This window comes from Mastigoproctus giganteus, chromosome 4 (genome assembly GCF_048544385.1).
Source record: "Mastigoproctus giganteus isolate SK-2022 chromosome 4, ASM4854438v1, whole genome shotgun sequence".
Lineage (NCBI taxonomy): Eukaryota > Metazoa > Arthropoda > Arachnida > Uropygi > Thelyphonidae > Mastigoproctus > Mastigoproctus giganteus.
The window spans coordinates 11,567,761-11,856,118 of NC_143578.1; the positions used below are offsets into that span (position 1 = coordinate 11,567,761).

The 288,358-nt window shown below is 37.4% G+C and overlaps 2 protein-coding genes across 5 annotated transcripts; one reads left to right on the forward strand and one right to left on the reverse strand.

Annotated features, from left to right (window-relative positions):
- The first annotated feature begins 1,280 nt into the window (after nt 1–1,280).
- Nucleotides 1,281–48,841, forward strand: stv (BAG domain-containing protein starvin). Of its 3 annotated transcripts, none has more exons than XM_090372566.1 (2): nt 1,281–1,569; nt 46,724–48,841. In XM_090372566.1, exon 2 carries the CDS (start codon nt 46,787–46,789, stop codon nt 48,374–48,376), a length of 1,590 nt encoding a protein of 529 aa, XP_090228692.1. In that variant the 5' UTR covers nt 1,281–1,569; nt 46,724–46,786; the 3' UTR covers nt 48,377–48,841. The 3 variants fall into 3 exon arrangements, with proteins under 3 accessions (XP_090228692.1, XP_090228691.1, XP_090228694.1); XM_090372565.1 differs by lacking the exon at nt 1,281–1,569 and adding an exon at nt 22,497–22,740; XM_090372568.1 differs by lacking the exon at nt 1,281–1,569 and adding an exon at nt 37,224–37,382.
- A 48,413-nt stretch (nt 48,842–97,254) lies between these two features.
- dor (vacuolar protein sorting-associated protein 18 dor) lies at nt 97,255–236,864 on the reverse strand. Of its 2 annotated transcripts, XM_090372563.1 has the most exons (29): nt 236,735–236,864; nt 218,709–218,793; nt 203,090–203,163; nt 202,475–202,581; nt 202,141–202,322; nt 191,776–191,860; nt 190,208–190,287; nt 184,892–184,995; nt 181,516–181,604; nt 180,966–181,064; nt 176,832–176,913; nt 172,048–172,131; nt 156,218–156,275; nt 150,403–150,506; nt 150,094–150,154; nt 141,270–141,334; nt 129,313–129,634; nt 122,517–122,610; nt 120,918–120,991; nt 120,414–120,569; nt 120,163–120,306; nt 119,884–120,015; nt 117,100–117,181; nt 112,324–112,451; nt 109,672–109,793; nt 102,793–102,910; nt 102,547–102,687; nt 99,731–99,789; nt 97,255–97,471 (listed from the first exon to the last, which is right to left on the reverse strand). In XM_090372563.1, the coding sequence occupies exons 2-29, from the start codon at nt 218,790–218,792 to the stop codon at nt 97,393–97,395; spliced, it is 3,009 nt and encodes a 1,002-aa protein (XP_090228689.1). In that variant the 5' UTR covers nt 218,793; nt 236,735–236,864; the 3' UTR covers nt 97,255–97,392. The 2 variants fall into 2 exon arrangements, with proteins under 2 accessions (XP_090228689.1, XP_090228690.1); XM_090372564.1 differs by lacking the exon at nt 236,735–236,864 and having other exon boundaries at nt 202,475–202,555; nt 218,709–218,763.
- Nucleotides 236,865–288,358: the final 51,494 nt, after the last annotated feature.

Sequence of the window (288,358 nt, forward strand, 5' to 3'; positions counted from 1 at the left end):
GACTGCGAAAATAAACTACTTGAATTCTTCAAGGCTCTCCCATCTGAAGATTTTCCGTTAATAAAAGAAAATGCCATGAAAATGGCTACTTTGTTTGGGTCAACATATTGGGAGCAATTTTTTTCATGCATGATATCAAATAAATATTTAAAAAGAAACAGAATAACAGATGAGCATCTTCATTTTGTATTGAGAATTGTAGTCACAAATCAAATTTTCAACCGAATTTTGAATAATTATCTAAAAATATTCAGCCTCAATTACCTCATTAAACTCAATAAAATTTTCGAATATTTTCAATTTTAGATGTATCATTATATTTATTTATTCAACTTCATATTAAAAAGCTGTGAAGTGATCCTTTTGAGGTTTTAAATTTTCTAAAGTGAACATTTAAAAGCAAAAGGTATTTTAAAAAAATAAATCATATTTTTATAATTTTAATAAAATATAAAAAAATATATCACTAACATACATTTGTTGCACAAAAAAAAGCGTTGGGAATTTGCATTTTTTATATATAGCCTGAAAACAAAAAAAAAAGTTAACATGAAAACTAAAACTTCCTTTTAGATATGGAAAAAGGAACATACTAATTTTTCTCGAATCACTCAATGCGGCCCCCGAAACAAATCTAACTTTGAATATGGCCCCTATACAGGAAAAGGTTGGACACCACTGGTGTAAGGGAAACTACGTTTTCCTCATTTTCACGGATATTTTCCTTATAATAAATTTAGAAAATTGCCATTTCCATGGCAACACAGACCTGTTAGCTTAATTATCAACAATATAATTAATAAATAGGGAGTGATATTTATCTTTAAGGTACCAAAACGCCATTTTATAAGAAAATTAAGATGCAATAATATGATCTACACTATTATTTCAAATTGATCATTAGCTGGTGGATAGATAACACCAAAATCGATTTTTCCATTGACATATCTGATATAGTTGACGTGCCACCTAGTGAATGAAAGTGGAACTAATTCTCAGAAATCAAATATATATTTGCCAATCAACGTCAACTAATGTTAACAAAATTTTATGATCAGAATGGCTGCAGGGACGTAATAAACCATCAGAAGAGAAATTCAGGCAATAAATGCGAAATGTGTTTATCGGTTTTCATTTCTTATCGCATATCAACTTACAAACTATTTAGACACAAAAACAAATCCAACTGCGCATTTATTTTCCAATTTTAGAAATTAATACCAATTTAAGGCACTAGGTGGAGCCATGCGCCACAAATTGTTATTATTTCCTGGTACTGTCGTCTTGACAATAGCACTTGCACCTGCTGTTATAATTACCTTAATCGGTATACTGTACCAGGTAGTCGATGTCAAGGCCGTGAGGAGCAACGATGACGTAAGTTATAGACAGCCCCTCTCCTATTAGGGACGTACAAGGAAGTCAACTGCTGACAGCTGGTGTTTTCTCGAAGTTACCACAGAAATTCTGAAGGTTGTCTGAGAAACCGGAAAGAAATACTTGCGGATATTTCTGAAGAAGGGATATTGGTCAAAGGACGAAATTGCAGGTCACTTACCGCAGGGAGGTGTAAGTATTAGTAACTGACTCGAATTACGTATGTCTTTCTCGCAAGGAACATTTTATATTTAAAAGGTTAGTGTGTGTAGTATTGGTTTTATTACGTAATGCGGATGAATAAGACTTCCCCCCCACACACACACTATAAAATCATATTCAGTTAAGTATATCGCCAGTGGCATTTGTAGACTAACCTTGAATATCAGAATACTGATAGATTAAGAATATACGTGTAGTATATTCTCAAAATGTAGTATATGCTCAAAATTATGCACTCAAAACTATCGAAGAATGTGAGTTATGTTAATGAGGGGACGGTCTCATTTAAATATTCGATTTATTTTCTATTAGACACGAGATATTTGATTGATTATTAGTTTGTTTTTGCTCACTTGTTATTCAGATATTCGTTGATAATACTGATTGCTGAATTATCAACAGTATCTAACATTAATATAAAGAATAAACTTCCGTTTATTCTCGTATTAGAGAAATTTTAACTTCCGGCAGAAGAGAAACATTTACTGAAGTATTTGTCAGCAAACAGGAAATAATCACTTCCATTTTACGAATATAAACATAATTCATTTGAATAATGATAATAAATTGTTGCCGCGATATCCCCTCAATCTGCTTAACTCCTCAATAATTTGTGATAAATTTAAACGTTGTTTATGTGCTTTTATATAACTTACATACCTGATTTGATTTGTATCTAAAATATGTCGTTTTGGCTTTATAATACGTACCTGGAAGGGACAACTACCACCACCTGGCGGTAAAAAAACCATTACGTAATTATTTTTGAAATTAAAATAATTCCTTAATGCAATAAAGTAAGTTCATTCTTATTTGCGTAAAAATTGAAATATGCTTAACAGATATCGTAATTGGAGAGGGAAATAATTGTATTTTCAGAGTCGAAGCAGTATTTTTTTTTTTAAAAACGTTATTGCTGTAATTAAACTTTGTTTACTAGGATGGTGTCTGAGAGATGCTACTTTTTAAAAATTTTGTTATTTTTAAAATTTGCTTTTAAAAATTAAATACTCCCGTGTACCTTCTCCACCAATATTTTCTAAACTGTTTATACAGTATTTTCTGTTTCCATTTTGATATACTGTACAGTATTATGAATTATGAGACATGAAATTTTTGTTTGGTCTTGACTTCTCTTACAACTATCATGCCCACGTGGCGTGATAGTTGTAAAATTACTGTCTAAAATTAGACAGTTTTCTGGCTTCCAGAAAACTCTAATTTTGCTTTAATGCTTTGATTTAGCCGGATAAAATTCGATATTTTTTTAATAAGGAAATTAAAGTAACATATATAATCTTGGTGTTTTCAAGTCAGAAAAAACCTAAAAATTATTATTATTATTTTTTAATGTATAATTTAAATAAAACGGGTGGAAGTTAAATAGACCCCACGCGAGGACCCTACTAGTGGTTACTTTATCTGCAGATTCTTAATGCATAAATCATCACTGCTAATAATCAGACGAAGAGTATTACTTCCTCTGGTTGCCTCTTGTACATGCTGCTGTAGAAAACAATCATCCAATAAATCCACAATAGTTTTGCTAGAGTGAGTTACCAACCCACAAGTTCCAGTCAATATCTGGAAAGTTAAAATCCCTCATTTTAAGACATTCTGATTTTCTGGACCACTCTGTTCCTCTGTAGAGTTGTTCGTTGTACTCATCAGAATCATTAGGCTTATAACACACTCCTGCTCTCAATTTTGCTTTCCCAGTGCTTATGTCACACCAAACCGACTCAACAGTGCACTGCCCTGGTTGGTAGCACAGTTAGCTGGATCGCCGTCCTCCCCACACTGGGTGAAAAAGACTTCCTCACTGTGACGTGAGGAAATCTTATGGACCTTTTTCGCGATTTGATTGAGTTAGTCGTTCTCAGTTGAGGGTAGCATTGATTTTTTTTTTCTCCCTGAAACTCGGGTTCTTCGTCCAGCATAACAGGAACCCCGGGGGCTCACATCTGGTGAGTATGGGCTTGGCACACCCAGGGTCCTGAGCTGGATATCATCATTCTTCTCTTTCTTGGTGATTCCCTTCTACTTTTTACTCTCTCTCTCTCTCTCTCTCTCTCTCTCTCTCTCTCTCTCTCTCTCTCTCTCTCTCTCTATCTCTCTCAGGGTTACTCGGGAACTTTTTTTTTTTTTTTTTTTCCTGGTGCAGCATAAGCCTCAGGCTTCCTTGCATCATATGGATATTAATAATAATAATAATAATACTACATCGATCACAGAACACAGATTGTATACACGGAGCAATTTGGTCTTATTTGCTGATGCTCCTAAAACGCAGCTACAACAATTAATTGTCCACCCGTGTCAACTGGATGCACTGCCTTATATTTTATGTTTCTTAACTGCCATTACCCCTCCTTACTTCCTATGCTGCCTATCCTTTCTGTACATAATGTACTCTCCAAATTCCAATTCTGTATTCCTTATATCTGTGTGACCCCATGTCTCTTATATCCCAACAATATCCGCCTTTGATGTTACTGCAAACAAACAGTCGTCTAAGTTGGTAAGGCATTTTTTTCTGATTAACAATATGTACTTTAACTATTTAACAGTTTGCACAATCGTGTCCTTTGTTCGAAAAAAAAAAAATAATAATAAAACTCTGCTACCAATTGCGAAATTGCCTACCTTAAAAGAAATAACTAATCGTTAGGATTCCATTGCACTGCTCACTATATGGACCCACGTTGTGCACGCGAGATCATACACTTATTGCCATTCGTTAATTTCATACGTTCAGAAATCATAATTTTATCGTTATCAACTTCGAGTTTATTTGTTTTTTGTTTTGAGGATATTTAAGGTAAGTAATTTAAGCATTTAGAAGTATGTCACAATCAGAACGTGGATGACGTGTCTGCCGCAATGCTTCTCTGAGGGTCCTGTTGAACGTACCTTGCAGCAAAGTAGAAATACGCCTTTTCGTGTTTCTGCACATGTATTCAAGATCGGTCTTTCAGAACGATCCTGAATACAACTACACGTGTATATTGATACTACATGGGTACTACATTTCTTTAGGAAAGCCAGAGAAAAACTCTGGTACCAATTGCAAAATTTTCGCAACGGGTACAGCTAGCTGGTAAAAGGAAAAAATATCCCATTTTCTAATTATTATTATTATTATTATACACTGGTATGAAAAATTTAACGACCAGTCAGGTTATCACCTGTAGCTTCTCATAGCAGTGGCCTAGATATGGGAAAAGCATACCAAAGGAACCTCTTGAGGTACAGAAACGATGAAGGAAACAAAACGGTACAGAGGGACTTTATTCAAAAATGGCAACATAGCACTGGCTGCCATGATACAGATGTATCACTGCCAAAGATGGAACAAAGGGAAGAGATGGTCCTCATTAGGAGATATGGCCACCCCTAATATCGATACAGGCTTTGCACCGCCTGTCCATACTTAGAACAACAATGTTGTTGATAAGTTATTATTATCATCTGTTTATTAACCTTAGGTTCACCCCCTGAACAGCAGGTGGGCTAGGAGGGTGTACAAATATATATTTTTTTTAAATACAGCGTAAAATTTTATACAAATTTTTGATGTTTAAAATAATGAACTTGTTTAGAAAATTACATCCACTTAATAGCAGTAACTTTAAAATAAAATTGATATTAAATTAATATTGTAATTACTACAGGTTGTCCTACATATTTTTTTCTATCATTACAATTTGCTTTGCTTTATATTTTTGCATTAAATTATTTACATTCCTCATATAAATAAAGCTCGCATTTTATAGTAATTCTGGTGATTTGGTCAATATTTCTCGATAATTTGGCTTCTTTACTTCTATTTTTTCCAAACTTATTTGGATCTATGGAGAAGGTGTTGAAGTGTTGAATCATGTTACACGGGAACATTCCTTTCAGGGAGTCCAGGATAGTGAGCTTCATCCTAAGGGAACGTTGCCCACTCTGGTGGTTTCTATTGCTTGCTTGCTTTGGGAAGTGAGATAATATCCTCTATCGATGGGGCATCAATCTGACGGGTCAGCAACTTAGAGAATGTGGACAGATTTTTTTGAGAACAATGACTTTCCAGGGGGTCATGCCTAGATTGACTAGAAGAATAGATTTGGAGATGGTGAACGGGTTCCCTCCCAAACGGTTCGGCCACCACAGAATCCAGTATTCCATCGCCAAGAATCTGTTATGCAGAGAGGCAGGTGCTGAGGACCAGATTTCAGATGCATATAAAGGTATAGGAGTGAGACACCGATCAATGTATTGACAAAGCAGATTGATGTTGTGGCAGCCTACGAGCTCTTGGCGGATAGCCTAGAATGCAGCATAGGTCTTCTTCTTTGTCTTCAGGAAGTGATATTTGAAATTTAAATCTTCGTCCCACGTTAACCCTAGGTCAGTATGCTATGATACTTTTGGAATCGTCTCGCCATTAACTACAACTCGGATGTCATTCCTGAACTTCCTCTTCGTAATTGTCATGTGGGCTGACTTCGCATTGTTTAGTTGGAGTCCAGCTAGCTGTAAATAATCTATTAATTGTTGAATTTGATTGGAGGTTTGATTATTAATTTCTTGAATCTGTTTGGGATCTTTTGAAATAATAAAAAAATTTAAATCATCGGCGAAGGAGCAGAAATTTGGATGTGCAGCAAGGAATGGTTCAAGAAGAATTGCAAAGAGGGTGGTCAACATCACCCCACCCTAAAGCACCCCTCTCGTTGCATAAATAGTTTTTTGGTCAGATCCATTTTCTATAATTAGCTCTCTCCGATGTAGTAAAGACTCCAGAATGCTGACTATTTGGTTTGATGCCTTGAAATATTCTTTTAGGATGTATAAAAGGGTAGGGATTGACACAGTATCATAAATAGATTTAATATAAAAAAAATAATGTCCATTTGAGCTCTGGGCCTTTTGAGCTCTGAAGAGAGTATCGAGATGATTTCAGGTCATGGACCTGTGGCGTAGGACTGTGTGGAGGTAAGGTGGTCGGTGAGAAAAACAGTGCTGGATAATTACTGGATGTATTAGTTTTTCAAAAGCTTTTAATAAAGTGCATCCTATGGCAATTGGACAGAAGTCTTTAGCAGTCTTGGGGTTTCTAATTTTAGGGTCTGGTTTGACATAAGATTTCCAGAGTTCAGTTATGGCGCCTATCTTTAGAATCTTCCGGAAGATGTTAAGGAGGAGATCCACAATGTACACAATTAGTTGAGAGTGGGTATCTGAATTATAATTTATAACTTGAGTTCCTGATACCGTTGATAAAGAGAAGTCACAGGTAATAGGTGAGTGATCGGAAGAAAATGCTAACGAGTTAGGCAGGTTGTTAGAGTTAGGAAAGTTCTGGAAAACAAGGTCTAAAGCTTGACCTGCTCTCGATGGCGGTGTGATATGTCTTCTGAGGTCCAGAGAGTTCAATGTTAATGTTAAGTCTTGCAGAGCTATAACATGTCTTGGGACAATATTGAAGTCTCCTCCCACAACTGTTTGTTGAGCAGGGGCTAGGCTAACAACTAGCCAGGTCTGAAGTTCAATCCGTGTTTCTTCGGTGTGGCCAGGAGGGAGGTACACCAAACAGAGTTGCATCCTCACTTGCCGGTTCTTGTGGTAACATCGTCCATTCCTCTGTCAGCGCCATCTTCAGCTAGTGAACATTTTCTGGTGGGTGTGGACGTACCGCTAGGCATCTCCCCAGAGCGTCCCATGTGTGTTCGATTGAATTTAGATTGGTGGAACGGGCAGGCCAATACATACGAACAATGTCCTCACTTTCCAAAAACATATCACAGCTGCAGTGCAATGGGTTGTTGCGTTATAGTAGTAGTAGTAGTGGTGGCAGGTGATGCAAGAAAGCAAGTGTTATGAGCTTATGCAGCATCAGCCAAAAAAAAAATTTACAGAACAATTCCCTCTAAATGTTTGTCCAGTTCCTCCTTAAATTTATTTAACCTATCAACTTCCACGATGACAGATGGAAGTTTGTTCCAGCAATTAACCACCCGCTGGCTAAAGGCAAATTTCCGCACATCTATTCCACATTTGTGTTTCCTCAATTTGAATTTATTTATTTTTTTTTTTATGAAAACCCCAAACACGAAAGGTATCAAAACCTATAGTACTTAGTACCGTGCATGGGTTGAAGGAGAAGTATGGAGGGAGAGGGATGCTCCCTTAGGTTCGTAATCTGAGAAAGAGGAAGAATCCCATCAGCATTCAGCGTGCTGAACCCATTCAAGGCCTTATACACCTCAATCAGATCACCTCTCAGGTGCCTAGTCTCCAGCCGCTGAAATTTGCAGAATTTAAGCCTCTATTGGTAAGAGGATCCTTTCATTCCCCTCACCAATCTTGTTGCCCTTCTCTGTACATGCTCAAGCAAATCTACATCCTTCCTAAAATGAGGCCTCCAGACCTGTACTCAGTACTCAAGACACGGCCTGACCATTGCCTTATACAGAGGGACAATCACCTCCTTTTCCCTACTAGCAAAATTACTGTATATCATTGACAAAACCGCATGACCTGCCCTGGCAGCCTGTCTGCATTGCTCAGAAAGCTTCATGTGTGACTGGACAATTACTTCCAGGTCTTTTTCATTTTCTACCACCTTAAGAGTAGTACCACACAGTTGGTACGTTTCTCTGGGGTTACTTCTACCCATATGCAGTACTTTGCATTTGTCAATGTTAAACTTCAGTTGCCACTTCTCAGCCCATCTGTCCAAATTTTCTAGATCCTGTTGCAGTAGCACACTGCCATTACTGTCATTAACAATCCTGCCAACCTTTGTATCATCTGCAAACTTCGACATTAAGCCTGATATACCTTAATCAATATCATTGATAAATATACAAAATAACAGTGGACCCAACACCGAACCCTGTGGGACTCCACTAATAACATTAGTCCACGAAGAGCAGCACCCATTGATTACCACCCTCTGTCTAGGTGATCAAGATCCACTAAATCATGGACACCAAGTAACCAGTTTATTGATTGTTGACTATTTGCAGGTTATTTGTCTAAAATACGGAAACTAAGTGCCACTCTTTCAAACCTTATTAGGCTCTCATCAGTGAAGAGACAGGCGAAACAGAAACAAAATGAACTAACATTCTTACAAATACTCAGGACACAAATCATTTCAACTCTGAGTAAACTGTATACTAGAATAGTATAGGGGTAAAGTGAGACAAACTAAGACCAAAAAAAAATTGCATACCAAATAAAGCAAAACCAATCATTAACTTAAATAAAAAGAACAATGTCTTTGTTCTTATTCTAGTATGGAGTTTACCCGGAACTGAAACGTTTTGCGCCTTTCATAAGGATGTGTAAGAATGTTCATTTAGTTTTGCCTGTCTCCACTGATGAGAACCTAATAAGATTCAAAACAGTTGTATGAAGAGTGGCAGTTGGTTCCATGTTTAAGGTCAATTCAGCAATAATTTGATTATTGGTGTCCCTGGTTTAGCTGATCTTGATATCTAGGCTTGTCCAAAGTATATTTAGTTGGATAATGTTTTGTTATGCATTTTTTATTCACTGGCACATAGCTGAATTGATAAAAATTGGTTCGAGATTGAGCGATGAGGATACCATGCATAATTAAGGCGGACAAAGATTTGCCGACACGTTATTAAATATAATATCGGCAAAAGTGTCTTCGAAATATCCGGATGTCCGGTTACTTTTGGCAGTATAGTGATATTTCTATGATTATTTAGATACAACATAATTTCTCTATAAAAATGGTTGAAATCGTTACAGCTAGTATTTGTGTAATGGCTAAATGATGCAGGGAAGCAGGACATTTTCCAAATAAAAGGGAAAAGGAAGTTCTATCACGCATACCTACTGCCTCGATCATGCAATTCATTCGAGTACTCAACAACATGCTGCCCTAATATAAACTTCGTGAGATCAACCTTTCTGTTACTCCCGCGGGCTTTTGGATTTTTGCCCCTCCTGGCTCTTCTCTCTTCTGTCAGTAAAAATATACCTTGTTCATTTCACGGATTTCTTTCAGGACCTTTTATACGTCTATCAGATATCCCCCTAAGATGTCTGGTTACCGATCTTTGTGGTCTGTACCTTCTAAGCCGTTCTTCGTATGGAAAACGATTAGCACCCCTTTCTTTGCTGGTTGCTCTCTTTTAAATCTTTTCTAGTAGCACTGTCTTTATTCGCATGTAACCTCCACAATTGAACATACTATTATAATTGTGATCCCACCATTATTTATACAAAGGGATGATGGCATCCTTTGCGCTGCTTGCCAAGGTTCCATATATCATGAACAGGACACCATACGCCTTCCTAGATATATGTTTACACTGCATGGAAAAGTTCATGTCTGACTGAATCATAACGCTAAGCATTTGACTTCACTCCTCCACCTTGTAAGTAACTGTTGGATTTCTGTTTTTTACATCCTTCTCGAGGTGCAAAACAGTACAGTTGGAAGCATTGAACTTCATTGGCCATTGTCATTTTTCAGATTATTTGTTCAAGCGATTTAACTCATTTTGAAGCAAAATTGCTCTTACTGGTCTTTAAAAACTTACCAGCACTCGCTCATTAATTCATTAAGGAAGTTAAGAAACAGAAATAACCCAACAATGCTCCCTTAAAAACGTAGCCTGCTACATTCATCCATGAGTAACTTCCATTTATGATTACTGTCTCCTATCTTTCAGTTAGTAGTGGGGGGGGGGGTTGTTGTTGATGATGTTAGGGTTTTAGGAGCATTAGCGACTAAGGCCATATCGCTCCGTGTATACTGTCTGTAAATTGCATGTGCTCTGAGGTCGATTTTCTCTTTGTGGACGAAAAACCCGAGTTTCCAGGAGAAAAAAACCAGCTAACCAACTAACTCAGACACATTGTGAAAAAGCCCATAAAAATCCTTCATATCATCGACTTGACTCGAACTCGGGTGTTTTCCACCCGGTGTAGGGAGGATGGCGATTCTGCCAATTGTGCTACCCACGAGCACAGCAAGAGAAGGGGGTTATGCTCTTCAAGCACAAAATCTAAGACAATGCATCCAGTTTATATGGGTGTCCAGTACAACGTTGAGTCAGCTTCGTGAGACATGAGAAAATAAAATTAGAGTAGAAGTGTGTTTATAAGCCAAATGACTGTGATGTGTAAAACGAACAACTGTACAGAGAAATAGTGGTCCAATAAATCAAAATGTCTTATAATGGGGAATTTTAACATTCCAGATATTGACTAAAATTTGTGGGTTGGTCACTCACACAATAGTAAGTCTTTTGTGGACTGATTCGATGACTGTTTTCTAGAGTAGCATGTTAGAGAGGCAACAAGCAAGTGCAATACTCTTGATCTAGTTATCGGCAGTGATTCTTCATAAATTAAGAACCTGCAGACGAAACAACCACTAGGTGACAGCGATCACAGTGTATTGATGTGGAATTCACTTAAAGTTGTAACTACCATCAAGCGTAAAAAGGAAGAGCTTTTGCTTTCGTAAAGGGCACTACAGTGATCTCAGACGGATTTTAAATTCTATACAGTGGGAATAACTAATGATGTTACCAACAACATATTCTGAATGAGAAGCATTTAGGGAAATAATCCTAGAAGCTACTAGGTTTTTCATGCCAATTAAGAACTACTGTTCAAGGCTTCGACTTAAGGCGATGTCAGATGAGCTGTTGAGACACGTGGAAGAGAAGACAAATGCATGGAATGCATATACAAGGTGTCCCAAAAACGTTTAGGGGTACAAACGTTTAGAGGAGGTAGGTAACATCTAAAGGAATGTGAATCGCATAGGAACCCATAACCGGAAACGTCACTGTAAGTCGGTACACGGCGCTGTTCATCAGTTCGCGAGAGGGAAAATTTTTGGTTCAAGCAGTAGTCACCGCACGAAGAGCATGCATCGATATACGAACTGTGAGCTGGCGTATGGATTAGCAGAGGGCAATGGATGAGCTGCTCAACGAATTTATGGAGAACGCTTCCCAGGCAGACATGTACCGGACCACCGTTTGCTTGCGCGTGTGCATCAAAATTTGTGCGATTATGGGTCATTTAGAGATAAAAGGAGTAGTGCGGGCAGACCACGTTCGACGCGAACTCCTGCCATGAAAAAAAGTGTTCAATGCCGTCCAGAATAATCCTACTACCAGCACATGTGCCGTTGCCTCTGCCTTAGGAGTGTCTCGTTGCAGTGTACAGCGTGTCTGGCACGACGATTCCTTACACCCCTTTCATCTCCAAAGGGTTCAGTTACTGCTCCCCCAAGATCATCCTGCACGTGTGGCTTTTGCGCAGTTGTTTCTCCAAGAAAGTGTTCAAGATTTGAATTTTCCAGCCTATGTTTTGTTCACGGATGAGGCTTATTCAATCAGCACAATGCTCATGTGCGATTTCACGACAACCCACACGGTGAGCGCCCCCCTGCGGCACATAGTGTGCATAGTGTTGGGGGAAAGGCGCCTCCGGTGGTTTCCCACATCTGCGCCATATATACTCTGTGGAGACAAACAGTATCACTGAAAGCCAGAAAAATTTTGTGTGTTGTAAATGAAGAATTATGCTGGGTTCTGTTGGGTGTCCTGGCTTTTGGCCGCAGGGCCCCTGATGGGACCCCACGTTGCCCGCACACACCACTAGGAGGTAGCCAGGCTGCCCATAATTATCTGGCTAGTCTCCTCCAGGTCACCTGAGTTCCTAGAAAGAGACCAAGTAAAAAAAAAATAAATAAATAAAATAAAATAATAGAGTTCAGGGATGTACTGGAGAGGGTAAAGGAAAGGAGGTATAGACAGAGCGATGGAGGATGTAAGGGAAGGCATCCTCCACAGGTTGGGTGGGAATTCTCTCACCTAAGCGGAAGTCCCCATGCGGCACAACATCGCTTCGCAATAAATGTGTGTGCAGGTATGGTCGGTGACTGCTTAGTCGGCCCATACCTGTTACCATCCCGCATGAACTCCGCTAAATATCGGATCTTTCTTGAACAAGTTCTACCAAGGTTACTTGACGATGTTCCAGCAAATGTGAGATGCAACATTTGGTTTCAACATGACGGGGCGCCTGCCCATTATGGAAGGTGTGTTCGTGACCATTTGAACAGGCGTTTTGGGCGTCGATGGATTGGCCGTGGTGGACCCGTTGCCTGGCCCCCACGCTCACCTGATTTATCGAGCCTTGATTTCTTTCTGTGGGAGACCCTCAAATTTATTGTGTATGAATCGCCTGTGGAGACGGAAATGGATCTCGTGGTGAGACTCTTCTGCGTTGCTGCTACTATCAAAGAAACTCCAGGTGTGTTCGATCGTGTCCGCCAATCCATGCTGCGTCGGTATCACGCATGCATCGCGTCTCATGGTGGAACCTTCGAGCATCTGTTGTAACATCATGAAATGCATCGATCTCGTACTCCATTGTTAATATTATGTCAAATAAATGTTTGCCACTAATTACTGTCTTGTGTCATTTCTGCTTCTTGTGCCTCTGCTACTACTTTCCCGTGATGTTTCCGGTTATGGGTTCCTACGCGATTCACATTCCTTTAGATGTTACCTACCTCCCCTAAACGTTTGTACCCCTAAACGTTTGTACCAATATTTTTGAGACACCCTGTATATTATCAGTGATACAGAAGCCTATAGTAGATATGAACTAGCTTCAATCCAGTCACAAAGGAAGTTAGGCAAGCCAAGGCAGACTCTGAGACGTCTCCAGCAAAGAAAATCAAGAAAAGCAAATCTTTACTTATATTAACAGTAGAAGGAATGGGTTGAATCACATTGGTCCATTTCATGTTTCTGGTTGCAAGTTGATAACAAATTGAATGGGTGTTTTGCATCTACATTCGCACGAGGAATTCTTTAAGAAAGTGGATGCCAGAAGTTTATCATACTTTAACATAGAGCTAAATGATTTTGTAATAACTGACAGAAAAGTGGAAGAGAAATTGTTGGAGTTAAACATAAGAAAGGCACCTAGGATAGATGGGATCTACCCAATTATATTACTGGAAGCAGCCAAGGAAGTAAGCAAACCCGTAGCCATAATTATGTGAACAACTTTGGATTCAGGGTAGGTCCCTTCGGACTTAGGATGTGCGAATGTATCCCCAATTCACAAAGGGGAATTAAAGAATGACATGAATAATTTCAGACGTGTTAGCCCAACTTCTGTTCCTGGAAAAAAAAGATGGACTCACACAGCATGACCATCCAGACAGGAGTGCAGTTTTGCTTCAGTCACAGCATGGGTTTATTAAAGGGATATCTTGTCTGACAAATTTGATTATTAGTGACAAAGGAACTGGATGCAAAAAATAATTTTGATAGTACATACTTAGATTTCAAGAAAGCTTTTGATACTGTTGCACATAAGAAATGGATGTACAAATTGGAACAGTGGCATTAAGGAAAGCTGCTGCTGTGGATAAAGTGTGGATGAGTGAGGGAAGACAGAGTGGTTTTCAATGGACACTGCTCTTCATGGATCAATGTTAGTGGAGTCGTTTCGGTGCTGGGCCCATTGTTGTTTTCTTTACTTATTAATTATTTAATGAGGGTATATTAGACTTAATGTGTAATTTTTCAGATTATACAAAGGTTGATAGGGTAGTTAACGATAGTAATCAAGGAATGCTGCTGCAGCAAGATCTTTTTGTTGTTATAATAAGTTTTGGTAGGGTTTTAAGAGAACGAGCGACTAAGGCCGTATTGCTCTGTTTGTGTTGTCTATAAATTACGTGTATTCTATGATCGATTTTCTGTTTGCTGAACGAAAAGCGCAGTACTGCGTATATAGTCTGCGCGTGTAGCACAGTGGTATCGTCACCGTCCTCCCCACACCGAGTGGAAAAGGCCTGGGTTTGAATCCCGTCGATGACTGGAGGAACTTTAATCGGCTTTTTTTCACTCCGTGGCTGAGTTATTCGGTCTCAGGCGTAGATAGCAAAGTTTTCCAGCGGCAACTTGGGTTTTTCGTCCAGCAAGACAGGCAAATCGACCAGAGAACACACGCAATTTACGGACATAATACACAATGCACGGCAGATGAATTTAATTACTCGGGTGGCCTAAAAATAATAGTTTTAGTAATGCACACAGATAGAAGTAAGCCCAGAATAACATATCAACTGTGTGGTACTCCATTCAGAGTAGAGGAAAATTAATCGGACCTCGGAATAATTGTGCATTCTGATATGAAATTCTCTGAGCAGTGTATAACAGGCTGCCAGGACAGCTATTCAGGTTTTTTCAATGATATACAGGAATTTTGCTAGCAGAGATGAGGTGATTATCCTATTGTATAAGGCAGTGGTCAGGCTATACTTTGAGTACTGCATACAGGGCTGGAAGTTTCCCTCTAGGAAGGGTGAAGAGCAGTTGGAACGGATACAGAGAAGGGTAATGAGATTGGTGCGGTGAACAACGAGGCGCTCTGACCAAGAAAGGTTTTGGTTCTGCAGATTGCAGCGTCTGAAGTCTAGGCACTTCAGACGCTGAAGTGCCTAGACTTCAGCGTCTGAAGATGCTGACCTGAGATGACCTGATTGAAGTGTTTAAGGTTTTTAATGAGCAAACTCAATGTTGGTGGGACTTCCTCTTGCTCAGACTGCGCGCAATGAGGGGCATAAACTCAAATTGAGGAAGGTCGGTTGCAAAATATATGTGCGGAAATTTGCCTTCAGCCAAGGGCAGTTGATTGCTGGAACAAGCCTCCATCCGTTATTGTGGAAGTCGGTAGTTCGAACAATTCAAGGAAGAACTGCACAAACTATTGGAGAGAATGGATAGGTGAAATGGGATTTTTTATTATTGTTATTATTTATTTATTTTTTTTTGGCTGGTGATGTATAAGCATGTTTTCTTGCATCATTCCCTCTATTAATGCTAATACACTAGCTTTGATCTCCTGTTAAAGGTTATAAAGCTTATTAATAAAGAAGTGTGCAAAATCCAGTAACAGATGGGGAAAAACTGTTCCCTAATAGTGAAACGTCTCATAAATAAAGACATATGTAATGTTATTATAGTAAGGTTTTTAAGAGCATCAGCAACTAGGGCTGTATTGCTGCGTGTATATTGTCTGTAAATTGCGCTGTGTTCTGCGGTCGATTTTTTGTTTGATGGACGAAAAATCTGGAGTTTCGCAAAAAATATTTTTTTGTTGCATAATGCAGTACAGAAGTTATAGCCAAAATGGTTTCCCTATTTTAAATATGAATAAATTAAGTGCATGGAGGTATCTGGAATTTCTGTGCCCAATAAAACCTTTGAGGTTTATTGACCGATTTGTTGAGTCATGTGCAGTTAAAACATGCTATTTAAATATAAACAAGCAATGCACGCTCGTGCCTGAGGTACGCCTTAATAAACAGATCTACCCTTATACCATGGAAGGGAAGGCGGAAGATTCTATTCAGGCCATCGAGGTCAGATCTGTATGGTGTTGGAGATTAGTATGCAATTCTGGCTGTATGCCCTCACCATCCCAAATGCACTTCTCAAGTAAGAGAACTCCATTTCTTTCTGTGCCCTTTTGGCACATTCTACTGATCGTTTGGGAAACCACCTGAAATGACTCAGTCAACACCATATTTTCAACTGTCTCTTGTCTGGCTCTAGCATTTCTTTGATCCTCTTAGAAGGGTGGTTCTGCGATTTCTTTCTTGAAACTCAATTTTACTTCCTGAAACACCCAATATCGAACAATGCGGAAAACTCCCATTTAAATGCATAAACTTCTCACTTGCCGAACTTGAGCAGAATTTGCATGAACTTTAAGTCTTTGTATTTTGTTTTTACATTTATGTGTGATAATGTCAAGTGGGATTTGATCTTTTCTGTGGTAAAACGTGACAGCCCTAAGTTGGAGTATTTTTATTGAGTAATTTAGTACAACTTTTGTGGTTAAATTGAAATTCAAAAAATCTGGAACAGTGCTTAAATTGTAACAAATTGAATACCTGGTATGTATGTACCAGTTTGCAGCAGAGATGTTGACACATTTCTATCATCAATTAAAACGGAAATATTAGTTGAATTTCGTTAGAAGTTGGTAGTAGTCTGCAGTATTTTCTGGAAAATTTGCTGGAGGACAGAAATAAGTCAAAACACTTTAAGTGCTCATAAATCCCACCTGTTTTAATCAGTAAGCAAAATGATAGAGAAGATTTCAGGTGTTATTTTTTTTTTTAAACTCATTGGACAACTGCAACAGAAAGGCTGTGAAGAAACGAATTCGCTCGGCCAGTGTTTATTCTCCAAAAAAACGAAATCCTTCAAGTTGCACTGCAGTACAGTCCAGGAACATCAACAAGAAAAGCAAGTCGTGAACTTGCAATATCTCGGCGTTCTTTAGTGAATGATTCAATCGGATTTCGAAAATCTCCCCATGCAACGTTACAGTGCCATATAAACATTTCCGAAAGTGTTAAGCAGAAAAGAAATGTGTTACACAACTTGATTTTCAGATGAAGCTCACTGTCATTTGAACGGAACTCGACCAGCAGGTTGAGCTTTTGGACAGCAGTAGTCCTGGCCAGCTTCATTAGAAAAGTAGACACCGAGGTAAAGTGTATTGCGTAGAAAGCCATGCGAAGATATGGTTCAAATGGGCCCTTCTTCAACGAAAGTTCTCATAGCGGCAATTACAGTCCAAGAATTTTCTTCAGATCGAGGTGCTATAGCAGTGTTCTGGAGAATTCTTTAATCATAATGTAGCAGTACAAAAATCATTTTTTTTAATCATGAGTGGCTGTAGCCCCTTAATCCCCTATATGGAACCGCTACTGCATAGCAGTATCTTCATATGCTTCAGAATGACTTCCTGCCCGAGCTTATGGCTACTCAGCTTCCTGTAGACACCTAGTGGTTAATGCAAAAGGTTCGACGCCACATATAGCTAATGTCCTGTTGGATTTTTTGCACAGTTTTTGGCCCTTGTATATTGCTATACCGTTACCCTGTTTTCATAACTGGGTATTTTTCGCACCTGTAAGTTCAAACTTCTACCCACATAACTTGTGGGTTTGTTTGAAAAATCCCCCCCCCCAGGAAACTTGCTACATAGACTTGGGATTATTGTTCACTTGTGACGAAATACGAAGACGGGTCGTTCTATTACAAATATTGGTGTGCGCCTTCAAAAACTTGTTAATTAAATTTCAGAATATATTGAACATCTGGACTGGAAGTAGTAAAATAGAAGTTGTAAATTGTAGTTCAAACTTCTTCCAACAGTTGGTGGTACAGATATTGTCCGGTTGGCTGATAGGTTCCAAGTAACAACCAGTTTTGTTACTAGCGTTAACATTCTAAGTACAATTTTGCGATGGAGCAGCGAACGAATATCAAATTTTGGTTTAAACTGAAAAAAGAAACCTAAAAATCTGTAACAGAAATGTATGGAATGGTAAAAACTGTTAATGGTAATGAGACGTTTAAGTCGCCAGTGTGTTTTGAATTGTATACACGGTTCAAAAACGGAGGTGGGGATGTTCACGATGACCCAAAAAGTGGGCGTTTGCCAACCTCTCGAAATGAGGACAAAGTTGCAAAAGTTCGGGAAATTGTGTCAAGAGATCGTCGTTTGACTCTCAGAATGACCGCTGATGAATAAGGAGACGATTTGTTAAATTCTGCATGAAGATTTACTGAAAAGAAAGTCTATAAAATTTGTGCTGCAGTCTCATGTACGAGTAGAAACAACGAAGAGTGTCATAATGTGAAGATATTTCATTCAGACTTGTCAAGACAATCCCAATATGTATTTTTACTGTCCTTGAGCGTTGGGTGTTTCAGTAGGATCCAGAGAAGAAACATCAGTGGTGATGATTTTGAAGTTTCAAAATCATCACCACGGCCCAAAGTGTTTCGTTTACAGAAGTCCATGATCAAGACGATGCTGATGTTTTTCGACAAACAGGATCTGATTCAGGAGGAAGCTGTACCTGAAGGAGAGAGAGTCAATGCTGTGTTATACGTACAGGCGCTTCAAAGACTATTGAAGCACATTTCCTGGGTGAGGCAACAATTTTGAGAACTGCAGCTGGTTCCTGTTGCACAACAGAAACCCCACCATTCCGTACTTGAGAAGACATTTCTGACGAAGCATGGCATTGTACAGATCAGCCATCTACCCTACTCGCCAGATCTAGTACAAGCGAACTTCTTCCTCTTTCCCAAGGTGAAAGCTGCTCTTAAAGGAGAGCGATTTCAAGATGTTGAGGGCATAAAGAAAAACGTAACCGCCGAACTATCATCTCTTTGGACGCCTTTGCTGACTCTTTTCAGAAACTTTTAGAACGGTGTAATAAGTACATTCATTCATTCATTCATTCATTCATTCAGGTGAGGATTACTTTGAATAAAAGTTGAATCATTTTTGAGCTCCTTCACTTTTGTGTTCTTTTTATTGTACCATTGCGGGAACTTTATTGCCACTCTTATATCAATTTATAGTGACAAGTGGAACTGCAACTTTCACTAATCAATTGAATACTTTTTTTTAGAACCACCCACTCAGTTTATCCCTAAAAAATATAAAATTTAAAGGCCCCCCCCCACTTTCTCTGGAATAAGTATGATAGGAGATAACTCCAATAAAAGCCACCACATGACTCGGTTTTGTATGAAGGGCTAGTGATCACTATTTTTTACTTAATTGGATATTATTAATAATATCCGAATAATGCCAGGATCGAATTAGTACAGTGCAAATCACGCATTTTTCAATAATCACTAATACATATGACGTTCGTCTCAAACGCTGCATAAATAAACGTTTATTATTATTTTTTTTATTGTTACAGAACGTAGTACAGAAGTGAAATCCAAAATGGCTTCCCTGTTTGAATATAGAAAAATTAAGTATATGGAGTTATTTTGTATTTCTGTTGTTGACACCACTTCCTTGCCACCTTTTGTAGTAGTAGAAATGACTGATTAATGATCTTTGAGGTTTCTGATAGCTGTTTCTCAAATTGTTTCTGATAGAATGAGAAATACTACTTATTCTATGATGTTTGGACTTTCTAGGAAATTAAGTTCAGTCCTTATCGAAAAGTGTAAACACCAGGATACCAATTTCATCTATGATATGAAGAACTTACTGAGACTTCTTTCTTTTTAGATAGGAATAAGTTAGCCATCCAAGTTGGAAGCAGTAGTTCATTCCTTATTTATCTTTTGTTTCACTCCTCAAAACTAATAATAATAAACTACGATTAGAACACATGCACGCACACTCTACATAAAAATGGTCGGCTTTGGCGTTTTAGCTCCGCCACAAGATGAATAACAGCGGCTAATGGAGGGGGGGGGGAGAACCCTGGGATTCGCTTCTCAAAACTTGAAAACTTGATACTTCAATTAGAAAACATGCAACTGATAGACACAATAGGTGGACTCCTTAAAGCTATAATTTTCTTGATGCTAGTTTGAGACAGCTGCAACCTTGCAACCTGTTGACCTTCGGTTTAACTCATTGATTCTGGTCATGAAAATACACCATCTGTAACAAATACAACAAGCAAAATTACCACACAAAACTTGTAAGAAAAGATCTTTCACTGGTAATTAAAGAACCGATTTGCGTATAACAAAAATCAAAGCAGTTGGCACAGTATTATATAATTTTTGTCCTAAAGTACTTCCATATTAGAGACATTTTAATTTTATTATAAATTTTTTTAAATGGACTAGCAAGTAATAATTGGCATGAAACAGCCACTTATAATTTTTAATGTGCAGTACATGTATTGACATTACTGGACCTAATATCACTAACTAGAAGTTTTATCAAAATATATTCGATGCTTGAAATATGCAGAAAGTTAGTTTTTTATAATATCACAAATGTACTAATCTCGACTTAATGAAAAAAAAAAAAAAAATACAATTAGAAACCAATGATATTTTGCACTCAAAACTCGCCACTTTTTTTTTTTTTTTTCATATGTGGCATTTAGTCTAGATCAACAGTACTGCCTGTAATTGCGACAGTAAAATGTCAAAGTTGGCATGAGAATTTCGAAACTTCTCACTTGTGAAAAGGGACTTTAAGCAGGTCCTACAGAATGCTCAAAAAACAATAACAGGAAACATTTTGCTGTAATTCTAATACATCTAAATAAGCAGATTCCTAAAATATACAGTTCATAAGGCCGTCATGGTGAGAAGTCTGCAGAAGCGAGTACCCTATTCGAATAGTCTATCCTGTGACCAATCTGCTAGTTCTAGACGACTCTCAGTTGATCTGCCCATATCCAATGCAGTGATTACAAAGTGTTCTTAGTGTTTCCACAGCTCTCTCTCTCCCCCCATCCACACGCGGATGGATATGGTAGGATAATTAACTTCCTATTGCTGTTGTTCCTTACCAAAACGTGAAAGCTAGATCTACTCTCAATCTTGGTGGTTTTGAAATCTTAGTAATTATACTAAGTAAAAATCTTAGTAATAATGCCTTATGACATACGGAAAATACGATTACATTTTAGAATTCTCAGCCTATCATTATATTATGAACACTTTTCTTGCTTGACGTGCGTACTCTGGGGATCTGATGTCACACTGCCTTTGTAATTAGTAGTGTAAAGATTAATATATTATAAGTTTTAAATTACTATAAAAATCTGAAGTGGGTAAACTAAGTTTCAAAGGAATTTAGATTCTTAATCTAGTACTGCCTCTAATTTAGTTTCTTTTCAGAAAGACTGATCCTATTAATATTAGCTGTGCATAAATACTTAACAGTCAGTCTGTCTGTTTAAGTATACTTATTGAAAAGCAGTGTAAACACTTTTATAAAAGCATGTTTCATAGATAAATTTTTGACTTTTAGTGTAACGAGTTGCTGATAAACCAAAATCATGCTGTGATTGAGTTATGTTTAAAATGACATATTTCTGTGATGAATTTTATTATTATATCATTATGTATTATAATAAAAATATAATTAAGTTCAGATGATTCAGTCTGCTTCTGTAATCGACGTCCTATTACTATTTTCTCAGGAACGGCAATCCATTTTGCTGCCAATTTATAATACTAAAAAAAAAAAAAAAAAAAAAAAACAAGTACTCTTGCAAAACTTTATCATTCATTGGTATACACAATTAATTGTTGTGTACACCAATTAATTATTATTTGAGGATACATGTTTAAAGGTTTTGGAAGGTGCTGATGTTTTTGACACATAAGATTGTTGTTGTTTTAAAGCTACCCACATATTAACTTATATGGTTTTCAAGGTACATATGACGCAAGAAATTGCATCTTTTTATTTTATGAATAATAAAATATAGTATGTTAACCGTTTATACGCCCATCATTTCGATTTAGTAGTCTAGTCCAGCCCCATTATGTGTGCATTTTTTTTAAGTTTTTGATTGGAACTGAATTTTGATCATAAAAATACAATTTATGGGCCTAAAAAATTACGAGTTCTCAGGGCTGAACTATAAATGGCGTAATTTATTTGATCTAAATGCTAATTTATGGAGAAAATGTATTCCACAATTTTATATATTTTAAAGTACTGTACTGACATTTATAACGAACTGTAGGACATCAATGGGTGTTAGCGCTGATGTTAGTATTAGAAAACAGGCTTATTATCAAAGTATTTTATTTAATAAAAACATAAAAGAACCTGGCTAAATACAATTCTATTTTATAATTATTTTTCAGAGAAATCGAATAACTAAATTCCTGAAATCCGTAACGATCTTCAAGAAATCTGTCTAATAATATTTGTTTCGTATTCTTTCTATCTAAGCATTCACACTAGAGGGCAAGTACTTGCTTTACTTCGCAAAGCACTGATTGGCTGTGTAGAAACGTCATTGTGTTTTGATTGGTTTGTGCGTATGACGTCAGACGGTGAACCATTCCGCAATTCACAGCCTTCTAGATTGTTGTAGAACATTCTGGTTATCTTGGTTATCATATAACTATGAATTTCAAGTGGTCACCATTTCAGTTTGACGAGGCTGAACGTTCAGAGCGAAGAGCTGATCTTTTGAAACGATTTGGAATACGGTCTGACGACGATAGAAATATGTTTTTCGAAACAACACCCCCATTGCGACAAGAGTGGCCTGATTGGGAATCGAGGCTACATAGGGTAAAGTATCATATCTGCTCTTTTTTTCTGCATCAGAATGAATATTCTTAATTATAATTCGCACTTGTATTTTTTTTTGGTTAAAATTGTGTTGCCTATTTTGTGTTCATTTAATGTCTAAATAGAGATATACGTTGTTTATTTTCTAATTTCGCGGAACATATTGTCTGAGAGTTATGTAAGAGAAGCCGGACTAACAGTCGCCGCGAATCCATGTAGATGGTAATCCATGTAAAGGGATCTGCTGACGCACAATTGCGACCTGAATTATTTTGGTAATGAGTAAAATGGGCAAGTAATATTGGGTTTGAAGCATTACTAGCTGTATTTTATCAAATTTTGGCTGTTAGCTAAATAATAGGTGTGCTGGAATAGTGATAAAAATAAACTTTCTTTTTCAAAAAAAAAAAAAAAATGGTAGTGCATCAGCGCGCAAACTGTAGCGTACCCCCAACTGGTTGAGAGGTGGAAGAATACATTTTTTTTCCCCACTCTAGAGAGAGTGAGTGAAAGGTGATCTTGGAGCTGATTTTTTTTTCTGTAATTGTCATTTATTTATTATTATTATTTTTTTTTTTTTTTTTTGAGATTCTCACACGAGGAAAAAAAAAAGAAAGAAAAAGTGGAAAGTTATATAGTTTGAATTTACTGTTACCTTAGAGAAATTTGTAGGATACACATTTAGTGTATACTTTTTGTATCAATACTAAATTCAACTGAGATATTCTAAATGCTTTGTTGGGTTGTGATTTGCAATTTCACCTTCTATATACCTAATCAAATGTAGAATTTTTTTTTTTTTTTTTTTTAAATTTTATTATAATTTTTTTTTTAAATGGACTAGCAAAGATACCCTTATCTTTACAGAAAAATTCCTACCTTTTTTTTTTTCCTTTTGGTATTAGTTACGAGGACCGAAACACCCAGAATAACGCGCTTTAAAAATCCATTCTTCATCTTGAGATCGGCTAATTGATCTCCCGAATGAAAGGGACTGTAAGCATTCCTTGTCTCTAATGGGATTCGAACCCAGACACACTGAAAAGAGTGAAAGTGGAGAAATCATCATACCATAACTGAGGGCACATGTCATTTGCTCCTTTAGTTAAACCAGCAAGATTCTGAAAATATAATATGATTTCTTATTGACCAAAGGATTTCTCCTACTTAGAAGCAGGACCCAAATTATGGGTGGGGAACTAAAAAGGATGCTATCCAGAATCTATGGGGGGGGGGATAGAGTTTGGTAAGATAATGTCTTGGAAGAAGAGATGACAAAATCTTTTGTTCCCAGTGGGTTTGAATTTGTGTTGGAATTTGTTCCAACAAATTCATGGTTGGATTCTGCTTTGATGTGATTAGAAATTTGTTTAATGGCATGATATATCACAGTGAATTTGATGATAGCCTGTAATATCTTGACTGCTTTTGAAAATTTTATTTGTGTAAGAAAATTGTAATTTATGCAAAAATATTGTATCCATTGCATCGTAGGAACAATTCAGATTTGACATTAAATTAAATTTTCTGTTTATACTCCGGGACAACCAAACGGTCAGAGGAGTTCACAAGATAGACAGAATACAAGAAACAGCACTGTATTCAGCAGTCACAAGCTTGAACCCTGGTCGCTCAAGGCACATGTACTTATGCACCCGCACGCCTGACCACTAGGCTACGGCGGCCTTTGTAGGTTTAATTTTGCTTTTACCCATAACCAGTAGCATGGAGTTTGTCGAACGTACTCCTGTAGGTTCAGGAGTCTAAATAACCCCATGCATGTGCACTTTTAAAGATCAGAAAGAAATAATGCCTATTAATAATATTGAAAATACATTTTTTTTTTTAAATAAAACCCCATTGCTGTGCTCTAGACATTCAGTTTAAGTGAAAAAGATGTAAATCTAAAAACCTGCATGCTTCAACCATTGACACCAGCCAGACACTTCAATGGTAAATATTGGAGGTGATGCCATCTCTCATAAAGCCACCATGCTTCGATATCACTGGTCAGTTCACATTTTATCACACAAACATTCTTGTTAATGCTGATGTATTTTTTGTTGCTGAATTCAAAAACGCAAACAGAACTTTTCCATCTCGCACAATTTTTATGTGACATACAAATATTGATATACTGATAGTATTCTTCAAATAATGCAAGGAAGCCACAGGCTTTTATTGCACTGGTGCAAAAAAAAAAAAAAAACCAACCAAGTAAAACACAAATTATATGCTTCCCTTCTCATGCAGGTAAGTATCTAGTAGACAGTTTTGAATTTCTTCAAACTGTCAGCCTCAACTACCTGCAAGGGCAACTTGTTCCAGCTATCGAGTTGCTGGTTAAAGAAAACTTACTACAATCCAATCTAAACCTCAACTCCTGTAATTTGAATTTATGACCCATAATTCTGGAATTATTTAGGACATAGTGTTAATTGTAATGTGGCTCCTGGGGTTCCCCCCAATGAGAATTTCACCCTCATTCATTTCACTAATCCCTCTCAGAACCCCATAAACCTCAATCAGGTCACTTCTGAGGTGCCTGGTTGTCATGCTCTGTAGCTCACATAATCAGAGTCTTTCCTAATATGGTCATCCTGCTGATCTTGCCATTCGAGTTGCCTATGTTTGAAACATTTCAAGAAACTCTACTCTTATCTTTTTTCAGATAAGGATACTTGAGCAATAATAGAATGTGGTGTTACAAAAGTGTGAAAAGGGTTTTGTGTGCTGTTTAGTCTGACATGCTAAGGCATCTTCAGACCTCCTTATAAACTATGCTTGTAGCAGAGCCAACTGTTCAGACCCAGTGTAATATTGTTTATTTTTGCAGAATACATTATTTGCTCATTTGTGTGCCAGTAGTCACTTGGTTAAGGTCATTATTGTTTGTGATTCTTTTCTCTCAAGTGTTTTCTACACTTTTTAAATGTTTCTGTACATCTTATAAACTAAGATGCCTCATAAATGTATCAATCATCCTATTAGTTTTTGTTTTGTATGTGATGAGCTGATTTTTAAATCACAGACAAAAATTCACTCTTTTAGTTAAAAAGATTACAACTTTATTTTGAATGTAAAGTGGGTAATCAAGATAAGGTCCCTCATTTCTGCTGTATCAGTTGTGTTAAATTGCTTACTGCTTGGGTTAAACGGAACTCACTATCATGTTACTTTTTGCAGTTCCTATAATATAGAGGAACAAAAAGACCATTCTATGGATTGCTATTTTTGTTTAAGAAACACTTTGAGGATTACCCCTAAATCTAAACGTACAGTAAAATATCCAAATATATCAGAAACTTAGTTTGGATGAAGAAGATAAATCGAATGATTTTGAGTTTTGATGATACTCAGAATGACAGTGGAGAAGACAAACAGGTTATTGACAACCTAAGTTGTCACTAACTTGCCCATCTTCTCCACTGGCAAACAACCCACCTAAAGTGATGCGTTCATCAGGATGAATGCATCTTCAATTCGCTCCAGATGTTTTTCTAGTTCTGCCTTGAACTTGAATGTAAAGTGGGTGAGTAAAATGTTTTTCCTCATTTCTGCTGTTATCAGTTGCCAGTAAATTACTTACTGCTTGGTTAAACAGAGCTCACTGTCATGTGACATTTGCAGTTCCTATGATATAGAGGGAACCCAAAGACCATTTATTTGCTCAAGAAGACGATTTGGTTAAATGCAGTTATAAATTCTCTAATGGAAACTCTAGATCACCTACTGAATGATGGTTATTCATCGATACCTCAAAAGTGAGTTTGAAAGCTCCATAACAGAAATGCATTACTGTCAGTACCCTTAACATATGCTGCACAAATGAAAGAAACCCATGATAATATGAAACTTCTCTTGACTAGCATCAAGTATGAGCAGTTTTCTTGGCATTTCTGTGGTGACGTTAAAGTGATTGTTCTTTAACTATGCTTACAACTTGGCACTATACCAAATATTGCTGCTTTATTTGTGAATGGGACAGTAGAGAGAAGAAGAAAAAACATTATGTTAAAAAACAATGGCCTCAAAGAAAAGAACTGATTCCAGGAAAGAAAAATGTTGCAAATAAAACATTTGTTTACTTCTGAAAGTTCACTATTTGCACAATTAAAGTTAGTATAATGAAATATTTTCTCAAAGCAGTAGATTAAAATGAAACACGTTTTGTTACCTAAAAGAGAAATTTACTAGAGTCAGTGAGAACAAAATCAAAGAGGTCATATTTGTGGTACCACAAATAAGAACACTGAAAAATTGAACAGTTCAATGAAGTGCATGGAACTTAAATTTTTGGGAACTTTTTGAGGCTGAAAACTGCCTATGAAGTTACAGTCCTAAAGATCCATTTCTTGAATTTAAATTTGTACTTTTTCCCAGAAAACCGAGGAGCTGTCAGTGATGAGCATTTCCATCAAACTATTTCCACAATGGAAAAGATCTATAAGTGGAGTCAGGCATGCTGGCTGATTACTGTTGGATGCCGAGGAGTGATGTTCCACAGGCAAAATACAACAGGAAATCGCCAGAAGCTACATTCTAGTTCAGTTAAAGATAAGTTAATCTTTTTAAAAAAAAAGTGTTTTAATTCACCTATTTTAATATAAAACTAAAATCGCATTAAAACTGTGGATGATGGACAAAAATTTTTTGTGCCGATTTAAAACATTGCTTTCCAATTCACTTGCTTTGATATGTGTAATAGAAAAGTATTCTTTATTAGTATAATTGTATGTGAGACATGCCACTGAACATGTGCAAATAATTAGGCTTAACATGGTTGTTTTCTTTTATTTATTTTTTCATGTTTGTTCAGTAATAAACTTCTGTAATTTTCAGTAGAGAAATCAAATAAAACACTTTTGTTGAAGTAGTTGTGAGCTTCACTGAGTAGATTAAAAGCATGACATTACTGAAATCATGCTGGACACCTATGATCCCATATTCTGGGTTAAAGGAAAGTGCAGGTGACTGAGTTTTGGAGATGAAGTAGTATTTACTTTTTACATCAAGGAATAGTTTTACTACTTCAATAAAAATGCATCGGTTGACCCTTGGAGTTAGCTTGTGATGGGCTCTTCGGTTTTTGATAGTGGGTTCATTTAATAATAATTAATGCTTGCTGTGGTGTTCCATAAAAATAAGGATGAAATGAGGCATACAATGAAAAATACTGCATTATATCTGTTATTTCTCCTTCCAGCTGTTCATATTTGTAATCAGATTGAACTGAAAAATTGGCAGCTTTCCTTGTGTGTAACTGGAAAAGGGTGATACCCTACAACTCTTTTATATATAGTGTATCACCACAATGCAAAAGTAGCAGTTGTTATGGTGGCTTGTGGGCTCTCTCTCTACATTTGAAGTATAGTTAAAAGGCATACACTTGTGACTACCACAAAACCCTCATAATCTAAAATTAAAGATTTTTAGTTGTGATTACTTCTGATTAATTATCTATCAATTTATTTTACAAAGTTAAGTGTTCTTCTATTTTCTCTGCCCACATAGCATTTATAGTCCGTTTGGGTTTGGTAAGAATCCTGACTTGTTGTCAATTGCTAACAACTTAGCATTGAGCATGTATTCCATACGAGTTTTAATAAAAAAAAAAAAACTATTTTGTTAATAATTTTGCGTGGTATAATGGTGTCATTTATTATTATTATTATTATTATTATTATATATAGTGTATAATTTACAGTATGAATAGAAACCACATATCTTTTCCCAGCTATATTATACCTGTAATGTTGACTTGCAACTACCATCACAGAATATGAGGTGCAACCTAACTTCTTTTGATCATGCACAAGCATTCCAAAGTAGTGCTGCTTTTTATGCACTGCAAAATTTGATGCCACCAGGGATGTTTCACACACTTTGGAGAAAATTATTTAATGGCACAAAATAAATTTAATAAAAGTGAAGTGTAAACTGTTTTTGTTACACTGTTTTTAATAAAATTCATAAAAAAAACATGATTAGACCATATTTATATTTAAAAAGAAAAAATTTAAAATAAAAATGATAAGGTTTTAAAAAAATACAAAAAAGAATTTAATTGTGTATTGGATTAATCATTATGCTAATTTATTTATGTCAGGTACTCCTTTTACCGGTAGGCTGGCATCCAATCAGACATTTGTTGAAGCATATGGTTTTTAAATTTGCATTTTGCTCACTGGCAGGTCTAAAGGATGTTGTTATTGTTATTTTGGTTTTTAGGAGCTTTAGCAACTAAGGCCATATTGCTCCGGGATATGTGGTGGTCATTCCCTGACCTTTCCGCATCCTCCGTATTTGGTGGTGACGGGCTCGAACCCCGGTCTAATCAAAAAGCATGTGCTACGCACTCTGCTCCTTCCCACCTGGCTACGGAAGTGCCAGGTCTAAAGGAAGTTTTAATTTTAAATATTAAGTAAAAATATGATTTTAATATAAAAAATGGAGCTTTTAAAGTTGTATTCAGAAAAGATTGGCAATAAAGGTGATATCAAAAAGAAGCAAACGGTCTTGGAATTTTTTTTTTTTTTTTTTTGCTGATTTTTCAAATGTAAGTATGGGCTTGGCACACCCAGGGTCCTGAGCTGGATATCATCATTCTTCCTCTTTCTTGGTGACTCCTTTACTTTTGACTCTCTCACTCAGGGTAACTTGGTAATTTTCTTTTTTTGGCTGGTGCAGCATAAGCTTCAGGCTTCCTTGCACCATACAGCTAATAATGATAAATGACCGTGTGTGGTTGGGGGAAGAACAATTCTCTCAGTTTCACTGGAACAATTCCATTGAAAAAGGATATTTGATATCAAATGCTTATTGGTTGAGGAGAACACTTAAATGAAATTTAATATGGCAAAACATCTTTTGGTTTAGTAGATTCCCACAATCTATTGTAGTAATATATCAATTTGTAGAATTTATGAATTCAGGAGAGTGAAAAGTTAGTTTCAGTACAGAGACACCAATGCACTTCACTCTGTGTAAAGAACCATGGGGGTAAGTGGGCAGAGGCCTAGGAGGGCTTTTTACAAAAACAAGAAAATGGCTAACACATTGGAACAAAATATAGCATATACATAGAATGTATGGGACTTGGTCTCCAACCCAGTGCTAAGTAGCTATTAGCATTAGAAAAGGCACATGATGCAAGAAAGCAAGCTTATATAGCATCAGCCAAAAAAAAAAAAAAACCCTTCTCATTTCACCCATCTACTTGCTCCAAATGTTTGTCTAGTTCTGCCTTGAATCTATTTAAGCTATCAACTTCTACGACAGATGGAAGTTTGTTCCAGCAATCAACAACCAGCTGGCTAAAAGCAAACTTCCGCACATCTATCCTACAACTCTCCTCAAATTCAATTTATGCCCTCTCAGGCAATTATTCTGAGCAAGACTAAGAATCCCATCAGCATTGAGCATGCTCAAACCATTCAAGGCTTTATACACCTCAATCAGATCACCTTTGCAGGTGCCTAGTCTTCAGACACTGCAATTTGCAAAACCTAAAGTCTTTCTTCATAAAAGCAACCCTTTGTTCCATTCACTAATCTTTTTGCCCTTCTCTGTTCTTGTTCCAGCAGCTCTACATCCTTCTTAAAATTATGCCTCCAGACTTGTATACAGTACCCAAGGTGTGGCCTGACCATTGCCTTGTACAAGGGGATAATCACCTTATCCCTGCTAGAAAAATTCCTGTATATCATTGACAAGACACCATGAGCTACTCTTGCAGACCATCTGCGCTGCTCAGAAAACTTCATGTCTGCCTTCACAATTACCCCAAGGTCCTTTTCATTCTCTACCACTGCTTTTCAGTGTAGTACCATACAGTTGATACGTTACTCTGGGGTTACTGCTTCCCATATGCAGTACTTTATATTTGTCAATGATAAAGTTCACTTGCCACCTCTAGCCCACCTGTTCAACTTTACTAGATCCTGTTGCAGCAGCGTACGATCATTAGTATCATTAACAACCCTGCCGACCTTCGTATCATCTGCAAACTTGGACACAAAGCCGTATATACCATCATTAATAAATACAGAAAACAACAATTTACCCAACACTGAACCCTGGGGGACTCCGCAAATAACATTTGTCCACGAAGAGAAGTCCATTGATTACCACTCTGTCTTCTCCCACTCAACCATCCCTTTATTCATAGCAGCAATTTGCTTCCAATGCTCCAATTTGTGCAGCAGTCTTCCATGTGTAACAGTATCGAAAGCCTTTCTAAGATCCAAATATAAGATATCAGAATTATTCTTGTATCCAGTTCCTTTGTGACCACATCATAGTATTCCAATCAAATTGGTCAGACAAGACTTTCCCTTAACAGACCCATGCTGTGTCTGAGCTATAACTGAAGTCTTGTCTAGATGATCCTGCAGTGCTTCTTTAACCAGTGCTTCAATTAATCCCTGGAAGAGAAGTTAAACTAACAGGTTTGTAATTACTCGTGTTGCCCTTTGATCCTCCTTTGTGAATTGGGGTCACATTTGAACATCTCCAGTCTATGGATACCTCCCCTGAATCCAAGAAAGCTCTCATAATTATGGCTAAGGGTTTGCTTACTTCCTTTGCTGCCTCCTTTAATTAGATAGTATGAATCAGAGCTGTAATAACTCAATATGTTCTACGTTGATAATAATATTAGTAAATAAATAAGAGGAGTTAACCTCGATATAGTACGTGGAACACTTCCGTATGATACCCTCCAGAAATTAAAACGGAAAAAACGAAAAAATCGACAACTTACCGGAACATTAAAGTAAAATATAAATAATTAAATAATCAATTTAACACAATTCAAAATCAATTTAAAACAATTAAAATTCAAATTAACGCAATTAAAAGAATCTAACGAAAATAATAAAAAATCGTTTTGAATATTTTCGTTAGATTCTTTTAATTGCGTTAATTTGAATTTTAATTGTTTTAAATTGATTTTGAATTGTGTTAAATTGATTATTTAATTATTTATATTTTACTTTAATGTTCCGGTAAGTTGTCGATTTTTTTCGTTTTTTCCGTTTTAATTTCTGGAGGGTATCATACGGAAGTGTTCCACGTACTATATCGAGGTTAACTCCTCTTATTTATTTACTAATTTAATATAACTGGATAAATCCCATCCACCCCAGGTACCTTTGTTATGTTTATCTTCAACAGTTTCTCCTCCACTTTGCTCTCAGTTATTACAAAATCGTCTAGCTCACTGCCAGAGTTTAATTTACCTACTCTGGCATTCCCCTCCCTGAATAACTCCTCATGTGTGAATGTAGATGCAAAATACTCGTTCAGTTTATCTACTTGAGCAGGATTATCAAGAGTTAAACCATCAATATCAAATGGACCAATCTGATTCATCCCCTTGCTTCTAGAGTTTACATAACTAAAGAACTCTTTGCTGTTTTTCTTTGCATCCTTTGCTAAAGATTTCTCGTAATCTGTCTTCGTCTGCCTAACTTCCTTTGTGACTTGGTTACAGACCAGCTTTTATCTATCATAGGCTTCTGTGTCACCTATTAATTTATATGTATCCTATGCATTTTTCTTCTTTGCCACATGTCTCATTAGTTCATCTGACATCCATTTAGGCCTAAACCTTGAACAATATTTCTTAGTTGGTATGAAAAGCCAGAGTAGCTTCCAAGATTAATTCTTTGAATGCTTTCCATTTTGAATTTGCTGTTGGTAACATCATCAGTTGGTTCCACCGTATAGAATTTAAATACTGTCTCAGACCACCTTAGTCACCTTTACGAAAGCAAAAACTCTTCCCTTTACCCCTAATGGTAGTTACTACTTTGAGTAAATCCCACTGCCACCTAGTGGTTCCTTTATCTGCAGATACTTAATGCATGAAGAATCACTGCTAATAATCAGGTCAAGAGTATTACTCCCTCTAGTTGCCTCCCAAACATTCTGGCACACTATAGCCATAGATGCTGATGTGCCAAAAAAAAATCCCCAACCAACCAACCCAAACATTCTGCTGTAGAAAACAATTATCCAATAAATCCACAAAAGCCTTGCTAGTGTGTTAGTGACCAACCCACCAATTCTAGTCAATATCTGGGAAATTAAAATTCCCCATTATAAGACACTCTGAATTACTGGCCCACTCTATTTCTCTGTGCAGTTTTTTATTATTCTCATTAGGTCTACAACACTTCTACTCTTAATTTTGCTTTCCCAGTGCTTATGTCACACCAAACTGACTTGACACTTGCACTGTCCAGCCATGTCAACTAGCTATACTTCCTTGGATTTTATTTGTTTTTTAACTAGTAGCATAACCCCTCCTCCCTTCCTCTCGTGTATATCCTTCCTGTACACATTGTACTCCCGAAATTCCAATTCTGCATTCCTTCTCTGTGTGACACCAAGTCTCTGATATCCCAGCAATATCTGCCTTTGATGTTTTGATCAACACCTCAAATTCATTGAATTTATTTACCAAACACCTAGTATTGGTGTACACGCAAGTATACATGCACCTGTTCCTATTCTTAGCTACCCTAACACAACCCATGTATTTACTTGCTCCGCAATAACTCCTAGCAGTCTCTGAAATCCTCTGCACCTTGTTTTCCAGGCTGTTACTCATTCGAATAGAAGCAGTGCAAGAATCACTTTCACCTTTGCCAGCGGCTACTAGTAATCTATTAGTCCATGTATCTCCCTCCTCAAGCTAGCAATTTTCCCGACCTACCTAACACTGCCTCGATAGCATCAGAATATATTCTTGCACCCTTTCTATTTAAGTGTATCCCATCCCTGTAGAAGCAGTCTCTCCTGTTAACAAGCACAGACCAGGCTGAGAAAAATTCTACCCTTTTGCTTTGCACAATCTCTCCAGGGCCGAATTGATCAACAAGGCTCTTATCATATACTCCCTCCTATCATGTCTGGGCAAAATTGCAGACACTTTTCTAATTCAACCCTAACTCGTGGCTTTTTTTTTAACATTGACCTGTACTTGTTAAGTAATTCTGACCTGTACTTGTTAAGTAATTCTGCCGGTCTCCTACTCTTAATATCATTAGTGCCAACGTGTACAACAATATCACCCTTTGGGCCCTTAAAAGAAGATATCTGCTGTACATCATCAGCCTTTGCCCCTGGCAGACATACCTTGGTCCTGTTCTGCCTATCCTTTTTGCACAATATGTTCCCTGTTTCCCTGACAAATAGAGTTGCTGACAACAATTAGTTCCTGTGGGACCAGTGCATTTTGCCTTGGTTTTGCCGCTGTGTTGCGTGATGTTCAAGTGCAAGCTCTGGTGTTGATATGGGCAGCTGAGAGCTTGATTTAAATTTAAATCCTTCAAGGGCATCCACCCTGTCCTTCAATCTCTCATATAGGCCCATAACAACACTGAATTGGTGCCTGATTTCCTTACATCGCGCGCGCGCGCACACACAAAGACATTCTCCTTGGCAATTTCATATTCCGTTCCTGGTCGATCCACAAGCATCAAACAAGCAATACATTTCAAAAGGCTGTCATTCAGAGGACATCTGTCCCCCTCAGTTCTTCCCTGAGCCACAGCACTTCCATTAACTATAGCTGAGAGGGGGAAGTAAAATAAAATATACTTTTAAGAGTATAAACAGTTTTTTGTTTTTTTTATTAATAATAGATGGTTTTTTTGTATAAGGTGCAGTGAGTTAAGTAAAAAATGAATCTAATAATATTATGCAATGATATGAGGTTAAATGAATTACAACTAATAGCATAGAAAAGATAGAAAAAGAATATATAAATAACTAATCATAAACTAAGGTACATATTATCTTATGAAGAAGCCACAATCCATTGTTTATGGAAGCACAAAGTATTTCAATTAGCCAGACAGTTTAGTGCAAGTGTGTCAATTTCCTACTAAATTATTTTATTTTAAATTTGGTAACATTTTTCTATTTTAAATTTTGTACATCTAAACTGAATGGCAGTGGCTGCAATATTTTGTAAACAATGCATTGGAGTGAAAGAAACTGTTATTATAAAGCATGTTGAATTACTATTATGTACTTGCTTATTAATTCAATGCGGTTTGTAATAACACAGTTTATTTCACTCTAGTGCACCATTTAATTGAAGAATTGAATTGAAGAATATTGACATATGAACAGAGACCATAACAAAACCAACTCCAAAAACTGTTGTTAAAGGAAGACCTGCAACTAGGTGGAAGGATGGGATCAGTGAACCTTTGGGCATGACATTTTGCGATGCTGCTCATATAGCACATGATCGATGCAGTTGGAGGAACTTGTTAGTGGCCACAACAGCTCCTCAGGGAACTATGTGACTGGAAGAAGGACATTTAAGCTGAATGGCAGTGGCTGATGTACATAATTTAAAATAGAAAATGTTACCAAATTTAAAATGAAATAATTTAGTAAAAAATTGCACTAAACTGTCTGGCTAATTGAAATACTTTGTGCTTCCATAAACTGTGGTCATGTTGTTTCTTAGTAAGATAATATCTATCTTGGTCTATGATTATTTATACAGCAATACCCCACATAGCACTGACAATTGGTACCAAAACTGTTCTGTGTTATGTGAAACCGTGCTGATTGAGGTATAATTATAATGGGTTTTAATTGAATGCGTACTAGAGAAAGTCTATAAACAAATTATAATAAATCTATAAACAATTTGCACTTGATAGCCAATTAAAAGGATTTTAAATAAAAAAATATTGCAAAAATTTTATTAATGAAAAGGTAACAACATGAGAGATGAGAAAAAAAGCTTTGTTTATTTAGTATTTCAATAATAAAGTCTAGTGAAGTCATCTCTTCTTTTTCTTGGCATAAGTCTTTGTGGCATCGAATCCCATCTTGTAAAATTTGCTGTATCTTGATGCTACGTTCAACATCCGGATCTCAATTCATAATTACCTCTCAGGCCATGTCAATCCCCCAAAAAACTTTCTCCAATTCTTCTGTTGAAAATTATTTTGGTTCCACTTCAGTGTTATCTACTTCAGAATTGTTTTCCTCTTTTTCAAGGAGAGTTGCATCATCTAAGTCATTTTCATGTGAGTTGGTGCAGTCACATACATTGGCAATGTCCAAAGTTTCGAATCCCAAGTCTCTTCCAATCTTCACAACGTCTTTGGTGATTGTCTGAATTTGCGATTCAAAACCAGCGAAATCATTTGCCAAATGGGGCAAAACATGCTGCCAAACAGAACGCATGTTAGTGGCAGTGATTTCTAGCCAAGATGCAAATATAGTTTTGATCATATTTAGAGGGGTAAAAAATAAATTGTGAAATCAAAAGCTATCACATCTTGTCAAGATGGAATCAAAAATACTGAACACTGTTGCACATTGCTACTGACTTCCCTAGGGGAGCTCATTTGCACATGTGCATGTGAGACAGAGTTGGCACCGTAACACACATTTATGCATATCTAGGCTATGACAATGCAGCATATATGTAGAGTGAGTGTCTAAGCTATCGAATATGTAAGGTAAATTTTTGACTTAAACTTAATTGAAGACTGTATTATAGGAAATCCATGCGGTTTGAAGTCGTTCTAAGCAAGGTATTGCTGTATATTCTTTAACTTTTTCTATGCTATTAGTTGTAATTCATTTAACCTCATATTTGCTTGATATTACATTAATATTTACTTAATTCACTATGCCTCTTTTACAAAAATCCATCTATTAATTAAAAATTGTTTATTTATATGTAATTTTCCTGTTGCATAACATGAAATTATTATTAATTTATTGTAAAAAGGGAGATCTATTGTATTGTTTTCTTATTTCTAAAAATAGATATAGGAACATGATCAGTGAATATTTTCATTCAATTATGGTTGCAATGTTGAACAAGTTGAAATCAAAAGATAAACTAAAAGCATCAAGACTATCTTATTTGTTTACAGTGTCATTCCTTTGAATATAGGGAAGCAATATAGTTGCTAAAAATGGAAAAACAATATTGAAAGGAAGCTACATTTTCCAGAAATAAAGTTGCACATTACAGACAGTTGTGTATGTTTATTCCCATGCTTTCATTCCATGGTCACAAAATATGCTATATTCTTTGGCTTTATAAATCAGTTTATACTTTCTCTGATTGTTAATATATGCATGCCAAAAGTAAATCTGATTTTAAAGTAAGTCATCTGATTAACCACAGGAAACACATCTGTTAATGTGGGCTAGCCAGTAAAAAGCTTAAATATGAATATTATAGAAATAATTCTAAAAGAGCTAGATAATTTAAATGTAATCTTGATTACACAGATTATTAGAATAGTCATAGTTGATCTATCATTACTCCTCCTAATAGTTAAGAAATTTATTGTAAAAACTAAGTTTTAACCTTCTGTTTCTGTGTGTATTTACCAGATACAGTCTGTTTCATCAGCTTTTATCAAGAGTTGCTGAAATATAGTTTTTAAAAATCTGTGAGTTGTAATGTGAAACTGGAGAAACAACTTTTAACTTGGAACATGTAAAGTTTAAGGAGGAAATGAAGGAAAATTTTGGATCTTCTCGCACATTTTCTGACAAATTGCCAATATCAGCAAAATGCTGTTGTAAGGAGCTGGGGAAGGTTTCTTTTATGTTGGAAGACTGGAGCTTTATTTTAAGAGGTATCTGGCATGATGTATATACCATTTTCAGACATTAGTAAATAAAAACTAATAGATACTGCACTTCTATTCTCTCTCCCTCCCTCCCCTGATCTACAATAATCATCTGATTCTTTTACAGTGTGGTTTAATTAAAAGGCTAATGCCTTTTAATTATTACTTTTAGATTTATCATTTTTTTTTTTTTTTTTTTTTTGCAATAATCTACTTTTTTCTCTCATAATGGTAAAAAGTTCCTTACTTTAGTTTAGTCTAAAAATGTCATTGGTACTTCTGAAATGAGTGTAAACTGATTCTGTTTTCTCAAGAAAACAGAATAATAATACAATACACCATGCTTGGACACTGCATTCCGTGTTCAAGAATGTAGATCTCATCTGAAAAATGTCACTGAACTTCTTGAAAGGGTCCAAAGAAAGGCATCTTGCATGGTGAGATTGGTAAAAGAGCAACCGTATGAGGAAAGACTTAAAATAATCCCCCCCCCCCACACACACACACTAAGGTGCCTGGTTGGCAAGCTACAGAGCTTGGCAACCAGGCACTTGGTGGGGGGGGGATCTGATTGAGGCTTATAAGGCTCTGAAAGGTGGGTTAGTAAAATGGTGGAGTTTTCATTGTTATAAAAAATTTCAGAACTAGGGATTACAAATTCAAATTACAGGGGAAGAGGTTTGAACTAGATTGTAGGAAGTTTTTCTTTTAGCCAGCGAGTTGTTTATTACTGGAACAAGTTTCTTTGCAGTTAGTTGAAGCTTACAGTTTGAAGAAATTCAGGAGGAAAGTGCATAATTTGTGTTTTCTTATCTTCTTCCCCCCCCCTTTCTGCTAGTGCAGGAAAAGCCTATGGCTTCCTTCCATTATATGGCTAATACTAACACTAATACAACACTTTTTTAGGCTCGAGAAGTTGTACAATTCTATAAGAATAAAAACCTGCAAGCACTATTAGTGAAATTGGATAGATGGGGAAAAAGAGGTATTGATGTTTTTGAAAATTGGGCCATGTGCAGTTTCTACAAAATGGTAGTAATAAAAGTGATTAAGCTATATTCCAAAGGTGATGCTTTGTAGTAAAAATTAAAAAAAAAAAGTCAAATAAAAAGCAGCTTGCTCTCAATGCTGGCATTGGAAAGCGACTGCAGAGTACAGCATTGGGGCATCTTCTTTTGAACATCCTGAAAGCATGTGGAATTCTTTAAAAAAAAAAAAAAATTGCCCTGCACTTATTGTTGATACCCTTTCATGGTAAACCTAAAAACTGCAGTAGTGGGGGGAATTATTTCAGGTTTTTACATTCAGTGAATCAAACTTAAACATTTGTGCCTATTTAGTTGTCCTGTTAATGGCATTACTAGTACCAGAGTAAGATGAATTTGGACTGATGGTAGTGCAGGGGGAATTAGTGATGGTGTTTCTTTAACCATATTGAGATCTTATACCTACAGCCTCTGAATATGTGGGTGGGGTTTCTTTTGAAATTCACATTCACTTTCTTCATTTACTTCAGGTGGTTGAACACTTCTATTGATCACCTCTGGCTATATAGCCAGTTCTGCTTGAATGATACCAAGGTGTTATTTTATATCTGCTTCATTAAGTATTTGAAACCCATCTATATACTTGTCTGTTCGAACTACGCTACACACTGTTGAATAATCTTCTCCCATGGCCAGTGAATTGTGGATGGCAGAATTTCAGTATGACTCTGCAACACAAAACGTGGTATCCTTTTAAATGTCATGGTACAAAAAGTAGTATTGCTTAGATGTAAGTGATGCAATTTATAAAGGTAATCTACGCCTTTACAAATTGCATCACTTCCTTGTTGTGTTCATTTAATGAAATGAAAACATTTACAGTATTGGTGTTTTTCAATTTGAAATGCCAATACTAAAATGTTTAGAGCTAGATAATGAACAAATATTCACCCATCATCTGTTTGGTGTGCTGTGACTCATTTGGATGAGGTGGTGCATTGTCAATCAAGAGACATAGCTTTGGCTGGGAGACTCCCTGATTCCAAATGGTCACTGGAATGAAGCTAAAAAAAAAACATTAATTCCATGGCATTATATATTTGCCCACAAGATAGATTATGCCTTCCAAATTGTTGGGTCCTGTGATATTCCTTCGATGTTTTACAGTTATCCTAGGAAGGCATGAAAAGATTCTTTGACTTTAACTGCTTGTTTAGCCATTTAGCATTTTATAAACAGCAGAGGTCTATAAATCTGAGTTTTTTTTTTTTTTTTTTTTTTTTTTTATATGCATTTTTGCTGGAAACACTTGTAAACTGCAGAATCTCAATGTGATCATTACTTGTTTCTTTGTCCTTTTGGACGTGCCATAGTAAGAGTCGGATTACACAAATTTTAGCATGTCATTTCATCTTTTAAAAATATCCCTTGCTTTTTGTACCCTCTCATCAAATTGAACAGCCAGTTTTGAAACATTTTGCACTGCGGTAATTTATATTATTTTGTAATGTTAAAATGTACACTGTACATTTTAATATTACAAAAAGAGTTGTAACTTCGGACTTGCATAAATTTTTTTGGTAAAATTGTCAAGATACTTTCTGTATAATTTTTAAGAGTGAAGTTAAATGAAGGAACAATAAGCATAAGTCTTTCATTCCCATACAAACTGTTGGATAATAACCTGTGGCATAACTAGAGTTAACATTATAATATTTTTTTTTCTCAGATAAAATGAATAATATTTTAGCTTGCTGAGAAAAAAACGGATAACATAAGTTTTAGTAAAAACTCTTTAATAGAAACAAGTTAAAGCACAGGCTAAGATAAAAAATATAAAGTAAACAAATCACCAACGCTTTCAGATGGGGGTTGTCCTTCCTCAGTGGGAAAAGCTTTTATAATTTTTAAAAATTAATAATAAAGAATGCCCGGTCATGTGGACACTTTCACGGAATTTTTATTTATTTATTTTTTTTTTTCTGAGTTACCCTGAGTTGTTTTTTGTTATAATAATATCGGAAGTACTGAAACACTTTGGTAAAAGAGCATACTATCACAGTGAGTTTACGCACCTCGTATTTGCAGTTTGACTTCTATGTCAATATTGTGGCTAGTGTCAGTTTGTGTCGACTAGGAGCAGCAGTGCATAGCACACGCTTCTTGATTAGACCTGGGTTCGAGCCCGTGACCACCAAATACGGAGGATGCGGAAAGGTCAGGGAATGACCACCACATATCCCCGGAGCAATATGTTTTAGTTGCTAATGCTCCTAAAACCCAAACAACAACAACAATCTTGTGTCCACTTGGAAATGCCTGTGTTAGTCCCATCTTAAAAGAGGAATTTCTAATGGCCTTTTCACTTGGGTTTGAATTAGCCATTTTTCAATGGACGTGTGAAGGACTTTTCCCTGTATGTTATATTGGGATTTTTTCCTCCATACAAACAGGCACACAAACCATTGAACACGTATGGCTATAGACCAGAATGTACAGGTGCCACCAACTGCCTCAGCCTACTTGTGGAGAATTTTTTGAGAAAATGATTAAACATAAAACAAACTGCAAATGCTGCAAGCCATCGCAGATAACAAGAGGCAATATCCATTCAGTGCAGGGAAGAAAAATAATTTTTATCAATTGTTTCATCTTCATGATGAGTTCCCTTTTCATTTTATTTTGTTAATACATAAATGTTAAAACCTGGGGCAGTGAGAACAACACAAATTTTGACACTTGTTTTGTGCTCAGTGACATTTATCGTTCACTTTCCTTTATGGAAAAACAACAAGATACATCAACAACTAGGGTTGTTGGTGTATCTTGACACATAGACCATCAATCTATATACCAACAAGTTTGTTCCCACCCTTCCAAATTTCTTTCATTATGTGTGTGAGATTCCATAGCCAATATAATCCCTGTATCCTGCACAATTGAATTTTTCCTCTGTTGACTTCATTTAAGAATCAGGACCTGTTGATTTACATGTTAATCACTGGCAAATTACATTTAGAAGAAATCCGAGTTGGTTGCTGATTGCATACCATCTGACATATTAGTGTGGCATAAACTTTTATTGGACATATGACATGACAATGTTATGCTTGGCAATAAAAAATTTCAAGATCACTGCTTTCATTCGGGTGCTGAGTGCTCTTAACTTCAAAGTATATGAAATAATAGGTTTTGCGTACAAAGCTGTTTTTCAGTTACACTATATTACTTCCCATGCTGCATGCATGAGTGCAACCCAATTAAAGTTTTTACTATGTCAGTATCATTTTCACTTTAACACTTCACATAGCATGCTTTCAATTAGAAATGATTCTTCGTGAGACCAGAACTTCATAGACATTAGTCCGATTTTGGGTCACTGTGAAAGAAAAAGAAAGAAAAAAAGTGTAATTAAATTACAAAAGAGTTACCTGAACAATGATATTCTTCATGTATAACAATTTCTATGATGGCAGTGTTCACTTTAAACCATAAATATCCTTGGTATGCTATTCTGCTATGCACTGAAAATGGGAACAGTTTTGAATGTGGCAGGGGATTCATTAATATTCCTTTAGTTACTACCCGATGTCAATTAGCATACAATGGCTTTGAAAACAAAAGGAAAGGTAGTGTTCCTTTTCCTAATCTATTTAATATGGATAGAAATTGAGATCAGCTTACAAATGACAGTTTTATGTGTTGTCTCATAAGTGGGCTAAACACTGACTTTGAATGACCCTCTCTAGCTTAGTAATGGTACAGCATTGGTAGTTTTGAAACTTATTTTTTATATACAGGATCGTTTAATTAAAAGGCAGGATCTGTCTCTAATTTTTAGTTTTAGAACTATGTTGTCTGGATCTGTTTTTTCATATTTAGGAAGTTTTTGAATTTGATGTTAAAAAATTGGACTATTACTTTAAGATTTTAAGCTTTTTAAATTTTACTTTATGAACTTTTTTTTTTTTTCCCCTTCATCCTCCTGGATGAGGGAGTTGTTTCCCATTCTCTAGTCCAAAAATGTCATCTGTGTGCTTCTGAAACTAACAAATTGATTTTGTTTGAAACAGGAAAGAATTTTCCTGTAATATTTTTTGCCCAATTTTCTTCATGAAGCAGAGCTAACATTGTTGGATCCATTGAGAACAAATTCTAGACATCCATAGTTTATCATGCATGAAGTATGCAAAAAACTAGTTCTGATATGCAAGTTTCATAGGTGACTAAAGACAGACACTGTCTTTTCGTCATTATTTTCACACAACTGGTGATGTGTGAATCAATGTCCTGTTGCTGTAGATTGTACCATACAGTAATAAACCAAATGTGAACAAAGTGTCAGGAATTTGACTACTGAGTATCACTTACTTAACCCTTGTACTCTGTATACCTGGGTTGTCTCTAGTTTTGGGCCTTGGGAAGTCAGAAAATGTATTCACACATGTATAAGTCAATATTATAAAATATACTTTGAGGGCATAGCCAATGCTGCCATGTATAGTTCAGCATAATAAAATTGGTGAAGTATGCAAAACTACTTTTTTTTTTTTTTTTAATGAAAACCCCAAACACGAAAGGTATCAAAACTTATAGTACTTAGTACCATGCATGGGTTGAAGGAGAAGTATGGGGGGGAGGGGAATGCCAGAAACTTTGCTCTAGAGACTAAACATGGGTTTCACCACTTCAAGCCTCCAATAAGCAAAATGGTGGTATTTCACCAGTTTATGAAAGTCATCTCCAAACCTTTTGTTCATAGTAAATAAACTGAATATTAGGTACTTATATTAATGTATTTTTTATAAAAATCAAAGATAAAATCATTTAATATCGAGGCAACTAACATATTGCTTTACACACACACACACACACACACACACACACCACACACACACACACACACACCTTTCCTTAATATTAAATGATTAAGAAGCAACTGCTTGAAAAATTTTACTGGCAGAAATGCTAAATGCAATTTTATTCAGAGCTGTAAAAATCTTCATTGTCACAAAAAAGTTTAAGTGATGTTTCTGTATGATTATTATACACATCAAATGCATTATCATTGCATTTGTTATGTTATGCGATTCCTCAGAACCTGACATAACCTGTATATAATTCAACCCTGTACACTTTTTGAAAATGTCCAAAATTTTTTGATTTATACTCTATCTGTGGTAAGTGAAATAACAGAATTAGTGAGTGAATGAAAGAAATGCTTGTGCTCCTGTGGGGAAAGCCCCCTTACTTGAGCATTGATATTATGGCTTCATGGTTATGGTCATTTTTCTCAGGTATATACAGATGGCACTGAAAAAGACTCGGTAGTATGGGCAGCTGGTTTTTTTTTTTTTTTTTTTTTTTTACTTTTAAAATCAGCAAGAACTTCTCTGCTGAGTAAAATCATTACCACTGTCTTCTGCTGGATTCCAGCACACTGGGACAGGAGATAATGAGAAGGTATATCAAGCTATGACAAAACATAATTCAGATACAAAATTGACAACTACGAAAATGTCTTAAGACTTCAAAATTACTTATGGCAGGTATGGGAATTACAATGGTAGAATATATGGAGTGAATGTTCATTAGATAAATCTAATGTGAGGGGAGGGGTACAACAGTGTGGCATCCTGCAGAAACAGGATAAGGAAGTTTATATTAGCCAGAATACATATACAGGAGGTGTACCTTGCACACACTATCATAGGGAACAACAGAGTATTTTCCATTCTCTTTCACAAATAAGAACCTATTACATTTCTGACTTTACTTGTGATGATGCAAATATATCTGAACTTGTCATTTTTAAAGGCAACATATGACTTCCTAAATATACATTAACCTTACTTTTCTAGTATGGCATCTGGCAAATGCCTTTTTTTTTTCTTCTTTTTTTTTTTTTTTTGTTTCCTCTGTTATTTTCTTTAAAGTTGTAAATTAAATCATTCTCCTGTGTACTTTTCCCTACAAATATTATCTCAGATTAGGAAGGGTTTTTTTTTCCCCCCTTTCATTTCAATATACTATGAATTAGGAGACATTAATTTTTTTTGTGTGTGGCATATAACAAGATGCCAGTCAGACATATGTGTTCATCTTTCTTCTGGGCAATTCCCATTCCCATGTGGATTCCGAGGTGCCAGTAACAGATATCTAATCTTGCTGTAGAGAATTATTTCACTAGTTAAGTGTGAAGAGTTGACTAAAATAATAGAATTTGATGATATATTCCATCAGATCCAGGCTACATAAAGTTTCTAAAGAATTTTATGACATTTTCATAATTAAATAACTTTGTAGTCCTTAACCCCCTCCCCTTTTACCTTTTTGTAAAACATCAGACTTAATCTATATATAAGGCGCCTCCATAGCCAGGTGGGAAGGAGCAGCAGTGCATAGCACACGCTTCTTGATTAGACCGGGGTTCGAGCCAGTCACCACCAAATACGGAGGATGTGGAAAGGTCAGAGAATGACCACCGCATATCCCGGAGCAATATGGCCTTAGTTGCTAATGCTCCTAAAAACCAAATAACTAACTAACTAGCTTAATCTATAAGTTTGCAAATGATATAAAGGATTGGTAGTTTGGTTAATGACAGTAATCAAGGTAAGCTATTGCAACAAGATCTAAAAAAATTAGACAGATGGGCTGAGAAATGACAGTTAAAGTTTGACAGTGACAAATATAAGGAACTGCATATGGGTAATCCCAGATTAACAGTACCAACTGCATGATGCTACACTCAGGTTAGTGAGAAATGAAAAAGATATGGAAACAAACTCCATCTGTTCGTCTGCATGGACAGATGGAGCTAATTGTGCTGCCAGGACAGTGCATGGTGTGTTGTTGTTTTTTTTTTTTTTTTTTTTTTTGGATGATGTATAAAGGATCTTTGCTAGCATGGATAGACGGTTCCGCTGCATCTTGAGTATTGCATACAGGTCTGGAGGCATCATTTTAGGAAGAACACAGATCTGCTTTAACGAGTGCATGGGAGGGAAGCAAGATTGGTGAAGAGAACCAAATTGTAGAACTGAAGCCTCTCTTGGTTGGTCTTACCAAGAGAGTCTGGTTATACAATTTGCAGCATCTAGAGACTAGACACCTGTAAGGAGATCCAATTGAGACATTTAAGGCCTTTAATGGAGTGAGCAAGCTAATGCTGATGGCATTCTTCTTGCTTAGACTAAGCTTATGAGTGGGCATAAATTCAAATTGAGCAAGGATAGGTCCTCTTCTGAGATACTGCAAGGTTTAAACTTAATTGAGAAGAGTAGTTAAGTGAGCAATTCTTCAAGAGTTGTTCCTGAAAACTATTTGATGACAAAGAAATTGAGTGGAATTTTATTTTATATATAATACAAATATAGAAATGAATTTGGATTTATAAATGATTATTGAACCCATTATAAACAGGTAGTTGCTAAGCATGTCTTCACAAAAATCTTAAAATAAGTTAATTCACTTAACCTTATCCCCTGTCCATTTCTCTTCTAACCTGGACTCACTTATTCAGCACTTATACTTGGTCTCTGCAGCATATTTGGTTACTGGTTAACTTTAATTACTGATGTATTCAATTTAATCTTTGTGCTGATAATAACTGCATCATTTAAAAAGAAAATGTCTATTTTTAATAACTGTGGTCAAGATCATGTATATAGCTCCAGTTACTTTGCCACTTTAGAATGTACAGACTGGTTTTTATGCAGTGCTAAACAAAATTTGTACATAATGCTTTTCATGGAGTTTCAAGATCCCATTAAGTGAATTCTTCTGTTTGCTTCATTGTTTTGGAACAGAGTTGTGTATATAACTCTGTAATAACAGTTAAAAAGAAAACTCAGATTTAATTTAGATGATATCTTCATATGTTATAATATGCATACCAAATCCTTGAAATTTATGTAAAATATTAATTTTTTATTTATGTGAATACTTGCAGAATCACTGGAGGAAATCATTGAGTAAAACGTTGTCGAGTAAAATTGTTTAACTATAAATTTTTTAACTATTATAAACTATATTAGTTCAATTAGCGAAAGCTGTTATTTGTCTAACAAGTACAAAAAGTATTGTAATGTATTGGTTTATGGCAGCAGCTGTAATGTTGCATAAGAATGAACAATGATCAACTTACCATTTCTTGAACAGTAAGGTGCTGAGCTTGCAGATAATAATTTTCATTCCTGACCTCTGATATTAGTTGTAATGTATATAGTCTTATCTTTTTGGCAAAATAAAAACTTTATGTGTACGAGAATTATTTCCACACATCTTATTATAGAAAGCACAGGAACATTAACAGTACATCCAGCATATCCTTTACTAAGTTATCCTTTTCTTTTGCAGCCATCTCATTTTGACGATCCTCACTGGAGAAGTGAGCCTTCAACATTTAGCCGTTCAGGTTCTATGCCAGGAAGTCCAAGATTTCAACACGGGATGCCTAACATGAGCTGGGGAAGTGAAGACGGTATTCCCATTAAAGTAGTTCATGAGCAGAGGAAGCCATCCCAAACAGGTGATGACACCACTGATTCAGAAACTTCATCCCAAGGCAGTGGCCAAAACTTTAGGAGTCAAAAGAAGCCACATGAACCAAGAGTACACCACATCCCCATTATGGTTGAACCTCGTGAAGGATCTACCAGCTCTGGTTATGCTTCAGACAGTGTTGATGAGTCTCGCTCCTCATCCACTAAGGATATCCCTCAGAATGGATTTGGAGCTCAAGGTGGTGCAGAATGGAGTGGACCTGGTGTTCATCATATGAGACGCAATTTTGAACCCACCAACTGGCAGTCTTCTCAGCAGTCATACGGACATGGTGCTGGTGATACACCATCACAGGGAAGCAGTGAACAAGGTCAGAAATCCAAAGTTCATCGCATTCCTATTAATGTTGAATCAAAGAACTGGGTACCTTCATCTCCGAGGACAGATGCCAATGTTAATAAGACCTCTTCAGCACATAATAATGTTACAAGGTCGGCATCAGGACCTTCAGGTGCAACAAAGGAAAAAGTGTCATCACCCACTGTTGTGAGGTCTGCCTCAGGTCCAAGTTCTTCTCAGGAGAAGGAATCCCCTCAAGCAGCAGAGTTTACACCAAGAGCTCCACCTCGTCAGAGGAATGGAAAATCACCCAATGGTCCATATGTTACTAAAATCTCTGTTAACAAGGATAAAGAAGTGAAAAATTCACCAGGTCCTGCATCTAGTCAGCCAGAGAAGAAACTCCATGGACCACTGGAAAAAATTGCAGAAATTCAGAAGGAAGTTGCTGAGTTATTGCAGACTGTAAATGGTTTTGTTGGTAACGCTCAAGATAAACAGTATAGATACTTGGATGAGATGCTTACCAGGTGCATGCTGAAACTAGATAATGTTGATACTCAAGGAAAAGACGAAATTAGAAAGGCAAGAAAAGCAGCAATTAAAGATGTTCAGTCATGCCTCACAGTCTTGGAATCGAAAGTTCATGCTAACGAAGCAAGCATGCAAGAGGGGCAGTCCCAGGATGTGTCTAGTGGTTCTAACAACCAGATGGAAGTGACCATGGAGGAAGGAGAGGCTTCTGAGAAGCCATCTGATGTCCAGCAGGTGGACGATACAAGTACAGTTACTACTAAAGAAAAATTGGACCATCCAGTAACTGAAGGCCAGCCACAGGTTTGTACTAAATCTCCTCCAGATGAGTCTACAGCCATGCAGATTGATCCTGTTCCTGCTCAGGTCTCTGAGCAACTTGAAGTAGAAGTTAACACCAAAGGCAATCAAGCAGCAAGCCCACTTGAGTCTGGTCTAACTAGTGAAGTCACTTCTACAGATGTGGAAATGAAAGAAACAGGAGAGAATGTTGGTGACAGTGCCAAAGTAGATAAGTGTCAAGGACAGAAAGTACCATCTGCAGACAGTTCTTCAGATGTACCTCCATCTGAACACAGTCAACAAACAACTGTAGACCTACCGCAAACAGAAGATGCACAAACAAAGTTGTGATCATCTGACATTCTCGCTTTTCCTCTTCAGATAACTTATATGTATTGTTGCAATATTTTGTTACTGGACTGAGAGATGTATTGATAGCTTGTAAAGAAGAACCCTTGTAGAAAAGAACAGAACACAGGTGAAGGCCTTTATTAGAATCAATCTGGCAGCCATGTTGCCCAGACTTATATCTAACATAGCATTGCAGTTTACTTAAAGGAGACTGAATGTTCCTGTTCTCTTAAAGCACATACATACACGTAATAGTCACTGCTTCTGTCTCCTTGTACCTCCCTAACATTACAGTATTGTGGCATAACAGTTGGCCTGCAGTGAAACCAAAGGATTGTCAACTGCATTGTGGGCGGTGTTCAGAACTGTGCACTGTGATTACCCACACATATTGTGTGGCTTGTACATATACTATGCTTATTTAATGTACACAGAAATATTATTAAACTATTTAAGTCAACTCTACTTATGTGTTTGTCAATTATTTTATAAAATAGGTTTCCTCCTCCACATGAAAGCTTAAATTTAGTAGGATTTATGTGAACTGAGGTCTCTGGGTCATTTTGATGGAGGTTCTCAAATTTTTAATAAGTAACCAAGGCAGAAAAAAATGTCTGAAAGGTACTGAATTGATGGGTTTTACAACACAAAACAACTTTATAGAATGATTCCCAAGTGGGTGCCTGAATTAAATTTGATATTTATCTACAGATACGTACGGAAGTTTTATTACCATAGTTGTTAGTTTTTGTGTAATGTGATATATGAATCTCTCTCAGGAAGCTTTAAGGCTAATAACAAGAACTGTTCCAAAATTATAGTGAATTTATTTTGGAACTTACTCATTTTAATTGCTTTGATGCATTATTTCAGAATACCCTCAATTTGTGGAAATGTATCCATTCTGTTCCAATAATCTTCATCTGTACATATAACAGCTCTACTCCCAGTGAATGGATTTTTGTGAAATTTTATATGTCTTTTAAAATATTTGTTGAACCATCCCAAATTTAATTAAAAATTTTGGCAATTTAATGATGTGTTAATGATCTTGGTAAAACACCTCCCACCATGCTCCATTCAATGCCTCCTGTGGTCTTTCATCAAAAGGATGTCAGGAGGATTTTTACGAATCTTGATGCTCCAGGTCCTGACAGTATTTCTCCACTTGTGCTCCTGAACTTACTCCTGTTCTTTGCCACCTTTCTTCACTTTCTTATTCCAAAGGTGTTTTTCCTTCTGCTTGTAAATTTGCTCATATGGAGCCAGTTCATAAGAAGGTTGACAAATCCCTCCCATCCAATTATCGGCCCATCGCAATTACTTCTACTCTTTCTAACGTAATGGAGAAATCAATTAACCGCCAACTCTTAAACTACCTAGAAACTTTCCGTCTGATCAAATCACCAGTATGGATTCCATCAGTGTCGATCCACTGGTGATATTCTGGCTTATGTTACCCATTTATGGACAAATTCAATGGAAAAGTTTGGTGAAACACAAGCAGTTGTTCTTGATATCTCAAAGGCTTTCGATCGTGTTTGGCATAAAGGTCTTCTAAACAAGCTGGTTTGCCAACTGTTTTTTGTAATTGGTTATCCAGTTTTTCTCTCTGATCGCTCACTGAGGGTGAAGGTAGATGGCTCTCTGGCTTCTAAGTTCTCCACTAATGCTGGTGTCCCCCAAGGTTCAATTCTTTCTCCCACTCTTTTCCTCTTGTATATTAATGACCTTCCATTGACTGGAAATCCTATCCATAGTTTTGCCGATGATAGCACATTGCATTCCACTCTCCATTTTGAGAAACCTTGCCCTGCTGAATCAGCTTCAACTTCTCGAATATCCGCTACTAATTCCTTAAATGCCGATCTCCAGTGGGGCAAAGAAAACTTAGTTGATTTCAATCCTTCTAAAACTCAGTCTTGTCTTATATCTCACAAAAAGGATTCTTCTGCTCCTATGCTTATCTTTCGTGACACCCCGATTTCTAGGCAAAATGATATCTCTTTTGGGGATTACCCTAACTTCTAATCTCTCTTGGCACAAGCACATTACAAATATTGCTTCCTGTGTATCTAAAAAACTTGGTTTTCTTTCGCTCTCAGTGTTACTTTTCTTCCAAACAGCTGTTCACTCTGTACAAGTCACAAACCCACCCTACCTTGGAATATTGTTTCCACATCTGGGGTGGTGCCCCCAAAACCTCTCTCAGGCTTCTAGATTCCATTCAGAAGAGGGCAGTTAGGTTAATTAATGACTCCTCTCTAACAGTCTCTGCTTGCTGCCTCATAGATGTACTGTTTCTGCTGCATGCCTTTTCTACAGATAATTTCATGGGCACTGTTCTGAATTGGCTTCAATAATTCCCACTCTCTCTTTCAAAACAGTGCCGGCAACATCCATTTACTCTCCAACTTCAAACTCACAGAACCAACTTTCATCTTCCTCGTTTATTCATTCTGGAACAACTTTCCTTCATACATATTTCCTGAAAATTTCTTTTTTATGGATTAAGAGAACTGGTACAAAAGTAATGCCTCCTAATTTTTCGATTTCAAATGTGACACCGTAGATCATTTTGTATGTCACTAAATGGTCTCTAGAGATCTCTACTTTCACCATACTGAGTGGCACTCTGATCAGTCTTGAGTGCAGCACACGAATAATTCAAAATGATGGACGTTACAGAATACGTATCAAGCAAAGAGTGGTGATTGAACTTCTTACCAAGGAAGAAGTGATGCCTATCAAAAATGTTTATGGTGACAATACTGTAGATGCGAGTACAGTTAGACATTGGGTAAGACATTTTAAGAGTGGGGAAAGTGATGTTGACAAGCTCCGAAGTGGCCATCCAGTAACAACAGACAAGAGCTGGTTCGAAGAGGCCCACTGTATCACAACACACAAATTGTGTAGTGCAGTGGATATAGGGAAACTTGCTATGATAATCATCATAGACAACAAGGTTTGCACCCAGTGGGTCCCAAAAATGCTGACGTGTGAGCACAAAGAAGCCCGGAAAGTCATCTGTACGGAACTTCTCCAGCACTGAGAGTGAAAGAGAGGTTTTTGTTTCACCCACTTCTAATTATCATTAGAAGTTCAAAAGACAGCCTTCTGTTGGTAAAGTCATGGTGACAGCATTTTGGGACAAATGTAGGGTCCTGCTCGTGGACTTCTTGAAGCATGACACCACGATCAACTTGGATCGATATGTGGAAATGTTGAAAGCCCACGTCCGTAGAGTTAGACCTGCGAAAACTTTAATGAAGTTCTCCATGACAATGCACAGACTCCACACCAGTCTGTGCAAGATGAAAGCCACTGCAGAACTGGGGTGCACTGTTCTTCCTCACCCCTCTCATAAGCCCAGATCTTGTACCTTCTGACTATCACCTCTTCAGCCCACTGAAGGATGCACTCCATGGAACCCATTTTGTGGACAATGACCAGCTCAAGCCTGGTGTTCAAGAAGCCCCCTTGCATCAAAAAAAAATGGGCACCACCTATTTTCAACCAAGCCGAAGTCTTGTCCAGTGCTGTTCAGGGAGGAGTACCTTAAATGTGATGCACAAAGGTCCCAACATAGAGGGCCCTGCATAAGTGTTTATTAATAAAAGAAAGGGACTCCAAAACCAGCCATGGCCCACTAGAAGTAGTAAACCAGGACCATTTTATGGTCCTGGTTTACTGCTAATTACTCTTATTGTGGAAAAATATTCTTAAATAGACATGGTTTTTAATTTCTACATAGATATCTGCTTTGGAAAGAAACTGTTTGAATTCCATAAATAATGCTACTGTACTCTCCTCTGCAGTCATTTTTACCAACTGTGTTGCTTTTGATGTTATGCTCTGCGTGTATAAGGGTTGGGAGAAATGGTTGTTCTGAAACAGCCCTTGTAGAGTCCATTGTCAGCCAAAGCAGAATACTTTCTAAACTAAGTACTAAATTTTGGAAGGGGGGATAATTTTCCCATTGCTTTAAATACCCACACTGTTTCAATTAAAAGGTACACTGGGGTTTGTTTTACACTTATTTTTAGGTTTAGACTATTTGTCTGGATCTTTTGATCATATTTCAGCTTCAAATTTTATGTTAAAATTGGACTAACTACATCTTACCATTTAGGTTATAATTTTAATTTAGAAATTTTTCTTAATTTGCTTTATTTTTCAGTGGGAAAGTTCTTCCCTGTCCTCAGTTTAGTCTAAAAATGTTAGTGGCATACTTCTGAAACATTGACTTACTTTGGTGGGGGGGGGTTAATATGAGGGGATGAAACACAACTAGCTTTGTATATAGTTGTTTTGCACATAAAAATGCATGCACTGAATAGTGAACGTGAAACTGGCGTTTTTATTTTCCTTCAAATAAAATTGGTTTACTTTTTTTTTTTCTCTACTAGGATGGGGAACAACTTTCCCATTGTTGGAGGGGGGGCAGTTTATTAGGCAGAATTTTAACTTAGAAATTGTAAAATCTGAATGGTAATATTTGTTAATATTAAAAAAAAAATGACAAAAGAATAATAATAAAAAGGCCAGAAAACAAATAGCCTAAAAATAAGTAAGGTGAACCCTGGTGCCTTTTATTCGAAATACCCTGTATGTGCATCTATTGTTATAGAATCAGCTTCTTGATATGCATGGCAGTTTTTTTTTTTTTTTTATGCATTTCTTATAAAAGAAATATGGGTAAAAAAGTCTTACACTGCACTTTATTTTAATCTGCATATTTAACTATTACCTTATAAAAAAAAATAATATAATATTTTCCAAAAGAGAATTATCCATTGCTAGTCTGGTTATCCCTGAAATGAAGCTTGCATATGCTTTTTTCCAACATTCATTGAATTTGAAATACGCGTGGTGGTATGGGGGAGGAACAGTACCCAATCTTAAATTTACTCTGAATGCCTTTTAGATATTCGCTCTTCTGAATCAAGATTGCAGTTCAATTTTGATCACTGTTGCTAATCTAAATTGAACTCTTAATTGTAAATAGAACTTGCATACGGGAATCTCTTAAAAGCAGGCAGAGTTGAATTAAAAAAAACTTTTTTTCTCTCTACCTTTCTCATATATTAATGACATCTTACCTCTCAGTGATGAACATATATAAGGCAGGGGTGGCCAAGGAGGCGATCGCGGATTTAATTTCGGTCGATCACGACGAATTTTAAATATACAGTCATCCCTCGATTTGTGCAATTAAATTTTTGAGATGGTAGATTGCGGCACATTTTGAAGGAAAAAAGTAGATCGCATCAAAAATTAAGTTGGCCACTCCTGATATAAGGCAAAGACAGACCTTATTTTCAATCCTAGCCAGTACTAAGAGATGTGATCAGATCATAAGGTTGGCCCCCTTTCCCCTGGCTGTTATAGTACAGCTATGGTGAACATTTTCTGTCCAGTACTACTAAGAATAAGCTGAAACAAAAATGTAGCAATTTTCATGTACTTTACCACAAGCAATTTTTGCATTCCTTTGAAGAGGTGGGGGGGGGGGGGGAGAGATCATTGTGTATTGTCTACACACTTGTGCAGCCATAATACACGAGAGAATAAGCACTAAAATTATGTGCACTTTCCCAGCCTGATAACCCATCTCTGATATGCATTATTCAGCTTGTCAAATGTACTTGTTTCCTTTCGCGGGAAGATTTTCAAATTGAAAGCTCCAGCAGTGTATTACGGCATTGAAATAAAGTTTAAAAATGCGCGACCATGAATACACGACTGATCTGTCTCTCTCATCGTAGACTTACGCAATACATCGTTAGCTCATGCCAAACGTTTTTGTTTATCACTTTGCCTTCGACCTTGTCCTCCTTATGGTACCTCAATTGTAGGTGCCTGCTGTGGGCTAACTACATTCGTGGAATGCCTACACCACTGGCCTCTTTCGATTTAATTACTTAAGCGATAGCTCCCGATTTGGTGTTCTTGCTCAGCGATATACAATCTAAAAATAGTTGACATTGAAACTGTTGAGTTTTTTTTTTTTTTTTTTTATTCTTTGTCATCACTGATCATTAAGTTGAGTTCATATTGTTTTCAAAAATTAAAACTTAACTGTAGCGAAATGGCCCCCCTCACAATTCTGAGAATATTTTGATGATGGATAGGTCGAAAAAAGGGATTGGATAAATTCGTGGTCCTTTAATGGAACTTAAATTTGCATATTAAATAAAACTTAATGGGAAAATCTGAAATGCACGCGGTATAGAAAAAAAAAAGTGCCTCATCTTAAATTAATTCTGTATGCCTTCTAGACATTCGCCCCTTTTCAAGCTCCATATAAGATTAATAGTTCAAATTTGATTAAACCATTGAAAAAGATGAATCTCTAATAGTTAATATAAACCGAACGCAATCTTAAATGGAACTTGCATGAATCTCTTAAAAGCAGGCAGAGTTGATTTAAGAACTTTTTTTCTTTTTGTTCCTCTACTACTTTCCTCTTCCTTCCGATATATATTAATGACATCCGATTGATTGATTATTATACAAAACCAGTTTTAGCACAGATATGGTCCTAAACAGGAGGCATTTTTGTATTACCATTTTGAACCTATGACGTTAGAAAATGTGCTATGGATTGACATGTTTGTAAATGAATGGATTGTGAATGTGCTTATTACAATTCGAAAGGAAGGGTAAACAGCGCCAAGTACGATGGGTTTTGTGTAAGGGGGGGGGGGGGTGAGATGAGCAAAGCGGGAGTGATCAGAAAGAGAACGGACGAACAAATACGAGCCTTAAAAGGCGCGATGAGCAACATTAATTCTAATCGATGTAAAAGGGTTAGTTCCAGGAGGAAACTGCATGCAGAGATGTCTGGTTATCCTGATGGGCGGTAGGACTATGTAGCTCTACCCAGTATATTGTCCTCCTCAAGGTTATTTTCTAACGACTCTGCCCATAAGGATCTTTGAAAGACATTCCCAAGGTCACGTGAAGTATATTGCGTAGTTAAGATGATCAACAGTCAACTTGGGCACCATAAAAAGGAATGACATGCGACTTCATAGACTTCCAGATAAAGATAATTGCTTGGCCAGAATGTAAAGGCGATCGATGTTGAAGCAGTGCTTAAATATAATGAGAGTTCATTTAAAGCTGCGTGCGCATGAAATAGGCACCTCGCTTTAAAATAGCAAAAGTTAATTTGCTGATCAAGGTAAACATGTGGAATAATTGAAAATATAATGGACTGAAACTCTGAAATGGCTTATCTATTATTGAAAATGAAAATTAATCTGGTCATTAATTGGACTTGGGCTTTAATTCATGGTGAATGCCAATTGGCTAGTTATATTTATGCCATTAGGGAACTGAACATGTGAAAATTTATTCGTTTTCTGTCGCCCTGGTATCAGGAAAAAGTCTATCAGACAATCCGCTCCTAATTTTTTTATCGTAATTTTTTATAAAATATGCACCATTACTAAGCAAACTGAACGAGGGTAGTTTTTTTTTTTTCTTCCTTTCAATCCTTCAGTATAGACAGAACATCTAACTAGAGTGAGGGGTGTATTTATGTTCCCTCCTTACACTGGTCAGTTTATTAGGTTCAAAAAGCATTTCCACAAAGTATAACATTAATTAAAATTAATAATTGGCTGAAACCTCTCGACGGTAGTAAAATGAATAGCTACAATAAAAAATAAATTTGCAGTTAATAATAAAATATCTTTTAAGAAAACATCCAGCCATTTTTTTTGCTATATATAAATAAAATATTTATGTCATAGTGGAGAAAAATCAACCTCTATTAAAATTGCAGAAATTTGCTCTTTAAATGTTCACTACTTGATATTCCGGAACAAAAATCGTGATAAAGTTGGAACATTCAGCATGGTTATTACAACGCTTAACCTGTTTTATTTTTAAGTCTGCAGAAGACAACAAACATTCGGTTGCAAAAAAATCTGAGTCTGTTGCACCTGCAGACGCGATTCATGTTTAGTAACGTGTTTTCGGCTGCAGACAAATCTGACGAACAAGGAGTTATATTTGCAATTAGGAGCAATTCACATTCAGGAACGAGAAAATTGTTTGGTACTTCCGTCACTTTTCAACGTCATGGACCAGCTGCGCTAAACCATTAAAACAAAACACGTAGGTGAGAAGAGACGCGATAACATGGTTGAGTAAACGCTTCCGCCACCACACCTCTTGCGTTCGGCTCGGACTAACCTCTTAGAAGTGGGAGGATAGAGACGGGGGGGGGAGATAATTGGGAAGTAGGAACGTAAAGTAAGCTCTTTCACATTCTCGCCTGGAAGTTCGTAGAAAGACGCGGAAGTCAAGGCGCTCTTCCTTAATGTATGTGTGCCTACCAATTTCTAAAATCCAATTCATCAGAGTTGGTAGGCACCAAGTAAATACAAAAATTTACACTTTAAAGGATACCCATATAAAAGAGAAAACTTTTTTTTTTTTTTTTTTGAATATTTGGGTGTTTTGACTGAAGTAAATGTAAAGCACTAATGTCTCTTGAAGAAAGCTCACCCATTGAAGTGGGTCGAGGCCGTACATTGGGGTTGTCCGACTGCCTGAGACGTCAGAGGAGAAAGTGAAGGCTGTATATACTGTCTCCCTGCCATCTACGGTAATTCTTGCGCTACGATCCACACGGGAAGTTTAATAGTGTACCTTGTGCGATTCTTTGACCCCGATTGTGCCCCAGTTCAGAGTGAGATGGGGGGACGTGACCTCGAGCTCTCGTGATTTATCAAAGATTGGCACGCAAGAGGGAAAAACAAAGTTTATATATATATAAAACACGGGATGATACAAAAGGGGTGGATAATAGGAAAAGAGGATAGACACTGTCTACACTCCCACGCAAAACCGGTGAATTGACAATAAGTAAAAAATGAACAAATTATACCGTCTCGACATTCACATACCAGGGCGGTTCGCCAGCTCGTGTCACTTCATGCGTAGCAAGTTGCACTGTAGGAAAGAGTGTTGTAATCACTGGGACGGGTTGGGGTGTTTTATGTTGATGAATGGCATCTTTCTACATCTAATGGCGCACGGATGTCGCCACTGATGGAGGGAAGGGGGGAGAAATAGTGCCACCCTCATTTCAACGATCTGTTAGTTACTTTCTAGCGGAAGGCAGATTTCCGCACATCTGTTCTGCAACCATCCTTTTTGCAATTTATATTTATGTTCCCTTGGGTGCCTGAGAAAGAGTAAAGATGCCACCAGCATTTAGTTTACTCAATCCATTTATAAAGTCTTAAAAGATCTTTGGGGGGGGGGGGGGTCTCCGGACAAATGCTTAGTTTTCAGAACACTTCTTTCTTGGTAAGAATATTATCTTACCGTTCAAGAAATTCCCTATTTGTTGTTCATTTTCTCTTCACCCTTTCCAATAGATCTGCGTCTGGCCTAACCAGGATAATCACCTCTTTTATGTAAGGAGACTTAAGTCGACAGGGATCAAGAATTCAATCAACTTGAGAGACAAAATGAAGTTGTCTTCATGGATTTAGAACTATCCTGTCCGTGGGCCAGCAAAATTTAACTTGGTTAATAACCGTTTTAATGCTCACAGCAAAAGATACGCTTTGCATTCACAACGAGTTGCCCACATATTGCACTACTTAAAATAAAGGCGTTTGGTGATGCAACACTCTCAGCAGAAGAAGCAAAGTTCTTCTGCTGAGAACATTAACGTCATTGCATTAACTAAGATGGCCTTAAAAAAAAAAAAAAAAAAATTATGGAACCCCTCCCCACCTCCTATTACATAATTTTTCGTATAACCTCCTTTCACCGGCAATACATCATAACATTTTATGCCCCCTACCTTATTCCGAGAATGAAACTAATTAATGCAGTATAATTTTAACACACGCAGCACACTACGCCTGAAAAGATAACGATTTCTACTCCTCCCCGCCCCAAGCAGGAAGTGCTTGGATTCGTTACTGATCAGTCTGTATCAGCTTAGTAGGAACTCCTGGGTCTTACCAGTAGAAATTTTCGTCTTGGTTGAAGTACCTTTTTCTGGAGTAAAGTATTCTTAAGAAGTTCTCCCCCGAGCTAAAAATAGTTCGCCAAAATAAACAAAACGTAGAACTACTTATTCCAGGAACGAAAAGTGGAAGTCTCATCGTTGCTGCCCACATAACAATTGCCTTCTTAGGCATCTGTTATGTAAGTAGAATGCAAAACGCCCAAATAACTTAGCAATTGTAGATATGTCCTATATTTTAACGCTGCAAAGAACTTCATACCACGAATATATGGGCGGTAATAATTTCGTTTTTAGTGTGCGTGCGTGCGAGCGACCTATTTTTCTTGGTGTAAATGAACTTATTAGCAGAAACAGTGATATCTCTACTTATCGTTGTGCTATAGTACAAGGGTCCAACAGTAATAATAAAAACAGCGCATGAGCAATATTATTAGAAGTGATGTTTTTTTTTTTTAAGCAACAATACAGTAAGCAAAAATACAATTGAAAATGGTATTCACTTTACTCCAAGCGTCAAAATTTCACATTTCTTCCATCGTGAAAGCAATTTTAAAGCAAACGAAAGATTCTACTTGTTCATGTAGCAAGCGACTAAGTACTGATCTGCTTCAGGATGGTTCACAGTTTCCACACCAGGTGGAAAAGGCCTTGTTCGCAACGTGGTTGAGTTAGTTGGTCTCAGGCGAAGGTAGCATGATTTTTCATCTAGCAAACAGAAAATTGGCCACAGAACACTCAATTTAGAAATATTGTCTAGGTCGTTGATGCGCCTTAAAAAGAAAAAAAAAAACCCTATAGCTGCTGCAGAATGGATCTTAGAAGAGCCGAAGATGTATTTATCATCTGTTTTCATTACATTTAAAAATAAATAAATACAATTCGGTATACCTTTATGTAAGACCGGTACTCCAATGAGCAGGCTGGTTGTAACCTACAACCCAGTGACGTATCCAGATATCATTGTAGGGGGGAGGGCTTGGCGACCGGGATTTTGAGTTTTTTTTTTTTTTTTTTTTTAGAATGCCTTCTGCATTCTTTTTTCTTTAATTTCAAAAATGTTCATTTAGGCAGGGCATATTCCCACCCCTAAATACGCCCGTTACAACTTACTGTCAAAACAGGACGAGGAAACAACTTCAGAATGTCCTAAGAGGGCGTGCTGGAAGCAGAGTCTCTCTTAATATATATACACTACCCTTCCATTAATATCTGCACTTCTGCCTTTAGACAAAAAAAGGAGCTTTTATTGTGTCATTTAATATTTTGCGCTGAAACCTAACGACCTTCAATCTTCGCGGCATACTCTCAACCAGCTGTTTTATAAATGTCGGTGATATGATCTTCCACTCGGCCTTTTACGTAGCCACCAGTTCGGCCTTGTTCTTTGGGAGATCTCGACGATTCATACATCCCAAAGATGCTCAATTGGGTTCAAATCACACTCTGCGCTGGCCAATCCAACTTTTCCACTCCCATATCCTGAAACCACTCTGCTTTAGTTGATGTTCTGCTGGGATACCCTGTTGGTATACTGGGATGGTCAAGTCATCCAAGTGCCAAGCAGTATGGCATGGCGCATTGTCTTGCTGATACAGGTATGGGCCTTCCCCAAAGTATTGCCATAATGTTGGAAGTGTATAGTTTTCCAGGCTATCCTGGTATTGCACAGCATTCGTGGTTTTGTCGATAACGACTAATGGGCCCCAAGCCAAACCATGAAAGGATCCCCATGCCATGACACTGCCTCCACCAAACTTCATTGTTGGGAGGATGCAATCAGGAAGGAACTGGCCCCCTGGCATTTGCCACACCCAGGAACGGCCATTAGGGTGGTAGTGTGCGAACCTCGATTCGTCTATCCATAGGACTGTTCCACTGCTCTACAGTCCAGGATTTGCACTCCTTCCACCATGTTAATCGGCATCTAGCATTTGTTGAGGTGATCAATTATGTTGAACGTGTCATCTTGCATGCCCACTTTTGCAATTGTCTGTTCGAAGCCCAGTGTGCATTTTTATTGCAAGTTCTGTGACGTTTTGCTTGCATAGGACCTGTTTCCCCATCCATGGAAGGGTGTCCGGATATTAATGGTGGAGCAGTGTATATAAGCCGATGAGCAAAACATGACCAGAGAGTCGTTATGCAAATCGAAGCAACTGCAGATGAACTACGACACGTGCGCGGTTCGGGAAACGGTATACAAAACACTGAACTCCGTTAATTTTTGTTACTCTTGTTCTTCAGATTGGAAAGGCAGAGGACTTAAGCAAGTTTGACAATGGCCAGACGACTGCGTCAGAGCATATCTGAAACAGCATGGCTAGTGTGGTGCTCGATGTCAGCCGTGGTTAGTATCAACCGAAAGTGGTCCGAAGAGGGGGAGGGGAACCCACGAACCGCCGGAGAGGTGTTGGACGACCATGGCTCGAGGTGAGCGAATGCTCTCCCGGATGGCACGTGGCAACAGAAGGGCGACTGCGGCGTAACACCCTGGTAATTGGAATACTGGTGATGGGAGTAATGTGTCACAACACACAGTACTCGAACTCTGCTGAAAATGTGGCTGCGTAGTCGCAGGTCGCTCCGAGTACCTGTGCTAACCACGGTTCAGCACCTGCAATGGACACGCGAGCATCGAAACTGGACCTTGAGTGATTGGAAGGTCTGGTCCAATGAATCACGTTTCCTGTTGCACCATGTGGATGGCCGAGTACGTGTATGTCGTTTACCTCGGGAACTGATAGTGCCTGGATGCATTGTGGGATGAAAACAAGCCGCTGACGGCGGTATCATGCTTTGGGTAATGTTCTGCTGGGATACCCTGCAGATATACTGGGATGGTCCAGTCATCCATGTGCCAGGAACTCTGACGTCTACCACTTACCTAAACACAATTAGTCTGCGTGGGATGCAGTGATATCACCACCGTCCTCCCCACAAATGGAAAAAGTCCAGTTCGAATCCCGTCGATGACGCAAGGAACTTTCATGGGCTTTTTTCACTCCGTAGCTGAGTTATTCGGTCTCAGATGTAGATAGCAAGGTTTTTTTCCCTGAAACGGGTTTTTCGTCCAGCAAAACAGACAAATCGACCATAGAACACACACAATTAACAGGCATAAGATACGGCAGATGAATTTCACTATTCGGGTGGCCTAAAAATAATAGCTACCTAAACATCATTGTTTATCATGTACACCCTTTCATGGCAATTGTCTTCCCCTCTGGTAGTGCCATCTTTCAGCAGGATAATGCGCCATGACACACCGTCCAGATTGTTCGAGACTGGTTCGTGGAATGTGAGGAAAACTTCCAGGTATTGTTCTGGCCTTCAAATTCCTCATACATCAATCCCATCGAGCATCTGTGGTTTGTGTTGGAACAGCAACTCCGATCTGCAGCATCTCAACCACGGACCTTACAGGAGTTAAAAGGATCTGCTGGTTACGTGTTAGTACCAGATACCACAAGACATTTGGAAATCTTGTAGCGTCCATGCCTCGCCGAGTACGAGCTGTTTTGGCTGCACGGGGAGGACCAACATCATATTAGATAGATGGTCATCGGTGAATATATATATATGGGTACGACCATGGCAAAAGTGTGTAAAGTTCAAGGGAGGATATTTCGAGGAGAAATCCACAGAAGATTCAGATGATGACAATTTAGATAAGACATTCCCTTCGTATCTCATGTCTTTTGCGCTGGAAAGACATTTGAACTATTTAATTTTTGATTCTTCGGTAGTCTGCATGATTCCTCCATTTCCTGAACGTAACTAGAAAATGGACGTTCTTGATTTTGGAGGTATACTCACTTATTGCAAAAAGGTGGTAAAGATAAAAAAAATCATGTCAACGGTGATCAGAAATGTTTCCTTTTCAAATATCAAATTTCCTAATAAATCATCTTCAATATTATTGAACGTTCATTTTAAGTTAGTATTAAAAAAAATAATAAAATATTAACATCATTTCTTGAACTCTTAAGATGGCGCTGAGATGACCACGATTTTTTTATTCGAAAAAAAGGCATATCACTGACATTACAACATTGTGTACTTACACGTTCAAAGAGTAATGTCAAAGGAAATGGCTTTGTAAATAAACAGAAGGAACTGAACTCTTGCAAAACGTTTGTACTAAAAATAAAAAAACAAAACAACAGCTTACTTTCTAAACGAAATACAGAAGGTATACATTTGTTGTAATCATACACTCAGGGCCAAAAATAATAAAAATAAAAAAAAAGATGTGGAATCAGTGCAACAGAGACACTCCAAAAAAACGAAAAGATAAAAATAACTAGGCAAAAAAAAAAAAAAAACATTAAACAAAATAAAAAACTTATCTTGAAAAAGCGATGAACAGCAGCCATTATGATGTAAGTCGTCTGCTCAAGGACAAAGATAGACTGTAGCGAAGGGATGCTTAGTAAATCGCTAAAATATACAAAAATACTAGAAATTTCGGTGCGGGTGAGAAGTTAAATTTGATGCCGCTCGCCGGTTACGCAATTTACGGAACATTGGCACAAATTTAAACAGAAACAACGTTTACAGAACATCTTACCACTCTGTGTTTAACAGTAATGCCAAGTAATCGCGCGCCACCTGAGCTAAATTTGCTTTTCTGACAAGTCACTTAATGTATTGAAAAGTTATATATAATAAAAAACTTTATTATCTAAAATTAATATAAATGTATTTTTATAAATTAAATGCAATTATTTATATTAAGTGATTTATTAATATATACTTAATATCATTTTAATAGTAATATTAATACTTAGCATTAGCAGAGGAAGAAAGTAAGCTTATACAGCCAAAAAAAAAAAAAAAAATTCTGATGTCACACATCCATTTCCTCTAAACGTTTGTCCAGTTCTTTTTTGAATTTATTTAAGGTATCAACTGCCACAACGACAGACGGAAGTTTCTTCCAGCAATCAACTACCCGCTGGCCTCCTCAGAGGTTTCTAATCTGAGCAAGAGGAAGAATCCCATCAGCATTGAATCTGCTCAAACCGTTCAAGGCCTTGTACATCTCAATCAGATCACCTCACAGGTGCCTGGGCCCCACACGCTGCAATTTGCTGAACTTAAGCTTTTCTTGGTAAGCGGATCCCTTCGTTCATCTGACCAATCTCGTTGCCCTTCTCTGTACTCGTTCTAGCAACTCTATATCCTTCCTAAAATGAGGTCTCCAGACCTGTACGCGGCCTGACCATTGCCTTATACAAAAGGATAATCGCCTCCTTATCCCTAATAGCAAAATTTCTGTATATCATTTACAAACCCTATGACCTACTATAGCAGCCTATCTGCACTGCTCAGAAAACTTCATATTATTATTATTATCAGTTTATTCCAGTAAAGGAAACCACCCCTGGACGGCAAAGTGCCAGGAGGGTACTAAGTACATATGAGGGTACGAGATACTACGTGCAGTGGGTTACATATACTGAACACGTAGTCTCATCCCGAAATATTATATACATATTAATATATACAGTATTTACACATTAATGATTTTGTACATACATTATACAAATCATATATTTACAATTCACTAATAATTCCATATATAATTTACATAACTGTTAGAGAAGGTACATATTTACATATCTGACCGCACAATTGCCCCTAGGTCTTTTTCATTCTCTACCACCCTGAGTGTAGTACCGCACAGTTGGTACTTTTCTCTGGGGTTACTTCTACCCGTATGCAGTTCTTTGCATTTATCAACGTTAAACTTCAGTTGCCACTTACCAGCCCATCTTCCCAGCTTTTCTAAATCCTGTTGCATATTGTCATTAACAACCCTGCCAACCTTTATATCACTTGCAAATTTATTAAATAATAACGACAATTAACAATTAAGTTTGCTTCCGGTTCAAAATTTGTTTATTAAATTACAGAATGACAGAAGAAAACCAGCATTTTATTATTAGTAGGTTTTAGGAGCATCAACGACTAAGGACATGTTGCTCCGTATATACTGTCTGTAAATTGCGTGTGTTCTGAGGTCGATTTCCTGTTTTTTGGACGAAAAACCCCAGTTTCCCGGGATAAAAAACCATGGCACTCTTGCCTGAGACCAACTAACTCAGCCACGTTGTGAAAAAGGCCCATAAAAATTCCTCGCGTGATCGACGGACTCGAATTTGTACCTTTTCCACCCGGTGTGGGTAGGACTGCAATTCTACCAACTGTGCTGCTCACGATGGCCCAGTATTTTATACCATACAGGGTTGCTAGTGATTTACATAAAACTACATCTAAAATTTGTATATAAATTACTGAGGTATAAAAATGTCACATATTTCTCATAGCATCTTTATGAAGAGTGGTATATCATGCTATAGTGCAGCCGTACTAATGGCCCTTAGCACTTGAAGGGGCCCGAAAATGGAAAGAAGAAAACAAACGTTGCTCCCTGGCTCAAGGTCGTGATGATACACCATTGATTACAGCTCAATATATACACTCACAAAAGCTGAGTTTTAGTTTCAGATGGAAACGAAAACTACTGGACTTAAATTCACCCATATTTGCAAAGGAGAAGGAATGGGGAGGGAGAAACCTGTCATTGTACTAGTAGCTGAAATACCAAGCACGTTTTTTCTTTCACACTGGGAGTAACCTTAACGCTCGTTCCGACTCTATAATTACTGATAACTATTTTTCCTACTTCGTAGCAGCAGAGGTCATTCTCCTACACAGACGTGCTAAAGAACGCAAACACAAGAATAACCCTGTTTCAAGTAGCGAGCAGAAACATCTTCCTGTCATGCGAACTTTCATTCCCCTAACCTTGCGTCGTGTTTGGAAACTCGCCAGTGACTGATACTCAACATTTCATGTAGTTTTACATTTTTCAAAAGGGTCTGTTAAAAATTAACTAGCTGAAACTGCTCCGCATATTTTCGGGTGGTGTTGCAGCATCGACTAGCAACTCTTCCCGTTTTAGAAACTAACAAGTATTTACACTTGCATGAACCAGCTCTGAAAATTAGCTGCCTTACTAAGAAACGAAAATTATTTTCCATCTTCCAATTGAAACAGTTTTTATCTAAATGGCTTAATTGGGTACGCAGACAGATGAGCAAAAGCCAGTGACTGAGAATAGAAAGGCATCAATTATTAAATCGATGGTTGCTAATTATAAATAAAGGCTGTTTTTTATACACATTTTAATGAATGAATACATTGCATGAAATACTGACTGATCATGGTTTTACATTTTAGCACTAACTGAATCGAACTTAACCTACTTTGATCTTAGTTACGATTTTCGAACAGTTAAAATTAGAGTTGGAACTATAAATTCTGTGTCTAGTCGTTGTTTACCCCTTCCCCGCGGTGGCAGACCTATTGGTATGGCAGTTTCGCGACTGAATCAGCTCAACATTGTGTTGATTCATATGTCTGATAAAAAAAAAAAAAAAATCTCCTGGTAGTTTTAAGTGCAAGCAGAGCTGGTGACTAACTGTAACTACGTAAATGTAAGCCCTCCGGTAATTGCCTTGTATGTGGCTATGTAGTAGTAGAGGCATGTGATGCAAGAAAGCAAGTTTATACAGCATAAGCCAAAAAAACATTTCACACATCCATTCCCTCTAAACGTTTGTCCAGTTCCTCCTTGAATTTATTTAAGCTATCAACGTCCCCAACAACAGATGCAAGTTTCTTCCAGCAATCAACTACACGCTGGCTAAAAACAAATTTCCGCTCATCTATTCTATAACTGTCTTTCCTCAATTTGAATTTATGTCCCCTCAAGTTCGTAATCTGAGAAAGAGGAAGAATCCCATCATAATTGAGCTCAACCCATTCAAGGCCTTATACACCTCAATCAGATCACCTCGCAGGTTTCTAGTCTCAAGACGCTGCAATTTGCAGAACTTTTTTTGGTAAGACCCCTTCGTTCCCCTCACCAATCTTGTTGCCCTTCTCTGTACTCGTTCAAGCAACTCTACATCCTTCCTAAAATGAGGCCTCCAGACCTGTACGCAGTACTCAAGGCGTGGCCTTATACAAAGGGATAATCACCTCCTTTTCCCTACTAGCAAAATTCCCGTATATCATTGCCAATACCCCATGACCTTCTCTGGTAGCCTGTCTGCATTGCTCTGAAAATTTCATATATGACTGCTCAATTTCTCCTAGGTCTTTATCATATAAAACTAAAGTCGCCATTGACAAAATCAGTAGAAGTCTAAAAGTAGTTTCCATATGCAGAGTTGAAAGTTTACATAAATAGAAATTAAGTGGACTTCGATCTTTTTCCATTGCATGCTTTTTTGGTTATCAAACTTTCTTCCACAGTACCTTCTATTTTCTTATAACAATACAATTTGCTACCTGATCGGATTACTTAATCCTGTTTTCCATGGTCACGACTATAGGATTTTAAAAGCAAACTCGGGAAGCCGGTTTTAAGAGTTAAGGAAAACAAAAGTGGGAGTGCTTCATCAGTCATCTAAAACTTTACTTGTGAAGGCCGGTAGGTCTTTTTAAGGAAAAACAGTGAAGAAAACAATTGACTGTTGCTGCCTCTGATGTCATAATGACGTAGTCACGTCCGGTTGACAAATGCTAATTAAACTCAAGGTCAATTTTGACTTCACAGTGTATTCCCTCTCCTATCTTTCTTAGCTGGGACGAAACCGGATTCGTGTACAGGTACAGTGATACAGTTGGACAGATAGAGCTTGATAGATCTGCGTTTTCGAGAAACGAATTTGTAGCAAGTCTTGCCTGTTCGAAGAAGTACTAAAAACTATTACTGCCTTTTACTTCCAAAAGTATTTCACTTTTACCGGCGCCTTCCGTGTGGGTGTCATGTGCGTGCAAGACGCAATTACTGCCTTCCACTGACGTCACAATGACGCAGTTCGAAATATATAAATAAGAACGATGTACACAAAGTGTGTCATGTTATGAGTATCGAATATAGCTTTGTAGTTATGAGAATAAGAATACACCTGTGATGTTCAAATGAACACTGAAATATATCTGTGATAAAATAAGAGCTGATCTATATAGAATTAGGCGAATTAGACCATATGAATTGAATATTTTATCTATGAATTATGAGCATTCGAAAGCTTGATTTGTTTATTTTTACGAAACGAAAGATGAGTCCTTTCGGGCACATTCCAAGCCCCCACCTAGACCAACAGGCTAATTCCTCCAAACAGTTCCATCATAGTTCAAATCTAGATATTTCCATTCATTGGGAGAGTAGGTTACTTTAATGAAGAAGAAAAACCATTTTATTGTGTGGTTAAGGATGGCCCATGCAAACTTTTACATGTGCTCAAGTATACAAATGAAATACAGTGCGAAAAAACGGAGAATATTTCATGGCTGTGGAACACAGATCAACTTTTAGTTAGTGCGAAAATAAAGCGGTGTTACTCTATAAGGGGGATAACACATTATTTCTTGCAATAAATAATATTTTACTTTTTCAGGAGCGTGTATTTTAATTTTCACATATGGTGCTTATTAGACTGAAAATAGCTATTCTGTTGAAATAGTTTCCAATTTTTTTACAATGCAGTGTATATTAAAACATTCTTGACATCTACTGTACCTTTTGAATCCAGTTCTATCTCTCCAAGGGGGATTACCAACTCAATGGATGCGTGTGATATAGCCTGTAATACGTAAATCTTGAGTAGCAGAACTGACACTTTTAGACCCATATCTGGAACAAGTTTTGGGACCCATTCAGAACCCCATATCTCTCCTGATATGGACAGAACTGGGGTTTAAATCACGCCGAAGACCATATTTGCAATATGGTCTTCTTCAATCCGAGACTGTAGTTTGTCGATCTCAGTTGGTGGGAAGAATAGGATTCTTCAAGGGATGGTGAATACACATTTGTATACCAACATGCGATAAAAAATCATTAAAATCTGCAAAACAAGCAGCGTTCAGTATTTATTGCAAGTTAAATTTTATATACCTGTTCGTGCAACGTCAACAATGTTTTGGCATTGGTTAACTAAAATTCATTGCACATGAATATATTAATGTCATGGCTATTATTTTTATGATTTTCGAAGCCCTTTAATTTCTGTTATGTTACCTGTGTGGATGGTCTCCATGACCTCTTAGACGGTGACTCATAAGAGGACAATGCTGGTAACGATGGAAAAGCAAAATATTCTTGGCTTCCCTTAAGGTACGTGGTATCCATGGTAAAAGGACGAAACTATCCATTTTTGTAATATTTAAGGAGAAAAAGATATTTATTATGATGATTCTGTAGATGAGACCTGTTCTGGTAAGACCGCATTTGTGTCCATTTTACTGATACCCTCAGGTCTGGAAGCTACACTTGAAGAAAAGTGCAAAACTCTAGAAAGGTTTAAAGAAGAACAACCAGATTAGTGAGTGGAGCTAATCAATGTCATGTCAATTACTATATCTATCTTACAGAGGTAGACAAGGTCCTGAAGAGAATAAAAAATAAAAATACCATTAGTGCTATCCAAGAATTACATCATCTATAGTGTGTTTTATGTCTGTAAATTGCGTGTGTTCTCTAGTTTTGCTGGAAGAAAAACCCGTGTTTCCGATGGAGAAAACATTGCTGTCTTGCCTGAGACCACACAGCCACAGAGCGAAAAAAAGCCATAACAGTTTCTCGTCACTGATGGGATTCGTACGCTGGCCCTTTTCACCCACTGTGTCCAGATTTGTGATTATAACCACTGTTCTACTAGCAAAGAATCAGTAAAATGAGTGGGGTGGAGGTATAATTTCACTGATAGAAGAGAAAAGAACCAGAGAGTACAAACCTACAGCCATGTCTGCCAATATCCGAGGGAGAGCCCGAGAAGTTAGAAGGGGTCCAACGGCTGTTGTTATAGTTGCTAAAGATCACCTGAGGAGCTAATCTGGCAGGGGGAGGAACAGATATAGTTTCAGCAGTTAATGAATTGCCTGCTAGCGGTTGAGGCGGAGAATTTGATAAAGTCTAAAACGGAATTGGATAGCTGCATTTTGGCAATGAGAAAGGCTCATAGCATTTTTTTTAGGTTAATAAAACCAGCTTTCTTGCATTATTTACTAATCATAATGCTACTAGCCTTGTCTGCCATGGTAGGCAAATGTATAATAAAAATTATTTATTTAAATACACTTACTTAATTTCCTCCAAAATATATCCTTATGTTCAATGTTCGATTGAATCTAAGGAGAATCTATGGAGGGAAGGAAATTCTCTCTCTGCGTGGTGTTTACACCTTGATTGAACACGGTTAGATACCCATTATGAGGTTCTCAAATAGAAGTCACTTCAAGAGCAAAAAGATAATCCTTAATAAGTTGTTTTCTTGATTAAGAAACAAAACCAGTTGTGATGATAGTATGCTGAAGAGATTGCTTCCTTGACATAATTACTTTAAATCATCACGATTTCATACTAAGTAATCAGCCCACAGCCCTATTTCATGGCGAACATGTGCTGCCCCCTATGTGACCTTCTACAAAGTTTCGAGGTCGCATTTTCAAGTAATATTTCCAAAATTGCTGTGTATTATGAAGCTACAAGTTCATGCCAGCGGGAACCCTGTTAAAAGATAGAATAAACATTACCCGAGTGGTTGAATTATGTTGAAATTGGTGCCACCCACTGAAAGTGTTCATCCTTAAAAAAGGTGGAGGAAAGGTTACCTGTTATGTTACCTGTGTGATAATGATGAAGGTCGGTGCGACCTCTCAGACGGTGACTCACAAGAGGCGAATGTCGGTGGCGATGGAGAAACTACATATTGTTGGCTTCGCGCATGTATACATATACAGCATACAGTGGGCAAGAAAGAGAGATAGAGAGAGAGAACGCTATTGGTGTAATCATGCGAAGGCGAGCCTATATGACACGGATATTTTAGAATTTATTTTTGGTCTGAGTAAGAAAACCAAAACAAAAATCCGTCTCTCCTGAAGACAACTATTTTTCATAAATGTTACTTATTCTGTTGGAGCTGTGATATATTATCGATGAGTTTTTTTTTTTTCATGCCCTTTAAGATTTTATGTTTTAAGTCAACATTTTCATCTTCAAAAACAATATTATTTATGGGGCTTTTTGACAACGTGGCTGAGTCAGTCGGTCTCAAACGAGGGTAACATGGTTTTTTCTCCTGGTAATTGGAGTGTTTCATCCAGCAAAACAGAAAATCGACCTCAGAACAGACGCAATTTACAGACAATATATGGAGCAATATGGCCTTAGTCGATGCTACTAAAACCCAACAACAACACCTTTTCTGTTACACATTTCCTCATCAATAACGCAGTGACAGCAGGTGCGTTTTCGTGATGCAACACTCGCTTTTCCATTTTCTCTTTTTTCTCGCTTTCAACACTCGCTTTTCGCTTTTCCAGCCATAAGCCAAAACGCTTCAAAACTTGGAAATAAAATGTCTAGTTGACAGCTTCGTAATGGTGGAGAATCGTAATGGAGTTTTACTTCAGAAGTTCATTTGTGCAAATTCGAAAACTCGGCCCTTCAACGTTGAAGACTCCCCATAAATTCCTAACAATTGATAAATTTCAGGGTGAATTTTTCGAATTTACTTAGAAATTTCAGATTCACGCACTGATCCATAAATTTTTCAGATATTCTTATGTTTCTGAAGCAAAAAAATCCGCTTTAATTTAATATGAAACAGCCAATGAATACTCAGCCTAAGTTTTCCACGAATTTTTTCAATATCTACTTCTGGCACATCAGACAGAAGTTTGTTCCAATAGTCAACTATCCGCTGACTGAAGACAAATTTCCACACATCTATCCTGCAACCATCCTAACTCAATTCGAATTTATGCTCCCTCGTGTGCATGAGGAAGAAAGGCATCAGCATTGAGCTTGCTCAATCTATTCAAAACCTTAAAAATCTCGATCAGATCATCTCGCAGATGTTTAGTCTCCAGACACTGCAATTAGCACAAATGCAGTATTTCTTGGTAAGAGTATCATTTTGTTCCCCTCACTGTTCTCGTTGCCCTTCTCTGCACCCAATCCAATAGTTAATGTCTATATAACACCTAATAGTACTCAAAACATGGTTTAACCATTGCCATATGCAGCGGGATAATCGCCCGTTGTCTCTACTAAAAAAAAAAACCCATCCCATGGGCTGTCCTAGCAGTCTCTCTGCACTGCTCAGTGAAATTCATATCTGACTGCACAGTTAACGCAAAGTCTTTTTCATTTTCCAGTATTCTGAGTTATTGCTGCGCTTATGGGTAGCACAGTTGGTATAATCACCTTCCTCCCGACACCCGGTGGAAAAGACCTGAGTTTGAATCTTGCCAATGAGACGAGGAATTTTTAACGGTCTTTTTCACAAAGTGGCTGAATTCGTCGGCCTCAGGCCAGAGCGGCATGGCATTTTATTTCGAAAACTTTGGTTTTATGTCCGCCAAACAGCAAATCGACCCCAGGACACACGCAATTTAGAGACATATTATATACAATACAATGTGGCCCAAGTTGCTGATGAACCTAAAATCCTACTACAACAATAACACCGGTGGGATTATTAGCATTTAGTAATAGTATTAGTTGAGGCATATGATGCAAAAAAGCAAGCTTATAGAACATCAGCAAAAAAAAAAAACTTTCCATCTTACCCATCCGGTCACTCCAAATGTTTGTCTAGTTCAGCCTTGAATTTATTTAAGCTATCAACTTCCACAACAGCTGGAAGTCTATTCCAGCAATCAACTACCGCTGCCTAAAGGCAAATTTCCGCACATCTATTCTACAACTGTCTCACCTTAATTTGAATCTATGTCCCCTCAGGTCTTAATCTGTGCAAGCGAAAATATCCCATCAGAATTGAGCCTGCTCAAACCGTTCAAGGCCTTGTACACCTCAAACAGATCACCTTGCAGGTGCCTAGTCTCCAAACACTGCAACTTACAAAATTTAAGCCTCTCTTGGTAAGAGAACCCCTTTTTTCCTCTCGCCAGTCTTTTTTCCCTTCTCTGTACTCGCTCTAGTAACTCTACATCCTTCCTAAAATCAGGCCTCTAGCCTTGTACGCAGTACTCAAGGTATGGCATGACCATCGCCTTATACAAAGGGATAATCACCTCCCTGTCCCTGCTAGCAAAATACCTGTATATCATTGACAAAACTTCATTACCTACTCTGGCAGCCCGTCTGCGATACTCAGAGAACTTCATATCCGACTGCACAATTACCCCCAGGTCTTTTTCATTCTCTACCTCCTTGAGTGTAGTACCACACAGTTAGTACGTTTCTCTTGGGTTACTGCTACCCATATGCAGTACTTTGCATTTGTCAATATTAAACTTCAGTTTCCACTTACCAGCCCATCTACCTAACATTTCTGGATCCTGTCGCAGTAGCATATTGTCTTTACTATCATTAACAAATCAGCCAACCTTTGTATCATCTACATACTTGGACATTAAGCCTGATATAGTTTCATCGATATCATTGATAAATACACAAAACAACAATGGAGCCAGCACCGAACCATCGGGGACTCCACTAATAACATTAGTCCACGTAAAGCAGTGTACATTTATTACCACTCTCTGCCGTCTCCCACTCAACCATCCTTTTATCCATTATAGTAACTTACCCTTAATACCATTCTGCTCCAATTTGTACAATAGTCTTCCATGCGCAACAATGTCAAAATCTTTCCTGAAATCCAAGGATATGATATCAAAATTATTTTTAGCATCCACTTCCTTTGTGACCACATCGTAGTATCCAATCAAATTGGTCAGACAAGACTTCCCCTTAACAAACCCATGCTGTGTCTGAACTATTACTGCTGTCTTGTCTAGGTGATCCTGTATCACCTCTTTAGCCAGTGACTCCATTATTTTCCCCGGAACAGAAATTAAACTAACAGGTCTGTAATTATTTGCGTCATCCTTTGAACCAGTGATTTCTCATAATCTGCTTTTGCCATCCTAACTTTTCTGTGGCACTATTACAGATCAATTTGTAGCTATTATACGCTTCTGTATTTTTTATCGCTCTGTACCCTTTCCATGCTGTCTTTTTCTGCTCAAGTAATTTGGCAATTTCCTTAATTCATCCAACTTGGAATCCTCCTCGTGTAGTATTTTTTAATGGTATATAAGCATTCGAGGCTTCTGTGATTAATGTTTTAAAGGTATACCATAATTCAATTGTATTCGCTCTCTGTGAGACCATGTAGCATCTTAAGGCATCGTAATTTCCTTTCCTGGAATTATAACCCATTCCTTTGCCTTTGATTACTACTACCTCTTTCTTCATCGTCCACCATAGAACTCCGTGATCACTTCCTGCTACTGGTTCCTGTACTGTCAGCCCTATTGTCATCTGGTTTATGGGTGATGATGAGGTCTAGAGTGTTGCTTTCCCTAGTATTTTCTGTGGCATGTTGATACAAATAACAATAATCTAGTTTATTTAAAAATTTTATTCCCCATGTGGAGTTTCCCTCCCATTTGCTCCAAACAATTAAAGGCAAATTAAAATTAAAATCGCCCATAATAAGACATTCACGCCTACTTTCCCATTTCATTTGCATGTAGAGGCCCTCATCAAAATCTTCACAATCACCTGGCCTGTAGATTACTCGTAAGTACTGATAAGAAGCATGGCCCCAGCACCACTTCTATCTGCCCTCTCCTTCCTAAATACATTATACATACGGTACTGAAACTCGTCATCCCCTATAATCAAATTATCTGTAGATAACTCTCAATACTGCAAAGTAATCTCAGTTGGAGTCATGCTAGGGTCAGTATTATCTGGCCTCCTCTTCGCCGCCCTTATTGCTCTACTGGTAATCCAAAAGTTAAATATCCTGGTATATGCTAACGATCTAAAGGTACTCACGCCAATTAAGGCAAACCAAGACCCTCACCAAATCTCAGAAGAGTTAATCTCCACTCTCTCCTCAATACGTACCTACTGCAAACAATTTTGTCTGCGTATCAATCCTGAGAAGTCAGAAATCATAGTCTCTCATTAAAGCAACAGCCAACAATCACATTGACCTAGGAATCAGATTTTACCCAAAGCTTCTTTTCGGCCAGCATGTAGACATACTCCTCACAAAAGCCATCAGACTGAGATGGATATGCAAGCAACTTCTGCACCATGTAACAAACAAATCCACCATGGTCAGACACATTGTAACAATAGTCCTCCCCAACTTCTCTATACTGCAGAGATTTGGGCATCTGTATCTTCCTCTACCACCAAACCAGTGTTCTCATCTGAGTACTGGCTTCTCAAGTGGGTGTGTCACAAACTTAGCCTGCCTCCCCAGCTCCGGACCGCCGCTATGGCCAACGCACTGAACATCCCAAGGCTCATGTGGCTCATTAATGAAAGGAAGAAGCTCGTCACAACAGTTGAACTCATGACCGGTCTCATCTCCTCTCCATTCTTCTGGGACAACTGTGCATGGAGGATCCCAGTGGCACGTCTATGAGCAACTCCCCAGCTATGCCCTCTGCAAAGACGCCTTCATCTGTCGGATCGGTTTTTTCCTCAGCAGATGCTATCTCGAGTCCAGGACTTAGAGGTTGACTTCAACGAGTTCTGTCGAGATAGACAATATAGGAAAAGAATACTCAGTGGGGTGACCAAGTCTACTACTATTATGATGAGTCTTGATCTGCATATTCTTAACCCAACTATGTACATATTTATGCACTTCAATGTATATCCTTATGGTATGTATTTTTTAAACAAATGGTTGTACACTCACTTAATGTTCTTTATAACCAAAACTTAAGGACCAACACTATTTCTAAAGGTTACAATCACAAAATCAAACGAAACAGCCTGTGGCGTTTCCATAACTGTGGCCATTCACTAGAAAGCTGGTGCACATGCAAAATTTTGAATCGTTATGAGAGGGCTCACAAAAACAGATAAAAGCATCAGTTCAGTAGTTATGTGCAAATTACAGAATGGTGAGCACGATTGTTACCGACAGTGCTATAGACAACGAAATGGCCAGTAGACAACAACTGGTTGCCACACCCCATCGCATTGTAGCTGTTGATGTGCTTTCGGAAAGTGAGGACATTGTTCGTATGGATTGGCCTGCCCATTTCTTTCGATCTAAATCCCATCGAATATATGTGGGACGCCCTGGGGAGACGCCTAGCGGCACGTCCACACCTACCAGGTAATGTTCACGAGCTGAAGATGGCACTGACAGAGGAATGCACGATGTTACCGTAAGAACTTATCAACAACATTGTTCTAAGTATGGACAGGCGGTGCAAAGCCTGAACCGACACTAGGGGCTGCCATATCTCCTACTGAAGACCATCTTTTCCCTTTGTTCCATCTTTGGCAGTGATGCATCTGTATCCTGGCAGCCAGTGCTATGTTGTCATTTTTGAATAAAGTCCCTCTGTACCGTTTTGTTTCCGTTGTTGTTTCCTGCGTTATTTCTGTACCTCACGAGGGTCCTTTGGTATGCTTTTCCCATATCCAGGCCACTTCTATGAGAAGCTACAGGTGAAAACCTGATTGGTCCTTAAGTTTTGCACACCAGTGTATTTAGAAGTATACTGAAGCCATTTCTCAATTTTCCTGTACACTATTTCATTTATTTATTATTTATTTATTATTTTTTGCTCATTGAGGTAATAATGTCTCTGTAGTACATGTTAACCCCTCGCCACTGTACCGTGAAGGGCTGTTGCACCTACTATCATGTAAATTATCATTCTAAGCGTTGCAATAAAGATTCTTCTTCTTCTTAATGCTGATGAGATTCTTCTTCTTGTTCAGACCACACACCAAATTGCCACAGAAGAAACTACCTCTTCACCATCCCAGAGACCCAGCAAGAAACTGACACTCACCAAATGACCTCCCACCGATTGGGCTCCTGCAAAACTCTCACTTCAACGAACGTAAATTCACACGATAGAGGATTAAGACAAATACTGCACTGCATTGGACGGACAGCAACCTTGAACGAGACTTGCTCCCACGTGAGGCCTGAAATCAACCAAACACTTTTCCTTCAGGAGAACATCTAACTGTCCTGAGAACTGTGACAGCACTGGACCTAACTCAATTATGACTCTCGAAAATCTGCTGCAAAACGCCTTTGAACCCCTGTGCATCGGATGAACAGCAATCTCGGAAGGGATCGTTCTCAAGTGTGACCCATAACCATTCTATCTTCCCGGATGGCACCTGTCCCAGAAACTGTGACGCCACTAGACTAGACATAAATACGACTTCTGCAGCCATGCTGCCAACGCCACTCGGCGATCTGAATAGGGTGCCCTCACCCTATTCACCTTCAATTGCCTATCCCTGGTGGGGAGGAAACGGTTTTCTATCTCCTCCCCTCGCTACCGCCCCTCTTTTCGCCTAGTGTGGCATGGGCCTGCCTTACTAGAGTAGTATGGGGACGATAGAGAAGGCGAACAACTGGGGTCGCCTTTCTATCATCCCTATTACTTCTGCCTTTAACCCCCCAGTCTTTAGCCTCTCCCCACTCTACCTATACGCCAGTCCCCCCCATACCACAAAATCTAACTACGTCCAAATTAAATCGCATTCTCAATTTCTTTTTTTTTCCTTTCTAATTCTAGCGTTCATCCAATGATAGTTTTTTTTTTAGGTCCTAGCCACTGAAATATTAGGAAACTAAGTGCAGGGCCTGCCAGTGTAAATATAGCGCTACTGGGTACCTGGTCTGCCTCCATGGTGGGCAAAGCGGTGGGTTCCATTAGGGGCCCAACGGCTAAATGGCCAGATGAACAACGGTACACACAACACTATGCCTTCCAAAACCAACATACTTCTAAATCTCTGGTCTCAACAGTGTACTGTCTCACATGACAACGTATATTACGCGAGATGGAGGAAATCCATGGTGCCGTTAGACATGAACACACTTTACGCACGAGGGTGCACAAAAGCAAACCGAGGAAGGACGATGGAACAAACGTCCATCTGTTGTCGAAGTTGATAGCTTAAATAAATCCAAGGAAGAAGTGGCCAAACGTTTGGAGTGAATGGAGGTGTGAAATGGGAGGTGTCAGTTTTGTTTTTTTTTCCTGATGCTGTATAAGCTTACTTTCTTTCGTGATTTTCCACAGCTAATGCTAAATAGCAGTGCTACACAGTTACTTTCAAATACACTGCCCTACCATTAATATCCGGACACCTGCCTATAGACAAAAAAGAGCTTTTATTGCGTCATTCAATATTTTGTGCTGAAACTTTTGTCTTTTATGACGGCCTTCAATCTTCGCGGCATACTCTCAACCAGCTTTTTATAAATGCCAGCAGATAAGTTCTTCCACTCGGCCTTTAACGCAGCCACCAGTTTGCCCTTGTTCCTTGGGCGATCTCGACTTGCACATACCGACGATCCAATACACCCCAAAGATGCTCAATATGGTTTAGATCAGTACTCTGGACTGGCCAATCCAACTTTTCCATACCCATGCCCTCAAACCACTCTGTTACGACCCGAGCAGTATGGCATTGCCTTGCTGATACAGGTATGGGCCTTCCCCGAAGTACTGCCATAATGTTGGAAGTGCATAATTGTCCAGGCTGTCCTGGTATTGCACAGCATTCATGGTTTTGACGATAACGACTAATTGGCACAAGCCAAACTATGAAATCAGCCCCATACCATGACACTACCTCCACCAAACTTCATTGTTGGGAGGATGCAATCAAATCAGGAAGGAACTGTTCCCCTGGTATTCGTCACATCCAAGAACGGCCATCAGGCTGGTAGAGTGTGAACCTCGACTCGTCTGTCCACTGTTTTCCACTGCTCTACAGTCCAGGATTCGCGCTCTTGCACAATGTTATTCGGCGTCTAGTATCTGTTGAGGTGATCAATTCTGTTGAACATGTCATTTTGCATGACCCATTTTGCAATTGTCGAAGCCCAGGGTGTATTTTTATAGCAGGTTCTGTGACGTGTTGCATGCACAAGACCTGTTTCTCCATCCATGGAGGGGTGTCCGGATATTAATGGCAGGGCAGTACATACTGGTATAACTTGTAATGTTTTTGTTTGGTTTCGGATTGTTAGGGCTACCAGTCAAGATTGTAAATATTGGCTGTACTATTAATCAAGCTAAATAATGCAAGGAAGCAAACTTATTTAGCTTCAGCCAAAAAAAAAAAATCTTTGAGCAAACAAAATAATCTTAAAAGAACTTATGATCGGATTACAATCATTTATTCATTCCACCTTGAAGCGCATCAAGTTCTCTACCTCAACTATCTTTGGAAGTAATTTATTTCTTTAATTTGGTGTCATAATCAAAAATGCAGCCTAAAAGTAATGCCTCCTAAGATTTAATCTATTTATTGTTGTCTGACAACGTAAAAGTACCTCCATCATTCTTTTTGCTCCTATAACAGCCTTACACACCCCATTACCCTGAGGTATTTAGTCTCTAGGCTGTGTAGTCCACATCTTTTAATAAATTCCTCACAGGATAAGCTTCAGAACTCCAAGCAACCTAGTTTCCATTCTCTGGACCCTCTCTAGAGTTTCTATATCTTTTTTAGGCAAGGCTTCCAGACCTCAATGCAATATCCCAAACCAGGCCTTACCATCATTTTTATAAAGATGAATAAGTGTATCCTTCCGACTTCTGGCAAAGGTCTAATAATCATGACAATACACTCTGATCCTGTCGCCTGTTTATACTGCAAGGAGACCTTTTTTGTCCATATATTTACTTCTTTACTTATAAATCTCTCATCCTTAACCACCCTTTAATTCTGTGTCTATATATGATCCTTGGATTTCTTTTCTCCAAAACCTTATATTTAGTAATATTAAACTTCAGTTGCCATCTTTCAGACCATATGTATAACTAATCTAAGCCATCCTGAAGCGCATAACCTGGTCCCAACTGTTCACCGTCCTACCTACCTTTAATTCGATCCTTGCGTGTGGCACAGTGGATATAATCACCATCCTTCCATATCAGATGGAAAAGGCCTGAGTTCGAATCCTGCGAATGATGCGAGGAATTTTTATGGGCTGAACCCTCTGCCGTTAAGGTCTCGGCCGATACTTTAGTCCACTTTGTGTAACGTCTGTCGGGTATTACAGCAGAGCGAAATCGTGGTATGAACCTCGTGAAGCCGTGTATCTGCACAATCTCTTGTCCATCACTCCAGCTGCTGGAAGTAGTATATCATGGTATGGAAAGGCAGTCAAGGTAACAATGAAAGTCTTTCTGTAGTAATGGATCTACACCTAGCAGTGATTCATTTTTAACCGGATTGCAATGAATTTTTCAATACAGCACGTCTTATTCACCACGCAAAAATTATATCTCAATGTTCCAGAAACATTTCCAACATTACCCTGCTTGCCTAATTCACAGTCTGAATCCAATTGAGAATGTCTGGAATATGTTGGAAAGGGCAGTTCGCCCTTGCATTTCTCAACCGATCATAATAGAGCAACTGGAAAACATCCTGATGGAAGAATAGCCAAATCTGGTGTTAGAATCGCTCAGGCGGCTAGTGGAATCCAATCAATAACATGACGTGCAGAGGAATTTATTTAGGAAAAAGGTGACCTTAGTAGATAATGAATACATTTTTATAATTTTTTTGGCCAGTGAGTGTATGTGACAAAGTCAAGCCATAATCTAACTGTCCCATGTTTTTTTATCTTGGAAGCCCGAGTTTCCATGATTAAAAACTATGTAGCCTACACCTGAAGCAGAGTAACTCAGCCACGCTATGACAAAAGCCAATTCCTCTTTATTAACGAGATTCGAACCTATCCATTTTCAAAGCAGTGTGGGGAGTACTGTGATTATATCAACTGTGCTACCCCAAGAGCATCCAATGACCTGAAATTATCATCCTGTAGTCAAATGATAATTAGGTCCTGAGGATTAAGTCAAGGATAGTTGAGCCTATTCATGGATTAATGTTATTGGAATCTTTCAGATTTCAGCGCTCGTCCCCCTACTTTTTGAATATTTGTTAACGATACTGAAGGTATATCAAGTTTAATGTCGAAGACTGCTGGTGATATAGATGTTGACAGGTTAATGGCAGGATTCAATATATGCTACAGCATCGAGACCTAGAACAATCAGCAGAGAGCTGAAAAGTGGCAATTGAGGTTAAACATTGATAAATACAAGGTATGACATATGGGTAGAACAATCCCAGAATAACATACCAACATGAAGTTCTCTGACCAGTCTGAATGTTAGGAGATTCACAAGAGATTTGTCAATGATGTTCAGGAACTCTTCCAGCAAGGATGGGATAAGGAAACGATTATGATACTGTATATGGAAATAGTTTGGCCACATGCTGAGTTCTACATACAGGTCTCAAAGCCTCATTTAAGAAGGATGTGGATTGACAGGAACAGGTGCAGAGAACGGCAAAGAGATTAGTGAGGGAAACAAAGGAGTATTCTTACCAAGAAATGTTTCAGTTCTCCAAATTGCAGCTTCTGGAAACTGGGAACCTGCCAGGAGGTTCAATTGAGGTGTTTAAGGCTTTGAATGGATCAGGTGAGGGCAATATGGGATGCATATAAATATCAGGTGATGTAGACATCTATGGCTAATCACCATCCTTCCATATCCAACTCTGCAATCACATCAGAACGGAGGTTAGGCAAGCTAAGCCATCGCCGAAAAGTTTCGGGGAAATATGCAAATAGAAGCAGAAAAGATTTCCTTACTCGTGTAAGCTGTGGAAGGAAGGAGGATAAATCGTATTGGTTCCTCGTAGATATGAATATTATATAAATATTGATGATCCTGGTCAGGTTGCTAACAAAATGAATAGGTGGTTTTTATATCTATATTCACATGAGGAACTTTAGGGATGGGATGCCAAAAGTGTATCAAATTTTAAGGCGGAGCAAAACGCTTTTGTGATAGCGGAAAGGAAACTTCACTTTCCTCTCATCCATCAATCTGATGGATGAGAGGAAAGTGAAGCAGAAATTGTGGAGGCTAAAAGAAAAAAATGTACCCGGTGTAGATGGGATTTATCCAGTTATAGGAAAGGAGACAGCAAAAGAAGAAAGAAAAATTTTGGCCATAATTATAATAGCAAAATTTTGTCAAGGAAGGACTGGTTTCCTTCTTGTTTTCTTTTGTTGGCAGATGCTGTATAAGCTTGCTTTCTCGCACCATATGCCTCTACTAATGCTAATGCACTGGTGTGCAAAACTTAAGGACCAACATTATTTCTAATGGTTAAAATCTTTACTTAAGGTATTCTTTACTGATGAGTAGATTCAGTCTCAGCAGCAATTCTGGACTCTCGTCAGCTAATCTGGCGTGAGGTTGGCACACGGCATCACCCCGCAAAACATCACTGAAAGGGATCGATATGGCGGTCGAGGTGTTCTCGTCTAGGGAGGAATTATTTTGGATAGATGTACACAACTCCAGATACTGAAAGGCAGTACTGTACCGGTGCACGCTACTGTACTGAGGCAATCCTTCCCCATGTGCGTCTGTTCCGAGCTGCCATTGGCCCCGAGTTCGTGTTTATGGATGATAACGCCACACCCCATTGCACTGCAGCTGTGATATTCTTTTGGAAAGTGAGGACATTGTTCGTATGGATTGGCCTGCCCGTTCCCTCGACCGATCTATATCCCATTGAACACATATGGGATTCTCTGGGGAGATGCCTAGCGGCACGTCAACACCCACCAGAAAATGTTCACCAGTTGAAGTTGGCGCTGACAGAGGAATGGACGACGTTACCACAAGAATTTCTCAACAACATTGTTCTAAATATGGACAGGCAGTGCAAAAACTGCATCAATATTAGGGGTGACCATATCTCCTACTGTGGACCACCTCTTCCCTTTGTTCCATCTTTGGCAGTGATGAATCTGTATCATGTTAGAGAGTGCTATGTTGCCATTTTTGAATCAAGTCCCTCTGTACCGTTTTGTTTCCGTCCGTTGCTGTGTCGGTGTTGTTTCCTTCATCATTTCTATACCTCACAAGGTTCCTTTGGTGTGCTTTTACCATATCCAGGCCACTCCTATGAGAAGCCACAGGTGAAAACCCGACTGGTCCTTAAATTTTGAACACCATTGTACTAATGCATCCTTCGATTCAGGGTAGGTAACAAGACATGTTTCCCCAATTGACAAAGCAGGATCAATGGGTGACATGAGTATTTAGAGATGTGTTAAAATGGTTGTGGTAATGAATGGATACTGCTCTTTGTGGACAAATGTTACTAGTGGAGTTCCCAAGGGTTGAGTGTTGGGCCCATTGTTGTTTTGTATATTTATCAATGATATTTATGAAGGTGTATCAGGTTTAATGTCCAAGTTTGCAGATGATACAAAGGTTGGCAGGGTTTAAACGACAGTAATAACAGTACTCCAACTGGATCTAGATAAGTTGGGAAAATGGGCTGAGAAGTGGGAACTGGAGTTTAATATTGATAAATGCAAAGTACTGCATATAGGTAGCAATAACCGAAGAGAAACGTACCAACTGGGTGGTACTACACTCAGGGAAGTGGAAAGTAAAAAAGACCTGGGTGTAATTGTGCAGTCAAATATGAAGTTCGCTGAGCAGTGCAGACAAGCTGCCAGGGCAGGTCATGGAGTCTTGTCAATGATATATAGAAATTTTGCTAGCAGGGACAGGGAGGTGATAATCCCGTTATACAAGGCAATGGTCAGGCCACACCTAGAGTACTGTGTACAGGTCTGGAGGCCTCATTTTAGAAAGGATGTAAAGTTGCTAGAACGAGTACAAAGAAGGGCAACAAAAGGGTGCTCTTACCAAGAAAGGCTTAAGTTCTGCAAATTGCAGCGCCTGGAGAGTAGGCACCTGCGAGGTGATCTAATTGAGGTGTATAAGGCCTTGAATGGGTTGAGCAAGCTGAATGCTGATGGGGTTCTTTGTCTTGCTCAGACTAAGAACCTGAGGGGGCACAGTTTCAAATTGAGGAAAGATAGTTGTAGAATAGATATGCGAAAATTTCCCTTTAGCCAGCTGGTAGTTGATTGGTGGAACAGGCTTCCTTCCATCTTTTGTTGTGGAATCTAATAGCCTAAATAAATTTAAGGCCGAGCTGGACAGGCATTTGGAACGAATGGAGGGATGAAATCGGTTTTTTTTTTTTTTTTTGGCTGATGCTGCATAAGCTTGCTTTCTTGCATCGTATGCCTCTACTAATGCTTATAACGTCTGTTCTTTCATGGAAAATAAAGGAGTCATTCATTAAAGAAGTAATTCAGGACCATCTAACAGGAATGCAATTATACTGCAGTCATAGCATGGATTTGTTAATTGGGCAGACGTATATGGCCAATCTGATTGGATATTATGCTTCCGTAACAGTGGAAGTGAATGCACAAATAATTTTGACATCATATACTTAGAATTTCAGAAAAGCTTTTGATACTGTTAGCATTAGCATAGGCATCAACAATGGCAAATGATGCAAGAGAGCAAGCTTACACAGCATCAGCAAAAAAAAAAAAAAAAAAAGTAACACATCTCCTATTTTACCTATTCACTCCCTCCAGTAGTTTGAATTTATTTAAGATATCAATCAACTAGTACAGCAACAGATAGAAGTTTGTTCCAGCAATAAACCAACCGCTTACTAAAGACAAACTTGTGGACATTTATTCTGCAATCAGCCTTTATTTCAATTTGAATGTATGCCTCCTCAAGTGCAGGAGAATTCCATCACCATTGAGCTTCCTCGATCCATTCAAAACATTAAAGACCTCATTCAGATCACCTGGCAGGTGCCTAGCCTAAAGACGCTGCAATATGTAGAACTGAGCCCTTTCTTAGTATGAACATCCCTTTGTTCCGTTCACCAGTCTCGTTTCCCTTCTTTGCGCTCGTTCCACATCCTTCCTAAAATGAGGCCTCCAAACCTGTATACAGTACTCAAGATATGGCACGACCATTGCATTATACAATTGGATAATTACCTACTTATCCATGCTAGCCAAATTCCTGTATACCATTGAGAGAACCCCATGAGTTGTCCTGGCAGCCTGTTTGGACTACTCAGAAAACTACATAATTAACTCCATGCTTTTTCATTTTCCGCTACCCCAAGTGTAGTAGCAGAGAGTTGGTAATTACTCTGGGGTTACTGCTACAGATATGTGGTACTTCGCATTTATCAATGTTAAACTTCAATTACCATTTCTCAGCTCATCTGCTTAACTTTTCTATATTCAGTTGTGGTAGCATCCGAATAAGACGAGTTACTGTTATTAACCACTGCTAACGTTTGTATCATCAGCAAATTTCATTAAGCCTGAAATGACTTCTTCATTAATATAGAACACAAAAATGGGTCCAGTACCGAACCCTGCGGGAATCCACTAATAACATTAGTATATGAGGAACAATATCCATTGGTTACCACTCTTTGCCTTCTCTCACGTAACGATCCCTTTATACATAGCAGTAATTTGCCCTTAATGCCACACAGCTCCAATTTGTACAGCAGTCTTATATGAGCAACAGTACCAAAAGCTTTCCTGAAATCCAAGTATACTGCCCTACCATTAATGTACGAACACCCTTCCATGGATGGGGAAACAGTTCCTATGCATGCAACATGTCACAGAACCTGCTATAAATATGAATATGCACACTGGGCTTCGATCAGACAATTGCAAAAGTGGGCATGCAAGATGACATATTCAACGGAATTAACAAACTTCCAACGTGGAATGATAGGATGCAACATAAGCAAGCGTTCTGTACGAGACATCGCAGTCACTTTGGGATCTCCCTAGGTCAACGGTTAGTGACGTCATATGCAAATGGCAGAGGAATGGGACTGAATCTGTCAAAAAAAAATTTTAGTTTATTTTTTATATACAAAAAAAAAAAGGCCTGGTAAACCCCGAAAACTAACAGAACGGGACAAGAGTTCTGCAAAGAACTGTGCGCCAAATCGTAATTTGTCATTGTCTGAAGTCACACAAACCCTCTGTGAGAGTATTGGGACTGACGTCAGCACTATTACAATACGAAAGACTCTCCATGATATGGGTTACAATGGTCATGCAGCTGTTCACAAGTGATTGATCACCTCAACAAATGCTAGACGCCGATTAATATGTAAGAGCGCGAATCCTGGACTGTAGAGCAACGGTAAAATCCTATGGACAGGAGTCGAGGTTCGCACTCTACCAGTTTGATGGCGGTTGCTGGGTGTAGCGAATGCTAGGGGGAACAGTTCCTTCCTGATTTGATTGTATTCTCCCAACAATGAAGTGTGGTGGAGGCTGTGTCATGGTATAGGACTCCTTTCATGGTTTGGCTTGGGTTCATTAGTGGTTATTGACAAAACCATGAATGCTGAGCAATACCAGGATAACCTGGACAATTATGCACTTCTAACATTAATGCAATACCTTGGAAAAGGCCTATACCTGTATCAACAAGACAAGCTATGACATACTACTCAGGTCATAACAGAGTGGTTTGAGGTTATGGGTGTGGAAAAGTTGGATTGGCCAGCCCAGAGTCCAGAAAAGAAGTTAAACTAACAGGTCTATAATTACTTATGTCACGCTTTCATCCCAGTGAATTGGGGATATATTTGTGCTCCTCCAGTCTGCAGAGGACTGGAGTTGTGCGAATCTAGAGATCATCTTCTGGAATACTGGACATTTTTTTTTTAATGATATTAGGGCCCTGCAAATGATCACAACTACCCATATATTTATTTTGTCTGTAAATTGCTTGGTTGCTGGACGAAAAAGCTCGGTTCTGGGGGAAAAAAAACTTGCTAATTACACTTAAGACCGACGAACTCAGCCACAAAGTGAAAAAAGCCCACTAAGGTTCCTCGCGTCATCGACGTGATTCGAACCTGGGTCTTTTCCACCCAATGTGGGAAGGACAGTAACGATACCACTCTGCTATCTGTATAGACTGGAATACGGGAGATGAGATTCAGGGAGAGTTCTGTGGGGACATCCCCTGAATCCAAAGATTCATAATTATGGCTAATGGTTTTTTTTACTTCCTTCGCTACCTCCTTTAATATAACCGGATACATTCTTCCACCCCAGCTGCCTTTCTTATATTTAACTTTCAGTTAACATTCAGTTTGTCAGTTACCTGAGCAGGATCATCAAAGTCGAACCATCGATATCAAGCGGACCAATCTGATTCAACCCCTTCGTTCTACCGTTTACATAAGTAAAGAAGTCTGCTGTTTTCTTTGCATCGTTTCCAAAAATTTTATAGTAATCCGCATTCGCTTAGGTAACCTGTCCTCGTGGGTAGTTGGTAGAACCGCTGTCCTCTCTTCACTAAGTGAAAAGCACTTGGGTTCGAGTCCAGTCAAAGACGTGAGGAAGTTTTATGGGCCTTTTTCTCAACTTGGCTGATTTCGTTGGTCTAAGACGAGGGTAGCATAGTTTTTTTCCCCCCAGAAACTCGGGTTTTTAGTTAAGCTAACAGAAAATCGACCACAAAACACGAAATTTACAGGCAGTATAAATGAGCAATATGGCCATATAAGCTGATGCTCCTAAAACCCTAGTACTGTGTTGCATGACCTTTAACTTGATTAGAGACTGGTTTATTTCCACTATTGGCTTCTCTGTCGCCCAATAATTTATATGGATCCTATGCACTTTTCTTCTCTGCCACGAGTTTCATCAGTTCATCTGACATCCATTTAGGCTATACCTCGAAGAGTATTTCTGTTGGTATGAAACGCCTAGTAGCTTCCAAGATTAATTCCTTGAATGTTTTCCATTTAGAATTTGCTGCAGGTAACATCAGTTGGTCTAACTGCATAGAATTTAAAAACTGTCTGAGACCATTGTAGTCACTCTTACGAAAGCAAGAGCCCTTCCCTTTACTGTTGACAGTAGTTATGTCTTTAATACACTGTGATCGCTGCTATCCAGCAGGTCTTTTACCTGCAGAATCTTAATGCATGTAGAATCACTCCCGATAACCAAATCAAGAGTATTGCATCCTCTGGTTGCCTCTTGAACATGCTGCTGTAGAAAACAGTTATCCAATAAATCCACAAGTCTTGCTAGTTTGTTAGTGACTAATCCATAAGTTCCAGTCAATATCTGGAGACATAAAATCACCCTTCCTAAGACATTCTGATTTACTTCCGACATCCAACTGACTCAACATTGTACTTGCCACCCATGTCAACTGGATGCATTGTTCTTAAATAAGAGCATAGCTCCATTCTATCCTGCCTGTCCTTTCTGTATACATTGTACTCTCCATATTGAATTTCTGTATTCCTTATATCTGCATGACAGCATCTCTGATGTCCCAACAATATCTGCTGTGGATGTCTTGACCAGCACTTCAAATTTATTTACTTTTTTTGTTAGTTGTTGGTGCATCGGCTTCTGTGGCCATAATGCACCTCCCATAATGCACTACTCTGATCCAAGCCTGAGGCAGGATTCGAACCCACGACCTTTGGGTTGCCAGGCAGGCACTTTACCCACCCAGCTAGCCAGGTCGGCAATTTATTTACTATACTCCTAGCATTGGTATACATGAATATTTCTAGCAGGGATAAGGAGATGATTATCGTATTGCATAAGGCAATAATTAAGCCACATCTTGAATACTGCATACCAATCTGGAAGCTTCATTTTATGAAGTACATGGATCTGTCAGAATGGGCACAAAAGAGGCCAAGGAGATTAGGAGGGGAATAACAATGTGGCATTAAGGACAAGATACCCCCATATAACATAACTATATAGTTCCACACTCAGGATAGAGGGTAATCATGCAGTCAGACATGAAGTTTTCTGGGCAGTGTAGACTCTTGCTAGTATCATGGGGGTTGGTGAATCAAGTACATGAATTTTGCTAGCAAGGGATAAGGATATGATTATCCTGTTGTATATGGCAATTGTTAGGCCACATCTTGAGTACAGCATGCAGGATTGGAAGCCTCAGTTCATAAAGGACATGGATCTCTTGGAACAGGCATAAAAAAGGGCAACAAGATTATTGAGGGAAATAAAAAGGTGTTCTATCAGGAGAGGTTTTTGTTATGCAAATTCAGCATTGGAGACTAGACACCTGTGAGGAGATATGGTTAAGATCTTTAAGCATTGAATGGGTTGAGAAGCTCAATGCCAATGGCATCCTGCCTCTTGTATAGATTATGCACATGAATGGTGTTGTGGAAATGGTTTGGTTTTCTTTTCAGGTGCATTAGCAACTAAGGCCATATTGCTCCAGGATATGCAGTGGTCATTCCCTGACCTTTCCGCATCCTCCGTATTTGGTGGTGACGGGCTCGAACCCCGGTCTAAACAAGAAGCGTGTGCTACACACTGCTGCTCCTTCCCACCTGGCTACGGAGGTGCCTGTTGTGGAAATGGATATTTTGAATAAATTCATGGAAGAACAATTAGACGAAATGTTAGAGGGGATAACCGGTGATATAGACAGCATTGTTGTCAGGAGTTAGTCTATTTTAGTTGCATCTGACGCCGCTAGGTGGTGCAGCCATCAAGGCACTTTGAATCGGTTTTAATTGCAGCTGCAGCCAGTGTCCCTGGAACTTTGAGCTGATTTCGACTCCCATGATCCTTTGCATGGATGACACCAGTGATCTTGTGAGAGACCATCACCTCTACTTCAGGGTGTTTTCGTCGCCCATGATGCTGCACATCTCCCTTTGATCACGTGGTTCATCTCTCCAGGACTATTTTTTCATGGCCAAGGGGCGCTATCTGCTTCCCATGATCCTTTTCACATGCTCAGACTCTGACGTATATCTCCCATGATACTTTGTGCTGGCCTAACTCCCTTATATTTTTTTTATTTTAAAAATTTGCTGCTGGATGGTGTCACAGGTTTTTTCATAAAAAAATTTATTTGGTTAGGTTAGATTTGAACTGAGGCTTACCTGTTAAACAGGCAAGTGCCTTAACCACTGGGCAACTCAAATATTTACTCAAGAACCTACAAATGTACTATTTGAACACATTTTTACTTTGGTTAAATACTCATTAAAATTAATGAGTATTTAACCAATAAATTTGTGTTCTTTCGAAACAAATGTGTGGTATTTGAACAGTAATTCAATAAGAATATATTTAAAATCGCTTTCAGTTGGGAAAATACCATTGGTTAATTAATTTCTTGATTAAATTGCTCATGAATACTTTAAATAAAAATAAACAAAAAGAATTAAAATTAAAACCACACACTGAATTCAAAATAATACCACTAAATAAATAATTTGTTGCTTTAAAATATTGCTCACGAATACTGTTCAAATACCACTAATTAATTTATTGTTCAAATACTCATTAATTTAAAAATAAAATAACATTAACTTGAGTAAAAATAATTCTGCTCATTAATTTTAAAAAAATGTGTTCAAATACTATATTTGTAGGCTCTTGAATAAATATCTGAGTGGCCTAGTGTTTAAGGCACCTAGTGGTTGGATTCAAACCTTTTTTAGTTCGAATCCAACCAAATTATTTCTATGAAAAAAACCTGTGGCACCATCCTGCAGCACCCCTGGCAATGAAACCAGCGTTTTTGAGGTGAAAAGCCTGTCATGTGATTCAACGAGGTTACTGCATAGGATGTCATCCATGCAAAGGATCATGGGAGTCAAAATTGGTTCAATATTACAGGGACATTGGTGCCACCTAGCGCCAATGTCCCTGGAATTTATACTGTAGAAGGGTGATCTGAGCCAATTGGTGCCACCTAGCGGTATAATAATATGGTCTTTCGTCCAGTCAAACATAAAAACCAAGCACTAGATTTCACATACTTTTTCATTGCAAGTGCATAGTATTTAGCCCTAAACCATTTAATAGATGATGCTAACATAGTCCCCAAAAAAGTTAAAAACATTTAAAAAAACAGGAAAGAAATATAATATAGTTGTACAAGGCAATGGAGGCTATGAGACCAATGTTGAAATTTTAGATAACCAAAACTACAAATATGCCTTCTAAAATGTTAAGTGATATAAAAAATATGCCTTCTAAATTTAAAATTGAGGAAGGCTGGTTGTACTAGACGTGGAAGTTCTTTCAGCCAGAAGGTAGGTGTTGGAACAAAAACTTGGACAATTTGAATAAATTTAAGGAAGAACTAAAATTATTAGTGATTTGGGAAGTTCTTTGTTTTTTGGCTGATGCTGTAAAGCTTGCTTCTTTGTATCATTCGATAGTACTAATATTAGTTTCCTGGTGTGAATGGTATGCATTTGGCTATACTGAAAAGAGATACACGAGAGCATCAACCCACTGGGGATGTTAATTGATCACTGAACTCTGGGACAAGCCCTTCAGATTGGAAAAGTGAGTTTTCTAGTCCACAAGGAGGTTGCAAAAGATCTGATGAGCAATTATAGAACAGTGGGTTTCACTTCAGTGATGGGTAAGACAATGGAATTTGTAATTAAGGATACAATACAGGACTTGGAATGGTATATTTAATGTATCACAACATGGCTTCATAATGCTTATCCAGTCCATGATAAAGTCATAAAGTAGCTGAATCAAAGAACTAACTTTATTATTTATTCTTCTGTATAAACTGGAACAAATTTGGATTGCTCTGGGATCTATCATTAGATCAGGGGCTGGCTTAAAGATATGAGAGTTATAAATGGATAATCTTCATGGATCAGTAATAGGGCCCACTTCTCTTTCCTATGCTCCTCAATGACTGTCAAAGAAACATGTTGATTTAAAGTCAGGAAGGGTGCTAACAACTAGAATGGATCATTTTTTTTTCAAAATGACAGTTGCAGACATGGTCTAAAAATGGCAACTGATATTTTGTAAGATTTTTTTTTTACATGGGGAAACAGAAATCTGGGAGTTATAAAGCTAGGGGAAGAGTCGTTGTAAGGTTTTAGGCATATCAGCAACTTAGGCCATATTGCTCCTTACGTCATGTCTGTAATCTGTGGTCAATTTGCTGGAGTTTCTGAGAGAAAAAACTATGCTATCCTCAGCCACACTGCGAAAAAGTCCCATAACAGTAACCTTGCATCTTTGACTGGAGGAAGAGTTAAAAGTTGTATGGCTTACAGGACTTTTGTAGGGACAATATCACTGTCCCTCTGTTTAAGACAATAGTGAGATTGAATTCAGAATAGTATTCAGTTCTGGAAGCCATGCCTAAACACGGATTTTTGAGAGGATTCAAAGAAAGGCAACCAGATTGATGTGTGCTAATTAATATCCACATAAAGAGTGGCTTAGGTACAAATTGTCAAGCTTGTCAACTAGATATCTTGGGGGAAGGAAGGGGGGTCACCTGATTGAGGTCTACAAGCCCTTGAAGGAGTTCAGTAAAATGAACAAAGGAGATATATTTTCTCTATAAAACAAGAATCAGAGATCACAAGTATCTTAGGCAGTTATAGAAGGCTTTATTGCATGAAGTTCACTTGAGAGTGAGTGGTTGAGGCAGTCAAAATTTAAGGTGGAAATGTATAGTCTTTTTAGGGAAAATCAGTGATTGGTGAAATTTTTAAAACATTTTTGGCTGATGCAGAAATCATGTAGTTCTTTGCATCATTTCGATACTCTAATATTAATAAGTATTATTAACAGAAAACTTCTGGTTCAAACTGAATAGCATATGTTGTTTATTACCAGACTAAGTTACCTCCATGGATGAGTGAAACAAAGAGCATGGGAAATTTGAAGGTTAGCTGGAGAGGTACCTACAACAGAAAGGTGTGAAATGGGCAGACAATTTAATTTATTTTTTATTATTTTATTTAAATTTTGGCAGCAAAAGCATTAGGCTTCCTTGCATCATATTGGCTAGTATTAATGAATTTTTATTTCAGTTAGGGTTAACCTTAGTTAAGCCTAGATGGATGGGCCATGTCTGTCAAAACTCCAGCCAAAAGTGATGTGTGTGTGTGTGTGTGTGTGTGTGTGTGTAGTTTCTAAATCATCAGAACTAGTTAATGATAATGCCAATTTATATTTTTAACATGACCAACTGGTTTACTGGGAATGGTCTAACCACCTTTGTGCCAAAAAATGTAAATGAAACCACTCTACCACACACACACTTTTTTACCAACTTCTTTAAGATTCATTTTACTTTTTTAGAACAGAATTTATATTTGATATGCTTTTTATTTTATAAAAAGCATATCAAATATAATTTATTTAATCCTTAAAAACTTTACAGATTTTTACATGCCAGACCATTTCTGGGAGTAACTCATAGCCAGAGTTTTTTTAAAAAAAATAAGTTGATAAAAAACATTAGGCATAATTTCTTTGATTAAAAAAATAGCATTATAAATTTTAATAGGAAACTACATTGATTTTTAAGTTTAATAGTATTTTTTTAAAACCCAACAATTAGATCCAGCTGCGAACTTGAAACTGAATGATGACAAGAGAATCTATGATAATCAAATTTTTAAAAAATATTTGCAACAAAAAAAAAAAAAAAAATCACACTTTTTTTAATATGCAGTTCACATTTTAATATGCAGACTGAAAAAAAAAAAAAAAAAAAAAAAAATAGTCCTGCATTTTTCATTATCTTATCTAGACCAAGCAGCTTTAGGTATTTTGCAATTTTCAAAGGCAGTCTGCAAAAGAAATATGTAAAATGTTTAAAACTGTTAAAGGTATAAGCAGTTTAAAGACGGACCTGATGATGTTCACAATGATTCAAGTGGGCATCCGTCAACTTCTCAAAATGAGAACAAGGCTGCAAAAGTTTGTGAAATTGTGGCAAGAGATTGTTTTACTCTCTGAGTGATGACTGATTAGTTGGATATAAATAAGCTTATTTGTCAAATTCTGCCCAAAGATTTAGGGGGAAGGATTTGTTATTTTGTTATTTGGTTTTTAGAAGCATTAGCAACTAAGGCCATATTGCTCCGAGATATGCAGTGGTCATTCCCTGACCTTTCCGCATCCTCCGTATTTGGTGGTGATGGGCTCGAACCCCGGTCTAATCAAGAAGCGTATGCTACACACTGCTGCTCCTTCCCACCTGGCTACGGAGGCGCCAGGGGGAAGGAAGGTCTGAATAAATGAAGAGGAGTGTCATTATACGAAGACCTCACTAGACTTGTCATGACTATTGTAATTTTCTCACTATAACTGTCACTTGACATGAGCATTTGGCCTTTCAGTATGACTCAGAGACGAAGCGTCAGATCATGCAGTGGACAACAAAATCACCACAAAGGCCCAAAACATTTTGTTTGCAAAAGTAGAGGATCATGACAATGCAGATCATGTTTTTCTACAAGCAGGGAATTCACAAGGAGAGAGTCAATGGTACATCCTACATACAGGTGATGCAAAGATTAGTGAAGTGCATTTCCTGGGTGAGGTGACAATTTTGAGAGAAAGGCAACTGGTTCTTTTCATACAATGATATTACACCCACTCTGCACTTATTGTGAAGACATGATATTGTACAGATCAATCATTCACCCTTCTCTTCTGTTCTAGCACCAGCAGACTTCTTCCTCTTTCCTAAGGTAAAAACTATCCTCAAAGGAAAGAGGATTTCAGGATATTGAGGACATAAAGAAAAATGTAACTGCCAAATTGATCACCATCCCTTTGGATGCCTTCACTGAATCCTTCAGAATCTTTTAGAATTGTGTAATAAGTGCCCTCAATCAGGTGGTACTTATTTTGAATAAAAATAAAGCCATTTTTGAATTCCTTCACTTTGTGTTCTTTATTGCACTAGTCTGAGAACTTTACTGCCACGCCTTGTATATTTAAGAAGAATGGAGGATTGAGATAAATAAATTTAGAAGAAAAAACTTTTTTATTTTTCCTTAATTTGTCCAAATATCTTGTATAATTAATTCAGTAATTCGGTAAAGCTATTTTCTGTAATATTTTGTTATCTTAATTCTTACCTTAACAATGGTCGCTACAAGATTCACTTGAAATTCCTCATCCGAGGATATTATTCTTAATAGTGAAAAATGAAGATCTTATTGCGGATTTGAATAAAAATAAAGCCATTTTTGAATTCCTTCACTTTGTGTTCTTTATTGCACTAGTCTGAGAACTTTACTGCCACGCCTTGTATAGAACAGTCGAGAACAGTGTTATCAGAAAATCATTATTATTGTTAACTACTTTGCCAACCTCTATATCAATTGCAAATTTAAACATTAAGCCTCAATGTCCTCATATCCTCAATCAATATCATTAATAAATACAGAAAACAACAATGGGCCAGCTTTGAACCCTGTGGGACTCCAACAACATTAGTCCATAAAGAGCAGTGTCCCTTGATAACCACCCTGTCTTCTCCCACTCAACCATCTCTTTATCCTCAGTAGCAACTTTTCCTTAATGCCACACTGCTCCATTCTGTACAGCAGTCTCTTATGTGGAACAGTACACAAAGCTTCCCTGAAATCTAAGTATCTAATATGAAAATTATTTTTTGTATCCAGTTCCTTTGTCACCACATCATAGTATCCAAGAAAAATTGTCAGATAACATCTCTCCTTAACAAACCCATGCTGTGAATGAAGCATAACTGCACTTCTGTCAAGATTGTCCTGCATTACTTCTTTAACCAGTGACTCCATTATTTTTCCTGGAACATAAGTTAAGCTAACAGGTCTGTAATTATTCATGTCACTCTTTGATCTCCTTTGTGAATCAGGGATTTTGTGCACACATCTCCACAGGGACCTCCCCTGAATCCAAAGATGCTCTCACAATAATGGCTAAGGTTTTGCTTACCTCCTTTGCTGTCTCTCTTAATATGATTGGATCGATCCTGTCCACCACAGGTACCTTTTTTATGTTTAACAATTTCTCTTTCACTTTCCTCTCAGTTATCAGAAAATCATTCAGCTCCCTGTTAGTGCTTAATAAACTTCTGGCATCTGTTTCCCTAAAAAATATATTATGACTCAGAGAAATACAAAAGAAAATTCCAATACAAGTTGAGTTCACAGCTTGTACAGACTGTAGCATGTATTCCAAGGTCAATATAGTAGGTAATCATAACTCAATTTATATTCTTTTCCTTGTTCCCAATTTAAGGAGTGTACAAATCTTAAATTAAAATTTGGTGCATTACTAGATGAATTTGACTCACTGAAAGAAAAGTGATGGATACCCTAGAAACAAATGCAACTAGGAAATGCGGGGCACTTAAGCATCTAGTAAACTGGCAAGTGCATCAACTGGCAATTCACTAGATACTTGATACAGATTTGGGCCCAGAAAAGAACAGAACAGTCGAGTGCATACTGCTCTGATCTAAGAGAATTTTGTTTTATATTGGGAAATTACATTGTCAGAGAAATGAGTAACTTTTTTGTAATAAACAAGTGGACTACAACTGGGATGTATCTGAAGCTCAAAAATGCTTAGAATGGATGACATTACCAGACTATCTGATTTTAAGGGGGGTACAAAGAGAGCATTACATTTTATGTGGGTACTAATGATATTAAACCCACATGAACTGATAATTTGTTGGGTAAATACAGAAGCATGACAAAAAAATTCTGCAAGCCAGAATGTACATGTGTCTGCAATTTTGTCCAGAATTGATCGGAGGGATTATATACTGAAAACCTTGTGGATTAACTCTTGTTAGATAAATATAGAACCACGATGCCCTTGATTTGGTTTGTTTGTTATTTGGTTTTTAGGAGCATTAGCAACTAAGGTCATATTGTTCTGGGATATGCGGTGGTCATTCCCTGACCTTTCCGCATCCTCCGTATTTGGTGGTGATGGGCTCGAACCCCGGTCTAATCAAGAAGCATGTGCTACGCACTGCTGCTCCTTCCCACCTGGCTACGGAGGCACCAGCCCTTGATTTGGAAAGAATAGGGAAAACACAAGGGCTGGGGTAGGTCATGCTTCTTATCATATTGACTTGAGGGAGTGCAAGGCTTTTGGGGTGAAATTTTTATCTGGATGGCCTGCATTAGTAAGTAGAAGGAATGTATTCTGTAGAGATGGATTATATTTTTGTGCAAGGGTCTTTGCCAATATCACTTGCAGTGCAATACCATGAGTATCACACTGTAAATAAATATTATTATGGAATGGATTTCAATAAAACCCTGTATATATGCAATTTCTTATTGAAACTTGTAAACTATAGAACTTGAGCTTTGTTACTAGAAAAAACATAAATATATAAATAGTAGTATGGTATATCCTCTTGTTGTACAAGAATTACAAACAAAAGTTTGAATTAGGAAACAAAAAAAAAAAAAAAAAACAACTAAGCTTTTTACATTATGACAATCTTGTAAATTCCCCTTTTCAAGAATTGCCTCAGAACAACTCTTCCCTACTGAGAAGTATTATTTTAGTTTATTTTTTATATATTTATCAGAAATAAAATGCAATAATACTTCTCAATGGTGAAGTGTTGGTCAAAAACCACTTTAAGGACTAACGTGATAATAAACTTTGCATCTCTAATTGGTAAGCTAATTTTTCACCAGCTCATATAAAATTGATATGCTACCAGAAACACCTATCATCATAATAATTTTATTTTTATCCATTTTCTTTGAAATGTTCTGTCTTCAACTTCATACTTAGTTTAAAATTCTCTCCTTTAAATGATACGCACTTATATTACCCCATCATAAACTCTAATAAAATTTTTCCCAGTTCTTGATCGACAATATGATTCAAAATATACAGTGAAAATATAAAGTGAAAATATGCAAAATAATGCAGAAATTATTTTTAAGCCACGTTCTTGATTCAATCACTGAATATAAAATGCATTTGAAAAATTTCAATGGAAAAGAAAGAAAAGATTTTCAGTGATGTGTAACACCTTCAATTTCACAGAAATATGTACAATAATTACATCACTTTCTCTCTCCATTTGCTCCTCTTCAATATAAAAAATGTACAACAAATTCAACCTGATGTGAAGATGATATGGCCTGACTTAGAATTACAGTGATGTTCTAGCACAGGTCTACAGACTTACGAATCTGCATCAATCGGTCAAAGTTTTCAGCATCGGAAAAAGGTTCATCCACACTCCTTAAAAAATTAAAAATATATAAAATTGTTATTTATAAATTAAAACTTTTAACAAGTTCATTAAATCATTACCAATTCCTCTTTATATACATATTACAGGCTGAATGATTAGATTGGGGATGTGTTAAGCACCAAAGCAACTATGGCTATGAGGATTAGTATATTGTGTTGGTTTTCTGTTTTCTAGACAAAAAAATCTAAGTTTCTGGGATAAAAACCCATACAATCCTCACCTGAGACTGACTAACTCTACCACACTGAAAAAAAAAAAAAGAAAAAAAAAAAAAAAGAAGTCAATATGGATTCCTAGATGGGATTCAAACTCGGATTTTTTGCACCCAGTGTAAGAGGATGGTGATTATAACCACTGTACTACACATAAGGGCCATACTGAATGAAATTAATTACTTACACGCTATACAATCAGCATTTATCATTACATCCTATGAAAATATTTGCTTTTCTGTATCATCAAACACAATGATTTATCACTATTATGCTAAAAATGATAATGGTGAATCATTGCTCAATTTTCCACTTATCAACTTTTAGAAACTGAAAAAATTTTAATATAGATCAACATTCAGCTGAGGAAACCAGAAAGAACAAAAGTTTCTGTGAAAAGTGCATTGCAAAAATATTGGGAATTAAGCCAACTGCGAGGATGCATAAATTACATTGGCATAAAAATTTTTAATAATCACACAAAAATTAACTGCTACTGCTTGCCTGAATATTCAAGGTTGCTAAAATTAAACTGATGTTTAATTTAACTTCAACAACTTCTCTTATACTTTCCTCTCAGTTATTACAAAATCATTTAGTTCCATTTCAGAGTTTGATAAACTTCTGGCCTCCCCCTTACCTAAAGAATTGCTGATGTGTGAATGTGGATGCAAAATAATTCAGTTTGTGAGCAAACTCAGTAGGATCATCAACAGTCAAACTACTGATTTTAAGTGGACCAATTTGATTCATTCCCTTCCTTCTAGTATTTTCATAAGTAAAGAATTCTTTGCCATTTTTCTTTGCATCCTTCACCAAAGATTACTTGTAATCTGCCTTCGCTTCCATGACCTCTTTTGCAACTTGATTACAGACTAGTTTTTATCTACCATAGGCTTCTGTGTCGCACGATAATTTATATGGATCCTATGCCCTTTCTGCCATAAGTTTCATGAGTTCATCTGACATCCACGAAGAGTATTTCTTAGTTTGTATGAAAACCCTAGTTGCTACTGTGATTAATCCCTCGAATGCTTCCCATTTACAATTTTCTGTTGGTAACATCATCAGTTGGTCCCACTGTATAGAATTTAAAAAACTGTCTGAGACCACTGCAGTCACCTCTACAAAAGCAAAAACCCTTCACTTTATCCATGATGGTAGTTACATCTTTAAGTAAATCCCACATCAATACACTGGGATCACTGCCACCCAGTGGTTCTTTTATCTGCAGATTCTTAATGCATGAATAATCACTGAATCAATACCACAGCATGAATAATAACAATATCAAGAACAAATGATTTAATGAACAATTTGTCAGGCATTAAGTGACAAAGTAAACTTTGCATGATGCTATTTTTTTTACTAAAATGGAATGATTTTCGCCCTGCAGTAGGACCTGATGCCCAATAAGAGAAAATAACATTTAATGGAAAGAAATAAAGTCCTGGGTACACTGTTCCTATGCACTTTTGTAAACACTGCATGTTTACAAAGGCCGACCGGCTAGCCGAGTGGGTAGAGTACCTGCCGGCAACCCAAAGGTTGTGGGTTTGATTCCGTTTGATTCCCGCCTCGGGCTTGGATCAAAGTACTGCAAAAACCTTGGGAGGTGCATATGGCCACAGAAGCCGATGCGCCAACAACTACCAAAAATCAAAAAAAAAAAAAAAAAAAATCAAAAATCAATGTTTACAAAAATATTTTTAAAAATAATTAAAATTAACCATTTGCAAGCAAATAGATCATGCCCAGCCTGCTGAAACCACCATTACTTCCAAATACACAAACTTAAGCAAGAATTGATATTGCCTAATGGTGGCCATGAAGTCCAAATAAATAAATGCAACATAGCTCATGTGTATTTTCATATTTCAAAAATAAGATAAATAAAAAAAAAATAAAAAGACTTAAATTCAGAAGCAAAGTAAAGTTACTATAAAACCACAAAAAACACATGAATATCAGAAATTTGGCAAAACCCAGAAATGTTGTCAGGCATATTATTATAAATTTGAAAACATTACTTACTTGATCATAATTTCCCCACAGTGTAGACATTCAGAAGCTACAAGGTCATCCAGTTCCATCTAGGAATATGAACAGCCTTTTTACTGATAAATATATTCAAATTATGGTATTTAAATTAAAACTTAGGACTTCTCCATTAAAATGTTTAAAATTTAAGCAGAAAACAAAAGTTGTCATATCAAAAACAAAACATAGTAATAATAAAAAAAAATAATAATGAAAAGTATGCTCTTTCATGCAGAGAATTTAGCAACTGCCAGAAAAATGCCAAATTCCAAAGTGCTAGTATATGCAATAGACTTGTTGCAATTACCTTGATATTACAACATTAACCAAACTGTATCACCAAGATGTTTGGTCTTCCATTTGCTTAAAAGATAAGATCATTTTGTTAGGAAACTGACTTGAGTGGCAATTTCTAAAGCAGCAATTTATTATTTTCATAACTATTGCATGAGTCACAACACTGAAAGATTTAATTCATCTATGTTGTTACTGGTGTGAGAATGACTTAATCCTCAATGTTCAGATAATGAACCATTCTCATAACATTCAAATCTGATTCTAGCTTGGGTCTCTACATATTTTCACCTAGATGCCAAAAGTCAACTGCAATAGGAACACCGCTACCAATCCCATGATGAAAACCACTACTATTTAGAATGATGAGTAGTGGTATGTCATTTATGAGAAGTCTGGTGCCACCAGCTGCTGCTTATGTGGATTTTGATTGTTTGATCTTTATTCCTGTCCCTCCCCAATCTCTTTTGCTGTTTTTTCCCTCTTCTCTTCCCCCTCCAAGATCTGTTGGACACTGCAAATCTACTATTCATGATTCTGCACTTTAAAAGGAACCTTTACATTTCACTAGACTGAGATCACCAAAAGCATGTTGCCCTGAAAATATACTGAGTAGTGTATTTTTCTACTTTTAAACTGCACATCATGCATATTTTTACAGTTTTATTAAATTATATGTCACGAAAAAGAATCATTGATCACCAAAAACAAGTTAATCCTACAATTGGGTTATTCTCAGCAACTCACTATATCACTACTTGAAAACCAATACACCCCAATGTTACATTAAAATGAAATCATAAAATAAGAGAAAGACAAAGCAACACACGCCTTCATCAGTACAAGTGCATAGTCCCTTGCACTGATGAAGGTGTGTGTATAGTCCCCTCCACAAGCATTAAAGTATGAGTGCCACTTCTAAAATAAATAAATGATTATCATCATTTATTAATAAATGATAAATCATTACCATCTTTTCAAAGGGACATCAGTGTCTGCATTTCAGTTAACTGCTATCAACAGATGTCACTATATGATCTGAACACAAAAAGAAATAATGAACAAACTGAAATCAAAGTATGATATGGCCACCACTAATTATCTGATTCTAATTGATTTAATTTATGTTAATTCTATTTATTATGATTTGGTTTAATGTTTATTTGCATATTTGCATTTGGTTTAGACCTGTGGATTGGCAAGGGTCAACATCTAAATTTAATCTACAGAGGGTGATGGCCATAGCATACTTTATGATTTGAGTTTGTTCTTTTTTTTTTTTTTGTGTGTCTAGAGAGACATCCATTGACATTTAGCTGGATAGCAGTCAATGACTGAAATATAATTCTTTTTTGGAGTTCACAAGTGACCTTTGAAGACATGGTGCTTGTCAGTATGCATCGACCTGGGTAGAGGGGTCATGGGCATGCATCTCTTTTCACAGAGGGTTGTGCACTTATGCTACTGATGACGGATGTCACTTTGTCTTTTTCTTATTTTATGATTTTAATTTAATATTGGGATGTTGTGGTATTCAGGTAGCAATATATAGCATCTTGCCAAAAATAATCTTAATTGTAGCATTAACTGGTTTTATGGTAATTAGTGTTTTTTTTTTTGTAAGAGTCTTGAAGGCATAACCAAATTTGTCTAATTATAATTAAATTATCTTACTTTTATTTTATTAAATATCTTAATAGCAAGGCTTCATCTAAAGGAAATCTATCAAATAACATGGCTAGCTATAGTTTCAATAATTTATTCCTTCTAAGCATATTAAACCATATGGTTAAAAAGGAATAAATCTCATATAAATTACAGAAGTTATATTTGATTCTCTGATCTTTATTTTTATATTTATATAGTTTTTTACTATAATAAATTTATTAATGTTGTGGGGAAAAAATGTGTAATCACCAATGCGACAGAATTTTACGAAAAATTTGTAATCACAGTTGGTTTCAAGAGTTCCACAGGACATTCAACACGGTTGCATTTTCTTTTTGAATAAACAGGATGAGCTGGGTTGTTTTAATCAATATCAAAGGATCTGAAGCAGAATACTATATATAAAAAATTCTGTGTTTTAATGCTCATTTGTCTGTTTTCAAAATAAATAAACTTGGGGAAATTTCTAGGGTAGGTAGAATGGGGAAATTCTGCATTTCCTTTGAAGCATAGCTAATCCAATCCTACCTGATAAATACCTCAATGAGTTCCACATATCACTGGAGATTTGAATTGAGATCTTTCCAAATGGGAATAACAAATCTACTCATCCATGAACACGCAATTAAATATGTTAACCAAGCACACAATAACATAACAATAACACTGGGTTGTAACAAATCAAGAATGGAAATTGTATACCTAGTATTCAACTGGGTATACAATTTACATATTCTACAAAAATATTTAAATATATATGTAAATTCGAGAATATTTTCCCTTATTTTAAATTTATCACTTACACAGTCAACAAATTATTTATTTATTTATATATATTTAAAACTTACAGAGAGCTTCTCCTTCATGGTAGTAACACCTGTTCCAGTTGAAGACAATGACAAAGTATCTTCTCTACCTGCGTTTGTTGAAAGTTGCCTTTGAATTTCCTCAAGCTTTAGCCTTTTGTTTCTTGGCAAGTGGAGCTTAATCTGTAGATTTAAGAATGAAGAAGTTTCAGAGAAAATATACTACTTGCTTTTAGTTTTAATTATTTCTCTTTTAAATTGAGTTAAAGTTTATTATCAACTTGTTACCTCGTCAGCAAGGCAGTCATAATGAAACATGTGACCACAAGGAAACAAATAAAATGCTCTTGTCATCAATGGGTAAAGGCATAATGAACAAGTCTGATTGGCCTTGACTATTCTGTATCTAAATTAAATAAAGAAAATTTTGCACTGTGAAGATATTACAGATATTTTTAGATATTTCAATTTTATCACCAATTGAGTTAATTAACATTCAGCTGAGAGAATTAAATATATTCTGAGCCCAAAATAATTAGTTGCCATATACATATGCAAAGTGCTTTCTCAGGAATATTTTTTCAAAATACATAATGCATTTCAAGTTAATGTGAACAAATATACACAATGTACTACATAGGTGCCTCTGTAACCAGGTGGGCAGGAGCAGCAGTGCGTAGCACACGCTTCTTGATTAGGCCAGGGTTCGAGCCTGTGACCACCAAATACGGAGGATGCGGGAAGGTCAGGGAATGACCACCACATATCCCTGGAGCAATATGGCCTTAGTTGCTAATGCTCCTAAAAACCAAATAAGAACAACATCAACATACTACATAGTAGCTTTGTGATTATCTCACAGTGGCCTGTGGATCAGCAATGTTTCACCTACATCAGTCTATGTTCCCTGGTTTGATTTGAAGGGTTTTGTAAAGTTAGGCTACCTGTATGTCTTTCTACCTTATGATAAAGATCATTCTTACATCAGTCACATTTCAATTTCATGGTATGCTGATGATGATGTGCACATATTCTGTTTTTCACGTTATTATAATGGACTATAATAATAATAACAATGATTTATTTTATTAAGTAACAGGAGATACAAAGATATACTTTGCATTGCTTGTCAGTGGCTATGCAGAGAGGCAAAGAAGGCCTACAAAAGACAATATTCATATTTACAAACATTAATTAAAAATCATAAGACAAACTAAGCCAAACAGCCAGATTAAGTAAAAGTACTGTTACAGACAAAGTATGGGATAGGTGCATGGTAGTCAGTTTAAGTTTGAGATGCCATTTCCAGATATAAGAACATATATATATATTACTATAATAATTATCTAATTAAAAATGTAATGCCTATAATATTTTGGATGCACGATATAAGTTATGGGACTATTTCCGGGAATGCATCAGCATAATTCGAGTGATAAGTGTATTATAAATACAAGAATTTTGCTACCTGCACTTATACAGTTTACATATAGGTTTTCATTCAAATTTTTTGAAAGATTTCTAATTTTCTAGATTTCTAACCCACTTGATTTTCCTTAATTTACTGCTAAATGTGAAATTCTTCCAAGTACTAGATGTTTAGGAAAAATATAATACAGTTTTAACTGCTTATACTCACTAAATAAATATTTACAATGCTATTTGTGGTATCATAAAACAAATAAACCCACTGAAATGCATATACCCACCAGCCATCCAGAATGCACACTCACACATGACTTGGAAGATTTTGTACTTCCAATGTATTTGTGATGTTCTCTACCACAGTAAAAAATAATTGAGTATAATTGCAGAATTAAAGGTTAAAATTATAACTAGTATAAAAAGCATTTGATGACACGCTCAGTTCTTCTACCAGCCTCATAATTAAAAATAATATACTGTTGCAGAAAAATTCACTGGTTAGCACCCTTATATTATGTTCCTTTACAAGAAAGCAGTTAGATGTAAATGTTTCTTGTGTGAAAACAAAACATTTCAACATATTACATGTTATAAAGCATTGTAAAGAAAACAAAAGTACAGCAAAAATGTATACCTTAAAAAATAGATAAATAAAACCATGTAAATTAAATACTTTTTTTTTATGAGATTGAAATTTTAGCCAACACAGCAGTCCGTTCTATGTTTATTTTGGGAATTAGAACAAGATCCAACCATCCATCTATCTAAAATATATAAATATATTAAGACAAAAGTGAATAACATGTCTCAGCAACTGCAGCAGTAGAAATAAATAGGACTGTAGTATAGAAAACCATTATGAAATTTACATTCACATTTATATTTGAATTCCATTATGTTAAATGAATTTATAACCACACAACAGGTAACTCTCGTATAACACAGTAATTAGGTTCCTATAAAATCTCGTGTAATGCGAAACCATGTTATACGGGACTAAAAACCAATACAAAAAGGGGTGTTATGTTCCAAAAGCTAACAAAAGAACAACATTTTTTTTATAACTATCGGAAACTTAATTTTTATTAAAAATAGTAATGTCTTACAAACTGTGATACACATGTGTCAGATAATGTACGTTCATTTAATTTTCTTTGTCTTTAATTACTACTAAGCACAATCAAATGAGAATGTTTTCGCTATTGCAGAATATCTTCACCTTCTGAACTTTCATCTGCAGCATCTGGATTTCGTGTATCTTCTGCTCTCTTTAAAATATCAATAATCTGGGACTGTTTGCTTGATAGATCTTTGTAAATTGCAAGGTATGGAGCTAAACATTTTTGAAGCTCCCTTTTGTACTTTCTGTTCCTTCCAGTCGAAGGATTTGCATTAAAAAAAAAAATAACATAAAATAAATAATAAGAAGATTCTAATTGCTTGGCTAAGTTTATATGCATTCCTGTATGCTTTTTAGTGTAAAATTTGGAACTTCAGAATTTTCATCTGCGCTGTCATCCTCTTAATTTTTGGTTTACCTATGATGCCATTTCCACTGAATCTGCTTTGCCAGTCTCTTTTCTACCAGTAATTCGTGAACGTCTTCAGTAGTCATATCACCAAAACCTTCCCCTCCTACAGACTTAGCAAGTTCTACTAATGCACGGATTCTGTTTTCTGCCAGTTGGACCATATTCACTGAATGAACTGACTTTGGCCATACATTTTTCCAACAAGCACATGTTGATGCTATGATTCCGATACAGTTCACAATTAAAAAATGTTTTCATGCCTCCATCACTTCAATAGATTAGGAATCAATTTTTTCCAAAATTCATTGTAACGATTTTCTGATGTAATGAGTTTTAAAGATAAATATGATGCCTTGATCTAATGGCTGAATTAAAGAAGTTATATTAGGTGGTAGGAACATTACTTCAACATTTTGGACGACTTAAATCTTTTGGATGGCCTGGCGCATTATCCAATAGTAATAAAATTTTGAAATCTAGATTTTTCTGCTTAAATTGTTTTCCACAGCTGGCACAAAACAATTTAGAATCCATTCTTTAAATAAATCAGCAGTATCCCAAATTATGCCTAATTTCCTTAGGGATAATTTAGGGTTGGAATTGACAACAAAGAAATTATTCCCATATGCTTCTTAAGAACAAAGTTTAGTAATACATACCCAGAAAAATTTATAAACAATCAAATAAAAACCAAAATAACCTTACAAAAACCTTAAAAGTTACAAACTGCATGCTTTGAAGTCACAAATTTTTATGGTCTCAAACATGGGGATTTCCCAATATTTTTTATACGACTCACGAGTTAGCATTGGGGATTCACAAAAAAGAATGCAAATGTTGAAAAATTACATCCAACATAATAGCAAGTTTTTCCCCACACAAAAGCTCAAAAATATCGTGTTATGTGTGGTTGTCTCAATTCTCTAACTGTGTTATATGGGGGTTGCCTGTATCTATATTTTTAGCACTTTTTTTTTTTTAAATTTGACATCTTTCAATGAAATATTAACATCTTTGATAAAGCAGTGCAAACTGAAGTTTTTAATTTGTCCAAAGAGTGTTCACTGGCATGCACTTAAAAATAAATCGTACTGAATAAATAAAAATCAGGACTGCTGACGTTTTCTACCATATCAGTCCCCACTGCTCAGTCCACATGCATGGAAAGTATTCTTCAACCAATTACAAACTTGAAAATTTGAACATAAAAATCATTGTCTAATGAATTTTTGGAAGAACAATGTTTTGAAATATTTCCAAATATCTCTGTTCATTACGATGTGGTGAATATAAGCTGCATTCAACTGGAGTGAAGTCATTCTGCATTAAATAAACAGTTTAGCTCACTGCACTTAATAATTATTAATAGATGACCTACTGACCCATAATGGCAGTACGTCTGTTGACAAGACAACCAATATGACACACAGCCTGATCAAATCAGATAATGTCAGGTAACACACAACACAAGACCACCAGTATAGAATGTAGTTTTATGAAATGATGTAGCTAGGGCTTACAATACCGAGATCCCGGTAATTTTTTTCAAGTATTCAAATACCGGTATTGATACAAAAATACCAGTTTTTCAGTTATTTGTTATTTGGTTTTTGGGAGCATTAGCAACTAAGGCCACATTGCTCGGGGATATGCGGTGGTCATTCCCTGACCTTTCCGCATCCTCCGTATTTGGTGGTGACGGGCTCGAACCCCGGTCGAATCAAGAAGTGCGTGGTATGCACTGCTGCTCCTTCCCACCTGGCTACGGAGGCGCCTACTGGTTTTTCAGTACTAATTAAAAAAAAAAAAAAAGTTTATAATTTAATCACATAAAGGTTATAAAACCACCTTTATATGATTATGACGTCCTTATTACTACTAACAAATGTTAGATAAATCATCGATAGGACACCATACAACATTGCAATCTGTCCATAATTCACAGACATCTTCATGTCTGACCATATCGTAACTCCCAATTCCCGTTCCTCCACTATTGACTTTAATTCAACTCCACCAAGTGTATAAGTTATTTTGGGGTTGCTGTTCCCCAGGTGTAAGACCTTGCATTTTTCTGAATTAAAGCATATAGCTGACACTTTTCTGATAATCCTGGAAGTCTATCTAGGTCACTCTAAAGAAGCTCTGCTTGGCGGCAATCATTAACAACTCCACTGATCTTTACATCAGCTGCAAGTTTAGACATCACACCCTATATCCCTTCATAGATGTCATTTAAGATAATAAAATACAACAGTGGTCCCAATACTGATCCATGGGGAACCCCACTTCTTACATTAACCCAATCTGAGGAATAACCATTTATCACAACCCCCTGCCTGGTGCCCTCAAGCCATCGTGCTATCCATCTAAGGATTTTCCCTATGATTCCAGCCTGCTCCAACTTATAAAGTAACCGTTCATGTGGGACTGAGTCAAATGCTTTGCTGATATCTAAATAAACAATGTTGAAATTATTCTCTAAATCCAGCTCATGAGTGGCTAACCAGATTTGTTAAACATTATTTTCCCTTTACAAAACCATGCTGTGTATCCTACAGACTTCCATTTCCATCTAAATGATCTTGAATTCCACCCTTGATCATTGCCTCCATGGTTTTCCCTACTACTGTAGTTAGACTGGCTGGTCGGTAATTTCCCATTACACTCCTAGAACCGCTTTTATGTTCCAATTTACACCAATCCAATGGAATCTTTCTGAGTCCAGCGATGCTCTCCTAACTAGCCTTAATGGTTCAATGCACTCACTTGCTGCCTCCTTTAAGATTATAGGTTATATGCCATCAACCACAGGAGCCTTACTAGCCTGTGGGTGTGAAAGTTTTCTCATTAAATCAACATGTGAAATTTCAACATCACTAATTACATTTTTTTCAATTTCACTTCCATAATTTCTCATTGACGTGAGGGCTTTTTCTTCTGTAAATATATCGATGCAAACTAACTTTCAAGTTCATCTGCAACATCAGTTGGGGTATTTAATACTATCCCACGCAATTACATATGCATCTGATCTGATATGCACTCTCTTCCAGACTCAGTAAAGATACTATAGTGAAAAGTATACTTCGCTGAATAAAACGTCTTTCTCCTTCAGAAAATGATGAACATAATTCAACCATGGAAGACCAACATGGAACAGAACATCAGTGTTCCGCAAATTATTTCCAAAATAAGAAATTGCCAAACTCCAATGAGATTTTAAAAGATGAACTTGTGTCGGAAATTAATGAAATACTTTTAACTATTTTTGCTAAAAAAGTTGAAAGCCTAGAAAATAAGGACTGAGATCATCTACGATTATCTCAGTACCAGAATAAAATCCAATAGGGCGTTTTCTGCCGCTAATCAAATATGTACCAAAATTAGATCCATTTTAAACGATCATACTATTGATTGCTTATGTTTCTTAAGAGCTCACTTTATTCGGACAGGTAGTGTGGATGCTTAAACATAACTAAACTTTGCAGTAACAATATGTATTTCTGTATAAAGCAATGGTCAGGCCACTCAAGGTGTGGCTTGACCATTGCTTTATACAGAGGGTCAATCACCTCCTTTTCCCTGCTAGCAAATTCCTGTATATCATGATGTGTTAAATGGGAAGTCATTTAACACATCTAGACAGCCACTGAAGGGAACATTCACAAAACCGTATTCTCATTACAATCTTCTGAAAAAGAACCACTCATGATGATAATGAGATAAATACAGCTTCTCTCCCCTTCAAAATTACCTGAATTGAACAAGGAACTTATTCCACTCCCTTTGGCAATTCTGATTGCTTTGAGCTGCTTTCACTCATGTCACATGCTTAGTTTGGTTTCTAGCAATCACAATGTGATATGTCATCTACCTAAACCCAGTCGAGATAAGTATTAGTTTCATTCCTTTTTTTTTGTTGTAGTCATCTTTCAATGGCAGTTATGGACTGCTAAACATTATACCACACAGCAACTTTCACTTCTTGAACAATAAAATTTCACATCAAAAAATTACTTCACTATCTATAATAACAACACTAAAGTATTTTAACATTGAAAACAGAAATTAATTGCAGATCAATTTCTGACATTCATTAATTTCAACATTCATTTTTAACACTGCATTCTTTAAAAAAAAAAAAAAATTCACAGAAAACTAATTATAACCATGCTAATAAACAAAAACAACTTCAGAAAGAACTTACTTATTCCTAAATGACTGAATTTCAGCTCTGATTTCCTGTGCACTTTGAGTTGCTTGTTCCATATCTTCTTTTAGTATTTCTATGTGATCATTGTATTGGCGGAGAGAGTTACAGATAGCTTCCTGCAAGTAAGAAAGCTAAATCAGTGCAGCTTAGCAAAACAAAACTGTAGAATTACTGATATTCACAAGGAAACAAGCAGAGTATCATCCAAGGATGCTCATAATTATGAGCATCCTTGGATTTTGTGAAGATCCCTATGGACTGGAGATGTGTGAATGTATCCCCAGATGATAAAAAGGGGGAATAAAAGGGTAAAGTGAGTAATTACAGACCTGTAAGCTTGACTTCTATTCCAAGGAAAATAGAGTAACTAGTTAAAAGAAGTAATGTAAAACAATATAGAATGTAGTTATACAGCAGTCACAGCATGGATATATTAATGGGCAATGTTGTCAGACCAATCTGATTGGATACTATGAAGCAGCAACAAAGGAACTCAAAGCAAAAAATAACTGTGACATCATATATTTAGATTTCAGAAAAGCTTTTGATACAGCTTCAGATAAAAGGATGCTGTACAACTTGTAGCAGTTTTACATCAGGGGGGACAAGTTACTGCTATGGATAAAGGGGGATAGCTGAGTGGGAGAAAACAGAGTGATTGTCAAGTAGTTATTGTAGGAAATTTCCTTTAGCCAGCAAGTTGTTGAATACTGGAACAAGCTGCCTCCACAAGTAATTGAGGCTGACCATTTTTTTTATTTTTTATTTTTTTTATTTGAAGAAATTCAAAAGTCAACTGGATAGTTGCCTACATGAGGAGGAAGGTGCATGATTTGTAGTTCTGAGACCATTGTTGTTTTCTGTGTTTATTAATGACATTGATGAAGGTATATCAGGCTTAATGTCTAAGTTTGCAGATGATACAAAAGTTGGAAGGGTGAGTAATGACAGTAATTAGGGTATTCAACTGCAACAAGATCTAGAAAAATTAGGCAGATGAGCTGAGAAGTGGCAATTGAAGTTTAAAACTGAAAAACTGCTGCATACGGGTAGCAGTAATCCCATAATAACATATAAAGAATGTGTGGTAAACACTGAGGACAGGGTAAAGAAAGAGACCTGGAGGTAATTGTGCAGTTGGACATGAAGATTTCTGAGCAGTGCAGAGAGGCTGTCAGGATAGCTCACAGGGTCCTGCAGTAAGGTTCAATAGAATTACTTCTTCCCAATCACTTGGGCAGAAGTAATCCTAGGATAATGTACCAATTGGGTGTTATCACACTCGAGGTAGTGGAGAATGAAAAAGGCCAAGGAGCAATTGTACAGTCTGACATGAAGTTCTTTGAGAGTGTAGGCAAGCTGCTAGAACAGCTCATGGGGATTTTCTATCATTGTTATACAGCAATTTTGCCAGCAATGAAAATGAGATGATAATCTCAATGTATAAGGCAATGGTTAGGCTGCATCTTGAGTACTGCACACATGTTTGGAAGCCTCATTTTAGAAATGATGTATATATGTATAGATACATATATACATCATTGGTACATATATATAGATACATATATACATAGATACATATATACACATAGATACATATATGTATAGATACATATATATATATATGTATAGATACATATAGATACATGTATAGATATATACATAGATACATATATGTATAGATACATATATACATCATATATACATCATTGGTGGAGCAGGTTCAAAGAAGAGCAATAAGGTTAGTCAGGGATACAAAGGGCATTCTTAATGCAAATCACTTGAGGAATTCTGTTAATTACAGTATCTAGAAACTAGGTACATATGAGGTGCACATGACTGAAGTGTTTAAAGCCTTAAATGTATTGAGTAAACTAATTGCTAATGTTACCTTACTTTTTCGCCAACAACAGAAACAAGGTGGACATAAATTTAAATTGTAAAAGGATGGTTGTAGGATAGGCGTGAAAAAATTTGCTTTCAGTCAGGGGTTTTTGAAATAAACTTCCATCTGGTATTGTAGAAATTGGTAGTCTAAATAAATTTACAGAAAGAAGGATTTTTATTTTTTTTTTGGAGAGGGGGACTAATGCTGTAAAAGCTTGCTTCCAGAAACATGAAATTTTTTTATTGCTATACTTTTATAATTAATAAGTAAATGATGACGGAGATTGAGAGTGAATACTATACTGGAAGCATTCTGTTAAAATTCACATTGATATAATTCTAATTGATATTTAAATTTTAAAGTTTTTCTTCTTTTGGTATATCCAATATCACAGGGTAAACACCAATTGAGTTCAAATTGATATGCAAGTAAAAGCAAAAGGTACTATTTCTGTATGTTAGAAAAAGTGTTGTAGAACTTATTATTATGTAATTGGATGATTCTGAGTTTGGACTGACTATTGATAACAAATGGTGCTATCTTGTTAATTTTTAAATGTTTCTGACCCTATTAAATGTTATAGTGCTTACAGACCACACCTGCAGTAAACTGAAGGTGTAGTCTGTAAGCACTGTTAACTGAAAAGTTTTTTAGTATTATAATCTGCTGATATAAGACAAGTACTGGTAAGATGATACAACTGGTCAAGAAAAAGCATGTTAACATTTCTCAAATATAAGCCATAAATACAAACTTACCCTAAAATGGTCAATTGTAACAAAATCTGGAAAAAATGGAAGGATATCCTCAATTTTGATGAGGTCACAATTCACTAAAAATTCCATAGCACGTTCAATGTTATTTTCCTCTTTAATTACATGTTTGGCTGTAAAATAATAGCAGATTAATATGTACTCATTAAAAAAGTAAAAATAATAAGCTTTAAACTATAAACTTAAAATAATCAAACAGAGAGCAAAGTTTCTTTAATTTAAGATACACTTCTAAAAACCTGCATAGTTAATTTCTCATGTCGAAAGATCAAAAATAAAGACAAATGAAAAGGGGGGAGAAACAACAACAACTGGGTAACCATTAAAGAGGCATTCAACAGCTTTAAAATACATCGGATCAGACAAAATTGCCAATTTATACAAACAGTTTGTCTTGCAAGCCTAAATTAGATAATAACAATATCTTATTAAGATTATTACTAAATATAATACCGCTCTTATACCATGTGAAATTAATAATATATTTTATTAAGCTATTTGTCTAACTACTATACATTAAGGTTACATTTCAGGTATCTTACCGATACACATCATCAGACTGTGCTGCTGACAGACTCCTCTTACCGATGCTCCTAGAAACTTGATGTGCATACTGGTTTCTGGGAGCATCAGCAAGAGGAGTCTGTCAGCAGCATGGTCTGATGATGGGTATTGGTAAGATACCTGAAATGTTACCCCTTCATGTATAGTAGTTTAGGTGAACAGCTAGGTGGGAGATGACTCTCATCAACTGGTGCAATACTACCACTTTGCTTATTGGAGGCTTGAAGTGGTGGAACCCATGTTTAGTCTCCAGAGCTAAGTTCCAGTCACCCATTCCCCATCTCTTCCATCATGCAGTATGACTGATGACTTTTGAGGTTATGATGGATATCATGGCGAGACCCACTCTTCCTCTAAAATGGTGTTTGCAGGCCAGCCACTAGTACACCGGACTGAACCTACTGGTAACTCTTTAGGAGGCTTCCAGATCAGCTAGTGTATAATCTTGCTACCTCTACTCTGCCAGATAGTGATTGGAGGGAGTCCAAGTAGTGTGTATGAGGGGGGAGCATTGTCGAGGCCTTGTTATGTCAAAGATCTGGGTATATCCTTACCATGTGTACAGGTATCCAAAAATTTCATTATTTCATACAGCATATCCCCCCCCCCCACTTATTCTAACTATTGAGTACACACCATGAATTGTCAAACTAATAGAGTAAGCTTATCTGTGAAAAGATCTAAACCTCCAAAACACTTCCTAGTTCATTTCAAAAAAAATATATGTGGTCTCAATTCTAATCTCAACGATGTCTATTTAAACTTGCAGTCTGGCAAACTCCATGTACTTTATCTGAGAGAATCCCAGTTATCGGTTGATTCCACTACTGCTCATCTCAGTTGCCAAAATTATTCGCTGTATGATCTCTTTCGCCTCAAAGGTGGTACTTGTGCATATGTCCGTTCCAATATTCCCTGTCAGAGGCTTGGTAATTTGGAATCTCCTCTTTTCGATCTTCTCTAGCTTAAAATCTCTACCTCATTCTGTCAAATTCATCTGTCTCTACCCGTTCTCCCAACTCCACTAATCACCTGGAGCTCTTTCACTTCCTCTCTTGGCAACTTGACTTTCTCCAGTCCAACCTTTTCCTAACAGTGAGGTAATTTTCCTTGGCGATTTTAATGTTCACAACTCCAGCTGGCTTCTGTTTTCTAGTCATACAGACCCAGCTGGTTGAGATGATGAGGCTTTTGCAATTACTAATGACCTTGCACAGATTGTTCATTTACCTACAAGAATACCAGACAATCCTAACCATACAGCCAACATGTTTGATCTTTTTCTGACAAACAACCCTTCTAAGTACACAAGGTACCTAAAGGACCACTCAAAGTGAGTGGTGCTTTAGGCACCTCAGATCACAACTTGGTGATTCTCTTCTCCAATGGAGCTTTTATCTCATGGCCATTCCCAATCTCGTGTTGTTTGGCATTATAAGAATTCAAACTGGGATGACCTGAGAGATTTCTTTTCTTCTTTTCCTTGGTCAGATTACTGTTTCAAAACTTCTGATGTCAAAGTTTGCTCAGATCGTGTTGGTGAAATTATTCTTGTAGGAATGGAATCCTTTATCTTCCATTCCACTGTTCAAGAGCAGAATGTTGAATATCATAAATTCGCTTGTTTCCAATTCTTCTGTTTCATTTTCTGCCTACACCAAAGCTCACAATAATTGTAAAGCAGTTATTAATCAGTCCAAACTAGATTTTGAATAAGCTAAGAGTAGAAAACTTTCTTCTTGCCCTAATGGTAGCCAAGCACTCTGGTCTTTTCCCAAAGCTATTGGCTGCAACTTTTGCCAATCTCCGCTCCCACCTCTGTCAAAACCAGATGGTTCTGTTGTCACTTCAGCCAAGGACAAAGCTGACCTGCTAGCATCCCATTTTTCTTCCAACTCATGTATTAATGATCTTGGTAAAACACCTCCCACCATTCCCAACATGCTCCATTCAATGCCGCCTGTGATCTTCTGTTAAAAGGATATAAGAAGGATTTTGACGAATCTTGATGCTAAGAGAGCTCCAGGTACCAATGGTATTTCTCCACTTGTTCTCAAAATCTGTGTGCATGAACTTACTCCTGGTTTTTGCAGCCTGTTTTTCACTTTCTTATTCCAAAGGTGTTTTTCCTTCTGCTTGGAAATTTACTCATATCCAGCCAGTTCCCAAAAAGGGTGACAAATTCCTCCGATCCAATTATTGTCATATTGCAATTACTTCTACTCTTTCTAAAGTAATGGAGAAATTAATTAACTGCCAATTCTTAAACTACCTAGAAACCTTACGTCTGATCAACGATCATCAGTATGGATTCCGCCAGTGTCAATCAACTGGTGATATTCTGGCTTGTGTTACCTATTTATGGACAAATTCAATGGAAAATTAGGTGAAACACAAGCAGTTGCTCTTGACAACTCAAAGGCTTTCGATTGCTTTTGGCATAAAGATCTTCTAAACAAGCTTCCATCTTATGGTTTGCCAACTGTTTTTTGCAATTGGTTATCCAGTTTTCTCTCTGATCGTTCACTGAGGGTGATGGTAGATGGCTCTCTGGCTTCAAAGTTCTCCACTAATGCTGGTATCCCCCCAAAGTTCAGTTCTTTCCCTCCCTCTTTTGCTCTTGTATATTAATGACCTTCTTCCATTAATGGGAAATCCTATCCGTCGTTTTGCCGATGATAGCACATTGAGAAACTTTCCATTTTTCATTTTGAAAAACCTTGCCCTGCTCAATCAGCTTCAACTTCTCAAATATCCGCTACCAATTCCTTAAATGCCAATCTCCAGGTAATTCTCCAGTGGGGCAAAGAAAACTTAGTTGATTTCAATCCTTCTAATACTCAGTCTTGTTTTATATCTCACAAAAAAGGATTCTTCTGCTCCTATGCTTATCTTTGGTGACACTCAGATTTCTAGAAAAGTTAATATATCTCTTTTGGGGATTACCCTGACTTCTAATCTCTACAAATATTGCTCCTCTACACCTAAAAAACTTGGTTTTCTCTTTCACTCTCAGCGTTACTTTTCTTCCAAACAGCTGTCCACTCTGTACAAATCGCAAATCTGCCCTACCATGGAATATTGTTCCCACATCTGGGGCAGCACCCCCCAAACCTCTCTCTCAGGCTTCTAGATGCCATTCAGAAGAGGGCAGATTAATTAATTAACGACTAATAGATTAATTAACGACTCATCTCTAACAGTCTCTCCACTCGCTTTCTCATAGACGTACTGTTTCTGCTGCATGCCTTTTCTACAAATACTTCCATGGGCACTGTTCTTCTGAATTGGCTTCTATAATTCCCACTCTCTCTTTCAAAACAGTCTGAACACGTGCCACGACCAGCCAACATCCATCCATTTACTGTCCAACTTCAAATTCACAGAACTTTTCATTTTCCTCGTTTATTCATTCAATTGCCGTTTTCTGGAACAACCTTCCTTCATACGTATTTACTGAAAATTACAGTCTACAGAAGTTCAAGTCTAATATCAACAAATATCTTCTCTTGTCTTCTCAACCTCTAACCCAAGCACGGTACTAAGTACTATAGGTTCTAATACCTCTTTTGTTTGGGGTTTTCATAAAAAAAAACCACCTTAATAAATTATATTATTAATTTCACATGGTATAAGAGTGGTATTATATTTAGTAATAATCTTAATGGAAAACAACCACGTAACATCCTTCCCTAACTATATTAGACAAAATCTTAATTAAGCTAAACATTGAGTAGAAATTATGCATCATAGAGGCACTTGTCATAATTAAGTTTAAATTAGAAGACACACACACATACAGACTCCCTATGAAATTTCAAGGAGTAAAGTGTGTAGACAATGCAAAATTTCTCTCAACCAATTGGAAATAGGCTCGTTTGGTTTTTTGGGTTTTTTTTTAGGAGCATTAGCAACTAAGGCCATATTGCTCTGGGATATGCGGTGGTCATTCCCTGACCTTTCCGCATCCTCCATATTTGGTGGTGACGGGTTCGAACCCCGGCCTAATCAAGAAGCGTGTGCTATGCACTGCTGCTCCTTCCCACCTGGCTACGGAGGCGCCTTAGGAAATAGGCTCCTCTATTCATGTGATATAATCTACTATTCTTTTTGTGTGCACAATTTATGGCAATCAAAATCTTCTCTCTCTCTCAAAATTACCACTTATCCATACACTTACAAGTAAATAATACTTACCAATTTTCAACCATAGTTTTTTTCTTAATTCTTCACCATCTTCGGGCTGATTTGCAGTCCTCTTTGCCAATTCTACATCCACCTATAGGAAAAGAATTTTATAAGTGTAACAAATAAAAAAAAACTAACACTCTAATATACATCATATTATATTAAAACTTTGACTACATCATAATGTGGAAGGGGGGGATCCTTTATATACTTCTGATTTCATATATCCTGTAAAACCAGAAGGCAAGTGTGCACTAGGCTCCGCTATTATTTATCTTGTTGGAAAGAAGCTGTCAATGAATCTTACAGCAAAGCCACATCACACCATAACATTTTCCTAATGAAGAGGGTGTTATGATTTCATGCAGATTTCCAAATTCCAAATGCAATAACTGCAAGTACTGATGGAATCAGACTGTTAGAAATGTGCTTTCTGTATCTCCAGCACTTACACAGATGAGCCAACAGCAAGTCATTATGCAAATCGAAGGAAATGCAGGTGAACTATGGCATGGTATAAAAAACACCTGATACTGAGCTCCATTAATCAGTGTCTCTTGTTCTACAGTGGGGAAAGGCAGTGGACTTAAGCGAGTTTGACAAAGGCCAAATTGTAATGGCCAGATGACTGGGTCAGAGCATATCCGAAACAGCATGGCTGGTGGGGTGCTCACGGTCAGCTGTGGTTAGTACCTACTAAAAGTGGTCCGAGGAGGGAAAACCAAGGAACTGCCGGCGAGGTGTTGGACGACCACGGCTCATTGATGCTCGAGGTGAGCAAAGGCTCTCCTGGATGGTACGTGGCAACAGAAGGGCGACCGTGGTGCTACTCGCAAGTAATTGGAATGCTGGTGACGAGAGTAATGTCACAACATACAGTACATCAAACCCTGCTGAAAATGGGACTGCGCAGCTGCAGGCTGCTCCGAGTGCCCATGCTAACCACAGCTCACCAGCAACAGTGCCTACAACGGGCATGCAAGCATCGAAACTGGACCTTGAGTGATTGGAAGAAGGTCATCTGGTCTGATGAATCACATTTCCTGTTGCACTATGTGGATGGCTGGGTACGTGTTTGTCGTTTACCTGGGGAAGTGATGGTGCCTGGATGCACCATGGGACAAAACCAAGCCGGTGGTGGCGGTGTCATGCTTTGGGAAATGTTCTGCTGGGATACTCTGGGTCCAGTCATCCATGTGTCGGGCATTCTGATGTCTACCACCTACCTAAACATCATTGCTGACCAGGTACACCCTTTTATAGCAACGGTCTTCCCCTCTAGCAGTGCTGTCTTTCAGCAGGATAATGTGCCATGCCACACCACCTGGATTGTTCGAGACTGGTTTGCAGAACATGAGGAAGACTTCCAGGTAATGCCCTGGCCTCAAATTCACCAGACATCAATCCCATCGAGTATCCGTGGTTTGTGTTGGAACAGCAACTCCGATCTGCGGCATCTCAACCACAGACCTTACAGGAGTTAAAGGATCTACTGGTTATGTATTGGTACCAGATACCACAAGACACATTTTGAAATTTTGCAGCGTTCATGCCTTGCCAGGTAAGAGCTGTTTTGGCTGCACATGGAGGACGAATATCATATTAGGAAGGTGGTCATAATGTTTTGGCTCATTGGTGTATTTCACTAACCAATTCAGAAAAAACACAAAAAAATACAGATATAAGTGACAAGCTCTGTGGCATTAAAATAATAATTTTAATTTTTTTAACTTTGGTTTCCTAACCCTTAACCCATCCACAGTTACTACAGTATCACAAGTTTTAGTGACTAATGACATTTAGGATCACTTCAGGGTCCATGCACAATCAATGCTCTTTTGAAAGTTGGATTACATCAAATGAGTAGTGGTGGTTATTCTTAAAAGGATGGTGGTGCCACATTACTCTGCTGAAATCCAAGACGTTATGCAAAGAATGTGATGCACAAACATAATAGTTGGTCAAAGTATCAGTGCTTTAAGCAAAAACAAATAATAATAAATAATTTTAATTGCTTTCCTTTTCTTGACAGATTTACTAGTACTGCTGTTACTTATTCTCTTAGTCCACACCATGATAACATTCAAAATTAAATTTTCTGAAAACTTCATAGGGTTAAGGCAAAAGCTCACTATTAATCACCCCATGCGAGCTCACATTTTACTAAAGCACATTTTTGGAAGTCACTGCCATAAAACAATAAAAACAATTTGCATTTTCCCGGTTACTGGGCTTTTTTGTTAGTGCATCTAATTATAAATGGGTAGTAAATTCGATCTTATTGCATTTGTGATAATACCGATAGCTGAAATTCTGTGGATTTAAGTTAATGAGTACTAAGGATTTAATGTTTCTTCTCTTATCTCAATCTTCTTCCATTCATCCTATTAAGAGGTACTAAAAGTTCATTACATTCCTGTCTCTGAAATTGTATAATATATACAAAAAAAAAAAAAAAAAAAAAAAAAAAAAAAAATGTGGAGGTGGTTCTGTCAACAAAAATGAAACAGGAAATAATATTTTATGTTGTCCCTATAACAAAGGTTTTTCTTGGCACTAAACAGTTAAGCAAAAATTTTAAAATAATATAAAAAACACTGTAAACAATAAGAGCATAAACAGAAACAGTAAAATTAGATTAATATAAACATACAAAATAAAAAAATAAAAATAAATATAAGCCCTGATGCAATGTAAAATAAAAAGATTATGCTGTATCATATATGTCATTGACATTTCTATCTACAACAATGTGTAGTAAAATTACTGTATTTCCAGTAGAATATATCATACCTTTAAAGCCAGGTCTACTGCCTCTTCATATAGCCCCATAGTGGTGTATATATGAACACATGCTTTCTGACAACCAAGTTCTGTGCATAAGCGAAGGGCATATTTCAAGTCATAGGGCACTGTACTTTCATCCTGATAAAATACAAAATATATTTTGAGACCTCAACCTAATAAACAAAATTTCACACTTCAATTTTCACTTGACTAAAGAAGTCAAGTGAAAATTTTATTATTCAAAAAAATTATATATAAAACAAAAAAAAAAAAAAAAACAGTTACCTGGCCTTGTTTCTCCAGATACATCATTAGTTTGTCATCACTATCCAGTCGGGCATATAATGCTAATAAATAATTGTGTATTGCTTGATCCTTGTTACCCAAGACTTTTTCACAGAATTCTAAATACCGAATAGCTTCATTCTCCTTTGAGGATAAAAAAATATATATATTAAAATAAAGCACCTGATAAAGCAGTAAAATTTTAGTAATTAAAATCTGACAAAAGGAAATGAAAGAAAATTTAAACTTACTTTCGACTGATTCTTAGAATAGTCATACTGTACAAGAGCAGGAATCAACTGAGCTGGGTTTAACCTTCTTTCTTGTTGCATCCATGCATCAACTGTTTCACATGGTATAGTCTGCATAAGGGCTGGGGAGAACTGATAAAACAGTTCAGCATGGCACTAAATAAAGAAAAGAGTTATAAAGATCAGAAATTTAAAAAAAAATTAAAATGATATAGGTTGAACTGAATGAATGCACTAACTTGTATTATTATTCTGGCTGTTTCATCTCGCCAATAAATCAAATTATAAAAAAAATAATAATTAAAAATACCATTATAAAATTACTTTCATAGGCCTATACATACAACCTATAAAAAGTATTATATTCACCAGTCATTTATATTTATCATTGCCATTCTTCAAATTTTAAATTACTTATTTTATATAAAACAAATTTTTGTATACAGCTAAATGTGCTATTTTGTCCATGTACCAAATATCTGATTACTTCAGAAAAAATATTACCTGTTTCTTTAAAACAGTCAATGCCGTCACATAATTTTTTTGCTGTAGATAGTACTGTATTTCTCTCTGATAATCTGAAAAGTAAAGTTCTCCTCAAAACAAAGACAAATAGAAACCATGAGCTAAAATTTAAAAATTTTAAAATAAATTAAATTATGTAAAACATATTTAAGTTTTAAATTTATTTTGTATTCTAATTTTAAAAAAATTAAGACTATATTGGATTTTTGTAAAATTTAGTAGACATAAATCCAAATAAATATTTCTTTTTAATATTCTATACTAAAACTCACAGTGAAAATAGAACACTTATTCTCAAAAGTGTAATTCTATAATACTAGGGTTATCATAAAGTTATGCAAGTGATAATTAAGTAGTGCTCTAAAGATTTACAAACATACTATAAAAATAAGGATAAAAGTTAAGACATATTGAAATTGTCCTCAATCACTGAAAAGCAATGGAGGACAATTTCAATATCTGTAAATACCTTCCATATCTGCTGTAATCTCACATACAAGTTTTAAAGTCTGTTCTGATATGCTATTAGCAATCATAATGTTTTCCTGAAGTTTCTGTAGCTGTCCTCAAATATCAAATTTTTTAAGTAACCATAAACAGAAATCTAGTAGAACAAGAGATCCAGTGATTGTGCAGGCGTTCCTGTTAATGATTCAGTTACCAAAGAAATCTTAGTCCAATTTCTCTGTCACTATATCAGAAGTTGCGCTGTCTTGCTGGAATCGAGCTTCAATAACACCCATCTTAGCAAGCATTTCTATAAATTTGTTAATGTCACAATACACTTGGGATGTTGTTATTTCTTGGATGAATGTTATGAAAATAGAAATGCACAGCTGATACAACTGCTAAGGTCTCACTCCATAACTGGGGGGAGGGGGAGAGAGAGAGAGAGAGAGAGAGAGAGAGAGAGAATGTTTCTTGAAAGAGGTGTTCTGGCTGTTGACATTGCTAGAAAGATGGATTCAAGCCTTGTAGAGCTAGAAACATGTTTACAAGAAAGTGTTATCATCTTTGACAATAGAAATTAATCCCCTGCAGAAAATCATACAAGCTTCAAAGTTGTGGTTGATGAGTGAATGGCAGATAATTGCATTGTACAGGTGCATTTTAAAAACATGCTTCATAAATTTTTGCAGAGAAGTATAAGAAATTCCAGTTTTGCAGGCAAATTTTCTGAAAGCTTTTTAGACCTGCAAGCAATTGACTGTGAACACTAAACACCTTCTGTTCTGTTCTGGAAGAGAAGAATTACTACTTCATTTACTGAGCTGAACAGGCCAGAAACCCAAATTTGCTCCTTTATGCCCCCCCTCCCATAATTTGGTGTTTTAAAGTAATGCTCAACAATTTGTTTAACTCTACATACTGAATATTAAAAACTCAAAAATGTAAAACAACATAAAATGGAAAAAAAAAATGTAAAACATTACGGAAGAGCACGTGACATGTTTATAAGCACAAAGCAATTTGGATATACTACTGTAGTGTAGAGGATATTTCAATCTTTTCTTGCAACAAATTTTAAAAAGCAAGTCAATGACTTGAATGATATATTAAAAAATATTTAAACCTTACCACCCATTTGATTTGTAAAGAAGAGGAGATTTTCTTCATCACCATGGTTACCAATTAGACTATACACAGCACTTTTATTGGCTTTTACACATTCCTACACATGAAAAAATAGCAGATAAATTAAGGCTTTAGCATATGTTTTCTATGATAAATACTTTTCATGAAAAACTTAGTTATTGTGTAAGAAAATTGAATATTGAGGATATTTTTCTTCTTTATAAAGCAACATACACAAAGGAATCAGATATGATAAAATGCACAAGACAGTTTTATTATACTGTAGTCTAGTGTTATCTGTAATCCTTCCCACTTACCATTTAATGGGACTATTGGCAAACCACAAACACAAAAGGGATATAGATTTTAAATTAAGGATAATTTCAAACTACATAAAATGATAACATTTGCCTTTAGCCAAACAGTAGCTGGCTATTGAAATAAACTTATACTTAGTCCTATGTAAGTAGGAAGCTTATACGAGGTGTGGCTATTAAATAATGAAACTGTAGTAATAAAATAAACAATGAAACGTTTTGTACCTTACAAGTTATCCAGTGCAGTGTGTGCAAACCTTGGGCTTGCACACACTGCACAGAAAATTTCTTTTTTTCTTTTTTTTTTTTTTTTATGTAAACCCCAAACATGAGGCATTAGAACCTATAGTACTTACTACCATGCTTGGGTTGGAGGTTGAGAAGACAAAAGAAGATATTTTTTGACATTGAACTTGAACTTTTGTAGACTGTAATTTTCAGGAAATACGTATGAAGGAAGGTTGTTCCAGAAAACAGTAGTTGGATGAATAAACGAGGAAGATGAAAAGTTGGTTCTGTGAGTTTGAAGTTCGACAGTAAATGGATGTTGGCTGGTTGCTGCATGTGTTCGGACTGTTTTGAAAGAGAGAGCAGGAATTATAGAAGCCAATTCAGAAGAACAGTGTCCATGGAAGTATCTGTAGAAAAGGCATGCAGCAGAAACAGTACGTCTATGAGACAGCGACAGGAGAGACTCTGTTAGAGAGGGGTCATTAATTAACCTAACTGCCCTCTTCTGAATGGAATCAAGAAGTCTGAGAGAAGTTTTGGGAGCACCGCCCCAGATGTGGGAACAATATTCCATGTCTGGGCGGATTTGCGATTTATACAGAGTGAGCAGCACTTTGGAAGAAAAGTAACGCTGAGAGCGAAAGAGAAAACCAAGTTTTTTAGATGCATAGGAAGCAATATTTGTAATGTGCTTGAGCCAAGAGAGACTAGAAGTCAGAGTAATAGCCAAAAGAGATATATCATTTTGCCTAGAAATCGGAGTATCACCAAAGATAAGCATAGGAGCAGAAGAATCCTTTTTGCGAGATATAAGACAAGATTGAGTTTTAGAAGGGTTGAAATCAACTAAGTTGTCTTTGCCCCACTGGAGAATTACCTGAAGATCGGCATTTAAGCAATTGGTAGCAGAGTTTTCAGAAGTTGAAGCTGACTGAGCAGAGCAAGGTTTCTCAAAATGAAAAGTGGAATGCAATGTGCTATCATCGGCAAAACTATGGATAGGATTTCCAGTCAATGGAAGAAGGTCATTAATATACAAGAGGAAAAGAGTGGGGGAAAGAACTGAACCTTGGGGGACACCAGCATTACTGGAGAAGTTAGAAGACAGAGAGCCATCTACCATCACCCTCAGTGAGCGATCAGAGAGAAAACTGGATAACCAATTACAAAAAACAGTTGGCAAACCATAAGATGGAAGCTTGTTTAGAAGACCTTTATGCCAAACATGATCAAAAGCCTTTAAGATGTCAAGAGCAACTACTTGTGTTTCACTGAACCTTTCCATTGAATTAGTCCATAAATGGGTAACATAAGCCAGAATATCACCAGTGGATCGACACTGACGGAATCCAAACTGGCGATCGCTGATCAGACAGAAGGTTTCTAGGTAGTTTAAAAGTTGGCGATTAACTGATTTCTCCATTACTTTAGAAAGAGTAGAAGTAATTGCAATGGGATGATAATTGGATGGGAGGGATTTGTCACCCTTTTTAAGAACTGGCTGGATATGAGCAAATTTCCAAGCAGAAGTTAAACACCTTTGGAATAAGAAAGTGAAAAAAAGGCGGCAAAGAATAGGAGTAAGTTCAGGAGCACAGGTTTTGAGAACAAGTGGAGAAATACCATCAGGACCTGGAGCTTTCTTAGCATCTAGATTCGTCAAAATTTTTCTGACATCCTTTTGATGGAAGACCAAAGGAGGCATTGAATGGAGCGTGTTGGGAATGGTGGGAGGTGTTTTACCAAGATCATTAATCCATGAGTTGGAAGAAAAATGGGATGCTAGCAGGTCAGCTTTATCCTTGGCTGAAGTGACAACAGAACCATCTGGTTTTGACAGAGGGGGCAGCAGAGATGGGTAAAAGTTGCGGCCAATAGCTTTGGCAAGAGACCAGAATGCTCGGCTACCATTAGGGCAAGAAGCAAAGTTTTCTACTCTTAGCCTGTTCAAACTCTAGTTTGGACTGATTAATGCCTGCTTTACAATTGCTGCAAGCTTTGGTGTTGGCAGAAAATGAAACTGAAGAATTAGAAACAAGCCAATTACGATATGCAACATTCTTCTCTTGAACAGCCTTAGCACATTTATTGGAAAACTAAGGTTTAGATAAAGAACGAGAATTTAGAGTGGAGTGTGGGATAAAGGATTCCATTTCTGCAAGAATAATTTCACTGACATGATCTGAGCAGATGTTGACATCAGAAGTTTTGATACAGTAATCCGACCAAGGAAAAGAAGAAAAGAAATCTCGCAGGTCATCCCATTTTGCATTCTTGTAATGCCAAACAACACGAGGTTGGGAATAGCCATGAGATAAAGGCTCCATTGGAGAAGAGACAATCACCAAGTTGTGATCTGAAGGGCCTAAAGGACCTCTCACTTTGACTGTGTACGTAGAGGGGTTGTTTGTGAGAAAAAGATCAAGCGTGTTGGCTGTATGGTTAGGATTATCCAGTATTCTTGTAGGTAAATGAACAATCTGTGCAAGGTCATTAATAATTGCAAAAGCCTCAGCATCTTGACCAGCTGGGTCGGTGTGACTAGAAAATGGAAGCCAGCTGGAGTTGTGAACATTAAAATCACTAAGGAAAATCACCTCACTGTTAGGAAAGTTGGACTGGAGAAAGTCAAGTTGCAAAGAGAGGAAGTCAAAGAGCTCCAAGTGATTAGTGGAGTTGGGATAACGGTAGAGACAACAGATGAATTTGACACAATGAGGTAAAGAGATTTTAAGCCAGAGAAGATCAAAGAGGAGATTCTCAATTGCCAAGTCTCTGACAGGGAATATCAGAACAGACATATGCACAAGTACCACCTTTGAGGCAAAAGGAATCATATAGCGAATCATACAGATGCCCAAATTAATCTCATCGTTGAGATTAATTTGGGCATTTGAGATGAGCAGTAGGTGAATCAATCGATAACTGAGATTCTGTCAGAAAAAGTACATGGGGTTTGGCAGACTGCAAGTGGAAATGGACATTGTTGAGATTAGAATTGAGACCACGTCTATTTGTGAAATGAATTAGGAAGTGTTTGGGAGGTTTAGATCTTTTCGCAGATAAGCTTGCTCTATTAGTTTGACAATTCATGGTGTATTCAATAGTAAGAAGAAATGGGTGAATGAAATTTTTGGATATGGCGTACACATGATAAGAACATACTCAGATCCTTGGCATAATGTGGCCTCGACAATGCTCCCCGCATACAAACTGCTCGGAGTCCCTCCAGTCACTATCTGGCAGAGTAGAGGTAGCAAGATTATACACTAGCTGATCCGAAAGCCTCCTAGAGAGTTACCAATAGGTTCGGTCTGGTGTACTAACTAGCGGCCGGCCTGCGAACACCATTTTAGAGCTGTACCCTCGAAATGTAAGGAATATTGGATCTCGTCATGATGTTCATCATAACCTCAAAAGTCGTCAATCATACTGTATGATGGAAGAGATAGGGAAGATTTGACAGGAACTTAGCTCTAGAGACTAAACATGGGTTCCTCCACTTCAAGCCTCCAATAAGCAAAGTGGTGGTATTGCACCGGTTGATGAGAGTCATCTACCACCTAGTACTGCCTGGTAACATAGAGGGGTGGCATTCCTCCATGTGGTGTGGATGCCACACCTCAACCCCTGCTTACGTTGATTCACACCTGGGTGGTCACCCACCATGTACTTGTGCATGAAGGTTATACCCAGGATTACTAACAGTCCCACCATCGTGAAGGTGCAAGCAGAGGATTTGGCTATCACAGACCGTGTGAACTTCGCCGAAATTGGGTCCACTTGACTTGAGTGTCACCCGAATATCAATTCCATCAGCGTTTTAGACTCCCAGGTAGCAAGTACAGCTTGTCTGGCATATCTGAGAGAATGTCTGTGACAGCCTTCAAGGACCAAAGTCTGGAAGTCATCTTCTGTAAATCCCTTTAACACTTCATTTGTTTTTTTCTGAATGTTTTCAATGGACTGAAAATGGGTTCCCTTAAGTACACTTTTCAGTCTTTTGTCTTCCATCACATGTTCTGTCTCTTAGTTTCTGGGTCGTACTGGAACAGCCAACTTTTATCATAAGTAATTACAGTACTCAGAAAGTCCTGATCTTCACAAACTTGGAGTCTTCTCATTCATTGATTTCATTCAAAAATTTTGGCACTGTCTTGGCACACTTTTTTTCATGCCTAAATTTTCAGTTAAAATTTGTCTATTTCTTTGTCCATATTGAGTTCTGATGCAACCATCCTGATACTTAAACAAAGATCACTTGTAATCAATGTCCTTACCCAGTGCATATTTTCATCAATTTTCATGGATACCAGACAGCCTGGTCATTCGTTGTCTCTCTCTCTCTCTCTCTCTCTCTCTCTCTCTCTCTCTCTCTCTCTCTCTCTCTCTCTCTCCCTTCTAAAAATCTTCTATGCTATTCAAACACATTAGCTCTTGACATAGTATCTTTCCCATAAACTTGATCTAACAACTCAGTTGGTGTTTTCTTTAGTTATTTTAAAAATCTGAGGTTGATTCATTATTCAATTCCTTTGTCTCTCATTTTTCTGACAAATTGCAAAAACACCTGTCTCACTGCAGAGTGAATGAGCATGTTGGAAAGTGACTTGGCAGATAACCAGCTAAAGGTTCAACTGCTGTGTAGTGGTGAAATACTTAAAAATATAATGAAGGATACATGAGATATGTTAGCACATATTTTTAATTAAGTCTTAAATTAAAAATAATTAAATTACAATACTATGACAGAACAGCCTGCATTACAGCTCTTTTTGTTTGACTTTTGTCAGAGATGGCTGGAACTGTTCCTGGAGCAGAGACAGTAACAAAGATCATGTAACCATATATTAACAAAAAAATTTTTTATAGCATTTCAGAGATATTTTTTGATCTTCACTTACCATCTCTGCAGCAGGAGCAGAATTCCTGGCCAAGGCTCAAGGACTAGAGTTGTAATATTAACTCTTCAAATAATTTTAAAAATTATTCTAAGTTCCAGCATGTTTCAAATGTCCTTTAACCATTTGGCAGGCATGTTGGTATACCAATACACCAAAAAATGTCTGTTAGAATTATTTCAGTGTGAATTTTAGTATTCCTCCAATATTCAATTTGCATTATTAATTATTTTTGATGTGAAAACACCTTTGGCGGCAACTACTAAATTTTCAGACTGAAGTAAAACTGATTGGTAATAAAAATGCAAGATGGAAATATATGTCACTCCCTCTGATGTTGAACTGTCTTATCTGCTTCTGCTATGCCTCACTTCTCCTACATCAGTTACTAATGTTGGTAGAGTAAGTAGTGGGCACGAGCATAAAACATTACATTGCTCAAAACTTCGGGTCTAAAATTGTTTAAGAATGCAAAAATCCATGGAATATTTGTATCATTGTGTTTGATTATGTCATACTATTCTACAAATGGATTTCATTAAGTTTATTAGCTATTATTTTTCTAATTTACCTACTGAACATGTATGCAACCTCAAACTGATGAAACCGTCGAAAAAAAAAAAAAAATAAATAAATAAATGTTTTGAAATGTTAAACGTGTTTTGATTCTTTTCATTCCTAAAACCCTTTAACTTTATCCAAACCAAGGATGTTTTCACATAAAATAAAACAACTTTTGTGCTAGAAGATACACAGACTGTTTTTTTAATTGAAAAACTGTAAAAAGATCTTTGTGGAGCAACAGCATGTTTATGCAAAAAAAGTGTCACATGCCTGCTTTTTTTTTTTTTTTTTTTTCTCCCAGGGACATTTGGTTTCTCCTTTTGACTTTGCCTATTCTGTTATCCTGAGATTTGGTCTTAAGGTAGCCAGGGATTTTTTTTATTTTTTTATTAATAAGTCTGTTATTAATAAAGATATTTTCTGATCATATTATCCAATATAGTGTCAGAATTAATAATAAAATTTTAAAGTTCTCCATTTTCAGCTATTTTTCTGGATTAAAAATCAGAGTTTCTGAGGGAGCAATGCTGGCAACCATTACCTGAGACTGGATGTGAAAATTTCACACCATGTGAAAAGACATGGTGTGAAAATTACTCACAACATGACACCAAAAGTTCCCAACCTTTATTAATTTACAACACATAAATCTAACGCATTTGATTTTCTTAATATAAATATATGGTAATTTTGATGTTATTTTAATATACCTAACAGCATATTACACGCTATGCAAAAACCAATTAAGTTTTATGTCAGTCTATAAAAATGAAACAATATACAAACCTGAACACGCGACTGTCCAAGAAACTTTTGAAATTCATATTTCAACTGAAAATAGTGTTCTGTATCAGCTTTGCTTTGATCATCAGTTTTATCTTCGTTTGACTTGTTTGCATTACGAAGATTTCCAATCTGATTAAGAAAGATTTCTAGCAACCAAAATACAATCATAGTTATTTGGGTTTTATCCTGCTGTTTCAATCCTTCCAGCTTCTTAAGGAGAAATATTTTAAGTGCATCTTCTTGTTCTTCTTGTAAAAATTTCAAGGTGACTTCTTCAAATGACATATGAGTTAGTGCAAACAGTTTAGCACTTTCTTCATACCTAAAGTAAATGAGTATAAGGAATAATGAGTCACCATAATAATCAATGATGATTTTTACTTTTCTTTGTCATGAAATAAATGTAAGTTTATATAACAGGCACTACCCAAAAGTTCCCGAAATGTATTTATAAAATAAATTAGACTCACTTGGGGTCTTATTCACCACTGTCACCATTGAAGTAGTCCCTTGAGAGCCTAAACATCGATCCCAGTACTTCTCTCATGATTTAAATGCATCCTGAAAGTCCTTCTTTGTTATAGTGTTTGGTACTGCTGGTGATTCAGTTTGGATATCCTCTATGCTGTCAAATCTTCGACCCTTCAGCTTGATTTTCATTCTTGGGAAGAGGAAGAAGTTGAAGGGGCAGGTCTGGCGAATAAGGAAGGTGGGAAACATTTGTCATGTTGTTGGATGCCAAAAACTGCACCACAGCAAGAGATGTGTGGGCCGGCACACTGAAATTGTCATGATGAAGGACCCAGTTCTATGTGTGCCACTTTTCTGGATGTTTCCTCCTGACGGCTTCCCTTAACTGCCTCAGGACATTGCAGTAAAACTTTGTGTTGATGGCCTGGCCAGGAGGGACGAATTCCTTATGGATAAGGAATCCATAAGGAATCCATCCTGCCAATGTGCAAAAAACAGATCACCATGGACCTCACATTGCTCCTCACTTGTTAGGCTTTCCTTGGTCAGGGCAAAGATGGGCTCTTCCACTGGTATGATTGTTCTTAGTTTCTGGGTCATACCACATACCCATTTCTTGTCACCAGTGATGACTGTTGAAAGGAAGTTTTGATCACTTCTGGCCCGTTCTTGAAGATCTCTGCTAACTCCTATGTGATGCTGCTTTTGTTCTTCACTCAGTAACAGTGGCACAAATTTGGCCGCAATCCTTTTCATGTTCAGCTCATCTGACAAAATCTGCTGACACGTGCTGCACGATAGTCCTACAATGCCACGAATGTCATGGATTGTCCGCCCGCTGTCTTCACGGATCAAAGCCTGAACTTTTGCAACATTTTCTGGAGTGGGTGGTGCTCGGTGATGGACGCTCATTTTAAAACCAGTAGTAGGTCTGTGTCTGGCCTAAAGCATTGTCACCAAAACTTCTTTCAACTTCTTATGGGTTTCTGCTGCTGTATCATCAAGAAAGAAACAAAACTCTAATATCAGCCATTGCAACAATCGCAAACTATGCAAAGTGCACCGCCAAAGAGCTGCGTATAAATATTCAATGACTCTATCCAGCCCGATGCCACATGGCACACTGATTTACAAAGGATGCATGCAGTGTTACTTAGTGCCACAAGTCCGTACTAGATGTAGTTCCCACACAACATTCAAATTTCGGGAACATTTGGGTAGCACCTTGTACATAAAATAATTACACGATTAGAGAGATAGAGAGAGCTGGGAATAATATCATTATATCATTAAATAATATCATTAAATCTGCTTTTCTATTCATCATATAACTATAAATTATAATTTTAATTATCTTTATACAGGGTGATTCAGGAGGAATAGTAAATATTTTGGGAGGTTATAGTATCGATTATTCTGAGTAAAAAAGTTCATATAAACATGTATCCAATTCTCAATGGACATGGAGATACTGTTTGAAACTGGCACACAGAAAGCCATTATGAGAGGAATTAAAGAACGATAAATGACTTATCGCTTGTATTTATTGACTTTTTGAATGATACAAATCACAAATTGACAAATTTTTTACAGTTCACAATAAATGTTTGAAAATCCCACCACCAACCTCAATGCACTTTGCAATTCTTGTGGTAATACGTGTTGTTCTTCTGAGGCTATCTAGGCATTCCTTTATGAGGGCAGCAGTATCCAAAATGCAAGCGAGCAATTCTTCTCTTGTATTTTCACTTTTTCTTTGTATACTGCACTTTTCATCCAACTTCACAAACAAAAATCTAACAGAGTGAGATCTGGAGACCTTGGTGGCCAATGAATGGGGTCACCATGGCCGATCCATCATTCTGGGAAAGTTCGATTTAGATATTGTATCACCAATTTAGAAGGGAATAATATGCAGGAGCTCAGTCATGCTGAAAGTCCATACCAATCCTTGGAGCCAAGGGAACATCCTCCAATAGTAGTGGAAGTTTGTTTTGTAGAAATTCTAAGAAAATGGGCCCTGTAAGATGATTTTGTAACACAACAGGCCCAATCACCTGCTTGTCAATGATATTGAAGCACATGTTTACAGAGAAGTGATGTTGAAAATGTTTCTACAGTGGCATGTGGATTTTTGTATGACCACCTATGAGAGTTATGGGTGTTGTTGATACAATCGCAGGTGAAAGTAGCTTCATCGCTGAACAGTATTAATGGAATTAATTAGCAATTAGCATTTACCCACTGACAAAATCCCAATTGCTGGGCATTGTCTCCTGGTTGAAGGTGTTACACCTGCTGTACCTTGAGTGTAACACCACACAGTTGGTACATTTCTCTGGGGTTTCTGCTACCCATATGCAGTACTTTACATTTGTCAATGTTAAACTTCAGTTGCCACCTCTCACCCCATCTGCTCAACTTTTCCAGATCCTGTTGCAGTAGTGTACTATCATTAACAACCCTGACAACCTTCGTATCGTACTGCAAACTTAGACATTAAGCCTGATATGCCTTCATCAATATCACTCATAAATATACAAAACAACAATGGGCCCAACACTGAATCCTGGGGAACTGCACTAATAACATTAGTCCATGAAGAGCAGTGTTCACTGATTACCACTTTGTCTTCTCTCACTCAACCATCCTTTTATCCATTGCAGCACCTTGCCTTTAATGCATGCTGCTCCAATCTGTACAGTAGTCTTCCATGTGCAACAGTATCAAGAGCTTTCCTAAAATCCAAGTATATGATATCAAAATTATTTTTTGCATCCAGTTTCCTTTGTGACCACATCATAGTATCCAATCAAATTCGTCAGACAAGATTTCCCCTTAACAAACCCATGCTATGCCTGAATTATAACTGCAGTCTTGTCTAGATGATCTTGCATTGCTTCTTTAACCAGTGACTCCATTATTTTCCTTTGAAACAGAAGTTAAACTAACAGATCTGTAGATCTGTAATTATTTGTATCACCCTTTGATCCCCCTTTGTGAATTGGGGACACATCTGCATATCTCCAGTATATGGGGACCTCCCCTGAATCCAAGGAAGTCTTCATAATTATGGCTAAGGGTTTGCTTACTTTCTTTGATGCTTTCTTTAACATAACCGAATAGATCCCAGCAGGTGGCTCATCAATCGAACTGTTGATGTCAAGTGGAGCAATCTGATTCATCCCCATCCTTCTAGAGTTTACATAAGTAAAGTCTTTACTGTTTTCTTTGTATTCTTGGCCAAAGATTTCTTGTTATGTTATGTTATTTGGTTTTTAGGAGCATTAGCAACTAAGGCCATATTGTTCCGGGATATGCGGTGGTCATTCCTTGACCTTTCCGCGTCCTCCGTATTTGGTGGTGACAGGCTTGAACCCCGGTGTAATCAAGAAGCGTGTGCTACGCACTGCTGCTCGTTCCCACCTGGCTACGGAGGCGCCCCTGATTTCTTGTAATCTGCCTTTGTTTGCTTAACATCCTTTGTGACTTGATTACAGACTATCTTATATCTACCATAGACATCTGTGGCTCCTGATAAGTTATGTGTCCCACGCATTTTTCTTCTCTGCCACAAGTCTCAATAGTTCATCTGACATCTATTTAGGCCTAAAACTTGAACAATATTTCTTAGTTGGTATGAAAAGCCTAGTAGCTTCCAATATTAATTCTTTGAATGCTTCCCATTTAGAATTTTCTGTTGGTAACATCATCAGTTGGTCCCACTGTATAGAATTTAAAAAATCTCTGAGATCATTGTAGTCAACTTTACAAAAGCAAAAACCCTTTCCTTTACAACCGATGGTAGTTACATCTTTAAGGAAATCCCACACCAGCACAGTGTGATCACCGCTACCTAGTGGTTCATTCATTCATTAAGAATCTGCAGATTCTTAATGCATGAAGAATCACTGCTGATAATCAGATCAAGAGTATTACTCCCTCTGATTGCCTCTTGAACATGCTGCTGTTGAAAACAATCATCCAATAAATCCACAAAAGTCTTGCTAGTATATGAGTGACCAATCAACAAGTGTCAGTCTATATCTGGGATGTTAAAATCCCCCATTACAAGACAATCTGATTTAGTGGCCCACTCTATTTCTCTGTACAGTTGTTTGTTGTACTCATCAGAGTCATTAGGCCTATAACACACTCCTACTCTCAACTTGGTTTTCCCAGTGCTTATGTCACACCAAACTGACTCAACAGTGCACTGTCCACCCATGTCAACTGGATGCACTTCCTAGTTTCATACTATTCACCTGGGTACCATGAACTGCAAATAAATACTACTAATTATGTGGGGTCTAAAGAGACTACAATTTTTAAAATTCAATAGTATGCTGATATTTATGAAAATTTCTTTTTGATATTGTTTTTCTCCTGGTCTTAATGCTATCTAGTTTACAACTGCAACATATCTTATTAATAGTTATTTTTACAAAACGAGTAGTTTTTTTTTTTTTTTTTTTAAATCACATTTATTCCGTGTCATTTCAATGTGATTCTAGTTTCTAAAAGTTTATAATGCAGCCACTAACAGGCTATTTTCCTGTAAAATATTATATCAGATCAAATATATGTCCAAGAAAGATTCTGTAATGATATGGTTCATATCAGTGTTGGCATTCGAGGTGAGCAGACGCGCTTGGACAGGGCTCCTCAGTTAAGTTGTCTACTTTTGGATAGTGCTTTTAAATATTTGATTTATTTAGATATTGTTGGATTATTTTGTTATAGGTGTTCCTGTAACAGTTTGATTTTAATAATATTATAGATATAATTTTTTAAAGTTAACTTTCATTGATATTTATTTAATTTTATAATGGTAGTTACGAGATCAGCCTTAAAAACGTCACAGGGTATCGTGACTCACACGGAAATAGTCGATGGCGATTTACGAGTGAGTCATGATTTAATCCGTTGTGGAATGTTTTCCAAGGTCGACCTGGTGACTAATCCTAGCTCACCTGGGGATTCTTTTCTTTGTGATCGATGTAAGGAGTGCACGGATCTTAAATTACAATTTGGTGCATTGATAGAACAATTTGAGTCCCTGAAAAAACGGGTGCTTGCCCTCAAGAATAATGCATATGGGAGCTCGTCAGGGACTCAAGACTCCAGCAATCTACCAATTGATGCACACCCGATTCCAGCCTCAAAACAGAAAAACCAAGTGCAAACTACTCTGGTTAAAAAGGACATTTTTTATTAGGAGACTCCATTGTCAGGGAAACGGGGAATATTTTTTGTAATAAGGATAGGTGGAGTAGAACCAGGGTATGTCTGCCGGGAGCAACTATTGATGATGTCAACAACAGATTGTCAGATTTTAAAGGGGGTAAAGAGAATATTATAATTCATGTGGGAACAAATGATATTAAACGTACACGATCTGATGATTTGTTGGAAAAATATAGGACCATGCTGAGGAAATGCCGGGAGCTAGGCCACAATTAGCATTAGCATTAGTAGAGGCATTTGATGCAAGAAAGCAAGCTTATGCAGCATCAGACAAAAAAAAAAAAAAAAAAAACCCACTTCCACTTCACCCCTCTGTTCGTTCAAAATACCTGTCCAGCTGAGCCTTAAACTTATTTAGGCTATCAACCTCCACCACAAGGGATGGAAGTCTGTTCCACCAACCAACCACCCGCTGGCTAAAGGCAAATTTCCGCACGTCTATCCTACATCTGTCTTTCCTCAATTTGAATTTATGCCCTCTCAGGTGATTTTTCTGAGCTAGAGGAAGAATCCCATCAGCATTGAGCATGCTTAAACCATTCAAGGCTTTATACACCTCTATCAGATCACCTCGCTGGTGCCTAGTCTCCAGACACTGTAATTTGCAAAACTTAAGCCTTTCTTCGTAAGAGCACCCCTTTGTTCCATTCACTAATCTTGTTGCCCTTCTCTGTACTCGTTCCAGCAGCTCTACATTTTTCTTGAAATGAGGCCTCCAGACCTGTATACAGTACTCTAGGTGTGGCCTGACCATTGCCTTATACAATGGAATAATCACCTCCTTATCCCTGCTGGAAAAATTCCTGTATATCATTGACAATACTCCATGAGCTACTCTTGCAGCCCGTCTGCACTGCTCAGAGAACTTCATATCTGCCTGCACAACCACCCCCAAGTCCCTTTCATTCTCTACCACTGTCAGTGTAGTACCACAGAGTTGATACGTTGCTCTGGGGTTGCTGTTTCCCATGTGTAGTACTTTACATTTGTCAATGTTAAACTTCATTTGCCACCTCTCAGCTCATCTGCTCAACCTTTCCAGATCCTGTTGCAGCAGCATAGTGTCAGTAGTGTCCTTGACAACCCTGCCAACCTTTGTATCATCTGCAAACTTGGACATTAAGCTTGATATACCATCATCAATATCATTTATAAATACAGAAAACAATAATGGACCCAACACTGAGCCCTGAGGGGGGGGTCAGTGTTGGGTCCATTATTGCTTTCTGTATTTATAAATGATATTGATGTCTATGTGTCTGCAATTCTGCAATGACAATGTCTATGTGTCTGCAATTCTGCCCAGACACGATAGGAGGGATTATATGTTAAGAGCCTTGTGGATTAACTCAAGACTTGAAGGAATCTGCAAGGCTTTAGGGGGGAAATTTCTATCAGCATGGCCAACACTTGTAGGTAGAAGGAATTTGTTTTGTAGAGACGGGATACACTTAAACAAAGGTGGTGCAAAAGTTTTTGCCAGTATTATTGAGGATACCTTAAAGGTTCAGGGAAACTGCTAGTTAGGGGGGATATGGGTAATACTGACACGCGTTTATCTGATAATATTGGTCAAAGTAACTCTTGCACATACCTTAAGAGTTCTTATCTGTTACCCCAACTGGACGTATTATGTAGATGTTCTGGGGGCAGAAACGTTTCACGTGGGCGGGTAGCTAATGCTAGGGAAGAGAGCCTAAAAAACTTCAAGGGTTGTGTTAGGGTTGTTAAATATACAAGAACAGTAAATCTTAATTGTTTATACAGTAACGTTAGAAGTGTCGTCAATAAAATGAGCGAATTCGAACTGCTGGTTAAAACAAGTAACGCGGACATAATAGGGCTTACAGAGACGTGGTGCCACCTGGAAATTGGGGATGACGAGTTTCAGTACGGCTTGTATAATGTATTTAGGAAGGATAGGGTAGATAGAAGGGGTGGTGGGGTAATGCTTCTTATCAGAAGTAGCCTGAGTGCGACGATAGCTTTCCCGGATTCAGACATTTCACATGCTAGTATAGAGTCTGTATGGTGTGAGATAGTTGGAAACAAAGGTATAATGCAAGTAGGAATAATCTACAGACCAGGTGATTGTGAAGATTATGACAAAAGCCTCTACATTCAAATGGAATGGGCAAGTAAGCGTCAATGTCTTATTATGGGTGATTTCAACTTGCCACTAATTGATTGGAATAAATGGGAAGGAAACTCGCCATGGGGAACAAAATTTTTAAATCAACTAGATGACTGTTATTTGTATCAACATGTCAGGGAAAGTACTAGAGAAAAGAATAACCTAGACCTCATCATCACACATGAATCAGATGACATAACAGGGCTGACAGTAGAGGAACCAGTAGCAGGAAATTATCACGGAGTTCTACGGTGGATGATGACGAGAGAGGTAGCAGAAGTAAAAGGCAAAGGAATGGGTTTTAACTTCAGAAAAGGAAATTACGATGCCTTAAGGTACTACATGGCCTCTATTAACTGGGTAGATATCGCGCAGACAATGAATACATTTGAACTGTGGTACGCTTTTAAAACATTAATCACAGATGCCTTGAATGTGTATATACCATTAAAGAAATACTCCACAAGGAGGGTTCCAAGTTGGATGAATAGTGAAGTTGCCACATTACTTGAGCAGAAAAAGGTGGCATGGAAAAGGTTACAGAGCAATAAAAAGTACTGAAGCCTATAACAGCTACAAGGTGATGTGTAATAGAGCCACAGAAAAGGTTCGACAGGCAAAGGCAGTTTATGAGAAATCACTAGCAAACAGAGCAAAGAGGGGGGATAAAGAATTCTTCACATATATAAATGCCAAGAAGAACAGGACAAACCAGATCGGACCTTTACGTAAGGGAAAGGGGATAGTATTAAATACACCAGCTGCCGTTGCAAATGAACTCAACAGTTATTTTGCATCGATATTTACAAATGAAAAACCTTTTGTGGCAATGGGAAATTGTGGGAGTGAAGTTAAAAAAATGTCATTAATGATATTGAAATTTCGCAAGATTATTTAATGAAAAAACTTTCAAGCCTACAGACCAGTAAGGCTCCTGGAGTTGATGGAATATACCCTATAATCTTAACGGAGGCGGCAAGCGAGTGCATTGAACCATTGAGGCTAATTATGCGAGTATCACTAGACTCTGGGGAGATTCCCTTGGATTGGAAAAGTGCAAATGTATCTCCCATACATAAGGGTGGCTCTAAAAGTGAAGTTGGAAATTATCGACCTGTCAGTCTGACTTCAGTAGTAGGGAAAATCATGGAGGCAATGATCAAGGGTGGAATTCAGGATCATTTGGATCGAATTGAAATTCTCAAGGATACTCAGCATGGTTTTGTAAAGGGAAAATCATGTTTAACAAATCTGGTTCGCTATTTCGAAAGGGTCACTCACGAGCTGGATTTAGGGAATAATTTCGACATTGTTTATTTAGATTTCAGCAAAGCTTTTGACTCAGTCCCACATGAGCGGTTGCTTTATAAGCTGGAACAGGTTGGAATCACTGGGAAAATCCTTAGATGGATAGCAGGATGGCTTCAGAGTAGGAGGCAGAGGGTTGTGATAAATGGCTATTCCTCAGATTGGGTTGATGTAAGAAGTGGGGTTCCCCAAGGATCAGTATTAGGACCACTGTTGTTTTTAATTTTCATAAACGACATTGATGAAGGGATAGAGGGCGTGATGTCTAAATTTGCAGATGATGTTAAAATTGGTAGAGTAGTTAATGATCACTGTCAAGCTGAGCTTCTTCAGAGAGACCTAGATAGACTTCAGGAATGGTCAGAAAAATGGCAGCTATGCTTTAATCCAACAAAGTGTAAGGTATTACACCTGGGAAACAGTAATCCCAAAATAACTTATTCACTTGGTGGAGTTCAACTAAATCCAGTACTGGAGGAAAGGGACTTGGGTGTTACGATACGGTCAGACATGAAATTCTCTGAGCATCGTAAACAGGTTGCAAGGAAGGCCCATGGTGTCCTATCGATGATCTATCGAACTTTTGCAAGTAGAGATAGGGACGTGATAATCCCATTATATAAGGCTTATGTTAGACCACACTTGGAATACTGTGTTCAAGTATGGAGACCGCACCTAAAGAAAGACATCGAGCTTCTTGAAAGGGTGCAAAGACGGGTAACTCACCTGGTGAGATCGGCAAAAGGGCGTCCTTATGAAGAAAGACTTCGAATATGTGGGTTGCAGAGTTTGGAAACTAGACACCTCAGAGGAGATTTGATTGAGGTGTTTAAGGCTCTGAGAGGCATCAGTAAAATGAATGAGGACGAAATTTTCAAGATTATAAATGATGCTAGAACTAGGGGACATAAATTCAAGTTACTAGGGGACATAAATTCAAGTTAATGTTTAGATTGGACTGCCGGAAGTTTTATTTTAGCCAGCGAGTTATAAATTACTGGAATAAGTTGCCTTCATGGGTGGTAGAGGCCGACAGTTTGGGGAAATTCAAAGGTCATCTGGATAGTACTTTTGGGTAAGGGAAGCGCATAGGATGATAGTTAATATCCTTTTTTTTATTATTATTATTTATTATTTTTTTTTGTTTTTATCATTGTTTTGTTCGGATTTTTTTTTTTTTTTTTTTTTTGGCTGGTGCAGCATAAGCCATAGGCTTTCTTGCGCCATGCGGCCATTACTAATACTAATACAATATAAAAAAAAAAAAAAAAAAAAACTGCTATGTGCAGTATGCATGTTTTCTTTTGTGCACAATGCAAGGTGGACATATTTTCTGTTTGAGACCTCTTGTCAGTCTATAATGCAGCTGCCAATATATAATCTTTTAAGTTTTGTTACTAGATATACTAAACATCAAAGATAGAGTATAATAATAAGTTCTTCAAAAAAAAAAAACAGTGAATAGTATCTGCTATTTTTCTTGTGCAAAATGAAATTCCAAAGATTTCTGATTTCTAATAGGTAGTAATTTCTATAAGTTCTTTACTCATTTTCCAATACAAAATTTATAGAAAATTTTTCTTGAAATGCTAGAAAGATGCTGTAGCATGCAAATTTCAAAAATAAGCCATTTTGAGTAGTGTTCACATTTTTTATTTTGTGTGCAATGTAATATGATGGATGCAAAGTTTTCTATTTGACACTAGTTTTTTGACAACATAGCTGTTAATACACTCTTGAACAGAATCAGGGGACATGGGAAGAGGCGTACATGTGTTGGCTGAGTTCTGTGCTTGAATAAAATACATACAGAAACAAACTTAGTGATAATGATAATATTCTCTGGTATTAGACACTGTAGTTTATCCATATTTCACAGTGGTACTGACAACATAATAAGAATCAAATGATTGACATTGGATTAAATGAACTATGTTGTTAGTATCTTGATTTCTGTGTGTAAGGGAATCTTTGTAATTATTAAACTATGCACTAAGATTATTATGAGTTTAAAAATTAAAATAATATCTGTGCTAAGAAAAATATATTTGGTATGTGATGGGCTAATTGGCTGTGACATAGAAGAACAACTTCAATACTTTGCATAGGAGACTGCTTTGACATAGGTATGTTTTAAAACTTGTTTTTTTAACTTCTGATGTGGTTTTGTGAATTAACTAGATGGACATCTCCTCTTAGAGAATTAATTAAGTACTGTAATTCAGTTTTTCTAAATCATCTGTTTTACAACAATAGTTATTAGCATTTTAAACTTGTGTGTATTAAAATTAAATTCAAGTTACTAATAGATGTGGCTTTAGGTACTGGATGGTTTCAGAACTTTGACAATTGAACCATATCAAATTTCAAATTTGCACATTACAAATGCAGAATGGGAACTAAACTGATCTTAGAGAATGTTTTCTTTGCATTCACATTATTTGAACTAACTAGTATTGCTTACAAAAATCTGATGTTAGGACTCTTGGTTTCTTTACACTTCATTTTAAATTTTTACAGTGATGAACCATTAAAGAGAAAGGAATACTTTTTTCAAGAGGTTCAGAGTTTAAGTTCTTATAGTTGCTTTCATGAACTTTTAATTTTATTTCTTTCAACTCTCCAACACATTAAACCATATTGATAGGAGGTAAGTGTTTGTAAACATTTTAGAAGCAATGATAATTTATCTAATATTATAATTCTAGAGTAAAAGTCAAGCTATGAAATTGCTCAGCTTGTTCTAAATACTTATTTAGAATATTTCAAAATATTTATGAAAATAAGAAAAACTTACTGTCCTTTGTTGAACAAATCTCGGGCTTGACAAGAATGTACTTTATCCAGTTTTACTGGTTCATTCTGTATTAATTAAAAAAAAAAAACATTAAAATAAATAAATAAATATATATACATACATACATACATACATACATAACAAAAGGTAATATGATTACTTATGTTAAAGTACATTTGATATATATATATACACACACTGGTGTTCAAAGAAAGTGCATCACCCCTTAAAATCGTAATTGCCATCCAAATAGCATAAGTATATGACAATATTTCTTACAGATTGCATCAGATAAGATTGACATGCATAGGTGATGATGCAATATTGCATCAGCTGTTACTTTCAGCTATGTAAGCACGCTCTGCAAGAGTTGTAGTCATTCCTTGCTTGTGTCAGGATGACGAGTTATGTGCAGTTGACGCCACGAAGAAAGAGTGTGATTGTTGCTTTACATGAGGAAGGATGTTCTACTCGTCATATTGCTTATAAAGTGTCTTTTAATCAGTCGACAGTGAGTAGATTTCTTTCCAAACTCAAGAATACTGGTTCTGCTGATAGGAAAAAAGGAACCAGATGCAAACGAGTCTCTACGCCAAAACAGGACCTCTTTTGAAGCACTTATGCCTTAAAAACTGTAAAGCTTCTTCGTCTGAGCTGAAAAGACAATGAGAAGAACATACAGGAGTGGTAGCAAGTGCAGTAACAGTCAGAAGACGCCTCTTCAAAAATGGAATTGTAGCCCATCGTCCTAAGATGAAGCCCCTCCTGACACAAAAAATGAAAAAGGCCCGATTAATTTGGTGTAAGGAGCAAGTCAAATGGACCCCTGAGCAGTGAAAGTCAATTATTTTCTCGGATGAGAAGAAATTCAACCTGCATGGCTCTGATGGGAGACATACGATTTGCCATAGACGTGGTGAAGAATACCATCTAGCCTGTATGGTGTCTATGGTGAAATTCCCTACCAGTCAAATGATATGAGGGTGCATTTCATATCGCAGAGTAGGTCACCTGCAGTTTATAAAAGGTTCTGTAAATGCCAATGGATACCTGGCTATACTGGAAGGCAAATTGCTGCCAATCCTTAGAGACCATTTCAACCTGCCAAGTAACTGCATCTTTCAGGATGACTCTGCTCCTTGTTATCGGGCGAATAGTGTAAGTAGGCAATCCTGTAGTTACTTTAGATTCATTTCTGCATTAGAAGTTTGACAGCAATGTGTTTACATTTGTTACAGGTGAAAAAATGGTCGGAAGAACAGTCCATTACAACTCTTAGCTGGCCAGAAGACAGCCCGGCCGGACTTGAATCCTATAGAGAACTGTTGGCATCGTGTGGAATCTGCATTTGCCAGAGAGAAACCAACTTCAGGAAGCCATAATTTGTGTTTGGAACCATGAACGATCAGTTGACTATCTTCAGAAATCGATCTTGTCAATGCCTCGACAGTGTGCTGCTGTCATCAGGGCCCGATGCAATTCAACTAAATATTAGTTTGCACCTGGTGAACTTTTCATTTTGTTTTACATTTAAAATGATAAACTGAAGCAAACTGAGGGCTTCTGATAATATTTCAGCCATAATTGTCGTGTTTACCAACTGTTGTATAAAGGTTGCAAATGCTCATTTTGGAATATTTTGAGAGCACCTGTCAAATATTACTTAGCTTTGCCATAACTATTAATAAATATCTTTTGTTTATATTTCTATTGTGATAAAAACTAAAAGGTAAACTGCAGCCATTATCAACCCACTGCAGGATGGAAGCCTCCTGAACAATTCATGCTGAGAGAAATGGACCATAATCTGCCAAGCTGGTCCAGTGCGGGTTGGCAGATCGACCGTATTTAGCACTCAGGAGCTTGAACCCCGGTCTACTCAAAGAGCGTGCGTTACTGCACTCCCGCTCTTGACCACTCGGCTATGGAGGCTAAGGTAAACTGCAGCCATTATCAACCCACTGCAGGATGGAAGCCTCCTCAACAATTCATGGTGAGGGAAATGTTTGTTGTTATGTTTGTTATTTGGTTTTTTAGGAGCATTAGCAACTAAGGCCATATTGCTCCAGGATATGCGGTGGTCATTCCTTGACTTTTCCGCATCCTCCGTATTTGGTGGTGATAGGCTCGAACCCCGGTCAAATCAAGAAGCGTGTGCTACGCACTGCTGCTCCTTCCCACCTGGCTACGGAGGCGCGGTGAGGGAAATGGACCATAATCTGCCACGCTGGTCCAGTATGGGTTGGCAGATTGACAGTATTTAGCAGTCAGGGGCTTGAACCCTGGTCTCCTCAAAGAAGGTGTGCTATTGCATTCCTGCTCCTGACCACTCACCTACGGAGGCCATCTATCGTAATGCTAGTCATTAATGTAACATACCATAGCAAAAAAGAGTTAGAAATGTGAAATTCCCAGGTGATGCACTTTTTTTGAACACCAGTGTGTGTGTGTATATATATATATATATATATATATATATATATATATATACCTAACTTATATATACCTAATATTTACCTAACTTTTACCTCACATAATATATATATATATATATATATATATATATATATAGAGAGAGAGAGAGAGAGAGAGGGGAGAGATTTCAGAAGTAATAAAAAAATAAACAATGATGGCTGTTCTTCAAAGAAAAATTATGCATGGTAGTATATGTAAGCAGAAATTTTTCAGAAAAGTAAAAATGTACAACAAAATATTTATTTCAAGAAATTTCCCAACTAACTGGCAAGTTGAGTCTGGAAATTTCATATCAACTTGGTTAATATTATAACTAGCATTAGTAGAGGCATATGATGCAAGAAAGCAAGCTTACACACCATCAGCCAAAAAAAAAAAAAAACTTCCCATTTCACCCATCCATTCGCTCCAAATGTTTGTCTAGTTCTGCCTTGAATTTATTTAAGCTATCAACTTCTACAATGACAGATGGAAGTTTGTTCCAGCAATCGACCACCCGCTGACTAAAGGCAAATTTCTGCACATCTATTCTACATCGAATTTATGCCCCCCCCCCCCTCAGTCAATATTATTTGGGCAAGAGGAAGAATCCCATCAGCATTGAGCCTATTCAAATAATTCAATTTATACACCTCAATCTCGCAGGTGCCTAGCCTCCAGACACTGTAATTTGCTAAACCTAAGCCTTTCTTTGTAAGAGCAACCCTTTGTTCCATTCACTAACCTTATTGCCTGTCTTGTATTTGTTCCAGCAGCTCTACAACCTTCCTAAAATGAGGCCTTCAGACTTGTATACAGTACTCAAGGTGTGGCCTGACCATTGCCTTATACAAGGTGATAATCACCTCCTTATCCCTGCTAGAAAAATTCCTGTATATCATTGACATGACACCATGATCTACTTTTGCAGCCTTTCTGCACTGCTCAGAAAATTTCATATCTGACTGTACAATTACCCTCAGGTCCTTTTCATTCTCTACCACCCTGAGTGTAGTACCACACAGTTAGTACGTTTCTCTTGGCTTACTGCTACCCATATGCACTACTTCGCATTTGTCAATATTAAACTTCAGTTGCCACTTACCAGTCCATCTACCTAACATTTCTAGATCCTGTTGCAGTAGCATATTGTCTTTACTATCATTAACAAATCAGCCAACCTTTGTATCATCTACATACTTGGACATTAAGCCTGATATACCTTCATCGATATCATTGATAAATACACAAAACAACAATGGGGCCAGCACCGAACCATGGGAGACTCCACTTATAACATTAGTCCACGTAAAGCAGTGTGCATTTATTACCACTCTCTGCCGTCTCCCACTCAACCATCCTTTTATCCATTGCAGTAACTTGCCCTTAATACCATACCACTCCAATTTGTACAGCAGACTTCCATGTGCAACAGTATCAAAAGCTTTCCTGAAATCCAAGTATATGATATCAAAATTATTTTTAGCATCCAGTTCCTTTGTGAATTGAATACATCGTAGTATTCAATCAAATTGGTCAGACAAAACTTCCCCTTAACAAACCCATGATGTGTCTGAACTATAACCGAAGTCTTGTCTAGATGATCCTGCAGTGCTTCTTTAACCAGTGCCTCCATTAATTTGCATGGAACTGGAGTTAAACTAACAGGTCTGTAATTACTTCTGTCACCCTTTGATCCTCCTTTGTGAATTAGGGTCACATTTTCACATCACCAGTCCATGGGTACCTCCCTCGAGTCCAAGGAAGCTCTCATAATCATGGCTAAGTGTTTGCCTACTTCCTTTGATGCCTCCTTTAATATAACTGGATAGAACCCATCCACCACAGGTGCCTTTGTTATGTTTATTTTCAACAATTTCAACTCCACTTTGCTCTTAGTTATTACAAAATCATTTAGCTCACTGCCAGTTTAATATGCCTCTGGCATTCCCCTCCCCGAATAACTCATGTGTAAATGTTGAGGCAAAATACTCATCCAGTTTGTTGCTAACAAACTGGATGAGTATCTGCTACTTGAGTAGGATCACCAACAGTTGAACCATCAATATCAAGTGGATCAATGTGATTCATCTCCTTTCTTCTAAGTAAAGAACTCTTTGCCATTTTTCTTTGCATCCTTTGCCAAAGATTTCTAGTAATCTGCCTTTGCCTGCCTAGTCCTTTGTGACTTGATTACACCAGTTTATACTTACCATAGGCTTCTGTGTCACCTGTTAATTTTTTTGTATTCCATGCATTTTTCTTCTCTGCTGCATGTCTGATTAGTTCATCTGACATTAATTTAGGCCTAAACCTTGAACAATATTTCTTAGCAGGTATTAAAAGTCTAGTAGCTTCTAAGATTAATTCTTTATTTCTATTTTGAATTTTCTGTTGGTAACATCATCAGTTGGTTCCACTGTATAGAATTTAAAAACTGTCTCAGACACCGTAGTCACCTTTACGAAAGCAAAAACCCTTCCTCTTACCCCTGATGATAGTTACCTCTTTGAGTAAATCTCACAACAGCACACTGTGATCACTGCCACCTAGTGGGTCCTTTATCTGCAGATTCTTAATGCATGAAGAATCACTACTGATAAATAGATCGAGTACTATTCCCTCTCGTTGCCTCCTGAACTAGCTGCTGTAGAAAACAATCATCCAATAAATCCACAAAAGCCTTGCTAGAGTGTGAGTAACCAATCCACAAGTTCTATTCACTATTTGGGAAATTAAAACCCCCTATTATAAGACAATCTGATTTACTGGTCCACTTTATTTCTCTGTACAGTTGTTCATTGTACTCATCAGAGTCATTAGGCCTATAACACACTTCTACTCTCAACTTGGTTTTCCCAGTGCTTATGTCACACCAAACCAATTCAACACTGCACTGTCCACCCATTTCAACTGTATGCACTTCCTTAGATTTTATTTGCTTCTTAACTAAAGCATAACCCCTCCTGCTTTCCTACCTGTTTATCCTTTCTGTACACACTGTAAGCCCAAAATTGAAATTCTTCATTCTTTATATCTGTGTGACACCATGTCTGATATCTCGTATAAGGAGGTGATTATCCCCTTATATAAGGGGATGGTCAGGCCACACACCTTGAGTACTGTATACAGGTCTGGAGCCTTCATTTTAAGAAGGATGTAGAGCTGTTGGAACAGAGAAGGGCAACAAGATTAGTGAATGGAACAAAGGGTTGCTCTTACGAAGAAAGGCTTAAATTTTGCAAATTACAGTGTCTGGAGACTAGGCACCTGCGAGGTGATCTGATTGAGGTGTATAAAGCCTTGAATGGTTTGAGCATGCTCAATGCTGATGGAATTATTCCTCTTGCTCAGAATAATCATTTGAGAGGGCATAAATTCAAATTGAGGAAAGACAGATGTAGGATAGATGTGCGGAAGTTTGCCTTTAGTCAGTGGGTGGTTGGTTGGTGGAACAGACTTCCATCCTTTGTTGTGGAAGCTGATAGTCTAAATAAATTTAAGGCTGAGCTGGACATGTACAAAACAGAGGGGTGAAATGGGAGCGTGTTTTTTTTTTTTTTTTGGCTGATGCTGCATAAGCTTGCTTTCTTGCATCATATGCCTCTACTAATGCTAATCTCAACAATATCTGCCTTTGAGGTTTTGACCAACACCTCAAATTCATCAAATTTATTTACTAAACTCTTAGCATTGGGTGTAATGAATGCAACAGGAAATTAAAATCTGTGTGCTTTACCTGCATTAAGCTTTGTTCATGAAGAGACTTTCTGCTTTCAATGAAGGTTGGATACCAAATACTTGATGCTCTGTCTTCACTGTTCTTAGTGAAGACAGAGCATCATCCTTGAGTATATACCTTTAGTACTGCATACAGGTCTAGAAGCCTCATTTTAGGAAGAATGTAGAGTTGCTAGAACGAGTAAAGAGATGGGCAACAAGAATGGTGAAGGGAACAAAGGGGTGCTCTTATGAAGAAAGGCTTAAGTTCTGCAAATTGCAGCTTCTGGAGACTAGGCACCTGTCAGGCGGTCTGACTGAGGTGTATAAGGCCTTGAATGGATTGAGCAGGCATAATGCTAATAGGATTCTTGCTCTTGCTCAGATTACAAACCCAAGGGGGTCATAGATTCAAACTGAGGAAAGACAGTTGTAGAACAGATGTGCAGAAGTTTGCCTTTAGCCAGTGGGTAGTTGATTGCTGGAACAAACTTCCATCTGTTGTTGTGGAAGCTGATAGCTTAAATAAATTCTAGACAGAACTAGACAAACATTTGAAATGAATGGATCAGTGAAATGGGTTTTTTTTTTTTTTTTTTTGGCTGATGCTGTATAAGCTTGCTTTCTTGCATCATGTGCCTCTACTAATGTTAATCATGATCAAAACTGAACACAAGTAAAGCATACAAATTGTGATTTGATTTTGACTACAGCATTGAAATACTCCTGCAATCCTAGATGTAAAAATAGCAAGTAGTTAAAAACAAATTTAACTGTACAAGCAGTATGCATGCTCCAGTGAATCAACAGAAATCATGCCAAATGTCTTAATTAGGACATTTAGTAAGTTAAGGCTAACTGTCTTAACAATAAGCTTGTACAAGTCATTGACAGCACAAAACTGTGCATGAGAAGTACAAATACAAACAAGCAACTATTAAAATATGCAATCATAAATACAACACACCAAATAACCATTAACATATGCAATCTGCAATTAAAATGTCTGTTATAAAAGCATATTACACTAAGAACTCAAACACTACATGATTTCAGAACTTAGGGCTTCAAACCCTGACACTGATTTCATCTTCACTGCAATTTAGTTGTTTTCTATTAACCTTTTACTGTTTAAAGCAGTGGTGGCAACCTTTTTTGGCAAGAGGGACCAATTCAGTAGGAAAGAAATGTTTGCAGACTGCAGTGTGTAATGATATCAATTTTTTTTTTATTTATCATTAATAACCTGAAACCATAAAACTAGGAAAGTGCCTCAGACCAATACCACCAAACTTTGAAAAAGTGCCTGCATTGAGGCAGTCACTATTATTTATGACATGGTTAAAAGTGTTTATATTTATGTTGCTAGTTTGCTGCTGTCCAGAACCTAAACCAAAGCAACAAAGTACTGCAACAGTTATTTTTGTGAGAGATGAAAATTTTGTTTGTTTTATATTTCATATTAAAAGTATTAGTTGTATTATCAGTAACACAACATAAAACTGTTTGATAATATATTTATAGGAATATAATAATTATTTGTAAACTTTTAATGCAAGAATAAAATGCAGACTTTAATAAAATCTGCTTCTCAAGATTTTGATCAACATCAACCTTCTAAGTAGCGTAAGTAAGTTTCGATCAAACCATTCAAAAATTTAAACAGTTTTACTCTAGTGTCGCCATAGATGTTTTCACATAAAGAAAAACATCTTTCATGAGTACAGGGTACACACTCTGCTTTTTTTTTAATTGAAGAATTTTTGACTATATGACTACTGACTTGCTAGTGTAATGTCTTGCACACCAAGCAACTATTAAAATACAGTGAAAGCTTTGTATTTTCAATTGTATTTTATATTGTTTTCTTAATGGTATCTCAAATAAACCAGGCAGGTGCATGATTTATTTTATATACTATTAATTATAGGAAGCAATAGAAGGTTGAATCTCATGAAATTTAGCTTTGAGCAGCATGTTGTAGATCACTAGAATAAATTACCTTCCACGGTTGTTCAGGGAGATTCTGGCAGTGTTAAGGAAGAATAAGATGATCACTTTTTGGCAATGGGAAAAGAGCAAGTTGAAAAGTTTGTGACCTGTATACTCACTGAGTATAACAGAATTGTAGTATGACAATGTGATTTTCAAGATTTGTACACATCCTATAGGTGATATATATTAATTAATTATCATTTCAAAATCTAGAAAAAAAAGCAACACAAAAGATCTTTATTACAAATATATCCAATGGTTGGCCTTGTGGCAAACAAAGAAATTTGTTTAAGCATGTTTTAAATATCACATGGAACAATAAAAACACAATTTAACATGCAGAAAAATCCTAAAGAAGCTTCTAACAGAGATAATTTAACACTCCTACATTATGCATTAAAATGAGAATCTGTAATTGCTAATTATTGCATTATTGATATGTTCTTACAAATATATTATTTTTTAATTAAAATACTTAATTTTATCAATTTTCAGTTTAAAATATTATATTTTCTAAACTTTCTGTAAAAAAATTGGATTTACACTTTTTATTATTTTTCAAAAGGCAGTTTGGAGAAAAGGAAAGAAGACTTATGCACTGAAAAATAGTTCAGCAAAAAATAGTACAACACATAAAAATAATAAAATAACTAACCTTACAATACTTTTTTGCCAATGCATATTCTTCTCTTTCCAAGTAAACTTCCCAAATATTCCTACAGAATACGCCAAGATCAAACTTTTATATATTATATTATTTTTTTAAATTACTGATTTATAGCACTAGAGGTATGAACATTTATTCCTAATAAACTGACTTATCAAAATTATTAAATGAAGTTAATTATCATTTAACTATGCCAGTAAATAAAATTACTGAGAAATAAGCCATTTAATTTTTTAAAATAAAGTATATATAACTAATTAACACAAAAAAGACAAGAAAAGGTAAAATTAAAATTACCTGTCTTCTCGAGTAATACTGTACCAGAATATAGTAGTCTCAGCAAATGCCCATATGGTACCTCTAATAGGGTCCTTAACTATTCCCAGCATTGGTCGATCACCCTGAAAATTAGAGGAAAATGTCATGGATCAAATATTCCATTGTTATATATATAAAAAAAGTAAACAATTTAGTTCTGTTCTTTAAAAATTCAGTTCCCATTTACTAGTACAGAAATTCAGTTCTACTAAAAAAAAAACAAAACAAAAAAACATGCTGTTTTCATTTAAACTCTAGAAGGAACTATTTAATCTGACTAGAATTTATTAACCCTTCAATTTTATTTTCAATTTTATAAAATTTTATTTTATATCCCATTCAGATTTTTTTTTTGCATAGAACAAATGTCTTTGGCAACAATGGTCTTTTCTGACTACCTCACTTTCAATGCACAGAAATATGGGGGAGGGGGAAAAGAAAAATCAAAGCCTAAATGAAAGTGCTACATAAATTTAGTACAGAAGTGGGTGGGCAGCATGCTTCATTTCAATTTAAGTATATATATTTACACTTAAAAAATGATTAATGATGTAAATCAAAAGTAAATACCATAATGGAGGAAAAAAGAAATTCACAAATTTTACCTGCCGGAGGATTTAATATATGCAGAACATAATTCTCACTTTGTCATACATATTATATAATTAACTATATAGTATCGGTGTAAATACACCATAGTTAACCCATAAACTTGAACCAGGTACCCAGGTAATACAATAAGCCATCACAGTTGCGAAGTTATATCCTCAATATGAGAGATGCCAAAAGGGTGTGGTGGTAATGTATTTTGAAAATGAAATGCACAGGGCATAATCCTTATGGGTTTTGATAATTAACTATATAGTATCGGTGTAAATACACCGCAGTTAACCCATAAACTTGAACTACGTATGTAGCGTAGAGGGCATCGTTTTAATTGTATCTCATAATGTGGTTGCCTTCACAACGAGATGGCGGTATTGCACTACTTCAAATAAATAATGCTTCTCTAGTAGAGAAGACTACTGTTATTTATTTTCAGAGGACACCACCACCCAAACGATCATTTCGAGGCTATTGGGCTTCATCATCGATGGGCGGGCAGGTACCCTGGTAATACAACATGCCATCACGGTTGCTATCAGTGTAAATACACCATAGTTAACCCATAAATTTGAACTACGTAAGTAGCATAGAAAGCATCATTTTAATTGTATCTGACAGTGTGGTTGCCTTCACAACGAGATAGTGGCATTGCACTACTTCAAATAAATAACACTTCTCTAGTAGAGAAGACTACTGTTATTTATTTTCAGTGGTACCACCACGCAGATGATCATTTCTTCAGTGGTACCACCACGCAGATGATTGGTCCTTGAGGTTGTCATAGACATTCTTTCAGATATGCCAGACTAGCTGTACTTGCTAACTGGGAGTCTAAAACGCTGATGGAACTGATATTCGGGTGACACTCAAGTCAAGTGGACCCAATTTCGGCGAAGTCCGGATGGTCTGTGACAGCTAAATCCACTGCTTGCACCTTCACGATGGTGGGACTGTTAGTAATCCTGGGTATAACCTCCATGCACAAATACATGGTGGATGACCAGCCAGGTGTGAACCAACGTAAGCAGGGGTTGAGGTGTGGCGCCCACACCACATGGAGGAACGCCGCCCTTCTATGTTACCAGGCAGTACTAGGTGGTAGATGACACTCATCAACCGGCGAAATACCACCACTTTGCTTATTGGAGGCTTGAAGTGGTGGAACCCATGTTTAGTCTCTAGAGCTAAGTTCCGGTCAAATCTTCCCTATCTCTTCCATCATGCAGAATGATTGATGACTTTTGAGGTTATGATGAACATCGTGGCGAGATCCAATATTCCTTACATTTCGAGGGTACAGCTCTAAAATGGTGTTCGCAGGCCGGCCGCTAGTTAGTACACCGAACCGAACCTATTGGTAACTCTCTAGGAGGCTTCCGGATCAGTTAGTGTATAATCTTGCTACCTCTACTCTGCCAGATAGTGACTGGAGGGAGTCCGAGTAGTGTGTATGCGGGGAGCATTGTCGAGGCCACTTTATGTCAAGGATCTGGGTATATTCTTACCACGAGTACGCCATATCCAAAAATTTCATTACTTCATACAGCATGTCCCTCCCACTTTTTCTTACTATTGAATACACCATGAATTGTCAAACTAATAGAGCAAGCTTATCTGCGAAAAGATCTAAACCTCCCAAGCACTTCCTTATTCATTTCACAAATATACGTGGTCTCAATTCTAATCTCAACGATGTCCATTTCCACTTGTAGTCTGCCAAACCCCATGTACTTTTTCTGGCAGAATCTCAGTTATCGTTTGATTCAACTACTGCTCATCTCAGATGCCCAAATTATTCGCTGTATGATTCCTTTCGCATCAAAGGTGGTACTTGTGCATATGTCCGTTCTGATATTCCCTGTCAGAGACTTGGCAATTTGGAATCTCCTCTCTTTGATCTTCTCTGGCTTAAATTCTCTCTACCTCATTGTGTCAAATTCATCTGTTGTCTTTACCGTTCTCCCAACTCCACTAATCACTTGGAGCTCTTTGACTTGCTCTCTTTGCAACTTGACTTTCTCCAGTCCAACTTTCCTAACAGTGAGGTAATTTTCCTTGGTGATTTTAATGTTCACAACTCCAGCTGGCTTCCGTTTTCTAGTTACACCGACCCAGCAGGTCGGGATGCTGAGGCTTTTCCAATTACTAATGACTTAGCACAGATTGTTCATTTACCTACAAGAATACCGGACAATCCTAATCATACAGCCAATACGCTTGATCTTTTTCTCACAAACAACCCTTCTAAGTACACGGTCGAAGTGAGAGGTCCTTTAGGCACTTCAGATCACAACTTGGTGATTGTCTCTTCTCCAATAGAACCTTTATCTCATGGCTATTCCCAACCTCGTGTTGTTTGGCATTACAAGAATGCAAAATGGGATGACCTGCGAGACTTCTTTTCTTCTTTTCCTTGGTCAGATTACTGTTTCAAAACTTCTGATGTCAACATTTGCTCAGATCGTGTCAGCAAAATTATTCTTGCAGGAATGGAATCCTTTATCCCACACTCCACTTTAAAATCTCGTCCTTTATCTAAACCTTGGTTTTCCAATAAATGTGCTAAGGCCGTTCAGGAGAAGAATGTTGCACATCGTAATTGGCTTGTTTCTAATTCTTCAGTTTCATTTTCTGCCTACACCAAAGCTCGCAACAATTGTAAAGCAATTATTAATCAGTCCAAACTAGAGTTTGAACAGGCTAAGAGTAGAAAACTTGCTTCTTGCCTAATGGTAGCCGAACATTCTGGTCTCTTGCCAAAGCTATTGGCCGCAACTTTTGCCCATATCTGCTCCCACCTCTGTCCAAACCAGATGGTTCTTTTGTCACTTCGGCCAAGGATAAAGCTGACCTGCTAGCATCCCATTTTTCTTCCAGCTCATGTATTAATGATATTGGTAAAACACCTCCCACCATTCCCAACACGCTCCATTCAATGCCTCCTGTGGTCTTCCGTCTAAAGGATATCAGAAGGATTATGATGAATCTAGATGCTAAGAAAGCTCCAGGTCCTGATGGTATTTCTCCACTTGTTCTCAAAACCTGTGCTCCTGAACTTACTCCTATTCTTTGCCGCCTTTTTTCACTTTCTTATTCCAAAGGTGTTTTTCCTTCTGCTTGGAAATTTGCTCAGTTCCTAAAAAGGGTGACAAATCCCTCCCATCCAATTATCGTCCCATTGCAATTACTTCTACTCTTTCTAAAATAATGGAGAAATCAATTAACCGCCAACTCTTAAACTACCTAGAAACCTTCCGTCTGATCAACGATCGCCAGTATGGATTCCGTCAGTGTTGATCCACTGGTGATATTCTGGCTTATGTTACCCATTTATGGACTAATTCAATGGAAAGGTTCGGTGAAACACAAGTAGTTGCTCTTGACATCTCAAAGGCTTTTGATCGTGTTTGGTATAAAGGTCTTCTAAACAAGCTTCCATCTTATGGTTTGACAACTGTTTTTAGTAATTGGTTATCCAGTTTTCTCTCTGATCGCTCACTGAGGGTGATGGCAGATGGCTCTCTGTCTTCTAACTTCTCCACTAATGCCGGTGTCCCCCAAGGTTCAGTTCTTTCCCCCACTCTTTTCCTCTTGTATATTAATGACCTTCTTCCATTGACTGGAAATCCTATCCATAGTTTTGCCGATGACAGCACATTGCATTCCACTTTCCATTTTGAGAAACCTTGTCCTGCACAATCAGTTTCAACTTTTCAAAAATCTGCTACCAATTCCTTAAATGCCAATCTTCAGGTAATTCTCCAGTGGGGCAAAGACAACTTAGTCGATTTCAACCCTTCTAAAACTCAGTCTTGTCTTATATCTCGCAAAAAGGATTCTTCTGCTCCTATGCTTATCTTTAGTGACACTCCGATTTCTAGGCAAAATGATATATTTCTTTTGGGGATTACCGTGACTTCTAATCCATCTTGGCACAAGCACATTACAAATATTGCTTCCTCTGCATCTAAAAAACTTGGTTTTCTCTTTCGCTCTCGGCGTTACTTTTCTTCCAAAGTGCTGCTCACTCTGTATAAATCGCAAATCCGCCCTGCCATGGAATATTGTTCTCACATCTGGGGTGGTGCCCCCAAAACCTCTCTCAGGCTTCTTGATTCCATTCAGAAGAGGGCAGTTAGGTTAATTAATGATTCATCTCTAACAGAGTCTCTCCACTCGCTTTCTCATAGATGTACTGTTTCTGCTGCATGCCTCTTCTACAGATACTTCCATGGGCACTGTTCTTCTGAATTGGCTTCTATAATTCCAGCTGTCTCTTTCAAAACAGTCCGAACACGTGCCACCACCAGCCAACATCCATTTACTGTCCAACTTCAAACCCACAGAACCAACTTTTCATCTTCCTCATTTATTCATTCAACTGCCGTTTTCTGGAACAACCTTCCTTCATACGTATTTCCTGAAAATTGCAATCTACAGAAGTTCAAGTCCAATGTCAACAAATATCTTTTTTCATCTTCTCAACCTCCAACCCAAGCACAGTACTAAGTACTATAGGTTCTAATACCTCTCGTGTTTGGGGTTTACATAGAAAAAAATCAAAACCCATAAGGATTATGCCCTGTGCATTTCATTTTCAAAATATTATATAATAAAATATATAAATAAAACAGAAAATTTTAATGTTTATTTTTAAGATAGTAGTTTAATTTAGATTTACATTTTAACACATTCATTGCTTCCTAACACAAATATGCAGCATTAGGTTTTTAATCCACTTAGAGGGAAACCACCCTACTCAGAACTCTTCTTCCCATTTGACAGAAGAAAAACGATATTTTTATCAAGCAACTTTCACTGGAAGTTGACTAATTCAGTCACAGTGAGAAGAAAGGCCAAAAATGTCTCTGCCTTCTCCAATCCAGATTGACTCGATCCCTTGGTTTACAATCAATCCCAGGACAGAAATGTTATTGGAAAAGCCGGCAGTGAAAATGTTAATACTTTAAGAAGGAAAAATTGATTTATATAAATGAGTGAAAAGGTTACTGTTTCTATGAACTATAAGTATTATAATTAACTTGTTAGTGCATTTAGCATTTTTACTACTGTATTCATATCAGTTTATTATTTTATTTACCTATTGGTAGAGAAAAAGCTTATAACATTCATAAATTAAAGAATATTTGAGATTTTGTTAAAAAAATCATAATTAACTCAAGCTTACCTCAATGAACACATCTTCAAGAACTAGCTGCTTATTCAACATACAGAATACTTTTAGTCTAAGGGAAAAAAAAAAAGTTGAATATGGTTGTCAGTCATCAAGGGAATAATCATTTTCTTTTATTAGTAATGATTGTGTCAGGAAAAACAAAAAAATCTGTCTGTCTGTCTCTCTCTAACAAACTCTGATATTTACTTGTATCAGTTTGTTGCAGTGTGACTAAATGCATGGATAATTCAAGTTCTGTTTTAAAAAAAAACCTCTGACAAGAACAACAAAACAACTTTTCAGGTTACAAACCATAGTGGATCAACAACATTAGCATTGGTAGAGGCATATGATGCAAGAAAGCAAGCTTATATAGAATCAGCCAAAAAAAAAAAAAAAAAAAACCCTTCCCATTTCACCTATCCATTCACTCCAAATGTTTGTCAATTCTGCCTTGAACTTATTTAAGTTGCTGACCTCCACTACAACAGATATGAAGTTTGTTCCAACTATCAACCACCTGCCGGATAAAGGCAAATTTTCGCACATCTATTCTACAATTGTCTTTCCTCAATTTGAATTTATGTCCTCTCAGGTGAGTAATCTGAGAAAGAGGAAGAATATCATTAGCATTGAGCTTGCTCAATTCATTCGAGGCCTTATACATCTCAATTTGATCACCTTGCAGGTGCCTCGTCTCCAGAAGCTGCAATTTGCAGAACTTAAGTCTTTCTTCATAAGAGCAATTCTTTGTTCCATTCACTAACCTTGTTGCCTTTCTCTGCACTCGTTCCAGCAGCTCTACATATTTCCTAAAATGAAGCCTCCAGATCTGTACATAGTACTAAAGGTGTGGCCTGACCATTGCTTTATACAAGGAGATAATCACCTCCTTATCCCTGCTAGCACATTTCCTGTATATCATTGACAAGACAACATGCATCTTGCAGCTTTTTTGCACTGCTCAGAAAACTTCATATCTGACTGCACAATTACCCCCAGGTCCTTTTCATTCTCCACTACCCTAAGTGTAGTACCACCCAGTTGATATGTTACTCTGGGGTTACTGCTACCCATATGCAGTACTTTACATTTGTCAATGTTAAACTTTAATTGCCACCTCTCAGCCCATCTACTAAACTTTTCCAGATCCTGTTGCAGTAGCATACTATCATTAACAACCCTGCCAACTTTCATACATCTGCAAACTTAGACATTAAGCCTGATATACCTACACCATTATCACTGATAAATACACAAAACAACAATGGGCCCAACACTGAATCCTGGGAACTCCACTAATAACATTAGTCCATGAAGAACAGTGTCCACTGATAACCACTTTCCGTCTTCTCCCACTCAACCATTCTTTTATCAATTGTAGCAACTTGCCCTTAATGCCATACTGCTCCAATTTATACAGTAGTCTTCCATATGCCACAGTATCAAAAGCTTTCCTAAAATCCAAGTATAATGATATGAAATTTATTCTTTGCATCCAGTTCTTTTGTGACCACATCATAGTATCCAATCAAATTTGTCAGACAAGACTTCCCCTCCATTAATCAAAATAATGGAGTCACTGGTTAAGGAAGCAAAGCTTCCTTAACCAGTGACTCCATTATTTTCCCTGGAACAAAAGTTAGACTAACAGGTCTGTAATTTCCCGTGTCACCCTTTGTGAATTGGGGACACATTTGCTCATCTCCAGTCCATGGGCACCTCCCCCTGAGTCCAAGGAAGCTTTCATAATTATGGCTAAGGGTTTTTTTACTTCCTTTGCTGTTTCCTTTAATATAACTGGATAGATCCCATCCGCCCCAGGTGCCTTTCTTATGTTCAATTTCAACAATTTCTCCTCTACTTTGCTCTCAGTTATCACAAAATCATTTAGCTCCCTGCCAGAGTTTGATAAGCTTCTGGCCTCCACTTCACTACAGACCTCCTCGTGTGTGAATGTAGATGCAAAATACTCATTCAGTTTGTCAGCTACCTGACCAGGTTCATCAACAATTGAACTGTTAATTCAAGTGGATCAATCTGATTCCTCCACTTCCTTCTAGAGTTTACATAAGTAAAGAAGTCTTTACTGTTTTCTTTGCATTATTTGTCAAAGATTTCTCATAATCTGCCTTTGCTTGCCTAATGTCCTTTGTGACTTGATTATATACTATCTTATATCTATGCTGGGCATCTGTGTCTCCTTTTTCTTTTTCTTTCTTTCCTGCCACTTTTCTTTTCCTGCATTTTTCTTTCCTGCCACGAGTGTCATTAGGTCATCTGACATCCATTTATTATTGTTATTATTATTAGCCATATGGTGCAAGGAAGCCTGAGGCTTATGCTGCACTAGCCAAAAAAAATTCCTGAGTTACCCTGAGAGAGAGAGAGAGAGAGAGAGAGAGAGAGAGAGAGAGAGAGAGAGAGAGAGAGAGAGAGAGAAAGAGTCAGAAGTAGAAAGGAATCACCAAGAAAGAGAAGAATGATGATATCCAGCTCAGGACCCTGGGTGTGCCAAGTCCATACTCACTAGATGTGAGCCCCTGGGGTGAATTTAGGCAGTATTTCTTAGTTGATATGAAAAATCTAGTAGCTTCCAAGATTAATTCCTTGAATGCTTCCCTTTTAGAATTTGCTGTTGGTCACATCATCATCAGTTGGTCCCACTGTATATGATTTAAAAACTACCTGAGACCACTGTAGTCACCTTTACGAAAGCAAAAACCCTTAAGTAAATCCCACATCAGTACACAGTGATCACTGTCACCTAGTGGTTCCTTTATCTGCAGATTCTTAATGCATGAAGAATCACTGATGATAATCAGATAAAGTGTATTACTTCCTCTGGTTGTCTCTCGAACATGCTGCTGTAGAAAACAATCATCCAATAAATCCACAAAAATCTTGCTGGAACCAACCTACAAGTTCCAGTCTATATCTGGGAAGTTAAGATCTCCCATTATAAGACAATCTGATTTACTGTTGTTGTTGTTGTTTGTTAGATTTATTGGTGCATCAGCAACTTAGGCTATAATGCACTAATTACTGTCTGATATTTCCTTCGTTTTTCTTACAGGAGGTAGCAGTTCAGATAAGGTGATATTTATTAATAAATTTTAGAAAAAGAAAAATGTCATCCATGTTCTCTTGATCTCCTAGGACACACTGTAGTGTTAAATGATTGTAATTATGGAAATTAGAGGAAAAAGCTGTTTTCCTTTCTTTTTGATATTGCGGGCATTCTATGATGATATGCTTTACTGTTAGTGGGCATAAACAATTACTGCATTGTGGAGGGTCACTGTTTGTTAGTAGATAGCTATGAGTGAGGAAAGTATGACCAATGCGTAATCTGGCTAGAATAGTTTCTTCCTTTCTGTTTCGTCTCAGGCTGGATTGCCACTGTTTAGGTTCTCTCTTGATTTCAAAAAGTTTATTATTTGTCTGATCTTTCCACATGCGTGTCCATACTTCTTTATATGTCTGTTTGATAAAGGACTTATGATCACTATAAGGAGTCCTGAAATTAGATGGTATCACATTTGTAGCAGTTTTAGCAGCTAAATCTGCCTGCTCGTTTCCTACGATTCCAACGTGTCCAGGGATCCAGCAAAATATTACGAACTGTCCACGTCCATGAAGTGTTAATAACTGTGCTAAAATTTTCTATATCAGAGGATGACTAGGGAAGGATTTACACTGTAGAGCATTAACAGCACTTAACGAGTCCGTATATATGATGGATTTAGCGAACCAGGCTTCTTTTATATTCTCTAGGGCTAGTAGAATACCATTATAACTCTGAGGTATAAGTACTGCATTCTGGCGGGAGCTGTCTGGAGATAGTGGCATTTGGTAGTACTACAGCTGTACCAACTTTATTACCAGTTTTGGATCCATCTGTGTATAGCTGAATGAAGCTGCTAAACTCAGTGGAGTGAGCCATATGTATTTGTCTAATGTTGATATCGGGGAAGTTATTCTTTCCCCATTGCTGAAAAAGTCTATCAATATGTACTGGAGATATGGAAAGCCATGGCTGGATTTCCATGCTAGTATCCTGGAGAGTGTTAGAAAACTTCAGGCCCCAGCTTGTGATCAAAGCTTGAAGCCTAATGCCAGATGGCTTGTTGTAATGCCATTTAGTTTGATAGATTCCTCTCCATTTTGGCATGAAGAGGCATTGCCACATGGGATGATGTGGGAGACTGCTGATTTTGGCTGCATAATTTAGTAGTAGAGTTTCTCGCCTAAGGTGTAACGGTGGTTCATAGGCTTCAGTGTAGAGGCTTAAGATTGGTGATGTGCGAAAAGCCCCCAGTGCAACTCTTAGTGCACTGTGATGTACAGGGTCGAGCCATTTCAATACACTTGGCCTGGCTGAGTCATATGCAGGAGACCCATAGTCTAACCGGGATCTGATCAGTGAGCGGTATAGATGTAACAGCACGTAACGATCTGCACCCCATGACACAGAAGAAATTACTCTGAGAAGATTTAGTTTTCTAAGACAACTTGTACGAATATGTTTTATATATTCCAGGAAGTTTAATTTTTTATCAAATATTACACCAAGAAATCTAATACTAGGTTGGAAAGTAATACAATGAGAATCCAACTGAAGGTCTGGATGTAAAGAAAGTTTGCGATAGAAGTGCACAGCAGTCGTTTTTGGTTTAGAAAGCCGATATCCATTATTTTTGGCCCAAGAGGCTATTTTGTTAATGGTGCCTTGTAGTTGTCTTTCAATAAGTCTCATATTTTGAGAATGACATGACATGGCAAGATCATCAGCGTACAAGTATGCGTCAACTGTGTTAGGTATGCACTTGGTAATAGAATCAATCCTAATGGCAAAGAGTGTGGCGCTCAACACTGATCCTTGGGGAACTCCCTCTTCTTGTACATATGCTCGAGATAATGAAGAGTGGAATCGGACCTGAAAGGATCTATTGCCTAGAAAGTTCTTAATAAATTTTGGGAGATGACCCCGGAGTCCAAATTTATGCATGTCCTGAAGAATCCCATATCGCCAAGTTGTATCAAAGGCTTTTTCGATGTCAACACATACCATGACTAGGTGTTCATTTCTCAGGAACGCGTTCCGGATATTTGTTTCGGCCTTGATAATGAGATAAAGCGTACATCTTTTTCTCCGGAAACCATACTGACTTGGGCTTAAAATGTTTTGAGTCTCTAAAAACCATGTCAGTCTGGCATTAATTATTCTTTCCAATGTTTTTCCCAGACAACTGGTTAGAGAAATAAGACGGTAATTTTTGGGATCTGTGTGGTCTTTCCCTAGTTTTGGGAAGGCTAGCACATAAGAATGGCACCAGCTAGTGGGGTAATACTCCTCTAAGAAAATTCTGTTATACAGTTGTAAGAGTACAGTTAATGATTCCTCACTTAGATGACAGATCATGGTGTAATAAACCCCGTCGGGACCTGGAGCACTGTTTTTCACTCGTGCAAGGGCATTACGCAATTCATTCATGGTCAGAGGCAGATTATAAGAATGAAGGATGACAGTATTAAAATTTAGTTTGTATTTTTCTGTCTGGGATTTTAACAATTGAAATGCTGGTTCATATGTGGCAACAGCTGAAAGCATTTCAAACGTAGTACCTAAAGCATTGGCAATTTCTGTAGGTTCAGAGATTTCTTTCCCTTTTACAAGTAGAATAGGAGAAGTTGTCTGCGAGTATTTACCATTAATTATTTTGATTTTTTTTCCATATTGTAGAAGTATCTGTGGATCTGTTTATGGTGGAGGCATAATGCGTCCATGCTTCTTTTTTACTCTGCCGTCTTATATGACGAGCTTTAGCTCTGACTCTCTTAAACTGTAGGAGGTTAGCTGTGGTTGGATGTTTTCGAAAAATATTCCAATATTTGTTCCTTTCTTTTTTAGCACTATTGCATGCTTCGTTCCACCACATTTTCAGATGATGATTTTGGTATAGCAGTCTCAGATGCTTTCATTATTTTATCTGTAATGTAGCTTACTGCAGAGTCAATTGTGTGGGTTGCTATGAAGACAGTATCTAAGTGAGCTATTTCTTGGTATTTAATCCAGTTAGCCTTAGCAAATTTCCAGGTTGTCCTAATGTTACTCTGAGGAGTAGAACTTATACAGAAAGTACAGATGATAGGAAAGTGATCGCTACCACGAGGGTTATTAGTAGCGGTCCGGTCTATGAGAGGAAATATCACCAGAGAGCATATTGAAAGATCAATAGCAGAGGTTGAGCCAGATGGTAAATGCACGTATGTGTGAGCACCAGTGTTTAAAATTGTCAGGTTATGTTTATCTAAAAGTTTTTCAATTATCTGTCCTCTGGAGTCAAGATGTTGAGAATCCCATAGCGGGTGATGGCCATTCCAGTCACCCATTATACAAAAGGGAGCAGGTATTTGCATTACTAAATTATCTAAATCAGCAAAGGTGTATGTATGATTTGGTGATAGATACAATGAAACTAATGTTATTGTGATTCCGAAGGTGACACGGACAGCAATTGCCTCTAAAGATGTTTGCAGGGGGATAGGTCTAGAGGGCACCAAAGAGTTCACTATGAGTGCTACTCCTCCATGAGCTAAATTAGATGAGTTTCTATCTTTTCTATACATATTATAATGCTTAATTTTCATAGATATTGCATTTGTGAGATTTGTTTCTTGAATGCATACTGCAACAGGCTTGTATTCAGATAGGAGATCGTAAAAGTCGTCAAAGTTAGCACGGAGCCCACGACAATTCCATTGAATAACTGTATCCATTGTTTGGTTTTAGCTAGTGTCTGCTAACTTCCGTGAGGTAGTTTGCTTACGCCCGTCTATTTTTCCTTTATCCTTCTTTGAGAAGACTGGTCTGCTTGTGTCAATGTCACCTTCTGGATGAATTTCAAGAAATGTGTCATCTTCATCCGCTTTTTCATCAGTGTCCATGGTATCAGATCTGAATGTGTGTGTATCAGTTCTTTCAGAGATCTTAGTTTGTACTTTCGGTTGCTGATTGGGATTCTTATCTGGAGGTATTGTTACCAGTGTATTTACTTCTTGGGTTGCATATTTGGAGGGAGATTGTTCTTTTAATGAAGTAAGTAATGATTTCGCCCAACCAGATATAGAGATATTTGGAAGGACGGAGCAGTCAGTCTGAGTTGATATTGTGCGTAGCTGTTGAGTAACTGAGGCGTATGTAGATGATTTAGTAGGGATTGCAAAGTGTTTCTTTGCCTCTTGATATGACACTTTGTTCTCTATTTTATATTTCTGAATGTTCTTCTCTCTTTTCCATTGGATACAGTCCTTAGAGAAGGCAGAATGATTCCCATGGCAGTTAGGACAGTTTTGGATTTCATTATTACAGTCCGTATGTGTGTGTTCTTTTGAACCACAAGAAGCACAAGTGACTATACCTCTGCACACAGTTTGCGAATGACTGAATTTTTGGCACTTAAAGCACCGGACTGGGTTGGGAATGTACGGTCGAACACGGCATCTGAGATATCCAGCTTTTATAGTTGTGGGGAGATTTGGTGACTTAAATGTCAATATGACTGTTCGTGTAGGGACAGGCTCTCCATCTTTTTTGATGACAATTCTTTTTGCCTGGACTACATTTTGGTTGCTTAATTCGGAGACAAGTTCATCCTCTGATACATTTAGAAGATCCCATTCAGATATTACCCCTTTAGAGGAGTTCAAGGTAGCATGTGGGGTAACCTTTGTGGGAATTTCACCAAAGGTAGATATTTTCAAGAGTCTTTCAGCATGTCTGTATTCGCTCATCTCCACTAATAGGTCACCAGATCTTAGTCGCCGAACCATTTTTGGAGGCCCAGCCACATTTTCGAGACATTTCTGAATCAAAAATGGGGAGAGTTTACTCAATGGTTGGTCTGAGGAGGAATGCAATATTAAGAAGAGAGGAGCAGAAAAATCTGTCCCTTCTTTTTTTTTGTCTCTTAGCATGAGATTTATTCAATTATCATGGTCGTCATGTCTACTTAAATCTGGATCAAGAGATCCATAGTAGGACTGTTTTGGGTTGTCCATAGTTGCTCCTTTTAGTCCCGGGAGAGTGGATTTCTTCTCCCAGGCTTCCAGCCCCGCCACGTGGACGGAAGAGTGGTGCCACCAGTGACCAAGCGATAAGGTTGTTAGTGTTAGTGCGTTAGTAGATTAGTCTTATATACAAGAAGAAAGGTGGCTTTCCTTTCTGTTGAGTAAGCTGACTTCTTTACTTTAGAAGAGCAAAATTATATAACTTTGGAAATTAGAAAATAACGTTCAACTACAATCAATTGCTCTTTTAAGAAAATCGCTTTCAAATCACTGAAGAATCGCTTTAGTCACTCGTTTGGCACTCAGGGGCCCTGATTTACTGGACCACTCTATTTCCCTGTACCATTGTTCATTGTACTCATCAGAGTCTTTTTTTTTTTTTTTTTTTTTGGTAGTTGTTGGCACATTGGCTTCTGTGGCCATAATGCACCTCCCAAGGTTTTTGCAGTACTTTGATCCTGGCACTTTACCCACCCAGGTAGCCTGGTCGGCTTATCAGAGTCATTAGGCCTATACCACACTCCTACTCTCAACTTGGTTTTCTTAGTGCTTATGTCACACCAAACCAACTCAACACTGCAACCGTCCACCCATTTCAACTGGATGCACTTCCTTAGATTTTATGTGTTTCTTAACTAACAGCATCACCCCTCCTCCCCTGTCTATCCTTCCTGTACACATTATACTCCCCAAATTCCAATTCTGCACTGCTTATATCAGTGTGGTACCATGTCTCTGATATCCGAACAATATCCGCTTTTGATCTCTTGACCAGTACTTCAAATTCATCAAATTTATTTACTATACTCCTAGCATTGGTGTACATGCAAGTATACATACACCTATTCTTATTCTTTGTTGCTCTAATACAACACATGTACTTACTTGTTCCATGATGACTCCCAGTAACCCTTGAAATCCCCATTATCTTGCTTTCCAGGCTTCTGCTCATTCCAATAGAAGCAGTGCAAGGATCACTTTCACCTCTGCCTGTGGCTCCCGTTAATCTATTAGTCTGTGAATCCCCCCAAGCTAGCAGTTTTCCGACCCACTTAACACTGCCTCAATAGCATCAACAAATATTCTTGCACCCTTTCTATTTAAGTGTATTCCATACCTATAGAAACAATCTCTCCTGTTAAGAAGCACAGACCATGCTGAGAAAAATTCTACCCCACGACATGGAGCTGCACGACTGATATCAAGTGTAACGAGTGCTTCTCTATGCAGCAGTAGTTAGTGGTTATGATACATGTGTATGCTATTCATAAGCTGTGCACTGTATTGTCATGCATGGTAATTTTTTGATCTTTGGAAAAGGTGAAATCAGCAAAAGATAGATCAAGACTATTGAAAAAAGTAATACTAAATATACCATGAACTTAATGTGGCAAATTAATGCTACAATTAGGTTACAATTGGCAAAGTACGATTCTACTACTGAGTATTTAGGTAATCTAAAATTCAAATTAAAATGAAATTATAAAAATAAGAAAATAAAGCAACACTCATTGCTAGTAGTGAAAATGCATTACTTCCCACAATAAATGAAATTAAATTCATAAAGACAGAAGTCTACAAGCACTTGCAAACTCCAAAAGGATTGCATTTCAGTCACTGACTGCTATCTAGCCAAAACGTTAACAGGTGTCCCTATATCATCCAAATACAAAATAGAATGCAAATTTGAATGTTGACCCAGCCAACTGATAGGTCTAAACCAATTACAAATATGAAAATCAACCTTAAACTAAATCACAATAATAGGATCAATGGGTGTCCCTATAAATAAATTAAATCAATTTGTAATAACATCATTAGAGAAAAATCAAATTACAGAATAAATTAAAACATAATGGGAAAAAAAACCAACGAAATAAAAAATAAGAAGATACAGCAACACTCGTTGCTAGTAGTGAAAATGCATTACTCCCCACTCACAGTGATGTACAGTCATACTTCCCAAAGGAAGAATGCCACTTCCCATAATAAATGAAATTAAATTCATAATGACAGGGAGTCTACAAGCACTTGTGAACTCCAAAACACAAATATATAAACTAAAGAAAATAGATTGGGACAACAAAATACAAATTAAAGAAGAAAGATCTGGGGGGTGCAAAAGAAAATGCCATCCAAATTGCATCCATATCAGAGTAACTTTACTATAAAGACCACATGGTTATGTTGCTAAGATTATTACAGAAAAGGGAGCACTAAATGCATCAAATTAATACTACAATTAGGATTATACCTGGCAGGTACGATTCCACTACCTGAATATCAAGATACCCCAATATTCAAAATAAAATGAAATCATACATACAAATACATATGAATAAAGCAATGCTGCCCATCTACAAGTGCAAGAACGACTCCCTGCCCAAGGTGACCACACCCACCAAAAGAAGCGTGCCACTTCCACAGTAAATGAAAATTAAATGAAGAGAGGAAGCCCACATGCACTACTTCCTCAGAGAACAAATGGATAATGACTAAAACATGATCTAACGCGATATATTTTAGTCGGTGACCACCATCTAGCCAACGGTCTCAGTGGGTGCCCTACCTGATCTCAATACAAAAGTAGAAAATAAACTCAATAAAGGAACATATGCCACGGCTACTGCATTCTAGTTAAAATAAATGAATGTGACATGCAAAATGCAAATCTGAATGTCAATCCAACCAAGTGACAGATTTAAACCTGCTCGTGGCTGTGTGTGTGATGATCCTAATTGTAGTATAAGTTGCTGCATTAGTTTTATGGTACATTAGTGTTCCTTTTCTAAAATAGTCTTAGAATCATAAATGTGTGTCTTAATAGTAAATATATTTCTTTAAATAAATACAGTGGTGGACAAAAAAATTGCATCACCTTAAAAAAAGTAACATTTGTAGTGAAACGTATAAGATATTGTTTGATTACAGTCATTTTGTTTGTCGCAAAACAAAGGTATTGCATTAGATAACACTTCTATTGCATCAGACAGTAATTGCAAAGTATTGCATCAGCTGTTTCTATAAATATGGAATTGGAAGGATATAAATGCTCATTAGTATCCTGTTTTGCGGAGGTGTAAGCATGGCTCCATATGTTCAGCTGACACCAAGAAAAAAAAAAGTGTAGCTGTTGCTCTGTCCCAGGAAGGGCTTTCTACACGTGCTAATGCTGATAACATAGGCTACCACCAGACAATAGTATCCTGGGTGCTGAAATTAAAGCGTGAAACATGTGATGTGAAGAGAAGACCTGGATGAGGCCATAAGAGAGTGACTATGCCTTCCCAAGATCGATATTTGAAATGGCCATGCCTTCGAAATCGCCATGTAGTGCTCCTGATTTTAGACTGGATTTTGAGATGGCCTCTGGTGTTGAAACAAGTGCACGAACTATCCAAAGATGGCTTTCAGAATGTGGTCTCCATGCCTATCGGCCCAAGAAGAAGAAGAAGCTTTTGTCAACCCAACAAATGAGGGAGAAGCAACTTGCTTGGGCTAAAATGCACATTTCATGGACAAAAGAGAAACGGGACACTGTCATCTTTTCTGACGAATCGAAATTCAACCTGCATGGCTCAGATGGGAAGCCATATGTCAGAAGACGAAAATCAGAGGCATACCATCCTGACTGCATAACACCGACTGTAAAGTTCTCTGCCAGTCAGATGGTCTGGGGCTGCATAACAAGCAAAGGGGTGGGGCAAATTAAGTTTATTAATGGAACGGTGAATGCAGAAACCTACACTGCTATCTTGGAGGCATGCCTGAAATCCGTTATTAGGGATCAACCACACAGACATCCAAAACTGCATTTTTCAACAGGACTCAGCACCTTGCCACACAGAAAAATTGGTAAGTTTTATGCTATTTAGATTTAATGATGAGTTTGTCTTCTTGTCTCACAAGGGTTAAAACATACTTACACCAAAGTTTTCCCACATTTTTCTCCCTTAAGGTGCAGTCATACCTCAGAAATGCTGGCATTACAGTGTTGGACTGGCCAGGCAACAGTGCAGATTTAAACCCTATTGAAAATTGCTGGTATGTAATGTTATCTAAAATTGCTCAGAAGAAGCCAACAAGTAAGATTCAGCTGCGCAGGAGAGCACTGTAAGGGTGTGGTACCATGAAATTGGGCAACCGTATATCTAGAAGTTCATTAACTCTATACCAGATTGTTGCAAGGCTGTAATTGCAGCTCAAGGAGGAACAATAAAATATTGAGAACTTATTTTGCTAATTTACAGTACATAATACTATTACATTAACTTGTCATTTCAGTTTGTACACATAAATGCAATAAAATGTATGTTTGGTTGTCATGATTGCAATTTGCATGATTTCTCATATTTCCATTAATTATGCATTTTACCCTTTGGGAAGATATTTATGGCAATTGGGTATATCAAGTGGAGTATTTTTATTGAATTTCATTCACAGAGATACATATATATCCCATCTAACAAATGCATTTTGAACATTTCTGCAACCCACAATGCAGTGCAAAATACATTATTTGCAAAATTCACAAGTGATGCAGTTTTTTTGTCCACCACTATCTTTAGATATAAATAGATAATATAATGTAAATAGATATCTTTAGATATATAAAGCAGCCAGAAAGCTGGTTTGTTTTAATAAAAGCTGTTAAGTTAAATTTTGTGGTCAAAAATATCACCCATACAAGGTTCAGTTTTTTCAGGTGTTTCATTCTTATGTTAGACAGATGAGGTGGAAATTGCAAGTGGTACTTAAGAACTTTTTAATACAGTAGAGCATCAGTTATCTGGAATAACTGATGTCAGAACTCTTCTGGATAGCCAAATTTTCTGGATAATTCAACGTAAGGTAAGATTAAATTAAATAATTAATATTAATTAAATAAAAAAAATTATAAACCAATCTCAGAAAACAGAACCATCCATCCATGCATTTTTATGATTTTTATCCAAAACAGGAAAATAAGAAAGATTTTTAAATGCTTTTGGTTTTTTCGATTTACCGATAATGAGCACGGACAACTGTGCATCCCAGTAGCATTTGCACACAGCAATTGTAACTTGCTCTTTTCTCATCTAAAAACCTGGTGCAGGCACTGCTCTTATAGTGTCTAGGGTTTTTTCTCGGTAATGCTTTCCATCTCACTTCATCAACATTATAAACATTTTATTTCTCATAATTTGCTTAACTGAAGCAAACTTACTTTTAAAGAACACTGCTGCCGATTTGTCTACAGAAAGTTACTTGCCTTGAATGTCTAGTTCAAGTATACCATGTTCCAGTTTAAAGTTTTTCAGCCAACCTGTGCTTGACTTAAAATTTTCATTACCTCTTAATTTTCACACCTTGAACAATATTTCTTAATAAGTATGGACTCAGGGGAGGTCCCATGGACTGGAGATGTGCAAATGTATCCCCAATTCACAAAGGGGGATTGAAGAGTAACATGAGTAATTACAGACCAGTTAGTTTAACTTCTGTTCCGGGTAAATTAATGGAGTCACTGGTTAAAGATGCATTGCAGGATCATCTAGACAAGACTGCAGCAATAATTCAGACACAGCATGGGTTTGTTAAGGGAAAGTCTTGTCTGATAAATTTGATTTGATATTATGATGTGGTTACGAAGGAACTGGATGCAAAAAATAATTTTGATATATACTTGGATTTCAGGAAAGCTTTTGACACTGTTGAGCATGGAAGACTACTGTACAAATTGGAGCAGAATGGTATTAAGGATAAGTTTCTACAATGGATAAAAGGATGGTTGAGTGGGGGAAGACAGAAAGTGGTAACCAGTGGACACTGCTCTTCATGGACTAATGTTATTAGTGCAGTTTCCCAGGATTCAGTGTTGGGCCCATTGTTGTTTTGTATATTTATGAGTGATATTGATGAAGGCATATCAGGCTTAATGGCTAAGTTTGCAGATGATACAAAGGTTGGCAGGGTTGTTAATGACAGTAATGGCAGTATGCTACTGCAACAGGATCTAGAAAATTTGGGCAGATGGGCTGAGAAGTGGCAACTGAAGTTTAACATTGACAAATGCAAAGTACTGTACATGGGTAGAAGTAACCCCTGAGAAACGTACCAATTGTGTGGTACTACACATAAGGTGATAGAAAATGAAAAGGACCTGGGAGTAATTGTGCAGTCAGATATGAAGTTTTCTGAGCAATGCAGACAGGCTGCCAGGGCAGGTCATGGGGTTTTGTTAATGATATACAGGAATTTTGCTAGCAGGGAAAAGGAAGTGAGTGTCCCTCTGTATAAGGAAATGGTCAGGCCATGCCTTCAGTACTGCATACAGGTCTGGAGGCTACATTTTAGGAAGGATGTAGATTTGCTTGAGCATGTACAGAGAAGGGCAACAAGATTGGTGAGGGGAATGAAGGGATCCTCTTACCAAGAGAGGCTTAGGTTCTGCAAATTGCAGTGGCTGGAGACAAGGCGCCTACAAGGTGATCTGATTGAGGTGTATAAGGCCTTGAATGGGTTGAGCATGCTGAATTCTGATGGGATTCTTCCACTTGTTCAGATTACGAACCTAAGGGGGCATAAATTCAAATTGAAGAAAGACAGTTGTAGGACAGATGTGCGGAAGTTTGGCTTTAGTCTGCAGGTGGTTGATTGCTGGAACAAACTTCCATCTGTCGTTGTTGAAGTTGATAGGTTAAATAAATTTAAGGAGGAACTGGAACTGGACAAACATTTAGAGGGAATTGTTTGGTAAATTTTTTTTTTGGTTGATGCTGCATAAGCTCATATACTTGCTTTCTTGCATCATATGCCACTGCCACTACTATTTTCGATTAAAATCCAATGCTTTTTCACACAACATTGAGTTAGACACTGGTTCACCTAAACTTCACTTCTGAAGAAACGACAAATAAAGTGCACACTCTAGTGGCATTTTCAGGTTTCAATGTAGCCTTTTTTTCTGCTAGATCCTCCTTCACTATCCATGTTATAGCATTGGAATTTTTCTTGATGCTGAAAATTGTTGAAGTTCCCACATTAAACCCTTTGCAGAGATTTCCTAAAATTTCACCTTTTCTAATTCTATTAATAATTTCCATTTTATATTGCAATGTTAAAACTACACGTTTTCTTTTTGTTCACATTTTACCTTAAAAAATTGAGAAAAATAAATGGTACAGTTTCGGGCTGATATTATTCTTACTGAATCTGGAGCTAAACTAATCAGAAATTCACTCATGGTTTCCGAGAAAACTCGGGTCTCTGTGATATTTTTCTAAAGTACATTTCTGAAGGTCACAGCCATAAAACAACAAAAACAATTTACAGTTTGTGGTTTACTGGGCTTTTTGTTTGTACAATCTGTTATAAATGGGTAGTAAACTCGATCTTTCATTTATTAGAACCAAAATTAAATTTGCAAATGCGATCCCTATAACCCACGCTTACTGCACTACAGTTATTAATAAAAAAAAGAAGAAAGATCAGCCTTTCAAATTTATTTCAGATAACTGACATTCTACTGTACTTTTTAATTTTTTTTGAGAAATGATAGAGCTTTATAAAGTACTAAATGGCTTAACTTCAGATACTAAACCTAACAAAAATCATCACTTTGCTGTTATAAATTTCATAGTTCTATAATAATCATTTAACATTTCATACCTAAAATAAATTTGTTGCAATATCATAAAATTTTGGGACACCCTAGGACACAATAATTCTACAAATGTTTCATAAATCTAAAGTTCACCTTGTACACTATTTTTCAATCAAGATCTTACCTATCTTCAAAGAGAACTAATGTGTGAAACTCTGTAAGCACCATAGAGAGTGGCTTTTTAGAGGTACTGACTTCTTCAGGATATCTGAGAACAAGTTAATAGTATTCACAAATCACAAGTGGAAGATCTAAGATATTTCTGGATAATAGTAGGAAATACAAAACAGTTCAGAATTTTGAAATTAATTGTGAGAAAAAAGGTATTTGTTGTGAAAACAAAGAAGTCTGTTTTTTAGCCTGTAATAACCTTCCTTTTTTTGGCTTGATGACGGGACTCTACATGGGATACAAAAATATCACCTCATAATATGGTTATTTTATTTAGATGAGGGATAGTGAGGGATGAGGCTAGGGTCTTATATTAGTTTTAATTTATGTATTTGCATGTAACATATTTACTGTTGATAAACTGAATAATAATTTATATAAACAAATATGGTGGAAAATGCATTATATTCAGTGATTCCTTTTCAACCACAGATTTAAGATACCATAATTTTATATTTGTACACTAAAATTTTACACTCCATTTTTTAAAATTTTTTTCATTAACATATATGTGATTCAACCCAATCTCTTTAAACAAAAGGTTACAACAATTATTGCTCCTGCCTGCCGCAGATCATGAGAGTGAATCTAGTTGGTAATGCAGAATGAGAAGATTTGTTTATGCTCTGTTCATGGGTCCCAAACTTCTGTCACTCGAGTCACACTTGGAGTTAAAAGTCCAATGTTTGCAGCACACCTAAAGAGTGATTGCCATCAAATTGAAAGGTGCTCTTCCTAAACTTGTGGCACAATTGAAGAAGGTCATGGCATACCATGGTGCCAGGATAGTTTGGGTACCATCTATCCTCTTAGTTGAACTCTTCAGTACCACACACACATATATATATATAGTATTATTTGTTAGAATATACACTGTGCTGCCACTTTATTAGGTACACCCCTGTTGTACACACAAATGGTTTGTCCCACAACGTTGCAAGTCACATGACCACAGTTGTGGATATAAATTCAACAGAACGACCTTTCTAATATCAGTTAAGCATACAAACCGTAGCAAGAAAGGGGAAAAAGAGTGATCTAACAGACTTCGAATGTGGCATGGTAGTAGGTGCAAGACATGCTCGACAAAGCAACTCAGAAACGGCAGTTCTCCTGAGCTTTTCACACACACCACAGTTTCAAGGGTGTATCAAGAATGGTGCAACGAACAGAAAACATCCTCTCAACGGCACTCCTGTGGAAGAAAATCGCTTGTTGATGAGAGAGGTCAGAGGAGGATGGCTAGAATTGTGCAAGCAAACAGATGGGTCACAATGTCGTACGTCATGTCAGAATACAACCTTGGTGCTCAGAACAAAATATCGCAACGAACCACTAGGTGCACTTTGCTGCGAATGGGCTACAATAGCCGACAGCCACATCACATACCTTTGTGATCAGTGAAAAACAAGAGAGCACGCCTCCAGTGGGCACAGCCACACCAGCACTGGACTATCGAGGATTGGAAAACAGTTGCTTGGTCTGACAAGTCGTAGTTCCTGGTGCATCATGTTGATGGAAGGCTCAGAATTTGGCGAAAACAACAAGAATCCATGGACCCGTCATGTCTGACGACTACTGTGCAAGATGGTAGGGGCAGTGTTATGGTGTGGGGAATGTTTTCTTAGCAAACGTTGGGTCCATTGATACCCATAGATTCATGTCTGAATGCCACATCGTACCTAAACATCGTTGCTGACCAAGTGCATCCATTCATGATGACAGTTTATCCTCAGTCAGATGATTACTTCCAGCAGGATAATGCGCCGGTGCACAAAGCCTGAATCACTATGGAATGGTTCCAGGAACGTGACAATGACTTTTCTTTGCTGCAGTGGCCAGCTCAGTCTGCAAATCTCAATCCTATTGAACATCTTTGGGACGAGCTGGAAAGGGCTGTTTGCTGCAGGCATACACCTCCATCGAATCTCAAGGAACTGCACGACCCGCTGATGTCTGCATGGCACTCCATTCCTGCACTACATTTTCAGCATCTTGTTCAATCCATGCCTAGACGAATTCAGGCTGTTTTGAAGGCTAAAGGAGGCTCAACACGTTACTAGATAGGTGTACCTAATAAAGTGGCAGCACAGTGTATGTGTATTAGTATTTGGTGAAGATTAGTGAAAATGGAAGATATATTTAGATAAATCTTTCAGAATGTGTGGAAAAATATGTTAGACTGTTAAAGAATACAAATACATAAGATAATATACAAAAACTCATTGTTGTATACCTACAGTTTGGGTGACTTTTTTTGGGTGACGTATTTTCCGGAGCCAACCACCCAAATTGGTGGTTGGCTCCGGAAAATACAGCCACTTCCAGGCTAATGAAATACTCGACTTATGGAAATTCGACTTTACGTAAGTTTTTGCCAGCCAGTGCAAACTTAAAAAAATTGTGATAACGTATTTTGCATCCCTTAGGAATAAATAGAGGTATTGTGAAAATATCATAATTGTGAACCCAATAACACATTATTTTTTTTTGGTAATTCATTCCAAGACCTCTGAAGTTGAAATTTTTGCTATATAACTAAACTATTTATCTCTCTAAAATGTCATTTTTATAATGGAAATTGCACTACACTTTCATCATTATCATATGTTCCATTATAAGAATCAATTTTGAACGCTATACTGATATTTTTTTGAAACACATTTCGGGAGGTCATTACCACAAAAAAATAAAAACAATTTGCACTTTCCGGTTTATTGGGCTCTTCTGTTAGCGCAATCTATTATAAACGGGTAGTAAACTCGATCTTATTGCATTTGTACATAGAATCACACCCTACATAGAACAGACACTCACAAAAATTCTGCCACAAATCAAACAGAAAACACCACATGTCCACATCACAATCCTATTCCTCTCTGGAATAGGAGTAATAAAATTGCATAGGTGGTCAAGAAAACCAGGGGTTGAAATGGAAAATTTACAAAACAGAGCACTCATTAATAAAATATCTTATTTTAATAACTGAGCATATACATGACATTACCAATGCATGTAATGAACTGTAATGGCATTCCAGTGCACACTAGTCCATTCAGTAACACTGGACAGCCCCTCAAGCCTTTCTTCCCATCCCAACAGAAGAAAAAAATAAAACAACCAGTGGATCACATCAAACGCAAGGTTTGTAAGGTGTTTATGTGAGACAGAGCCAACAGAAGCTGGTCAAAAGAATCTGTGAACACAAAAATAATATGTGACTCAGCAAAGTTATTGCCACTAATCCGGCTTTACAGCCTGCAGAAGCTAGATTCTGTTTAGTGATACTACTATATGAGGAGCTCCTTTCCTGTTCTGATCAACAAATCTGAATCCAAAATAAAGTTCAAATGCTTTCTTTAATAAGGGCATTATAGACTGTTTGCAAGGTTTAATTCAACCATTGCACACATAACAAAAGCTATCTGGTGAATTAACGTACTAATATGATATTTCAAAAGCACATTCAATGCACTGGCACCAAAAATTATAACAAGTGCAAGAGTTTACTAATATGCACCAACATTAACTCTTATGCTCGTAATGGATTGACCTCACCAGGAGGTTTACTTTATATATACATCTGATATGCAGAGAGCAGGTGAGGTAGAATAGTCTATAAACTGCCAGAAACTGATCACTACAGCAAGATCTAGAAAACTCATGACTCCAGAATTTCCCAATCAGAAGTCTAATTGATATGAACAGGCAGACCAAAATCTAAGTACATGAAAACTAAATATATCACAACCATTTTTGATCTAATGTATGTTTGTACATTAGGTAAAAGTAAACAAATTATTTTATAATGATTTTAAGTAGTCCTGACTTTTTGCTGATGCTATACAGAATAGCTATCTTCACCTTACTACATGTTCTTTCTGTTTAAGAAAGTATCTTTTGGAATAACATGCTCAGTATACTGTACATATTATTTTCACATTTTTGGTGAACCACCAGAATAATACCAATTCCCATCTTCAATGGCTGTTCTAACTATTATATCTCAGCTCAACTCAGTATGTGTATCTGTGAGATATTTTCTAAGAAACAATGTATACAGCATTGTTTCACTGCCAATATGAAAAACTGGTCTCAGAATTTTGCTAGAAAAGTCTGAAGTGCTTTAAACTTCATGTGATGTCATAGCCTCCTCTATGTATAGTTTCAACAATGTGATTTCACCATATAATCATGTGGCTATTTCTGAGTGCCATTATTTCAATAATGCTGCATTTATAGTAAGTATTTTGATAATGCTGCTCAACAACAACATGGACATATAATCATGTTCTGTGGTGGCTGTTGTTGAGTTTTAGGCACACTGATGACTTGGTCCATATTGTCCCATCAATTATGTTTAGACAGACGTGTATTCACAGGATAATTTGCATGTTGTGTAGGCTGAAAAACCAGGAATAACTCATGTGGGGGGAACCCTACTTCCTCTGCCTCAGATCAGCTAACTACAGCCTCAATCAAAGAGGACTTCAGCAATTCCTCCAGTCATAGACAGGAATCAACCCAGACTTCTCCAAATGAGTGACAAGTGGCAAAATCACTATACTGTCACAGGGCATCCATATAATCATGCAATGAGCTGCAAGGAATACTGAGAAAAGAGAAGTTATTTAAATAGAAAACTATTCAATTAGAAAAATATACAGTGGTTTTGCTCAATTGACTCTTCTTACTTTAAAAAAGCACCTTTTTTTTGTTGTCAAAAACAAAGGATACTGCAGCAAGTGTGCATCTGCTATTACTGGATCTCCTTCCAAAGCACTGTAATAATCAATTTTTCCATACATCACTCCAGGCTCTAAAAGACAAAAGCAAAATTGTGTAGAGAAATTTAGGGATCATACAAAAATTTTAACTATGTAAGGACTTCAATGCTTAAAATTATTTTTAGGGGTTGTTCAGCAAAGAAAGTGCACAATTTTTATTAATTTTTCTCTCTTCCTCCCATTTCCACACTTTCTTGGAATTTCATTTTCCTTCTCCAACAAAAAAAAAAAAAAAAAAAAAAATGGATGTCGCTAATACTTACTTTTAATACTTTTCTTTAGTAAATCTGGCATAACAAATCATGCATTTGAAAATTTAAGCAAAATCTGAACATTTTATTTTTGCTAGAATATAAACTTTGAATGTCACAGCTTTTGGCATCACCATAATTGTTTGTATTTGGGTAGATCTCACTTTCTTCTTCTTGGAAACTACATTATGAAAGATGATGTCATTATGCTGTGCATTACTATTAAACACAAGCAGTAAAAACATATACAGTAAACCCTCAAATTAACGGACTAGTAGGGGGAGAAGGGGTGTCCGTTGATGCCGAAAGTCTGTTAAATAGAATGTAACCAGGGGGACATTTTTTATTGTTCTTAATATAAAAACAAGAGCTTTAATACAATATACAGTACTGTACAAAATAAAATTATGTTACAATTTGGCTTTTGATTTACGGATATCAGAAACAGTTTGTTTTTTCACGCCATAAATTTCACAAACATGTGCTACTGAGATGCCTTGTTTTAATTTCTCAATTAGCTCTAATTTCTGCACCACATTTAAGTTCACATGTTTTCTTTTAAATCCACTATCACTTGATGCCATTTTAAATTGTAAGGACTGCAAAATTATTTAATAAATAAAGTCACAATTCAAAAATCACAGAAACACTCTGTATACAGCCTGACCGCACGATAGCTTGAGGCAGACTGAGACTGAAACAAAGCAAGTTGGTAGACCTGCAATTTAGTGTCCCGAGTCACGCTCAGCTCGCAAGTCACCGCCTGCTCCTATCTATTATCTGTAATCTGGGAAAACAGCTATTTGAACATGCGTTCAGAAAGTATAAAAAACAATTTCCTGAATTTGATTATAAAAATAAAAGTAGGTAATTATCAAAACAATAAGGGAAATAGGTAATTATTATTAATTTTTAATTAATAATAACACTGAAGTTTTGTATAACCTAAAAAAAATAATATGGTTGAGAGTAATATGTACATTACTGTATTATTATTTGTCTGGTCCGTTAAATCGATGATTTACTGTATGTCATTCATTATTCCTAATTTCCTTCTTTGCCCATCCAAAATTATTACTTTTCAACATAGCAGATCAATCTATATTACATAAACACCTGGTCAGCAATGATGTTTAGGTAGGTGGTAGATATCAGAGTGCCCGGCACATGGATGACTGGACCCAGGGTATCCTAGCGGAACATCACCCAAAGCATTACACTGCCTCCACCGGCTTGTTTTCATCCCACGGTGTATCCAGGTGCCATCACTTCCCCAGATGTTATTTACTGAATTTCATCCATTTGTGTGCTTTGATTCAAAAAATATTTTAAATCAAATTCTCTTACAGAATGCTACAAAATGTTAAATATATAAATTTCTGTTTATTTATTTAACATTTTATGCCAAAAGAGTTTATATATTTATTGTGAATGTTTACAAATGAAATTAAGGGCAAACCAGGATTTTTCTGGGACCACAGTTCACAACAGGCCATATAATTTTTGTGGCAGCATGTTCTTGAACCTGCAACTTCCTTCCTTCCTTGTGGCCAGACATATTAAACCAAGGTATTCCAATTTTTTTAACTTAAATTTCTTTACATACACAAGTTCTTTTTGTTATTATATGAAATATGAATACTTAATTAGCAATAGCAAACAAAACGAAATGCTACACATTGCACGAGTTTTTATGGGTAAATACATATTAACACAATAAAAAGAGATATAATAGGTTATTACTATTAGTAATTAGAGACTGACAGTAATCAATGCATAATCACTCATAGTCAATTGCATAATGAGATATTAAATTTTTTTTATGAAAACCCCAAACACAAGAGGTATTAGAACCTATAGTACCATGCTTGGGTTGGAGGTTGAGAAGATGAAAGAAGATATTTGTTGACATTAGACTTGAACTTCTGTAGACTGTAATTTTCAGGAAATACGTATGAAGGAAGGTTGTTCCAGAAAATGGCAGTTGAATGAATAAACGAGGAAGATGAAAAGTTGGTTCTGTGAGTTTGAAGTTGGACAATAAATTGATGTTGGCTGGTGATGGCACGTGTTCGGACTATTTTGAAAGAGAGAGCAGGAATTATAGAAGCCAATTCAGAAGAACAGTACCCATGGAAGTATCTGTAGAAAAGGCATGCAGCAGAAACAGTATGTTTATGAGACAGTGACTGGAGAGACTCTGTTAGAGAAGAGTCATTAATTAACCTAACAGCCCTCTTCTGAATGGAATCAAGAGGCCTGAGAGAGGTTTTGGGGGCACCGCCCCAGATGTGGGAACAACATTCCATGGTAGGACGGATTTGTGATTTGTACAGAGTCAATCAACAGCTGTTTAGAAGAAACGTAACACCGAGAGCAAAAGAGAAAACCAAGTTTTTAGATGCAGAGGAAGCAATATTTGTATGTGCTTGTGCCAAGAGAGATCAGAAGTCAGGGTAATCCCCAAAAGAGATATATCATTTTGCCTAGAAATCGGAGTGTCACTAAAGATAAGCATAGGAACAGAAGAATCCTTTTTGCGAGATATAAGACAAGACTGAGTTTTAGAAGGGTTGAAATAAACTAAGTTGTCTTTACCCCACAGGAGAATTACCTGAAGATCGGCATTTAAGGAATTGGTAGCAGATTTTCGAGAAGTTGAAGCTGATTGTGCAGGACAAGGTTTCTCAAAATGGAAAGTGGAATGCAATGTGGTATCATCGGCAAAACTATGGATAGGATTTCCAGTCAATGGAAGGTCATTAATATACAAGAGGAAAAGAGTGGGGGAAAGAACTGAACCTTGGGGGACACCAGCATTACTGGAGAAGTTAGAAGACAGAGAGCCATCTACCATCACCCTCAGTGAGCGATCAGAGAGAAAACTGGATAACCAATTACAAAAAACAGTTGGCAAACCATAAGATGGAAGCTTGTTTAGAAGACCTTTATGCCAAACACGATCAAAAGCCTGTGAGATGTCAAGAGCAACTACTTGTGTTTCACCGAACCTTTCCATTGAATTTGTCAATAAATGTGTAACATAAGCCAGAATATCACCAGTGGATCGACACTGACGGAATCCATACAGGCGATCGTTGATCAGACGGAAGGTTTCTAGATAGTTTAAGAGTTGGCGGTTAATTGATTTCTCCATTACTTTAGAAAGAGTAGAAGTAATTGCAATGGGACAATAATTGGATGGGAGGGATTTGTCACCCTTTTTTTAGGAACTGACTGGATATCAGGAAATTTCCAACCTTTGGAATAAGAAAGTGAAAAAAGGTGGCAAAGAATAGGAATAAGTTCAGGAGCACAGGTTTTGAGAACAGTGGAGAAATACCATCAGGACCTGGAGCTTTCTTAGCATCAAGATTCATCAAAATCCTTCTGATATCCTTTTGACGGAAGATCACAGGAGGCATTGAATGGAGCGTGTTGAGAATGGTGGGAGGTGTTTTACCAAAATCATTAATACAGGAGTTAGAAGAAAAATGTCATTATGAATAATAAATAACATATTGCATAATAAAATACACAATTAATGTATTTTAGGAATAAGCACAAGAAATAACATAACACACCCTGTGCACATGTTACACCCAAAGCATTTAATTCCTTCATAATTTATGAAAATTAGTGCCAAAAAACACATATTAAATATATAAAATTTTATATATTTTATATAATTAATATGTAAATAACTACCTACAAATTTATATATATAAACTTAAAAAGAACAGAATTAAACACAGTTACTTAAATTCATGATTAAAGTACATTAGAATATGGATCTCAATTACATATAGGTGAAATAACAAAGATTTACTGACCTGTCATCCAACCAAATGTTACTGGTTGAGCTCTTGGTGATGGATAATAGAATTGTAATTTGCTGTATTCCAGTTCTCCTGGAATTTCTTGAAACCTCTCTATTAAAGTGCATAAATACATTTTACAATCAACATACCATTCAAACATATGACATTAAATTACAAAAAATTTCAATATAAACTTATTTATCCTATAATCAGATTTTACCAGTACAGTTATATTTGATATAAATACAAAATTTAGGATTTTTGATTTTTTCTTTCAATGTTTGTTTAAATGTATAAAGATTTGAATCAGTGACCATAAACTTGGATGATTCAACTCAATACATATTTAATCAAACATTATAACAAATATTTCAAAATCTTGAATTATTGATATTTTGAATCATCTTATACAATTTAGTCTTCTAATCAATAGAAGAATAATTTTCACAAACGAGAGAGATACTAGTTATTGAGAGAGAGAGAGAGAGAGAGAGAGAGAGAGAGAGAGAGAGAGAGAGAGAGAGAGAGAATCAATTTAATGTTAAAAATACTTTAAACTCACCAGGAATCTCTCTATAGCTGTTAAAAATATGTTGTAAAACTGGTGGTTCTGATCCTGCTGGTATACTGCCAACAAACTGATACAACCGTCTAATAAATAACAACAAAACAGTTTATAAACTGAATTATATACAACTCATAAAATGAGATCCTAATGAATATAATATTAATCAAACTAATGTTTTTTATATAATACTGATGGAAAATTTTCGAAATCAATATGAAAAATACATATTAACATACTGCTTCTCTTCATTTCAATTACTTTTTATTTTCACTGCTTCTCTTCATTTCAATTACTTTTTATTTTCAACTTAATGGAAAATGAATGACTAAAGAATGAAGCTTTTTACCCAATTTCTAAGTATCATGTATTCCTTCAAACAATGTATCTCCATTATGGAAATCATATGGCAAATTCTATAACCCTAAATTGTTTAAGACGAAAAAATGTGATTAATGCTGGATAGTATCCTTACTATCCAGCATTCTAGAATGCAAATTTTCAAAATTTAAGTAGGCCTACAGTTTTCACACATGAAAAATGTGTATTCTACAGAGTTAATAGATGAAAAATGTATATACAGCCACTCCACAACTTACATAAGGGTTGCGTTCTGCGGAACTCTAAGTAAGTCAGAATTTTGCTAAAGGCTTATGAAGCACTCGCAACTATGTGTGCTGAATTTGAATCAAAAAAAAAATGTTTGCTAAACCTTTAAATAGAATTATTTATTGAATTTTTTTTATCTCATGTACAAGAAAAATTACAAAAGTGTACAAAATTACAAACATTTCATAATTATAATATTACCAAAAGAAAGAGGGACAGGCATAATGTCAGCAAGTTTTACCTTTCAAGCATCATTGCCAGAATTAACTCTCCAGCTGATAAGCAGGCCACTGCTGATTTTTTGTACATATTTCTCATGTTTTTGTAATTTACAGTACTTTTGATAAAATAATATCCTTTAATTTGGGACACTTAGATATTCCACAACTTTCAAGTATGTAAAATAATAAACACTGTAAGCTTTGTACTTTTCAGGTTAAGCATACATGTACTCCATATAACCACTGGACACATGTCCCTGCCTTAACCTCTGAATGTAAATATCACCCCCCTAGCCTATGTATATATTAAGTGCAATAGCATCATTAATACACAGCCATTTCTGAATAAACAGAATATTTATAAGGCGGCATTGTTTTAAGTTATATCTCATATTGTGAATACCTTCACAACGAGTTGCCATGATATTGCACTACTTCGAATAAGTAACGCTTCACCATGGAGAAGACTTCTCCTTAGGTGAAGCGTTACTTATTCAAAGTAGTGCAATATCATGGCAACTCGTTGTGAAGGTATTCACAATATGAGATATAACTTAAAACGATGCCGCCTTATAAATATTCGGTTTATTCAGAAATCGCTGTGTATTAATGATGCTATTGCACTTAATATATACGTAGTCTAAATTTGCTCGCAGCTTGAGGCTTTAGCCCTAAATGCATCTCACCCCCCTAGTTTACTGTTATCCAGGGAGGTGGCTCTTGAGCAGAGCAATAAACAGATTTAATAAAATAAATAAATTGAAGGCTGTGGAGATTTAGAATGGATTTTTTCCAACACATCACAAAATTTCTCTGCAGCTGCAGAATCAGCACTGGTGATTTCACTGCATACTTTAATGTTTTGGAAACCAGCACGATGCTTGAACCTATTAAACCACCCAATGCTTGCCACAAACTTTGCTTGGGGTTTGCCGTACTTATCCTTAATATCTTCACAAATACTTCTTGATTTTGCTTGAATGGCCATTGGACTCAGGGGCATTTGCTTCTGAATCTGATTTTCCATCCATATTATTAATAGCTTTTCCATCTTCTATATAGCACCTGAACACTGTTGATCTTAAATACGATGATCCATGTTCTTTTATGCGCATACTGTCCTTTGAAATAGCATTCACTGTTGAAGCAGTGAGACTTAATTCCCATGCAATAGATCAGTGGTCTCCAAAGTGGGGGTGCATGAAATAATCCTCAATAATATCGTGAGGGCTGTTTTCCACCACTGATATATAATCTAGATATAATACATTATATCTAGATAATAAAATCTAGATATAGTGCATTTATAAATAAAACAAATAGTATTGCATTACATTTACTACACTTGTTACATTAATGATTTCTCATCGTTTTGTACTTGAACTTCGATTTAATTTTGTTTTGTGTTTTTTATTTGTGATCTTTTAAAATTATATGTGATTTTAGATATAATGCCTTCCATGTAAATGATTTATAAATTAAAAAATATATATTAAACTTATATATTTATTATTTATTTTTTTTCCAGGGTGTGCGACCAAAATGTTTGAAGACCACTGCAATAGATGACAAATTTTGTCCTGCTTTGTACTTCTTAATTAATCATCTTCATTTCTAAATCAATTTTGTTTTGTTTCCTAGCACTGCCAGCAATTGCACTTTCCTTTCACCATTGTAATAAGTAAATAGGAATGAAGAGAAGATTCTGAAAATTTATGTTTTTTATATGATTGAAGATTTCAGTGAAGGGGAAATCATTTCACCATAATACTGTAACGTAAAAATCCACAGTTCAAAATTGATTTTTATAACGGAACATATGAAAGTCTAGTGCAATTTCCATTATAAAAATGACCTTTTAGAGAGATTATAAAAATGACCTTTTAGATAAATAGCTTGGTTAAATAGCAAAAATTTCAACTTCCGAGATTTTGGAACAAATTATCAAAACAAAACAAAAAAACACAACACAATGTGTTAGTGGGTTCACATTACGATGTTTTCACGATACCTGCATTTATTCCTACAGGATGCAAAATACGTTTCCATGATTATTTCAAGTTTGCACCATCCAACAAAAACTTACGTAAAGTCAAATTTCTGTAAGTCCAGTATTATGTAAACCGAGGAGTGTCTGTACACATGCATACTCACAAAAGGGTAAATTCATCATTATAATAATAATTCTTTGTAATGTGCTTTCAACTTGGACATCAAGAAACCAGAATTAAACCGTAATAAGTAACTGAGTTGCACTAAATGTAAATGTTCTCATTTTATACCTTAGTTTGAGCTTAAGGATTTATTTAATTGTAAGGGAAACTGACAATTGAAAATAAAATAGAATATTTTAATGCCCAAGAAAATTGCCCTTTTATATAGACATGCAGAAAAATTCTTATATTTTTATTAGGTGTTTGCTAATACATTACTTATCACAGCTGTTCAGAAATCATTCATTCATATATATAGTTCATATCATAAACAGAAATGCAACCAAGAAATAAAAAATCAAAAGTAGTAATAAAATATCTTGGACTAACCTTGGGGTTGTAGCCAGAATGAAGTACCGGTTATCCTTTCCTGCCATTCTATGAAATTCCAGACCTGTAATTTCACCTTCATTTCCCAGCTCATTATCAAATACCTGAAATAAAGTACGCAATCAACTACACCCATTGGTTCAGCTTAAAAAGTGCCTCAAATACTATAATTTCAGTTAATTAAGTATAAGGAACTGTTTCAGAACTTCAGTCAACTTAGAAATAGGTGCTGTTTATTTAAAATGCACAGTGAACACAACAAAAGGTGTGATGATCAAGAAAGATTGTAACATAAGTTTCATAATTACTTTTCATGACAAGCAAAAAAAAAAAAAAAAAAAATCATAAATAAGATTCTATTTGACTACAAAGTTTTTTATCATCTTTCTACATGTTCCAGCAAGAAACAAGTGTTAAAATAAAATTCTGCATTAAATGAGAATAATTCATGATGTCAAAAATCTATACGAACTCATAGTTTTTTTTTTTTTTTTGTTACATTATTACTTCTGAATTTTTGTCCTTTGTTGTAATAGCATTTTAGGGCATCAGCGACTAAGGCCACATTACTCAGTGTATACTGTCTGTAAACTGTTTGTATTCTTTGGTCAATTTTCTGCTTGCTGGACAATTACCCGAGTTTCCAGAAGAAAAAACCATTACCCTTGCCTGATACCGACTAACTAAGCCACATTGTGAAAAAGGTCCATAAAAATTCCTCTCATCAATGATGGGACTTGAACTCAGGTCTTTTCCGCCCAGCATAGGGAAGATGGCTTTTGTCCTTTACCTTTCTTAAATTAACCATTTTGTTTTTATATATTTTATGTTAAAATGAAGATTGATGCAATAAAGTATTGTATGTTTAAGAGCATAAATATTCTATATAATATTGGTGTAAATACACCATAGAAAACTCTTAAATGAAAAAACTATGTTTGTAGTTTGAAGGAGCATCATTTTATCTGTATCTCATATTGTGCTCCTCCTTCACAACGAGTGCCATGTATTGCACTACCTCGAATAAGTAACGCTTCACCAAAAGAGAAAACTATTGTTACTTATTCTTGGTGGGCACCACCACCACCCAGACGGCACTGTTTCAAGGCTTGTTGGCCCTTCATTGGTGGGTGGGCAGGAATTAGGCGTGCCTGCCCACCTCGAATAAGTGTTACTTATTCGAGGTTGTGCAATACATGGCAACTCATTGTGAAGGAGGAGCACAATATGAGATACAGATAAAATGATGCCCCTTCAAACTACAAGCATAGTTTTTAGTTTTTTCGTTTAACAGTTTTCTATGGTGTATTTACACCAATATTATATAGAATATTTACACTCTTAAACATATGATGCTTTATTGCATCAATCTTCATTTTAACATTATTATGATTATCTTCACAACTGGACTGTCATGTCTGCAATACCAGGGTGCCTGCCCACCCACTGATGAAGGGCCAACAAGTCTTGAAACGGTGCCGTCTGGGTGGTGGTGGTGGTGCCTACTGAGAATAAGTAACTATAGTCTTCTCTTTTTGTGAAGCGTTACTGATTCGAGGTAGTGCAATACATGGCAACTCGTTGTGAAAGAGGAGCACAATATGAGATACAGATAAAATGATGCCCCTTCAAACTACAAATGTAGTTTTTACGTTTAAGAGTTTTCTATGGTGTATTTACACCAATATTATATATTATATATTTTATGTATAATTTTTTTGTAGAAATATGAAATGATTTCATAAAATTTAATTTGTGATATCACATTTAAATGCAAAATACTGTCATAGATTAGCAATCTGATACCTATTTTATGAGACACTAGTACAATCTTGAAACTTTCATCAATTCTATGCAGCAGAACAACACATGCATGTATGGGGTGATTATTTATTCATTAAAACTCTCAGTAAACATTTGCAATTTATACCAGCAACTTTGGAACTGCATCATTTTTTACCTCCAATCACCATGGCAACACACAGTAGGCAGCAAAAAGGCGTGTTTGTGCAATGGCCATCCATTTACTACCCACGAAATCTTGAATTTCATCTGTCCATCTCTGTTGTCTTCCAGGTTTTCTTTTAGCTCCCCTTGGGTACCATTCTGTTATTTCCTTAGTCCATCTATCACCATGTCTTTGAGCATGTGTCCTGCCCAAGTCCATTTCAGTTCTTTAGTTTTGATAACAATGTCCTTTACTTGAGTTTGCTGCCTAATCCATATATTACTCTTCTTATCCAACAGTCCGATTCCTAAAATATAATTCATTCCATTCTTCGCTCTGTAGTTTCCAGCTTCTCTACCATTTTTTTGGTGAGTGCTCAAGTTTCACTTCCATAAGTCATGGTGGGGAATATACACTGGTTCATTATATTATGTTTCAGACAAATTGGGATATTGTTCCTCAGTATGTGACTATATTTCCCGAATGCTATCCATTCAAAATTTATTCTTCTCTTGACTTCCAGCCATTTATCATTATTACAGCTAATGACTTGTCCCAGATAAGTATATGAATCCACCTTTTCGATTACTGCCTCTTCAATGATTATATCCCATTCTGTGGCATACTTTTTCATCATTACTTTAGTTTTAGCCATATTCATCTTTAGTTTGAAATCCTTACCAACTCTGCATAACTGATTAAGATTTTCCTCTAATTCTTTGAAATCATGGCATCTGCAAATTGTAAATGTCATCTGAAAATCGTAAATAGTTTAGGTACTCTCCATTCACACTGACTCCTTTCTGCAACCTGTCTAATCTTCTGAAAGCTTCCTCAAGGGCAGCAGTAAACAACTTCAGAGATATTGTCTCCGCTTGTCGAACTCCTTTCACAGTAGCAAATTTTAAATTTGCTACTGTCTTTGTCTAGTCTAATAAAGGAGGTAGCTTTCTCATATATTTTCTTCAAAATCATAATGTGTGGGGTATCTATGCCTTGTCTTTTCAGTGCCCGAAACATTGTCTTATGCTGTATGGAGTCAATTGCCTTTTCATAATCTACAAAAGCCAGGCATAATGGTGTTTTATATTCAATTTCTTTCTCCGTTAGCTGCAATATTACGTGAAGGTGATCCATAGCTGAGAATCCTGTCCTAAAGCCACCTTGCTCTTTCGGTTGATTCTCATCAAGTATTCTTTATAATCTGTTAGTAATGACCCTTGTGAACAACTTGTAGATGTAGGATAACAAACTAATTGGTCTATAATTTCCAATTTATCTCCTTTCTTATGCAGCAAAACTAGGATTTCATTATTCCACTCCTTAGGTGTCATGCCTTTCCTAATGTATTTTGTGAAGTCTTGCCAGTTTCTGTGTCATGTCTCTTCTTTCCAATTTTAACAACTCTACAGTAACTTCATCTTCACCTGGAGCTTTTTGATTCTTCATTTTCTTCAATGCATGGTCTACCTCCTCAGGAAGAATATCAAGTATGTCATGTGTGCTGCTAATTTGTGATCCATCTTCCCCACTGCTGGCACCATTCCTTTGCTCCTTATATAATACTTTATGGTAGTCTTCTGCTATTTGAATTATGCCTTCTCTAATATTTATAGGTACACCATCACTATTCTTCAGATTCAGTATCATTTGTCTTTCTGTATTACTGCTGATTTAAGTCCTTTGTTCCCCCTTAAGGCTTGTTCTACTTTTCTTCTGGTAAATCTTCTTATGTCCTCTCTGAGCCTCTTTCTAATGGCTATGCATAAACTTGCGTAAAGTCGAATTTCTGTAAGTCGAGTATTACATAAGCCAAGGAGTGCCTGTATACATGCACACTCACACAAAAGGGTAAATCATCATTATAATAATAATTCTTTGTAATGTGCTTTCAACTTGGACATCAAGAAACCAGAATTAAACTGTAATATGTAACTCAGTTGCACTGAATGCAAATTCGGTATACTCAATTTTGTCCTTGTCAGTGTTTATCTTGCTCTTCATTTGCCGTCTTCAGTTCATCATGGCAAGTGTTTCTTGACTAATTTTTTTTTTCCTTTGGATTTCTTTTTACCTATAGGTTTCTTAGGCTTTATCACTTTCAGAAAATTGTATTCCTCATTGATATCTTGGTCCTGAAAGGTCTGCAGAAGCATAAACTTGTTCCTAAGTTCCAGTACATACTGATTCCTCTCCTGTTATTTCAAAGAACATATTATTTACTCAAGTCTGTTTTTTCCTTTTTTTTACATCTATCAAGTGCGCAACCTATCATTCTGTGATCACTTCCAACATTTACCTTGTTCAGGAGGATAACATTGTTCACAATATATCTTCTGTTAGTGATCATGAAGTCAATTTCATTAGTTGTTAATCCATTTAGGCTCTTCCATGTTCACTTTCTGTTCTTCCATGTCCACTTTCTGTTTGAAGTTTAGTTATGCAGTTTTAAGAAATGGGTTGCCTCTTCATCAACTATTCATGATTTGTGAGAGAACAGTTGCCTGTTATATTGGTCTTATTAGGCCAAAGAGAATTATTACTCTGAGTGTAAAATTAAATATTAATGACATAAATAAAGATTATCTCTCTCTCTTTATAAAATCTGAAATAAAAGATAAAATGATAAAATTTTTTCCCCTCTCCCTTTGTCTGTTTGCCTCATCTCTTATACATTTGAGCTCCACAGTATCAGTGTAATCTAACTTTCCCCAGATACTGTATTGTCTTGCTAGTTTAAGTTAAAAAAAAAATTCACAAAGTTGCGGAGCAGTGGATTTCAAACTTTAATTCATCAGATACTAACTGTTTTCTGGTCAAAATCTGCTATTATTAGCCTTATAGTGTTTTCTGGGAGGTGGGGAAGGATTAAAGGATAACAAATTTAAGACCTGTCATATATACCACCACTTTGCTTATTGGAGGCTTGAAGTGGTGAAACCCATGTTTAGTCTCTAGAGCAAAGTTTCCGGCATCCCCCTACCCCCATACTTCTCCTTCAACCCATGCACGGTACTAAGTACTATAGGTTTTGATACCTTTCGTTTTTGGGGTTTTCATAAAAAAAAAAAAAAAAAAACAAGAATAAATATGTAGCTTTGATACTGTACAGAGAGACACAAAAATAGGAAGTTGATAGAAATCTCAGAGTGAATAAAACTAATTACAGAACAATACCTACATTTTTGAGAAATCAGGTTTTATTTTTGTTAAATATTTTTTTTATTCATTCTATATGTAAAAATTTTTCAAGAAAAAATTCTAGCTAAGTGCACATTTAAACATATTTACATACTGCTTTTGAAAACAGAGATTTTCAGATTAAAAAATTATTTTCAGGTGGAAACATCACTTAAGCTAAAACTGACCTTCTTCCAGTAATAATTTGAGAAGTTCTGGAAAATGTGACGTTCATCAGTTGCAGCAAGTTCTGTTTCATATATTAAACCTACAGAAATAAAAGTAAAGGAAACATACTGGCTATATGAATAAGAAATTTTGATTAAAAGCACTGTAAACAAACACACACACACAAATTAAAGTATTCAAAATACACAGACACATTGGTAGGATAAAGAATTATACTTAATAAACTGAAACCTCAAAATACATTTTAGTTTTAGTTTACAGCTACACCTACAAGAATTTGCAGTATTATCTACAAATAATTTTTTTTTAAACAATATGTCATCAATTATATTTTGAGGTGTGATCAAAATGCCTGAGAACTGAAATAATATTTGATGAAACTTATTGGCTATTCAAATGGATCTCCTGCAAAGCATTCTCCTTGATAATACATATATAATGTTCTGAATAATTTCCTCAGTCATTGCAAATCTGTGACCTTACAAGTGAAACTATAACATATTGACAAAGATCCTGATATGCAAGAATTCACCACTTTCTGTGATCATCAGTGAGAATGCAAAGCACAAGCTTGGCTGAAATGTGTTGCATTCCTAAACCTTGTGTTGAAATTGAGTGACATCTCATAAAGAAATATGAATTTCACTAGTGACTTGACAAAGTTAAATGTTGATCATTCCTGATGATGAAGCAGTAAGCTTAAATAAAGATCACAAGCAACTGAATCACTTGATCATCAGGAATGAAGCATGAAGTTGAAGGGTGATCAGAATTATGATCATCTTCAATGGATAAATGGCACCCATTAAATTTTGTGAAGCATTGGAAAGTCTTCAAATGAAACATAGCATCTCCTCCAAAAGCTGTTTTAATATATTGTAGGTTTCTGTTACACTTTTCCCTAATTTGAAACAGAATTTAATGCAAATTGACAGCTCAGTATAATCACTCATTTTAAAATATGACGAATCACAGAAAATAACCTCTATTTTATACATGCTAATTCTGACTTACTGCAGATAAATGGGCGATTCAAGCATTACTCCTACGTCTAGATGAATCACTTAAGACATTCCTTGTAATAAGTCGCAACTTGATCTGATGCTGCAATTTCAAGACACAGAGTCACTCTCTGAACATTTTGATCACACCTCATATATTTATAAAAACCATTCATTTATATATTTATAAATTTCAGAAAAGAATACTGCATTTATTTTAAAAGTTTATTCATTTAACATCAATGAATAAGATATGACAAGTAATGTTTATTTACTATTCTACAAATTACATGCCATGTTTAAGAATTAAGCTATTAATTATATTGCTCTACATGAATCTAGTGCAAAGTCAATAAATTGCTATGTGAAATTCTTCATATTACTATGTGAAACTTCTCTGAGATGGAATAAATTTCTTAAGTCTGAATGTAACAATTATATTCAAATAACATCCCACATAAATAATGTTTATATGTAAAACACTCAAAATAAATGACAATTATGATAGAGTATCTAGCAAACACTGCAACAAATGTTTCTAAGCAATAAATAAATCTAGTAATTACCTTTAGATGTTCCCACTAATATATTTCCTGTACTATTCTCTGTAGCATTTTCAAAATTCCAGCCAACAGCAGTGATGATATGTCCCTAAACATTAAAATTTTAATTTCAATTATTTCCCTAACAATACTATTATTATAATAAATGTTATAAAAGAAATATTTCACTCTTTTAAATAAATGTTATAAAAGAAATATTTCACTCTTTTACAATAAATATATCTAATTATATATATATATTATATACAGGGTGTCTCAAAAATATTGGTACAAACGTTTAGGGGAGGTAGTAGGAGAGGCACAAGAAGCAGAAATGACACAAGACAGTAATTAGTGGCAAACATTTATTTGACATAATATTAACAATGGAGTAAGAGATGGATGCATTTCATGATGTTACAACAGATACTCGAAGGTTCCACCATGAGATGCGATGCATGCGTGAAACCGACGCAGGATTGATTGGCAGACACGGTCGAACACATCTGGAGTTTCTTTGACAGTAGCAGCAGCGCAGATGAGTCTCGCTACGAGATCCATTTCCGTCTCCACAGGCGATTCACACACGATAGATTTGAGGGCCCCCACAGAAAGAAATCAAGGCTTGATAAATCAGGTGAGCGTGGGGGCAGGCAACGGGTCCACCACAGTCAATCCATTGATGCCCAAAATGCCTGTTCAAATGGTCACGAACACACCTTCCATAATGGCAAGCACTCGTCATGTTGAAACCAAATGTTGCATCTCACATTTGCTGGAAACATCATCAAGTAACCCTGGTAGAACTTGTTCAAGAAAGATCCGATATTTAGAGGAGTTCATGCGGGATGGTAACAGGTATGAGCCGACTAAGCAGTCACTGACCATACCTGCCCACACATTTATTGCGAAGTGATGTTGTGCCGCATGGGGCGCACACCGTGTGGGTTGTTGTGAGCCAACACATGAGCATTGTACTGATTGAATAAGCCTTCCGGCACCTCCGTAGCCAGGTGGGAAGGAGCAGCAGTGCGTAGCACACGCTTCTTGATTAGACCGGGGTTCGAGCCTGTCACCACCAAATAAAGGAGGATGCGGAAAGGTCAGGGAATGACCACCGCATATCCCGGAGCAATATGGCCTTAGTTGCTAATGCTCCCAATAACAAACAAACAATAAGCCTTCCCAAGTGAAATAAGCCTCATCCGTGAACAAAACATAGGCTGGAAAATTCAAGTCTTGAACACTTTCTTGGAGAAACCACTGTGCAAAAGTCACACGTGCAGGATGATCTTGGGGGAGCAGTAACTGAACCCTTTGGAGATGAAAGGAGGTATAAGGAATTGTCGTGCCAGGCACGCTGTACACTGCAACGAGACACTCCTAAGGCAGAGGCAATGGCACGTGTGCTGGTAGTAGGATTATTCTGGACGGCATTCAACACACTTTCTTCCATAGTGGGAGTTCGCATCGAACGTGGTCTGCCCACACTACTCCTGTTACCTCTAAATGACTCATAATCGCACAAATTTGATGCACACACGCAAAGAAACTGTGGTCCGGTACATGTCTGTCTGGGAAGCATTCTCCATAAATTCGTTGAGCGGCTCGTCCATTGCCCTCTGCTAATCCATACACTAGGTGCATGTCTGCCAGCTCACAGTTCGTATATCGATGCATGCTCTTCGTGCAGCGACTACTGCTTGAATGAGTTAAACCAGAAATTTTCCCTCTCGCGAACTGATGAACAGCGCCGTGTATCGACTTACGGTGACGTTTCCGGTTATGGGTTCCTATGCGATTCACATTCCTTTAGATGTTACCTACCTTCCCTAAACGTTTGTACCAATATTTTTGAGACACCCTGTATATATATATATTTTTTTTTTTGGCTGGTGCAGCAAAAGCCTGTGGCTTCTTTTCTCTATATGGCTAATAATACTACTAACTCCTATTTTGTTATTTCTTGTTATATACTTTTAAAACATTAAAAATATTTAATTTACAATAATCAAATAATTTAAACATAATATTTTTATCAATTGAACATTCTAAACCTTCTTAATAATAGTAGGAATTATACCCATTTGCTAAGGTAAACATGAATGGAAGTTTTCAAAAAAAAAAAAAAAACAGAAGTTTTTGTGTAATAGCATGTTTCTCCAAAATATATCCCTATGAGCTGCCTACATACTGCATCATATATACAAACAATAGATGGTCCTCTCTTTTGGGAAATAATCTCATCAGAAGGTGGATGTACATTTTAACAAATTTAAATTTAGCCAAAAAAAATTTCCCATAGCACCTATCCATCTCCTCCAATAATTTGTCTAGTTCTTACTTGAATTTATTCAAACTACCCATTTCCACAACAGATGGAATCTGTTTCAGCAATCAGCCATCCGCTGTATGAAGGCAAACTCTGCACATCTATCCTGCAACCATCCTTCCTCAATTTGAATTTATGCTCGATCATGTGTATAGGCTGGATAAGAGGAAAAATGTCATCAGCATTGAGTTTGCTCAATCTATTCAATAGGCTTAAACACCTCAATCAGATCATTTTGCAGGTGCCTGGCTGCCAGATTATGCAATTTATTGAACTGAAGCCTTTCTTGGTAAGACCACCCTTTCTTTTCCATCAATATCACTGCCCTTCTCTACAGCTGTTCCAGCGGATCTGTATCATTCCTAAAATGATACTTCAGACCTGTATGAAGAAATCAAGATGCAAAATAACCACTGCCAATAACAATCAGATAATCACTTCCTTATCCCTGTTAGCAAAGTTCCTGTATATCATTGATAAAACTCCATGAGCTTTATCAGTGATATACAGGACACTCCACTTCTATAATGCCCAGAAAACTACATCTGACAGCACAATTACCTCAAAGTCTTTTTTATTTTCCACTACCCTGAGTGTAGTACCACATAGATGGTATGTTAATCTGGGATTACCCCTACCTGTATGTAGTACCTTGTGCTTTTCAATGTTAAACTTCAATCGCTATATCTCAGCCAAACTGCCTAACTTTTCTATGCCTTGTTGCAGTAGCATACTGATTACTATCATTAACAAAACCTGTCATCTTTTATATCATAAGCAAACTTAGACATTAAGCCTGATATACCTTGATATATTATTAATAAATAAAATAATAATGGGCCAAAGGAAGGCAGTCTTGCCAGAAAAAAAAAAAAAATCCATCGTAGAAAAGAAAATACAAATTATTTGCTTCCCTCCTCACATAAGTAACTATCCAGTTGACCTTTTGAATTTATTCCAACTGTCAGCATCAACTACCTATGAAGACAACCTTTTCCAGCAATCAATGAGTCACTGGCTAAGAGAAAGCTTCCTACAATTTAATCTAAACCTCTTCCCCTGTAATTTGAATTTGTGCTCTTGAATTCTGGAATTCTCTATAACAGCGAAAATTCTACCTTCATTCATTTTACTTACCCCTCTCAGAGGCTTATAAACCTCAATCAGGTCACCTCTGAGGTGCCTGGTTGCCAAGCTCTGTAAGCCCACATATACAGAGTCTCTTCTCATATAGTCACCATTTGGCTGATCTCACCATGCGAGTTGCCTGTATTTGGACCCTTTCAAGAAGCTCAATGTCTTTTTTCAGATGAGGTTTCCATACTTGAACACAATATTCCATATGTGGTCTTACAATTGTCTTATACAGTGGGACTTTGACCTCCATATCTCTACAGGATAATGTTCAATAAATCATTGATTCAACACCATGGGCTTTCCTGGCTGCTTGTTTACACTGATCAGAAACTTCACATCTGCCCGAATTGTAACTGCCAGATCCCTTTCTTCCTCTATTGTTTTTTTACTTTTCTGACTTTTCTGACCATCTTGCAGCATGTTCAAGTCATCCTGGAAGAGCACTGCTTGGTACTGATCATTAATTGGGTGGGCCAGAAATGTTGTGAACCAAGTCCAATTTTTCTTCAAGTCGGGCTTCAGGTGTACTAAGTCCCATCAAGACAATAATTATTCTGTGAAAATGTGGACAAAGTCCTTAGTTCTTTAGCTGCCTGATAGAGGACAGTGGTACTTTATAACACTGAAGAACATCTGATAGTGTTCGTTGTTACAGTAGGCTAAGTCCATCATGCACATTGTTACAGTAGGCTAAGGTCCATCATGCACATTGTTACAGTAGGCTAAGTCCATCATTCAGCAGGAAAGTGATCCAAGTCCCCTTGTTTATAACCATACAGTTACCTCTCTATAACATTTGAATCATTGGAAGTGAATTGTTATTGTCAAAATAAATATTGTCTAATTAATTTTAGACAAAGTTTCTGACAATTATTATGCTTGCACTTCTGATTTGCAACTGCAGATAAATGGGCGATTTATCTGCAGAACTAATTTCCAGATCACATTTCCAGAACTAACCACATCCGTGGCTCATTACAAGAGAAATTTGTACACGTACAATTGTGGTGTCCACTCAATTAAATTTGGACATGCTCTGTAATATATGTGTGGAATGAGACAGAAGGTGGAAGAGGGTCCCAGGAAATCTCAACTGTTATTACAAAGCATTTAAAAGAAAATGCCAGCCCAATGCACCAACATTACTCTTTATTGTGACACTTGTGAGGGGAGAGCAAAACCACAATATAAAGGTTGCACTTAATTATCGAAGTTGTGCAACGACCTTTCTATGGCCGTCAATACAATTGACATAGTATTCATGGTTTCTGGTCACTCCTACCTACCAATGATGTTGATTTCGGAATTATAGAAAAGTTTAGTAAGATTCATTCATTGATATACAAGCCCTGACGACTGGATTAATATAATAAAAAACTCAAAGAAAAAAGACCCACCATTTAAAGTAGTTCAACTCGAGCACAATGATTTTTTGTCATCAGAGCCTTTAGAAAGGAAAAATAATCAACAGGAAAGAAAAAAAAAAAACATCTAGCAAGGAGCCTGTCAACTTGCTTAACTTTCAAATGGCTGCAGTTTTAAAAGAGGGTGTCCCTTCTCAATATTTTACAAAAACTCATCAAGCGATTTAATGCCATTCGAAGAAATTGACGTACAAAAGAAGAAGAAAATTAGTAGACCTCTGTCTTCATTGGCACAAGTTAAACCAAATCAACTATACAAAGTCAAGTACAAGAAGTAGACATGATTTCGTTATTGCCTTATATTCCTCATTTTCATCATAGTTTTTACAAAAAGTTGTTGGTGAAAAGGGACACCGGATCTGCTGAAGTGCATGAAGATGAGTCTCAAATTATGTATGTATATATGTATGACTAATAAAAGTACCTACTTCTATCTTATTTTTTTGTGCAAAATAATTGTGATTTTAATTTCAGTAATACATTATTGTTTAAATAAAACAATTTAAATAATTCATTCAATCCTAAATAATAATAAAGAAAAAGTGATATTACTCATTCATTCCATCCTAAATAATAAAAAATAGTTAGTAATGGACTTTGCTTTCTATGGAAGTGGGAAAATATTCCAGTTTAAAGTTGTTGTTGTTGTTATTTGGTTTTTAGGAGCATTAACAACTAAGGCCATATTGCTCCGGGATATGCGGTGGTCATTCCCTGACCTTTCCGCATCTTCCGTATTTGGTGGTGATGGGTTCGAACCCTGGTCTAATCAAGAAGCGTATGCTACGCACTGCTGCTCCTTCCCACCTGGCTACGGAGGCGCCCCAGTTGAAGTGAACCAAGTCCATTTTTTTATGTTTAAAACCAAAATTTTAAGGATGAACATTTCAAATTCCTAGGAAATTCAAAGACAGAAGATCATTAATAACTATTTCAAACAAATATTGACATAACTTATTTAAATCTATCTAACAATGAATTTTTATTAGCTCATATGCAAAAGTTGATTTTTTTCATACTATTTGAAAGTGACTTGTCAATTATTCTACCGATCTTTATGTTATCTGCAAATTTTGACATCAAGCCTTCTATCCTATCTAACCAATCCCATCATTGATGTCATTTATGAAAATCAGAAAACAGTGGTCCAAGAACCGATCCTTGGAGAACCTAAATTCTGACTTTACACCAATCTGAAGAATATTCATTAATCATGATCCTCTGCCTTCTGCTCTGCAGCCAACCCAGCAATCCATCTTAGAATTTTTCCTGTAATCCCAATAAGTCAAATGCCTTGCTAAAATCTAAATAAACTATTTGAAAATTCCCTACGTCCAGCTCATGAGTAACTGTGTCAAATAGTTTACTAAGTAAGTTAAAACATGATTTTCCCTTAAAAACTGTGTTATGTGGTATAAATGTTGATTTGTCTGACCAATCAAGTTGGCAGACAAGATTTTCCCTTAACAAACCTATGCTGTAACTGCAGTATAATTGCATTCCTGTTTAGATGGTCCTGCATTACTTTTTTTAACCAGTGACTCCATTATTTTCCCTAGAACAGAAGTTATGCTAACAGGTCTGTAATTATTCATGTAACCTTTTGAATCCCCTTTGTGAATTGAGGATACATTTGCACTTTTTCCAGTTCATAGGGTCTTCCCCCAGAATTTAAAGATACTCGCATAATTATGTCTAATGGTTTGTTTACTTCCTTTGCTGCCTCCCATAATATAATGGGATAGATTTCACCAACCCCAGGTGTCTTTCTTATGTTTAAACTTCAACAGTTTCTTTTTCCACTTTCCTCTCAGTAATCACAAAAATCCTTTAACTCCCAGTTAGAGTTTGATAAACTTTGGTATCCTCATTCCCAAAGAACTCTTCATGTGTGACTGTAGTATATAAAATACCTATTCAGTTTGTCAGCAATCTGAACAGGTTCATGAGCAGTTAAACCATCAACATCAAGTGGACCCATGTGATTTAACCTCTTCCTTCTATTGGGGTAGGGTGGCCACTGAAAGACTGAAGGGTTTGAAAAAAGTCATAACTTGTTCATTTTTAATCTTTTTTATTTTCTTTGTTTTACAGGTTATAGAGCATCCCTTGGAGATTAAAATGTGACCGCTGAAAGACTGACCACCCTTTCAGAATCTTCTGAAGCGATGTTCTGGCGATGCCTAGTTGAGCAGGGCGACGACGGGTAGAGGCAGATGGATCCTCAAGGACACTCTGCCGTACAGCTTCCACCGCTGCATCAGTGCGCACAGTGCACTTAGGACCTCTTCCCGGAAGATCGCCGACTGATCCAGTTCTTTCAAACCGGGCGATTAGGTTCCGAATCATGTTATCTCTAGGAGGACTTTTAAAATGTTGCCGGTATTTTCTCTGAGTTTCAATAATTGATCTTTCACTGGAATAGAAAAACCCAACAAGTTTTACTCATTGCTGGACATCATACGTAGCCATTTTAATCTCCAAGGGATGCTCTATAACCTGTAAAAGAAAGAAAATAAAAAAGATTAAAGATGAACAAGTTATGACTTTTTCAAACCCTTCAGTCTTTCAGTGGCCACCCTGTATAAGCAAAGATGTCTTTTCTGCTATTCTTTGCCAGAGACTTTTCATAATCAGCCTTAGCTTGCCTACCCTCCTTTGTGACTTGGATAGACTAGTTTATATCTATGATAGGCTTCTGTATCACCTGATATTTTACATGCATCCCATGCATTTTTCTGCTACAAGTTTTCATCAGTTCATTGGACATTCGCTTAAGTCTGGTCTTGAACAGTATTTCTTAGTTAGTATGCAAAGACTAGTAGCTTTTATGATTACTTTAGCTTCTATGATTACTTCTATGAATGTTTCTCATTTAGAATTTGCTGTTGGTAACATCATTAGTTGGTCCCACTGCATAGAATTTAAAAACTGCCTGAGACCACTGTAGTCATCCTTATGAAAGCAAAACCCTTCCCCTGTACCCTTGACAGTGGTTATGTTTTTAAATGCCATAATAGTACACTATGAAAACTGCCAACCATGGATCTTTTACCTGCAGATTCTTAATGCATGAAGAATCACTGCACATGATCAGATCAAGAGTATTGTTTCCTCTTGTTGCTTCTCTGACATGCTGCTGTAGAAAATAGTCATTCAATAAATCCACAAATGTCTTGCTAGTGTATGAGTGACCAATCCACAAGTTCCAGTTAATATCTGGAAAGTTAAAATCCCCAATTATAAGACATGCTGATTTAGCCATCCATTGTATGTCTCTGTATAGTTGTTTGTCAACTCATCACAGTCATTAAGCCTATAACACATCCCTAATCTCATTTTCCCAGTGCTTATGTCACACCAAACTGACTCAAAATTGCACTGGCTGCCCATGTTGACTGGATGCACTGCTTTAAATTTAATATGCTTCTTAACTAAGAGCATAACCATTTTCCCCACTCCTGTCCTGTCTACCTGTCCTTTCTGTACACATTGTATTCCCTGTGTTCAAACCTGCATCACTTAGGTCTCAGTGATACCATGTCTCTGATATTTCTACAATTGCTTCTAATATTGCTAGCAGATCTAGTCTGAGTTATGATTTTCTTTTGAATTCAATTTAATTTGAGAATACTACACTAAACCAATGGATATCTGAATGTAATCATCTGTATTACATTATCAAGTTTATGTTGTATGTATTACACTATACTGTTATGCACATAGAGTTTTAAATTAGTTACTGCTTAACTAGAAATAAAATTTCTTAGCTAAAAACAAAAAAAATCTGAATATTGCAAAACCCTTGCCACCTTATTACACTCACCTTTACCAAACCATATGTAAACCTTGCAGATATGATTCAAAGTAAAATTAGTAGACACAAGTTTTAAAATAAATTTTAAATATAAAATAAAATAATCAATTGAAAATAAACAAATAAAATCCCAAAAGTGAAGTACACTTTTCAGGATGTTTTAAATTATTTTTAATTTAATTTCAAACTTGCTTCTCATTATTCTAATTCTGCTCTGAATCTATCTATATATGGCCATTAAAGGTGAGTATCATATTTAGATATTTGAGTGCAGTTACCAATGCTTTAGTTTATGGCCATTATCCAACCTTTAAATCATATTTAAATTTGCAGTATATCAGATGTCAAAGCAATATTCATGGATCTACCAAATGAAGTGCAGGGATTTTATGAGGTAATATTAAATTAGCAGTGATGAAATTATGCAAAGGAGCAAGCTTATACAGTATTAGCCAAAAAAACACTACCTACATCATTTGCCCATTCCTTTTAATAATAATAATTTAATAAAACATCAGATGGAAAGTTCATTCCAACAGTCAGTTACTCTCTGGCTGAAAGTAAATTTTTCATATCAATGCTGTCATAGCCATCCCTTTCCAATTTAGATTTATGTCCCCTTATATGTACTGGGAAAGAGTAAGGATATTATCAGCATTTATTTTACTCAACCGTTTAAAAACACTTCAATCAGGTCTCCTTGTTGATGCCCAGTTTCCAGATGCCACAATTTACAGAATTCAAGTTTGTTTTTCTTGGTAAGAGTACTCTTTTGTTTTCCTGGCTAATTTTATTGCTCTACTCAGCACCTATTCTAGCACATCCTTCTTAAAATGAGGCTTCCAAACCTGTATGCAACACAGATGGAAAATCACCTCTTTGTCCCTACTGACAAAATTCCTAATTCCTGTATGTTGCTGAAAGAGGACACCACGAACCAAGCAGCCTGTCTGCACTGGTCCAAATTTTCGAAAATTTTTATGTAAAGCTTTTTTTTTTTCTCTCTTCAGAACAAAGGTAAAGAATTAAAATTTTTGTAAATAACAGATATATGAACCAGTAGCATTCATTCAGCTTTACTTCAAAAAGAAATGCTTGATTGTTATATAGCCCAAAGTGCATACATCACAAGCTTAATGTTAAACTACTACTACTCCATCATCTGTAGGTGTTTTAAGATTTCAGAAAAGTGAAAGGGATCAGTGATAAACCACAACTATAGGAGAACACAAGAAAACACTGAGTGAACAATAATGTTTCAAGAAGCCCACAGCAGTTAACAAAAAAAAAAAGTTTAACAAAATTTAATTTCTTCCAATTATTAAAATTTCTTTGAGATGCAGTTTAAGAAAATATGCATAATGCTATCAATGAAGAGCAGATTGTACATTTTCATTTCTCAAAATACATCTTAAAGAGAAAAATACATATTTTCAATAATATTTTGGAAAATATAATCATGCATCTCTACACTTCTTTTGGTAGACTTTTGTATATCTGAAATGGTAAAATAAAAGATAAAATTTGGCAAAAGAATGCAAGTCCTACTATTATTAATGTTCTAAAACTTTTTCTAGGCTTCTTAAACTAATGTCTTGAGAATTTATGTATTATCAATTTTATATAATTATTTCGTTTTTATTCTAAGTGAAAATAAAAAGTAGTAAGCAAAGTCATACTTTCATTTTACTCATGTGGTATGCTTTTTTTAAACCTCTGAAAAGATACAAATTGTCTAGAGGACCTTGTGTATCAGCACTGACAATACTGATGAGTAGATGCTTGCCACTCAAATCCAGAAACATTTGATATACTTTAGCATAATAGTTTTTGTCTCCAACAGCCCGAAAAAGTTCAATTTCTAAAAGAAAAAGAAATTCAATTAAAACAGTTTTAACGTATTAAACTATCTACAGTTAAATTCGGTACCATTAACTGATTAAACAAAAGTTAAAAGGGAAGACAGGTGTTTCACATTTATTAATCAAAGTTATTGGGTAAACTGATACATACCATCTAGTACTTCTGGACGTTGAAGATCTATCCGAACTATTTTTGATCTCATGGCAATGGCGAGGTGATTGTTACTTGCAACTAAATGGGTTATAGAATCAGTCAAACTGAAATGAAAGTTAAAATGAACATTTCGAAACTCTTCTTGAAAAAAAATAATTTTTTTTTTCATTCTGCTAAGAAGAAAACTGCTTTTTCAAAGCAGCTTTCCTTCTTAAGATCTCAAAATAAAGTGGAAATCAATAAATAAATGTAGTGAAACCCCATTTAATATGTCTTTGAAAGGGAATAAACCACTTGAACTTCTTAACTAGGAAAATTTCTTAGTAGATCATTGATCACTGCCATACCAACAATGTCGGTATACAATGATCAATATGCAGACTGGTAAAAACATTATGTGGGTAAAATACTGGTTATATGGCAACCAAAATAAACTTCTTAGGAAGACATTTTGAATTAGTAAAGATAAGTTTATGGACACTGATTGAGACAGAACAATTTCAACATCTTAGGTAGTATAATCTTAAGAATATCATTTTAAATTGGCTCCACTGATATCGAAAATAATTAATTGATTTAAATGGAAATAATTTTATAAATTATAAAGCTTACGTAATATTCATTCTTGACTTATTAAATATAGGAACGTCATCTTCCAATGTGGCATTGATGAACCCTGCAGTTGTCTATGAAAAAAAAAAAATAATAAAACAAAATAAAATATATTAATAAACTTGATGTGTGCCATGCTATGAAGGGAAATTTATTCCAACACTAACAAGCTATACAGTGCATTATTTTACAAACCATGACTCACATTTCAACTGGATGCACAGCAATCTTAAAAACAAGTTTACCTAACTTTGGGTATGCCAGGTAAGATTTAAAGTACTATCCTGCACATGGATTATTTTAAAAAGATAACTACAGTACCAACTCAGAGCTTCTCAAACTATCTGCGGTGAAGAACCAGTTTCTTTTATTTCCAATCTGTCGTGGACCAGTACTTTTGTAAAATGCAAATCTCGAAGACCAGTAACAGATGAATCATCAGGGGCTGGTATCATCTGTGACCAATTTCCAATTTGTTGCGGACTGGTAACAAACAGTTTGTAGACCGATGCCGGTCTGCGGAACACACTTTGAGTAGTACTGCTCTAGAGCAGTGCTTCTCAAACTATCTGTGGCGAAGGACCAGTTTCTTTTATTTCCAATCCATCGTGGACTGATATTTTTGTAAAATACAAATTGTTGCATACCAGTAATGGACGAATTGTCGTGGGCGGTAACAAACAGTTTGTGGACCGGCACTGGTCCACAGACCACACTTTGATTAGCATTCAACTAAAACACATTATCAATATTTCAATAAAGTCATACTTCAGCAATTAAATGGGGTGTAGCTTCTCCCTTCCCATTAATCATTGTGGGTTGTTCGAGCCCGTGAGCCACCAAATACGGAGGATGCGGAAAGGTCAGGGAATGACCACTGCATATCCACGGAGCAATATGGCCTTAGTTGCTAATGCTCCTAAAAACCAAACAACAACACAATTGTGGGTTTTTATATTTTATTTTTTATCACCAAATTAAAGATATGAGTAATTATTGTTAATCAATAAAAGAAAATAAACAGTTGTTTAAAATTAAGCATTAGCGATACCTTTATGTGCAATATTTGAATTTTATTTTAGTTTTATTGTTAGTAACATCTTTCAATAGAATGCATTACTTTATAAAACCACTTGATAGTAATATTTTTGGTGTAGACGTTCCCTGGTGGAGGTCTGAGTCTGCCTTGTGATGATATAATTTGGTAATAAATATTTTTGAAAAAGTCAGGCATATCCAGATATTTCAGAATGAGTTTTATAAATGTTAAGAGTTAGTAATATCATGATATATTTAGTACACTTCTACAGCACATAAGCAAAGCAGCCATTTTTACTTTATCCAGAGGTATACCAAATTCTGTGATCAACTTGTCGGTGATATCTGCAATCCAAGTGGATTGCAGAATGCCATGGAAGTTGGTTTTATAGAAGTCAAAAGTAAAGTTACAGTTTAACATTGATTAATTTATTTCAACAGTATATTCTCTTTCTAGTGACTTTTTTTTTTTTTTTTTTAATTTACATCTCTCATTTATATTATATTGTTCAATATTTCTGTCAAAAGAATTAAGGGATAATTAAAAAATAAAAAAAAAAAGGCCTATATTTGGATTTGATCACATAAATGAAACAACAAAAATAAATTATATTCTTTTATCTGTTAAACGATTGGTTTGGTTCTACTGTTATTATTGTACTTATATTATATCCCGATTTGCAATGTCAGTTAGTCATTTGCACAAATTAAGCAATGACTTAAGTTCATATTTAAAAATTAATTCATTAAATTCTGGTTAATATCATAAACTAAATTCCTGGTCGAGACTTTCCAAATGATATGTGATTTATCTTTGTAGTTGCAAAACTCAAGGCCAATATCATGAACGAACATGCAAGGGGGGTGATCAAACTGCTCTATCCTAATATTGGTCAGCTGCAGCTAACTTACAGTAACTGCAGCTGCAGTTCCATCTGGGACATTAGGTTCTCTCATGATAGGGGATGTAAGGGTAACAGTAACTTATCTTTGGTTCTGCAAGAGAATTCACTGTGATAGCAGCTTCCTCCACACAACGAACTTCATATTTATCCTCTGTATCAACAGCAGCCAGATGTTTTGGAAGGTTATGAGCAACTCTTTTTAGATGTGTACGAGTTGGCTTCTCTGATATTGACTATTGGCTTCTGTGATATTCAATATTGAATAATTAGTTAAGTTCTTTTTAAACATGTATTGTGTCTCTTCATGTCTCTGATGAACATACACAAAATTAGAGGTCACTCGTAATTGTACTTTTTTTGTTGAAGTTGAGTAACTGACTGAAATAGTACTACCTTTGTAAGGCACATACTCATCTATCCTCATCTGCCTTATTCACCAGATTTGGTCTGCAGTGACTTTTATCTATTCCCGAATCTAAAGAAATACCTTTTGGGTAGGAAATTTGTAAATGATTCTATTGTGATGAATGCCTGGCTGGATAGCCAATCAGAAAATTTGTTTTTGGCAAAAATTAAATCCTTGGAATATTGTTGGTAAAAGTGCATTAGTGTTAGCATTAGCATTAGCATTAGTAGAGGCATTTGATGCAAGAAAGCAAGCTTATGCAGCATCAGCCAAAAAAAAAAAAAAAAAAAAAAAAACCACTTCCACTTCACCCCTCTGTTCGTTCAAAATACCTGTCCAGCTGAGCCTTAAACTTATTTAGGCTATCAACCTCCACTACAAGAGATGGAAGTCTGTTCCACCAACCAACCACCCTCTGGCTAAAGGCAAATTTCCGCACGTCTATCCTACATCTGTCTTTCCTCAATTTGAATTTATGCCCTCTCAGGTGATTATTCTGAGCTAGAGGAAGAATCCCATCAGCATTGAGCATGCTCAAACCATTCAAGGCTTTATACACCTCTATCAGATCACCTTGCTGGTGTCTAGTCTCCAGACACTGTAATTTGCAAAACTTAAGCCTTTCTTCGTAAGAGCACCCCTTTGTTCCATTCACTAATCTTGTTGCCCTTCTCTGTACTCGTTCCAGCAGCTCTACATCCTTCTTGAAATGAGGCCTCCAGACCTGTATACAGAACTCTAGGTGTGGCCTGACCATTGCCTTATACAAGGGAATAATCACCTCCTTATCCCTGCTGGAAAAATTCCTGTATATCATTGACAATACTCCATGAGCTACTCTTGCAGCCCGTCTGCACTGCTCAGAGAACTTCATATCTGCCTGCACAACCACCCCCAAGTCCCTTTCATTCTCTACCACTGTCAGTGTAGTACCACAGAGTTGATACGTTGCTCTGGGGTTGCTGTTTCCCATGTGTAGTACTTTACATTTGTCAATGTTAAACTTCATTTGCCACCTCTCAGCCCATCTGCTCAACCTTTCCAGATCCTGTTGCAGCAGCATAGTGTCAGTAGTGTCCTTGACAACCCTGCCAACCTTTGTATCGTCTGCAAACTTGGACATTAAGCTTGATATACCATCATCAATGTTGTAGGGGATTATGGATCTCTAACGTTCATTTAGTGGCATGATGCACAGGTAAATCAAGGAATGGAAATTAATTAGAAAACAAGGACTTCAACCCATGTAGAGTGTAATCTGCCTTTAATTTCTTAAAGGATTACAGATTATTCCTAGATTATTCCTTCGATCAATTCGGCCCTGGAAAGATTGTGCAAGGCTCAAGGGGTAGAATTTTTTTCAGCCTGGACTGTACTTGTTAACAGGAGAGATTGCTTCTACAGGGATGGGATACACTTAAATAGAAAGGGTGCAAGAATATTTGCTGATGCTATCGAGGCAGTGTTAGGTGGATCGGAAAACTGCTAGCTTGGGGGGAGACAAAGATCAATAAATTGACAGTAGCCACTGGCAGAGGTGAAAGAGATTCTTGCATTGCTTCTATTAGAATGAGCAGAAGCCTGAAAAACAAGATGCAGGATATTTCAGAGACTGCTGGGAGCCATTGCGGTACAAGTAAACACATGGATTGTGTTAGGGTAGCTAAGAATAGAAACAGATGCAGGTATACTTGCGTGTACACCAATGCTAGGAGTTTAGTAAATAAATTTGATGAATTTGAGGTATTGCTCAAAACATCAAAGGCAGATATTGTTGGGATATTAGAGATGTGGTGTCACACAGATATAAGGGATGCAGAACTGGAATTTGGGGAGTACAACGTCTACAGAAAGGATAGACAGGATAGGAAGGGGGGAGGGGTTATGCTATTAGTTAAGAAACACATAAAAACCAAGGAAGTGAAGCCAGTCGACATCGCTGGACAGTGCAGTGTTGAGTCAGTTTGGTGTGACATAAGCATTGGGAGATCAAAATTGAGAGTAGGAGTGTGCTATAGGCCTAATGACTCTGATGAGTATAATAAGAAACTGTACAGGGAAATAGAGTGGGCCAGTAAATCAGAGAGTCTTATAATGGGAGATTTTAATTTCCCAGATATTGACTGGAATTTGGGGGCTGGTCACTCACACACTAGCAGGGCTTTTGTGGATTTATTGGATGATTGTTTTCTACATCAGCATGTTCGGGAGGCAACTAGAGGGAGTAATACTCTTGATTTGATTATCAGCAGTGATTCTTCATGCATTAAGAATCTGCAGATAAATGAACCACTAGGTGGCAGTGATCACAGTGTGCTGAAGTGGGATTTATTCAAAGAGGTAACTACCATTAGGGGTAGTAAAGGGAAGGGTTATTGCTTCCGTAAAGGCGACTACGATGGACTGAGACAGTATTTAAATTCTATACAGTGGGACCAACTGATGATGTTACCAACAGCAAATTCAAAATGGGAAGCATTCAAAGAACTTATCTTGGAAGCTACTAGGCTTTACATACCAACTAAGAAATATTGTTCAAGGTTTAGGCCAAAATGGATGTAAGATGAACTAATGAGGCATATGGCAGAGAAGAAAAATGCATGGGATACTTACAAATTAACACATGACACAGAAGCCTATGATAGATACAAGTTGATATGCAACCAAGTTACAAAGGAGGTTAGGCAGGAGAAGGCAGATTACGAGAAATCCTTGGCAAGGGATGCAAAGAAAAACAGCAAAGAGTTCTTTACTTATGTAAACTCTAGAAGGAAGGGGATGAATCAGATTGGTCCACTTGATATTGATGGGTCAACTGTTGATGATCCTGCTCAGGTAGCTAACAAACTAAATGAATATTTTGCATCGACATTCACACATGAGGAGTTATTCAGCGAGGGGAATGCCAGAGGTGTATTCAACTCTAGCAGTAAGCTACAGAATCTTGAAATAACTGGGAGTAAAGTGGAGGAGAAACTGTGGAAGATAAACACAAGAAAGGCACCCGGGGTGGATGGGATCTATCCAGTTATATTAAAGGAGGCAGCAAAGGAAGTAAGCAAACCCTTAGCCATAATTATGAGAGCTTCCTTGGACTCAGGGGAGGTACCCATAGACTGGAAATGTGCAAATGTGACCCCAATTCACAAAGGAGGATCAAAGGCTGACACAAGTAATTATAGACCTGTGAGCTTAACTTCTGTTCCAGGAAAATTAATGGAGGCACTGGTTAAAGAAGCACTGCAGGATCATTTAGACAAGACTTCAGTTATAGCTCGGACACAGCATGGTTTTGTTAAGGGGAAGTCTTGCCTGACCAATTTGATTGGATACTATGATGCAGTCACAAAAGAACTGGATGCAGGGAATAGCTTTGATATTATATACGTGGATCTTAGAAAGGCTTTTGATACTGTTGCACATGGAAGACTGCTACACAAATTGGAGCAGTGTGACATTGGAGGCAAATTGCTGCTATGGATAAAGGGGTGGTTGAGGGGGAGAAGACAGAGAGTGGTAATCAATGGACACTGCTCATCGTGGACTAATGTTATTAGTGGAGTCCCTCAGGGCTCAGTGTTGGGTCCATTATTGTTTTCTGTATTTATAAATGATATTGATGATGGTATATCAAGCTTAATGTCTAAGTTTGCAGACGTACAAAGGTTGGCAGGGTTGTCAAGGACACTACTGACACTATGCTGCTGCAACAGGATCTGGAAAGGTTGAGCAGATGGGCTGAGAGGTGGCAAATGAAGTTTAACATTGACAAATGTAAAGTACTACACATGGGAAACAGCAACCCCAAAGCAACGTATCAACTCTGTGGTACTACACTGACAGTGGTAGAGAATGAAAGGGACTTGGGGGTGGTTGTGCAGGCAGATATGAAGTTCTCTGAGCAGTGCAGATGGGCTGCAAGAGTAGCTCATGGAGTATTGTCAATGATATACAGGAATTTTTCCAGCAGGGATAAGGAGGTGATTATTCCCTTGTATAAGGCAATGGTCAGGCCACACCTAGAGTTCTGTATACAGGTCTGGAGGCCTCATTTCAAGAAGGATGTAGAGCTGCTGGAACGAGTACAGAGAAGGGCAACAAGATTAGTGAATGGAACAAAGGGGTGCTCTTACGAAGAAAGGCTTAAGTTTTGCAAATTACAGTGTCTGGAGACTAGGCACCAGCAAGGTGATCTGATAGAGGTGTATAAAGCCTTGAATGGTTTGAGCATGCTCAATGCTGATGGGATTCTTCCTCTAGCTCAGAATAATCACCTGAGAGGGCATATATTCAAATTGAGGAAAGACAGATGTAAGATAGACGTGCGGAAATTTGCCTTTAGCCAGCGGGTGGTTGGTTGGTGGAACAGACTTCCATCCCTTGTAGTGGAGGTTGATAGCCTAAATAAGTTTAAGGCTCAGCTGGACAGGTATTTTGAACAAACAGAGGGGTGAAGTGGAAGTGGGTTTTTTTTTTTTTTTTTTTGGCTGATGCTGCATAAGCTTGCTTTCTTGCATCAAATGCCTCTACTAATGCTAATGCTTCATGATATCCCCTCTTCAGCGAATGCTCATTACACAATCGGCCTTGGATACCAAGACCTTGATATTGGTATGTGAGGTTGATGGTGTAATAAGGATAGCATTTCAGGTATTTGCTGAAGAAGTAGTACAGAAAGTACTATGAAATGTTTTTTTTTTTTTTTTTTTTTTATGAAAACCCCAAACATGAGAGGTATTAGAACCTATAGTACTTAGTACTGTGCTTGGGTTGGAGGTTGAGAAGATGAGAGAAGATATTTGTTGACATTAGAATTGAACTTCTGTAGACTGTAATTTTCAGGAAATATATGTTAAGGAAAGTTGTTACAGAAAATGGCAGTTGAATGAATAAACGAGGAAGATGAAAAGTTGATTCTGTGACTTTGAAGTTGGACAGTAAATGGATGTTGGCTGGTGGTGGCACATGTTCGAACTGTTTTGAAAGAGGGAGCGGGAATTATAGAAGCCAATTCAGAAGAACAGTGCCCGTGGAAGTATCTGTAGAAAAGGCATGCAGAAGACACAGTACTTCTATGAGACAGAGAGTGGAGAGACTCTGTTAGAGAGGAGTCATTAATTAACCTAACTACCCTCTTCTGAATGGAATCTAGAAGCCTGAGAGAGGTTTTGGGGGCACTACCCCAGATGTGGGAACAATATTCCATGGTAGGGCAGATTTGTGATTTGTACAGAGTGGACAGCTGTTTGAAAGAAAAGTAATGCTGAGAGCGAAAGAGAAAACCAAGTTTTTTAGATGCAGTGGAAGCAATATTTGTAATGTGCTTGTGCCAAGAGAGATTAGAAGTCAGGGTAATCCCCAAAAGAAATACAGTAAACCCCCGCTGTTCGCGGTATCTGTATTCGCAGTCGCTGATTTAATATAAAATGAAACCTAAAAAAATGTGAATTTAAAGCGCCGTGAACATTTTTCGCCATAAAAAAACATTGGCGTGGCTAAAATTATCTTTCCCAGTCAAAACAGTGCTCAGTGGGTGAGAGGAGAGGGGTGACAAAATTGCGAGCGTGGATGTTTCTCACTAATCCTTGTTCAGTATGGGTTATGCACTTGTCATGGAAGGTTTCATCGTTTGCTTTTAATTTATATGCTTATAAATTGAATAAATTTATAAATTGATATGCTTACAAAAGTGATAAATCTACCGTTTTGCAGTGTAAAACAGACTTTTTCGAGTGTGTTAACAGAAGAAAGTGACTTTATTGTGGACAAGTTCTTTCTAACCTGTACAAAAATATGGCTACGAATAACAAGGGAAATATAAAAAGATCAAAGAAGGTGATGACATTAGTGAATAAAATTGAGTTATTAGACAAAATTTCTAATGGTAAAAGTATCTCCTCAGTGGCAAAACATTATAAAATCAACGAGTCAACGGTACGATCAATCAAAAAATCGGAAGAAAAAATCCGCCGTAGTGTCCGTGAAAACGCGCTAATTGCTTCAAAAATTTGCTCTGTAACTCGTGATGTTAAATTAGAAAAAAATGGAAAAAGCTTTAAATCTGTGGATAGAAGACCGAACTCAAAATAAAATTCCGCGAAGTTTACTCATCATTTGTGAAAACGCAAAACTCCTTTATCAACACTTTAGCAAAACTGGTGATAGCACTGGCAGGATACGTTTTTTAGCTAGTAAAGGCGCTGGTTTGAAAGATTTGTTTGAAATTTCTAATGAATATTACATTTAATATTAAATTGTTTCTTATTTTTATTTCGATGCCATATGCTTGCATTTACTATGTACTGTCTATGTACATAGTCATATTATGAAGGTACATACAATACATACATAGACAAATTTTCAGACTAGTTTTTCTTATATATTTCATACTTTGGAACGGAACCCCTTTATTACTATTGGAGCCATAACTCAGTATTCGCGTTTTCAGTATTTGCGGCATTTCTCTGGAACGTAACCCCCGCGAATAGCGGGGGTTTCCTGTATATCATTTTGCTTAGAAATTGGAGTGTCACCAAAGATAAGTATAGGAGCAGAAGAATCCTTTTTGCGAAATATAAGGCAAGACTCAGTTTTAGAAGGATTGAAATCAACTAAGTTGTCTTTGCCCCACTGGAGAATTACCTGGAGATCGGCATTTAAGGAATTAGTAGTGGATATTCGAGAAGTTGAAGCTAACTGAGCAGGGCAAGGTTTTTCAAAATGGAAAGTGGAATGCAATGTGGTATCATAGGCAAAACTATGGATAGGATTTCCAGTCAATGGAAGAAGGTCATTAATATACAAGAGGAAAAGAGTGGGGGAAAGAACTGAACCTTGGGGGACACTGGCATTAGTGGAGAATTTAGAAGACAAAGAGTCATCTACCATCACCCTCAGTGAGCGATCAGAGAGAAAACTGGATAACCAATTACAAAAAACAGTTGGCAAACCTTAAGATGAAAGCTTGTTTAGAAGACCTTTATGCCAAACACAATCGAAAGCCTTTGAGATGTCAAGAGCAACTGCTTGTGTTTCACAAAACTTTTCCATTGAATTTGTCCATAAATGGGTAATATAAGCCAGAATATCACCAGTGGATCAACACTGACGGAATCCATACTGGCAATTGTTGATCAGACGGAAGGTTTCTAGGTAGTTTAAGAGTTGGCGGTTAATTGATTTCTCCATTACTTGAGAAAGAGTAGAAGTAATTGCAATGGGACGATAATTGGATGGAAGGACTTGTCACCCTTTTTAGGAACTGGCTGGATATGAGCAAATTTCCAAGCAGAAGGAAAAACACCTTTGGAATAAGAAAGTGAAAAAAGGCAGCAAAGAACAGGAGTAAGTTCAGGAGCACAGGTTTTGAGAACAAGTGGAGAAATACCATCAGGACCTGGAGCTTTCTTAGCATCGAGATTCGTCAAAATCCTTCTGACATCCTTTTGATGGAAGACCACAGGAGGCATTGAATGGAGTTGTTTTATCAAGATCATTAATACAAGAGTTGGAAGAAAAATGGGATGCTAGCAGGTCAGCTTTATCCTTGGCTGAGTTGACAACAGAACCATCTGGTTTTGACAGAGGTGGAAGCAGAGATGGGCATATGTTGTGGCCAATAGCTTTGGCAAGAAACCAGAATGCTTGGCTACCATTAGGGCAAGAAGCAAGTTTTCTACTCTTAGCCTGTTCAAAATCTAGTTTGGACTGATTAATGTCTGCTTTACAATTGTTGCGAGCTTTGGTGTAGGCAGAAAATGAAACTAAAGAATTGGAAACAAGCCAAATATGATATTAAACATTCTTCTCTTGAACAGCCTTATCATATTTATTGGAAAACCAAGGTTTAGATAAAGGACGAGATTTTAAAGTGTAGTGTGGAATAAAGGATTCCATTCCTACAAGAATAAGTTCGCTGACACGATCAGAGCAAACGTTGACATCATAAGTTTTGAAACAGTAGTCCGACCAAGGAAAAGAAGAAAAGAAATCTCGCAAGTCATCCCATTTTGCATTCTTGTAATGCCAAACAATATGAGGTTGGGAACAGCCATGAGATAAAGGCTCCATTGGAGAAGAGACAATCATCAAGTTGTGATCTGAGGTACCTAAAGGACAACTCACTTTGACCGTGTACTTTGGGTTGTTTGTGAGAAAAAGATCAGGCGTGTTGGCTGTATGGTTAGGATTGTCCAGTATTCTTGTAGGTAAATGTACAATCTGTGCAAGGTCATTAAAAATTGCAAAAGCCTCAGTATCTCGACCAGCTGGGTGTGACTAGAAAATGGAAACCAGCTGGAGTTGTGAACATTAAAATCACCAAGGAAGATTACCGCACTGTTAGGAAAGTTGGACTGGAGAAAATCAAGTTGCAAAGAGAGGAAGTCAAAGAGCTCCAAGTGATTAGTGGAGTTGGGAGAACAAGTGATTAGTGGAGTTGGGAGAACGGTAGAGACAGCAGATGAATTTGACACAATGAGGTAGAGGAAATGTCTGAGAATAATAACTGTAATCCTTTATGAAATTAAAGAGAGATTACACTCTATGTAGGTTGAATATTGAAAATAAAAATACTTTTGTTGTTGTAATCCATATTTCTACCTGAGGGATAGAGCAAATTGTAAAACGTATATTCAAAAATAGTTTTGATAATATATCACAAGGTAAAAACATCAAAACAGTGTTTTGTATGTAAAACATTACTATTCGTAAAATAATAAGAGGAGTTTACCTCAATATAGTAAAACATTACAAAACAGTGTTAACTTTAACACAGCATTGAAAGGGAGCTCATGCAGCCAATCTCAAAATTGAACTCAATTCTGTATGCTACACAGTTTGTTACTATTTATTCATATTAGGATAAACTCCTTGTTCATATTAGGATAAATTTCCATTCCTAATTTAGTATTCAATGCAATTTTTATTAAGTAAAATGCACATAATTTTTGAAATAATTTTCATTAACACTTTAGAGAGGTCCTAAAGTGATCATTAAATCACTTTAGGACAGAATCACACAGAGTGTTATCAACACAGAGCCTTAAACTTGCAGAAAAAAAGCACTTAATTTTATTAGATACTAGCAGAAGTAACTGACATTAACCACGGAAATTCAATATAAAACTGTAACTGTGCAGAGGAATACTGCTTTATAATGGGCCTCTGATAAACTGCACTGATGAATGCATTAAATAAATTATAAATTAATTTAAAAATCTAACTAAATTTGATTAAATGGAAATTAAACAATGTTTTACCACGTGAAAGTGTTACTGTAACTGCAACAAGTTTTGCTTGCAAGGTTTTTTTCTTATGTACAAGTACCTGAACATGAGAAAAAAATATAAAAAAAAAATAAAAGTTGAGATTAAATTAATAACTTAAATTAAAAAGAACAGACATAAAAGAATTTAAGAGAAAGAAAAAGAGAGTGTATATAACCACTACAGTAAGTGACCAACATTGAATTCCATCATAATTGAATACTGTAGCATGTAACAAAACAGAACAATATGCAAAGTCATTCCTACAGGTCAACACAGGTACCGTATGAAATAAAAATAATGCAAATGAAAAAAAGATAAGGGAAGCAGAGGCAAAACTTCACTGAGGAGCACCTGGGCCTTTAGGTCCCCAAAAGACTGAATTTTCACAGTGAACTTCCAAGAGGCAGCCAATATTCACTGATGCCCTTATTCCACAAGGTGGTCCTGGAGTCGTTTGGAGCATTCCCCTACATAGCAGCTGCCACAATTGTGGCAAGTGATCCAGTATACAATACTGTTACGTAAGAGAGGGGCGATGGGTGTTTTTACTCTCGAGAACAGAGATTGCAAACTTCTACCAGGAAGTTTTAAGCACTTCACGTGCTATTAGTATTAGTAATGGCCACATGGTGCAAGGAAGCCTATGGCTTATGTTGCACCAGCCAAAAAATAAATAAATAAATAAATAAAATAGTAATAATAATAAAAAAATAAATAAAATCAAATGATAAGAATAAAATAATAATAATAAGAATAAAATAATAATAATAAGAAAATAAAAAAATAATAATAATTAATAAATAAGAAAAAAGGAAATGGACAACCTAAGCATTTCCCTCCTCCCATAGGTAATTATCCAGCTGACCTTTGAATTTCCCCAAACTGTCAGCCTCTACCACCCATGTAGGCAACTTATTCCAGTAATTTATAACTCACTGGCTAAAATAAAATCCTGCAATCCAGTCTAAACATCTCCCCCCACGTAACTTGAAATTATGGCCCCTTGTTCTAGAATCATTTATAACCACGAAAATTTCATCCTGATTCATTTAGCTTATGCCTCTCAGAACCTTAAACACCTCAATCAAGTCTCCTCTAAGGTGTCTAGTTTTCAAGCTCTACAACCCACATATTCGAAGTCTTTCCTCATATGGATGCCCTTTTGCCAATCTGACCAGGCGAGTTACCTAAGCGCCTGTGTAGGCAGGAGCAGCAGTGCATAGCACACGCTTCTTGATTAGACCAGGGTTCAAGCCCGTGACCACTAAATATGGAGGATGTGGAAAGGTCAGGGAATGACCATCGCATATCCCCGGAGCAATATGGCCTTAGTTGCTAATGCTCCTAAAAACCAAATAACAAACACACAAACAACAAGCGAGTTACCTGTCTCTGGACCTTTTCAAGAAGCACAATGTCTTTCTTTAGGTCTGTGATTAGTTCAATTGCATTCACTCTCTGTGAGATATCTGCCCAGTTAATAGAGGCCATGTAGCACCTTAAGCCATTGTAATTTCCTTTCCTGAAGTTATAACCCATTCCTTTGCCTTTAACTACTGCTACCTCTCTCTCTTCACTGTCCACTGTAGAACTCCGTGATCACTGGTACTCGCATAAGATCCTAGAAATCTGGTCTGAGGTAATATGGGATATAAGCAGTAGATACCATTTCGCTGTTGTGAGGGTCTGTGAGAGCCTCAGGCGAGTTGCAAAGTTCTTGTGCATGTAGGGTGCACTTGTCCATCACACGGGCTGAGTAGCCACAGTTGGTGAGGTCAGCTTTTACCCTAGAAACCTCAGTGTGCCTGGCTTCTTCTGAGCTGGAATGACTCCAATATGACTCCATAGCTCGAGAGAGTAGAGCGTGTGTAATGCTGTTCAGGTGACAAGGGGTATGTGCTGACCTGTAGTTCATGAATTACTACAGCATGTTAGTTTCCGGTATTTCGAGGTTTCTAGATGAGGGCCCACCCGTCTCACTAAAACATCCAGGAAAGAAAGGGTCTTGTTCACTTCCAATTCTAAAGTGAATTAAATGAAGGAGGATAGAGACTTGAGGTATTCTAATAGCGGTGCATCCGAACCTCGGGGCATGATGGTGAAAATATCATCTACATACCTGCGTCACATGGTGATTGGTACCGGTGGATTCAGGAATATGCATTCCTCTAACTCCTCCATTGAAAGTTGGCGACGACGGAGCAGACAGGGGCACCCATAGCCAAATCGTGTATTTGTTTGTAGAGAGAGTTGCCAAATGTGACGACACTGCACGATAAACACAGGTTAAGGGCAGCACAGATATCTTCTGTAGATAGAGATGTTCTATCTGATAGACTGGGGTCATTCTCTAAAAGCTGTCTGGCACATACAATGGCCTGTTGGACTGGTATGGAGGTAAATAGGGAGATGACATCAAAGGATGTCATGATTTTGTCTTCAAGAACTGTAAGGTGGTTGACTGTTGGGACAGGCTTCCATCTGTTGTTGTGGAAGTGGATGGTTTTAATAAATTCAAGGAAGAAATAGACAAATTCTTGGAGGGTATGGATGGGTGAAGTGTGTAGTTTTTTGTTTTTTTTTGGCTTATGCTATATTATATAAGCTTGCTTTCTTGAATCATTTGTCACTACTACTAACACAACCTATGAAAGGCCAAACGAAAGAGAGCATGAGCTTAAATATGTTTAGCCCTTTAATGCAGTGGTTCCCAAAGTGGATGGTGGGGTTACCTAGGGGGCACTAAGAAGTAAGGGGATGGCAAGGGTGTGGAGGAGGGCCCTCAGAGCCCATTGATCGCTTATTTAAAATTTATCTGGCTAAAGTGAAACACCTTCCTCGCTTTGTATTTAAAGTCTTCCTGCTTTTATCGCTTTCAAAGCTATTTCCTTTAGTCACTTTGTTTGCATTTACGATTTGGAGTTGCCACAAGTTGTTCATCAAACCAATTACTGGTAATAGCTGTTGATTTTCTCATAAATTAGTTATGTACATTTTTGGTGGGTGAAAGTTTGTGCATGTTTAGTAAGTAGTTACATATAAATATTTTATGGCATAAATGTGGTATCTAAGACTCTTGGTAAATGACTATCATACTTTGAAAAGCTAGTATCACTGAATAAGTTCATCAGTTTTGTTGAATTAATTTAAACTAAAACATTTTAATTGGATTTTGAATAAAGGTGCAATTAATTGTTACTGTTTTGACTTTTATTGTGCTTTCTTCCTTCACTGCCTCCCTTAATATAATTGGATAGATCCCATCCACCCCAGATGCCTTCCTACATTTAACTTCAACAATTTTTCTTTCACTTTCCTCTCAGTTATTACAAAACCATTTAGCTCCCAAGGGCATCAACAAAGCCACCCTACCTGTGCATTTCTGATCGAACCAGAGAGCACAGATAACAATATGTGCTAAAATGTTCACCAGCTGAAGATGGTGCTGACAGAGGAATGGACGATGTTACCACAAGAACTTATCAACAACATTGTCTAAGTATGGACAGGTGATGCCTTTTTTTTTTACCTTCCTTAGTGGGTAATGCAAACTGTTAGCCTGAATAATGCTTTTTATAGGTTAGGGTAGAATAGGGGGAAATCAGGAATGAGTTTATAGAACAGGGATGGTGATTGAAAAAGTTTGGAAACCACTTCTTTACTGTAATACATATGAAAATAAAATTACAAAATATAAATTTGTATGTTGACATTGCTAAATTAACTAATTTGCACTGAATGCAAATGTATAAAATAACCACTTTCCATCCAGTGTCCCTTAAGGGGAATTTCTTTTTCCCTTATGAAAAACCTTATTTTATCAGGGTTAAACTTCATCTTACTATATTTTGTGTTTTCATAATTCTGAGCATTCCATAAATAATAGAAAAATATTTTAATATTTTTAATTTTATTATTATTTATAATATTTTATCTCTGTTTCAAAACTAATTTTATAGGTTTTTTCTTCTTTTTTTTAAATTAGAAGGAATTATGCTTACCAGTTCGGGTACAGTGGATCTTCCACTCTGATAACCAGCTGCTGAAGCTGCAGCTTGTTCATACTGTTCAAACAAATTTGCCATCCTAAAAATAATAAAGAAAATAAAAGAAACTGTAATTTTTAAAAAAATAATTCAAACAAATTATTCATGAGACACAATAATCTGTATATATTTTAAGCAGGTAGCTTTCTTGTTGCAACCATGTTTTTACAAAGAATAATCCCCCTGCATCTAACATCAGACCACAATCCTCAGAAAATCTCACCCAAACATGGATATTTATTATTATTATTATTAGCCATATGGTGCAAGGAAGCCTGAGGCTTATGCTGCACCAGCCAAAAAAAAAAATTTTCTGAATTACCTTGACAAACAGAGAGAGAGAGAGAGAGAGAGAGCAGAAGGGAATCATCAAGAACCCTGGATGCTCAGGACCCTGGGTGTGCCAAGCCCATACTCACCAGATGTGAGCCCCTAGGGTATATTATCTAGGTCACCAGCATTAAGGCTGCACAGGTAAAATTGTAACAATAAGGATGCAGGCAGTATATGAGTGAATAGCATAACAGTTATTCAACTTTCTCAGTTTACTTAGTACAAAAAAAAAAAGATCAAAACACATGATTAAACCATAGTTTAGATCTCTACATTTAAAAATTAATTATTAATTACACGCAGTGATGTGTTTCTCTTTTTCTATTTAGTGACACATGTGACCTAGTTATCCCCTTGGGATTTACTTAAAGATGTAACTACCATCAAGGGTAAAGGGATGGGTTTTCGCTTTCATAAATGTGGTTACAGGGTCACAGACAGTTTTAAAATTCTATACATTGAGACCATTTGATGATGTTACTATCAGCAAATTATAAATGAGAAGCTTCAAGGAATTAATCATTGAAGCTACTAGGCTTTACATACCAACTAAGAAATACTCTTCAAGGCATAGGCCTAAACAAATATCAGATGAACCAATGAGACTTGTGGCAAAGAAGAAAAATGAATGGGATGCACATAAATTATCAGGTGGCCCCAGAAGCCTGTGGTAGATATAAACTAGTCTGTAATCAAGTCACAAAGGAGGTTAGGCAAGAGAAGGCAGATTACAAGATATTGTTGGCAAAGGCTGGAAAGAAAAGTAGCAAAGACTTGTATGCCTATTAACAGTAGAACAAAGGGGCTGAACCACATTGGGAGACCTGATTTCGATGGGATAACTGTTGATGAGCCTGCTCTGGTTGTTGACATACTGAATAGGTATTTTGCATCTACATTCACACTTCAGGAATGCTTTAAGATGAGATGATGGCTGAAGTTTATCAAAAGCTAATGGGGAGCTAAATAACTATATGTTAGCTAAAAGAAAAGTGGAAGAGAAATTATTGAAGCTATACATAAAAGAGACACCAGGGGTGGATGGGATCTATCTAATTATATTAAGAGAGGCAGCAGAGGAAGTAAGCAAAGTCTTAGCACAATTATGAGAGCATCCTTAGATTCAGGGGAAGTCCTTGAACACTAAAGATGTGTGAATATATCCCCAGTTCACAAAGAGGGATCAGAGGGTGACATGAGTAATTACAGATCTGTTAGTTTAAATTCTGTTCCAGGAAAAATAATGGAGTCATTGGTTAAAGAAATAATCCATGATCATCTAGACAAGACGGAAATTATACCAGACACAACATGGATTTGTTAAGGGGAAATTTTGTCTGACCAATTTGAATGGACACTATGATGCAGTCACAAAGAACCGGATGAAAAAAAAAATTCTGATATCACTTGGAGTCCCTTGGTGTTCGGCCTTGGACCCACTGTTGTTTTCTATATTTATAAATGATATTAATGAAGGTAAAAAAAAAAAAAAGAAGGTATATCAGGCTTAATGTTCAAGTTTGCAAATGATAAAACGAATGGCACGGTGGTTAATGAGAATAATGACAGTATGTTACTGCAATAAAATCTATAAAAGTAAGGCAGATGGGCTAAGAAGTGGCAACTGAAGTTTAAAGTTGACAAATGCAAAGGACTGCATATGAGTAGCAGTAACCCCAGAGTACCAACTGTGTGGTACTACATTCAGAGTAGTGGAATATGAAAAAGACCCATCCCCAATTCATACAGGGGGATCAAAAGACAATGTGAGTAATTACAGACCTGTTAGCTTAACATCTGTTCCAGGGAAAATAATGGAATCACTAGTTCAAAAAGTAATGCAGAACTATTTGGACATGCATGCAATTATACTGAAATCACAGCATGGATCTGTTAAGGGGAAATCTTGTCTAACCAATCTGATAGGTTACTGTGATGCAGTGACCAAGGAAATGGATGCAAAAAATAATTTTGATATCATATAATTGGATTTCAGGAAGACTTTTGATACTGTCCCACATAAAAAACTGCTGTACAAACTGGAGCAATATGGCATTAAGGGTAATTTACTACCATGGATAAAGGGATGGTTAAGTGGAAGAAGACAGAGAGTAGTTATCAATGGGCACTGTTCTTCAAGGACTAATGTTCCCCAGGGATCAGTGTTGGACCCATTGTTGTTTTCAATATTTATCAATGATGCTAACAAAGGTATATCAGGCAGGCTTAATGTCTAAGTTTGCAGTGATACAAAGGTTGGCAGAGTGGTTAACGACAGTCATCAGGGTGAGCTACTGCAATAAGTTCTAAGAAAATTGGGTTAACGGGCTAAGAAATGGCAGTTCAAGTTTAACATTGACAAATGCAAGTGCTGCACATGGGTAGCAGTAACCCCAGAGTAACTGTGTGATAATACGCTCAGGGTAGTGGAGAATGAAAAAGACCTGGGGGTAATTGTGCAGTCAGACATGAAATTCTCTGAGCAGTACAGACATGAAATTCTCTGAGCAGTACAGACATGTTGCCAGAACAGCTCACAGGTTTTGTGAGTGATATACAGAAACTTTGCTAGCAGGAACAAGGAGGTGATTATCCTTTTGTATAATGCTGATGCTGCCTCGATAGCATTTGCTGATGCTATCGAGGCAGTGTTAGGTGGGTTGGAAAACTGCTAGCTTGGGGAGAGACAAAGACCAATAGATTGACAGTAGCCACTGGCAGAGGTGAAAGAGATTCTTGCACTGCTTCTATTGGAATGAGCAGAAGCCTGAAAAACAAGATGCATGATATTTCAGAGACTGCTGGGAGTCATTGCGGTACAAGTAAACACATGGGTTAGCATTAGCATTAGTAGAGGCATATGATGCAAGAAAGCAAGCTTATTCAGCATCAGCCAAAAAAAAAAAGAAAAAAAAAAAAAAAAAAAAAAAAAAAACAACCACTACTCCCATTTCACCCCTCAATTCATTCGAAATACCTGTCCAGCTGAGCCTTAAATTTGTTTAGGCTATCAACTTCAACAACAAGCGATGGAAGTCTATTCCACAAACCAACTGCCCGCTGGCTAAAGGCGAATTTCCGCACATCTATCCGACATCCGTCCTTCCTCAATTTGAATTTATGCCCTCTCAGGTGATTATTCTGAGCAAGAGGAAGAATTCCATCGGCATTGAGCATGCTCAAGCCATTCAAAGCCTTGTACACCTCTATCAGATCACCTCGGCGATGCCTAGTCTCCAGGCTCTGTAATTTGCAAAACTTAAGCCTTTCTTCGTAAGAGCAACCCTTTGTTCCATTCACTAATCTTGTTGCCCTTCTCTGTACTCGTTCCAGCAGCTCTACATCCTTCTTGAAATGAGGCCTCCAGACCTGTATACAGTACTCAAGGTGTGGCCTGACCAATGCCTTATACAAGGGAATAATCACATCCCTGTCCCTGCTAGAAAAATTCCTGTATATCATTGACAAGACACCATGAGCTACTCTTGCAGCTCGTCTGCACTGCTCAGAGAACTTCATATCTGCCTGCACAATTACCCCCAGGTCCTTTTCATTCTCTACCACTGTCAGCGTAGTACCACAGAGTTGATACGTTGATCTGGGGTTACTGTTTCCCATATGTAGTACTTTACATTTGTCAATGTTAAACTTCATTTGCCACCTCTCAGCCCATCTGCTCAACCTTTCCAGATCCTGTTGCAGCAGCATAGTATCAGTAGTGTCCTTAACAACCCTGCCAACCTTTGTATCGTCTGCAAACTTGGACATTAAGCCTGATACACCATCATCAATATCATTTATAAATACAGAAAACAACAATGGACCCAACACTGAACCCTGAGGAACTCCACTAATAACATTAGTCCACGTTGAGCAGTGTCCATTGATTACCACTCTCTGTCTTCTGCCACTCAACCATCCCTTTATCCATAGCAGCAATTTGCCTCGAATGCCACACTTCTCCAATTTGTGCAGCAGTCTTCCATGCGCAACAGTATCAAAAGCCTTTCTAAGATCCAAATATATAATATCAAAGTTATTCCCTGCATCCAGTTCTTTTGTGACTACATCATAGTATCCAATCAAATTGGTCAGACAAGACCTGCCCTTAACAAACCCATGCTGTGTCTGAGCTATAATGGAATTCTTGTCCAGATGATCCTGCAGTGCTTCTTTAACCAGTGCCTCCATTAATTTTCCTGGAACCGAAGTTAAACTAACAGGTCTATAATTACTTGTGTCAGCCTTTGATCCTCCTTTGTGAATTGGGGTTACATTTGCACATCTCCAGTCCATGGATACCTCCCCTGAGTCCAAAGAAGCTCTCATAATTATGGCTAGGGGTTTGCTTACTTCCTTTGCTGCCTCCTTTAATATAACTGGATAGATCCCATCCACCCCGGGTGCCTTTTTTATGTTTATCCTCAACAATTTCTCCTCCACTTTCCTCTCAGTTATTAGAAAATCATCTAGCTCACTGCCAATGTTTACTTCACCTACGACATTCCCCTTCCTGAATAACTCCTCATGTGTGAATGTAGATGCAAAATACTCGTTTAGATTGTTAGCCACCTGAGCTGGATCCTCAACTGTTGAACCATCAACATCCAGTGGACCAATCTGATTCATCCCTTTCCTTCTTGAGTTTAAATAGGTAAAGAACTCTTTTCTGTTTTTCTTTGCATCCTTTGCCAAGGATTTCTATTAATCTGCCTTTGCCTGCCTAATCTCCTTTGTGACTTGGTTACAGACCAACTTATATCTATCATAGGCTTCCACGTCACCCATTAATTTGTATGTATCCCATGCATTTTTCTTCTCTGCCATATGTCTCATTAGTTCATCTGACAACCATTTAGGCCTGAACCTTGAACAATATTTCTTGGTTGGTATGTAAAGCCTGGTAGCTTCCAAGATTAGTTCCTTGAATGCTTCCCATTTTGAATTTGCTGTTGGTAACATCATCAGTTGGTCCCACTGTATAGAATTTAAATACTGTCTCAGACCAGCATAGTCTCCTTTACGAAAGCAAAAACTCTTCCCTTTACCTCTGATGGTAGTTACCTCCTTGAGTAAATCCCACTTCAGCACACTGTGATCACTGCCACCCAGTGGTTCATTTATCTGCAGATTCCTAATGCATGAAGAATCACTACTGATAATCAGATCAAGAGTATTACTCCCTCTAGTTGCCTCCCGAACATGCTGGTGTAGAAAACAATCATCCAATAAATCCACAAAAGCCTTGCTAGTGTGTGAGTGACCAACCCACAAATTCCAGTCAATATCTGGGAAATTAAAATCCCCCATTATAAGACTCTCTGATTTACTGGCCCACTCTATTTCCCTGTACAGTATCTTATTATACTCATCAGAGTCATTAGGCCTATAGCACACTCCTACTCTCAATTTTGATTTACCTATGCTTATGTCACACCAAACTGACTCAACACTGCACTGTCCAGCGATGTCAACTGGCTTCACTTCCTTGGATTTTATGTGTTTTTTAACTAATAGCATAACCCCTCCTCCCTTCCTATCCTGTCTATCCTTTCTGTAGACGTTGTACTCCCCAAATTCCAGTTCTGCATTCCTTATATCTGTGTGACACCACGTCTCTGATATCCCAACAATATCTGCCTTTGATGTTTTGAGTAATACCTCAAATTCATCAAATTTATTTACTAAACTCCTAGCATTAGTGTACACGCAAGTATACATGCACCTGTTTCTATTCTTAGCTACCCTAACACAACCCATGTGTTTACTTGTACCGCAATGACTTCCAGCAGTCTCTGAAATATCCTGCATCTTGTTTTTCAGGCTTCTGCTCATTCCAATAGAAGCAGTGCAAGAATCTCTTTCACCTCTGCCCGTGGCTACTGTTAATCCATTAGTCTTTGTCTCCCCCCAAGCTAGCAGTTTTCCGACCCACCTAACACTGCCTCGATAGCATCAGCAAATATTCTTGCACCCTTTCTATTTAAGTGTATCCCATCCCTGTAGAAGCAATCTCTCCTGTTAACAAGTACAGTCCAGGCTGAAAAAAATTCTACCCCTTCAGCCTTGCACAATCTTTCCAGGGCCGAATTGATCGACAAGGCTCTCATCATATACTCCCTCCTATCGTGTCTGGGCAGAATTGCAGACACTTTCAAATTCAACCCTACTTCACGGCTTTTTTTCAACAGTGACCTGTACTTGTTAAGTAATTCCGCTGGTCTCCTACTCTTAATATCATTAGTGCCAATGTGTACAACTATATCACCTTTTGTGCCCTTAAAAGATGATATCTGCTCTACAACGTCATCAACCTTTGCCCCTGGCAGACATACCCTGGTCCTGTTCCACCTATCATGGTTGTGTTAGGGTAGCTAAGAATAGAAACAGGTGCAGGTATACTTGCGTGTACACCAATGCTAGGAGTTTAGTAAATAAATTTGATGAATTTGAGGTATTGCTCAAAACATCAAAAGCAGATATTGTTGGGATATCAGAGACGTGGTCACACAGATATAAGGGATGCAGAACTGGAATTTGGGGAGTACAATGTCTACAGAAAGGATAGACAGGATAGGAAGGGGGGAGTTATGCTATTAGTTAAGAAACACATAAAATCCAAGGAAGTGAAGCCAGTTGACATCGCTGGACAGTGCAGCGTTGAGTCACTTTGGTGTGACATAAGCATTGGGAGATCAAAATTGAGAGTAGGAGTGTGCTATAGGCCTAATGACTCTGATGAGTATAATAAGAAACTGTACAGGGAAATAGAGTGGGCCAGTAAATCAGAGAGTCTTATAATGGGAGATTTTAACTTCCCAGATATTGACTGGAATTTGGGGGCTGGTCACTCACATACTAGCAGGGCTTTTGTGGATTTATTGAATGATTGTTTTCTATATCAGCATGTTCGGGAGGCAACTAGAGGGAGTAATACTCTTGATTTGATTATCAGCAGTGATTCTTCATGCATTAAAAATCTGCAGATAAATGAACCACTAGGTGGCAGTGATCACAGTGTGCTGAAGTGGGATTTACTCAAAGAGGTAACGACCATTAGGGGTAAAGGGAAGGGTTATTGCTTTCGTAAAGGAGACTACGATGGACTGAGACAGTATTTAAATTCTATATAACAGTGGGACCAACTGATGATGTTACCAACAGCAAATTCAAAATGGGAAGCATTCAAAGAACTTATCTTGGAAGCTACTAGGCTTTACATACCAACTAAGAAATATTGTTCAAGGTTTAGGCCTAAATGGATGTCAGATGAACTAATGAGGCATATGGCAGAGAAGAAAAATGCATGGGATACATACAAATTAACACATGACACAGAAGCCTATGATAGATACAAGTTGATATGCAACCAAGTTACAAAGGAGGTTAGGCAGGCGAAGGCAGATTATGAGAAATCCTTGGCAAGGGATGCAAAGAAAAACAGCAAAGAGTTCTTTACATATGTAAACTCTAGAAGGAAGGGGATGAATTGTATTGGTCCACTTGATATTGATGGGTCAACTGTTGATGATCTTACTCAGGTAGCTAACAAACTAAATGAATATTTTGCATCGACATTCACACATGAGGAGTTATTCAGCAAGGGGAATGCCAGAGGTGTATTCAACTCTAGCAGTAAGCTACAGAATCTTGAAATAACTGGGAGTAAAGTGGAGGAGAAATTGTTGAAGATAAACACAAGAAAGGCACCTGGGCTGGATGGGATCTATCCAGTTATATTAAAGGAGGCAGCAAAGGAAGTAAGCAAACCCTTAGCCATAATTATGAGAGCTTCCTTGGACTCAGGGGAGGTACCCATAGACTGGAGATGTGCAAATGTGACCCCAATTCACATCATCATCATCATCAGCCATTTTCAATCCACTGCAGGATGAAGGCCTCTCCAGCAACTTTCCAGTTCTTTCTGTTTTGAGCACTGGCCATCCATTTACTACTCAAAAACTCATGAATTTCATCTATCCATCTCCGCCTTTGTCTTCCAGGTTTTCTTCTAGCTCCTCTTGGGTACCATTCTGTTATTTTCTTAGTCCATCTGTCATCATGTCTTCGAGCTATGTGTCCTGCCCAAGACCATTTTAGTTTCAAAGGAGGATCAAAGGCTGACACAAGTAATTATAGACCTTTAGCCAACCACCCGCTGGCTAAAGGCAAATTTCTGCACGTCTATCCTACATCTGTCTTTCCTCAAATTGAATTTATGCCCTCTCAGCTGATTATTCTGAGCAAGAGGCAGAATCCCATCAGCATTGAGCATGCTCAAACCATTCAAGGCCTTATACACCTCTATCAGATCACCTCGCCGGTGCCTAGTCTCCGTTGAGAAGACTAGGCACTGGCTAGGCACAAGTTGAGGAAGGATGGTTGCAGGACAGATGTGTGGAAGTTTGCCTTCAGTCAGTGGGTGGTCGATTGTTGGAACAGGCTTCCTTCTGTTGTTGTGGATGGATGGGTTGAATAAATTCAAGGAAGAACTAGACAAATTCTTAGAGGGTGCAGATAGGTGAACTGTGTAGGTTTTTTTTTTTTTTTTTTGGCTGATGCTGTATACTAAATTTTGTGTGTGCTAATACAAGTATTCTAGATTGGTTTGCATGTTTGAAGAAATAAAAACTTCACTGGGGGAACCTTATATCTTTCGAGATGGACTAACTCTAAAATGTCATTAAGAAATTCTTCTGGTTGCTGATAGACTTAAATTCAAACCTTTCCAAATGAGAGATATGCATCAAAGTTGCTATACTGTCAACTCTTCCCATGATTTAGACTGGATGCATCACTGAGGCATACTAGTTGGAGTGCAGGAAGCTAGTTGTGCTGGGTTACAGATGCACTGGATCTGTATGATGCTGTCAGCCATGATACCTGTTAGGATACTACTAGCCGAGTGGTCAAGTGCAGAAGTACACGTGCCTTGAGTGACTGGGGTTGAAGCCCATGACTGCTAAATACGGTACTGTTTCTTGTATTCTCTGTACCTTGTGAACTTCTCTGACCATGTGGTCGTCCCGAAATATAAACAGAAAATTTATTTATTTATTACTAGAAGTGATGCTGAGTGGGGAGGAAATCCTAGAGATTATATTTCTGAAAAATATTGTTGATCCACAGTGATATTATCTCTTTTACAGCCAGATCAAATCAAAGAACAAAATGGTGAGCAAATAATCCAAGGGTGCAATATCTTTAACATGCATCAGTTCCCGTCATTGTCATTTGTGGTGTCGGCGCAAGAAGTGAGCTGCTTATTGACAAGAATGGAATCATATCTTTATTGATGACTCATGTTTCTGTTTAGGATCCAGTGACAGCCTGTATCAGGGAGCAGCATACCAGTCCAACACACAAATGCTGATCAGCATGTGGCTTTCAATGACTACTATGTGGTAAGCTTATCCTATAAGTGTCCCATCTGTATGGGGCCACATATATGGGAAGATACCTATATAAAGCACCAGAGTGAAAGAATACATTAGAACTATATATACAAAAATGCTAATATAGATTAACCCCAGGGGCTCATATCTGGTGAGTATGGGCTTGGCACACCCAGGGTCCTGAGCTGGATATCATCATTCTTCTTTTCTTTGGTGATATTCTCTCTCTCTCTCTCTCTCAGGGTAACTCGGGAATTTTTTTTTTTGGCTGGTGCAGCATAAGTCTCAGGCTTCCTTGCACCATATAGCTAATAATAATAATAAATAATAAAATAACATTTATTACATACAACAATTATTACATATTAAATTCTTTTGAGAGCAGAGTGATAGGATAGCCTGTATACATTTATGTGTGATGTGAATCAATAAATATCCCAAAGGTAATTTATATTTTTCTTGTTTTTTTTTTTTTTTTTTCTGTGTGTGTATGCTATTAGCCATGTACAAATCTATGCCAATTAACATAAAAAAATTCTAATACTTGAATAAAATAATAACAAAAGAACAATTATAGGCATTTTATCTCATACTTGCAACTTGAAGCTAGAGATGCTACTGAATAAAATAATGAAAACTGAAGTAAGTGTATCAAAAATTAACTTATTATAGAAAAGTATAAAACCTTAAAATACATACAAGCATATCATATTAAGCACATTGTTATTCTGCTCACAAAACAAGAAAATCAGAAAAATATTGTTCTGTTTGACGTCAGGAAATCCAAACTGTAATGATACAAAGTACTACTGTAACCCTGAAGTATATGCATCTTCAAGCTCTATTTTCATCTGTTAATTTTTACTAATTGTTTGGAAATACCCTGAATCATTAATATAAACATTGGAGCATAAACTTGTCTTGAAAGGTATTGTATGATATTGTTGAGTGAATGGAGTAATTTAGAATGCAAGAGGGGGGTGGGGGTATGGGATTGATGTATAATCAATCCCTGAAGTATAATGGGATTGATGCATGACCCCTTAAAGGGTAACAGAAATAAGATGGTGCATGATATCACAATAATGGTGCATCATATCTTCAAGAAACCTGTTCAGCGTGAAGAGGAAAAGACCAAACCCTCCAGCACATGACAACGTGATGAAACAAATGGCTCTCAGTCCTCAGCAGCTTTCACTCCCCCTCTAATGGCAGTGATGGGATCAGGGTGGAGGCAGAGGACGCTAAGGATCTCTGGGTATGACCAAGCTGCCATGCATGGAAACTGAACTTGGCCTGTTACAACATAAGATCATTCATCGGTGAAGACAGGATATTAGAGCTGGAAAAGGAATTAGAAATGTGAATTGGAATATCATCGGTTGGCTGAAAGAAGAAGAAATTAATCACTCATACGTTTAGCAAGTGGAAATCTGCTGTACACCAATGGAAACAGTGAAAAGAGTGAAGGTGGAGTTGGCTTTCTGGCCCATAAAGATATAAAAAACAACATTTTGGAATTCAAAAGTACATCACCAAGTGTGTCAAGACTACTACTCAGGATTTCTAAGAGGTACAAGCTAAAGGTTATATTGATTTATGCACCAATGTCGAGCCATGATGATGAAGAAATATACACCGAAATTGAGAGACTTCTAGATGAGCAGAAAACCCACTACACCATCATTATGGAGGACCCCAATGCTAAGATTAAAAAGAGACAAAACAGTGCAAAAAGGAAAACTATAGGAAATTTTGGAATTAGTGAAAGAAATGAAAGACTTGTGGAATTTGCAGAATCTCAAGAAATGTCAGTAATGAACACTTTTTTTTCAAGAAAAGGGTGAACAGAAAGTGGACATGGAATCCCAAATGGATTAATAACTAATGAAATCACCTTCATCCTCACTAACAGAAGATATATTGTGAATGATGTTACTGTCCTGAACAAGGTAAAGGTTGGAAGTGATCACAGAATGGTAAGATGCACACGATATAGATGTAAGAAAAGAAAAAAAAAAAAAAAAAAACAGACTTGAGCAAATAATATGAAGGTTTTCAAGATAACAGAAGAGGAGAAAAAGCAGTATGTACTGAAACTTAAGAACAAGTTTGAGCTTCTGCAGACCTTTCAGTACCAAAATATCGACGAGAAATACAACTTTATGCAAGTGATAAAGCCCAAGAAACCTATAGGTAAAAAGAAATCCAAAGAAGAAAACAATTAGTCAAGAAACACTTGTCATGATGAACCAGAGATGGCAAATGAAGAGCAAGATAAACAAGGAGAGAATTGAGTATACTGAGTTATGCAAAGCCATTAGAAAGACTCAGAGAGGGCATAAGAAGATTTAACACAAGAAAAGTAGAACAAGCATTAAGGGAAAACAAAGAACTTAAATCGGCAGCCATCAGTAATACAGAAAGACAAATGATACTGAAACTGAATAGAGATGGTGTAGTTACAAATACAGAGAAGACAATTCAAATTGCAGAAGACTACTACAAAGAATTATATAAGGAGTGAGGGAATGATGCCAGCAGCGGGAGAAGATGGATCACAAGTAAGTAACATGTATGACTTACCCAATATTCTTCCTGATGAGGTAGAATATGCATTGAAGAATCAGAAAGCCCCGGGTGAGGATCAAGTTACTGTAGAGTTGTTAAAATTGGAAGGAAGAGACATGACACAGAAACTGGCAACTCTTCACAAAATACATTAGGAAAGGTGTGACACCTAAGGAGTGGAATAATGCACTCATAGTTTTGCTGCATAAGAAAGGAGAATAATCAGAAATTGGAAAATATAGACCAATTAGCTTGTTATCCCACATCTACCAGTTGTTCACAAGGGTCATTACTAACAGATTATAAAGAATACTTGATGTGAATCAACCGAAAGAGCAAGCTAATATCGCAGCTAATGGAGAAAGCAAATGAATATAAAACACCATTATGCCTGGCATTTGTGGATTATGAAAAGGCATTTGACTCCATACAGCATAAGGCAATGTTTCGGGCACTGGAAAGAAAAGGTATAGACACCCCATATATTATGATTTTGAAGAAAATATATGAGAATGCTACCTCCTTTAATAGACTAGACAAAGACAGTAGCAAATTTAAAATTGAGGAAGGAGTTTGACAAGGAGACTATTTCCAAAGTTGTTTACTGCTACCCTTGAGGAAGCTTTCAGAAGATTAAGACTGGTTGCAGAAAGGAGTCAGTGTGAATGGAGAGTACCAAAACCATTTAAGATTTGCAGATGACATTGTGATCATAAACCATGATCGCAAACAATTAGAAGAAAATCTTAATCAGTTATGTACAGTTAGTAAGGATTTTTGACTAAAGATGAATATGGCTAAAACAAAAGTAATGATGAACAAGTATGCCACAGAAAGGGACATAATGATTGAAGGAGCAGTAATTGAAAAGGTGGAGTCATATACTTATCTGGGACAAGTCATTAGCTGTAATAATGATAAATGGCTGGAAGTCAAGAGAAGAATAAGTTTCAGACGGATGGCATTCAGGAAATATAGTCACATACTGAGGAGCAATATCACAGTTTGTCCGAAATGTAAAATAACAAACCAATGTATACTCCCCACCATGACTTATGGAAGTGAAACTTGGGCACTCACCAAAAGAATGGAAGAGAAGCTGAGAACTACACAGCGAAGAATGAAACGAATTATATTGGGAATCAGACTGTTAGATAAGAAGAGAAACACATGGATTAGGCAGCAAACTCAAGTAAAGGACATTCTTATCAAAACTAAAGAACTAAAATGGTCTTGGGCAGGTCACATAGCTCGAAGACATGATGACAGATGGACTAAGAAAATAACAGAATGGTACCCAAGAGGAGCTAGAAGAAAACCTGGAAGACAACGGCAGAAATGGATAGATAAAATTCATGAGTTTGTAGGTAGTAAATGGATTGCCATTGCACAAAACAGAACGAACTGGAAAGTTGCTGGAGAGGCCTTCATCCTGCAGTGGATTGAAAATGGCTGATGATGATCCCAATAATATCACATAGTAGTTCTAAAACAATTTAGGATAGGTAGTGCAATGAATTAAATGAACAATGCAGGTCCTCCATGACAGCAACAGATTCACCACTTGTCACTCATTTTGAGAAGTGTGGGTTTAAATACTGTTAGAATTATTGTTGGTTTTTCAGTCCACAAAAAAAGAAAATTTGTACATTAACACATAACTGTGTAGACATAAATACACAATAAGCCATATCAACTAATATACTAAGACGAAAGTAGTTGGTGGATGACAAGGCTAGGGGCAGATGGTATCTTAGCTGTACTTGGTATTTGTGTCAAGGATTCACTTTGTAATCCACTTAATTCAGAATAAGCATTTTTATTCTAAATTAATTTTCTAAGAGTTGTGGCAAAATACTGTTTCTTATAGTGTTTTATGAATCACAGAAGGTACTATTTAAGAATAGCCTTATCCACTCTGAATTAAAGCTGGATTAGGCAAGAATGGAAGAGAAAGTGATAATCCTACTTTTAAACATTACACATTATACAAAACAGTTCATAAGGCATTCATAATACAAAACTGGAAGGGAAAGATAATGAAAAGCACGACAGCTATCTGTACAAAGTGCCATGACACAGCAGATGTGGATTAATTATGTGTGAGCAGTCAAGCGGTGGCTCGGTGATACAGAAATTTTTTTTTTTTTTTTTATGTGAACCCCAAACACGAGAGGTATTAGAACCTATAGTACTTAGTACTGTGCTTAGGTTGGGGGATTGAGAAGACGAAAGAAGATATTTGTCGACATTGGACTTGAACTTCTGTAAACTGTAATTTTCAGGAAATATGAATGAAGGAAGGTTGTTCCAGAAAACGGCAGTTGAATGAATAAATGAGGAAGATGAAAAGTTGGTTCTGTGGGTTTGAAGTTGGACAGTAAATGGATGTTGGCTGGTGGTGGCACATGTTTGGACTGTTTTGAAAGAGAGAGCGGGAATTATAGAAGCCAATTCAGAAGAACAGTGCCCATGGAAGTATCTGTAGAAGAGGAATGCAGCAGAAACAGTACGTCTATGAGAAAGCGAGTGGAGAGACTCTGTTAGAGATGAATCATTAATTAACCTAACTGCCCTCTTCTGAATGGAATCAAGAAGCCTGAGAGAGGTTTTGGGGGCACCACCCCAGATGTGAGAACAATTTTCCATGGCAGGGCGGATTTGCGATTTATACAGAGTGAGCAGCTGTTTGGAAGAAAAGTAACGCCGAGAGCGAAAGAGAAAACCAAGTTTTTTAGATGCAGAGGAAGCAATATTTGTAATGTGCTTGTGCCAAGAGAGATTAGAAGTCAGGGTAATCCCCAAAAGAGATATATCATTTTGCCTAGAAATCAGAGTGTCACTAAAGATAAGCATAGGAGCAGAAAAATCCTTTTTGCGAGATATAAGACAAGACTGTGTTTTAGAAGGGATGAAATCAACTAAGTTGTCTTTGCCCCATTGGAGAATTACCTGAAGATCGGCATTTAAGGAATTGGTAGCAGATTTTCGAGAAGTTGAAGCTGATTGAGCAGGACAAGGTTTCTCAAAATGGAAAGTGGAATGCAATGTGCTATCATCGGCAAAACTATGGATAGGATTTCCAGTCAATGGAAGAAGGTCATTAATATACAAGAGAAAAAGAGTGGGGAAAAGAACTGAACCTTGGGGGACACCGGCATTAATGGAGAAGTTAGAAGACAGAGAGCCATCTACCATCACCCTCAGTGAGCGATCAGAGAGAAAACTGGATAACCAATTACTAAAAACAGTTGGCAAACCTTAAGATGAAAGCTTGTTTAGAAGACCTTTATGCCAAACACGATCAAAAGCCTTTGAGATGTCAAGAGCAACTACTTGTGTTTCACCGAACCTTTCCATTGAATTAGTCCATAAATGGGTAATATAAGCCAGAATATCACCAGTGAATCGACACTGACGGAATTCATACTGGCGATCATTGATCAAACGGAAGGTTTCTAGGTAGTTTAAGAGTTGGCGGTTAATTGATTTCTTCATTACTTTAGAAAGAGTAGAAGTAATTGCAATGGGACGATAATTGGATGGGAGGGATTTGTCACCCTTTTTAGGAACTGGCTGGATATGAGCAAATTTCCAAGCAGAAGGAAAAACACCTTTGGAATAAGAAAGTGAAAAAAGGTGGCAAAGAATAGGAGTAAGTTCAGGAGCACAGGTTTTGAGAACAAGTGGAGAAATACCATCAGGACCTGGAGCTTTCTTAGCATCAAGATTCATCAAAATCCTTCTGATATCCTTTTGACGGAAGACCACAGGAGGCATTGAATGGAGCATGTTGGGAATGGTGGGAGGTGTTTTACCAAGATCATTAATACATGAGTTGGGAGAAAAATGGGATGCTAGCAGGTCAGCTAGCATCCGTTTGGACAGAGGTGGGAGCAGAGATGGGCAAAAGTTGCGGCCAATAGCTTTGGCAAGAGACCAGAATGCTCGGCTACCATTAGGGCAAGAAGCAAGTTTTCTACTCTTAGCCTGTTCAAACTCTAGTTTGGACTGATTAATGACTGCTTTACAATTGTTGCAAGCTTTGGTGTAGGCAGAAAATGAAACTGAAGAATTAGAAACAAGCCAATTACGATATGCAACATTCTTCTCTTGAACAGCCTTAGCACATTTATTGGAAAACCAAGGTTTAAATAAAGGACAAGATTTTAAAGTGGAGTGTGGGATAAAGGTTTCCATTCCTGCAAGAATAATTTCACTGACACGATCTGAGCAAACGTTGACATCAAAAGTTTGGAAACAGTAATCCGACCAAGGAAAAGAAGAAAAGAAGTCTCGCAGATCATCCCATTTTGCATTCTTGTAATGCCAAACAACCCGAGGTTGGGAATAGCCATGAGATAAAGGTTCCATTGCAGAAGAGACAATCACCAAGTTGTGATCTGAAGTGCCTAAAGGAGCTCTCACTTCGACCGTGTACTTAGAAGGGTTGTTTGTGAGAAAAAGATCAAATGTATTGGCTGTATGATTAGGATTGTCCGGTATTCTTGTAGGTAAATGAACAATCTGTGCTAGGTCATTAGTAATTGCAAAAGCCTCAGCATCTTGACCTGCTGGGTCGGTGTGACTAGAAAACGGAAGCCAGCTGCTGTTGTGAACATTAAAATCACCAAGGAAAATTACCTCACTGTTAGGAAAGTTGGACTGGAGAAAGTCAAGTTGCAAAGAGAGCAAGTCAAAGAGCTCCAAGTGATTAGTGGAGTTGGGAGAACGGTAGAGACAACAGATGAATTTGACACAATGATGTAGAGAGATTTTAAGCCAGAGAAGATCAAAGAGAGGAGATTCCAAATTGCCAAGTCTCTGACAGGGAATATCAAAACAGACATATGCACAAGTACCACCTTTGAGGTGAAAGGAATCATACAGCGAATAATTTGGGCATCTGAGATGAGCAGTAGTTGAATCAACCGATAACGGAGATTCTGTCAGAAATAGTATATGGGGTTTGGCAGACTGCAAGTGGAAATGGACATCGTTGAGATTAGAATTGAGACCACGTATATTAGTGAAATGAATTAGGAAGTCCTTGGGAGGTTTAGATCTTTTCGCAGATAAGCTTGCTCTATTAGTTTGACAATTCAACATGTATTCAATAGTAAGAAAAAGTAGGTGGGACATGCTGTATGAAGTAATGAAATTTTTGGATATGGCGTACACGTGGTAGGAATATACCCAGATCCTTGACATAACGTGGCCTCGACAATGCTCCCCGCATACACACTACTCGGACTCCCTCCAGTCACTATCTGGCAGAGTAGAGGCAGCGAAATTATACACTAGCTAATCCGGAAGCCTCCTAGAGAGTTACCAAGAGGTTCGGTCCGGTGTCTTAACTAGCGGCCGGTCTCTCTCTCTCTCCTTTTTTTTTTTTTTTTTAATTCTCCAATTCAGACATCTGGTAGCAAGAGAAGCTGACTTCATTTTAACTGCTTACAGATTCACCGTGCAATAATCAAACGAAAACAATTAAAAAGGATACAATCAATTTTATAAAAATCCAGCACAAATTAATAAATTATATCAGGTAATCGTGTATTTTTGTTCAAGGGTTTCAAGCAATCAATGCTTGTTTTATGCACATGCCAGTGTGATTCGCGAGGTAAGCCCTGCTGAATTTGACACCCCATCACCGGAGTTTTTAAATGCCTGAAAAATTACCTGATGTTTGTTGATGAAACTATCAGGTAGCAGGTATTCTTACAGCTCCGCTGAAAACAGACATTCGATTGGTCACATGTCTTTACGATATAACTTTATCCTTACAATGCAAACAAAAAGGTTACACATTTCCCATCACACACAATAAACGCAGAGTAAACAGAACATTCAAACCCCTCCTACTTTTGGTAACATGCACAACACATTTATTACCAAAGCGCCATCTATGAAACTGAATTAAAAAATTATTGAGGCACACAAGAAAATGAAAAATTAACTTATACAACACAAGAAATAGCAAAAAATAGCATATTAAATACTACGCTATTTTTGCCATTGATTAGTATAATAATATTATTCTATCTCAGAAAAATAGCAGAAAAATTTTACGTTTCGGTATTATGGTGAAATAAGTTCCCCTTCACTGAAATCTTCAATCATCTAAAAAACATAAATAAATTTTCAGAATCTTCTCTTTGTTCCTATTTACTTTTTACAATAGTGAAGGGAAAGGGACCAACGGAAAGTGCAAGTGCTGGCAGTGCTAGAAAACGATACAAAACTGATTTAGAAATGAAGATGATTAATTAAGAAGTATGAAGCAGGAAAACGTTTGTCACCTATTGCACGGAATTAGGTCTCGCTTCTTCAACAGTGAATACTATTTTAAGGGACAGTACGCATTATAAAAGAACATGTTAAAGGATCAATGCATTTCAGATCAACAACAGCGATCACAAAACAGCATTCAGGTGCTATATCGAAGATGGAAAAGCTATTAATAATATGGATGGAAAATCAGATTCAGAAGTATATACTCCTGAGTCTAATGGTCATTCAAGAAAAAGCAAGAAGTATTTATGAAGATATTAAGGATAAGTACGGCGAACCTCAAGCCAAGTTCGTGGCAAGCAACAGGTGGTTTAATAGGTTCAAACATCGCGCTGGTTTCCAAAACATTAAACTATGCGGTGAAGTCGTTAGTGCCGATTCTGCAGGTGCGGAGAAATTTTGTGATGTGTTGGAAAAAAAATATTGACGAAGGCAACTGTTCAACGCAGCAAATGTTTAACCTTGACGAGACAGCTCTTAAATAAATAAATCATCTATTATCGTTCCGCTATTCCACGGGTCGAAGTATGAAGCCTCGCCACCATGACCTGTCCGTGTACTTCTCTCCGTCGTTGATTTCACTCCAGTTTCCTCCTCTCTTAATAACTTCGATCTTTATCATGTCCTGCCATCTAAATCTTGGCCTTTTGTCGCTTCATTGTAAATCAAACATTATTTTTGGCAAACGCCTCTCGTTCATCCTCTTCACATGTCCAAACCATTTCAAACGGGACCTTTCAATCCTATTCTGGAGTTTTTCAACTTGAATTCTCTCCCTAATCACATCATTCCTAATTTTGTCGCGCCTTGTCTTTCCGGCTATGCTCCTCAAAAATGTCATTTCTGCCCCTGAATTCTGCTTTCATCCTTTTTCCTCATAGTCCAAATTTCAACTTATGGCAGAATTGGAATTAATAGGCCTGATATATAGCCTTCTTACACTTGAGTGGTATGTTCCTGTTCCAATTCAGATCTCTTGTCTGCCTATAGAAATTCCCACCCGCCTCTATCCTTCTACTTATTTCTTAGTCTGCGAGGTGAGGGGCAAAGGTGAGATTTTCATCCCATATCATATTTGTATTGTTGCACTCTTCGAACAGGATGCCCATTGAGGAAAATACTGATATCATTCTTCAGCCTTTTCACAGTGAATGATATTTGAGCGAACTTCTTCGGGTTCAGCAAGTCCAAGGTCATTTAGGAACAAGGCAAAGTCTTCAAGTTGTCTGGTCGCATCCTTTGCAATTAACTGTGGATTGCGATCATCGCTGGAAGGAATGAACATTTTTAGGTCGTCTGCATATGATAGGAAATTGTCATGTAGCACCAGATAGGGATGGATGGTGGCAGCGAAAAGTAAAACAGAAAGGACTCCACCCTGAGTAGTCCTCTGTTCAGGGTGCATGTAAGGACTGTATTGTCATACAAAACTTGAGTTTGCCTGCTGGTAAGAAGATCTTCTTTATGCATGCAATTGAATAAAACAGGGGGTTCCTGATCATATGTTTTGATGCAGTATTTTTAGAAGGGCTTTGATAGAGAGTCTGTCAGATGCAGAAGAAATATCCATGAAAATTACATCTGTTGATCAAAGTCCTCCATAGCTGAGTGGTCAGGAGTGGAAGTGCAGCAGCAGCACACGTTCCTTGAGTAGACCGGAGTTCAAGCCCCTGACTGCTAAATACGGTCGATCTGCCAATCGGGCCTGGACCGGGGTGGCAGATTATGGTCCATTTTCCCACAACATGAATTGCTGAGGAGGCTTCCATCCTGCAGTGGGTTGATAAATGCTGAAGTTTGTCAATCAGATAGGTAACCTTTTTCTTCTTGTCCACAAGGGTTATGTCCAATTTGTTGTGCAGGATTGTCTTATACGTTATTACGGCACGGTCCTAGTACAACTTGTGGGTTGGGGTCTCTAGTACTGTTTGGGGTTCGTACTTCTAGTACGGAACACTTTCTTCGATCAACTGGTATTTTCTTACTAGCTTCTGATGTATTATCCTCGCTACCTGGTCATGTCTATGAGTGTACAGTAGTCAGTCTGGGTGATCACCTTGCATCCCGCGGTGATGTGTCGGATCGTTTCTGAGGTCAGTTGGCATCGTCGACATGCGTCATGGGACACTCAGGGCTCCTTGGCGATGTATTTTCTATAATTTCTGGTGTTGATTTCCTGGTCTTCGATGGCGAGCATGAATCCTTCAGTCTCAGGGAAGAGCGTCCCGCTTGTAAGCCATGCATTGGAAGCAATTTAATCAATGTGATCTTGATGGAGATCATTGTAGTGTCTGTCATGGAGTGTCTTCTCTGCCCATGATGTTTCTAGCTTCGTTTGTGTCTCTTGGTTGGGAGGGGACTCCTCTCTTAGGTTGAGTGGTGTATACCGCTTATTTATCTTCCTTATGGCCTGGTGGAGTGCTGCTGTGTGTTTCTGGAAGTAATCCTTCAGGTTAACTATCGCTGTTTTCTGTTGCTCAATGAGGTGTATCAGTCCCCTTCCTCCTTCTTTCTGGGCAATTGTCAGTCTCTCCAGGGCTGATTTCGGGTGTTGTTGGCGGCACTTGGTTATCATTGTCCTTGTCTTTCTCGTGATATCCTCCAGCTCGGTGTTAGTCCAATCTATTACCCCGAAGGAGAATGTTAGCACTGGGATTACATAGGTGTCTATGTCTAAGTCAGGAGTAAACCAACTCATAAGATGCCTAACGGAGTCAGGAGTAAACCAACTCATAAACTGTCGTGTAACTCTTCCTGTAGTTCCAGTGTCCCACCGTGTTTGCCATTTGTTTATGATTTCATCAAGACACCGCTTTCTGTCACTATAAATTCTAGTAAAATTATTAAGCTCAATACCTAAAATCGTAGTGGGTATCTGTCTCTTTATACAATAACACAATCCACGGTATACAAGAAACAAGTCCAACGGAATCGCTCCGGCCAACACTTGCACAGCGGCTGTTGAAACCGTTCGACATACTCTCAAGATACTACGGAGCATCAACCGTTGAATTGAATTTAACTTAGTCTGTATCCTGACAATCGTATCCCGGTAAAACTAGGCTCCAGTAGCATACATTGTCAAGGTGAGGAAAATTGCTGTGTAGTACAAAAAAAAAAAGTCTTCCGCGACAAACCCCAATCTGTTTTAGACAATCTAATAATTTCACTGGAGAATTTCCTTACTTTATTACTAAGATATTGTAAATGTGGAGCAAACGTTAATTTATAATCAGTTAACAAGCCCAAATATTTAGTTTCCTTCACATGTGGTATTTGTCGTCCGTTAAGCTTAATTTTCGGAGGTCGGTTGAAATCCAGACTATATTTAAAAAGCATCATATTAGTCTTAGTAGGACTTATAGTAAGCTTGTAATTTTTTGCCTAGGAGTGCAAATCATTCAATACTATATTAGCCTTATTCTCCAAGTCAAGTCTTGATCTACCAGCAATTATTATTGTTAAGTCATCAGCAAAAGCGATGATTTTTGTGTTTGGAAAAGATTGAACTAATCAATTGTGCAATACCATATTCCAAATAAGGGGTCCAAACACTGATCCTTGCGGACACCTTCGCAATACCTGCTTTTTAAGGTAATAATATTGTGATTTTACTGCCACATATATGTTTGTGAAATAACTTCTAAACAACTTATATAGTTGCAAGGGAGTGTCAGCAACTCTTTAATTATTCAAGGGCAAGTTCCCACCATAGGGAGTCAAAAGCCCCCTCAAAATCCACGTAAATCGCTAATGAGTACTTAGACGTAGGACCTCTAATATGTGTTATAAAGTCGACCAGAGCATCCTCACGATCTGCCAGGTGTAAATCCGTACTGACGCGCAGAAATCATATCACAAGCTATCATTAACTCAGAGACATGAAATGCCATAAGCCGTTCTAGCTAAAAGAGCAATTGGTCGATACGACCTGGGTTCCATCACTGTTTTTCCTGGTTTTTTAATTAACTTCAATAGGCCAACTTTCCATTCGTCAGGGAAATATCCTTCAAATAAACACTTATTATACATTGCCAGAAGCAAATGTGGAAACAATTTATGAAACCTGAGTAGGAAAGCGTTTTCAATGAGATCCATACCAGGACATTTAGTAACATTAACTTTCTTCAAAACGTTTGTTAATTCCTCAGAGGTAAACTGAGCCATAACTGTTAGAGTTTGATATATTTAATTATCCATCTGAATAGCTGATTGGTCATACGTATCTTTCTCAACATCATCTGTTGGAAAAAATTTAGTCAAAATTACTGGCTCTACAGTAAGTGTTAATAGCTGTTAAATACGTTTCATACAACCTATTTACTTCCTCAGGAAGTAAATAGGTTGCATGAAATAGGTTGTAAATAGGAAGTAAATAGGTTGCCATTCACGATGACGCTGATATTTTCGTCGCGCACGTTATACAGTTCGACGAGGGGCAGTCAGTTCACTTGACCACCAAGGATAGGATTTGGGACTCCAGGCTTTCTTAGCTGATTTATTTGAAGCTTTAATAATGGATTCCTGTATGGTATTAACTATAACCATTGCAGATGCTTCCACCACCTGACGTTGCCTGTCCAAAGTAAAATCAGCAACAACAGAGTAATCGAACACTGTCCAATTCAACTTTTTAAGGGAATATCTACTATGCTCCAATGGTCATTTCTGACTTTCAGCAAGCCTTGGACCAACATCAACAATGAAGAAAATAGCACTGTGATCACTAGATGTCCACGTCGCAATTGTTTGCCAATCCCGCACTAGGCATCGAAGACCAGCAGAAACCAAGGTTACGTCAATGTTCGATTCTCTCATAGGTCCACAAAATGTAGACAGTTGGTTAGGTCTGTTTATAACATATAAATTATGACATGCTATTAACTCTTCAAGAAGTACACCTCGCGTATCCGTCGTTGCACTATGCCACAAGCCGGATTTCGCATTGACATCAGCAGTTATAATAACATTATTTGGTCTTAATACATTTTGAATTTGCTGTTGGTAACATCATCCGTTGGTCCCACTGTATAGAATTTAAATACTGTCTGAGACCATCGTAGTCGCCTTTACGAAAGCAATAACCCTTCCCTTTACCCCTGATGGTAGTTACGTCTTTGAGTAAATCCAACTTCAGCACACTGTGTTTTGACTTTTACAGTTTTAAAATCAGATTTCAATGTACTTGTAACAACATTTCTAACGTCTGAACTTGTTTTGAGATCGCTGTTGTCCAAAGCTCTCAGGTTCATGACATTATCTCCCGTGCTAGTTTCTTTAGTCTTAAGCTGAGTCCGTACAATATCCGCGAATGTGCGCGTGACAGCAGTAGTCTGCGACTGAATATATTCGTGCTCAACCATACTTTTCCCCCTCCAGATCTCAAATTCTCATATATTCTGTGTGTTTAACAGGGGAAGTAGAAAATGTCTGTATAATCGTCTCTAATAGTTGAGCACGTTTACTAACTTCATCAGTAATTGCCTTTAACTGTTCATTCTCGATTAACAAAGCAGTTGCGACTGTCTCTAAATTGGGCCAGTTGTCCTCAATAGCATCCCCCGCCTTTTTAGTAACATTATTTGTTTCTCCCAACAAAAAACTTCTAATATCCTTTCGCAACTTCGTAATACCATCAAACATGGAGGACACATCGCGAGCGTAGTACAACTCATCAGTCATCGTACCTATCTCATTAGTACCAGCAACTTCCTCTTTTTCTCCTTCCATTGTGAGTAAATCATCACCAGCATTCTTCTCGTGTGATAATTCAATCGATACCCCACTACACGATTTAACCTGACTTTGTTGATGTCCTATTGGGTACCCAAACTCACCAAGTTTTCTAATAGCTTCCTGCGTTTGTGGTATCTTAGGTGATAACAAAGGAGAATTACCTTTCGCCTTCAGATCCATCTGTTGGCTTCCTAGCATTTGGATTTCTTCCTTCCATAACCAAAATCAGTACCGAGTATAAGCACAATAGCAAATACTTCAACTCAATATTATAATATAGTAATGTTACAATATTAGTCTTAGTACAAACAATCAATGTTAGCCAAATAGCGCAACAGTGCAATATTCAAAACACAATTCAATAATCTTCAACAATGTAGTACACACAGTATCCCCTCTTTCGTTCTCTTCAAAACACGCTGAAGAAAATCGATTTACGATTGAGTCGATATTACTTTCTCTTCCAGATACATTAATTTTTATCCAACCTGCCAAATTCTCTACTTCAAGAATTCCAAAAATCTCGTACTTCACAGTAGAAATATTATATCTATACTTCTACTAACAAAACTACTCCTGTTATGTCGATATGGCCGCCGTTATGTCGCAATTTTAGTGTGCCAAAAGCAATTTAGCCTGAATAACTTCACAACTAATAGTTTTCAGTATTTCAAAGTTATCTGTAAAATACTGATAGTACCAAACACTTCTCAGCCAAAATATGACTCAATAACACCACAATAAACCCAATATAAGAGTGAATTATCAGGAGACACAAAAAAATTCCACAACACTCTACTATACTCTCATGTTCGAGAGGCAAACTACTAAGAAAATCAGACAAGCCCCCATCAGACCCCAGAGATTTCTGCCCCATTTCTCTCCGACCGAATTTAGGAAAACTCTACGAACGACTACTCGCCCCAAGAATCTATGATCCTTTCCAAGCTCAAGACATCTTTTCACCTCACCTGTATGGATTCGTTAAGGGCAAGTCCTGTGAAGAAGCAATTTTTGCATTAAAAAATTACATCCAGAATTCCACATCAAAATATGAAATGGCCATCTTCATAGACTCGAGGTGCTTTTGACTCCCTCTGGTGGGAGCGCGCCCTCGCAAGACTTCGGAACTTCTCAGGCTCCCCTCAGTTGTACCAAGCTATCCGAGCCTACTTTGATCACAGATCTATACAGGTTACATCAAAAACCTGCAGCATAACACGGACTGTCAATAAAGGATGTCCTCAAGGCTCTGTTCCGGGGCCGCTCTTCTGGAACATTACACTAAATACATAGCTAACCAGACATTTTGATTTTGCTACTCCACTTGCATATGTTGATGACCTTGTAATTATATTCTCAGGCAACTCCAGGCGACAAATTCAAGAAAGAGCTTCTCCGGTCTTTCTTAAAGGATCTCATTAAATGGGCAATTTCCATCAAACTTAAAATATCTCTATCCAAAACCCGGCTCATGATCTTTAAAGGTCAGCTAAATATCCATCGTCCTCCTATCTTGAAAATTGCTAACAAGCAAATACCATATGTCAACACTTAAAACATCTTGGTGTAATCATTGATGATAGACACCATTTTACTCTCCACATAAACCACATAAACTCTCCACATTTTAGCCAGCGAGTTATAAATTACTGGAATAAGTTGCCTTCATGGGTGGTAGAGGCCGACAGTTTGGGGAAATTCAAAGGTCATCTGGATAGTACTTTCGGGTAAGGGAAGCGCATAGGATGATAGGTTTAATTTCCTTTTTTTTATTAATTATTATTATTTATTTTATTTTTTTTTGTTTTTATCATTGTTTTGTTCGGATTTTTTTTTTTTTTTTGGCTGGTGCAGCATAAGCCATAGGCTTTCTTGCGCCATGCGGCCATTACTAATACTAATACTAATACTAATACTAATACTAAACCACATAATAGATAAAATCAAGAAATTTACTATGGCTATTGTTCGGATTACAAGAACTGACTGGGGACTTGGACGCGGAGTTCTTCTCTTATATTACAGGACAGTATTCATACCTATTGCAACCTATGCTGTTCCTGTGTGGTATGACAGAATTAAGAACGTCAAACTGAAATCAAAACTACTCTCCTAGCAAAGATCCGTGATTTTTACGATGCTCCGTGCCTGCAGGACTGGCTCACCTGATGCCCTGTAGGTCATAGCTGGAGTATTACCTCTGGACTTACACATTTTACATCGTGCCTTCTGCTACTTTCAAAAGCATCAGACCTCCATGGAATTCTATGGAATACAGAATAATGTCCTTGCAGAAACCAAAGCTGAAAAAACCCGGATTTTGTCTGCTTTAATAAAAATTTGGCAAGATCGTTGGCAGAACTACATATAAATTTATACCAGACGTCTCCTTTACTGCCAACAAGAAAAATTCCCTATGGTTCTCTCCCAGCCTCTACACATTATCATTTATTAAAACTGGACATGGCTCTTTTAATTCCAAACTCTTTCAGTTCAGAATAAGCATTACCGATTCTTGCCTTTGTCTCCAACTGGAAGATTGGAACCACCTGCTCTATCACTGCTCTCTTTATGCTGACCTACACAAATCCCTACAAGACTGTACAAACACCTCCTCACCTGGCAACGAAAAACATCTAGTAGAATCTGCCTCACACCTTGGAATCCTACAAAAATTTGTTTCTGATTTATTTGCTAGAAGAAAACTTCTGTTGGCCAATCGCACTTCAGCTTCACCTCCTACGGTGCTTCCAGCACCTTCAGTAATGTCGTCAGCCTCAACAGTGAGTGGTGTCTTGCAAAGATAAAATATTGTCATCTTGAATAGCTCTTAGAAGATCACATTGATCCAGTTTTTTTTTACTTTTATCCCCTGAGAAGTCTGGGCAACCCGAGGATTGCTGGCACCCACTGGTATTGCACTGCCTCCAACGGGTGTGGGATTTGCCCAATTTTAGACAATTCACTTTTTATTTTTTTAATTAATTTATTATTTTTAAATTTATTTATATATATATATATATATATTTTTATAAATTTTATTATTATTATTTTTTAATTTACTTTATTTTTATATATATTTTATTTTATTTATTTTTTTTTTCTTATTTTATTTTATTTATCTTTTTCTTTTATTTTATATTTACAATCATTACTTATTTATTTATTTTTTCGTACTTTTATTTATAATATTTTTTATTATTTTATTTATTTTTTATTTAATTAATTTTACTTTACCTTCATTTTATTTATTTATTTTATTATTATTTTTTTACTTTGTATGTATATATATTTTTTATTATTTTATTTTATTTTAGTTTGTTTTCTTTTTTTTAGTACTGTTTATTTATTATTTTATGCTCTTATCTATAAATTTTTATCTTAGTTTATTTTATTTTGCTTTCTTTCTTTTAATTAACTTATTTATTTTATTTTTTTTAGTTAAATTATTAATTTTTTTAAACTATGATTTTATTTATTTATTTTTTCTCTATGCTGGTACCCTAAGTTTTGGTAGCTGTGGTTACGGGATTTGCTGGCACCCACTGGTATAGCACTACCTCCGGTGGGTGCGGGACTTTGCCTTCTTCAGGGCAGACAAAGATTGTAATGGTCTATTTTGTATTGTATTGTATTGTAATGGGCTATGGACATATCTAATTGTGGCCCACCTCCTCGTGGTATAGACAGGCATCGGGCACGCTTTCCAGGAGATCGCCTGCCCTGTGGCAAAGAGGCGAGTAACAACACAACAGCACACAATATATGCAAATATAACACTACACGTTTCTTGCCGTTCTACAGAGTTTTGTATCATCACAGATTTTTTTTGATTTGGTAGTTGTTGGCGCATCGGCTTCTGTGGCCATATTGCACCTCCCAAGGTTTTTTGCAGTACTTTGATCCAAGCCCGAGGCGGGAATCGAACCCGCGACCTTTGGGTTGCCGGGCAGGTACTTTACCCACTCGGCTAGCCCGGTCGGCCATCATCACAGAGTAACATAGAAAAGATGAACTTATGTTCCTGGAGCTGCTGTACAGAAGATACTATATATACAAAAAAAAAGTGGTCTAATATCTTCTTGGTTATGCAACTGATCAGGATCTTGTACATTGTTGGCAGGCAGATGATTGGCTTCTATTTCGCCAGGTTTCTTGTATCTTCGTCTTTAGGCTTCAGATATGTGATTCCTAGAGTGAGAAACTTCGGGATTGACTCTGGGTGCCTTATCATTCGGGTGAACTGCTCTGCCAGGTGCTTGTGTGTGCAGGTGAGTTTCTTGTACCATTAGTTGTGGATGTTATCTACTCCTGAAGTTCGCCGGGTGTGAGAGTTCTTGATCGTCCGTTTTACTTCTTCTTCCCAAATATCCCACTCTCTCATCTCTTGTACGTCCTTGGATTTATTGCTATCTAGTTCTATCCAGGTGGCCTGGCTGTTATGTCTTACATCCCTGCTCCATATTGTCTTCTGGTCTGGTGGTCCGTTCCCATCTTTCCCGTCTTCTCCGAGCCTCCTGTAGAAGTCTCGTCCTCATCCTCTCGTTCTGTTTGGTCCTCATCGAAGGTTCGGTTGTTAATTTTCTTCTGGGAGCTCTCTTTGTACCGGCGTAGTCTCTTGCTGAGAGCGAGGAAGTTCTGCTTCAGTGTGTCCAAGTACTCTCCTATTCTCTGATGTTTTGTCTCATGTTTTCTGTGGACGCTGTCTCCCTTGAATTTGATCTTCACTTTTCTAATCAATTTCTTACTCCTATTACCCCTTTGGTACTGGGTCAACTGGCCTATCTTGACTCTTAATTCTTCTATCTTTTGCTGAGTCCTCTTTCGCAAGCTGGTGATTACTTCTGTTTTCGGTTCTCTACTGCTGGTCTCTCGTTTCTCTTCCATTGATCCTCGTGGCTGCTACTGCAGCACAATACACGGCTGTGTGGATGGCCTCCAGTGTTGCACCATTGTTGTAATGTAGTATTATTTGCAGATTAAAGTGGTCTGTGACTCTCCACAAGGTTCTATTGGGCCTCTGCTTCGGTATCACATGGATCTATGTACGGTCCATTCCTTCAAATTCTGTTAAGGCCTTCTTCCACTCGTCTTAATTCTGGATATCATGACCTCGTTTCTTTCCACTTCAGCTGCTGTGGGTTGTATTTTTCTTGCTCTTCCTCCTCTGGTTCCGCATTCTTTATCCTTTGTAGCAGATCGCTCAGGTCCTGTTTGATTTTTTTCAAGATGGCAGGAGCTATCAGGTGCTTCTTGACGATGGTCCTTCTTTTTGTCCGCTATTCGCTGTTCGGTGACCTCAATATCCTGGAATCGTTCCAAACACTTGGCATGTAGTCTTGCCCTGTATGTTGTCATATCGTCTCCAGTTTCGTTATTTCGTAGTATGCTTGCATGATGTACGTATTCATTTCGATGCTCCTCTTCATGCGTTGCGTTTTCTTGGTAGTCACTAGCGCAGTTGCGCAGGAGGCACTTCCAGTCGGTGGGGTTGGATGGTCTTGCCCTTCGCTTGTGATAGCCATGCGGGGAACAGCGCCACTTGCTCCACTTGCTCCACTGTCTTCCTCGGGAGACCGTCTGCGATTTTTCGAACAGACCCATCTGCCTTAGGCCTGAACGTGAGTGACTTTATCCTGCGGCACACTCGATGCAGTATTATTATTATTATTATAATTATTATTATTATTATTACAAGGGTGTGCAAAACTTAAGGACCAACACTATTTCTAAAGGTTACAACCACAAAATCTTTACTTAAGGTACTCTTAACTGATGAGAGTAAATTCAGTCTCAGCAGCAATTCTGGACATCAGCTAATCTGGCGAGAGGTTGGCACACGTTATCACCCCGCAAACATCACTGAAAGGGATCGATATGGCGGTCGAGGTGTTCACGTCTGGGGATGCGTTATCTTGGATGGACGTACACAACTACAGATACTGGAAAGCAGTACTGTAACTGGTGCACGCTACTGTATTGAGGTAATCCTTCCCCATGTGCGTCTGTTCCGATGTGCCATTCGCCCAAAGTTCGTGTTTATGGATGATAACGCCACACCCCATCGCACTGCAGCTGTTCGTATGCTTTTGGAAAGTGAGGACATTGTTCGTATGGATTGTCCTGCCCATTCCATCGATCTAAATCCCATCGAACACATATGGGACGCTCTGGGGAGACGCCTAGCGGCACGTCCACACCCACCAGAAAATGTTCACCAGCTGAAGATGGTGTTGACAGAGGAATAGACAATGTTACCGCAAGAACTTATCAACAAAATTGTTACAAGTATGAATAGGCTGTGCAAAGCCTGCATCGACATTAGAGGTGGTCATATCTCCTACTGAGGACCACCTCTTCCCTTTGTTCCATCTTTGGCAGTGATGCATCTGTATCATGGCAGCCAGTACTATGTTGCCATTTTTGAAAAAAGTCCCTCTGTACAGTTTTGTTTCTGTTGTTGTTTCCTTCATCATTCCTGTACCTCACCAGGTTCCTTTGGTATGCATTTCCCATATCCAGGCCACTCCTATAAGAAACTACAGGTGAAAACCTGACTGTTCCTTAAATTTTGCACACCACTGGATATTGAATTAAGGTTTCTAATATTTTGACCAGTGAGTATAATTTGTTACGTTATCAGTAGTAAAAAGCAACAATATGACTTTAAGAAACTTTTTGTTCCCTCAGTCATAGAATTCGTGAGATACATTGCTATATTGCTCACAGACAAGCATGGGTATGGGAAGTTTCATAAAGAGGTAACTAGACTAATTTGCAAAGCAAAAAAAAAAAAAAATCAACTAATTTTTAGTGCATGTAGTCACCGACAGATTACGTTCCCTTCAGCTTTTTAAATAAAATCTGACATCTTGAGAATGTTTGTGAACATTTCTAGAAATTTCAATTTTTCAATACAGTGTCTATTAAAATGTTTTGTTCCTTCATTACAATTAACTATGTATTCAGCATTCAAGTTTTGGGATGTTTATCGGGATGCATTTGTAAAATCGTGGACATCGCGAAAAAGAAAAAAAAAAAAAAAAATCAAATATGCTTTAATCCGAAAATAGTTGTGCTGTACATTATTTTATTCATTTCAAAGGGATTAGTGTTTTGAAAGCACATGGTGAACTTTTCACTTTACCACCAGTAAAGGGTAAAACTGCCCTTTATGGCAAACTTTTTGTAATCATGGTTACAGTGGAGAAAAAGAGTGAAAAAAAGCTGGTTCAAGTGTGCGTGCTACTAGCTTTATTCAGTCAATTCAACTGTAAGCAGTTTGGTAAACAAAAGACACGAGTTACTCATATTGTCAACGATTAGAGAATCAACGCTCATCAGGAAACAAAATGTGCCTCTGAAAATTTCCAATAGTATATTTGTATCCGACACCATACATAAGTAGGGTTTTTTTTTTTGTTTTTTTAATGAAAACCCCAAACATGAAGGAATTTGAACCTATATTACTTAGTACCGGGCATGGATCGAAGGTTGAGAATCTGATTGATATTGACTTTTTGTAATTTTCTGGAAATACGTGTGAAAGGAGAGTTGTCCTAGAAAATGGAAGTTGAAGGGATAAAGAAAAAAGAAGAAAGCTAAGACTGCAAGTCGAAATGGACATCATTGGGACTGGAAGTGAGACTACGTATATTTTTGAAAGGAGCAAGGAAGTGTTTGGGAGGTTTAGAGCTTTTTGCAGATTCATGAGGTATTCAGTCGTAAGAAAACGTGGGGAGGACACGTTGCATGAATGAAATTTTTGGATATATAAGATAGCACAGCAAGAATATATCAAGATCTTTGACAACGAGGTCTCGACATTGCCCCCACAGACACAGTACTCGTGCTCCCTTCATCACTACCTAACAGAGTAGATGCAGCGTTCACTGATCTGGATGCCTCCTAAACAGTCACCAATTTGTACAGTTCAATGGACTGCCTAGCTGCCGGCTTGAGAATACCGTTATAGAGCTGTACTCTCGAAATATAAGGAAGGTTGGATCTTGCCATGATGGCCATCATAAACTAAAAAGACATCAGTCATAATGCATGATGGAAAATATGAGGGTTTCTGGAGTTTGCCACTTTATACCACCAACAAGAAAAGTGGTGGTATTGTACTGTTTGCCTAAGCAATACTAGGTGACATATGACTCTATCACATGGTATCGCCTTTTAACACAGAGGGACGCCACACCTGGATTCCTCCTTAAGCTGGTTTACACCCTGATGGTCACCACAAGTGCTGCAGTATTTCAGGAATTGTACACATGGGTCAGGTTTACTAACAGTCCCGCCATCGTGTATGTGAAAGCGACAAGCAAAAGGCTTGCTTGTCTCAGAACAACCAGGCTTCGTTGAAATTTGGTTAAGTTCTTCAACTGAATATCAGTTCCATCAGGTTTTAGACACCCAGATAGCAGGTCCTAGCTTGTCATACCTGGGAAAATGTGAGAGTTTCATGAACCCAAGAAATATCTCATTCTCACTCGAAATTGAATTTCTCAATTTTACCTTTGAATACATACTTTAGATATTGTGGTTACTGACTCAAACTCAAACTGTTACATTTAGGGCCACCTGTAATTTCCTACATGTACCAATTTATTTATTATGTCTGTAAATTGCGTGTGTTCTCTGGTCGATTTGCCTGTTTTGATGGCCGAAAAAACTCCAGTTTCTGGGGGAAAAAAACCTTGCTATCAATGCCCGATCCCGAATAACTCAACCACGAAGTAAAAAAAGCCCATTAAAGTTCCTCGCGTCATCGACTGGATTCGAATTCGGGCCTTTTCCACCCGGTGTGGGGAGGACTGTGACAATACTACTGTGCTAACCGCGCAAATTATGGTTATACTGACTGCTATTGGTTCCCATTCTACCAAATTTTGATGTTAAACTCCTTAGTAAGAACCAAATCTAGGATATTAGAGCTCCTTGTGCTCTTGGGAATTGCGCATATAAGTAGCAATCATCCAGTTTATTCAAAAACTCATCGCGTTATTAACACATAGCGCATTTTCGTCAGCGATTGTTGTTGTTGGGTTTAAGGAGCATTAGCCACGAAGGTCATATTGCTCCGTATATACTGTCTGTAAATTGCGTGTGTTCTTTGGTCAATTTTTTGTTTACTGGACGAAAAACCCTAGTTTCCGGGAGAAAAGACCATGCTCCTTTCGCCTGAGACCGACTAACTCAACCACGTTGTGAAAAAGCCAATAAAAATTCCTTTCTTCATTGACGGGACTCGAACTCAGGTCTTTTCCACCCGTTGTGGTGGAAAAGACCTGAGTGGGGTGGAAAAGACCTGAGTGCTACCCAGGAGGGTGAGGTATCTTGAAGTCGCCCATAATACCAATTTGTACTTCGTTCAATATGCCTTAAAGAGATTTTTGGTGTACCCCTCATTACCATTCGGCCTATAACGTACCCTAACTATTTTTTGTTCAATTACGAACTGTTACGGATTCATATTTAAAACTACTTATTCATATTTTAAAAAAATATATCAAATATTCATTGGATAAAAGGATGGTTAAGTGGGAGAAGACAGAGGGTGGTAATCAATGGGTGCTGCTCTTCTTGGACTAATGTTATTAGTGGAGCCCCACAGGGTTCGGTGTTGGGTCCACTGTTGTTTTGTATATTTATCAATGATATTGATGAAGGTATATCAGGCTTAGTGTCGACGTTTGCAGATGATACAAAGGTTGGCAGGGTTGTTAATGACAGTAATGGCAGTGTGCTACTGCAACAGGATCTAGATAATTTGGGCAGATGGGCTAAGAAGTGGCAACTGAAGTTTAACCTTGACAAATGCAAAGTACTGCATATGGGTAGAAATAACCCCAGAGAAACGTAACAACTGTGTGGTACTACACTTAAGGTGGTAGAAAATGAAAAAGACCTGGGAGTAATTGTGCAGTCAGATATGAAGTTCTCTGAGCAATGCAGACAGGCTGCCAGGGCAGGTCATGGGGTTTTGTCAATGATATATAGGAATTTTGCTAGCAGGGAAAAGGAGGTGATTATCCCTCTGTATAAGGCAATGGTCAGGCCACGCCTTGAGTACTGCGTACAGGTCTGGAGACCTCATTTTAGGAAGGTTGTAGATTTACTTGAGCGGGTACAGAGAAGGGCAACAAGATTGGTGAGGGGAATGAAGGGATCCTCTTACCAAGAGAGGCTTAAGTTCTGCAAATTGCAGTGGCTGGAGACTAGGCACCTGCGCGATGATCTGATTGAGGTATATAAGGCCTTGAATGGATTGAGCACGCTGAATTCTGATGGGATCCTTCCACTTGTTCAGATTACGAACCTAAGGGGGCATAAATTCAAATTAAGAAAGGACAGATGTAGAATAGATGTGCGGAAATTTGCCTTTAGCCAGCGGGTGGTTAATAGTAGTAGTACTAGTAGTAGTAGTAATAGTAGCAGTAGTGGCATGTGATGCAAGAAAGCAAATGTATGAGCTTATGCAGCATCAGCCAAAAAAAAAAAAAAAAAAATCACACCATTCCTTCCAAATGCCTGTCCAGTTCCTCCTTAAATTTATTCAAGCTATCAACTTCCACAACGACAGATGGAAGTTTGTTCCAGCAATTAACCATCCGCTGGCTAAAGGCAAATTTCCGCACATCTATTCTACATCTGTCTTTTCTTAATTTGAATTTATGCCCCCTTAGGTTCGTAATCTGAACAAGTGGAAGGATCCCATCAGAATTCAGCGTGCTCAATCCATTCAAGGCATTATATACCTCAATCAGATCACCGCGCAGGTGCCTAGTCTCCAGCCACTGCAATTTGCAGAACTTAAGCCTCTCTTGGTAAGAGGATCCCTTCATTCCCCTCACCAATCTTGTTGCCCTTCTCTGTACACGCTCAAGTAAATCTACATCCTTCCTAAAATGAGGTCTCCAGACCTGTACACAGTACTCAAGGCGTGGCCTGACCAATGCCTTATACAGAGGGATAATCACCTCCTTTTCTCTGCTAGCAAAATTCCTATATATCATTGACAAAACCCCATGACCTGCCCTGGCAGCCTGTCTGCATTGCTCAGAGAACTTCATATCTGACTGCACAATTACTCCCAGGTCTTTTTCGTTTTCTACCACCTTAAGTGTAGTACTACACAGTTGGTACGTTTCTCTGGGGTTATTTCTACCCATATGCTGTACTTTGCATTTGTCAAGGTTAAACGTCAGTTGCCACTTCTTAGCCTATCTGCCCAAATTATCTAGATCCTGTTGCAGTAGCACACTGCCATTACTGTCATTAACAACCCTGCCAACCTTTGTATCATCTGCAAACTTCGACACTAAGCCTGATATACCTTCATCAATATCATTGATAAATATACAAAACAACAGTGGACCCAACACCGAACCCTGTGGGACTCCACTAATAACATTAGTCCAAGAAGAGCAGCACCCATTGATTACCACCCTCTGTCTTCTCCCACTTAACCATCCTTTTATCCATTGTAGCAACTTACCCTTAATATCATTCTGCTCCAATTTGTACAATAGTCTTCCATGCGCAACAGTGTCAAAAGCTTTCCTGAAATCCAAATATATGATATCAAAATTATTTTTTGCATCCAGTTCCTTTGTAACCACATCATAATATCCTATCAAATTTGTCAGACAAGACTTTCCCTTAACAAACCCATGTTGTGTCTGAATTATTGCTGCAGTCTTGTCTAGATGATCCTGCAATGCATCTTTAACCAGCGACTCCATTATTTTACCCGGAACAGAAGTTAAACTAACTGGTCTGTAATTACCCATGTCACCCTTCGATCCCCCCCTTTGTGAATTGGGGATACATTTGCACATCTCCAGTCCGTGGGGACCTCCCCTGAGTCCAAGGATGCTCTCATAATTATGGCTAAGGGTTTACTTACTTCCTTTGCTGCCTCCTTTAATATAACTGAGGCAGCAAAGGAAGTAAGTAATTGCTGGAACAAACTTCCATCTGTCGTTGTGGAAGTTGATAGCTTGAATAAATTTAAGGAGGAACTGGACAGGCATTTGGAGGGAATGGTGTGATTTTTTTTTTTTTGGCTGATGCTGCATAAGCTCATACATTTGCTTTCTTGCATCACATGCCACTACTACTACTACTACTACTACTACTATTGTCAGTTTTAAATTTGAAACAGTCACTGCTGCGTAACTATTCGGAACCGGAAACATGTTCATGTGATTTTGTTTCTTTATTGTGAAGTTCAGAACACATTTTAGAATTTTTCTGCACATACTTTTGAAACAAAGATTATATTAGTAATATTTTCTAATTAATTTTCATAAGATTTTGTTGAAAAAATTTAATACATTTAGATATTTCAGGCATTTTCCAGCAGATGTCGCTGATTTAACTATTTTAAGAATCTTTAGTATTACAGAGAGTAAACAAGGTATTTTTAGTCTTTTGCAACTTTTCATTAATCTTAGAAAATAATTTAATGGACTGAAGCATATTATTAAATCGAGCATAGTTATTAAAAAAACGAAAATATTAATTTTTATCGTTAACCATATTTAAAATGCAACAATATTATGATTATTTTTCGTTACCTACTTCTACTAGGACTACTTGTAATAATAAAATTTATCTAGCGGTATGTCAGGAATTTATGTATTCTGGGATTTTAAATATAGATTTATGATAAGTAAGAAAGGGAAATAAAATATGTCAATATTATTTTTAAGGAGAAAAAGAAGATTTAATTTATCCGGCTGCTTATATTCTTTTTTAATATTTCAAAGTATTTTCAATTATAATAAAATGATGAAAAAAAATAAGTTTCTCCCCAAAAAAAGTCACATTTAATTAAATCAGAATGAAATTTGATTAAATCAGAAGCCACGTAATTTATTTAAATCCCTTAGGATGTAATATGAAATGGCTTTAAAGATGAAACACTAGTGAATGTTTATTTATGATCACAATCTAACAAAACGGTAATACACTAGTTCTTTCCTGTAAAAACAGATGGCGCCACAAATGTTGACAATGCTAGAATAGAACATTTACGAAAATAAATTATTCAATTTTAAATAACTTTTCGTATCGAATTTCGATTGTTTATCATTAAAGTCCGAAAACTCAGAGTAATCTTAATTATGTCACTAATTGTTAAGTCCAAAAGCAACACGAAATGTCGACAACAGGCACTGAGATGTCATATCTGATCGATGATTATATTTCCTTGTCAATTAAGGGATTGGAAATCATTTGCTTAACTTTCTAACTTTAAACAAATAAGGGATGGAAATAAAACCATTCGTATCATATTTTAAACTCCTTCAAAGCCAGTATAACCACTTAAAAGTATATTAATCGCGATGATTAATAGTCTTAAAGTATGGATAATTAATTAAGGGTGGGGAAGGATGTTACTTTAGAAGAAGAGATTGTAAAAGCGAATACGAACTGCGCAATATAATTATAAAATAGTAATTAGGATTGGAATCAACAGAAATGTGAAACGAAATTTTGACCCACAAGGGGGAATGCAGCAAGCTGTGAGCGTAAACAGTAGTACAGGATTAGAAAGAAATAAAATACATATGACCCACTGAATGTAATCAATTCTTTGGCTCTCTCAGCAATTTAATTGACTCTGTAATTACTCGGATATACTAGCGTTCTTCAGCTGTGCATTAATTAATTTCAAAAGCTTGTATGGAGAATTAGTTTTCAGATACTTCGCAGCTGCAGGAAATAAAACAGAAAGCTCGCGAAGTTTGTTGGATTAATTGATTTTGTCGGGTGAAATTCAGAATGGATAATATACGGCAAAACCAGGCTGGTCAAAGCTCGGGAGGAATGTTCCTCTTCTATTTTTAAGTTACCACTGTTTTCTTTTTTACTTGGAGCTTTGTAGAAAATGAAGAAGCGATAACCAGTTGCTATAGCAACAACCCTCCCCCCCTCCTCATGAATGTTGCTACCTCTAAAGAATCGACTTTTGAACTTTTAACCCTGTGGGCTCTTGTAATGGCAACAATTTCCTCATGTCCTTGGAGCCTGCTTTGACAGTGACTATCTTCAATCGTCTTTAGAAATAATTGATCCCGGTGGATCCAGTTTGGTTTACCCGAGTTATTTTAGAGGCTTCACAGAGCGCTTAATGAGTGATCAGTTCTCTCTCTACTTTTCTCCAGACAATCGCAGTTGGGAATATTTCTTTAAAGGACGTGCCTTTCCCTAGTGATCGTATAAAGCCACCTGTCAGTCCGTTTTGTCAGTATCCTTTAAACTTGCTATCCAATCGCAGTCAGGATAACGTTAATTCTGTTCCTAGGAGACTTATCCCTCCCTAGTGGGCAAACTTCTACAGACTTAACGAAGGACTGGCAAGGCTTTGTTAGTCGAAGAGATGGTCGAAAAGTCAATTTACGTAATAGAATATCGTTATTCAGGGATTACGTACTGGTTCGGGGGTGACCGAAAAGTGTCATTGGACTGAGAATCAATTACCGAGGTGCCCATACTAGGTGGAACAATGGAAGAATGTTCAAGACGCATGGAGTATCTTCTTTTATTTTTCATGAGATTGCCAAACTTTGCTATGGTTTGTTGACATCGAAGAACAGAGCGAGGCACTGCGATAACTCATATTTATTGAGTCACGTTTTTCTAACTTGGAAACTAACCAAAGAACGTGAGCCGTATTTTTGTTGCTTAGTTTCATGAAGCCAACACCCTTAAGATTCTGTGGTTAGAAAAACATTTTAATGCTTTAACGTAAGAACTGGTTTAAGACTAATTCAGTGAAGTCATGTGCAGCGTTCTTTTGCACGTTCTTATCAACGAACCTTTGTACTTAATAGAAGAGCTCTCCCTAAGGGCCGACTCATATCTACCTTATCTACCGAAAAGAAAGGCTTCTATTTTTGTTTTGTTTCATCCGTCGATAGCTCGGAGAAAAGTAAACTGCTCAGCCAATCAGTGCGGTTGTGTGCATTGCAGTGTTCAAACATTCCGGATGTGGATCTAAGACGATGAGAAACACGCAAATGTAAGTGAGGTTAGTAAGTTTCTCTTGGTGGGTGCATTGTGGTTTTATCTTTTGATGTTTTCAGTTTTGGTCGAAAACGTGTTCCACCTTTTCTTTACATTGCAAGATGCAGACGACTATATAGGGCAGCAGACAAAATTCTAATCTTCAAATGACAACTGAATCCGTGGAAAAGTGGATAGAGAGGTGAAGAAAGGATAGGTGTCACTGTGAGAAAAGTAAAATCGAAGCATATTCTCTAAAAAATAGGCTTATCTTGTAGGGAGGCAAAAATACAATATACGAGATGCATGAACAGATGGACAGATAATATATATAGAGAGAAAGACCTAAAAACTTTTCATTATGAAATCGGAGTTAGGGGGCCCGTCCCCATACTGCTTATCCCCCCTCTTGTTAACATAATGCACAAAATTCGCCGTAACGATCCCTAGAAATTAAAATTCATGATCACCATCTAGCCGACTGCAAAGCATATGATAACATACAATAACACCATACTTTATTTTCCATCTCATCAGTGATGCGTTGCTATAGCAACGGGCAAAGAGTCCGAGTTAGAATAAAAATAATGCCTCTCTCTCTCTCTAGTGAGCTCTGGGAACAACAGCAAAGCAACGACTTTTAAGGGGCAACGATCGTGGCGGTAGGAGATGCGGGGCCCCCTCGAAGGCAATTTGTTAAATGAGATTATTGTCGGTTGCATGCAACCAGCGATAATTTTAGGTAGACCTTCGGTGGAGGGATTGCTTTCCTTAATGAACCTCCGCGATATATGAGGGTATGCATGCGTGCAAGTACTCAGCCCCCCCTCTCTCCCTCCCTTCTAACACACATGCTACAAATTATGTGTGCAAAAGGTAATTTCACTAAAGCTCTTGGATCTTGGCTACTGGGCAATCCAATTCATCGATAAGGGAGAAAAAAATAAGTTAGATCCTCCCACTTTTGGTACCTACCCACTGGATATTAGCTATCAAAGTGGATTTAATCTAATAATAAATCTTAGGAGAAGCTCTGGTGCGGGTCAGAGGCTTTACGATAAGTAAGATGGTGAAGTTTTAATAAAGAAACATCTTCTTTCGGTGATCTAAGCTAAGTGGGGGAGGGGGAGCGAATGGTTAGCAATATTAAACTCGCTAATCATTGGGAATGTTTATAAGACACGTGTAGAGTCTGAATATATTGAGGAGTTAATAAAGAAATATGTCCGTTCTCATGGAAATATCCCCACAAATCACCCTCGTGGAAACAAGTTAATTATGTCTAAACAGGACACATTTATGGAAGATGAAATATTCTTTGCAGCATCATTTGCTATTGAAATCTTTTGCCAGAAGAAATAATTAGAACTTTTGCGAGAAAAATCTCTCTTTAAGCTTATCATTAGCCACGAGGTTTTATGGCGTTGGGCAGCGAACCAACGAGTATTATCTTAGAGAGCCAGGAGGGGTCTGGATGAGTAATTTAAAAGTGAATCACTAACTTCATGGAGTTACGAAACATTAGACGCCAAGAGAGAAAAATACCAGGGATTTAGGCTTTCCATTAGAGCAGAAGAGTTTAGATTTATTTTTTCTTTTCTCTTTTGACTTAGCGAGTGTGCGGCGTTCACAATATTTTAAATTACATCGTCTGCTTTGAGGACGCTCGTGCCTGCACTTGGGCCCACCTAATTGTCTATCTTTTACAAGAACTAATTAATTCTCTCGGTTTTTTTTCCCCGCATCTTTTCTTATTTCCATCATCAGTTTCGATGTCAGAAGCCGAGCTGAAAAACGAAAAAAGATGTTGGGGGTAAGTAGAGGGGTGGAATTATCGGCTATGGAAAAGGGGAGGTCACGAATAGCGTTCATCTTTTAGTAGCACTTAAGGAACGGACCGTGTAGAAGTTTCACTGTTTTTTGCTGTTGTCATTTATCTCCATTTGTGTAACTAGTAGAGAACCGCGCGTTTGCTTGAAATACGGTAATAGGTTTCCTCTTTCCTCCCCCTTCCATCACAGGGGTGGGATACAGCAGTCGTCACCATTTTCGACAATTTCTCTGCTCCTCATGACAAATGTTGCTTTATTAATTGTCTGAAGATTAATTCATTTTGGGTTCTTTGTGCCCGATGCTAAGTTGCCATATCTTCATAAAATGTAGGCTCTACTTCTGCTTTGTCTTTCTGCAGTTGCTTTATAATATACACTACTTCCAAAAAAGTTAGGATATGTGCAGTGATCGAATAGCTGGACATGGATAATCTTAATTTATTTATTAAGGACTTTTCTGTCGATTAGTTTTTTTATACTTTTATATTAAGATTATTTGTATGTGGATATGTATAAATGTATGCATGTAGGTTTGAACCTAGTTGCTGCCATCTGTCGAGAAAAATGTTCATTATTTATTTATTGTTAAAGAAATTCAAGTATTATAGCAACTTTTAATTAAAAAAAACTAAAACAGTGACTATTAATTAAAAATATATTTTTTAAAGTGTACAGCGTTATTTTATAAGCATAGCGAGCAGCCAGTTTCTTGAAGGGTAGTGGTATCCAGAAATAGATGATCGTCTCTTATACGTGGGTAATCAGAGAAAGAGCTCAGAGAGCAGTTTTAGAAACTTTTCGAGGTGTTTACTTAAGTAAAAGTGCTTTTACTAGAAGTAAACACCGGACCCCCACAAAAAAAAAGAAAAAAAAAAAAACAATCAATTTATAGTTGGTTTCTTAGGCGACTTTTAGTCCGTAGCCTAGTAAATTGTAAATAAAAATTTCGCTTTTTACGATGTTCCACATGGGTTAATCGCAGCGTGTGATGAATACCGCGAGGGGTTTCTAAAACTAGGAGAGGCGGGTGTTGAAAGAATTATAGGCTACGAACCAGGATCGTAAAAACGGTTTATCTTTGGCGTCGCTGTTAAAATGCATGAAGAGAAAGACTCGCTGTCCTCTAAACTCAATTTATTTCCATTTGTGAACATTTTTGAGGCTGTAATAGCTTTGCACCAAAGTGTGGAGCCCTTTTTATCTCTTGATGCTCACAATTGTGTTTTTGCATTAATTAGCATCATTTAAGTAGGACCCCGCCTTCTTACATTCCATTTTGTGGGGGGCAGCAAGACTGGAAGTGCGGTAAGGTACGAATTTTTTTTTCGTAACTCGTATACACAAAAAATGTGCAGTTCTAAAAAAATATATATATATTAAAATTCTTTTCAGTTGTTTGCGCAGGTCTAAAAAATATTAAAAATTTTTCAGATTGCTTGTATAGATCTCAAAATTCTTTAACAATGCTTGAATCAGCTGGTACGAGTATTCAGATTCATTTGAAATGTTTTCTGATCATCAGTACTGCTCTCAAAATTCCTGAAAAATGTTTCTGATAACAAATTTAGTTATCAGACTTGTTGAAAAAATGTTTGTAACAACTGGTTCAGGTTTCGAAATTTCTGCAAAATGTTTCTGACAGGTTCAAGTTTAAAAATTCTGATAGCAAATTCAGGTCTAAACTTTCACAAAAGTGTCTTGAGAACTTGAGCCGGTCTCGAAATTCCTGGATGCTTCTGACAACGGTTTCGTGTCTCAAACTCCCTGAAAACGTTTCTGAGAACTGGTGCAGTCCAAAACTTCCTTAAAAATATCTCTGACAACAGGTTTTGGTTTCAAAATTCCTGAAAAATGTTTTGGACAAAAGCTTCATGTCTCAAAATTCCTGAAAAATGTTTCTGATTAAGATTCAAGTCTCAAAGTTTCTGAAAAAGCGTTTCTGATAACAGGTTTGGTTTTCTGACTTCTTTAAAAATGTTTGTAACAACTGGTTCAGCTCTCGAAATTTCTTCAAAATGTTTCTAACAGGTTCAAGTTTAAAAATTTCTGGAAAATTTTTCTGATAGCAGATTCACGTCTGAAATTTTCAGAAAATGTCCTGAGAACTTGTACAGGTGTCAACATTCCTTAAAATGTTTTTGATAAGTGTGCTGGCCTCGAAATTTCTGAAAAATATTTCTGACAAAAGTTTCATGTCTTAAACTTCTCGAAAAGTGTTTCTGATTAGGGTTCAAGTCTCAAAATTTCTCGAAAAGTGTTTTTGATTAGGGTTCAAGTCAGAAAAAATGTTTCTGATAGCCAAACCTGTTATCAGAAACATTTTTCAGAAATTTCAAAATTTCCTAAAAATGTTTCTGATAACAGGTTTGGCTCTCAGACTTCTTTAAAAATGTTTGTTACAACTGGTTTGTTCTCGAAATTTCTGCAAAATGTTTCTGACGACAGATTCAGGTTTAAAAATTCCTGAAAAAATTTTCTGACAGCAGATTCAGGTCTCAAACTTTCAGCCAAATGTCCTGAGAACATTTGCAGGTGCTAACATTCCTGAAAATGTTTCTGACAAGTGTGCAAGTCTCGAAATTCCTGAAAAATGTTTTTGGCAGAAGTTTCATGTCTCAAACTCCCTGAAAACTTTTCTGATTCAGGTCCCAAACTTCCTTAAAAATATCTCTGAAAACAATTTTTGGTATCAAAATTCCTGAAAAATGTTTCTGACAAAACTTCATGTCTCAAACTTCCTGAAAAGTATTTCTGACTAGTTTTGAGGTCTCAAAATTCCTGAAAAAAAATTTCTGGTAACAGGTTCATGTCTCAAACTCCCTGAAAACGTTTCTGAGAACTGATGCAGGTCTTAAACTTCCTTAGAAATATCTCTGACAACAGGTTTATGTTTCAAAATTCCTTAAAGTCTTTGAAAAAAGCTACATGTCTCAAACTTCCTGAAAAGTTTGAAACATGAAGACTAGTGTTTTTATGACTAGTGTTCCGACTAGTATTCAAGTGTCCAAGTTCCTGAAAAATGTTGCTGATAACAGGTTCAGTTCTCAGACTTCTTTAAAAATGTTTCTAACAACTGCAATATTTCTCAAAATTTCTGCAAAATGTTTCTGACAATAGATTCGGATCTCAAACCAACTGAAAATTGTTTCTGAGAGCCGGTGCAGATCCCAAATTCCTTAAAATTGTTTCTGATAAGGGATTCAGGTTTAAAAAATTACTGAACAATCTTTTTGACAACAGCTTCAGGTCTCAAAATTCCTAAAACGATGCCTCCACTTTTCATAAACAAAAAGTCTTGCTCTCTGCTTCTTAAAAAACAAATTGAAGTAATACAAAGTTTGAAAACACTATTTTGATTTTCACATATTTTTATATCAGACATAAATTACTTCAGCTATTGGTACTGATTATTATTGTTCTCTAACTACTAGTAGGAAAATAGAGATAATAAAAGAACGGCACCGTATTTAGCAGCTATTTTTACTAGAACCACGATGCTAGCTCACATTGCTCCTAAGATCACAACTGCTCATAACGCATGCGCGTGGAACAGTTAATTGTTGACTCAAAGTGTTCTTTGGATGGTTCTGGTCAGAGCATGCGCAGACTAACAAAGTTTTACGTGGAAAATTGACTGTTTTATAGATTTACGTTTCTATAAACATTTCAATAACGTATTTCTTTCGTTGGACTTTGTACAATTTATTTCCGAAATCCTATTTCTATAGATGAACCCATAACAGCCTTTTTTTGTTCCCGTTCACTTCGTACTTGCCTTGTAAGGTTTGTTTTGCTAACTTTCCAAGAAGTTTATTCTCCCCTGCATAATTTAATCCTTCCAGTATCTGTCTGAACAGCACATTTACCTAAATTTATTATACAGACACTCCAATAACCTGGAGACTTATAAACATTTACGGTGGATGGAATTTCTCTTTCTTTGCTTTGAGTGGTGTGTAATATTACACCAACTTCATCTGGGTCGCAAAGTAGCTCGTGTTGCAAGCGCCAAAATTGCATTTTCTCTTGGAAAATTTAAGCTCTATTCTAACTACATTAGCGGGTCTCACATGTCAAGATGAGAACTCAATGTGGTGTTTGTTATATCGCGCGCCAGTTTCGACCACCATAAATGTTGTTAGCGAGAATAGTAAGCCGGTTGGAACGGAGTTTATTTATTTACATTTTTTTTATTCGTTACCCAAGTATAATGGAACGAAAAAATAAAAATATTCTAACACGCAGAAAAACAAGAGCCACCCCTAATGAGAATGAATAGGCTTAGCGAAAATGTAACGCGGTAGCCATATTGAAGGAAATCGACATTTTTATTCTTGTGACGTCACTGATTACGTCAATCGATTTTGAACTTTTGGTAGGACGGCCATTTTTATTTTAGTTGCACAATTTCAAGTTCTGTGGGCTGCAGTTATCATGTTTCTACGGATCGCGGTAAACAAAATGGATAGGAGAAGGGACATTTTTATTCTTGTGACGTCACTGATGACGCCACTCGATTTCGAACTGTTGGTAGAACTTGCTTTAGTTTCGTATTTTTCAAAGATTTCTTCTTCGATTTCATGGTGTATGGACTGCTGTTACCGTATTTGCTTGTATCGCGTTAAATATATTGAAGGAAAATCGACATTTTCATTCCTGTGATGTCACAGATGACGTCACTGATTTCGAACTTTTGGTAGGACAGCCATTTTTGTTTTAGTTTCACGATTTAAAGTCCCGTGGACTGCAATTATCATGTTTCTATGGATCTCGGTAAACATATTGGTAGGGAAACGGATATTTTTTTAAATTTTATGACGTCACTGATGACGTCACCTGATTTCGAATTTTTCGTAGAACAACCGTATTTGTTTTATTTTCGTACTTTTTTAAGGATTTTTTTCTTCGATTGCATAGTATATGAAGTGCGGTTACCATATTTGCGTGTATCGTGTTAAAAATATTGAAGGAAAATAGACATTTTTATTCTTGTGACGTCACTGATGACGCCATTCGATTTAGAACTGTAAGGACCCGTCCTTACATTAATTAATAAAAATTGTTAAATATTATGAGAATTTAACTGTAATACGAATAGTGGTTTTCTGATAAAAACAACATGGGTTAAGAAGCTCTGGAATTCAAAAATACCTTCCAGTCACTCCCTGTTTAGTTGTAGTTTGTTTGTATGGAAATTCTTTGACGAGTCAGTAAAAGTAAATAACCGTGACAAATCCCCATTAAGACAGGCAGATGCACCATAGTAAGGGCCAAGAGCACTTAAGTTGGCTCTCTTAGAAATTTCACGGTGGAACGCTAGTAGAGGTGGGCGACGTCACCAGGTGTGCGCGCGTGAGGTCACGGGAAGAGCTGTGACGTTTCTCAGTTAACCTGAACTTCCGCCTCTCGTTCTAGATGGTTCTCGTATATTCTAGGCCACGGAAGTTGGGAAGAAGACCCGCCCACGGAAGATGAGAGGAGACAAATGAGAGCACAGGAAAAGGGATGCGCAGATCTCCTATTGGCCAGGAAGAAAGTGGAGGGAATTTTGAGAGGGAGATTAGGAAGAAGTTTCCGTGGCATTCAGGGAGAAGCTTTCGTGGCATTCGGAAGAAGTTTCGGGGCATTCGGAAGAAGTTTTCGGAGGAGTCGGAAGAAGTTCTCGAAGCGGTCTGGAGAATGATTTGAATGAGTTGGAGAACGATACAAAGCAGAGCAGTAGTCTAATTTGGGTGATAGCTGCAGCCCTGAGGTAGATGGAAGCAATGATAGAAATTCTGCGTATCCCGACAGCCCGTAGGAATGTTCACCTGTAAGCATGGAAGCCGTAGCAAGGAAGAATCACATCCTGAAGATTATGTAGGCAAAGCCAGTCGAATGAGTGGTCGAACCATTGACCTACTAGACAACTCCTCTATCCACGGAAGAAGAAATGCTGACCGGTAAAGAGTATGCGACCCTGATTGATTCCAGCCGTGCAGTATCCGGTAGGGAGACACCATAAATCACCGAGATCCCCAAATGAGCGCCCCCGCATTCCAGTACCTGAATGACCGATATGAAAGGAAGCCGAGCAGAGAGGAAAGTTCCAGGCCAAACATGTAAGTGCTATAGAGTTTACCGAAATAGGTGTACCTAATTTATTAAGGAGAGGACTTTAGGAGAAATAAGTATATATAGTTAAGGAGGGAGATTTAAGCAATGAATATATGTATAAAAGTGTAATGTATTTAAGACGGACGTAGCCTATAATTTGAAGTGAAGCTCCTCATAATAATGCTTGCTGGAAGGAGAGGTTATAATAGATAATTGAGAATTGTTTAGGGTTGGGAAAGTTTTTTTTATATTATATATGAAGTTAAAGGTTGGAATTTTGAATTATTTATGAGTTGATTTGTGGAGAGTATTTCTGATTTGAGTAGGGGCTAATTAAAAGTGATATATATATAAAGGTATAGAGGATTAACGGTCCTGAAGGGTAATGTTAAATTGAATTGATTAATATTTCCTGTTAACCTGATTGCAGAAAGGGTGTCTAATTGAATAAATGCAATTTTTTTTTTAAATTGAGACACGAACTCTGAAGGTTTTTGTGAGCCAGTTCATTGGCTGGTAGTTGTTGGTTTATTATACAGACTGTTCATAAGAAGAGTGGGAAGAATCTATGTAAAGTGTATGACACGACCTATTGAAGTCCCTGTAAAGAACATGAAGAGACACCATGACATAATGAATAATAATGTGTATTAGAGTAGAATATCTGATGAAACAATTGAGTTTGAACAAGATATTTACACATATAAAGGTTAATGAATTAACAAGTCACCAGCCAAATATAGTTTGACCAAACACTATTGCTAATTTCTGTATGATATGTTAATAAACATTGTTTTATTTTACATTCATGTGTTGGAGTCTGTCATTCCGAAACTCAGCCAATCCTGTGGAGAAATACTTAAAATAATTAAGGTCCCCTACGAGTCAGGTAATCTTCTGAGAACAAACAAGTCAGATGCTAAGTGGGAGGATCGGACTACGGGGATATACATATAAAAAAGGGGATAAATTATAATAATTAAAATATAAAGAAAATTAGGGCAACCAAGAAAGACAATAATACCCCCCCCACAAATAAAACCCACCCCACCCCCACAATTGGCGACCCAGCCAGGGATAAATAGAGATAGATTTTTTCAATCAGTTACCCCACCCCCCACAATTGGCGAGCGTATGCCAGGATAATTCTGCACAACGGAAGGCTGAGTTCAGAACGACAGGAAAATATATTTACATGTATATATACATGCAATCCAGTTGCTGAAACTGATAGAAAAAATTCAGCTGGCGAGCCAGAAAGCGTAAGTTAGAATTATATATGTATTACTGAGTTGATTATTGTTGAATGAATTTAGATTGAACAAGTAAATAATGGTGGATTTTAGAGGCAAGTATTGATTTAGTGTTGAACTGGAAATTATTATTTATGTACAATTGAATTAATTAGTGAGACCGGACAGGGAAACTTCAAGGATAGATAGGTAAAACTTAAGGAGTTTTATAATTATTGGGTGTTGAACTTTTACTAATTGTTTATTGACCAATCAGGTAAATGTTAATGATAGATTGAATTGGATTATTTAATATAGTTAAAGAATTGTAGAAAGATTAATCGGAAGACATATTAATTAGTTAAAGTTGATAGCTAGAGATTAAGATATAAAATAAAAATGCCAAGAAAGGGTAGGAAACGCCGCGAGGATTGCGAAAATTTTGGGGGCCACAGTGACGAACATGAAGGCCAAGAAAAACCAGGGGTGAGAATGGTAAGCGGGGTAGCAAAGGGGTCAGGACAAATCAAATACAGCAAGTATTTGAGGCCATTTAAGGGGGAATCAGGTGAAAGAGTGGAAAAATTTATTAATAAGTTAAAGCTAATTAAGGATAAGGAAGAGTTAAGCGATATGGATGTCATAACTATAGGGGAATTTAAATTAGAAGGACAGGCATTAGAAAAATACAGGCAGGCTACAGTGGCAGAAGAAGTAGAAACGCTACACAGGTTCACTGAAACATTAAGAAAATTATTTGGGAGAAAGAATGACTTGTTAACCAGCATAGGAAAATTGGGAGGATACACGCAGACCACTCGCGAAACAGTAAGCGAATTCCACCAGCGACTTCTAAATTTAAAAATAAATACAGAAACATCGGAATCGGAGAAACAGGCATTCGAAAAAATACTAACTGGGCAGTTCATCACAGGGCTCAGGCACAATTTTAAAAAAGAAGTACTAAGAAAAAATCCAGAAACATTAACAGACGCGTACACCCACTCATTAGAGGAAGAAAGGCTTGAGAACTTTAGCAAAAATACGGGGGCAAGGGAAATAAACGCAATGACCGACAGAAAGCAGCCTGAAACAGGAAAGGAATCGAGGGAATGGGGAAGCGAAATCGAAGGGTTAGCTAAACATTTAAATAGCATCGAAAGAAAGATGGAGTGGATGATGGAAAGGCTCTCTTTAAGCAATGATGCTAGAGAAAATCAGCAACAAACGGAAGTGAAACAAAGATTGGGTACAGTTTCACAAACAAACGAGGGGAGAGACAAGGATAGCGGTCGTAAATGGTGTTATAAGTGCCAGAACTCAGACCATTGGACCCGCTACTGCAAAGTGAAACAGGGTGCTAAAGAAAGCTGGGAAAGGGAAGAGTATTGGGAACGAGACAGGTACCCACACAAAAAAAAAAAAAAACCCCAGAAACATGGACAAGCACAGGGAGGAAAGGCATTGCGCAAAACAAGGGGGGTATCGGAATGAACGAGAGCGCATTAAAAATGCCGTAGTCAAGAGACATGGATCTTTTAGACATGCCCGCTGCGGGAGGCCATCATTACACTTAAACACCGCCAAAGGAAAGGCCATTTCTTTAGGTGCGGTAAGTGCCAATGGCAGTAGAAACGACCTATTATATGTGAGAGGCAGCTTAGGAGGGGTACCAGGTAAGTTTCTGGTGGACACAGGAGCCTCGAGGTCTATTTTAATGTGGGACTACCTCATTAAATACTGCAAAAGGCCGAATAAGGGAGATATAAGATGTTGCCGCGATTTTCTTGTGGAGGGGGTAGGTGCTGGAGAAATTCACACCGATTATATTGTCAGAGACAAGGTAAGAATACAGGGATGTGATAACTTGGTGGCCCATTCATATTATGTGGCAAACAGAATAAACAGTCGTCGACACGACGCAATACTAGGCACGGACCTACTAAGGAAATTAAGAGCCAAGATAGATGTGAGAAATGGCCGCATTACCTTCGGCAGTAATACCCAGGCGAGTCCAAAGGTAGACAGGAGGCGAAAGGCAGGCGGCAGAGCCCAGTATGAGCCAGAGAAAGGGGAAACTCCAAAGGAAGCTAGTGGGAAAGAATTAGAAGGGTGTAAGGCAAGCACAGATAATAAAGTTCTGGTTACACAAAACAAATGGGAATTAAATAAGAACACCAAAACAAATAGGAATAATGAGGGAAAGTGCCAAGAAAAGGGGAGGGTGTTACACGTGGGAGTTTTGGAAACGAGAGAAAGGGTCGGTTTACATTCAGGAGAGAAAACACATGAAGGGGGAGAAAATGGCTGTGATGAGAAGGATCGCAAATTAAATGGAGCAACAGAAATTAAAGGAATCGAAGGATTGGGAAGTTACAGAACTGAAGCTTCCAGTGAGGAGAAGGCAAACAAACTGAAGGTAATAAACAGGATGCAGCAAATGTATCTAGGAGCAGTATTCGACGAAAATATGGGATGGGAGTAAGTAATGAAGCTTAATATAAGTTTAAGTAATGTCTGGTATATGAGTGTAATTAGAAAGTATAGAAAGGCAATTAGAGGAGATTGGCTGTCAATTAAGTGGATCTGGGATAAAGGCATATCCGTCTGAGGAAAGAAAGAAAGAAAAAAATTTACATATGGAATATAAATTTTTTTAGGGGAAGAGGAATGCTATGTAAGGACCCGTCCTTACATTAATTAATAAAAATTGTTAAATATTATGAGAATTTAACTGTAATACGAATAGTGGTTTTCTGATAAAAACAACATGGGTTAAGAAGCTCTGGAATTCAAAAATACCTTCCAGTCACTCCCTGTTTAGTTGTAGTTTGTTTGTATGGAAATTCTTTGACGAGTCAGTAAAAGTAAATAACCGTGACAAATCCCCATTAAGACAGGCAGATGCACCATAGTAAGGGCCAAGAGCACTTAAGTTGGCTCTCTTAGAAATTTCACGGTGGAACGCTAGTAGAGGTGGGCGACGTCACCAGGTGTGCGCGCGTGAGGTCACGGGAAGAGCTGTGACGTTTCTCAGTTAACCTGAACTTCCGCCTCTCGTTCTAGATGGTTCTCGTATATTCTAGGCCACGGAAGTTGGGAAGAAGACCCGCCCACGGAAGATGAGAGGAGACAAATGAGAGCACAGGAAAAGGGATGCGCAGATCTCCTATTGGCCAGGAAGAAAGTGGAGGGAATTTTGAGAGGGAGATTAGGAAGAAGTTTCCGTGGCATTCAGGGAGAAGCTTTCGTGGCATTCGGAAGAAGTTTCGGGGCATTCGGAAGAAGTTTTCGGAGGAGTCGGAAGAAGTTCTCGAAGCGGTCTGGAGAATGATTTGAATGAGTTGGAGAACGATACAAAGCAGAGCAGTAGTCTAATTTGGGTGATAGCTGCAGCCCTGAGGTAGATGGAAGCAATGATAGAAATTCTGCGTATCCCGACAGCCCGTAGGAATGTTCACCTGTAAGCATGGAAGCCGTAGCAAGGAAGAATCACATCCTGAAGATTATGTAGGCAAAGCCAGTCGAATGAGTGGTCGAACCATTGACCTACTAGACAACTCCTCTATCCACGGAAGAAGAAATGCTGACCGGTAAAGAGTATGCGACCCTGATTGATTCCAGCCGTGCAGTATCCGGTAGGGAGACACCATAAATCACCGAGATCCCCAAATGAGCGCCCCCGCATTCCAGTACCTGAATGACCGATATGAAAGGAAGCCGAGCAGAGAGGAAAGTTCCAGGCCAAACATGTAAGTGCTATAGAGTTTACCGAAATAGGTGTACCTAATTTATTAAGGAGAGGACTTTAGGAGAAATAAGTATATATAGTTAAGGAGGGAGATTTAAGCAATGAATATATGTATAAAAGTGTAATGTATTTAAGACGGACGTAGCCTATAATTTGAAGTGAAGCTCCTCATAATAATGCTTGCTGGAAGGAGAGGTTATAATAGATAATTGAGAATTGTTTAGGGTTGGGAAAGTTTTTTTTATATTATATATGAAGTTAAAGGTTGGAATTTTGAATTATTTATGAGTTGATTTGTGGAGAGTATTTCTGATTTGAGTAGGGGCTAATTAAAAGTGATATATATATAAAGGTATAGAGGATTAACGGTCCTGAAGGGTAATGTTAAATTGAATTGATTAATATTTCCTGTTGACCTGAATGCAGAAAGGGTGTCTAATTGAATAAATGCAATTTTTTTACAAATTGAGACACGAACTCTGTAGGTTTTTGTGAGCCAGTTCATTGGCTGGTAGTTGTTGGTTTATTATACAGACTGTTCATAAGAAGAGTGGGAAGAATCTATGTAAAGTGTATGACACGACCTATTGAAGTCCCTGTAAAGAACATGAAGAGACACCATGACATAATGAATAATAATGTGTATTAGAGTAGAATATCTGATGAAACAATTGAGTTTGAACAAGATATTTACACATATAAAGGTTAATGAATTAACAAGTCACCAGCCAAATATAGTTTGACCAAACACTATTGCTAATTTCTGTATGATATGTTAATAAACATTGTTTTATTTTACATTCATGTGTTGGAGTCTGTCATTCCGAAACTCAGCCAATCCTGTGGAGAAATACTTAAAATAATTAAGGTCCCCTACGAGTCAGGTAATCTTCTGAGAACAAACAAGTCAGATGCTAAGTGGGAGGATCGGACTACGGGGATATACATATAAAAAAGGGGATAAATTATAATAATTAAAATATAAAGAAAATTAGGGCAACCAAGAAAGACAATAATACCCCCCCCCACAAATAAAACCCACCCCACCCCCACAATTGGCGACCCAGCCAGGGATAAATAGAGATAGATTTTTTCAATCAGTTACCCCACCCCCCACAGAACTCTTGGTAGAACCTGGTTTAGTTTCGTATTTTTCAAAGATTTCTTCTTCGATTGCATGATATATGGACTGCGGTTACCGTATTTGCGCGTATCGCGTTAAATGTATTGAAGGAAAATTGATATTTTTATTCCTGTGACGTCACAGATGACGTCACTCGATTTTTCGAACTTTTGGTAGGACAGCCATTTTTGTTTTAGTTTCACGATTTCAAGTTCTGTGGACTGCAATTATGTTTCTGTGGATCGCGGTAAACGTATTGGTAGGAAAACGGATATTTTTTAATTTTATGACGTCACTGATGACGCCACTCGATTTCGAACTTTTTGTAGAACAACCGTATTTGTTTTATTTTCGTACTTTTTTAAGTTTTCTTCTTCGAATGCTTCTTCGGACTGCAATTACCATGCATTAGTGTATTGCGTTGAATATATTGAAGGAAAACGGACATTTTTATTCTCGTGACGTCACTGGTGACGTAACTCGATTTCGAAAACTCTTCGTAGAACATTCATTTTTTTTTTTTTTGTTTTATTTTCTCGTCTTTTAAGATTTCTTCTTCGAATGCGTCTTCCGCGGACTGCAATTACCATTTGTCGTGGATCTGTAAGTGGATTCGTGTTTTCATATTCCTCTTTGCCATTTCCCGTAGCCTTTCGAGCCTAATGTTTCTTAACCATTTTTGCAAGATTTCCCGAGGCTGCTGTAGCGTCCGTATCTTGTGCGTAACCCCGAGGGTGCAGCACGTCTTGCGTGACAGGAGTCATTTGTAAAACTGTCATCCGTAGACCAGATTAGACGCGAACATCATTATCACCTTCCAGCCACTTTTACCGAACCCGTGATCTGCGGTGTCTTCCTTACTGCGCTCTTCTTTGGCTCCATTTTCATCCGACGTTCGCCCTGCGATCAGCTAATTCGCAGACGTTTTCCGGATACACCAAGAATCGACAATGAGCAACGATGGAAGGGGGGTTGAGCAATTACTCCGTATGTCTTCTGTCGGCTGCAAAATAAAAAAGAAACGGGAAGAGAGAGCTGAGACAAAACTGAGGATAGCAGGAAAGAAAAAAAAAAAAGGTGAAGAGAGTCTGGCGGATGTCCAGGACCAAATAATTGGAAGATCTTGAAAATTACAATGAGAAAAATAAAAACAAAATAAATAAATAGACAGATTTTGTAAATATGGAAGTCAAAATTCTTTTAATAAAATTTTTTAATTGAATTTTTTACAGAATACCATGACTCTGAGAGAGAGTGAACGTATTAGAAAGAGTGAAAGAAAGATATAAAGAAACAATGGAGAAACACAGAGAAAAAGAATGGATCAGAGAGAGAGAGAGAGACAGACATGCAGAATGAGACAGAAAAGGAAATATCAGAGAGAGAGAGAGAGAGAGAGACAAAAATTAAAAAGTGACAGATACAGTGAAGGAAGGAGGGAAGGGTGGAAAGAGGAAAGGAATCAACAGAGCGAGAAAATGAAAAAGGCAGAAAAAGAAAGAGGAAAAACATTCAGGGAAAGACCGAGAAAAAGAAAGAAAAACACACACAAAAGGGGGAAAGAATATAAAGTGTGGAACTGAAAGTAAGAAATGAGGAAATAGCGCGAATGAGGGAGAGAGAGAGTGAGAAAGATAGATACAGAACTGAAGAGAGTGAGAGAGAGAGAGAAAGAAAGAAACAGATGGACAAAGAAAGATAGAGAGATAAAGGGATGGAGAAAGGAATATATAACGAAACAGAGATGGACAAAGAAAGATAGAAAAAAGAGAGATGAAGGGCTAGAGATGGAGAAATAAATATATAAAGAAACAGAGATAGAGAAAGACAGATAAATAGTTGAAGAAATAGAGATGGGGAAATAAAGAGAGGTGAAGAAAGAAAGGTAGATAAAGAACCACAGATGAACAGAAACAGACAGAAAAGAAAGAAAAATGGAGGAAGAAAGATAGATATATGAGGAAACAGTGATGAATAAAAAAATCTGGACAGAAAGAAACAGGGGTGAAGGAAGAAAGATAGATAAAGAAACAGAGAAGAAGAAGAAGGAGAGAGAGAGAGAGAGAGAGAGAGAGAGAGAGAGAGAGAGAGAGAGAGAGAGAGAGAGAGAAAATAAACAGAGATGGAGAAAGAAAGTTAGATAAATTAATAGAGATGAAGGAAGTTGTGGAGAAAGAAAGAAAGCTAGATAGGTGAATAAACAGAAATGGAGAAAGAAAGACAGATAAAGAATCAGAGATGAACAGAGACAGACAGAAAATAAAGATAAATGGAGGAAGAAGGATTGCTAGATGAAGAAACAGAGATGGATGAAAAAATCTAGACAGCCAAACAGAGATGAGGAAGAAAGTTAAAGAATCGGCGATGGAGAAGGAAACAGGGGTGAAGGAAGAAAGATAGATAAAGAACCAGAGAAGAAGAGAGTGAGAAAGATAGAAAAGAAGAAACAGATATGGAGAAATAAAGCTAGATAACGAAACAAGAGTCGAAGAAAGAAGGAGCGATAGAGATGGGGAAAAAAAAGAAAGATAAAGAACCTGCAAGAGAAAGAAAGAGAGATAGACAAATGAAGAAGCAACAGAGATGGAAAAAGAAAGAGAGAAGAAAAAAGAAAGGTAGATGCAGAGGTGGAGAAAGGTAGATGCAGAGGTGGAGAAAGGAAGAGCGAGAGCAAAATCCAGAGAAGGATAAGGAAGTTCAAATCGACTTTAAACTTTTGTATTGGGCAGACGAAGGAAGGTTCTCTTCGAAATGAAGCATCGCCGTACCTGTTCAGGTGTCCGAGAAACGCCTGCGTCCCTCGAGCCCGCTGATGCTCGTCAAATGGCAAACATCGGAGCACAAAACAAATTGTTCGCTGCTTCTGCAGCCAAGTGTGACGGAGGAGTTCTATTCGCGTTCTTCTTTCCACTTTGGCGTCTTGTTATTCGCCTCGTGTTTTATTGGGTGATTTGGCCGAAATCTTTTATCAGCGTTCCATCTTGCTTAAGTCATTTATTATTTACATCGTCCGCAGCTGTCATTAGCTGTTTTTATTTACATTTCGTGGCATCCCTTCCGGTTAATATTTTCCTATCAATTTCGGCGTTTCTTTCTTCCTCTAATTTGTCTCTCCAGAGAACTTCCACGATAAAGGCTTTCCAGTAACGTCGGCAAAAAACCGCGTTCCACACAACCGCACTCCGTAATGTCTTTCTTCGTTCCATTAATGCGATAGTGTGTTATTCATTCTTTATTTTAATGAAAAGACGCCTAATGGTTTTGTCCGAGTAGATTGTAATGTTGGTGGCTCAATTTATTTCATAAACTCTTGTCAAATCGATGCAGATTCCTCCCCCCCCCTTTTTTTTTTCCAATACCACTATCACGTGACAAATTGCGTCATTATCTGTGTCGATGGGATGTTTTGTCTTCGAGAATTCCGAAGAAATGTTTGTTGGGTTACGACTGATGAGGGTCGTTCGGTTTTATTACACAAAAGGGAACGTCGATTTGAACACCAACACCAGGAGAAAGTAATCGAGAACTTTAAGAAATTAAATATAAATATTTACAAATTTCACTATTTGAGACTTTAACGAGGTAGTTAAGGCCAGAATACATTAGCGAAATGAACTTTCCTACAAAAATATCAATTTAAATACACTGTTGAGAAAAAGTTAAGGAGGGACGCTAGGTAGTAGTAGTAGTACAGGCATGTGATGCAGGAAAGCAAGCTTATATAGCATCAACCATAAAAGAAAAAACATTTCACACATCCATTTCCTCTAAACATTTGTCCAGTTCCTCCTTGAATTTATTGAACCCATCAACTTCCACAACGACAGATGGAAGTTTGTTCCAGCAATTAACTACCCGCTGGTTAAAAGCAGATTTCCGCACAATCTTTTCTACAATTGTCTTTCCCCAATTTTAATATATGCCACCCCAAGTTCGTGATCTGAAACAGCGGAAGAATCTCATCAGAATTGAGCCTGCTCAACCTATTCAAGTCCTTATACACCTTAATCAGATCACCTCGCAGGTGCCTAGTCTCCAGACGCTGCAATTTGATGAACTTAAGCCTTTCTTGATAAGAGGACCCCTTCGTTCCCCTCACCAATCTTGTTGCCCTTCTCTGTACTCCCTGAAGTAACTACATCCTTGAGGCCTCCAGACCTGTACGCAGTACTCAAGGTGTGGCCTGATCATTGCCTTATATAAGGGGATAATCACCACCGTATCCCTGCTACAAAAATTCCTATATATCATTGATAAGACACCATGACCAGCTCTGGCAACCCGTATGAACTGCTCAGAAAACTTCATATCTGGTCGCACAATTACCCCCAGGTCTTTTTCATTTTCTACCATCCGAAATGTAGTACCACACAATTGGTACGTTTCTCTGGGTTACTGCTACCCACATGCAGTACTTTGCATTTGTCAATGTTAAACTTCAGTTGCCACTTCTCAGCCCATCTGCCCAACTTATCTAGATCCTATTGCAGTACTTTACTGTCATTAACAACCCTGCCAACCTTTGTATCATCTGCAAACTTGGACATCAAGCCTGATGTACCTTTATCAATATCATTGATGAATACACAAAACAACAATGGGCCCAGCACCGAACCCTGGGGAGCTCCGCTAATAACATTTGTCCATGAAGAGCAGTGTCCATTAATTACCACTCTCTGTCTTCTCCCACTCAACTATCCCTTTATCCATTGTAGCAACTTACCCTTAATGCCATACCTCTCCAATTTTTACAGCAGGTCTTCCATGTGCAACAGTATCAAAAGCTTTCCTGAAATCCAAGTATATGATATCAAATTTATTTTTGACATTCATTTCTTTTGTGACCACATCATAATATCCAATGAGATTGGTCAGACAAGACCTCCATTTAACAAACCCATGCTGTGTCTTAACTATTACTGCAGTCTTGTGTAGATGATTCTGCAATGCTTCTTTAACCAGTGAGTCTATTATTTTCCCCCGAACAGAAGTGTCACCCTTTGATCCTACTTTGTGAATTGGAGATGCATTTGCACATCTCCAGTCTGTGGGGACTTCTCCTGAGTCCAAGGATGCTTTCATAATTATGGCTAAGGGTTTGCTTACTTCCTTTGCCGCCTCCTTTAATATAACTGGATAAATCCATCCGCCCCAGGTGCCCTTCTCATGTTTAACATCAACTATTTCTCCTCTACTTCAGCATTAAGCTAGCTCAAACAACAGCAATTTTTTGATTGACATTTATCCTATAATCAATGCATGCAGAATGACCATTAGCACCACCTGGTAGGAAAAAACAGCGAAATGGAATTTAAAAATGGATGAAGACGTATTTACAAAGCGAATTTTAATGCGATGGAATATTTATGTATAAAATTCGAAGGAAATGGGGCCGGTTGAAGAGTAATGTTGATATTACATGAATAAATGTAGGCGTTTGCGCTTAAGGCAGCATCTGTTTGCATTTAGATACATAATGCGAAAGGTAGCCATTAATTGAAAGTAAATCGGAAAAGGGCATTACCAGACCCAAATGCGTTTCCTCCCATAAAAATAACTTCCCCAATTTTCAGTTAGGTGTTTTGTTAAGTAGGAATAAAACTTAACTCGATTACAATACCGTTACCAAACATTCATAGCCATAGAAAGTACAAAAGATAACATTATCTGATGAAGAGATCTCATCAGGCAAGCGAAACGTTCACGAGAAAAAGTAAAAATAGAAATACTTTGAAAACCTTTTAAGTTTCTTTTCTCTTTCCATAAGATGATTTATATTTCTTTTATTTATATTCTAGCCACAGTTTAAATAGAAGTTCTATCCACCGAATTTTCTTTCTTTCTCTCTGTCTCGATCATTTCCGGTTGCAGAAGGCATTTATCTCTATAAGTAGATGCGCGTAATAGCCATTCGTTTTCTTAATCACATCAGTGGAGGCCATTAGGAGAGATTTTGCTTTACAACCACACTTAATGGATCTTCATTTTCTTAATGTTTGTCTTTGCTTTGCGTCATGGATTCCATTAACAGTGTAATTTCAGCTTTTAATAGAAGTAAAAACATGTCCAAGTAATTTGCATTGGAAGGTACCATTACTTGGTGTCTCTACTCCATCAGTGCCGATCTGGATGTTTTGCTATCTTCGATGAATATTTATTTAATCTTGTTTAGAATTTGTTACACGATATGTTTAAGGATATCCCCGGTTCATAGAGATTGAATGGCTATTGAGAGTTGGGCAACTGAAACTTTGAAATTAAAACTTATGAAACAGTCTTTAAGAGTAGCTTGAGATGTACTTCCGGTTTGATGTATAGTTTGAAAGCAAAACAAGATTAGTAATCAAAGTAAGGCTTTTTACCAATAAATAAAATGGCATCAGCTCTCCTCAAGACACATCTAATGAGAGGAAGAAAGAGATTTAAGACAACAAGGTCCGGCTTGAGATGTTAGTAACCGAAGGCATCAAAGTCTTAAGGGCACTTCCAGATTATTATTATTTTTATTTATATATTGGGGTGTCACTGAGTTTAGGTGACTTTTTATCCTCGAGATGTAAAGGTTACCATATAAAGTTCCAGCTGATGTACCATTAATATGTCCGTTGCTCTCACCCAACAAAAAATTAGAAATCTTTAGCTGTTTGCATCTGCAGACAATTAAACGTACAGTATGCAGCTATAAGTAGTCACGTGGTAGGATCAAACGTTTCTTAGTACGCTTTCCTGGGATTTCTAAGTCGATCCAGTCATGGGGAACAAAGTTGTAATCGGTTTTAGGAGCATCAGCGACTAAGGCCGATTTTCTGATTGCTGGACGAAAAACCCGAGTTTCCGGAAGGAAGAAAACCATGCTGCCCTAGCCTGAGCTCGACTAACTCAGTTATCTTGTGAAAAAGACCCATAAATATTCCCCATGTCATCGAGGATACTCCAACCCAGGTCGTTTCCACCAAGTGTGTGGAGGACGGCAAATCTACCAATTGTGCTACCCACAAATTCTGGGAAAACAGGTTATTTCTTCGATTTTCAGAAAGGTGTTATCGTTGGACATGTTTACCAGGAGCCACAATTGAGAAACAAATCAAATCACTGGTGTGGCTCTCATGGGTCGCACAGTTAATATAATAACCGTCCTCACCACACTGGACGGAAAAGACTTGAGTTCGAATCCCGTCAATGATATGAGGAATTTTTATGGATCTTTCTCACATCATGGCTGAGTTAGTCGTCTCAAGCGAGGGTACTGTTTCTTTTTTCTCCTGGAAACTCGGGTTTTTCATCCAGCAAACAGAAAATTGATAAAACAAGTGCAATTTACATACACTCCTCGACAAAATTAACAAAACGCATGGAAAACGTGGTGTAACTCGAGCAGCTTGCGATGAAGTGGTACAAAATTTTGTTTTGTGTGTGGATTAGTTACCAAATTTAGATAGTTGGATTCAAGTATACACCAAAAAACTTAGGATCTACAACTTTAATGCATCTCCAGTGAGGTGTCGCTTCTTACCCAAGAGGAACTGCACCACTGCCTTGCTGTCGTTTATTCTGAAACAGCAAAGAGTGCAACGTAATATTGCATCCATCCATCCATCCATCCATCCATCCATCCATCCATCCAAGGATATTTCCTCAATAGTTAGCTATTAACTAATAAGTAAAAATTAGTAATTAAAATTAAATCCTTTTAATTATATATTATGATACTTAGAACTTTCTTCCTAATATTAGTTCGTAAGTATTTAGTTTTTTTTTTATGGAATGTAAATGAGGTGGGCAATGTTGGACGTGTTGGATTCCAACTGAGCAGCACCCTGCTGTACGGATGATGCCCGTTAGGAGGATGGAGGGAACGTTCATTATTCCTACACGGGATGCTGCGTGGTGGAGATCCAACGTGGTCCATCAAAGGAGCTCATCGGGATGGGTAGTTAAGGAGAGAAACCGAAAAACTGTTGCGTTTTAAAAACAGGATGGAGGATGGGCTTATTCAAGATGGACGAACTGGATCCCGACGGTGGGGTGAGGACACTAGTGCGGCAGACGTTTGCCCGTTAGGAGGGGGAGGTACACGGTGCACTCATCTGTTTGTGCTGGTGTCCTTCCGTAAGGGCAGTCCCATCTACGGATCCGGTTCACTAATTATGGATTGTTTTCTCCTTTTAGACATCAGCTGATTGACGGATTTTCAAACCGACTTTTCGAGTGAGGACCACTTCGTCCAGGATGATTGTTTAAATCGGAGATGGACAACTCAGAATCTGTTGAAGAGGTGCTGAAAGGAGGCAAATGGCGAAAAATTGCTATTGATTGTTTGTATTATTGAGTATTTATGTATCATGGATCCGCTGTACTTGCAATTCGGAATGTAAATTTCTTGTTAATAAAATTGATTTATTTTATTATTAAGAAAGTACGTTTTCTACAGTTTCCAAAGAATAATGTTCATTCAAACCATTATACACTTTACAATGGACCCATGCTGGCAACGAGAATGTAAATAAATAAATCGTTTTTGTTAAGTACAGAATTACAACACAATGTCCCATCATGGCTACAAGCGCCAGGGGTTCACATGTGGTAGCTTGAGGCAAAACAGAAGAAAATATAGCATACAAATACAAGTACAGAATGCAGCTTACCAGTAATTCAGCAGGGCTCCAGTTAAGACTGATTTGGTCCTGGGGATGGGAAACGGGATCATCTGTGATCCTCGTTTAGTTGATCAGGGATCAACGGCTTTGAAGGCTTTCATAAAGTATCTGTCCTTGTTACTTATTAGGCTGTCAAAGTCAGCGTCCACACAGTTCATGGCGGCGAGCATCTGCCTGGAGAGAAATCTGTTGGTGAGTGCAAGCCTATTGTGGTGAGCCCCACATCTTAGGCTTGGATGTGGGATTCTCCAAGAACAAGAATTCCAAATATTTGGAGATGATATCTGGCCAGTAAGGCTGTAAAGTGAAGTGAAGATTAACCTCTTTTCTATGATCAGGAACTTCACCTCGGGACTTCGAGTGCTTGTGCCATCATGGTAGTTGTAGTAGCGGGAGACAGACGAAGCTTGGTATTGGCCCATTTCAATAACCAGTATTCGCTGGTATACACCTGCTTAAGGTTTGTATATGCGGCTGAGGCCCATATTTCTGCACCATAGAGAATGGTAGGGTAGATCGTGGAAATGATGAATCTTTTAACAATGAGCGGGAGTCGAACGTGTAGCAGCAGCTGCTTTGAGATCCACCTTAGATGAGAATATTTGGTACTGATTTTGTCCATCTAGTTAACAAAGGACATCTTTTGATCAAATAGAAAGCCGAGATCTGTGTGCGAGGGTACGTTTGGTATTGGTACTCCTCCGAGTGAACCGCTGAGTACCATTGGCACAGATTTAAGGGAAAATATAACCTGAGCAGACTATGGGTTGATTTGAAGGTTTAAGCTTGCCAGGATAACAGAAACTTACTATTGATGATCCACCTATTACACATTCACACACTTCCCACAAACATTAAAGAACGTGTTAGGATGCCTAGCAAGGTGTTCCGCTGCTGCTGCTACTACAATATTACTGTAATGGGTGCAGCCAAAATAAAACTGGATATCCAATTTTAATAAATAAATTTTATGTTTATACTCCGGCACGACAACCAAGTCAGTAGAGTTTACAATAAATCGTCAATACAAATATTTATCGTATTTAGTAGTCACGGGCTTGAACCCCAGTCCACTCAAGGAACGTGTGCTATGCACTATCGCTCCTGACAACTGGGCTACATCAGGCCTAAAAATGTCCTAAATTACGTTCACTGCAACATTTTTTTAATATTTTCATATTAAAAAAAATGTTGCAGTGAACTCCATGAAATATCTTTTTAAGGAGTTGTTGTAGTAGGATTTTAGGAGCATCAGCGACTAGGGTCATATTTCTCCGTGTACACTTTCTGTAAATTTAATTTGCTGTTTTGCTGGACCAAAAACCCGAGTTTCCTGGAAAAAAACCATGCTACCCTCTCCTGAGACCGACTGCCTCAGCCACGTTTTGAAAAAGGCCCATAAAAATTCCTCCCATCATCGACGATATTCGAACTCAGGTCTTTTCCACCCAGTTTGGGGAGGACAGCGATCCTACCAACTGTGCTACCCACAAGAACATCCAATCAGCAATGAGCATGTTCAAACCATTTAAGGCCTTATGCACCTCAATCAGATCACTTCGCAATTGCTGTGTCTCCAAAGGATTCAATTTACTGAAATTAATCCTTTCTCATAAGAGCACCCCTTCGTTCTCCTCACCAATCTCGTTGCCCTTCTCTGTACTAATTTGAGCCGCTCTGCTCCTAAAATGAGGCCTCCAGACCTGTATGCAGTGCTGAAGCTTTATACAAAGGGAATAATCGCCTCCTTATCCCTGCTGGAAAAGTTCCTGCATGTCATTAATAAAACACCACGGGCTGCTTTCCGCAAGGGTCGGAGTGCAGCTCATGGAATCCCTCCGAGTCGCCTGAGCTTCCTGAACCGAGATCAAGTAAAAAAAAAGTTGGTAGAGTGTGGTAGTACAGGGTGTACGGAAGAAGACGGTGGGTGAAATAAAGAGTAAGGGGAAGTGATGTAGGTGAAGGCATCCCCTAAGTTGATAGTGGAGCATTTGCCCTCTTGGTGAAAAGTTGGAAGGGGGATAAACTCAGGGAAGGGAGAAAAGTCAACAGCGAGAGTGCTGAGTGTGACCTGCTTTTTGGCGGTAGAGTAGTATAGACCACTGGAATCTACCCAGCCATGTCGCTAAGTTAGCAGGCGATCCTTCCCTTGGTGTTACAGGGTTATCAAGTCGAGGTAGGTGGACGTTCCAAGTCGACGTTTGTGATATGTTCAAGTAGAGATTTGATTTCCGATTTGGGCAAGTTCCTCGCGGGTTTGTATCCCTAGCTTGTGTTGATTGTAGAGTCTTGCGCTTAGCAAAGAGGTTCTGTGCGAACTCCGTTAGTAATCTGTAGTACTGTTTGTCAGAAATGAGAAGGTGCTCCTGTCCTTGATGTATGTATTGGAGTTCGGTGAATAGCATTCCATGAAGATCGTCATAAATTAGGCAGTTATATTTGGCGGCATCCTGGTTTCAATCTTCTATTTCTCCACATATACAGTAAGGATATTGATGATTCCCAAGGTAGTCAACTTATGAATAATAGAGTCGTGTCCAGACCGGGAGAGAACCAAGGTGGCTGCTTTGAATATAGAAATTTGACGTCCGGGATGAATTTCTTAGTTATTAGGCCCTTGTCCGTCTCTTCCCATCTTGTATGCCAGATGTGCAGTAACATAACAGCATCTAATTTCTTCTTTTATTGCTTTCAGTCATTGAGGATGTCGATGTTATGTCCATGGATGGTGGCTGGGGTGTCCCGCGACAAGCAGTACTGCAATCCTCGGATAATCTCCAAGTCAAGGGGAAGGACACCCGCAAGAGCCTGAAGGGCCGGAGAGCTTACTGTGCAGCAGAACCTGGTAATGGCGAGCAAGATTTGTTTCTAGTTGCGTTTATTGCGAACGATTATTGCGATACCAAATCCTGGATCTGTGTCTAATAATGGGGAGGAATATAGGTTTATACAGGAGTTTGAATGTTCACCGGTTCAGTCTCCCAATCGCACCTGCTCACTTGAATGATTACAGCTGCGTAATTTCTGATTTTGATTTAAACTATAAGAGGTGCCGGAAGGAGAGCTTCGTATCCAGGATAATATCAAGGTGTTATAGGGAAGTTACCAGTTTGTTGGTTTTTCCTTGTATCTTGATCTGTGGGGAAGTTGACATTTGTAGGGTGTCTTTGAGAAGTATGGATCGTGAATATTGATTACCGGTGGCCTCAAGTGCTGCTCTGGTGTCTGCTGCGATGGAGATTGTGATATCTTCCGGGAATGCTTGGATGGCAACAGCCCAGATCCAGGCTAAGTAACTCATCGAGGACGATGTTCCATAGGAACGGGTCAAGGACTGAGCCCTGTAGGCAGCTTCTGTAGATATACCTGGTAGGCTTCTGGTATAATGAAGAGATAGTGTTCATCCTAATAAAAAGGTAACCTTGTATGCGTGCCTGTCTTAGCCTGCGGAAGATGCTTGGCCACGACAGCACGTCAAAGGTCCAGGGAAGAGTCGGTGCCCACATCGTAATTTGCCTTCGCTTGCCTAACCTCCTTCGTGACTTTATTTTATTTTAGATTAGCTTATATCTACCATAAGCTTCTGCGTTGCTTGATAATTTATATGCATCCAATGTGTTTTTCTCCTCTGCCATATGTCTCATTAGTTTTTTTTACCTCAATTTAGGCCTGAACCTTGAAAAGTATTTCTTAGTTGGTAAGAAAAGCCTAATAGCTTCCAAGATTAATTCCTTGAATGCTTCCCATTTAGAATTTGCTGTTGGTAGCATTAACAGTTGGTCCCACAGTGTAAAATCTGTTTGAGACCCCTGTAGTCACCTTTACGAAAGGAAAAACCCTCTCTTTACCCCGGATAGTTGTTACATCTACAGTATAAGAAATCCCACATCAGCACATTGTGATCACTACCACCTAGTCGTTCCATTATCTGCAGGTTCTTAATGCATGAATAATCACTGCTGATGATGAGATCAAGAGTATGATGATAAGAGTAAGAGTATTCCTTCATGCTGTTGCCTCTGTGGACCAATCTAATTCATCTTCTTCTTTCTAGAGTTTATATAAGTAAAGACGTCTTTGCTGTTCCTCTTTGCATCATTTGTCAATGTTTCTCGTGACATGCTGCTGCAGAAAACAATCCTCCAATAAATCCACAAAAGTCTTGCTAGTGTGCGAGTGACCAACCCACAAGTTCCAGTCAATATCTGGAAAGTTAAAATCCCCCAATATATGACACTTTGATTTACTGGCCCACTCTATTTCTCTGCACAACTACTCATTATACTCATCAGAGTCATTAGGCCTATAACACACTCCTACTCTCAATTTTGCTTTCCCTGTGCTTATGTCACACCAAACAGACTCAACATTGCATTGTCCACCAACATCAATTGGACGCACTTCCTTTATGATTTTGTGTTTCCTAACTAACAGCATAACCCTCCTCCCTTCCTGTCTGTCTATCCTTTCTGAACACATTGTACTTCCCAAATTCCATTTCTGCATTCCTTGTATCTGAGTGGCACCACGTCTCTGATATCCCAACCATAATAAATAATCTTTATTTGTCCCACCATACTAATTAAGGTGTTACAATGGTGAATGACAAATTCCCTTCACGGCAGTAAATTCCAGGGGACAATGCCCGCGTTTGATGTCTTGACCAGCACTTCAAACTCATCAAATTTATTAAAAATACTCCTAGCATTGGTGTACATGCAAGTATACATGCACCTATTCTTACTCTTGGTTACCCTAACACAGTCCGTGTATTTATTTGTTCCATGATGAATCCCAGCAGTTCCTGAAACCCCACCACCTTGCTTTCCATGTTGCTGCATATTCCAATAGAAGCAGTGCGAATCACTTTCACTTTTGCCTTCATCTCTCAGTGTTAATCTATTATTCTGTGAATCCCCCCAAGCTAGCAGTTTTCCCACCCACCTAACACTGCCTCGATAGCATCAGCAAATATTCTTGCGCCCTTTCTATTTAAGTGCACCACATCCCCGTAGAATTAAAGTTTTTAGTTCTCCATCACACGCATTCTCCTGAAAGAAATTTAAGTGCGATGTCAAAAAGTGTCTTCTTCTTTTATTTCATCTTCTCAGCCTTCAGGCCATGCATGCACTAAGGTTCTAATAGTTTCGTGTTTCGGGTTTTCATTAAAAAAACAGAAAATAAAACGTTTTAAATGTTTGATTTTAGGAACAATTTATACTTTATCTGTAAAGAAGTTAAAATGTTAATTAATTGAGAATAGTATTATTGAATATTTACTGTTCTTTCATTTTTGGTAAACCACTGATGTTTAAATTTTTGGTTAACCCTAGATGCTACTCTAAAAATAAGGCCATATTCGCAATAGGCACACCAAAATCCTTGAAGAAACACCAATAAATGGTTTAGGAATAATTTCTAAATAGGTCCCGTGTCACAAGCACACCAAACCAAAACATCAGATCTTCGGGTACATGGATCTCCCATCCCATCCCATCCCAGCATTAGGGAGCGTAGCAGTATGTTGTTGCCCCTCACTGCTGATTTGTCGCTTCCTGTAGTAGCAAATCCATCAGTCTTTCTTACAACATCATGGACTGCAAATAATCAACAAGTGAATAGAAAAGATTTAAAAATGCGAAGAGAAATTTGAATTAAAAATTCCTAATTGATAAAATCTAGACAAATCTGGTCATAGACGCAATTCGCCCATGATTTTATTAACATATTTTTAATTCATTATGGTGTCGTCCATATAATTCATTATCAATTTGAAATTTCCATCAAGATTCGTCATAATCCTAATTACTGCGACAATAAAGTTGAGTTCATTGTTCAGAAGTTTCTGTCCATTCTTACAACGAATTTGGAACTTTTAACAAACCCCTAATTATGACTCTTTCTGATGACATCATAATAATAACAGATTGTTGATTGGACAAGTCCATTAAACTACTTCCTGCATCAGAAAAATCTGCGTCTCTTTCAACTATTTGGATTAGACATTCAAGTATACCAAGAAACTTCCGATCTATAAGTTTAAATGCATCACAACGTCTACGAAATATCTCCAATGAGGACTCCCTTCTTACCCAAGAGGAACTGCAGTGTAGCAAATAGGTAAACCATCAAATATCCTCCGATGGAAGTTATTGCTGCTTTGCTGTCAGTTTTCTCGGAAACAGCAACTGCAATGTAATATTGCAACTATCCATCCATCCGAGGATATTTACTCAACTGGGAAATGATTCAATTATCTCCCCATTGATTAAAACTGATTTTAAAATAATTAAAATAAATTATTTATAATCATTAGTGTTAATGCAACTATTTAATATTTTTATCTATTATGATAGAACGTTTCTCCTGATATAGTAATATTAGCTCGCAAGTATTCTTTTTCTGTGTTTTTTTTTTATTTAGGGGGTGTAAATGTGGTGGGTGATGGATGAGTTGGATTCCAACTGAACAGCACTCTGCTGTACGGATGATGCCCCTTAGGAGGGTGGTGGGACCGTTCATTATTCCCACACTGGGTGCCGCGTAGTGGAGATCCAATGTGTCCATCAAAGGAGCTCATCTGGATGGTAGTGAAGGGGAGAAACTGAAAAACTGTTGCCTTGTAAGAACAGGGCAGATGGTGGGCTTATTCGGAACGGACGAACTGGATCCCGACGATTGGGTGGGGACACCAGTGAGGCAGACGTTTGTCTGTCATGAGCGGGAGGTAGCAGGGACAAGGAGGTGATTGTCCCCTTGTATAAGGCAATGGTCAGGCCTCACCTTGAGTATTGCATAGAGGTCTGGAGGCCTCATTTCAGAAGCAAGGAAGGATGTGTAACTGCTGGATCGAGTACAGAGAAGGGTAACGAGATTGCTGAGGGGAACACAGGCGTGCTTGCTCTTACAAAGAAAGGCTTAAGTTCTGGAAAATTGCAGCGTCTGGAGACTAGGCACCTGTGAGGTGATTTGATTGAGGTGTATAAGTCCTTGAATGGATTGAACAAGCTCAATGCTGATGGGATTCTTCCTCTTGCCCAGATTAGTCGCCTGAGGAGACATAAATTCAAATCGAGGAAAGACATTTGAAGAATAGACGAGCGAAAATTTGGCTATAGCCAGAGAGTGATTGCTGGAACAAACTTCCATCTATTGGTGTTGTGGAAGCTGGTAGCTTAAATAAATTCACGGAAGAACTGGACAAACATTTGGAGCGAGTGGATGGGTAAAATGGGAAGTTTTTTTTTTTTTTTTTGGCTGATGCTGTGTAAGCTTTCTTTCTTCCATTATATGCCAATTCTAACATCGCATTAAAGTCGACTGCAACTGCACGAATCGAACAAGTCAGCAATGTGATGTCCAACAATAACACCCCTCTCAAAATCAGTCAGCTCGGCCAAATGTGCTACCACGAGTAATATTTTTGTGTGAGTCACACAAATATTACTCGTCTTTCTCATACACCAGTCTGAGTCACCTGTTTTCCCTGGAAGACCAGATGGACTGTAAAAACAGAAGTGTTCCACTACTTTTTGGAGGGTAGGTTACATTATATTGCCAA

Coding starts and splice junctions, on each gene's coding strand:
- stv (XM_090372565.1), top strand. CDS start 22,570: ATGAATTTCAAGTGGTCACCATTTCAGTTTGACGAGGCTGAACGTTCA. Junction 22,741..46,723: donor GGGAATCGAGGCTACATAGG/GTAAAGTATCAT, acceptor TTTCTTTTGCAG/CCATCTCATTTTGACGATCC.
- dor (XM_090372563.1), bottom strand. CDS start 218,792: ATGGCAAATTTGTTTGAACAGTATGAACAAGCTGCAGCTTCAGCAGCT. Junction 203,164..218,708: donor GATCCACTGTACCCGAACTG/GTAAGCATAATT, acceptor TTTTTTTCATAG/ACAACTGCAGGGTTCATCAA. Junction 120,307..120,413: donor ATTCTAAGAATCAGTCGAAA/GTAAGTTTAAAT, acceptor TTATCCTCAAAG/GAGAATGAAGCTATTCGGTA.